The following is a 288358-nucleotide window of genomic DNA, read 5'->3' as shown; positions in this document are numbered from 1 at the left end:
CTCAAGGAACAGTAGCTGAGGCAACGAAGTGCTACAGAAAGATCAAGAGAGACAGCAGATGTTGGGGACCCAGGCTCTGGGTGAGTATTACATGGTATAGACTAGAGGTTTTGTTTCTAGTCACCACAGATAGAGAGACAACTGACCAAAGAAACAGTTACTCCAGTCTAGCTTGCTGGTGCCTATTCTATGGAACAAATCTCCTGTCCCCTGAAAATTTCCCAGTTCCATATCCTCAGTGAAGGGAGGGGCTTCATGACGTTCCTGTCTTGAAATTCTCTTGTGTACAATGATGTTTGCGCCATCTATCTAGACTTGAGCAAGTTTCTACTTTCACAGCTTTGAGCCATGTTCTCGCTCTCTAAGTCTTTATAGGTATAAGAGTACTTCCAGTATTCTTTAAAGCACACTAAATAGCCATTGTCTCATTTGCTTTGCCCCTTTCCGTAAGGCCCAGTTCCTCTAATATCACAACATACAAAGAAATCAAGGAAATTTTTTTTTTTTTTTTTTTTTTTTTTAAAGTGTAGAGACCACCAGGAAATAAAGAACTGAAATTTGTGGTCATGGAAGTCAGTGGAGGTTTGTTAATTGTTCACAGGTTATGCAATGCTTGTAATGCTTGACAAAACTGTCCTATAACAGAAGAAACAGTTCAATAAAGAAAAATATACTCCATCATGATCAAATATCATAAAGGAAAAATGTACCCCCCCCCAAAGCTTCAGATGTGGAAAATATGGCTTACCCCCACCCCCAACTCAGCTCTACTATTGTAATTAACAATCAGAGGCGCCTTAAAGATAACAGGCATGTCCTTAAGGCCTCGGGTATTTGCTGCAAAATGATGATTTGATTTAGCAATTGCCTCAGACAGTCCAGCAAGATGTATGCCTTGAAAAGCAGCCTCATGTCCAGACTATAACCTTTAAAAGATGAGAGGAATTATCTGAACCCGTAACAGCGCCGACCGCTGTGTTCCAAAGTATAAATATTCCTGTCTTTGACTGGCATTTAGCATTATAAAGGAAGAATGATGTCCTCCATTACAGCAAAGAAGGAGTCATCAATTCAGTTTACATGAAGATTTTCTAGGCCCCTGCGTCAATCATTTCATAAAACTATTGATTAAAAGAAGTCGAAAAGAATAGCATAAATAATGGAAACGCATGGAAAACCTGCACACACTCTGTGCTTTTGGGCTTATGATGCAGGTCTCAATTCAAATTTAACCTTCAAACACAAATGTCATTGAATGAATTATCATTTTACCGAGCATCCAAGGACCATCAATTACCTCTGTCTACTTAATACACACTTAGACAGATGCCCATTATAGGAAGTGCGAAAACCTGAGATGCAGATGTTGTTAATTTTTATTTGAACATTAAATTTATCTCAGCATTAAAAAGAGAATTTATTATACACACACAGCTTAAAAAATTAGTACCAAGTAAATATGTACAAGTAATACATAAGAAATAAGATAGATAAGATATTCTCATTCTCATAAGCTTGTAGGATACCCCATATGGGTCAGCAGTTCTCTCTGTACACTCAGAATACTTGTGTCTTATTTCAAACACTATAGATATACTTTGACTGTCTGAAAACTCCCTGTAAATCAAATCATATTGAGTGTAGTGTGGCTTCTATTGCCTAACTGTGTTAACAATAATAACAATTATCTGAATTATCTGAATCCATTTATAATGGCTAAAATATGATATTAAACATCTATGGGTCAGTTTAGCCAAGCAAGTGTCAGATGTCTATAATGAAGACTATATAGCACATCGGGGTGAGAATTCGAAGGGATTTTAAAAATAGAAAGATAGCCTGTGTATTCATGGAGTAGAAAAACCAATAGAATGTTTAAACATTCCAAATAATCTTAATTTTCACTTCAATCCCTATCGTAATGCTAATAATATTGATCGAAGAGTTAGAAAAACAATTTTTGAGACTCTTATACACAGAGGCACACGCACTTACACATGCACACACACAGGCATGCAGGCTGGCAGGCACACTGGCTAAGACATCTTGAACAAAAGATCAAACTGACAAACTATACCGCTTAACTTCAAAATATACTGCAAAGCTGCGATCATCAAACGTCATGATTGATACTGGCTTACCAACAGACATAGACAGATACCAGCGTAACAGAATCAAGAGCATAGAAGCCGACTCAAGCACAAACAGTCGACTTATTTTCAACAATAGTGCTAAGTAGACACTGGGGAAGACATAGTTCTTTCAATAAATAATCTTGGACTGCGTATCTGCAACAGAAGAAAGAAACTGAAGCCTTCCTCATTTGATCTTCAAGCTTCAGCAGCGGCAGCAATCAACTAAAATGGATTAAACACTTAAATGTAAAAACAGGAAACTATGAATTGGCTTGAAGAAAATGTAGGGAAAAAAACTTTGGTCATTGGAAATTGCAAGGAGTTTTTGACAAGACCTCAAAGGTATAAGAAACGAAAAATGGCAGAAAATCAAATGGAAGTTAATCAAGCTTTTAAATGTACTTTAAAACCCAAACCCATAAAGTTAGCATTGGAATTAGTTTTTCCAGTGGACACAAGATTTTACCTTTCTCATCTACGGTGTAAACAGGACTAATCTCCTTTATCTTGTAAAAAAAAAAAAAAAAAAAGAAGTGTCCACTTTTATTTTCTCCACATCAATATCCAAATGATATTGGAAACTATGTCTCTTCATGGCTATGCTAGCAGAGCCTCTTTCATCACAAGCCATGTCTGAATGCGTGGGCCCGTCCCCCTTCTCCTCACCCTGGCTCTGTGGATCTCTGTCTAGTCTTGCACCTACAAGTTCATTTGTCTGTAATGACACAGCTTTGTAAAAGACTAATAACTTATTTTCCAGTTTTTCTCATTTGATCTTCAAGTTATTTTTCTGTTTTTCCTTCTTTCCGGTGAAAAGTTTGAAGAAGACTAGCATTTTGTATAAAACAATTCTCCTTAGCCCGTGATTTGGGTTTCACTGACTACATATATGGGAGGTGAGTACCATGTTGGAAGTACAGAATGTCATTTACTTAAGTCACTTTTAATTTATCTTCAGTGATGTTTTAATTTATCTCCACAGTACTTTGAAGCTATTAGACTTAATGCAATTATATACAAGCTTTATTATGTAGATTTAATTCTAGCTGTTTACCAAATTAATTTGTACTTAAAATCACAGCTCAGAATGCAACCGTCATGGAATTTTTGAAGTTGATTTTCTCTTTGGTTTTGGTAGGTTGACTTATACCTAGCAATGTATTCAATTCCACATAAATTTTAATACCTTGGCTACAGGTTCCTGTAGCCAATTCACAGTCATCTTAAGTAGCATCACTTAGTGAAGACGACAATTGCGAAGTCCGAAACCCCGAAATCTTGTAATGTTCTTTTCCTCCTTTCTTTCCTTATTTTCCAGATTCTGTCCATTGAAAATCACCCCAGATAATTCCCACTTCTCATGGCTGCCTATAGAGTTATCACCATCCACTAGAATGACTGTCTTGCATTGTCACTGTCCTTTCTGCTTCCATGTGGCCTCTCTCAGCCAGTGTGCAACTGTGTTTGGGCAGTGAGACTGTTAACGCTAAATAAAATCATGTCATTCATTTGTTCAAAGTGTCCTATGTTATGCATCTCACTCAACAAAAATTGATGTGGTCAGGTGTGATTGGCAGAGGTTCCACTTGACAGGGTCGTGATTATTGCTCTTAACCTCGTCTTGGACTATCCTGTCCTTTGCTCAAACCTAGCTGTCTTAGTTCTTTCCTGTTAACTATCACAAACGCTAGAAGTTGGCTAGCTTATAAAGAAAAAGAGATTCATTTTGGCTCCTAGCTCTGGTTCATGAGTAAAGTGCTGACAGCAGTCTGGGTCTGGGGAGGGTCTGCTTGGTCACATCACAAGATGAAGAGCTCAACATGAAATGACTACATGCAAAAGACCAAGCACAGGGACTGGCATCATTTGTAACACCCCACTCCCAGGAGAATTAATTCAGTCCTTGAGGGGGTACTAATCCCTTCCCAGGAGTCCTCCACTGACCTGTCTTCCACAGCACTGTGCCTCTTGGAGAGGACACCAGTTCAACACTGCCACCCCGAGGACCAGTGAGCAGCATAGGAACAAAGCCCAGACCTCAGCACAGCCTCACCAAGATGTCCTTGTTTTTTGGACAAGTACAGAAAGAACCCTCTACTTCAGGGCTCTTGTACTTGGTTTTCTTGCTGGAACATTACCCCATCCTTCCTAACATTTTCTTAGAAAGGCTTCCCCTGCCCTCTTTAAGGCTTAAAGTTCTTGGTATCATCAACACTGCCCAACTCCTGGCTTTGCTTGTGCTTAGCATTTGTCACTGGCTAGGCACAGTCCATGTCTGATTTGCTTCTTAGCCACCTCTCTGTGTCAGATTTAAACATCCCTATTGAATGTGTCAGTGATGGCTCTTGCTTCTTTTCACTGCCTTGCTGTAGTGTCCAGAAGTGTCAGAAATACATGTGAAGCATTCTAAATGTGCAAATATTTACTTAGTGAGCTGACAGGGCATGGAGATTTCAAACATTATACTAACAACTATGAGTTCCAGCAGGATTTAACAGGAAAAAAAGCTTCTGAAAGTGGGTAAAGTTTCAGGAAAGTTGGTAAACTAATTGAAAATACTTATTAAACATCAGATGTGTATTAAAGACTGTGACTATATAATCTAGATTGGGAAGGGAAGAAAATACAGTCTGTAATGTGGCACAAACATGAATTTGACTCTTCTCTGCATCTTGTTCCTAAAGCTTTGCCTTTACTCCAAACAGATGAAGAACTTGGGATTTTTGTTTTGTTTTGTTTTTTGTTTTGTTTTTTGTTTTGTTTGGTTTTTTTTTTGTTGTTGTTGTTGTTGTTTTGTTTTTGGTTTTTTGGTTTTTTGAGACAGGGTTTCTCTGTGTAGCCCTGGCTGTCCTGGAACTCACTCTGTAGACCAGACTGGCCTCGAACTTAGAAATCCACCTACCTCTGCCTCCCAAGTGCTAGGATTAAAGGCGTGCACCACCACTGCCCGGCTTGTGAGAGCTTTAAGAATGCACACTAAACTGCTTTTACATTTTTCTGTATCTTTCTTCGTTCTTCAAATTATACAGTTATTAGAGTATACTTGTAACGTGTATATTTATGAAATATAAGTCCTACAAACCCTAGGTTGAAGCTGGGGCTTATGATTTTAAGGTTAACCTAGACTTCATAGCAAAACTCTTCATTATTGGTCAGTATGAATATTTATTTATTTATTTATTATTTATTCATTCACATCCCAAATGCTGTCTTTTCCCATTCCCCCTCCCCTTCTCTTCTTAGAAGGTGGGGTCTACCCTGGGTATCCCCCACACTTTTACTCATCAAGTCTCCGTCAGTTTGGATGTATCCTTTCCCACTGACACCAGACAAGGCAGACCTTGGGGAATGGATAACACAGTCAGACTTCAGCCTTAGGGAGAGCCTCTGCTACAGTTGGTGGGGCACACATATGGAGATTGAGTTGCATGTCTGCTACATATGTGCCCGGGGCCTCATTCCACCCTGTGTATGTTCATTGGTTGGGGCTTCAGGGGTACAGGTTACTTGATTCTGTTGGTCTTCCTGTGGGGTTCCTATCCCTTTCAGAGCCTTCAATCCTTCAGCCAATTCTTCCATAAGAGCCCCCAACCTCCTTCCAATGTTTGGCTGTGGGTATCTGCATCTGTTTCAGTCAGCTGCTAGGTGGAGCCTCTCAGAGGACAGTTATGCTAGGTTCCTGTCTGCAAGCATAGCAGAGTATCATTAATAACATCAGGGAACGGTGCTTGCCCCACCAAAAAAGGGGTTTCATGTTTGGCTGGTTATTGGTTGGACGTTTCTTCAGTCTGTGCTCCATCTTTGTCCCTGCATTTCTTTTAGACAGGACAAATTTGGGGTCAAAAGTTTTGTGGGTGGGTTCCTGTCTTATTTCTTATCCTTCTGCTGGGGATCCTGAGTGGCCACAGGAAGTGACCTATTTAAGTTCCATGTCCCCACCTCCTGCAGCTACAGATTTTCATTCATTCTCCTAGCCCTCTGAGACTGGCTCTTGTCTCTCCACACACTTCATCCTGCCCCCTATACCGGTCCCCTCTGTAGCGGGAAGTATTGGTGAAAACGCTGGCGCAGCTTGGCTCCGGCTAGCTCCCTGGCTGCCGCTATGTTCTCGCTCTGTGTTCTTGCTCTGACCGCTGCATGGGCTAGCCAGGAGAGCCAGCCTGAGACCCACGAAATATTATTGTGGCGGTTGCCTCCACCAATCAGCTTCGCGGAGTCCATGCCTCAAAACCCAGGGAATAACCAACACCCCATGTGGTAGATATAACAATTCCAGTTCCCGGTAGAAATAAGACTCTTAATGCTTAAGATTATCCAATGGATTTATATATTAACAAATAATCAATATACAAGATGCCCACACAATCAAAATTGTTAACCCAATATCTAACCTTTTGATATGAATAACTACCCAAGACTCCTAGAGACACGCATGTCTGCCAACATCTGGCTTCTCCTCCTTTCTCCTTCGCCTCCTCTCCTTCCTCTTTCATTCCTCCTTCAAATTCCCAGCTCCACCTACCTCTTCTATTGCCCAGTCACTGAACTCCACTGAAAATATAATGGGCAGAAAAAAAAATCCTGCCACACCCTCCCTTCTGCCACTCAATTCCCTCCCTCTCTCGGACTCCTATGACTATTTTGTTCCCCCTTCTAAGGGGGAATTCAAGCATCCTCGCTTGGGTCCTTCTTCTTGTTTAACTTCTTTGGGTTTCAGGTGTGTAACATGGGTATCCTGTACTTTATGGCTGATATCCACTTATAAGTGATTACATACCATGGCTGTCCTTTTGGATCTGGGTTATCTCACTCAGGATGATATTTTCTAGTTTCATCCATTTGACTGCAAAATTCATGATGTCCTTGTTTTTCATACCCAAATAGTATTCCATTGTGTTAACCACATTTTACGTATCTATTCTTTAGCTGAGGGGCATCGGGGTCATTTCCAGTTTCTGACTTATGAATAAAGCTGCTATGAACTTAGTGGAGCGTGTGTCCTTGTGATACTGTAGAGCATCTTTTGGGTATATGCCCAGGAGTGGTGTATTCTGGGTCTTTAGATACAACTATTTCCAATTTTCTGAGAAACCGACAGTTTGATTTTAAAAGTGGTTTTACCAGTTTGCAATCCCACCAGCAATGGAAGAGTGTTTCCCTTTTTCTATACCCTTGCCAGGGTGTGCTGTGGCTTGAAATTTTGATCTCGGCCATTCTGATTGGTGAAGGTGGAATCTCTGGGCCATTAGGATTGGTGAAGGTGAATTCTCTGGGTCCTTTTGATTTGCATTTCTCTGATGACTAAGAACGTGGAACATTTCTTTAGGTGCTTCTCAGACGTTTGAGATTCCTCTGTTGAGAATTCTGTTTAGCTTTCAGCTCATTTTAAAATTGGCTTATTTGGTTTGTTGGAGGCTAACTTCTTGATTTTTTTTAAAAAATATATTTTGGATATTAGCACTCTGTCAGATATAAGGTTAGTGAAAATCCTGTCTCAATCCATAGTTTTTGACCTACTGACAGTGTCCTTTACCTTACAGAAGCTTTTCAGTTTCATGAGGTCACATTAATCAGTTGTTGATCTTGGAGCCTCAGCCATTGGTGTTCCGCTCAGGAAATTTTCTCCTGCACCAATATGTTCAAGGCTATTTTCCACTTACTCTTCTATGAGATTTAGTGTATACAGTATTATGTTAATGTCGTTGATTTTGTTGGACTTGAGTTTGTGCAGGGTGATAAATATGGATCTATTTACATTCTTCTACATATAGACATCCAGTTAGATGAACATCATTTATTGAAGATGCATTCTTTTTTCCATTGTATGGTATTGGCTTCTTTGTCAAAAAAAAAAAAAAAATCAAGTATCCTTAGATGTGTAGATACATTTCTGGACCTTTAATTCAATTCCATTGATCAACCTGTCTTTTTCTGTACTAATACCATGCAGTTTTTATCACTATTGCACAGCTTGAGGTCAGAAGTTGTAATTCCTCTAGATGCTTTTTTATTGTTCAGGATTGTTTTGGCTGTGTTGTGTTTTGTTACCATTGTTTTGTTTGTTTATTTTAGCATATGAAGTTGAGAATTGCTCTTTTGAGTTCTGTAAAGAATTGTGTTGGAATTTTGATAGGGATTTCATTGAATCTGTAGATTGCTTTTGGTATGATGGCCATTCTCACTATATTAATCTGACCAATCCATGAGCGTGGAAGATCTTTCCATCTTCTGATATCATCTTTAATTGCTTTCTCCAGTGGCTTGAAGTTCTTGACATACAGATTTTTCACTTGCTTGGTTACAGTTACACCAAGGTATTTTATATTATTCATAGCTATTATGAGGGATGTTTTTTCACTAATTTCTTTTTCTTCCCACTTATCATTTATATAAAGGAAACCTACTGATTTCTTTGAGTTAATTTAATATCCAGCCACTTCGCTGAAGTTGTTTATCAGCTGTAGAAGTTCTCTGGTAGATTTTGGGGGGATCGATTATACTTACTATCAAATCATCCCCAAATAGTGATCCTTTATGATTTGTATCCCCTTTGATCTCCTTTTGTTGTCTTACTGCTGTGGCTAGAATTTCAAGTACTATATTGAATAGATAGGGAGAGAGTGGTCAGCCTTATATTGTCCCTGATTCTAATGGAATAGCTTCTAGTTTCTCTCCATTTAATTGACATTGGCTACCGGCTTGCTATATATTGCTTTTATTATGTTTAGGTATTTGCCTTGAATCCTTGATCCCTCCAAGACTTTAACATGAATGGGTGTTGGATTCTGTCAAAGGTACTGTCAGCACCTAACAAGATAATCATGTGATTTTTTTTCTTTCAATTTTTAGTATAGGAAATTACACTGATGGATTTTCATATATTGAACCACACCATCAACCCTGGGAAAACTCTATTTTATTGTAGTGAATGATATTTTTGATGTGTCCTTGAATTCAGTTTGAGAGAATTTTATTGAGTACTTTGTGTTGATGTTCACAAAATAAATTGCTTGTTGTTGAGTTTTTTGTGTGGTTTAGGTATCAGGGTCATTGTGGCATCATAGAATGAATTAGGTAGTGTTGCTTCTATTTCTATTTTGTGGAATAGTATGAGGAGTATTTGTATATGTTCTTCTTTGAAAGTCTGGTAGAATTCTGGACTAAAACCATCTGGCCCTGGGCTTTTTGTGGTTGGGAGACTCTTAATGGCTGCTTCTATTTCCTAAAGAGTTAAGGGTCTGATTAGATAGTTTACTTGATCTTGGTTTAACTTTAGTAAGTAGCATCTGTCTAGAAAATTACCCATTTCATTTAGATATTCCAGTTTTGTGGAGTATAAGCTTTTGAAGTAAAAACTAATGATCTTTTAAAATTTTTTCTCAGTTTCTGTTGTTATGTCTCCCTTTTCATTTCTGATTTTGTTAATTTGGGTACTGTCTCTGTACCTTTTAGTTAGTTTGGCTAAGGGTTTGGCTATCCTTTTGATTTTCTCAAAGAACCAGCTCTTGGTTCTGTTGATTCTTTTTATTGTTCTCTTTGTATCTATTTGACTGATTTCAACTCTGAGTTTGACTATTTCCTGCCATCTACTCTTCTTGGGTGTGTTTGTTCTTTTTGCTCTAGAGTTTTACGATGTGCTTTTAAGTTGACAGTATGAGATCGCTCTAATTTCCTGATGAAAGCACTTAGTGCTGTGAATTTTCCATTGGTGACAGAGGGGTATTGAAGTTCCTCACGATTATTTGTGTGGGGTTCAATGTGTGATTTGAACTTTAGTAAAGTTTCTTCTACAAATGTGGGTGCCTTTGCACTTGGGGCATAGATGTTCACAATTGAGATGTCATCTTGGTAGATTTCTCCTTGCTGAAAATGAGGTGTCCTTTCCCATCTCTTTTGATAACTTTTGGTTGAAAGTCTATTTTATAAGATATTAGGGCTGGAGAGATTGCTCAGTGGTTAAGAGCACTGACTGCTCTTCCAAAGGTCCTGATTTCAATTCCCAGCAACCACATGATGGCTCACAGCCATCTGTAATGGGATCCGATGCCCTATTAGATATTAGAATGGCTACTCCCATTTGTTTCTTGGGCCCATTTGCTTGAAAACCCCTTTTCAGGCCTTTACTCTGAGGAGTGTCTGTCTTTGTCACTGAAGTGTGTTTCTTGTATGCAGCAAAAAATTATGGATCCTGTTCACATATCCAGTCTGTTAGTTTGTGTCTTTTAATTGATGAATTGAGTCCATTGATGTTGAGAGATATTAATGACCAATGATTGTTAGTTTCTGTTATTTTGATATGGGCCATGTTACTGTGAGTGTATGATTTTCTTCTTTTGGTTTTCTCTGTAAGATAATTAATTTCTTGTGTTGTCATGGGTGTAGTTACCATCCTTATGGTGGAGTTTTCCTTCTAGTGTCTTCAGTAGGGTTGGATTAGAAGAAAGATATTGTTTAAATTTGATTGTCTCATGAAATATCTTGGTTTCTCCATCTATGGTAATTAAGAGATTTTTCTGGGTATAGTAGCTTAGGCTGGTATCTTAAAGGGGCTCAAGACATCAGTCCTGGATCTTCTGGCTTTTATTGTGTCTGTTGAGAAGTCACATGTAATTCTAATAGGTCTGTCTTTATATGTTACTTGGACTTTTTCCCTTGCAGCTTTAAATATTTATTTTTGCTCTGTGCATTTAGTATTTTTATTATTATGTGGTAGGAAGATTGTCTTTTTTTCTTTCAATCTCTTTGGTGTTCTGCAAGCTTCCTGTATGTTTGTAGCCATCTTTAGGTTTGGGAAGGTTTCTTTTTTTATGATTTTGTTGAAGATATTTTCTGACCCTTTGTACTGGGAATCTGTTGGACCCTGGTCCTGGAGGATGTCCCTCGACAGTCTCCTGGCTGGTGGCAGGGCGTGAGTGGAGAGGGGAGATTGCCTGCCCCTGCCGTTGCTTCTGGCGTCCATTGCTGGCCGATCTTCTCCAGGTGTTGCCTCCGCTACTCCGCGTTGAACTGGTCCAGGCTCGGGCCAGGCCGATAAGGAGCCGACTAGCTGACAGAAAGGCAGCTGGGCATTCCAGGCAGGCTCTAGGGAGAGCCGGCAGGTTGTCAAGTGGTACAGCTCTTTGTTTAGCCGGGGAACGTCGGCTAGGTAGCGGAAGAGCCCTGCTGGGCTCTAAAGCATTACAGCTCTTAAGCTGGGAAGTGTTGGCTAAGTAGCAGAGAAAGGCAGAGGCAGAGGGTCAACGAAGGAAGGAAGTTCTCCGACACCTGGATGGTTCTTGTGTGCGCTTTACTTCTCAATTAAGCTCAATATATACAGTTTGGGGTGGGTGAAGGTTTTAGCAGCAGGTAACCTCATTGGCTTAGTCTGAGGTTTTGGGGATGCCTCATATGCATGTGAGGAGAGCCTGGGGCACCATTCCTACGTGACCCGATGGTCGTAGACCTCTCAACCTCTCTGAGGGAGAGGCTGTGAAGAGGTAAAGGGCGGAAGCTGAGAGAGCCTGGGGGCCAGGAACAGAGCCAAATGGCCTACCGTTGCTCAAAGGGTCTCCGGGTTTGAAGCTCGTTCAACCAGACACCTGGTTGTCTCTCAGCTCAGTGCCCTACAGGAATCTTCTCCCTCTTATATTCCTATTAATCTTAGGTTTGGTCTTTTCACAGTATCACAAACTTCATGGATGTTTTGAGTTAGGATCCTATTTCATTTGGCACTTTCTTTGAACATTGTATCAATTTCTTCTATGGTATCTTTTATATCTGAGATTCTCTCCTCCATCTCTTGTATGCTGTTGGTGATGCTCGTGTCTAAAGTACTTGTTCTCTTTCCTGGGTTTTCTATCTTTAGGGTTGCCTCCATTTGTATTTTCTTTATTGCTTATATTTCCTTTGGGGGGGGGGTCTTGGACCCTTTTATTCATTTTCTGTTTGATTGTATTTATCTGTATTTCTTTAAGGGATTTATTTGACTCCTCTTTAAGGATTTCTACTTGTTTAATTGTTTTTTCCCCGTATTTCTTTAATGGAAATTTTTATATCCTCTTTAAAGAGCTCTATCATATTCATGAGATGGCGTTTACACAGTCTTGTTCTTCAGGTGTGTTAGGATATCCAGGGCATGCTGTATTCGGAAAGCTGGGTTCTGGTGGTGCCATATTGCATTAGGTTCTGCTGATTTTATTCTTGTAGTTGCCTTTCACCATCTGGTTGTCTCTGGGGTTGGCTCAACTGGTGTCCTGGGTTTGAGCAAGATTCCTGTGGGACAGGCAGAGCTGTGGGGTGGAGATCAGTGTACCCATTGGCAACTACAGGTAGAAGTGCAGGCAGGAAGGAGGATGGAGCAGGATAGGGCAGGGTAAATCCCATGACTACTGGACTTGCTAGCATCCCAGAAGGCAGGGGATTGGAGTGAAGAGCTGTCTCACCTGTGTGTCTCAGGTTAGAGCAAACCTCCTGAGGCAGATGTAATTGTCGGTGGCCATGGTGCACTGCTCTCCAGCTGTGGGTGTAGGAGTGGATCAGAAAAAGGATGCTAAATATATTATTTAAATATCTTGTGGGTTTTTTTTTTTTTTTTTTTTTTTTTTTTGTTTTGTTTTGTTTTGTTTTGTTTTTCAAGACAGGGTTTCTCTGTATAGCCGTGGCTGTCCTGGAACTCACTCTGTAGACCAGACTGGCCTCGAACTCAGAAATCCACCTACCTCTGCCTCCCAAGTGCTGGGATTAAAGGCATGTGCCACCACTGCCCGGCTAAATATCTTGTTTTTAAGAAGAGTCCTAATATTATCTATTAACTTGAAAGCAAGTAAGTTATAAAGATCAGATCAGATTTCAAGGTTTCAAGGTTTGTGTGGAATGGGTCTTATTATTAAAAATGGAAGTTGTCCTACCTGGTATTTACTACACAGTACATAAATATACTCACTAGGATATGAGGGTAGTCATTGCAGCAATATTTTTTCTTCTCTCTCTCTCTCTCTCTCTCTCTCTCTCTCTCTCTCTGCCTAAGAGAGAGTATTTATAGAAAGATAGAGTTAGTTTGTGGGTGCTAGAGTGATGACTTAGGAGCTTAGAACACTTGTTTTTGCGAGACGAGTTAGGTTTGATTCTGAGCCTCCATGGTTTGTCTCAACCACCTGTAATTTCAGTTCAAGGTGACCAAGTGCCCTCTTCTGGCCTCCACTGGAGTCAGGTATACACCTGGTACAAAGATATGAATAGAGGACAAACACTTATACAAATAAAATAAAATAAAATAAAATAAAATAAAATAAATATATCTAACAATTTCTTTTAAAAGAAAGACTTTGTGATTCAAGCCCACAATGGTGTCTGTAGCTGTTTGACCAGTACAGAGAGCTTCATCCCACAGTCATGAATGATTTCAATGCTAGCAAATCTTGAGTTACACCACACACTCTGTTATCACCATGCTATTCTTAGGAGCATATTTTTGACTTCTTTGACCCCAATGAGCTGTATAAAAATGAGTAAATGTCCCTTCCTCTTTGAAGACTTTAATTGGTTGAATCTTTTGTTTCTCGCACTGTGCAGAGAATCTTTACGTAAATTAACCCTTTGAATGAATAAATCATTGTGAAGTTGGCATGATGATCCTGTTATATACAAGGGAAGGTTGAGTTTCAGGAGAGGTAATTGCGATTTTGTGAGACAAACAGAAACAAATGTAAAAGCCATCACTCAAAATTGTTCCTAACACTGTGAGACCAGAGTTCTTTCCACCTGCTTGATGTTCAGTCAAAGTTGCCAAATTAAGGAATATGAAGTGAGAAATTTTCATTTGTTCATTGATGATAATAATGTTTTGGTCATTAAAAATCCAAAATAAATGAACTTGGGGGAAAAACTACACCATATTATGCCCTGATACAACCATTTTCTCCTTGTGATCTTGTTGCTTGGGGAATGGTATCATCATATATTTTTTAATTAGTGTCACATGTCAAATTTTATAAATGCAGTATCTTATTACCAGATATATTTGGGTTCACAGAAACCAAAAGCAGAAGCTTTAATATATTCACTATATTTTAACTATTTTAATCCTATTTCTATTGACTAACTGCAAATTAACAATAATGACAAATGAATATTATCAATTGATATGTGGAAGACTCCTCCTGTGAAGATTAACCTTTTCGACTATGCATCAGAGACAGAGCTGATTTCATCCCTCACTGCTTTCCTCTGGAATAATGTGCAAGACAGCATCTACGGGGGTGGGAGGTGGAGCATTATTACAAAGTGTAGTATCTGTAACTTCATCTGCTATAAGCAATTTGAAGAAACTGTTGACTAAAATTACCATGCTTTCATAAAAAAAATCTATAGTGAATTAAAGAACTGCAAAGGAGTAACTTGAATCCTGTATTTTGGTATCAGAGAAACTAATGTAACACATTTGCTTCTTGGATAAGGAAATTAAGCCATTGTAAGGCAAATAATCTATACAATTTTTCTATATTGTATAAATGTAGGGCCTTTTTCCAGCCTAATTCACCAGAGACACATCCAAAATTGACATTTTTTTAAAGCTATGGCCATTGGCAATGTTATTATTTCAGGACTCCAGCTAAGCAGTATTTCACAAGACTAGGTGAATGTATGGTTAAAAACTAAAATAATTGAATTTCTGCTTTGTTTCTAGACTGCTTCCAAAACCAACAGTGACTAACTTGAATAGGCAACATATCAGAGTTGCAGTAATTGTTAGGAGAAGTTGAGATCCTTAGAAAATATTCTCTGTCAAAAACTAGGTTGTGAGATATCACATTGCTCACTAAATTTAAGAAATCAAAGTTTTGCATAGACTAAATCCACTTTTTCTAAATAGATGTCTGTATTCACAGGGCTGAAATGGCTGCTGATGAAGAATTTGCTGCTCAAGCATGCAAAACATAGTTTGGCCCCTAGAACTCACAAAGAACATGATAAAAATGGTGACCATCTGTCATCCCAACAGTCTGTAGACCAGACAGAGATAGGAGACCTGCTGGTTAGTGAGGACAACCTATATACACTCTAGGTTTAGCAAAGAACTCCACCTCAATACAGTACAGAGTGACCTAGGAAGACAATGAACATCAATGTTGGACCTGCACATTCATGTGCACACATATGTGCACATATGTCCATAGCTAAATGAAAACAGGCATACACCGTATATACACACCAAACATATGCACACAGAACACCACTTGTTTATATTTTTCTTATGTTCATGTAATGAAAGTTATTTATTATTTATAATCTGCAGACATATGTAAACTGACCAGCCATAGAGAAACATCTTGGTTCAGTGAGATAGCTCAGTGGGTAGAAACACTATGTAGAGCAGGTCTAACCCATAAGTCCAATCTTGGACCCTACAAGGTCTAGAAGAGAATAGACTCTGTAGTCTCTGATCTGCTATATGAATGCTGTGGTGTGCATATGTCTGCATATAGAACAACAACTAAAAGAAAGAGAAAGACAAGAAAGATGAAAGAGGGTGATTACGAAGGAAAGAAAAAACTTGTATGTATGTTAAGAAGACATAAGAATCACTTCTTTCCTGCAGAAGGAATGCAGAGAAGGGCAGCTAAAACTATGGGTCATTTGAGAAGACATATGGAAATCTACTACAGTAGAAACTTCTTAAATATATATATATGTGTGTGAAAGAAATCTCAGTGGAATCACCAAACAAAGGGAACGACAAAATCCCAACTAGATATCTCTCATTGACAAATGAAAACTCCAGTGACAGGAATGGGTTACATGTAATTGAGTCATTAAATAGGCAGGCTTCATGAAAACACCTAAAGAACCCAAGCTATTTCCAAGGTTACTAGTTCCTTTCCACAAACTGGTATCTATTTCCAAAGACAACACCTATATAACTCACTGAACACAGAGAAGTTGAGCTGGTACCTACCTAGAGCCATCACTGCTACTGACTAATGGTACAGGAAGGTACTTTGTATACTAGCAGAAAAGAAAGGTTAAGTATCAACTCAACTACAAACCCTTCAGTCTACAATGGTGACCTGCCGGCATGACACTCAGGCAATGTTGGCACAAAAGTTGTGGGCGTAACCACTATTTGGTTGGATTTCAGATGCATTTCCCAAGATGCAACCCATTCCTGACACTGCTTGGATGGTCAATAACGAGACTAGATAGGCCATTGACCTGGAGAAAAACTGTTCTACTCAGCAAACAAAGCAACAAAATGACGCCTAACAATATTTGGCTGTAGTCATAGATCAATGTCTTACCCAACAATCGTCAGAGAATCTTCCTCCTGCAGTAGATGGGAACACATACAGAGACTCACAACTGTACAGTGTGCAGAAAGTGAGAAAGCTTGGAACACTTAGTCCTGAATGGGAGGTTCTCCCCTAGGGGTTCAGGGAACTTCACATAAGAGAAGGCAGAAAGATTGTAAGGTTCAACAAGGAAGGAAGAAACCAAGGAAACAAGGCATTTTTAGACACTACAAAACTGACACACACATGAACTTACAGAGATTGTGTGCAGCATGCACGGGGCCTACACAGGCCAGATGGGCTACCGGTACTAAACAGAGAAGTAGACATAAGCTTCACATCCCTAACCTAGAAATATCCTTAACTGACAACTGTCCCCAAAGGGGAAATACACAGTTTTCTTCAACAGAATCTTAGTGGGTATACAGACTACACTGAAGGGCAAGCCCCATGTTCAGAAGTAAATGGCTAACACAAAATGAACTCTGTGTTATGATTGGAGTTTCTTTGTCTCATCATGCTTCATGTGGTCTCTTGTTGTTTCTATTTTGTTGTTAACCTTACAGGCCTTTTGTTCTATGTTATGGTTTCGAATCTTGTGTTCTTAGGGAATTTCTGAGTGTGGTGATGTGTGCTGCTGTGTATTTGTGTATGTGTTTCTTGTGCTTTTTTCCTATGGCTTTTTGTTCGTCTTGTTGTATTCTGATTGTTTGGTTCTGTTGTTTGTATTCTAATGAGAGAGAGAGAGAAAAGATTTGGGTGGGTGGGGAGGTATGAAGGATATGTGATCGAAATATATTATAAGACAAAAAAAGGTTAAAAACCACACTTATCTCTGCAATAAACTTGATAATAGATGCCCCTCCCATGACCTTTGCAAAAGGTTCAGTCCCTGCTTGAGCATTTTCTGTGAGGGAAACCATCAGTGCAGAAATTGAGGCAGCTGCTGAAGGAGTCCAGCTAAGGAAGCTGAGAGTAGAGTCCCGATAGACTAAGGAGCATGCTTTAAGGATTCCCTCAGCAGAGAAAGAGGGAGAGCTGTTCACCACAAACACAGTGGAGACTTGGAGCCTAGGGGTGGTTAGGCTCCCCCAGGACTCCAGAGGTGAGCTGGGGCCTGACCATACTCAGAAAAGAATATTAAGTGGAAAAAGAATGTAAAATGATTGGCTTCCTCCTACAAGCAAAGAGGCGGTGGGGGAGACATTTTAGCTATTCCTGGCATCAGTAAAATTGTATTTTCAAAAGGTCTGTGGCGTGGAGGAGAGGTTAGAGAAAAGAGGATCCCGGGATCCCATCAGAAATGATTGAGGAAGCCACAAGAGAGAGACAAGATGATGAGTCACAGTTCAGAGCTAATATAGGATAAGAAGACAACAGGCTCATGAGAAATCAGAGTGGAGGTTGGTGTTCTCACAAACTGTACGGGCGCAGGGCTCACGGCCCTACTGAACAGAGCCATTGAGTGATGGATGTGAGGCTCAGGCAAGTCCGGCATCGTTCTTCATAGTTAACAAACTGCAAGGATCCGCTGGTTCTATTCCACACCACACACAGCTGATTTCACAAGAGGCAGGGGAAGTGGGAACTAGCGGTATGTCACAACACGTGCACTCTGCCTCCTAGAGCTGGCACATGAAAGGCAGTGGGTGGAATGAGGCTGCCAGCAGGCCACAGGTGCAAAGGAAAAGGCTCACCCACTTCCCGTGGGCCCGGGGTTTAAAAGCTTTAAACACCTGCCAAATCTGCTGCCTTAACTAGTCTTGTCTAGCTGAGCAGACATTTCTCCCACCTGCTGGAAGGACTGCTGCAATCAATAAATAAACAGACAGACTCAATCAAGACTTTCCCATAAGCAGTCCTGGGAAATGCACCACGTCCTGAGAAAAAAAAAAGATACTTGCCTTTTTATACGCAGTACCAATGATGGACATGAAGTCAAGTGTGGTTATCCTGTGAATAAATGCTAACTAGGAGCGTGACAACGATGATTTCAAATTGGAGAAATATCAGAGCTACGTTTTGTGCTTCATGTCCTCCAATTTTTGGAATTTACTGGGTTGGCAAATTGCAAGCCCTGATCTCAGGGCAATCTCTTATCTGTTTTTGTTAGTGAGGGTGTGTTGACACGTGACCACATCCGTTTGTTTAGGAATGCTCTGCGAGTGCTGGGCAGTGGTGGCGCATGCCTTTAATCCCAGCACTTGGGAGGCAGAGGCAGGTGGATTTCTGAGTTCGAGGCCAGCGTGGTCTACAGAGTGAGTTCCAGGACAGCCAGGACTATACAGAAAAACCCTGTCTTGAAAAACCAAAACCAACCAACCAAACAAACAAACAAAAAAGGAATGCTCTGTGATTTGATTGCTCTCAGGCTGTGACACAGCAGATAGTTACTGCAAGAGTCTAAGCCACAGAGCCTAAAATATTCCTTACCTCTCCTTTTAGAGGAAAAGGGTGCAGTCCACTTCCATTTTCAGACTTGTTTTAAGAAAGTAGCAGGCTTCTTCAGCAACCATTCCTGATGGCCGTGCGTATAGTTACAGTTCACCTAGAAACCATCAGATCCATATTCCATTGTAAACGAATAAGAGATGGAATGGATTGGTGGTTCCTTTTTAAGTGGAAAGCTGTATTTGATATATAGTCAAACAAGATGTAATAGAGGTAAGAATAGGATATTCACATGCCTGTGTTAACTACAGCATCATTCACAGTAACCAAGATACAAAGTGAGCCTAGGTACCTATACACAGATAAGTGGATAAAGAAAATGTGGTACATATGCCCAATGGGGCATTAGTAAGCTATAGCGGGGGAAATGCTGCCATCTGCAACAAAACAGAGAAAAACCTGAAGGAAACCAGCCAGACACAAAAAGTCATGTGTTTTCCCATGTTCATTCTCACCAATGGGAACCAGAAGCCAGCAGGAAAGAGCATAGTGATCGCTAAGCACTGGGATAATGCAGAGGTGAGGTCACTTGGAGGTGCAAGAAGGATTACAGCATCTGATAAATAGATGTGCACCACATCCATATACAGAAAGATCTAAATGGATCCAATTAGATCCATCGTCAATGTGCATTTTTAAAACAAGATTAAGTATTGCTCTTAAAGTAGCTGTTCTTGTGGTTTTGAATAGTATTTCTTTTTACTTTATTAATGCTATGAAATTCAACATTCTTTGAAAAGGTGATATAAAAAAACTACTTTTGAGAAACTCAGAAAAGACTTCTTTTGACATTTTATTAGTGTATGTTAATTGTACAAAATAATATCTTTCACTATGAGCTTTTCACGACATGCATATAACGTATTTTGGTCATATTCATCAACTACTCTCCCATTCCCTCCCCCCTCCTACTGCTTCTCCCCCCTTTCCCAAGTAGATCCGTTTATTTTCGTATTTTTTATTTTTTCTTTGTGTGTATGCATATATCATTAGCATATTTATGCAAATAGAGCTTTCAACATGGTGCTTCCATGCGCTTGTGTCATCTATCGGTACTTTAATGGTAATCAGCATTCTGTTGCGATCCCTTGGCCCTCCTACCCTCTCCTGCCGGTTCCCATGCTCTTTCCAAGTACTCCTGCTTCTTTGCTTTCATACCGTTAAAAAATACTATTTTTCAAAATGTGAGAAAACCTGGATTATTTGTCTTTCTGAGTCGGGCTTACTTTGTTTAACATGATAATCTCCAATATCATCTATCTTTCTATAAAAGACAGCTTCTTCCCTTTCTTTCTCCTTTCTTTCTTTCTTTCTTTCTTTCTTTCTTTCTTTCTTTCTTCCTTTCTTTCATGAGTGAATGAAACCCCACAGTGAGTGTACCACATTTGCTTTAGACGTTCGTCTGGTTGTGGTATCTGGTTGATGGCATGGCTGTTGCGAACAGTGAATTACAGGTGCCTCTTCTGCACTCCTATATTACTTTAGTATACACTCAGCCGTGGTGTTTCTTGCATGGATGGTAACTCTGTTTTCAGCTTTGTGAAGGAGCTGCTGCATTGATTTCCAGAGGGAACTGGACTAATTTACATTCCTACAAACAGTGTAAAAGCCTTCTTAAAACTAATAGTTAATTAACCAATGCTCTCAAATACTCAAGCTCCATCCAGCTGACCTTAACTCCAGCCCTCTCATAAAAAAATGTTAAATAATAACAAGCCCAACTGTAATATAATATTCCAAGGGATTTTATAATATCTATTTACTTGAACGTGAAAAATTCAGCTGCAATCAGCCTTGCCTTAGGCAAATTGTAATTCTACTCCCACGCAGCTGCCCTTCTGCAAAAACAGCCATATTGGAGAGGCTCCTGTCTTAGAGAATGACCTCTCAGTTGCCTGAAAGGCTCTGGTTCTTTCCCCAGCGAATAACTTGAGCCTGGTTAAATTAAACCTGTAACACCTGTTGGGGCGCAAGAAGTTAGTTTCCATTTGATTTGCCTTCTACTACCTCTCTGAATAGTTTGAAATACGTAGTAAAGATATGACAATCCTTATGATTTAGTGATTTAACAATGATCCCAAAGCATTTTACAGATCTCACGAGAAAATATAATATCCTAAAATCCGCAAACACTGAGAGGTCAGAAGGGATTAAAATGGGACACAAAAGAGCACGCATGCCACATGCAGCTGGTGACAGTGAATTCAGCCTCATTAACTAGATAACAATTTGCTGTTGCCATGCACGTTGAGCAGGTGTATGGCCCATGCCGCAGTAAATGACATAATTCCAAGTATGGCTACAATCTGAAGTTGCTCTTGCACATCAGCTGTAGGAATCATCCAAATTATCCAAAGCACTCAGAGCAATTGTTCACATATTTTTTTTTCTATAAGAACAAATGGAAAGGTACATCATACCAGGATTCAACAAGAATGGGAATCCAGTCTATGGGTATAAGAATATGATTTAGGATGTAGGAAGGAATTAGGCTGCTCTAGCAAAATGGTAGCAATAGATACAGTTCTAATATCCACGAGCTCACTAGCCCCAAGAAGTTGGCCAGTTTTCTAGTACCAAGTCTAATTCAACAGCTATTGGTGATTTCCAGCATGTGATGGCCACTTTATTGCACCTTTACAGCTATCTTGCTATGATGCTCTTTGCCATTGTTCATAGGTATTGCAGATGGATAGAAGTGCTTAATTATTGCCCTCCCTTGGCAGCTTGCATAGTATTTTTCAATCATCCAAAGGAGGTGTCTCAGGGTTGGTACTCGAGTTTGACTAGCCGACGGTTCTTTAGGGAACATTGCCACCCCAAATAAATTAGCTTGCTTTAGGAAGGGTGTGTGTGTGTGTATGCACACACATATATATTTTAAATCAGGTAAATATAAAATTTGATTTTGAGCCATTATCAAACAACTTTGGCATTAATTCTCCCTTGTCTCTGTCTGTATTGACTTTCCCCTTTCCTCCCCAGTTGAAGTCCCCTCCTCATTTTTTCAGCTAATCTCCCATTACTAATAAATAAGAATATAACAAAATGAAACAGAGTCCACAAGAATACACATAGTATGACCGTGAGTTTTGTCAGCCTGGCTTTGTAGTACAGTGCACATATTGCCATAAAAAAAGTTCTTAATATTCAAGTCAGTAGTCAGTAAAACAAATTTCTCTTCATAACATAGGTAATACCCTCCCCATTAGTTAACAGCCTCAGAATTTCTTTCACAGTCTAAACTTTCTTTGGAAGAAGGAATTCTGTTACAGAACGCCTTTTGAGTGGAGCTGCCATGGCATCTCATGGGTCTTAGACTGCTCTGCACAGCAAATTTCAGACATTCCAGGTCTCACATTATTAGTCAATTCCTTTAAAAAATAGTGTCTTTATCTTCTCTCACAATTTCTGGCTATCAGCTATGAATCTATCTATAATCTAATTATCTATCTATCTATTTATATCTATATAGATATATCTATATAGATAGATATATAGATATCTAGATAGATGTATAGATATAGATATATAGATATAGATATATAGATAGATATTCATCCAATTAGTATCTATGTCTCCTATCTATCTATCTATCTATCTATCATCTGCGTGCCTAGCTATTTGCTTGTCTATGCACATATCTACTGAGTACCTACCTAACTACCTATCTGTTTCTGTAGATGATTTTATCAAATGTCAAGTGCAGTGTTGACCACAGCTAAGATTCCCACTTGTTCGAATTTGAAACTGGGGATAACTGAATGAAACAGAATAAGTTCCAGGACATCCAGAGAAACACTATCTCTAAAACCCAATAAATAAATAAATAAATAAGAAAACAAAAAATGCAGAGGTATTCCTTTTTTCTCCTAACAAACTAAGGATATTGAAAAGGACTGAAACAACACTACAGTACATAACACTGGGAAGGGGCAGAGGCATTCCCAAACTTTCGATGGATGTGTAGATTGTTATAGGTCTTAAAAAGATCAGAAGACTATATCTACATCAAAATCAAAAGGAATAGTATATAAAGGTATATTAAAGAATATATATGATAGTAATTTTTGTAATAGCAGAAACATGAAAATAACTTGCATCTGTTAGATGTAGAAAGATGGGAGTACTTACGTACCACGAAATTCTGTGTAAATGTAATAAATGCAAGTTAGTATAATTACTGTACAGCTACATGTACAGATGGAGTTTTTGAATACATGTATGCATATACCAAAATATACGTTTGTATATGATTCAATAAAGACTGTCAAAATAAATATGTAATGCATACAATTAATCGGGTCAGGGTATGAAAAGGAAAGTTGAGAATTGTGGCTTTTCATTTACATGTTTTTCTTTTTGTTTTACAACTGTATTGCTGTGATGACAAGAAACATAGGCAGATACGAAAATGAACTCCAAAACCCATCGAGTGCGTATAGCCTTCGAGTGTGGAGAAGCTTGCTAATCATATACATAGACTTACTTATAATATTTTTCTTAATTATTGCTCTTAAATCTTCTATCTATATCAAGACTATTGCAGTTAGGTGTATTGCTTTTTTCATATATCCAATCTTGATTATAAATGTGTGCTTAAATTTTCCCAAAGCCTCTGTTCTTTCTATACATTGAAGCTAGAATCAGAGAGAGCTAACAAGGATGAAAAATGTTTATCTCTTTGTTCACATGACTCAGAATACCTATTTTACATACACTGATATTCACCAAGAAAATACATATCAACCTTTAAACAGAATAAAATATAATAATAGCTAAGTTTTAAACCTGACATTAGCCGGGCGGTGGTGGCGCACGCCTTTAATCCCAGCACTTGGGAGGCAGAGGCAGGCTGATTTCTGACTTCAAGGCCAGCCTGGTCTACAGAGTGAGTTCCAGGACAGCCAGGGCTACACAGAGAAACCCTGTCTCGAAAAACCAAATGAATAAATAATAAAATAAATAATAATAATAATAATAATAATAATAATAATAATAATAATAAACCTGACATTACTTTAAAGTTTTATCATATACTAAGAGGCTTATGTGTAACAGTTGAGCAAGGTGTCTCTTAATTTTGACAAGGTGAATGTAATTAACCTTAAAGGAGCTATATACCTTCAAATTAACAAGATGAGTTCAAATGCTAGAGGTTTAATAAATGAACTTTGTAGATTACAAAAGCGCAACTCAGGCCATGCATGGCCCAGGAAGTTCCTTGATGTTTTACCTTCAAACCAAGTTCTTTCTTTCTCTCTCTAGGTGGTTGAAGGTCAATTCTAGCTGAAGTCTCCATTTTTCCTCTTCTCAGAGGTTTTGCTGTAGTAGTTTTTTTCCCACACCATTCATTTTCAATTTCAAAATAAATTTATTTCAAAATAAATTTTCTTTATTTTTACTCTGTGTGTGTGTGTGTGTGTGTGTGTGTGTGTGTGTATGCAACTGTGCTTGAGGGTGAGTGGGCATAGCAAGTGTACATGTGGAAGCCAGAGGACACTCTACTGGAGTCAGCTGTCCCCTTCCACTTAGGACTTGAAATCTGGTTGTCAGGTTTGGCAGCAAGAATCTTTGTCTGCAGAACCATCCATGTTTCTGGCCTTCTATTCTTTTCTTTATGAATCAGTCCCATTACACAGTTCTCAAATATTTCCCTGTCTAAATAAATTAATAAATAATAAATCAACCATGTTCCACTTTCTACCCTCACTCAGATGGGTTCATAACTCATGAGAAAAGTCTCTCACATCAAATTCACTATTCTCTTCCAAAGTCATGCTCTAAAGGTTTGCATATGCTATGCCGTTAAAATGTAAATATTGGCAGCCAGTTTAAAGTTATCATTTGAGAGCACGGGTTCAATTTTCAGCACCCACATCATGTCTTAGAACCACCTGTAGCTCAGTGTCAGGGGACCCAGTGTCCTCTTTTGTTGCTCATGCGCACCAGGCCTCATAGATATACACATTAACAAAACACCCATACGCATAAAAATAATAATAAATAGAAGCATTACAAACAGCCCTTCCTCTGTTGGCTAATCTACAGTGTGCTTCGGAACCACAGCTTATAACATAATTAAATTTCAAAATATTTAGAATACTGTGTGTTTCATATCTAAAATTTGTGACATATAAAGATACCTTAACTTAGCCATTATTGTACATCTTCAGACATTCTGTTTTGGCTTGATAATGTTGAGTAGAGTAAAATAAAGTCATTCTTAGTTCATAATTATAAAATATTTTCTAGAAAAATATGTTTTCTTTTTTAAGCAAAAAAAAAAAAAAAATCACTAATGACCTTTACATGATTAAGAATAATTTTCACAATGTAATTTCTGTTAATGAATTTAAATTTTTTTAATTACTGGTTTTAGATGTTCTTTAATTCTTTTTTATATTTTTGAAATTTTTATGATGTATCTTGATCCTATCCATCTCTCCCGCCAACTCACCTAAGGCCCCCGACACAACTCATTTTCAACTTCATTTCCTCTTTGTTTTTAAAACCCTATAGAGTCCAGTTAGTACTGTTATATGTACAGGGGTATGAGGTCATCTACTGGGCTATGGGGAAAGTATTTAGCCACCCCTAAAAAGAAAATGACTCTGACCCAGCAGCCATCAATGGAAAATAGCTCCTCAGCCACTGCTTGGACCTCAAGAACCCTCAAGCCTCCTGCAGGGATTTTAATTGACTTGATTGATCTTCTGTGTCTCTTACGTAGGCGACCACAGCTGCCCTGAGTTCATAACAGCTAGACTGTCATTTGTCAACTTTCGTTCAAATTTTGTATATTATCTGCAAGAGTTGTGATTGAGTATTAGTTGTGCAAAATATTAAAAGGATATTAATTGTATGATAATTGTATGCATTATAATTTTTGTATTTTTAAAAATATTCCATATATATAAATAAATGCATGATCTGAATTTCCTTTCTTATACACAAAACAACTCAAAGAACCTCAATATAAAAAGGGAAACCATGAAAGCCCTAATGGATAGGTGTAAATCTCTGTGTGTTCTTAATTTTGCCATCAAAAGAACAAACAATAGATAATAAATGGCAAATATTCTGCACTGAAGCAAAGTAGTTTTGTTTCAAAAGATATTGTCAAAAAAGGAAAAATAACAGACACACAAAAGGAATAAATATTTACAAACATAGGTCAGCCAAGTGACTACTACCCAGCACATATCAAGAAGTCTTTGGCTTAGTAGTAAATATTACAAATTACTAAAGTTTTCAAATAAGCAAAATGTACACAATGGACAGAAATCAAAAGAAAAGATGTTCAAATAACTAGTAATTAGAAAAATGTAAATAAGACTGTGAGAGGGTATATTATAACTAATGTCTGAAGCAGACACTTTTCATGCCAATATAAGAAGAATTGGAATCCTCTTACATAGAGATGCTTTTCTGGAAATAGTCTATTTTTTTCAAAGTGTTAAGTAGAGAATTGATTCTACTCAGAAGTAAATAGCTAAGGGGCTGAATAGCTGGCTCAGTGGTTAAGAGCACTTGTTGCTCTTCAGAGGAGCGAGTTTGGTTTCCAGCATCCACATAGCAGCTAAAACAACTTCCACTCTGCTTCCAGGAGGATCTGATGCTCTCTTCTGGCCTCCTCAGGCATGTATGGTATGTATCTGGTGCACATGTGTATATGTAGACAAAACACCTACACACATTAAAAACAAAAGTAAATTATATTTAATAAAGCACATTGTATATAGCCAAGAGTAATGAAAGCTTGTATCCCCACAAAAACCTTGTACGTTACTAGCATAGAAGCATTGACTATCTCAGCAAGTAGAAACAATCATGTCTATATATGAAGGGATAAATAAAGGTGGTATAGACAGTACAACATTTTCAGCAGTTACTATGAAGTCCTAATTCATGTTACCAAACAGACAAACCTTGGAAGCATTCTGCTGAGCACAGAATCAGTAGAGATCCTTTGTCTTGGGGATGGAGCCTCTCCTTCCACCCTGAGTTTTCAGGGGTCTTGTGAGTCTTTGCCTGTTGAAGTCTACACTGTTGAAGGCTTTCCTCAGTGTCTTAGCTCCTCAGGCACATTTCCCGTGTAAGTACCATGGATGTCACCAGGGTTATCCTAGTCTACTGGCTCCCAGATTACTGCATACTTGCCCTTCCCATGACATTAGTTTGACGTGCTTCCTCCATTGACCTAGTTTTTCTGTGTGCAGGGGATAATGTTCTCCAGTGGCAATCTTGGAACAGAAGCACATACAACCTTCATCCCACCGTTACTCTACTTATTGAGTTTTCACTGGCCTTGGGATTCCCAACGAATCTTTCAGTTGAATCCGAGTATTATCAAGTTTCTTCTCCAGGGTCCAGCCAGCCCTATTCAAGGAATAGAAGCATTTAAGTAGATTAGACTCCATCTGAGAGTTGGAAGTTCTGATTGGAGCAGGATGACCAGTAGGGCTGACTTACTCAGCAGCGACTTTTGCAAATAAACGGAAAAGAACCACTTTGTACCCTGATATCAGGCCTTCTTTACATTGTTTTTGCTGTAACAGATTAAATCCTGTAGTGACAGTGTTCATTCACACAACAGGGATATTATTCAACTTCTAGTTTTCCATTAAATTAGCTGACTACATTGAAGATAATCAACAATATAATGAATTCTCTTTTTTTCTGAAAACAATAAGGCTTCCAACTTAGACCTATAAATAAACAAAATAGTATCTTGTTAGGATTTAAACACACTGATATATATATATATATATATTTCATTTTTCACTTATAATAAGTCTTACTGATTTTTATGTATGATAGCCACATAAAATTGTCTTAAATGAACAGAATTTAAGTAAAATATTAAATTGAAAACATGAAGCTCTATGGACAGATATGGGCAAAATCAGGCACATACTGTGAGAACGTGGCTTGAGAAACCCAGCTCCAATGCAGACTCTGGGTTGGAGCCAAATCAGTGGCTGGAGCAGCCTCTGCTCCTCAGGCTCCCACGCCAGATCTCCCGTCTTTTCTTATTTCCTTTCCAAAAAAAAGCTCAACTTTTTTTGCTATTAAATTCATTCCCTGCTTCTCGATTTTTTTTTTTTTCTGATTATCTGCTTTGGAGTTCTTAGACTGTCTTTGCTTAAGTTCTAAGGATATGAAAGGCTCCGGGGGTGGGGGGCAAGTTCTGCCCTGAAAGGCTTAAAACAGCAGGGGCTCTGGACCCACCAGAGAGCAAAGCCTGCCATGATTGTCCCTTTTTAATGTATGGATTAGTCAGAGAAAAGTGACTTTAAAACCGTGTTTGTGTGCACAAGACAACAGTGCCATGCTGAATGACATCCACCATCTGGAAACAGCCGGCTTGTAACCTCCTCTTTATGAAACCCTCAGCTCACTTCAATGACGGCCCTGGACTTGGAATCTAAGAGCGCTCTGGAAGAGGCAGCAGACTCCATCTTTTTGGTCACAGAAAACTCTTCTTTTGTTTTCCACTGTTTTGTGTATTTGTTCTCTGACTGTTTCATACACATTTATAGTACAGTTTGGCCATTTCTACTCTCCTACTCCCTTCTCTCGCCCACTGACCTCTCCTTTCCAAGAATTTGAAGGTGGCTGCTCTGTGTATCCACCATATAGAACTTCTACACAGGCTCTCTGCTCCCTCCGCTCCTCCATATTTTTATTGGCTCTTGTTCTCCCACTGTCCTTCTGTTTTCCATTTGTCGTGATGAAATCAATAATTAGACTACGACGTGAATCCAAACAGCATTGCCTTTTTTATTAAGAGAATAAAATCGACACTTGTTTCTCATTTATATTCCTCAGCAGGCTTTAGCCGCCTTTCAGTAGTGAAATTTCATCAGCATTTTCAGTATCGATAACGCTGCCAATCCTATTTCCAAAGCTGGGCGTTTCATGTGGGCTGCGTTGGCACTGCACCTCTCCTGATTTGGATTCTGCTTAATCACTTTGGATTCAACAACACTGGGAGGCAAAGAAACCAACAACCAGCCTGCAAAGAATTTGCCATGGGACCACATGCTGTTGCAGAAACAACCGTGTAAATTTGCTGAGGAAAGACAAATTCACAGCAGGAAAATTGCAGCAGGCTGGCCCCTCTCATGCAGACGGGTTGCAGCAGGCTGGCCCTGTGCAAAATAGCCAGATTGCAGCAGGCAGCCCCTATACATTATATAGGCCCCCAGGAACAGGGAAGCCCGAGGCACCAAATAAGAGGATGCTAAAGATAGGTGTGTGTGTGTGTGTGTGTGTGTGTGTGTGTGTGTGTGTGTGTGTGTGATTTGCGCGCGCACGCAAATCCACATTACGATGGGCCACTGGCACTGGACTAGAAATCATGACGCCTGAGTTGGAGACCATGGTCGGCTACGAAATAGTCATGTGCTTTCAGGAAAGGCATGCAAGGTACATGCTCTTAGGGATGGTCGTTTTTGCTGAGACAAACTCAGAACAACCAGGAAGGTCAAATACAACAACCTTTAAAAGGTCCCTCAAGAACTGCAAAATGCTCTGGTAAATCATAATGCCCATGACATTAGCAAAATAAGCACCTTGCCCCCAACCAGCCAGCGACAGAGTACAAGTAGCATAAGTATAGTCATGCATTTGGGTGGCAGAGAAATCTCTTGAGTTTTTTTGTCAATTTTCAAACATACTTTCTTCATGACCGACTGTTACTATAGACTTTTAAGGGAGAATGACTGAAGTGGAATCATGGATTTTCATAGGCAGACGGCTGTTTCTGCATCTGTAAGATGGTCGATAGCTCCTCTCCTCTGACTGCACTAATTTTTTTTTTTTTTTTTTTTACCACAGAGAGCCCCACTTGCTTTCTAAACTTGTTGTGTGTATGTGTGTGTCCATGTACACTCATACGTATGTGTGTGTTTGTGTACATTTATGGTTTGGCGTGTGTATTTGTATGCTCATGTATATTCACCTGCTGTGTGAGCATTTGTGAAAGGCCAAAATTCAACTTTGGGTATCTTTCACTATTGGCCTCCACCTTAATTTTTGAAACAGAATCTCTCACTAAATTATTTGCTCATCATTTCAGCTGGACAGGCTAGATAGACATTCCCAGGGTACACCTGTCTCCTCCCTGTACTCAGCACAAGGAATCTGGGCCTTCACCTTCACACCTGGCTTTTATGTGGGTTCTGGGGATAAAGATAGTCCAAGCTTTCTTCACACATCGATGATACTAGAAGGGTTAAAATAAAACCAATAGAGATGTTTGTAAAATTGAGGCATAGCTGATAATAAAAAAAATAATAAAAGAAAAGACATTAGCAAGCTTAACGCAGGCTGTGCACTGACCCCAAAGTCCTTGCACACTCAGTCCAAAGGGCAAGTAGGAGAAGAATCAATAATAAAAGCAAAAACATCACACATATTTGGGTCCAGGATAATTTGGCTAAAGTGACTAAAATCATCACGAGGTAAGGCACAAAACACAACACACTGGCAATATGTCAAGTGTCTTCAATGGTAAGTTGATGTTAAAGTATTACTATCTGTTCTCTCTGTCTCTATCTTTCTCAGTCTCTGTCTCCCTGTGTTCAGGTAACTGTTATTGGTTAGGTAATAGTTATTTGCCATCATTAATGGAGTGAGATATTCATTTACCTGTGATCCATTCATTTATTTCAGCTGGAGTGACATTCTGGAACATCAACACTAAACAAACAAACAAACAACAGTTCGAAACCACCTTGCTGCCCATTACCCAGTTTGGTCACCCTCTTTGGTAACAGTATCAATGATTCAGCAGCTTTACCCTTTTTTATTCTGACTTTTATACTCCGGTACTTGGGCAGAATTTAAAACAAAAACTGATTTTGTAATCATTATCTTAGAATTAGATTACTGGTCTGCTTGTAGCTAATAAATTTAATAATGATTTGTGGGGGGAGAGTCATACTTTGTTTTTGGAGATAGAGTTTCAGTGGGAAGTACAAAGTTATGTGGGAAGGGTCTTGTACGTCTGCTCAGCTCATGTCATCAGAGATCTGACATGGGTACAGTGTGAACAAAGTATGTGGCTTTATCAGGTGTAGATTTGTGTAACCACCATGGCATTCAATAAGAGCCACCCAAGTCCCACAAGATCTGTCTCGTGTTTCCCCTTCATAGTCACACAAGCCTCCCCCACCATCCCTAAGCCACACTAACCATAAATCTATTTTCCGTCTTTTTATTATTTGACAGTGCTACATAATAGATTAAGATACCACAGACCTTCTGGAATATATATATATATATATTTATATTTATATATATATATATAACTGGCATTGATTATTTCTAGTTTGAGGATATTGTAAATATGGCTGCTATGACCATCATCTGTAGACCTTTGTGTGGTCATATATTTTCATTTCTCTAGCATAAACATCTCAATGTTGACTTACAGAATTTAATAGTAAGTACACACTTAATTTTTGAAAAACTATTTCTATAGAGGCAGAACTAAATGTATAAATTAAAAAAAAAAATCAGTTTTCAGCCTCATCTTAGTCCTTTACATTTACTTTGTATTCTCTACAACACTAGCAGCACTGAACCTCTTTTTCTCATTGCCTTTGTAATTTGATGAGTTTTATACTTATGCGTTTAGCTACATTTTTTTTTTAATTTATACTACATAGTATCTGATGGGGACCTGGCATCTTCACCAGTTTGGAAATTTCTTAGCCGTTCTCTTTTCAAATACTGCTCTCTGTCTTCTCCTTTTCCCCTTTCTCCATGATGCATTTACATACATTTGCTGTCGCCTCTCATAGTCTACTTGTCTGTATTCCATTTCTTTGCTCTGCAGTTCTTCATCCTGAATGACATCCCACTCACCTGCACCGGTTTCATCAGTTCTTCCTGTAGTTGTATTTAACCTGCTGCTGTGCTTACCCAATACCTTCTTAATTTGGGCTACTGTGGATTTGTCTTTAATTTAGAATTTCAATTCCAAATTGGTAGTTATTTTATAATAACTTTTAGGTTTTTTGTTTCTCAAATTCTGTTTTTTCTCCTTTAATATTAGGAAGAAAGGAAGGAAGGAAGGAAGAAAGAAAGAAAGAAAGAAAGAAAGAAAGAAAGAAAGTTAGTTGTTCTAAAAATTTGTATCCCAATGATTTTTTGATTATTTTATTTTAGCAAATGCAAAATTACTTTTTTGAAACCCTTTGTTTGTCTTGTGTGTTTTTACAAATGGATTCCAAACTGAGAACGGGTGCCCATCACCAAGTCACACTTGCAGTTTAAAGCAATGGTAGTCATCAGCTGTCTATGTAGTTTCCTCCCCGTCTCTGAATCTTATTCAGTCTTAAAGTAGTGTTTAGCATCACTGTAAACAAAGGAACGAACAAACAAATGGAGGATGCGAAGAATTTTCTTATGACAAAGAGACCTACCATGATGGAGTGGAGCAACATCTACTGACTCGGCTATGCATTCTTCCTACAACTAAAATAGCAGAGCTTCCTTTCCCTAGGCAAAGGAACCACATTATCATCTATACATTACTTTCCTTAGAGACAGCACCACTTTGTAGCCCAGGCTAGCCTCAAACTCAGTGATCCTACTCAAAACTCAGTGATATTACAAGCATGCAATAAAAAGCCCAAGTGTAGGTTATATTTCTTTGTATTATTTTGTATGCATGCGTGCGTGCATGCGTGCGTGTGTGTGTGTGTGTGTGTGTGTGTGTGTGTGTGTATTTCCTTTTTAGAGACAAAATCTTTCTATGTAGTTCAGGATACCTTTGAAGTCACTATGTAACCCAGCTTGAGTTTGAACTTGTGTCAGTCTACTGAGTGGTGGGATTACGGGTGTGTACTACACTCTGCTCTAATCTGTCACATAAATGTTATTATACACTTGAGGCTTGAGATGTGGCTTAGTGCTAGAGTAATGCTAGAGTATTCACCTCATATGTACAAGACTCTACATTCAGTTCCCAGCTCAGGAAGTGATGCTCATAAAATAATAGCATAGCACAGAGCTACAGAGCCATCAGCCCATCCCTGGTGTCATCTAAGCCAGGACAGAGGTTTTCCCAAGCCACTTGGAACAAAAAGCCCAGGCAATGGGAACAATCTCCTTTATCTGAAATTGCTTCCATGAACTTCCAGCCTCTCTCTCTCTCTCTCTCTCTCTCTCTCTCTCTCTCTCTCTCTCTCTCTCTCTCTCTTTCTCGCTTGCTCTCTCTCTGTGTCTGTCTCTCTCTGTCTGTCTCCCCTCAGAATATCTGCTGCTCATTTGCAAATATTTCTGGGCCCCAGCAGCTCTCCAGCAGAAGGTTTGGAAACAGTCCATACTGTGGTCATCAGCCCCTTCTGCAGCTGGGATTTCTTAAAAGAAGTAACACTTGTCTTTTATTGAACTTCCCTGAGAACCAGATCTTCACAAACACTCCCCTCTCTTCTCTCCTCTTCCTTGGAGTGACTAAGGAGATCAGAGCCATCCAAGCGCACCTGGGCAGGAACAGCCTTCAAAGAGGACCTGATGCCATATGCCGCACCCCCACCCAGGACTTCAACAAATCCTGGGGCCCTCCCTGACTGAAGTGTTTGGATAAATTACTTACACATCTCAAGTTAGGGGACATGGAGGGCTTGTTACAATTCAAGCAGTATCCCCTAAAATGAACACTAGCTTTTAGGGGTGTGCGTGTGTGTGTGCGTGTGCATGTGCGTGTGCGTGTGTGTGTTAAAAAGTAAGGGTCCATGTAAAGAATCAGTCCAAAGACCACAAGGTTATGGGTTGAGTAAACATAAACACAAGTGGAATCATCCAGCTTTGTCTTAACTACAGCCAAAAAACAAAACAAAATCAAACAACAGATGAAACAGCTCAGTGGTACTGTGCCTGCCCAGTATGCACAAGGCCCCAGCATCACAAAACTCAAACACAACAACAGCATCAGACACAGAAAACCCAAACATACAATTTTTCATAGCTTTGCAAAAATTCATAGCAAAATTCTAGAGGCAAATGAGATCATAAAATAAAAACAAAAGAATCATCTTACAACGTAGAAGCCTTATGGGACTCACCCGACTGAAGCAAAGAGCTGGATCAAGCCACCTTGAATATTGCGGAAATGCTTTGGTATTATAAAAGTGGGCTATGCAAGTATGTTACCAGCTGAAATTTGATCTACCAGCCCAAGATTTGCCAAGATTTGATGTTAATCTGCCCTTCAGCACTTGGCTTGAACATGGCCCCAGTTGACGAATTTCAGTTTAGCCTTCTGGCTGTCATGTTCACCCCTAGCATCTACTTTTAAGGAATGGGATTCCAATTGTGACAAGAGCCCTACATATTTCATCTTTTGCTTATACACTAACAAAATTAAATTCCGTACAAAAGTAGGAAAATATGCCAGCATTCCAAAATGCTGGTTAGTAGACAAACAACAGCCCCTAACTTGGGAATTGATGACTTCACCATGGATGTCCTGAACAGTGGATCTAGCTTATCTTCTCTTTTCATGAGAGATATGTTTCTATTATTCCAATAGTCAATTTCAAATAGTCAATATTATTCCAAACACAGTGACATTCCAGACAATCATGACTTGAAATATAGAATATTGGAATACATGTTCTCTGGATGCTGGGGTACATGAAATCAGCCTCTTTAAACTACATCCTTGGGTGCTTTACTATCATAATTAGTCCCAGAGAGGCAACAGGAAGCATTCCTGCAGATTCCAGAATGAGGGAGAAGACATTCCTAGAATACAAGAGAAATAAAATATGGAGATGGCTGTGAGGCAGGGAGGATTTACTGGGCCTCAGAACTGAAAAGGTAGAAACACAGCTAGATGAGAACTGATGGGAGCAAGTCAGCTCCCATTGGCCAGCTCAAGCAGCCAATGAATTCACAGCCACAGTTCCAGAACCAATTGTCTACATTTATTGGCTGGATGTTCAGGCAAGGGGCATGCCTCTAGCTGTCTAGTTTGCTTAGACATACTGTCTAGGTTGTGTTTGTTGTCTTAATATAATTCTATTTTTAAGTGTTCACTGTGTCTTTGCAATAGTCTTACTTTGTATGATAAGAATAATATAAGTTTCTATTCTCCCTGGAAAATCATTCGGAAGTATATCCTTATAGTAAATGCACTGATTATGGGGAACATGAAAAATCTAAACTCAGACTAGACCACTTGTCCCTAATAAATTCTTTAGAAACATGCTGCTGCTTTCTGCTTTCTAATCCTGCAGCACAACTAATTCATTGAGCTTTCTAATGCTAGCTTTCAGGTATCATTTACTTTGAATTAAATTTCCAGACTCCATTAAGCCCTTATCTTCCTTCAAAGAGTAGCACTCTTCTTGAACTCTGAACAAAAGTCTGATTGCTTAGGGAATTTGGCAAGAAGTGGCTATCTCCCTTCCCCATCTGCAGGGGTGGGAGCATTTAATTAGGAAAAACCAGGCCCAAAGCAGGCCTTCGGGGAAGAGGTCTCTCCCTGCCTCTGCCTCTGCTAATGGTTTTGCAACTCAGTTGATGCTCCTTGCTCCACAGAATTTCCCCCAGAGACCATGGGCTTCAAATACGATGAGCAGATGCTCACAAATCACTGTCTCTGTGTACCCGCAGTGATCAGAGGTGGGCAAAGAGGAGTCAGAATCAGGGAACCAACGGGGAGTTTGGAAGCATTTGTGTCTGTGCTTTTCCCTTAGCATTTCTCATCCCGCGCCTCTTGGCACTGCCCATTACTGTATAGTCTATACGGTTTCCTCTTACTTCTCCCTTCCTATCTACACAATCTTCTCTCTCCATAGACAGGAAAATGAGTTAAAAGATGTGTAGTTTTGGGTGCCAAAAGTCAGTTTGTCTTCCTCCCTCTCTTCACACTTATAGTGCTTATTCTGGTAGCTTGATTGGGAACAGAACGTATACCTAAGTGAACTTGACATTTTAGGCTGCAATTCAGTGAGCAGAGATAGTAAGCAGTGACTTTTTCCCTGGACTCAGGTTAATGCAAACCCCAGGATCCAGACGCTGTTTCCAAGCCTTGGCTCTAATTGAAATGTGTCCTTCTGTTCCTGAATCCCACCATGAATTAATTTTCACACAGAAAATAGTTTGAGCTCTATATGCAAACATGCCTAACTAGAACACATATCTGCAGCTCACTGTTTTGTATTTCTAAATAGTCACCCCAATCAGAACGACTATCATCAAGAAAATAAGTAATAGTTTGTAGTGAGGACATAGAAAAAGAAGAGCTCTTATTGACTGTCAGTGGGGGCATAAACATGTGTAGCCACCATGGAGTGTCTTCTCAAAAGACTAGAGCTATCACATAACCTAGCTATCTCACTATTATATACATACCCAGAAGATGCCGTATCCCACCATAAAGATACTGGCTTGTCCATGCTTACTGCTGTTCTCTTCACAACAGCAAGGTCATAGAATCAACCTAAGGGTCCCTTGACCAATGGATGCATGATGCAAATGTGGTGTACACACAATGGAAGTTTATTCAACAATAAGTAAAAGTGAAATTTGGACATATGAAAGAGAATGGATACAACTGGAAAATACATTAGATGAGGTCACCAGGCCAGAAAAGACGATGTCATGCTCTCTCATATGTCTCTAATTTTCTGCACACGTGCAATAATGGGAGAGTGAGTTAGTCTAGATCATGAAACTGGACAGAAGCCAAGGAGAGGGGAAAGTTTTTATTTTGCTGGGGAGAGAGATAGGGAGGGTAGTAGAACATTCAAGACAAGTTAAAAGAGGAATACCGGGGGCTGAAGGTCATAAGCATTTAAAGGGGACAGGCAGACAGGAGTGGAACGACCAAAACTAAACATGTATGAAAATTCTCCTAAGGAAATTGGTTACTTTGTATTATAATTTGCAATAAATTAAATATGTAAATAAAGGGAGTCCCATCAAAAGAGTTAATCCTTTCATAGGAGATATATTACAACTATCTCAAGGAGCAATGCCTTTGAGGAAAAAAATTAAATATGTATTAGATGTCAGGGGCTCAGTAGGTGGAGCCACAGACAGCTATCAGCAGTGCAATAAACATACTCTCGGCATATTTTGTTTTCTTCCATTCTCCTTCCACAGGACAATATTCAAAATACACTATATTTTAGTAAGCAGCATAATGATTTGTAATCTTTGCTACAGAGATTATAGAGGCATCGTAAGCGCCCACGTGTCCACCCGAGCCCATCATCCTCATCGCTTTATTTCACTCCTTGAGCAATATCCTAACATCCCAGACTGTATTTTTACAGGTTCTGGGCAGATCACCGTTATCTCTGGAGAGCCATCCTTCACCTGCTCATCAGCTTCTAAGAACCTTGATGCTGTACTTGGCTGTGTGACCTCGTGATGTAAGTGCACCCCAGCTTGTCATAACCCGAGATTCTCCATCAGAGTTTTCACCCAGTACATCCTTAGCAGCGCCACACAACAAGGAGTGCTAGAGTTCAATATGCAATATGATATTCTCTAAATTGAGTCGTGTCAACAAAATTTCCAGCACTGTAAAATTGCAGAGCATGACAAATAAACAAGAAAATACTAGCCCACTCCACCTAGTCTGTCTCAATGTGGAAAACCCAATTTGTGGCAAGATCTCTTTTATGATGGTAGGGGGTTGGTAGTAGAAGGAGGGTGTGACATAAAAGCCACATTTGTTGCAGCTATTCAGAAAACATCTTTGTTTACCATTGTCATGTTGCCACGGCAACACCAGCTACTTATAGCATCACATTGAGCAGGCTATGGCAGGCTGGAGCACACTGTTGTTTAAATGCTACACTGATTCTTGTCTCTTCTCTGGCTTTTTTTATTCCTCATGGGAAAAGCAAAAGATCACTGGTAGCTAATGGCTGAAATAAAAGAGAGAAACGAGATTGTAGCTTATATTAGCTACATTTTCATAGTCTGTAGTTTATATTTATTCCAATTTAATTTTACTTTGGGGTAAAAATTCAGAACATCTATACCCTAACCTATTCTCTCTTCGCATTTCTCCAAATTTACCACATGTGTGTATACATATATGAATCCATATATAAAAGGATAAATATATTATATATATCATATATCCATATATAAAATCAATAAATATATTATATTGCACACATAATAGATAAATAGACAGGTAGACAAATAGATAAGCCTATGTGTTTTTGTGTATGCCACATACATTCTTAGTGCTTGTGAAGACCAGAGTCGTCACCAAATATCCTGGAACTGGAGTTATCCAGGGCTCTGGGCCACCATGTGGGTACTGAGAGCCAAACCCCAGGTCTTCTGTAAGATCAGGATATGCCCTTAACTGTTGACCCATCTCTTCAGCCATCACAAATACTTCTGAAAGACAAATTTATTCATAAATTATATTAGGTAGACACATTCGAGAGACAATTTAAAGTGTCTACGAGGCTGTATAGATTATATGTAAATTCTGTGCCATTATTTTTAAGTGAGAGACTTGAGTATATATGAGTTTGGGGTCTGTAGTAAAGGAGCCTAGAACCAATACACTGCAGGTGCCAAAAGATAATAGAATATGTAACTATCTGTGGGCAGTTTCCCCACAAAGCTTCTAAGAAGGATGTTCTACAAACTCATCTGGAAATGAAGAGATGACGTCAGTGCACATTCAGGAGGGGGTGTCATATGTAGAGCTTTTCATTAATAGATGCCTGGGAATGAGGGCTAAGGAGACAGCTGTGTGGAAGTCCTGCTAAGCTGAGTGCAGGCTTCTGCATAGATTCTAACAACTTGCTTCCCATACCCAGCCTTTAGCACTTTCAGAGTGCTTTGACATTTCTGGCACATTTTCATAAAGGAAACTGCTTATATCCCTACTTGGCTGTCTGAAGAAAAGCTAGCTTATCTACTAAAGGAACTCTTTCTAGCAGGTTTGCAAACAAAGCTGGCACACTGAATAATCACATCCTACTCCAGAGGCTCATAAGGAAAGAAGGCAGAATGTGCTGTTTCCTGCCTAAGGACACACACACACACACACACACACACACATACACACACACCTCATAGCTTGTCATGTGCTCAGCTTCTCTCAGAGTTTCTATTGAAGGGCCCAGGCAGAGGACCCACAAAAAAAACTGAGATCTTTGCATGCCAGAATTACTATCATCGCCAACAGTGTATATTTCTCAATAGCTATGAGAATATATTGCAAATGTCTCCCACAGAAAATGATAGGCAATCAAGATGATAGATGTGCTCATTACTCAGTCTTAATTATGCTATATATGTTTATGTGTGTTTCAAAACATTACACGGAACCTCATAAATGTACATAATTATGATTTACCAATCAAAATAATACTGTTGATTAAAAGGCCAGGTTGTCCAATGTTTTAAAATCCTTTTTCAGCTTATGGATAAAGAAGAAAAAGTGCTTAATTTTTTTGATATCATAATTACATTTCTCCCTTCTCCTTCCTTCTTCTAAATTCTCCCTGTTCTACTTCAAATTCATGGCCTCTTTTCTGTACTGCTATTGCACATATATATGTATAAACATACAAGCCTAACTATAACCTTCTCAGTTCATATAATGTCTCTTGCCTGTGTGTTTTCAAAGAGAACCATTTGTCCCAAACAATAATTTTCTTGCTCTTGTCTGAGGAAGACCTTAGTCCTACTCTTCCCCAGTTACTGTGGTTCTTTGTGTAGGTCTGAGTCCTCAGAGACCTTTCAAGCATCCACTATGGCATGTTTGTTGGTGTTGTTCTTGTTCAGATCATATTTGGGCATTTATGTTGGTGAAACTTTATGGGTATATTGTGTCAGCTGTTTCTAGAAGACAGAATCTCACAGCAAATTTCCAGATCCTCTGACTAATCATCTTTTGACTCTGTCTTCTGCAATGTTCCCTGAGCTTTAGATGCAGGTGTATTTTTGTAGTTGTATCCTTCCACACTGTGCTCTACAACTCTGCATTTAGAGTGATTGTGGTGTTCTGTACTGCTTTTCATCAACGAGAAGTTTTCTTGAAGAGGAATAAAGACTACACTAATCTGTGGGTATAAAAACAGATGTTTATAGATTGCTGTTTGAGATTTTGTTGGTTTAGTTAATTAGTAGTTACAGATTACCCTTCAATAACCATGAGTTTACTAGCAATGAGTAATTAGCTAGGTTTCTAGTACCAGGCATCCTGCCCCCCTTGTTGTATTAGTCTTTAGTCTAATTAAAGAGCTGTTGATATGTACACCACTACTGTACCCTTAGGGATATTGTGCCATGCTGGTCATTGATGTGGTTCATAGGTAACATAACTGCAAGACTGTTGGTTGCCTCCCTCCTATAGAAGCTTGCATAGAAACCATGTTACTTTGCTCTCCATGTGTAAGAAAAATAATAGGAGAAATGAGAGAAAGTGATAGAAAGCTTTAAGTAAAGAGCAAAGCTGACATAATAGTCTTTTGGAAGACAAACATCGAGTCGCATTATGTTGCAGTAAGGAATCACACAGCAGTTAGTAATGTCGGCAGGAAGACAGTCAACACGGTGTCAAGGATAGCAGCTGCTGATCTGAGGTTTCACTAATTCTCATACCCTCTACTGGGGCAGAGTCTGCTCTAGATAGATAGATAGATAGATAGATAGATAGATAGATAGATAGATAGATAGATAGATACATAGATAGATACATAGATAGATACATAGATACATAGATGGATAGAAATATAGAGGTATATATATATAGATATAGATATAAATATCTATGTATAGATAGACATAGATGATAAAAATATAGATTAGATATAGATATTAATATAGATGATATAGATACAGCTATAGATTAGATACAGATATATATATATATATATATATATATATATAGAGAGAGAGAGAGAGAGAGAGAGAGAGAGGATAGAGACAGAGATAATTTTCTCTTGCTAGACTGGATTTTCTGAGGATACAAATAGCTCTCTTGTCCACATAACTCTCACCAGAGAACTTAATTTTTCTCCCTTTCTATACTCATACAAAAAAAAAAAAGTCATGGGTGCCCATGCAACAAAAATGTGGCTAACCACATCCAATTATGCTAGCTCTCTGACCTCACCTCCAGTGTTGTAGCTGTCACTTCAGCTAACAGTCTACAGCATTTCACATGGCAGCTGAGAGTAAGACTCTAATCCATAGTCCACACTCAAGTTTTTCATTGCTCTCATAAAGTCGTTTATACCTGTTCCTTCCTTCACTATTCAATACAAAAATACACATTTTATTTATTTGTTGGATTTCCTTTCTAATTCTCTTCATTCCTGTGTGTGTTTTTTGTTTTGTTTTTGTTTGTTGATTTGTTTGTTTGCCATCCTACTAACAATAAAAGCCATATTCCTTTCTATTTCTGTCTGTTTTGAAAATCAGGGCAAGAATAGACTCATGAATTCTTGTTCTTATATAACACATTACAATCATTACTCTTGTTTTGATGCTCAAAGTATCACTAAATCTGTGGAGTGCAAGGTTCTGCAAGCTGACGTCTATGTCCTTTCAACAGATCCTGTCATTCATTAGACATTATACTAATCAGATTTCCATCGCTAAAATAAAATGCCTGCCACAATTAACTTATACAAAGAAAAGGTTTACTCAAACTCACTGCTTTGGGGGTGGTAGCCTATGACTAGGTGGTTCAATATCTTTGGGCTTCAGTGCAGCCTGGGAAGGGTGTGTAGCAGAGTAAACCCACTTACTTCTTAAGACTAAATACAAACAGTAAAGAGGAGAGGATTGGCCTTTGAGAGCACATGCCCAGTGACTCCCAGAAGCCCTCATAAGACTTGTTCTTCTAAATGCTCTGCCACCTCCTAAAAGAACCAGCTGGGGTACTGTAATAGTTTGAAAGAGAAGTAGCCTCTCATTAGTATCAGACTTTTGAATACTCAAAAGTCGGCAGCACTGACTAGGTAGGTTTGGATGATATGGCCTTGTACAGTGAGTCTGTTGCTATGGAGTGGGCAGGCTTTGAGAGCAGACTCACATCACTTCCTACTTCACTTTCTGTTTGGTGTTTGTGGTTCAGGTTGTGAGCAGCTCAGCTTACTACTTCAGCTGCCATGGTGCCACTTCCCCACCATGTTAGGATTCTTTCCTTCTAGAGCCATATGACCCCAATAAATCTTTCCTTTTATAAGTTACATCAGTTGTGGCATTTTATCACAGCACCTGAAAAACAAGCAACATAGGTGCTTTGCCTTTAACACATTGACATCGGTAGCACAGTCACCCAAAACATGGCCAACACATCTTCAATGTCTATGATAGCAGAATGTTCCTGGCTCATCATGTTCTTTCCTGATCAACTTCTAGAGCCAGCTATCCTCTACAAATACACACCTCTGAATCCTTTAGTTGAGACTCTGATGTTAGATCAAGACCATATGGGCTCTGAGTGGGCTCTGTGCTATACATGCAGCTTTATACAAATATACACACATATCATGCACATATATAGCCAGAGATAGATAGATAGATAGATAGATAGATAGATAGATAGATAGATAGATAGATAGATAGATAGAATCATGTACATATTTTTAATTTTCTTCTGTCGTATTCAAAATTGAGCTTATTAATTTTACCCATTTTTTTACTTATTCCCTTTTCCCCTCTTTTCCTCCTACGCCTGTCCTCCTCTCTTTATCTTTGTCTAGACACAAAAAAATATGTTCCCCTCTCTTGCATACAGCAAAGCTCTCATATATTAAGAGAGGTGTTGAAGAGTGGAACTGTCCTGTGAGGAGATACAGACCCACTAGCCTTCGTCAAGTTCTTGGTTCTTTGTTCTGTCCCCTAGCACAATCAATAATGAATATTGTTCCTGGAAACTGTTCTTTACAGCATCCAAATTCTGGTTATAGTTACTTCCAGAAAAAGGGATTGTGAACTCTTGATAGCTAAAGATAAAATGAAGAATAAATAAATGTCTCAATTCAAGGAAACTATGCTAGATACTTAAATGTGTTTTGCACTGCTTAAATATTTACAGATCACAACAGATCTTCAGAAGAAAAATATTTGGAGATTCATAATTTGATATAAAATGTTTACAACCTTAGTTTGCTAATTTAAGAGCTAATTAAGGAGAACATTTATTCTTTTCTTCTCTATATATCATGTGTCGTGACTAGTGGGATGAATAGAAAACACAGATGTCTGTGACAAATGCAGAGAGCACAACTCAGCCTTTTCAATACTAATGCAGGGCTTACATGACTATGTGTCCAGATAGTGTTCATCTAAGTTAATTTTTTTGGCTTTATGGCTTTAGAAAAATCATGAACTCATAGAGTTTTATCCTCTGAAAGGTCTTTTTGGGTTATTTAGGAATATTTTTACATTTTGTGCCCACTACTGAAGGATTTTTTATGGCTATTTTAAAAGGAAGAGATTATTTAGACTTTTATATCATTTTGAATGGAATTTTCTTACTGCCTATGAAAACCTTGTAAGTCAAGTAGCTTCCAAATAGTCCAGCCAAATATTCCAGTCAAACATTCTTTACCACGTGCCAGATAGCAAGCCTGTACTTTGGATGGACCTGACTGGAGAGGAGCAAACAGATGTGAGGTATCTTTAGGCAGAGGAAGGAAGACCACGCAAAAGACTGTTCCACCAAAAGTTGAAGCAGAAGGGAACTGTAGTGCCGATTGGCATTTTAGGTGAGGTATCTTTGTTGGATTTTGACATACTGTATTGACTGCCTAGAACATACTGTGGTCTGTTAATGAGAACAATAGAGCTTGGTGATGACATCAAGATTGAATTTGTTTTCATCCTGAAAAAAATAGAAGAATAAAGTTACCTTAATGGAAAAGACTGGGTGAATAATTTGAAGTGGGGAAAAAAGTAAATGGGTTTTGTGGCCATGATAATTTGAGATGAGAATGCAATTCACAGATGGAGATGTGTAACTATCCCAAGTAGATGACTTACATGGGACTCAGTGAGGGGATCAAGACTGTAGACACCAGCAGCTCATAAATAGAACTTCATAGCATCATCATAGGACCCACAGGCATATCTTTAAATATCACTTATTAAAGGCTTATTGTGTGCCAACAACTGTTCTGAGTGTCTGCATTTATTGCCTCATTTAGCTGCTACCATGGTCCAACCCAACCTGTGAAATAGTGTCATTATCATAGTTAGCAGGTGTGTACGCTGTTAGCAAAGAGACATCATTTAGTCTGCCCCAAGTTGTACTGCTAGTACATTCCAAGGCAGATTTTGAACCCCAGAAGTCTGGCCCACAGCCTTGTTCCTAACTGTTCTGCTACTCTTATTGATATATTGTGCTTCCGCTCAACAGAAATGTATGACTTAGTTTAACAAACAAGTGTAGCAGTCATGAAACACCTGAAAGATTAGTTAAGTAGTAACATGTCATGCCACTGCGTGTGTGACAACAGAGTTTAGAATATGTATGAATTTCCAAGATAATAGGATGGTAATAGGACATAACAATAATTAGCTGCTTCATGGTGATTAAATTACACAGTGGAGAGCTGAAAGAACTTACCAGACTATGTAGATTTCCAATTCATAATCATAGATTAGCTTAGTCATGGGCATTATCAAGTTCATAATGGCTAATCATTCTGATATTGTTCACACCTTGCCCTACTGCCTGACACTTTCCTAAAATCCCACTATCATTCAGGTTTTTCTTAATCAACCTTCATGAAGTGGCAGGAAAGAGGGCTGCGAGGAAGTTCATTTCATTAACCCTTTGTCTCCTAAATAGATGGTTACAATCTACGTTCAGTTAATTCTGCATAATGAGCAAGAACTTAGAAACTTTGTGGAAATTGCTACCCACTTAACATATATTTATTGAATACCAAATTGAGGATGGGATGGACTTTGCCCTGTGAAAAATTTAAAGTCTTTGCCTTGATTTGGTAAGCTTTATGCCAAACATGCCAATCAATTTCTCTCCTTCCAATAAAAAGCTTAGTTCTCTGACTTCCTTGAGAGTAAATACTGCTACTTTTCCTAAGGCAGGATGACCTGCTATAAGAAATTGGCTATGTTGACCTTAGAACTGGAAATTTAAGCTGTAAGAAAAAGTCTTTCTTGAAAGTTCTTATCCAGTTCAAGGGATAATTTGAACCAACAGTATCTATAGCAGTAATGGGCAGCTGCCTTGTGACACAGTAATGAGTGTGGCCATGGATTATGGACTCAATGAATATAATTTTTTTGTTTTCAAGTGGATTAGAAAAATTAAAAGATGAGTAGTATTTGATGTCTCTGAATAAATAGCTTCACTTGAACATATTCATTCACATATCATCCATGACTATTTTTGGCTTATCGAAAATTAGGTGACTATTTATGATATAGATTGTATGACCTGACATTATGAACCATTGAAGAAAAAAATTTTTCTAATCTAAGGCTTATATTCTCTTTTTTTAAAAAAATAAATTTCATAACATATTTTGGAATATAGAATTGCTATTTGTTCTATACTTCTGACTTGAAATTTATATCTCTGTATTACAGAGCTTAATCAAACAAAGAAAAGATATGTTATTGAAGCAAAATATCAAGTATCATTGGAAAATAATAAATTTAATAATAGTGCACATAGAGAGTCAAACTGAAGTTAGTGTTTATCCATCTTTTTAAATGTCCAACCCCATTTCCTTTAAGGGACTGAATTCCTCAACATTTACATATTGAATAGATGACTGTGCACACATGTATCAGTGTTGGATAATTTTCTGTTGAAGGAAGTAGGGAATGGCTTTCGTGTTGACATTATTATTTCTGAGAAGAGTTAGACCTAACAAAGGCAAGATTTTATAATCATATATGGCTTTGACTACTCATGGCATTTAAAACTCACCTCTCTCCTGTCATCCCTACAGTAACCTGGTTAAGCCAGAAAAAGTGAGAAAATTGGTTCTTGGGCTGAAATGAGGAAGCAGAAGCCTGAGCATCATGGCTGTAAAGTGAAAAGAGGTACTGTGCTCAGAGTCAATATCCCAGCCTTCTTCCCCTCAGCGTCCCAGGACCACAGCTAGAAATAGAAGTAGGAACCCTTGGGCAACTAAACTCCTAGACATGTAAAGATTGGAGATGTGTATAAATATGCTAGTAAACTCTAAAAATCATCTTGTTGAGGAACTGGGAGATAGACCAGTGATTTGCTTAAACCCATCAACATCTGAATAGCTGGAAGAGTCCATGTCCACAAGTGGGATAAACTTACACACTCTTGACCATTTCTGTCCCGTTACCTGAGGTGAGCGGCAGTGAAAATGAAAGCCGTTTCCTACAGAAGTTCATGCCTTTGGCTGTCCAATGCTTTAAGGTTACTATGAGTTTCATACCAGAAGGCATGTGCGTGGCTCTAACATCTCTCCTTTAGCAAGCAATAAAGCCATATACCTGGTGTAGCAATATGCCAGCAATTTAAGATTCCAGCATAGCTGTTAGTATCATGAGTGCCAATATGCCACATGTCACTCAATCTATGTGCTTTAAAAAATAAATTGCAAAATTACCCTGCTGAATAATATAATTGATAAAAATCAGCATATCTTTGGGTTTCAATGAATTGTTTATGTGACAGTGTTGTTCTTCATTACATGCCTGAATGCACTCATTAAGCACAGGGAAAGCGATAAAGCCTTAAAAAGCATAGATGTTTAAGCATGTCATTGAAGCAGCAGGAAATAATGTGTCCACAGCATCAGGACCTGGAACTCCTCCTTGAGAAGGGGATGTTCCCAGCTATGTGCCTACATTTCATATTGCAAGAGGTGAGTGCATTTTTGCTCATCAGTAAGGAATGAGACCCTTGGCTTCAAGAATAAGTCTGTCTGGCATGACGATTCTTGAATGGAAGATTTCAGTTTTCCAAATTGTTGACACTGCCTGTGTTGTTTAAAAGTCTAAACACATTTTCAAGCTCCTTTTCCCTCAGGCTATATATATCCTTTCGTTAACTAGCACCACATTCCTGGGGGAACTTGTGAGCCTTTTTTATCCTTTCCTTACGGTTATAGCAAAGACCGTGTTTGCCCAGCCTGACAAAGTCTACCCAAGCTGAATGCAGCTTCTTCTCTGCTGGAGACTGCTTCTGAACCCAACATGGCTGACATAGAAAGTTCAAACAGTTATTCCATTTTGTTTTTCAGAGTTCTTTGGGATTTAAACAAAGAAACATCCACTAATTCATTAGCCAAATATGTACTGAGCCCAGGAATAATCTGAACTCCGGAGATAAAATGTGAACAGAATTGACAGTTTCTATTCCTGCGGTGCTCACACTGATCAGAGAGCAGGGAAGAGAGAGACAAACAGCAAACAGAGCTTCTGGCATAATGAGCTTGTTGTAATGCATTGTGCTCCGATGTGATTCTGTGAAATTTGGAGGAGGGAAACAAGATGTAGTGAGAGAGGGGAGCAATGGGTGGAATTAGAAATACTGTCCTACAAAGCACACTCTGGCTTTCATCACTAACAGTCTCTAGTGGTGATTCTGGTTCTTCTCCTTCCACAACGAAGGGTTGTGTTTCTTTAGATTTTAAAAATAGAGCATGACTACATTATTTATAGTAGCCAATAAACTATGGGGAGAAGTGAGGCATCGCTGGCAAGGTAAGAAACTAGAAATCGGTGTGCAAATCTTAGAGCTTTCTCATTGCTTTGGAAAGCTTTGAGTCTTGAGATTCCTGCTCCAGTAGGCAAGGTTCTTGGAAACCCTCAATCGTGTCCACATAACAAGATCAATATTTTTTTTTTAAATAGAAAGCAACTGATCATTGTGGAAAACAATGTCTTCTTAGATTGCTCAGACAATCACCATGGTGAAATAAACAACTGCCTCCAAATTTGGAGGGGTGGACAGGTGATACAGGATATTGCTACATGATGGAGCAGCAATCAATAAGCAAAAGTAAGTAAGCCTCTTTAATAGGCAAGATTGTTTCCTTACCTATCAACCAGGCTGCCTGCTTCATGACACATCACTCTGACTTCTGGGAAAATCTTGAGCTAAACGTCTCTTGGTTAGCTCCTACTTGGGCCCACGCAACATAATTTCTTTTTGGTTATCTCTGATCAAAGTTTGATCTGGGCACCTTAACCCCCTCTGCTAAATCCATTTTCCCAAAAAACGTAATAATCCCAAGAGGTTTTACAAGTTCTATTCACATCAATAAGTCATTATAGATAACCAGAGAGTTGACATACATGAAGGTGAACCATCTTAGGACTTGTTCTTAATAACCAGAGAGTGTGTATACAAAGTGGAACCATCTTAGAAGCCTGCCTGCCACAGGAAGTCACCCTGTGATTCAGAACATTGGTAGAACACCGTAAGGCTTTGTTTCCAATGTCATCATATGGTTGCTGGGTAAAGAAATCTGCCAGGGTACAGGTATAGGATAGGGGCCAGTGGGAAGCAACAGTATTCACTCAGGAAAAAAATAGTAACTTTAACTAAAAATGAGGGAAAAGAGGTGATAACTTGGTCTAAGGCAAAACATTTGCTTGGGTTACAATCTTTAGTGTATAGACATCAGATAACTGATGTGTCAGTAATATATACTCTAATTTTAAAACTATGTTGAGTAACTGATTTTATTCCTATGTGTATTCTTTACAAAAAAAAAGTTAAAAGTTAACCACTCCTTATACTTCATTGAGTTATACCTTGCATTAATTAACTAAAAGATAAAGGATGAGGGGCCAAAATAGAGATCACATAGTCCACATGTCCTACACATGCTGACGGTCATGAAATCAGGTCTCCTTTTCCCTTGACAGTCAATTTGCTAGTAGTTTAATAGAAAACATAGAGGATAGATGTTGCTAAATATTCAATTCAAAGAAATTTTTTTAAAAGGTATGATATTACCAGCTCCTCAACAGAAACAAGTCCCTCCTTGGAACCCTTTTTTCCCAGAAGAAATGTCATGGAAGAAGAAAGTCCTTGGACTCTGATGCCTTCAGATATGAGCCTATCTGTGTCTGAAGATGCTGTGAAATTCTCCTTGTCTTAAAGTCAGAAACTGTTAATCTAATGAAATGGCTACTTGTGTTTGTTTTATATCCATTTTTTCTCGGTTATATATAGTATGGATTTTTTTCTGTTTTGCTGTGCTCTTTTCAGTGGGATCCTTTATAGCGTGTGCCATTCTTAAATTTTTATTTATGCCATGTAGACAGTTTGACTCAAACTACGAACAGCTGGAAAGGCTTTCTGGACTTAGTGGGTTCTTGAAGTTGGAATAGTATGACAGAACATGTCTTTCTAAGACACAGAAAGTGGATTCCAATAAAAAACAAATTCATTTGTCAGAGCGAAAGGTTTCCACTGAGCACACACTGTCAGTAGAAACTCGATTTTTATTTTCTGACAGCTAACCAACCTGCTTTAAAAATATCCTGGGGAATATTTTTCTAAACCAATATAATTGTATTCAAAATAACTACCTTTCACACACAGGTAAGTGTAGCTCTCAGCCTTCCAAGAAGAAACCTCTCTCTGCAGCACACACAGACAAGTACAAAAATCTACAACTGGTCAAAGCCAGAGAACAATGGAGTATGGTATACCCAACTCTACTTGACACATCTAAGGTACAACCCAAACCCCAGGCCCAGGAAATGTAACAGGGTGGAAAGACTGTAAGAGTTGGAGACCAGACTATCTGCTCTGAGATAGTGTCTTATATATATATAACAGGGAAGCTACACCCATGAAATCTCAAAACAGGTCCTTCAAACAAGATCTGTACAACAGTAGTTGATATGCCAATGTAGATGGAAGAAATCCAAAAGGTCCTATACCAAGATAAGGAGCTACAGGTACTTAATGACCACTGAAAAAGAGAGATAGGTTTTCTCCAGTGATGAGTCCTCCCATGGTTTGAATAAGAATGATCCCCATTGAATCATAGATTTGAATGCTCAGGTATTACAGAGTATTACTACTTGACAGGGATTCGGGGTGTAGCTTTGTTAGAGTTAATGTGGCCTTGTTGAAGAAAGTGTGTCAGTGGGAGTGGACTTTGGGGTTTCAAATTCTCAAGCCAAGTCCAGTCTCTCTCTCTCTCTCTCTCTCTCTCTCTCTCTCTCTCTCTCTCTCTCTCTCTCTTCCTGCTGCCTGCCCAACTGGATATAGAATTGCCAGTTACCTTTCCAGTGCCATGTCTACCTGCATGCTGCCATGCTTCCTGTCATGACAATAATGAACTTAAACCTCTGCCCTTGTAACCTAGACCCAATTAAATGTTTTTCCTTTATAGGAACTGCCATGATCATTGTGTCTCTTCATAGCAGTAGAATTTTGGCTAAGATAAGCCCCATGATAGTTTATCCAGTCCATAGTGGTTAGCCCTAAACACATATAAGCAACACCCAACAGACTCAACAAAGTGTGTGTGTGTGTGTGTGTGTGTGCGCACGCTCGTGTGTGTGTGTGTGTGTGTGTGTGTGTATGTGTGTGTGTGTGTGTGTGTGTATACACAACAATAAAGAAAAAGAGTTTGTCAATTTGAGAAGGAATGAAGGGGACACAAGGGAAGTCACAGTGGGAGACGGAAGGAGAAAAATATGTAAATTCAGTACTCACATAAACTATGAAAAATGTCTCATCAAAATGGCTGCCTAAATATGAATTGAACAAGCAGGCACAAATAGACATGTAAATATGGAGTATGAGGGTTTGGGGGAGCCCAGAAGCTCTCAACTCCAGATAAAGGACTGCAGATAAGAAAGGAATGCAGAGAGAAGGAGAAATAGTCTTTCCCCTGGAAAAGTAATTGGCTATCCCATACCAAATGACCAACCCTAAAAATATACATACAAGTAACATTATACAGACTGAGCAGGTTGTATTCATATACTTATAAAATTATGCATATGTATATATATATGTATATACATATACATACAATTAATGAAAAGAGAAGTTGTAACAGGATATTTCCCGCTCCCCCCATGTTACATTTTACAATAAAGCTCAGTAATTTGTGAGGAACTAATGTAGAAGGAGCGAGGAGATAGAAGGAGAGAAAGATATAGAAGGAGAGGAAGAGATAGAAGGAGAGGAAGAGGAGAAGGAAGAGAAGGAGCTAGGAGGAGAGAGGAGAGATGTAACAGCCATGGAGAACCTCGCATGGGTCCAGAACAGTCTTGGGTAACGATTTATATCTTAAGGCAGATATTGGGAAACAACTTTAACTGTGTGGGAAAATTGTTAATTGAGCATTTCTAAATATATAAAAACCATTGGATAATCTTTAAGCATGAGAGCCTTCATTCTACCAGGAGCCTCGGGCATGGCAGGTATTGTCTGGAGTTCAGTCGAGCATTGTGGACAGTGTGGTGAATTGACAGATCTAGTCACCATGCTGGCATCTCATGGGTGCCAGGGCCAGTGTTTCTGGCTGGCCGGAGCCATGGTCTTGAAGGTCTAGTTGTGGTGCATGTGGCCTGAGCTAAGCAGACCCACCATCGGCCTGCACAACGCTGTTTATTAAATATTAACCACAACAAGAAGTCGCTAACTTGAAAGAAAAAGAATGAGTATATGGGAATGTTTGAAGGGAGGAGAAAAGAGAAAATAACTGTATTATAATCTAATTTTTAAAATAGTCCTAATAAAATAAACTTAAAATATCTGCTGGAAACAAGCAAAATATCTGCACATTTGCAGCAAGATTATTTCTTTTTTTTTTTTTTTTTAAGAAATGCTGAGAGTAAAAATGACACTATCTATTTCAAGATTAGTTCTGAAGAGTGTTGAAATCACCAGTTCCAAACAGTAACTTAAATTAAAATATTATATAAATGAAAAATTAAACCGTTTTAGGATGTCTTAGCTAGAGTTACGATTGCTGTGATAGAACATCATGACTGGTAAGCAATTAGAGCAGAGTATATTTATGTATGTAGGAATTAACACATTTGAAGAAAAACAGGTCAGGAATTTGAAAGAGCTCAAAAGGGGGTATATATGAGAGGGTTTGGAGGGTAGAAAAGAAAGGGAGAAATTATGGAATTATAATCTCCAAAAGTAAATATTTAAAACAACAACAGCAAACCCACCATGACTGAAAGTGTAAGGGTTCATGATTTGCCAAAGATACACCCCGGACTCAAATAGTATGTGAGCACAAAGAGTGTTTCATTCTGCAGAGGTCTAGCATGCTGGCATCTACCATTACTAAAATAGAGAGACACCCAAGTGGGCTTGCAGGCCTGATTTAAAAAGCACATTAGGGAATTCCAGGGTAGATGACCCCTATGTTAATCTGGTGGGTCCATTTCTACTGACATTCCATTACTGGGATTTGGGGGCTGGAAACTTGCTAGGAAGATCTAGAAACTGTTACTATGGAAGTAGCTGAGGAAGTCTAGAAACTGATGCTGACCCATTATCCTTGCTGGTCAGGTGACTGGGACATTCCATTATCTGGGTGTGAGGGCTGCAGCCTGAGGTTTTTTCTATTAGTAATTGACTTGCCTGGGCTTGCCTGGACTTGCCTAGTTTTTAGGCTTAGTCTCCTTAACTGCCAATTTGAAGTCTATCATCCAATTAGCCTAGTTTTCCCAAAAGTAACTTTGGAGGAAAGGGTTTGTTTTACCTAATAGCCTGTTGTCCATCATCCAGCGAAGACAGAGCAGGAACTCAGGAAAAGAACCTGGAGGCAGGAACTGAAGCCAAGGGCTTGGAGGAGCACTGCTTACTGGTTTTGCTCTTTGTGAAACACTCAGCTTGCTTTCCTATAAAACCTGGTGTTGGAATGTTGGATTCTAAGATCCAAACCAGGGGACACACTCTCCCAGAATCACACACAGACAGAGGATTCGCTGCAACAACATGAGGTTTAATGATACTGGTGCACCAGGACTCTCTTGAATGTCGGCAAGAGAGCCCAGAACAAAAACTGGGAGCCATTCTTATATAGAGTACAGGAGGGCAACCACAAAGGCTGACCTTCTCAGGTCTGTCTATAGATGACTCAGATTCACACATTATGTTCTTCCTGACCACCTCCCATCCTGGAATGTGTCTCTGTGCTCTGGGCCTTCCCCACCACAGGTGGGTTCTCTTCCCTGTGGTCTGAGGAATGTTAATCAGCTTCTCTCTTCCTCTTCTGAATGTTAATCCAGCAAGTGTCCTCTGACTAAGGAATGTGCCCCTCCCAGGATATGTCCTGGGACAGTGGGATTCTTTGAATCTTAAATTTAAACCCAAAAGTCCTACACTGGGACCACCTGCAGCAAGAGGTGGGACATCGTTCACAGTGAGTGGGATGGGTGGGAGACTTTCACATTAATCGTCAACCAAGAACATGTGCCACAGGCATGTCCATAGTCCTGCCTGGTGGGTCATTTACTCCATTGCAGTTCCCTCTTCCAAAATGACTCTAGCTTGTGTCCACTTGATATAAAACTATCCAGCACACAAGATAACCAGAACAATTCTGGTTACTACCTCCTACAGCAGAGGAAATGACTGATGGGGTTAAACAGGGCAAGTAAACAACCATCTCAAGCCATGGCTCCTGGAAGGCACCCCCACTTCACTTTCATTCACAATGTTTCCTCTGTTTCCACTGCTTTCTTATGGAAATTACCCAGAACAATTTTATAGTTCTGGGCTGGCCCTTGAGAATCCTGTATTCTCTTCTCCAGGGGGATATGTTAATAAATAGCCAGTCACACATTTGCTTTGGACTAGAAATGTAGACCTTAGTTATTTTCTTCTTGCTTGCTTGTTTCTTCATTCATTGAGACAAACCCCTATTTTGGAACTTCCTGTGTAGCCCAGGCTGGTCTTGGGCTTGAGCTTCTCAGGCTTGTGTACCTGGCTAGGCTAGTTATCCATTTTCTATGCTCTCTTCTTTTTGCCATTTCAAGAATGGATTTGTCTTTCATTCTCCACCCGAAGACAGCACCACCCAACTTGCATCAATATTTTAACTCTTAAATTCTGAAAATTTCAGTGTGTCAATCTGAGCTTGTCCCATGGCTGCCCTCAAAGGAAGTTTAAAATCCATTTACTTAAACATCAAAATCACACCTGCTTATTAAGTATTTATGCACTGTGATTTTTGTGCAGCATAAAGACACAGAATCTGTTGATGACAATTATTTTGAAATAATTCATTTTCTATTATTGCCTTAATAACTATTGTCAGCTGCCCTCCCTCAAAGGCAATTTGGCTGGTCCCAAGAAGGATTGGTCTGTGTTCCTCTCGTCCTCCACAGAACCCTGGTGAATTGTTGAATTCAGAGTGTCCTAAATGGAGCTGAGTTTGCCCAGTACTTGTTAAATCTCAGATTTAACAAGTGCCATGAGCTACAGCATTTCAGCAAAGAATTGATAAGGAAACCAAATTCCTAATCTATTAGTTCTTCATTCTGACTAGTTCCAAAGCATTCTCCATTAGTGAATGGAGAGCCAGGCTTCTGACCAGCACTCTCCTGCAGACCCTGGCTTTCCAGCAGGTTGCTCCTGCTAGGGACGCATTGCCTCGAGATGAAATGGGCACACAATGTTACTTGTACAAGAAGTGGAAGGTTTTTAATGCAATAAAGGGCTATCATTTTTTCACTTACTAGGAAAACAAACTAGGTATGTAGACATTCCCCACTTTTCTGCTGCTTCTTAATCACACATGCAAACTTTTAAAATGTCTGACCTTCTCAAAGAAAGGCTCCATCCCATCTCTCTTCTCTAGCAATTACAAAATCTCAGAAGAAACTTTCCTCCATATTAACATCTCAGCTCATCCTACTTACTTCTGCATTTGTGAATAAAAGGTCCCTGCAAGCTAGTAAACATTGCAGAACTACCATATAAGGTCACACCTCAGCTATGTCTCCAAATCACCTGGTGACTTCTTTATTCTATAAGCAAAAACCCCTTTCCACTAGAAATGAATACATGCGAAAAAAATGCAACACCTTTAATAAAAGGCAAATCTGCTATATCCTATACAACTGATAAGTCAGCTGCCATGCCTGTGAGTCTCTCGATGAAATTAAACCAACTGCAGATTGAAAACCTTCAGGAAAAAATAAGATATACTATCTGTGTGGATAAAAGTACAGACTTTTCTTCTCTCCATTCCCCAAACAAAACAGAGTGACAACTATTTACAGAGCACCTGCATTGTGATTCTGGAGAACTGGCTCCACAGTAGAGCACTTGTACTTCCAGAGAACAAGAGTTCAGATCCCAGTGCACAGCAAGGCAGCTTAGAAGAAGCACCTGTAGCTCCGGGAGATCCAATGCCTTGTTCTTGCTTCCCTGCAACACACAGGACATACAGAAAAAATAAATCTATTAAGAAGGATTTTACATTGTACATACCAATGGCTATACATCTAGAGGTTGAAGAGTTCAGGTACAAGGTATATAAAAGAATATGGCAGTAGATGTAAATACTCCAAGAACAGCTTACGCTCCAGTAGTTTTGGCCCCCAGTCACCTCAGATATCAAAAAATGGTGGTAACTATCTGGCAGCCTCAGAGTTTGCCTTTGGCTCTTTATCTGTCTCTTGGCTATATACTCAAAGACCACTTCTGATTATTTATATACATTTTTCTCTTATAAGAATATTTGGTGGTTGTGTGATTTACCTAAAATCTCATACATAAAGATGATGTAAGACTATAAAGCTGTCTCTCTTAGACTAGTTAACAAATATTTGCATATCAGATCCAACAGCATTAGCAATGAAATATATTCTATATCTGTAAGTTTCAAAAAATGAAAGAATGTAAAGGAATCCTTCTGAGCATGTGAATTTTAGTTGCTATTCTAAAAAACACCATAATAAGATATCTTTTATTTTAATGATGAGTGTTTGTGTGTGTGGGGGGTGTAAGTATGTATATTATATATTTATGGTTGGTCATGACAGGTTATATTATCAACAAAGACATGGCATGGCCTTCCTGGGAGCTGAGGAAACTGTTAACAATTCTTTTTTGCCAGGAGCCAAACTCATAAAGTTACCTGCTGTTCTGGAAAGACTAGTCACTTAATGTACAAGATCAAAAAAGGACGTTTGTGGTCTCAGGTCCCAGGAATTGAAAGAATGTCTGGTATTTCCCAGAAGCCAGTAATGATAGTGGGATGGTCTTGGGCAATGAGGATACGATAGTGGGATGGCCTTAAGCAACAATCCTTGCCTAACCTTCCCGTTTTGCCATGCCTTTATAACCTGCCACCCAATAATAAAATTTGAGAGCTTGATCAGAACCCTAGACTTGCACTCCTTCTTTGTGTCTGTTGTCCATTCTTTCTCTGCCCTCCCTAGGTCATTGTTGAATTCCCCGAGAGCCAGGGTACTTTTTCATCCCCAGGATGTTTCTTTAGCTTTACCAAGTTGGGTTGCTCCTTGACAGTTCACTAAGCCACACTATATTTAATAGAGATGGAGGCCATGGTCACATAATAAGTGATGACAAGATGCCACCGCAAAGCTAATCTGTGGCATCTTTATCATTTTCCAGTCACAGTTCTTGGTCTGGTTTCCTGGATTCAATCACATCATGTTAACACTTCCTCCTCAAACCTCATTCAAGTAGCAGATAGGCATGTTGAACAGCAAATATCTTGTTTTCTCCATTTGATGTTTTTGTTAAATGAAGTGTGACATATTATCTGAGTGACAGAAAGTCTGTGAAATACAAGGTGATTTTTTTTTATTTTTTATTCCACCGTGTGTGAAATGGCATTCCCGTGTGTTTTATGTGTAACACTCCCTGCTCTGAACAGAGGACATTGTTTGCTTATTCAATGTTGTAAGGTTCTTTGCTTTAAAGAAACCTTAGATTAGATAGATAGATAGATAGATAGATAGATAGATAGATAGATAGATAGATAGATCGAACTAGCCTTCAATGCAGTGTTAGAATAGAACCTGTCTTAGTTAGGCTTTTATTGCTGTGAATAGACATCATGACCAAGACAACTCTTAAAAAGGCAATATTTAATTGACAAATATTTACAGTTTCAGAGGTTTAGACTATTATCATCATAGTAGGAAGCGTAACATCATGCAGGGAGACATGCTGCTGGAGGAGCCAAGAGTTCTACATCTTCATTTGAAGGCAGCCAGGAGGAGACCTTCTTCTGCAGGCAGCTAGGAGGAAGTTCAAATCCACACTGGACAAGAGCCTGAGCATGGATCTCAAAGCTCACCCCAACAGTGTGTCCTTCAACAAAGGCACACCTCCTAATAGTGCCACTCCCTATGGGCCAAACACATGAGACTATGGAGGCCAAACCTATTCAAACCACCACAGGATGTAAACAGAAAGGTGAAGAACCCATCATCATTTTTTGGGAAAATGACATCAACTATTTTCACCCACCTGCATTTATAACTTTTGTCATATAATATAGAGTTCCTTCCATCTTCAATGGGCTTCTTCCTTGGTGTGACTGATGCAATATAGCCAGAGACTTGAAATGAACTTCTACATCTCGAATATCATCTTGTCCTCTGCTGTCGCCATGGGAAAGCTTTCACTGTCTCTCTTATTGGCCCCAAAAGGAGACTCAGTGTCAGAAGAAACAGATTTAAGCCCACAGATTCATAAGTGAGCTGCACATCCCATTGCAAGGGATTAGATAGCTCCAGCAAACAACCAGCTGATATTTGAAACATTTAGAGGAACATTTACTGGGATGTCTATCCTGTCTGTGCTGGCCCCAGAGACATGTACAAATGTGAATCTGTAGTCATCCATGACACATTGTAGCTGCCACTACATTGCATAATTCTCTTTGTCCTTCCCAGTCCCTTGTTACATATCCTGGACCACACCCAGAGTTCTTGCAGTACGAAGGGAAATATTATTTGGTAGCAGTCATAATTCCATAAGCACATGGAGAGATATAAGAAAACAAGACATTTACAGCTTTGTTGATAGAGGTCTTTCTATACTCAAAGAAGAGATTCATGTTGATCAGTGTCTCATGGTTAGGGACTTACATCTTTGTTAGAAAGTTTGCTCGAAATGGGTGTATTTTGATTGTATCTAGGAGTCACTTCCTGTAAATTCTAAGAGTTGGACCTAGAAATCTCAGAATTCTAATGCCTTCCTCCTGGCTAAGACCCCATAGTAAGAAGAGTATAAGTTAGATGGTGCATTTGTACAGATGTGCAACAGAGTATAGAGGTGAGGCTGGTACAGACAAGAACTGTCAAGAAAGACTTTGAAAGGCAGAATTTGAATGTTAAGAATTATAGGATGGGCACAGTGGTGGTGCACGCCTTTGATCCCAGCACTTGGGAGGCAGAGGCAGGCAGATTTCTGAGTTCGAGGCCAGCCTGGTTTACAGAGTGAGTTCCAGGACAGCCAGAGCTATACAAAGAAACCCTGTCTTAAAAAACAAAAACAAAGAAAACAAAACAAAAAACAAAACAAAACAAAAAAAGAATTATAGGATGTAGTATAAAAGAAAGAGACATGGGATTCATACAGAAAAAAAAAAGTACTGTAATATCTAACCTAAGGGTTGGAATTTATATGGCAAAATCAGAACAGAATTACTGATGTATGGATTTATTTACTCACTAAGCAATTCTTTAGCATTTACTATGAATCAAACTCTAGCCTGAGTTCTTTGCAAACATAATAATCATAGCGACACTATGAAATACACATTGAAGTCATTACTTCATATAACACAAGCTAATTGAACTTAACAAGCTGACATTCCTTGGAATAACAAGAATAATTTCCTGTTGCAAAACAATAACAAAACTTCTATCTACTGCTTGAAATAAGATAATGTTACTATTTCAATTATTAGATTTATGTTACTAGATTGTTTACATGTATTTGTGTAACTGGAGTTTTGGATACTTTATTGCTTCCTATTTCTATTTTCACTCTTATTCTTTCCACCCCCATCCCCATACTAGATAGGAGAGAAAGAAGGCTAGAGGGGGAAGGGGGCAGCAATATCATTAGACAGCAACCTGCTGATTAGTAGCATCAAGCTCCCTGAGGCAATTTTGATCTTGTCAGGATAGCTCCAACCAGCAACCAGCAACCAGCAACCAGCAACCAGCAACCAGCAACCAGCAACCAGCAACCAGCAACCAGCAACCAGCAACCAGCAACCAGCAACCAGCAACCAGCAACCAGCAACCAGCAACCAGCAACCAGCAACCAGCAACCAGCAACCAGCAACCAGCAACCAGCAACCAGCAACCAGCAACCAGCAACCAGCAACCAGCAACCAGCAACCAGCAACCAGCAACAGCATGAACATCAGCAGCCACAAGGGGCTGCAGCTCTTCTCAAGGGTCTAGCATTTTTTTTTTTATGGAAACCCTCTCAAGACTATCCAGAATTCCAAATGCCATACACTTGCAAAAACCATCTGCAGCTGGCAAAATGAAGCCCCTGCCAGAGCACGAGACAAATGATAGTGTGCTACTGTGAAACAGCCCCATATACCATACCTGGGATTGAAACAAAAATATATTCCTATAACACTTCTATGTTTTTAAAGAAACCAAACTTTTCATTACATACTTGAGTACAGGAAGAGCTATGGTACAGTTTTGCATATGAACTATGATAGGAAGTTTGCTCTACTGTCAGGTTGAACAAGTTTGGGCTTGATTGTTTCTTAGTACAGAATTGGAGATTGAACCCTGGGGAAGTGCTGGACCACTGAGTTATTCCTCCAGCCACAAATTTGATTATAATAAAGATGATCCCTGTTCCTGGTGAAAGATGGTCTTTATTCTCTTTGCAAAAGTATGACTGGAAAGTCTTTCTCATTCAGTGAGAAGACCCTGGAACTCTGTCTGTATACAAAGTATGCACACTGGCAGTAGCTAAGAAAGCATTATGTACAATGTTTCCAAAGCTTCATACAGAATTTGATGAAATCTTCTCCATGCTCAATTTCCATCATTAAAAACCAAAATTCTATATAAAATAAATATTTGGTAGGTGCCAGAACTCCTTGCAAAAGTTGTAGAGAATTTTTTTCCTGCAAATAGGTTCTTCAAATTATTTCTAATCTCCTGCATATATAAAAATTTGTACAAGTTATACTGTGTGAAAAAGCCTACAAATATAGACATTTTTATACACACTTCTTGTTTTACAGAAAATTTCTCCCTGTTTTAAATCTTTCCTGGTGATGTCTTTTAAAAAAAATTATTGGATATTTTATTGACATTTCAGATGTTATCCCCTTTCTATTAGTCCCCACCCAGGAACCTCCTAGCCCATGCCCCCTCCATCTGCTTCTATAAGCATGTACCCCCACCTAACCCCCAAGTCCCACCTCCCCACCCTCAAATTTCCCCACACTCAAAGTCCAGCCTTCACGGGACCAAAGATCTCTTTTCCCACCTCTGTGAGACAAGGCAATCCTCCCCTATATATACAGCTAGAGCCATGGGTCCCTCCCTATGTGCTCCCAGGCTGGTGGTTTAGACCCTGGGAGCTCTGGTTGGTTGGTATTGTTGCTCTCCTCATGGGGCTGCAAACACTTTCAACTCCTTCAGTCTTCTCACTCCTCCACTGGGAACCCCACAATCAGTTCAATGGTTAGCTGTGAGCATCCACCTCTGAATATGTCAGACTCTGACAGACCTCTAAGGAGACAGCTATATCAGGCTCTTATCAGCATGCACTTTCTGACATCCACATCAGCGTCTACCTTTGGTGACTGTACATGGGATGGATACCCAGGTGGAATGGTCTCCAGGTGGCCCCTCATTCAGTTTCTGTCTCACACTTTGTCTCCATATTTGCTCCCTTGAGTATTTTGTTATTCCTTCTAAGAAGGACCAAAGCACCCACACTTGGTCTTCCTTCTTCATGAGCTTCATGTGATCTTCTAGTTGAATCTTGGGTATTTCAAGCTTCTGGGCTAATATCCAATTATCAGTGAGTGAATACCATGTGTGTTCTGGTGATTTCTGTCAATAACTATCTAATAACCGGAGAACCCAGGGCTTATATAAGTGAGTATTAACCTCTAAATTTATCCTGTTAGAATAGTTAACTGAGAAAACCCACCAAATTTTAAGTAGATTTTTTTTACTTAATACAAACTTAGCCAAATACTTCTCTAATAGTTTCAGAAAAAAAAGTAGTATTTCTTCCAGTAATGAATGATCTGTGTTGTTTGTTTTAAGAAAATTCCAATCACATGTCTTTACTTGTTTATTTGTTTGTTTATTATATGTACACCATGTCACGGCTTCCATGTGGAGATTAAAGGACAATTTGCAGGAACCAGTTTCTTCCTTCTATTCTATAGAAATCTGGAATTCACCCTGGGTTACCAGGCTTGGTGGCAAGTGACTTTACTCCTGAGCTATCTTCTTGGCCTCTTATCTCCTGAATCTTTTATTCATCCAGAAAACGCTAAAGGGGAGATGAGTAAAAGTTCCAGTTTTATTTCACAATAACCTAAGATGGGACTGTTGAAAGCCCGGCTGGAGATCCTGCTCAGCAGTTAGGAACACTTGCTACTTTTGCAGACGACCAGTTCCCATTGTTCCTATGGCAGGTCATCTGCCACCTGTAGCTAGTAGTCAGTCATCTGCAACTAGTTCTCAGATGGCTCTGACACCTTTTCTAGCCGTTGGGGGCATGGTATATATGTGGTGCAACTGCAGACATGAAGGAAAGGAACTTGTCTATGTAAAAAAAAAATTAATGAGAAAAGAAATATCATTGAGAACTTCTTGACTAACTATATTTTGGAATCCATGATTGGTAAAACGTGGTGACTTGAATTCATACAAATTTATTATACATTTTATAAGATAAGCTAGGAGACAGTGGGTCCTCAGTGAAGGAAATAATAAACATTTTAGAAGGAAAAGTTACTTATTATGATTAGTGATTATACATTGTAAGCACGTACTGAATCATTACACTGATCTGAAAATATGTAAAGTTAAGTGTCAAGTTAAAGAAAGCAGTTGGGGGAATGAAATCCATTCCAACTTAACAGAAACAAAGCTTATGAGAGAAAAACCAAGCTTGTGTTGCATCTGTAGTCAGTGTGCTTCCTCTAGAGGATGCTAAGAATGTGAATGAAAAATGCTTGTATTGATTCCTCTCTACCTCATACTCACCTTCATTGTCCTGTGTACTTACAAATTCATTCCTTGCTCTTCTTTGTCCATGTCACAGGGAGCCTGACCCCTTCAAGGCTCTTTTCCCAGGCTTGTGTGTGCTGATTACTGGCTGGATTTGGTCTAAAGGGACAACTGGCATAGAGACATGGGAGAAAGCAGGATATTTTTCCTTTCTTTCTACGTTAGTAATTCTCATAGTAGTTGTTGTGAAGTCAATCAAACAGGTATACCAGATGGCCTGAGCATGGAGCTCTGGTAAATTACCTGCTCCATTCCTGTTACCTCTTTATGCCCTTTATACCTCGGTTTGGTAGCTGCTTCCTGCTGTAGCAAGTTCCTGCGTTTGTGCATTTCCCTTGTTCTTTACTTGGATTGCATTGGTTAACTATTCTCACTGCCATGACCAAAACACCTGACAGAAAGCAACATGAGAGGGGAATGATTGGTTTTGGCCCAAGATTCAGGCATCATGGCAGGGAAGGTGGGATATCTGGACTGCCTCCTATTCTTGGTTGTAGCTTAAGGCTGTTTGCTCACATTTCACCGATCAGAAAGTAGAAAGAGAAAAAAAAAACAAAAACAAAAACAAAAAAAAACAAAACAAAACAAACAAAAAACAGAACTCAGCTGGCTTTCCTCTTCCCTATTTATTAACTCCAAGACCTATTGCTTAATACCACCCACATTCAGAGCATGTGTCTCCCCTGAGGCAATCCTCTCTGGACATGCCTGCATACACATGTACACAAGTGCCTCAGTGAGGTTCTGATCTGTTCTAAGTCCAATTAAGTTAACACTCAAAATTGACCATGTAGAGTTGTTATCTCATGTTTAATACACTGCACAGAATTCGTGTCTCTTTAAAATATGACCATAAAAAACCCCTAAAACACACAATATATTATACACTAATGGTCATGAACACATGTGCATTCCATGGTAACAACATCTGGAAATGAAATGAACAATAATTCCATTGATACTTTACAAACTATCAAAACATTGGCTCTTTTTTTTGAGACTTTACACAAATTATATAACTAATAAGTTCCAGATTCACTTAAAAATATCTACAATGAATAGATGTAAAATAGCAGTTTACATCTCCATAAAAAGCAAATAAGTTTAAAAAGAGCAAGATGATACACTGTTGCATAATTATGAATAGACAATAATTTCTAAGTTCCTAAGGACCAGAACAAGAACACAGCTATGGTACTCCACTTGCTTACTGTGGGTATTGGATAAATAACTCACCAGCAGAACCTCTGTTTTTCCTAAGCTAACATTATCACAGGAACTACCAACATCAGAGTCTATTTCTACAGCACTGATGCTGTGTTAAGGAAATCAGAAACTAGACCATACATGAACCAACAAAAGCATACTATAACCGACAGAAAAAGGTCACAACTACAGGAGCCATTGAGAATGAACACAACCTTTTCACTTATAATAGATAGCATAGCATTAACAAAATTTTCTCACAAGTATCTGAGACTCCATTAGGTGAAAGTTTCATGAAAGCAAAACCATTTCTATTTTACTCACTTCATCTCACAAATACCTATGTCTGCCCCTCAAGGGATGCTCGATGAATATGTGTTGGACAGAGAAAGAAAGAAAGAATGCTGCTGTTTTAATTTTAATGTCTCAGGTGTTTAATAGCAATGTAAATCTCTGATTTATTAAAAATGTCATTTAAATTAGTCTACAGGAATAAAATTTCAATTCAGTCTGAGAGGCTATTAAGAAGGTTGAATCATCACCATGAAGTGACTTCCCCTCGGGTCAGTAGAGCTAACAGGGGCACTGAGAACCTCTACTAGATAAGGTGTTCTTCTATTTGATATATCTCAGGAATATGTATATGTATATATGTGTATATGTGTATATGTGTATATGTGTATATGTGTATATATACATATATGTGTGTATATACATACATATATACATACACATATATATATGTGTATATATATATATATATATATATATATATATATATATAATGTTTTCTGCTTTCCTTGTGTGAAGTTAGCAAATGACAGTGTTATAAAAGAGACTTTTACAGTTTCCACAGGCAGACATTTCCTTTGGCTGTTTACAGTAGTCAGGCATCCCTGTAATTTGACTAAGCACACTTGCCTGGAAAAGACCAAAAGACGAAATAGGAAACTGACCCGGTCCCTGCCAGTTTCATTCTTTTCCAGGAACAAACTGAGAACCAACCCTTAAGCAAGAGCTTCCAAACAACATCCCCTACCTATTAATCTAATTCCCTTCTCATAAAAAGGAAAGAAACGTCAGCCCCATAACCTTGAAGAGACTGACACATTACCAGAACCAATAAAAATTAATAGTTCTTGAAACAGGGCCAGATTCTAAACATTGGTCTTTTTTTTTTTTTTTTTTTTTTCCTTTTCTATAATAGCCACCCAATTTCTATTCAAATATTTGGTAGAATGCTACAGTCAGACTGTGCTGGTGTTCCTTATTAGCTGTTTGATTAAACATCAGTGTAGCAGAAGCAAACACATATCTGCAAACAGAACTCACACAACAAAGCCAGTAGACAGAATTGTAGTGAATTGGAAGGTGTTTGGTCCAGGTTTTTGCATACTGTCTGTCTGTCATTCTGCTACCTGCTGAAGCCACCAGCTGGAAGGGAGTGTAATGGAGCATATCATTTGAGGCTCTGCCAGTAGCACAAATATAAAATATTCTTCTTCCTCCTCTTGCTCCTTGCCTGAAAGAGACAGGCAAACAGCAGGGTCTACCCAGCTGTGCTCACCGGGAGGAGACCTCTTTTTAGAATCAAACGCAAAAGAAACAGGCCCTTGCTTCTAGAACATCAAACACGAAGAGGCTGCTTTTCTACAGAAAATAAATAAGCAGATATCAAAGATTTATAGAAATTTTGATTAAGAAACTCTCTCAATCTTCCCACGCGGCACTGCTGACAGGTGCCACAGCTAGAGATAAGCAATGGGATTTTATTTTTGTCTGTGGGTCTTCTGTTATTAATTTAGACACTGCAATCATAAATTGCCCAAATAATGAGCATTTTATGAACCTGGTCTTTTAAATAAAAAAAAAAAAATCTCATTCATATTAGAACATCAAAATATTTGTATTATTCAGCACTTCATTCAAGAGTGGAGTTTAAATTCCTTAGAGAAATTGAAAAAATAAGTGATTCCTAATCAAAAAGTGCTTGTTTTAGTGAAATATTAAGGGAAAATATTTCATTGCTCAAGGTCATTATAGCACATTTTATCACAATAAAATGCTTGCCCAGGAAAGACAACAAATCGTGAGAATAATTGTCCTTATTTCTTCATTTAGTTCTAAGGAGCTAATGAATTAGAGAATGGATAATAAATCTCAAAATTGTAACTATAGCAATATGGGCAAACTTCCAGTCAATGACACCTAGCTACAGACATACTAAAAAAGTCAAATCTGTGAAAATAACTGCAGGGAAGAGAAAAACCTGTTCCGCAAATGAGAGGCTCTGGCGCTGAATTCACGTGACTGGAGCAGCTATCCCTTCCATTTTCCACTTCGATACAATGTGTACATTTTACTGAGAAGGTTGTCTTAGCCCATTGCTGGAGCTTCATCTTTACATCTGGGTCACACAAGACACAACAAGAGATCTTCTGAAAGTTAATTCGATAGTGTTGTGGAAGGTACAAGACCTTATGAACAACATGGTTCAGGTAGAAAATTTGAAGAGGGTAATCTCCAGTTTGAACACCTCACCTTTGGTTATATAACAAGCATGCATGCGCGCACGCGCACATGCGCGCGCACAAGCACACACACACACACACACACACACATGCACGCACGAGTGCACGCATGCACAAACACACACACACACACCCACATGCACACAAGCACACACTCACACACATCAGTTTCCCTGATATAAGGCCCTGTACACTTTATTGATTTACAATCAACTAGAAGACAGGTCCATTGCCCCTGTTCCTAATTACCTACTAAGGTTAAATCAAAATCCAGACATGAAACCCAAAATTCTCAGCACATGGGACATTTTTCAATTTGATATGTAGCACAGAATATAAAATTTTAAGCCAAGCAATTCATAAACAATTCATAAAAAAATAAGAAAATCACCACTAAAGTAAATTAGCTCTATGATATTTTCAAAGACAAGCTTCAATTTATTATTTTTATAAATATTATGTTCCTGAGTGGTTAGAAATCCTAATAGAAATTCTAGTTTAAGCTGGGTGATAGTGGCACATGCCTTTAGTACCAGCACTCAGGAGGCAGAGGCAGGGGATCTCTGTGAGTTCCAGATGAGAGTAGTTTTCAGAGGGAGTTGCAGGCTAGCCAAGGCTACACACAGAAACCTTGTCTGGAGAAACAAATTCTAGTTGTAATGGTGCAAACAAAAATAACCTTGGAATAAGTAACTTAGGAGTTACACATTTAGGAAACTATTTTTTTTTATTTGTAATAGAACACTACAGCAGGATCTACTTATTGTGAATGATTTAGCACAATAAGATTTTAGATGTAAAAGCTTGCCAAGAACATAATCTTGCGAACTATTTTTATTTTTTAAGAGTTATGTTTATGAGCTAGAAATGTTCTCTCTGCTCTCTAGATTTCATAATGTTGACAGTTACTGGGAAGACTGGCCACAGGAGTAGAAAAATCAGAAATTACCCAGTGATGCACAATGCAACAACAAAGACTTGTCTGGCAACATGTGCGCCATGACGTAATAGTGGCATGGAGGTCATGCAGCCACCAACCACTTTAGACTTGAGATCTGTACCACAGCATGAAATGCATGATTGGGTCTGTAAACCCTGACAAACGCTCATAGATTAGCAGATCACAGGCCACAAAGAGGAAGCCACCAGTGTTATTTTGATAAAATGGAAATCTTGCCAAACTGCCTTCTGAAAATGTATACTTCTCCTGATAGCTTGCTGCAGCTCCCAGTCTTGGTGAATGCAGAAACTCAAAGCTGACCAAAGTACTGAGAATAAGTGTTTGTGAGTGTTCTTTTTTTTTTCTAAGTGAATCATCAAGATCACCCTTTCCAAGGCTCAGAAAATATCTTGAAGAAAGGATGAGAGGAATATGAGAGCCGGGTGATAAGAAGGAGTGCCTGAAACATGTCCCCTGGATATGACTCGGTGCTATGCACACAAGCTCACAGCAGCTGGAATGATCTGCACAAGGACCCGCATAAGACCAAACCTGCCAACCTTCCATCATAGACAGCAGAGGGGATTGGGAGACCCCACCCCTGGCTGGGGTGTATTGTAATTTGATCATTATTGGGTGGAGAATATCTTCATCAGTTTAGAGACTTGTAAGTTCTCCAACAAATAACTGCCAGGAGCCCTGACAAAATTCAGTTAGTTGGGGGGGAAAAAAGATAAGGAGGCAAGAGAGGAACTTGTTGGGAATAAAAACAGACTCAAAGCAAGAGAGAGAAGAGGGGACAAGACAGTGCTATGTGAGCATATATTTTCAAAACATTTTATATACACATAACTCTCCCTACACTATGCACTGATATCGTTGTCTCTAATCACTTGTTGACTAAAAGTCACCAAGCATCTGTAACAAGTCACACTAGCTGAACTACAACCTTGCTCAATGTTTAGGTGTCACTTTTTGATTGCACAGTCCCCAGGAGGGACCATGCCAAATGATATTACATAATGTTAAATTTCTTAACTAATTAAAATCTAACTATAAATTCAATAGTAATTCACACATATAGAAATGCTCCCTTATGAAGACCTTCATAAACCCTGGGTGATCCTTTCATATCATCAGATGCTTTTTTAAGTCTTGTGTTTATGAATGGTTTCTATCCATAGATTTCTAAAATACATTGAAGAATGGTGTTCATGCAGTAATAACGTTTGTTCACTGATTGCTTTAGTTGATTGTTGGTGCGATAAATACTCCGAAAAAGAACTTAAGGAAGGAATGGTTTATTTTTGCTCAGTTTTAGGTCACAGTCTATCAAAGCAGGGAATTCATAGCAGCAGGAGCCTAAAGGCAGCTGATTACATTGTATCCTCAGTCAAGAGCAAAGACCAATTCACGCTGGTACTCAGCTAACTTTCCCCTTCTCATACCCAGAAAATGGCGCTGCTCACTTTACTCTCTTCCCACCTCTATTAACTGAAAGAAGACAATTGTCAAAGGCATGATGGAAAGCTAAATTGTCCCTCACAGTCACGCCTTCAGGTATACTCTAGATGATTCCAGAGAAAGCTGACAATAAACAGTAACCGTCAGACTGACTCACTGGTTGTGACCAATACTTCTTTGTTAAATAATCAGTATTTGAAGTCTGAAATTATGATTGACATTTTCAAAACCTCTTGGTTTTATGATTAGTACTGAAATGACTGTAGGCTCACTCTAAAGTTAAGGATAAGGAAGCAAATTCTATTTTCTATGCATACAACTCAGAGTCTGGGGATTTGGAATTAGTAATAGGACATGGTATTATATCTAACCAAATAAATGATTATTCAATGGAAATAAAGGGGCCACCATAAGTGCCCAAATCTGATTGACTAGGCTGTAACAGGAAACTTTCTAGAAGACAGAAAAATCAATCCTCAGGCAATGTCCACAGTACTTCAACAAAGCAGGAAGGCACCAAAATCCTTACAAGATTGAGGAATAAGGAAGAAATTTTATTTTGATATGTGTCTAGTCCAAGACATTTTGCTGAACCTCAACTCCAAATCTTAACTCAGATTTTGGAGCTAACCTTAAACATCACTCTCTTAAAGGAGCCTTTCCTCATTCTCCAAACCTCATCAGAAGGTGAATTATATGCTCTCTAGGTATTCCATTGTTCCCGATACTCACTACAGTGAATCTTACTATCAAAAATAAATTATCTCCCTAACAATTAGCTCCTCTGTTGGGCTTAGCACTTCAGGAGGCAGTGTCTTTTTCTTTTTCTCGCTGGTTAATAGGAAATGACCAATATTTATTAAATAATCAGTATATGGAGATCAAATCTCAAGATTTACAGTTCTTAGGACCTACAGTGTTAGAGGTGAATAAGACATTAAATTTCAATTCACAGTCTCTATTTTGATATGATAATCTTGAAGGCCTTAGTGGACGGCCAGCTGATTGCCTCTTGAAGATTTTCAATGATGGTCAGTAAGTGACCTGTAAGACATAAATCCACCATTCAGTACTTGTTAGAATTCCTTCTGTCTAATTCCTCCTATGACTCACATCCACATGAATGTTCTAATCTCAAGAACAAAAATCAAGAATGAGCTACATTCCTTTATCTACACAGGAGTTCCCAAATATGGTAAAATATCCAGCATATACTCCAAGTGGTCTGCTGTCCCCTAGGCTTAAATCATCAATAGTTCTAGCTGTTCCTTATAGAATACAGTTTTGCTTCTACTTATATTTGCCATTTCTTTATTCAGATTGTCCCAATTCACATCAGGGTCCCAAACACAAGTCTAACTGTGTCATGATCCAGGCAAAGTGAAAGCTTTATCTCTCTTAATTTAGACCCTGACATTTTACCAAGATAGCTTAACTGCATTATGACTGAAATCTTGTTCACCTTATAAAGCTGAGTTCTGTCTGGTTTGGCTCATACTTAGCAAAGCTGTGAGATATTCTTGACATTTCTGAGCAATGAATTTTTGCTTGATACATGTCTACGGCTGGTGTAAGTATGTATGTGAAGTGTCTTTTTAAAAAGCCCATGCCATAACTACCATAATAAGAAATATATGAGTGTTTTCATTTGTATCTTTTTGGTTTTGTTTTTTTCTCTTCCTTTCTTCCTGGTTACTTTCATTTGCTTCAAGAGAAAATTAAACCGGGTCTGTTACAGATACAGGATCAGTATTCCTACACTGTAAACTCTTTCTGAGGAGACGAACATCTATCCATCCAGACAGGGCACCCATGGCAGACCAAAGAAACCATTTCACTTGTGTCTAGCTTGGTAAAGCAATGAGCTTAATTGGTTCACTTACAAGAGCAGGATAGGCTGTTGCCTACAGGAACACGAGCAGCCTTTAGGAAGCTTTACCACTGGAAAAAAATGTCTCCTCCATCCCAGTAGCCAGGAGCTGCTCATATCTCTTCAGGTGGGGGCTCATGAGCTCCCACTCCCACCTTTGCTATGAAGGAACATTATGGGACCCAAAGTTATTAAGGTCTCCCATGGTTAATTACAACACTTAAAAACAGTAACTGTGTTGGGTCCTGGGACAGCACTTCACAATTCCAAATGGCTGAGGCCTAACAGTTGCTTTACTCTGCAAAAGTAGAACTTTTATTTTTACACTGACATAATATCTAGGCTTTTGAAAGCAAGTTTGTAGTATTTTTTTACATTTCTGTGGCTATATAGTTGATAGAGGTAACTCATAAGCAAACAGATTTACTTTGGATCACGGTTTTAGAAGACGTAAGGCTATCACTGCAAGAAAGGGGGAGCGAGTTCACAGAAACAAAGGATTGCACGGAAGGAGATTATCAAATTTTGATAGACAGGAATAAAACAAGTTAGACTGGGGCAGGTATAACTATCAAAGGTCCACAACTAGGGACCCACTACAGCTAGGCCAGCCTCCTAAGAGCCCCATAGCCTTCAAAATAATACACAAGATAGACACTAAGAATTTAAAACATATGCTTGTGAGAGACATTTCAGATTCATACCATTACAAAGTTCAGGAAAGATGCAGTACATGAAGCCTCTGGTACCTGGCATAGGGCCATGTTGGGTCATTGACTTTCAGTCCCACTAGGGGTCCATCACACAACTCCCCTTTTTCTACCAAGTCCTCAGATCTCTGAGCACAAAGAACAGCCCACCATATTCATGGCTTGCCTCTCTGCAAGTTATAAAGTGTGAACTGCCCCCTGGAAAATAGATCATTTTTTTCTAAGCTGGAAAGTGGCCATGCTTCTCTAGTCAGAACGACTCTCTGCTTTCTTTTTCTTAGTTCCTGTGACTTAAGTTCTTTTGCTCCTATTTGTTCATAAATCATGAGCACTAGGATAGATAATTTTGATTGTCATCCTGATTAGATTGATAAATGCAAAGCACATCTCTGGCTGTATCTGTGAGAGAGTTTCCAGAAATAGAACATGAGCTCTCTGAGCCAATGGGCTGACTATTGTCTTGATAATTTTATGCGGTGGCTGTCTTAGTGGTCTGTCACAATGAAGAGGCATCATGATCCAAAAGCAAGTTTGGAAGGAGAGGGTTTACTTGACTTATACTTCCATATCACTCACTATTCATCATTGGAGAAAGTCCGAACAGGAGCAAAAACAGGGCAGAAACCTAGAGACAGGAGCTGATGCAGTTACCATGGAGGGGTGTGGCTTACTGGCTTGCTCCCGATACCTTGCTCAGCCTGCTTTCTTATAGAATCCAAGACCACCAACCCATGGTGGCACAATGGGCTAGGACCTCCCCCACCAATTGAAAAATGTTCTACGCTTGCCTATTACTCAAACTTATGGGGATATTTTCTCAGTTGAAGCTCCTTCTTCTCTGATGACTCTAGCTGTGTCAAGTTGACTTAAAACTAGGAAGTACAACAGCATTATTGGGGTGGCTAAAAGTTAAAAGGATCCTGGCTGGAAGAAGCTGTCAGCAGGTACTGTATCTGCATCTGACTCCATCCTGGATTGTCTGCTTTTCTCTGCTTCCTAACCCCACGACCAGAGTGGGCTGCTAGGTCATACTCCTCCTGCCACGAGGGAATGGCACCTCTGAAATCATCCAGCAAAATAAATCTTTCTTCCTTTGGGTTGCCTTTGGGATAGATTAGTCAGAGAGATATGAAAACAGAGAATCTCTGAATGAGTATAGTTTTATCTATTTATCTTTTGAATTATTAGTTTAGTCATAGTAAAGTAATACAGAAACATGCTTTAAAAAGTCAAATAGCTTATATAAAGCTAGTCTTGGCCAGCAAAGTCACCATCTTTAATTCTTAGTTGTCTTTCTATTCCTACAACCTACTTATAAAGAAGACAGTGCGTGCCTATGTCTCTCCCTCAGTCCTTTCTCATGATCCAAGGCTTTCTAATACAGGGAGAAGACTAGATTCTGTTCCCAGACCACTATTTTTCTCTCAATTTTCATTTCATTTTTCATCCTTTGTCTCTTGATGCCTCTGGAAATGCTTCCTCTCATATGTTTGCATGTTCAGATTTATGTTACCTTGGCTACAGTTTGCCAGAATGTTTTCTTGTTCACGGGATGTTTCCCTGTTGAAGAGTCTTGTTGTTTCCAATACAGTGCCAAATCTTACTAGTATTAAATTACAACTTGCTTTCAAGTTTTACTTTTTGTTTTATCAGAAAAATTTCCTCTGGATTTCCTTTTTCTGTTTTTTTTTTCTTCTGATCTGTCACATTGGAGAGTTCATATGAAGGGCTTTTTTTCCCCCTGGCAGGGATTTTTAAGAATGTGGTTTAAATAGAACTGAAAACTGTGGTTGTAAATGCTGTGGACCAACGGCTCCTGTGATGGATGGGTGATGCTTGGGCCTTCCTCTTTCACCTGAAGCGTCCTCAAGACACCTTTTGTAAGCTTTTGGCTTAGGACCTGGCTTTGAACCCAAGGATAGGAGGCATCCCAATCCCTGACAAAAGCAGTCTCCATCTGCATTCTGAGGGCCAAAAAGGGGGAGAGGGTTGGCCAGAGGACTCCCAAGACTGAACCCAGATTGTCTTTCCAATTCAAGGTCACACTGGCTCTTGTTTGGATTAGGTTCCTCTTGCTTTGTTTTGTATTTTGTTTTATTTGTCTTGTTTTTCAGTACTGGGGATTAAGCTTAGGGATTCACATATACTATGCTACATAAACTTTCTATTACTGAGCTATACAGCCTCAAGCTCCTGATTTTAGATTTGTTAGCTGAGTTTCTCTATATCAACAACACAAGAAAGAAATTTCTCCTCTGCTGGGTAGATCACAGAATTTTATTCTGAGACAGGTTTGAGATAGTGGTCCAGGTACCTACCTACCTGAACCTTGAGTGGAGCTTTGCCTCATTCTTCCTGATTTCTGCCTCCAGCATTACTTTCTCAGCATAAAACACCAACTTCCTCAACTTTGGGGATCATGCCAGAGCTGACTGGCTGCCATTCATTCATACATTCATTCATTTATTCATTCATTCATTCTTTCTTCTTCTTGAAACAGGGTCTCACTATATAATATATGTAGTTGATATATATATTAATTGCATATAGTAAAGATATGTATATAGGAGACATACATATACATACATATACACATAGACATGCACATATACACATACTATACATACACTTACATATATTCTTTTCTCCTGGCTGGTATAAAACTTACTGTGTAAAAAATAGCAGCCTGCCTCTGCCTAGCCCATTTTTTTTATAGCTCATTAATAAAATTTGTACATTTGTAAATAATTAATAAAATGCCATTCATCTGCTCATTTTTATAACTGAAAATTTTTAACTAGTGTTACTTATCACAAAAATTTAGGACACACACTGAAAGATTACTGTCTTTAACAAATGTAATGATGTGTTATATTTTATCCTGCTATCAAATGTGGGGAAACAGGTTTAAGAAAATATTGGTAACACTGATATTGCTGTACCATGGAAGATCAGGAGATGGCTTATGAATTTGACAATAAAAATTAGTGTTTTAATTTAAGACAAATCTCATATTTATCAGGCAAGCATTTTAAGCATGCAAATAGGATGTAGGAATCAATGGATTAATGTATTTACCTAGTATACTGAAAAAAAAAATCACTAGCTTTCTACTAATACCAAATGTTCAGAAAGAGAAAAAGCAATCCAACCTGAAAATAATGGACAGAAACCTTAAAGGTGGAAACAATTGAATGATAGTTGTCTCCAGGCACCAGGAAGCTGTTACTGTGCCATTTGGAGATTGTGGGTTTTTATCATTAACCTGCTGCTCTACTGTTTCCTTTTAAAAATAAGCTGTTAACTCAGATTGACATCTTTAGGTATCTTAGCTGAATAGTTTCAGTTCTACTGCAACATTTATTTGTGTAAAAAAGCAAAAGTACCACATCTATTCTGCCTACAGCATTGACTTACATCTTACTTTGTGAGATTTCAGAGCCAGGATAATTTTTCAAGAAGAGAAACCTATTGGAGAAATGGGCTTCTTTTTTTTTCTAATAAAAAGAAACCTTTCCCAGAAAAAAATGTTAAATATGAAATCAAAACTCCCAGCAGTTGATAATGATCTTACTTTCATGAACGAGCAGTCAAGAAAAACACACTCGTTTATCTATCTCCAAGGCTCGCTGCAGTTACTGTCAGATAGCTGAGCAATGTTCCCATTTTCAATAATGATTAAAGAAGTAATTGTTTCATTAGTCTTAATCTTGGGGTTTACTGTAATCTAGGTTTCATGAATAAGCATACTAATTTGTCTGATTAATTTCCTTCCTGCAGTAATTTCAGTTAATAAGAGTGATAAAGGAAATATACAGAAAATGTAACATTCCTGTAATTACCAACCAAAGTTATGAATATAAAAATAGGCAATTGTCAAAATGGAGAATGAAAAATAATGGAGTAGCGCAGATTTAGTAATTTGCATAACAATATTAAACAAACTTTGTACATAACGAATGGTCAATGAATTTGCTTCAAATAAAACTGGCTGACCTCACACACAAAACCATTGTTGTAGCCTTCATGTTCAATATCATAAGACCTCTGAGCGCATTTTCGTTATTAGGAAAATAAAATTACCCATATCCACTATACACCATTATCTTATAAATAATTGGTGCTTCCTAGGGGCAAACATCCAAATCTGTGTCAGAAGTTCTCTCTATAAAATATTGAAACCAATTTCCACAGCACACACATGAAGCCAGATCTTCTTACGGTTCAAGTCTCATGTTGAATGCTTGCTTGGCTCAGTTGTATTTACCCAAGCACATCTCGAGGAAGGATCGCAATGCTGAAGTCAGGTTTGAATGAATTATTTATGGTTAAAGGTTTATCCTATTTAGGATTCATAATATACCTTATTTTACAACAGAAAGAGAAATTATGGCTCAATTTACTAAAATAATTATAATCATAATCACGTCTGCTCTTGAAGACTGTCAAATATCTCCGGAGTGTAGTGCTTATGTTTCCTTTAGTAGACTCCCCCTTTTATGAGTTAATTAAACAATTTCACAGCATTATTTGTACACGTATCCTGTGCGGCATATTGTCTGTGCAGAACATTCCCTGTAATAGCTCTATTCTTCAAACAGATGTTCATTTAAATTTTTCACAGATTTTATTTGAAGAACAATTAGTGCATTTATTCCAGTCTGTTGTCACTTTTCTTGGGATTGGAAGTGGCTCCTTTTCCACCTTGTGGAAATCCTAAGGTGGATTTTTAGTTTTAAAAAGAGAGGGAAAAAGAAAAACAACTCACTGGTGTGACGGTCGTCTCAGGTCAGTACACACACACACACACACACACACACACACACACACAAGAGCTAGAAAAGATGACACCCATACAGGGTTGCTCTGTCTTACCTTCTACTGTAAGAAATAAGTTGTAAGATCCGTCCTCAAAGTCTAAGAGAAATGAAACGATGAAACCAGCAATGGAACATTTTCTCATTCCACTTTGATTCTAGATTTTTTTTTCTCCTTAAAGTTCAGTATATATTAAACTTGCTATACGCTGGACTAAAATGACAGATAAAAGAGAATGAAAACCACTTTGTTTGTCAAGACAAACGATGCAGGCATTCTTGCCACATGTTTCCCATAAATTGTCATGAATCATCTTATTTCAGCATCCACCTTGTGTATTAGGGAGGAAGGAGACACCATTCACCAAATACATTGAAGAGGAAGATATTCTCCCTGCTTGACTCCAATCATGTTGTGTGCATGCAGCCTTTGAGTCCACGGCCAGGTTTGTTCCTGCAGCTCTTGGATGTCTGATCCTCTTCATTTTCTCTGTCCTAAGAAGCTGTGTAAAGAGAAGAGAGAAAGCTGCTGCACTCGCGGCGGCAGAGACGTTGCATCTCCAATGCAGAGACATCATTGCATTTCTTTTGGGGAGGAATCACTGCAATAAATTTGTCCTTACACCTGTTCTCTGAATCTGCCCTTGGCTTTGAACTATAGACTTTGAACCTCTGAGTGCTGCTTTGAAAATCTGCACTCGCTCATGTGGAAGTACGAGCATGAGAAAAATCAGAGATTCACATTTCTTTCTATTTTGCTTTTCAACCTGGAATTTGGTTCTGCAGCAATAAGAAAACTTGAAAGGGGAGGATATGATAAGTAATGCTTATAAAATGAAAATCTGAACATATTCAGGTTAAAATTATGTAAGATGTTAATTGTTAGAACATTCTGAAACAACTGCGCCACGGCACTCAGGTCTCCTGAGCCAACGTGGAGAGATCAAGAAGTGACTCTTAAAAGCCTTCCCTGGAGCTTCCCAAGTCTCAAAACAGCACGTGTCTCTAAGAACACTGTTTCAGGGCACACCTACGCCTAGGAAAGGCCATTTTGAGAAAGAGTCTCAGGAGCTTAGGGACCAGGCTGCATTAGGCGGACTCTCTTGTGAATAGCATGTGACGACGGAGAAAGATGCATGAGGTTGCTAGAAGCACTTCCCCACTGCTGTGAAAAAATACTATGACCAAGGTAACTTAGACAAGAAAGGATTTTTTTTTTGGGGGGGGGGGGGGCGTACAGTTCCAAAGAGATAGGGGTTCATGCTGATGGGAACATAGCAGCAAAAAGCAGGCTGGTACCGGATGCTGAGGGAACTCACCTCAGAATGTAAGCAGGAAGCATAGTGCAAACTGGAAAATCTTTAAACCTTCAAAGGACACTTGCAAGGGATATCTCCTCCAGCAAGGCCACTCTTTGGAAGCTTTCCTAAACAGCAGTACCAACTGGGGACCAAGTATTCAAATGTCCAAGACAATGGAGGACATTTGTCATTCAAAGAAGCCAAGCCCCCCCCCCCCCCCCCCCCCCCCCCCCCCCCCCCCCCCCCCCCCCCCCCCCCCGCAATGACTTTACAGGAGACAGGGTCCACATAAGTACTACATAAGTGGTCTGAAAACCACCTGAGCTGTTTAGTTAGATAAAGGCAGCATGTTAAACACATTACGATATACCTATATAACAACTGCTTTGAAAAACTAAAGTTGATAATGTGCATTTTTAATCTATTAGTACTAGAAAATGATTATAACATAATCATCTTTTTAATTTCTTTGAAAGACATGATTGTTTAGGTTGACTATGCGTAAGTGTTATTTCTTATGGGATTCTTTTATTTCTTCTACGTTCTTAATAACTTGAGCACTGACATTTTAACCATAGTATTCATATTGATGATTACATTTTAAATATTATTTCTGGCATTGTTAGCATTTGTTTTCTTTTGTATGTGTATGTGGTGTGATTATATATTATACACAGATGTGTGCACAATCACAGAGGCCAGAGAAGGATATCAGGTGTCTTCTGCTGTCACTTGTCATGTTATTTCTTCAAGACCAGGTCTCAACCCAGGAACTACGCCTACTCCACTTTTGTCCCTCTCACTACTAGGCTGGAAACCAGCATGTCACAGTGACCACAGGGTGTCTACTCCCTGCACAACAACCATGGGGTTGCAAGTGCATACAGGACCATTCTAGGCTTGTTATGTGGTAAACTCAAGTGTTCATAGTTTCCAGTCAAGGACCCTTACATACTGAGCCATCTCTGCAACCTTGTTTTCTCTCTTTTTCCGTATTTGGTTTTGTTAAAGATTGGCCTTTAATACGCCGAATTTGGTTTATCTATTTTTTCTATTTCATATTTTTTTCTATGTCATCAATCTCATTTCCATTAAGGTTTATGTTTTTAGGAACTCTGCTTCTTCAATTTGTCATTTTTTTTAGAATTTCCTTCAGTTTACTTTGTTAGCTTGGATTAGATCACTTTTTTCCCTGTGGTTTATTTTTATTTTTTTTATTTTTTTGGTTTTTTGAGACAGGGTTTCTCTGTGTATCTCTGGCTGTCCTGGAACTCACTCTGTAAACCAGGCTGGCCTCAAACTCAGCAATCCGCCTGCCTCTGCCTCCCAAGTGCTGGGATTAAAGGTGTGTACCACTACTGCCCAGCTTTTTTTTTTTTTTTTAATATTTTTTAAGGATTTATTTATTTATTTATTTTATGTATATGAGTACACCACTGCTGTCTTCAGACACACCAGAAGAGGGCATTAGACCGCATTGCAGATGGCTGTAAGACACCATGTGGTTGCTGGGAATTGAACTCAGGACCTCTGGAAGAGCAGTCAGTGCTCTCAACCACTAAGCCATCTCTCCAGCGCCCCCTGTGTTTTTGGTATGGGAGTATACTATTGTCAGCCTTCTTTTATAGTTTGATACCTTTCTGCTAAGAAATGATAAAGATAGATAGATAGATAGATAGATAGATAGATGATAGATAGATAGATATCAATTATATATTTCAATTACATATATTTCAATTTATGTTAGAAAATCCTAACTTAAGTTGGTAAGTTTTAACACCAACAAAAAGCAACAATATAAATATTAAGTATTACAGTGGCAGTAAAGGCCCATAGAGAGAAAGCTCTTTTCATCTGGTCAAAAGAATTGAATCTCTGGCCTGGGTGGAGAGCTAGCATTCCCTGTGTTAGTCACCTGGCTAAAGGACCAAACCCACAGAAAGTCAGTTCTGCCTTAAGCCATGCTAAAGAGACAGGAAGAATAGTTCTCACTTTGATAACTTTTCCCTTCCAGAACTCTGGCCAATCCAGAACCAGCATAAGGTTCTGTTGGGTCAGGACTCAGAAAGGCATGACTTTCCCTTTTACTCCTCAGCTGTCTTACTTTCCACTGTCGGCCAGAGCCTAAGGATGCATTTTCTGGTACTTTGGTCTTCTTCTTTCCCTGTGGCTTCCTTCCCTATCACCACGTGGCTGCTGGTCTGTCATGTGATTGATTCTCTTGCCTAACTTAATGGCATGACTTTCTCTCTTCCTCTTCTCCATCTCCTGCTCTGTGCACCTACACAATATCTGGAAACTGCATGATTTGAAGTTTTTTGTTTTCTTCAAACTCTATCAAAACTGTTCCGTGAGTTCCGTTCTTGAATTTTCTTTTTTTTTATTAATGAGAGTATAATTTTCCAAAGGAGTCCTGCTTCCCTGGTAACATGTGTGACTCCATCAAGACTCCTTAACATTTTCCACTAACATGAGGTACACTAAAACTGTCGTTCATTGATCTGTGGAACAAATGTCTACTGAGTGTCTACCTCAGACAAGGAGCTGAAGACAGTAGTGGACAGGACACATTTTTGATGTTCATGACACTCATAGTAATGGCGGCCAGCTGATAGCAGTCACACACACACACAGGAGGCGATGCTAGGCACCCAGGCACTTACCGAGTGCCAGCATTTATTCAATAACTGTATTACCAGTTCTGAAATTAAGAAAGGCCAGGATGATCATCAAGATGCCTCCCAAATTCAGACTTCACTATGCTAGGACATTGTCGTCACGAACAACATTTTACTAATGAGACAACAATAAATCATCAGGGCCAAGGAAACAAATTCATGAGCAATGAATGGATTGGGAATTCAAATAGCAAGTTCTACCCAACTCGTCAAGTCTTCTTTTAGGCAACCATATATTCTCTATTCATCCTGCTATGCTTTATGATTCTAAGACACTGGTAAGCCACGCGCAAAAGCAGACATTTCCAAGGAACGCTGTAACTTTTCCAATGGCCTGTTGGTTGTAACACTAGCATTCCAGGCTTAATTTGCATTCTCTAGCTGGGAGGGTACAATTACATTACGGAAAGCTGCGCAAACATGGTCTTGTTTACTTCCATGATTCACCAAAAGGATACACAAAGACAATTATATTCATTTTTGAAATTTATAAAACGGTCACAAGCAGGAAGGGAGGAAATGGGCCAATGACCGATGTAAACCTACTAGAGAAAACCATGAGCACAGAATACGGGCCTTAGCGAGCATGACCATGGCATTCCAGAAAACCCACACTCTAGAGATGAGGATCTCTGTCAGCCTCCAAATGCAAAACCTCATTATCCTGCATCCCATTTCCTTCCTTCTAAGTGGTGCCTTGTTACAGACTCCTTTTCATGTGAGCCCAGCCCTTCCCTGTGAAAATGGCCACAAATAAACAAAAGGCACAGTATGGGCTCCCTCCACAAACAAGCTCTTTGCAGGAATCCCTTTCCCTTGCTCTGTCCCCCCCCACCCCCTTTGCTTTGCTGTTCCCAGCAGACAACTGACAGTCTGCCCAGCTCTTCCTCCTTTCAGCAGATGAAACCGAACAAAGAAATCCCAGGACCCAAACTGTTCATGAGAGCATCTGTAAAATCCTTCAGGGCTGGTGTTTTTTAAAACCTGTGACTCTTGTTTTAAAATTAAGATGGACCGAGAAGGACACCAAGAGGGATGTGTGAGGGCTAAGAAAATAAGAAGGAATAAAGGAGCAGGGATTCTGCAGACATCCAGGAGGTTCTTATATAAGGGTGAGATACTGAGCTCTGGGGAACACTGAAGAATGGAAAACACAGAGCTGGCCTATCTTTGGCATGCGCATACCCACTTCTTTCAAAGTCCTCTCCAGAGGTAACTAACCTAGATGGCTGAAACCTGGTTTTTCTCTCTGATAGACTTAGTTTGTAAAGTGAGGGCTTTTAATTTCTCTGTGTGACAGAAGAATGGAGCCTAATTAACACTCCCCTAATAACATGCAAATAACAAAACCTGCTGTAGGGGGGGGGCACATTCACACTTTCTTATCAAATTAGGGCCCACAAATGCTCCTAATTAGCTAAAAATCAATTATCAGGACAGAAAACTGAATGGATATCATATATATATATATATATATATATATATATATATATATATATATATATATATATATATATATATATCTTCTCACCAGGGAAAGTCTTAGTCAAGCAGGTGGGTGAAACGTAAAGCCACTGACTTGCTACTGACTTGCTTAAGTCAGTCTATGAAGGGTTGGTACCTAAAGGAACTTACCACTGGTACTTGAATCTGAAGGTCATTTGTCACAGCAGCAGCCTCTGTCTCACACAAATGGAGAGCAGAGAGAACTTGGGCGGTTCCAACATTGATCGTGCATTAAAACCCAGGGGCATGGAGATCTTGTAGGACATCTGTAATGGTCATGCAGATCTTGGCATTCACTTAAAGCCACGTGTACAAATGCACGAATATGGAGCAAGCTAGAGAGGTGCTTTTGGCTGCTTGTTAGAATCTCTTCATGAGCTACTAGTTCTAGTTTTGTGAGGCCTTTGTAGCCAGTAAGTCTTTAATAATCACTTCCTGTAGGACTATGTGCAGCTCAGAACTTAAGATTTGAGGAAGACAGAAAAGTGCCCTGTTGCTAACGATCCCAGATTGGGGGTTACAAACAGCCCTGTGTATGGTCTGTTCCTGCTGTAGTATTTTCTCCTAAAAGTGTTGAACAGTTAACAGTGAAATGGCTACCTCACCTCGTGGTGATTAGTTAAATGGAATATCAAATTACAACAGTGACATCTACCATGACCGCTTTCCATTCTAAACCAACTCTACGTCTCTAATGGACATCAGAGCAGCTTCTATCATGAGGTTAAACACTTCCTCTTATCCCAGCTAAAATCAAGGGTGTCATTAGTTCCTCCCCAATGTCGGTGGATTCTCTGCGCTGCCTGAGCAGACTGTCAGCCTCTTGGCATGTTTGTTTACTTAACGAAGTATCTGGAGGCCTCTACTGGTGTTTAGGAAAATATCAAGCAGCACAAAGCCAGTTCCTTAAAGAACCGAACCGTGAGCATGGCAAGCCTTGTTTTTGTGTGAGCGTCACTCAAAAATCTCAATCACACATTTCTCTCCATGCTCTCAAAGCTGTAAACACGAGCCAGATGATCATTGTCACTTCTGATGTCACCTTTCTTACGTGCAGGGTGTTACTTCAGGTTACTCCACTCCTCTGCTCTGGCAAGCCATCCAGCCTGGTTCCTCGTTGCTCAGCTCTGTCATCAGCCTGAGATTATAGTTCTTTTCACCCTCTGTCAGTTTATATCACATCTGAACTCACTGTTCTCTGGGGACTAGGGAAGCTTTTCCATCAAACCAGCTGCTTGCTTTTATTTTATTTTATTTTTTTCCCCAGCAATGGCAAAACAGCTTTGTTAGAAATGAACGGTGTCCACATCAGATGGAGGGGGAATCATCTCCTGTTTTATGTCGGTTGTATTTTCAGTCTGGTAAAACCAACAAGCATACAAAACACAGCCAGGCAACTGCCAACAGGAGAAATAGAAAGCAGACAATAAAACCTGAAGCAGACAGACACAAAGGTGGTTACAAAATGACTTTTAAACCATGCAAGAAGAATGGAGGTGATAGTCATTAATTGTGGCCTAGCTATGTGCCATACTGTTAAGAAATAGTCTCAAAAATATCAATAGTATGAGACACCTATGTCATACAAATTCATTAGAACAACATTTACATTGTCTAAACCCAGCATTCTTCCGAAGCCAGAAGACCACAATGGAGAAAACAAAATACAAGTCAAAGAACATGACGAGTAAGTAAATACATAAGTATCTGTGCGTCTCCAAATGGGTCCCAGGCACACTCTAAAACACGGAAATGGGAGATCACTTCTGTTGGTTATATTGTAAAATGCCTTAGTTCACTTCACTAACAGCAGAAAGTGATTCTAGAAGCCATTTAGATTTTAAGGGGAAGCTCCCAAGAGGGGCCAATAAATAAAGCAGGTAAAATGTAAGCAGAAAAGGTAAGTTCATATTGGTTTTTGGCACAACTGCCCATAGGCAAGTCAGGTAGGATTATTGGAGGATGCATCCATCTCATGGAGGTAAGACAGTGACTATTTCACACCTATGGAATACCCTCAGCTCCTCTGTATGAGGTAGCAATCTCCCCTCATGGAAGGATTCAGTGTGAGGAGTCCTTCCTTAACTGCAGATCCAGCAATTAGGGAAGTGCTGTGGGGGGTTCTGAGAGAGCTACTGACAGACTGTGTCAAAATATATGATTTTTGTTTTGTTCTTGACATTTATTGATTATCGGTGTTCAAATGCATTTGAGATAAAATTTTATGACTATGGCCAAACATAAAGACTATTGAGAAGCCATTGCTCTTGTACAGTCAAACATTCCTTTCTTCTTAGCTGAACATTCATCGTCTAATCAATGTCACAAAGGATTTTCCTGGAAGAGTCTTCATAGTGTCTTAAATGAAGAATGACTCTGGCTGATCCAGCCCAGCATTCTTCTAAAGGGTACCAGCATGGGATGTACCCGATCTCAGCTGCGGATCCAAGCGCTCCAAGGACTGAGTAAGATCTGGGTTATGCCACTGTTCATGGTAAGTGGCAACTTTCTTCTCTATATTAAAATGAAGCATGGATAACCTTCTCCACCTTACAGAAATGTTGTGAAGATTAAGGAAAAAAAATATGATAAAGACAGTAATTCTACTTGAATAACCATGAAAGGATAACAAATGTATTTTCCAAAAATTCAAAAATCACTCAAAACCAAGAATTTAGTGGGTAAACCCCACTGTTTTGTTAGTCTTTAAAAATAGATATAATTATTTTGAAAAGTCTAGTCTAGTACTTATTAGTCTCAAGAGGGACTGAGCTTAGCTGCCAGTACCCTGTTAGGTAGCCGACAACTGTCTGTAAGCGTATCTCCAAGGGATCCAATACCCTCCTCCAGGTTCTGTGGGCTGGCTCCTTTATGCAGGAGGACAGACACAACATCTAATTCAAAATAGAAGCCACTTTATATATATATAAATTTTAGTCTAAAAGAACACTGAACACTCTGTTATTCAGAGCTGGTCAGTGGAGAATAACAAGAGTTGGAAGTCAAGTCCCACTGCTGTCTCTTTTCAAAGAACATCTGAGAAGGGCCTGACTGTGGATTTCACAGTGCGCTCTCACAGGGAGGTATTCTGCAATATCATGAATTTAAGCGATTTGTATTTCATTATATGATATATTCTAAAGCATAAAAATGAGGTAGAAGGACATACTGATTTAGAAAAGAAAATTCCTGTAACTGTTACTATAAAAATTAATTAATTTTTAAACCTAGTATTGACTTTTTTTATGAGCAAAAGAAGACAGTTACAAACTTTATTTTAGTTTTGTTTATTTCTTCAGTATTGGTTTTTACTTATGTATCTGTGTCTGCAGTGTATGTTATGCTATGCACAGGTACCTGAGAAGGCCCAGAAGATGTGGGAGTTGCAGGAGCAGAAGTTCAGGGTGTTCTGAGTTGCCTCATGTGGGAACTGAAGCCTCTGAAAGAGCAGCTGACACTCACAACTATTGAGCCATCTCTCCAGCCCCTAATTACAATTTTTAGACACTTACCTCTGGGCAGTCCAACCAGACAGTGATGCTGCAGGCTACCCACCTAATGGGAAACAGGGCCAAAGACAGATTTAGTTATCCATCATCTACATGATTTAAGCAAACAAAACTCCAATCCCTGGGCAGACGGGCACAGTGAGGCTGAGTACGGAGTTCAGCCTTTCTCACATGACTAGTAGATGCAGAAAGAGCCCCAACTGTCCTGCACATTGTACAGAGAGGATCTAGAAGTGAGCTCACATTGCTTCAGCGGGATCTAGAAGTGAGTTAAGCCTCAACTCCCACATGGCAGTAGAAGACTTTAATAATGAAAACAGTATTCAAGAGCACTTGCTGTATACCAGCACCTCAATATAACTGGTGTGGTATAAGGACCCGAGTCTTAACTGCACCAGGCATTAAGAGGTAGAAAAGATGGTGTCAGCTGGTCTTAATCTATACTTTTTTGAAACGTCTTGCCTCTCTGGGCATCAGTACAGTTCTGTGAAAGTGGTAATAATCTCATCCTTGGTGGCACAGATTTGGTCTAAATTATGACCTGACAAAATTGGGGCATGAGAAAGAGCCAAGCTCTCTCAGCCATTTACCACGAAAGATTGAAGGTTAGTGGTCCACATTCTCATGATGGGTAACATATATGGCTTGCAGTTCTGGTGAAACATTTCAATGGAAAAAATTTAACATTTAAAAATATAAAACAAAATCCAGAGTTTTACCACATCCAAAATGTCCAACAAACTCAAATGCTATTCATCAAACCAGGGAGCATGCATATATATGTGTGTGTGAAAAAAAAAAAAAAAAGGTAAAATAATGTGTGCTAGCAAGTCAACCTTAAAAAGTAGCTGTGGGAAGTCACTGCAGTAAATTAGAACACTCCAGGATGACTACAGCTGACTTTGTACATGTAGGAAATGCACAAATAATCACAGCTTAATAAGGAAGTAAACTAGGTCAAATGAAATTAATACTTCTATGATTCATTTGAAAGAATGAAGTGAACATTTATATCAGTTGACTAGCACAAATTAGGCATTGAGTCTGATATATCTAGACCAGCCACTACAAAAGTTACATCAACTAGTACCTATAGACTTAAATGCTCTATAAATGATGATTGAACCCCATAAGATCCATGTATCCTCAAAGAAGGCAATAGAAGAGAAGTCAAGAAACAAGAGACAAAAGGAAGAGAAAACAGCAAAATGGCCCTAGTGTGTTATTTGCACATGCATCCAAGTTTGTCAGTACCACTGGGTACATTTAAATAACTAGAAGGTAATTATACCACCACAGACTTTAAGAATGCATTTGAAGAATCTTCATTTACAACTGTGTGTTTATTTAATAGACTCATGCCACCACATTCAAAATATGGAGGAATTCTTACAATTCAATTATTAAAAGAAAACAACAAAAAATAGTCAAATATTTGACAGTTAATGAAAAGCAAACCCCAAGGAAAAAAAGTTAAAGAACATAAAAGATTGTGTTCAGCGTGGTTACTCATCAGGGAAGAGAAAATTAAAATCCCATGGAGAGAATAGCTGAGATCAAAGAGGCTGGCAGTGCTCTAGGAGCAGTGAGATTAGCACTTGGATCTTAGTTTTTGATACTTTAAAATAAAAGGAACGAGGGCTCCTTAGACACATGGCTATTCTAAGACCAAAGCAGGAAGCACACAAAGTAAATATAGAGTATTGAAAATGTCAGAGACTAAGGAATGTCTCTAAATAACACACACACACACAGAGAGAGAGAGAGAGAGAGAGAGAGAGAGAGAGAGAGAGAGAGAGAGAGAGAGTGTCGTCTGCCAAAGGCACACAAGTCACACAACTTAAAGAGTTGCTACTGGACCAACCTACAATACTTTGAGCAACAAAATGACGTAGAATTGGATCAGAACTGAAAAGAATGAAATATACATCTATGAATCCATACTGATATAAGTAAATAATTATATAAATATATTGGGGGTAAGGGACAGTTTTCCATGTAGAAAAAATATGTGGACACTCCTTTCTCAAAGAAGTCAAATCTAGCTCTCTGCTCGCTAGGCATCGTTAGACAACACCCCCCCCACCCCCCAGAGAGTACCGGACAGAAAGAGGGTCAGGGAGTAGTGAAAAAAGTAGTGAAATCTGCCAAACTATTCCAACCTGGTGATCACAGTTAGCATCAGCAGTTCTGAGTTGCACTGATAATATGTGTCCTTAACATAACATGAAGACAAATGGCTTTATGTTTCTGTAGACTTCATCCTCAAAACCCATGATCTCAGTCTAATCATGAAGACAACAGGAGATGAGTTCTGAAGCCCTGCATTAAGGATGGTTTCTCTCCTTCCTGTGAGCTTGGCAATCAGCAAGAGGAGGATCCCAGGGCAACTGCCCCTCTGTAACCTACCAATTATGTATTATGTCAGAAATTGCACATCAGCAAAATAATCAGTTGTAAGAACAGCCCGAGGAAATAATGGCACTAGTCTTTAAGACTCTCAGAACCTAAGCTGACAAGAATCAAATGCACATCATGTGGTCAGTCATTTGAGAATGCTTCCTGTGCCCTGAGCAGAGACTTACCCATTAGTCACCTATATAACCCACTCCTAAATCAGCTGCCTGCCAAGATGGACCTTGGACAAGAGTCCTCCACTTTCTTGCTGAGTTGGCTTTTCTAATGATGCCATATTCCTTGCCTCTCAACTTTATTGATCTATTTTTATGTTGTGCAGAATGACTTGAGACTGGTGACTCATTAAATATGAGAACATTTGATGAAAGAGATAAATGTAAGAGCTTTATTCAAAACAGACAAGTTCATCCAAAGCTAGGCATGTCTGAGAACTTGCTATAGCTAAGAGGAGACAAAGGAGATGTCACGACTGATGTAAACATCAGATCCCAGAAAAACAAGAATATTAGATTACAGTTAAGAGAACATCAGTAAAGAAGACTGCGCTTTACTGAGCCAAGTATCAGTATTTGTTTCTTTGTTGTAAGAAATGCACTATGATGTTACCAGGTAGAATGTTATGACAGTCTGGGTGTTGAGTTTGTGAAAATTGCTCTTTATGATTTTTTTTAGAAGTTTACATTTTATTTTTAAAGACCAGAATGACACTATGAACCAATAGTAAAAATATGAAGCAATTCAAACTTAAACACAACTGATTCAAGTGGAAAATAGTTTAGTGACTTGAAAAGCCATTCATCTGTATTCAAGAGTGTCAGCTTGTGTTAAGCATCAGAGTGTCATCGTTAGGTACAATCCCCAAAGATGACTGAATATGTCCACCAAAGCTTTTGTTCCACATCAGATTTATTCTAAATAATAGAAATTGAAAAACTGAGAGTTACAATGGTAGACAGCAAGTAGACATGCTCTGCTAGAATCTCAAGGGAATAAACCAAGTAAAGTTGGATAAAAAGCCATCAAAAGAGGCACGTGACGCTGAAACTCTCTAGTGTCAACGGCAAAGAAAGACAGGGAACTTTCCAAAGCAGAGTCAGTCCCAAGGATTGGCACAGTCAAGATCTGTTCTCACAGTGAAAAGGAGAGGAACAGAAAAGGAGATGGACAGAGTAAAGCCACTAAAAAAATAAAAACTCTAAAGGGAGGTAATAAGATGGCTCAGGGATTAATAGCACTTACTGCTTTTATGTAAGATAGGAGTACCCATGAGATGCCATTTTACCAAAGATACTTGCTGAATGGGTACCTTGACCACTCTGAACACTCCCTGAATCATATATTCTGTGTCTGCAAAGCTGGTGTCGTGAAGGATATCTCTAAATCGTGGTGAAGAAAGTTTTGAACAAAGCCATACAGTATTTAGGAAACTGGAAGTCTGGTTGGCATCAAAGTCTACAATGGAACACACGTATAGTAGGCTTAAAGGTGCACTTCAGCATTGGGGAAGATTTTCCAGGGGCAGGACTAATGTTTGTAACCTGATCCAGGAAGGATCAGTCAGAAAAGTAAGCACCATTGTCAGCTGCACCAATGAAACCCTACCCAGAGGTAAGAGTAGAATCAGACTTACTAAAGACCACCCAAAAGTATGAATGGCACCTGCAGGCCTGAGGAGAACTCAGAATGATTCTGAATCCAGCCAGCACTCACTAAAACACTCTATTTAGATTCTACACTCACACTGTTTATCCATTCTAGGTTGTTCTCCCTGTATTCACCACCTGACATGAATTTACCAACACACATTGTCCTGCTCTGTTCTCATTCTCTTTTTTCTTTTTCTCATTTTCAATTTATTAGGAGAGAGAGAGAGAGAGAGAGAGAGAGAGAGAGAGAGAGAGAAGAAGAAGAAGAAGAAGAAGGAGGAGGAGGAGGAGGAGGAGGAGGAGGAGGAGGAGGAAGAAGAGGAGGAAGAGGAGGAGGGAAGAAAGGAATGAAGGAAGGAAAAAAGGAAGGAAGGGAGGGAGGGAGGAAGGAAGGGAGGGAGGAAGGAAGGAAATGTAGATTTTTTTTTTTTTTTAAAGTTGGCCAGTTCTTTGAGGTCTCTGAATCTCTCTTCTGAATAAAAACAAGCTGCGGGAATCCATGGCTATTAAGTCAGCACTACAGAAGACACTTGAAAAAATCCATAATAATAAAAAGAAAAATAAAGCTAACCATATGTCTACAAAAATAATTAAAAAAACAGTTATGTTATGAGAATATGTTTTTTGTCTTAATCCCAGGTGTGGGTTAAGAAGCTTCTTCATAGCAGGTGATTATGATTTGCCTCATGCACTAGCAGGAGTGTGATTTTTGTCATTTTCAGATAGTTTCACTCTGGGGACTCTAGAGAGGCTATAAATGGGAAGGCTATAAATGGGAGAGGACTTGTGGTATCTGGTATCTGCCTTGCTACTCCTGGTTGTTGTTGCAGTTTGTCAAGTAGTCATGACCAAAGAGACTGGACGAAGTTGGAGATTGCTAATAATGAAGATAGGATTTGCCCTAAAAAACACTCAATGTAATCATCAGGAAGTAATCAAAAGAGATCTATGTCCTCTTTCCCCTCTAACTTTTATTCTCTCATACTTAGTGTTGAGGGGTCAGAAGGGATCAGGGTGGAATAAGGAATGGAAGAAATAAAATAGCTAAAATAAGTAAAAAAGTGGCAATTGTTTCCTGATGGTCTTAGGCAACCATTGTGAAACTGTCATTCAACCCCTAAATGGGTCACAATCCAGAAGTTAAGAACCACTGGTTTAAAGATGTACATACCCTTTTCTGTCTCTGCTGAATACTTGTGATAAAGATGAGAACTCAGGGAATTTCATTCTTGCTGCCATGCCTGCTTCCTGCTGCTGTGCTTCCAACTGTGATGGACTCTTATTTTTCTGGAAGTGTAGGCTCTCAGACCCCTCAGTCCTAGTGGGATGTCTTTATCAAATGCCTCTTCTCAAGGCTCAGGAATCTATACAAAACAGGAAGCATAAAGGTGATAAAAATCAAAAGTGATGGATGACTCCAAGGAAACAGTGGCTTCGAGACACAACAAGACAAGACCTGCTGGGCTGGAGAGATGGCTCAGCCGTTAAAGGCTAGGCTCACAACCAAAAATATAAGACAAGACCTGCATAGGATCAAGACAAATAGGGTCCCATGACTGAGAAGAGGAGATAGAGAAAGGGGTCCCATACCTAACCAAGAACTATTTGCAACTGATACCCACTGTCAAAGAAAAAAATCAGTTTTTCCCCAATGTGTATTACTGGGTATATCAACCACAATCCTGAGCAGGACCCAGTATTAAGTAGTTGCCCAACACAAAATTAACTCCATAATTTGAGTATATGTGTGTGTGTGTGTGAGAGAGAGAGAGAGAGAGAGAGAGAGAGAGAGAGAGAGACAAAGACAGAGACAGAGACAGAGACAGAGAGAGAACTTTTTGGCTTTGTTGCTTTTGCTTTGAAATTTTTTTATCTTATTGGTCTTGCATGTTTTTATTTTTGTTTTTGAGCTTTCTGTATGTTTGTGTTTTCTATTTTGTTTTTTTGGAAGAGAAAAATGAAAAGAACATAAAAGTTGTGTGGGTGGGTTGGTGGGTAGGTTGGGAGGTGGGGAGGATCTAGGAGGAGTAGGAAGAGGGTAAGGGAAAACATGATTTAAATATGAAACAATGTTTAAATAAAAAATTAGAAAAAATAAGAACAGAACGGAAATAACTGAAATGTTAAAAAGGTAAACAAGCATAGAATACAAAGAATATAGAATTGAATCTTTCAAAAGATATTCAATATGGTCAAATCTATAGCTACAGTAACCAAAAACAGAGAGAGGAGGCCCAAATTAATACAATTGGAGATGAAATGGTAGACGTTATAGCATATACCAATGAAATTCAGAAAATCATTAAGATACACCTTAAAAATGTATATTCCTCTAAACTGGACAGTAAAAGAATCCAACATATAACAAGGACACATATTCCACTATGTTCATAGCAGCCTTATTTATAATAGCCAGAAACTGGAAAGAACCCAGATGTCCTTCAACAGAGAAATGGATACAGAAAATGTGGTACATCTACACAATGGAATACTACTCAGCTATTGAAACAATGAATTCATGAAATTCTTAGGCAAATGAACTAGAAAATATCCTGACTGAGGTAACCCAGTTACAAAGAACACATGTTACAGTATGTACTCAATAATGGATATTAGCCCCAAAACTAGCAATATCCAAGATACAACTCACAGACCACATGAAGCTAATGAAGAAGTAAGACCAAAGTGTGGGTGCTTCGGTACTTCTTAGAAAAGGTAACAAAATACTCATGGGAGCAAATATTAAGTCAAAGTATGGGACAGAAACTGAAAGAGGGGCCATTCAGAGACTGCTCCACCTGGGTATCCATCTTATATGCAGTCACCAAAGGCAAACGCTGTTGTGGATGCCAGGAAGTGCATGCTGACTGGAGCCTAATATAGCTGTCTCCTTAGAGGTCTGTCAGAGCCTGACATATACAGAGGCAGATACTCACAGCTAACCATTGAACTGATCATGGGGTTCCCAATAGAGGAGTTAGAAGACTGAAGGAGCTGAAAGGGTTTGTGGCCCCATGAGGAGAGCAACAATACCAACCAACCAGAGCTCCCAGGGTCTAAACCACCAGCCTGGGAGCACATAGGGAGGGACCCACAACTCCAGCTGTATATCTAGGGGAGGATGGCATTTTTGGGCATAGGTGAGAGAGGAGGTCCTTTATCCAGTGAAGCCTGGATGCCCCAGTGTGGTGACATCATCAATGCCACTTCATTCATTCCCAAGCAACTTCAGTCAACAAAGCTTCTTTCATGCATTTGAATGATTTTAATTACTAATAACTATACAGAGACTCTTTTGTGTACTAAATGGATGCATCACTTGTTAATAAAAAAAGCTGATGATCTGTTAAATCAGGCAGGAAATAGGAAGTAGGGATTCCAGTAGGGAGAGTGGAACTTTGAGATAGAGTTAGGCATGGGAAGAGAATCGTCCCAAACTCTGAGGAGACAGACACATGAAACTGAGGAGAGGTAACTAAGCCATGTGGCACGCATAGAATAGAATAAATGGAGTAATTAAGTTATGAGCAAGTTGGAGGAAAACACCCAGGCTTGTGACCCATTCATTTATTTAAAAAAAAAAAAAAAAAAAAAAAAAGTCATTATTTCCAGAACTGGGTTGCGAGTGAAAAAGCCTGTGGGTACAAATACCATTTAGTACTATGTAATGTGACGTGTCTCAGGTTGTGGTACAAGTTCTTTTTATACACAATCTCAAGTAGTCCTAGGAACTCTCTTTGTTTCACTTTATAAATAAAGAGAATTCGTTATTGACATTGAGGCAGACTGGAAGAACAAACCAACTTTGGAAATTGGTTGAAGAAAAACATTTCAAGAAATGTAGTCACAGCAAGTGCACTGAAACTGAGAAGTTAAGCTGAGCAAAGAAAGGCTCAAGGGGTGTTAGCTTTAGCAATGTGGCCAATTAGGAAAGAGAGCTCTAAGGGGAGGAAGTCAAAGTGACTCCTGAGGGGAAAAATTACCCCTGAGGTACCCCAGCATGGAGAAGGGCAGAAGTGTTAAACAGGAAGGAGAGTGCTCCTGGAGTAAGTTCCAGTCCCATGAAATATTTCAGTTCTGACACTGAGAGATAATACAATGAATGATCTTAAGTAGTTTGACCTTAGTTTTTTTGGTCTGTCAAATTAACTAACTTTAAAAAAAAGTGAAGATTTTTATTTTTATATTACTCTATGTATTACATTGGGAGGTTCATTTTTATTGCATTTACCAGATGTTTTGACCCATGGTAAGTCAATCCACTAACACTGCTCTGTCTGTAAAGGAGGCATTATTGTGACAGGGATCTTGTTAAGACCAAGATCCTTATTAATAAGTTATGGAGCAGGGTTGTTATTCTACCTTGTAATAAGCCTTCAGTCAGAGTTGATGGCTCCTGTCTATGGAATAAACCCTTGAAAACATCATTCCCAGGCTGAACTAAGAATAGACTCCATGGAGGACCAAGGTGCCAGCTTGAAAGCCCTAAGAGAAACGTAGCCAAAACAATGGCCCTCCATTTAGGAGGGAACAGACAGTGCCACACTGGGATTGACTGACAACAAATGGAGCCATTGTGATTTCAAGATGAGGTGTGATGGGAGAAGTCAAGTCTGATTCTCTATATTTTGTCATAAGCCAGTGAAAGAACTGAGTTACATGTGACCATTTAGCCCTAAACATGTTGGCATCCAGCCGCCTTCTAGAAATGGCAAACACTGAGGGTACATCTCACACCATAGCATGCAAAGACATACAACTTGTGCCTCTGACTATGTGTCTAGTAGACACCAAGCTCACAAATAATACATATGCCAGGCAAATGGAACTTGGGAAGGCTAAAATAGCACAGACATTTCTTCATACAATAAAAACAGCGTATGCTCAGCGAGGAAGCAGATCATATTTGTGAGCAGCATAAATTCCCATTGTCATATTTTTACTACTCTCTCAATGTAAAAAGGCTCAGACTGTATCATCAGCAGGGTCTCCACAGATGGAGGCTTTAAGAGTTTGCACACATCCCCTCTCTCCTCAAACTCACCTCCAACAATTATGCCCCGAGATCTGCTCCGTGGATACAGAGAGGTTCTTTCCTGTGCCCAGATAAAGCATGCCAAACTAAGTAGTTTGAACTCTGTGTGCATCTGATTGCAAACTGTGTATATAATTCCATAGTTTATAAATATAATGATCTTCTAATAGACCTGCTGGGCATAAGTGGGCAGCTTAATGCACTCAGTCTTCAAATCTTCGTGTTAATTACTTTTGCTCCCAAACTGTGTGTGAGAGGGTTGTTGGGGGCGGGGGGGTGGGGGGGAGAATCAGATAGAGGTTAGAATCTGGCCTCAGCAACTTGCTGGGAGAACGGTCCGACAGTCACTTAACCCCTTACGGTGTCAGTTTGCTTATCTATAAACTGAAGATTAAATATTTACCTCACAGAGTTGCCTTTGTGGCTTAATGAGACATAAAGAACTTGTGAAACTACTTACTTGGTGCTAAGCATATAATAAGCCCACAATAAGTGCTAATTAATTTTAAATTTGATACGGAGAGGAAATGCATGTGAGGAATCAGATTACGCTTTAAAGGCTGCGGTAGACGCCCCCTGTCTGTCCTCCGCAGCTGCACTGGCTCTGGCTGATTTTGTCTGGGAAGTGGGATAAGAGTAAGATTTTAGGCTGCCTCTAAGTTCTTAAGAAATGCTCCCTTTAGTTTGATCCAGTCAGGTGTCTGCTGGCAAAAGTAATCTATGGCCAGCTAACATGCAAACGGGTGGGTGGGGTGGTTGGTTTTTCCTCACAATGAATTTATACCCATTTCCTGTAATGAGCTAAGTTAAAAACTGACAGACAAGTAAGCGGGAGAAAACACTAGATGTTGAAGTAGGAAGTACACAGCAGCCCAACCCTGGAGAGAGAGAAGACCGAAGCACGGGCTTGCTTACTTGTCTCACTCAGGGTCCATGCTAGCCTGTGTTGCAGCGTTTGCAAGCACGCACACAACGGTTCCAGGGCCACTGAAGCCTGTTCCAGGCAAGCTGGCAGCCAAGTCTGAGAGAGTGGGCTTGGTAATGCAGGAGAGTGGGTGAAGGTACTGGCGGCTGTACTACGCCTAACGCCATCCCGGAAGTGGCACAGTCTCCGGGAGATGTCATCAGTTGGTAAGTCAGAATTGCAAGGTCTTTAACAATTTTGATTTAAAAATGTTGATGAATGGCTCTGCGTCTGCCCTGGCAAGGGAGGAAAATGTAAAGAGAATCAATTTTCTTAGCGGACAAATTAACCCTTTTCCAGAAGAGCCGGGAACAGTGTAAACAGAATCCATACAGCTGCACAATAGACACGTTGGTGTCTTTGTTCCCTCAGATCCTCCATGACATCACTTTTTATATCATCACTTCTCTGATACAGAAGGTCTGAATAGGTGAGCTTTACTTGGCATTAGTAGACACCAGGATTGCCACTTAGGAAGCATTCCCTATTCACTATGGGATTTGATAGGACTCTTGATGATAATGAAATAGGCACAGTGCTGCCCATCTGATGGGCGTCTTGGGTAATATGAGCGAGCAGTCTATGTGAGCTGGGGCCACCTTAACAGAGTTTCTAAGTTGCACTATGATCTGATTACTTTCTGGCTAAGACATGGACCCATTTGGTACTGGAAATGAGTCGTCTGTCTTAGCTAGGAGTTTGGGGTTTTCCCAAAAAGTAGCTGGAGAATGCTCAGGAGAATCTGATGAAGAGAAGAGGAATGGGAATAACTGTTCTTCATATAGAAAATGTACATCAAGGTCAATTCCATGAAGACTTTTCCACACCATCAAAGCATACTTACCGTTAGTTCACAGGGAGATGATTCCAAGTTGGTTTAGCCAAAGACACATGCTAGAGTCACTCTACTCATAGAAAACAGAAAAATATGCAATAAAGTCAAAACATTTGCTATCTACATCATGCCAAGATGAAAAGCAGAGAGCAGACTTAAGGGCCAGCTGTAAGCAACTAAAAGTACATAAAAGAAACAGGAAAGTACTGGATCTTAACGTATAAACACCCTCCAAGAAGGAGAAGCATGCAAGAAGAGCCCTTGATCTCCCGGACTCACCATGTGGTGTTTCTGGGCTCCAGTGGAGGGATAGAGTCCCAGATAGTCATGGAAAGCTGATATGATAGAGATGAATATGAGGAGAGACAAAAGCACTGTAAACTATAGTCCGAGATCCTGGAGTGGAGAATCCTGCACAGAGCGAGACTTCCAGGTATCTGGAAAGACTTTCCCACTTGGAAAAAAAAAAAAAAAAACTAAGTATTAATCAGTGCAAACAAGGAGTTACCCACAGTCATGGAAATAACCATTCAAAAGCAATGGAGCGTGGTGGTGGGGGGTTGTTTAAGAAAATGCTTTGATGCTCACACAGGAACAAGAATGGTCTCCATACTCATTTTTACTCATGTATACACAATGGGAAAAAAGTGTGTGTGTGTGTGTGTGTGTGTGTGTGAGAGAGAGAGAGAGAGAGAGAGAGAGAGAGAGAGAGAGAGAGAGAGAGAATGCGTGAGTACACATGTGTGCATTCCCATACACATGGAGGCCAGATGAAGACTGTGCTCTGCTCTATCGTTCTCTGTCTTTGTCCCTTGAGATAGGCTTTTTCACTGGTACTTCAGTTCAGTTGATGGCTAGCAAGTCTCAACATTCCTCCTGTCTATGCCGCTCCCCCCCCCCCATAATATTGTGGTTACAGGTCCAAGAAGCCACGCACAGCTTTGTATATGGGTCTGGGATTCGAAACCTGCGTTCCCATGCTTGCAAAACATATCCTTTTACCTACCGAGCTATCTCTCCAGCCTGGAAAATTAGATACAGCAGTTTGGCAAAATTAAAGGCTACTTTGGTATTACCTAACAAAGCTGAAAAGCAGACTTTGAACGGAGCAATTGTTTTCCAGTAACAGGTTCATGTTCCAGAACAGAGGTTAAGATTCAAAGAAACTGATAGCTAGAAAGTCTGTGAGGGCAGGCGGCAGAGCTTCTCAGAGAGGCTCACTCAGAGCTTCTCACTCGAGGCTGAGCAGGGATTTAACCGCCACCATGTCGAGCAAAAGGGAGAAGACAAAGACCACCAAGAAGCGCCCTCAGCACACAACATCCAATGTGTTAGCCATGTTTGACCAGTCCCAGATCCAAGAGTTCAAAGAGGCCTTCAACATGATCGACCAGAACCGGGATGGCTTCGTTGACAAGGAGGACCTTCACGACATGCTGGCTTCAGTGGGAAAAAAAATCCACCGATGAATACCTGGAAGCCATGATGAATGAGGGTCCGGGTCCCATCAACTTCACCATGTTCCTCACCATGTTTGAAGAGAAGCTGAATGGCACTGACCCGGAGGACTTCATCAGAAACGTCTTCGCGTGCTTCGATGAGGAAGCGATCGGCACCATCCAGGAGGATTACCTCAGGGAGCTGCTGACCTCCATGGACGACCGCTTTACAGATGGGGAAGTGGATGAGCCGTACAGGGAGGCACCCATTGACAAAAGGGGGAATTTCAACTACATTGAGTTCATACGCATCCTCAAGCGCGGAGCAAAAGACAAAGGTGCCGACTGAAGAGCTGAGGCTTCCAGTCAAACGTTCCCTGTTGCCACTGGAGTATTGCTGAGATTTTTCTCCTGGAGCCCATCACACGCCCTAGCTTTACTGCTTCATGCCTTTCTTGTTTTGTATCTATTCTCAGCCACTTTAGGCCATGTGTACCTTTATAATCAGACTGGAAATGGGACTTTCTGTCATTATACGAGAAAGTAAGGTAATTTAACTTCCAGGCAGTCTCGTCCCTTGTAATAACTGCAGCCCACACAGTCAATAAATTTTTTTCAGAGAAAGTTATCCACTCAATTTTTTTTCTGAGTGATAATTAAACTTCCTGATAAAATAAAAAAAGATTCATAGAAACTAAGAAATTAAAAATATATATATATAATGTCTGATATACAATAAAAATTCCATGCAAAGCAATCATAAAATAACAACAGAATGATGAACAAAACCCACCCATTAAAAATTGACCAAGAGCCGGGCAGTGGTGGTGCACGCCTTTAATCCCAGCACTTGGGAGGCAGAGGCAGGCAGATTTCTGAGTTCGAGGCCAGCCTGGTCTACAGAGTGCACATCAGGACAGCCAGGACTACACAGAGAAACCCTGTCTCGAAAAAAAAAAAAAAAAATGTTGCTACCCACGTCCGACCAGCAGAATAAGGCAACGGCAACCGAGCGGTTTATTCAGCTATCCCTGTACTGCGAGCTTCTTCTCTCTCTCCCCTTTCTTCTCTCCCCAGCTCCGGCAGCCCCTTATAAGCATTGCCTTAATCCTATCAGCAGCTGTCACGAAGTCACTCGTGATTGTCTTTTTCTCTCAAACAATGTCTATGCCAAGGGCCACCTTGTAATGGCGAGAGCGGAGCCACTTCCCACCAAAAAAAAAAAAAATTGACCAAGAAATGGCACAGATGATAAACCTGGACAAGGATATGGAAGCATTTGTCATAACTGCATTCTGTGTGCTGAAGCGGTCAGTAGACTTGGCTGCCATCATGACTGAAGGATTGGTTCTCCTTGCTTTCACCTTCTACCTCCCTCATTAGATATTATTGGAAGGGGTCCAGCTGTAACAATGAGAGACATCAGGCTTTTTCAACATCAGGCTGAAACCCCACCCCACTCCCAGTTCCCTATGTAAAACAGGGAGCAACTCCTAAGTAAAGTCTCTAAGTAAAATAAAGCCCCGAGAGTAAATTAGAAAACAAAACCAACAAACCAACGCCCAGGCAAAAAGAGAGCAGAGCTATGGACCAGCTGAGCACACTTCGCCCCTGTGACCAACTTGTTTAATGTGTCAGCCCAGCACCTTGGTCCCACTGCATCCTGTGAGAACCTTGAGCTCTCAGTGCCTTGCTGCTCTGGCAGCTTTACACCAGCTTGAACTCTTTAGGAAGACACTCTCCTCCCTCAGATCAAAGTCCCCACAGTTAAGATTACATCGGAATTTACAGCAGAACATTCTTTCTCTCATGTGGTTGAGGAAAAGAAAGAGTGTCACCATCCCTTTTTTAAAAGATGATTTAATCCTTTAAGACTTCGTGCCTTTTAGTGGACATTTTATAGAAAATTTTGAAGAGCTTCAATGAATTCCATTAAAATGAAACATAAACGGAAAGGAATTCCTTCCTCCTAAAGTGGTTCCATAATATTCATTTGATTCTCACATCAATTAGGCTCTTAGTCACTCTTTCAAGACACAGCTTGGTTGGGTATCTTCTGTGGCGTTCACGTGTTTTTCTAACAATAGGCTGATGGGCTCACTCATCATTGCAAGTCATTCACATTCAGAATCTTTCTCACCAAGTGGAGCTGAAGGTCTAGATGCTACTAATCTACTTGCCTTTGGTTCTTGGTGCTTTCGTTATTTAAAGTCTGACCTGGATAGTTTCCAACAACGCACCATTATTTGGGTTTAGCTAACTAAGTATACAGGCGTTTCAGAATTAGCACCATGGTGGGGCTTACGTGAAAGAATTTAATTGATTTTGAAAGTACACCGCACACCACACACACAGGCACACACACACATAAACACACTCTAATAATGAAGAGAAAGCCCCTGTTTCAGAAAGAGTTGAAATTTCACCATAATCTAGAGAGCAAAGAAAAGTCTCATCTCTCATGTGGACAACAGACTGAGATCACAAGTGCGGAGGACAAGGTAAAAGCTGGGAAGGTTTGAACTGTGCGGCTCCGCTCTGCAGCAGCTGCTTCTTGGCTCCTCTCCCAGCAACTTCAGCACTAAGACTGATGGCTAAGAAAACACCAGAAGGTCAGTAAGTAAGAGCCTGTGAAGGGACTACATCTGAATACAGACCAAAAGAAGGCAAGAAATCTTCCCATGGAAGACGTTAAGACAGATCTTCAAAGAAATTCTGTATATACTTTGCATTTCTATCCACTCTTGGTCATTACTAGTCAGCTCACAGGCAGGAAAAGAAAAGTGTAGAAAGTGCTAAAAACAGCCACCTGAACTATTTCAACACCCCAGTGTCCTGGGTAACTGGTAACACAGTGGCCAAACAGATGACGCAGGGTCATATTCCAGAGGCTGAAAGCATAATGAATCTTAGAAACAGAAACAAGGCTTTTATAACCACAGCAGGGGGTGGTGATGACTGCGTGCTCATCTCCTCTCCGATTTTGTCAGTGCAGAGATATGCCCCACACAGGATTTGGATATAAGTGCTTCTAGCGGCGTTGTTCACGATAGCCTCAACCAACGTTCTTGGTCTTCAACAGGTGGATGGTTAAACAAATTGGGATTAAAAATAGAATATTACAGGATAAAAGAGAAAAGAGAGCAAGATAAGAAGCCCAAGTCCCTGTGTATACAATGGCCTGGCAAATGGTAAAATTGGCATACTTTGTAAAATCATCCAGATACCAAAAGTACAAGTGACATGCTATTTACATGAAAGTCTGTGAAGGAAAATAAAACCTGCAAATTTGTAGGGTGAGCAGCCGGGGAGAGGATGCAGCTGATGGTGGAGACATGTTTCGTATTGATTGGTGCTGGTTATAAAAACTGCACATAGTTGTCAAGCTCACTTAACTTTAGATTTCAGATGGTATTCTACTTTTTTCTACGAAGTTCTGCCTCAGTAAAATAGATTTTTAAAAACTGAGATGTATTTACTTAACTAGGAGAGAAAGCTAATATTTAAACATTTCTGTGATACTCCATTCAAAAATCATTTGGAATGGGTTAAAAATATGGAAAACACTTGGCTATATAGTGTCACTTGTATCTTTTTATGTGAAATGTGTCTATTTTCTCCAAACGTTGAGGGAGCCTCCTCCTTCCAAGGCATAAGGTGGATTAGTGTTAGGTTTTTATGAAACATAATGAAAGAGCTGGAACGTTCCTAGTTGCTGACCGGACAGAGTCCGGTCTTCATTCTTTGACTCAAGACATTATTAAGCAGTAATCACAGGTTACACACAGAGTCAGTTTCTCCATCTTCTGCTCTCGAGGACTCTTTCATCAAATGGTATGAAATACTGAGTAGTACTGAAGTCAGCCCGGCATCTCATCACAAAGCGATGGATGAAGACAAATCCATCCATAGTGACACTGTGGACCCTGAATCCTTGTTCTCCCACCACGTGCCATCTACGTCTGCTAAGGACAATAAATAATAAGACATCCAAGTAATGGACAGTGAGAGACAAGTTTCTCCTGAGCTCTACAGAAGAAACAATGGAGCAGAACCTGCAGATGTTCCTTTTTCATGAGGACAGTTGAGCACGTGATCCCTCCACCCTTCTGATGGAAAACACTGGGACTGATGATCTGATAGGCACAGAAAAACAGCAGAAAAGTTGCTGCGATCCTCTGATCGTAATCAATAGTAACTGGATATTCTTCACTCTACTGTATATTTTACATCTATTGACTTCTCTCGTGTGCTTGGCAACCATAAGAGGTAGTAGGGTTTAATACTAGCACCATTGTACATACATTGGAACTGGACGGTAGACAGTGTGGGAAATAACTATCCTGGAGTTGTACGGATTTCACTTTGTGAAAAGATTCAAACTCAGGTCCCCACTTTGGGCCTTTATTTTGATAGTTGGGGTTTATTTTGTTGTTATTTGAAAAGAAAACAAGTTCTCTCTGCTTAACCCAGAATGTACTTGAAATGACTGTAGTACCCAGGATAGTCTCAAACCTAAGATCCTCCTACACCAGCCTGCTAGCTTCTGTGGAGAAACCTCTGACCTATTATTGAAGTTGCTACTGTATGTCTGCTGTGTTTGTTAGGGTTTTTTTTTTTTTTTTTTAAAGACAATATGTTTGTTTGTTGTATTTTTGAGGCAGGGTCTCATGTATTCAAAGCTAGCTTCAAATTTGCTATGAGCTGAGAATGACCTTGCATTTTTGATATACTCTTGTCTGCACTTTCCAAATCTTGTGATTACAAGTGTGTTCCCTGTCATGCCTTCTTTAATATGTCTTTATTTCCATAATCTATAATAAAAAGAACACAAGTAACTCTATATAGCCAAGTAGTTTTTTCATACTGTTAATCCATTCCAAATGATTTTTGAATGGACTATAAATTTCTATAACATAGTCTTTGGAATGACTTATAAGTCTCACAAGAAAACTGGTTTCATGACAATAAAAGTTCACAGAAACCAGTCTATGGGGACTATTTTTATGTGATATTTGGGTAGTACTGAATAAAGATACATTATAAATGAAGCTAATCTTTCTTTTTTTTCTTCCTTTCTTTCTTTCTTTCTTTCTTCCTTCCTTTCTTTCTTTCTTTAACATAATAATGTAATGATAAAGTGTATAAATCACCTAGTTGGCTAAGACAATCATTCATGCTCTAATTTAATTATTACAATACCTATTGTATAAGGTAATCTATTTGCAATTTAAAAAAAAAATGGATTTTGAAAGACCAAATAAATGGCTAAGTGAAACAGAGCTCGGAATCTACACAAGTTCTGTCCAATTCCAAAGCCCACATTCCCAGATCACTAATCTGGGACTACTTAAGAGCATCACATGACTCCGTTTTCTGCCAACTGTGACTCCATATGGGAACAACTCTGAAAGGACCATAAAAAGGGGGAGGGGGATAGGTAGCTGCAGCTGAGTCTGTTGTCTAAAGCTTTTGTTTTTACTTTCAAGAAAAATCTGAGAAGTGATTATGAATTTGCTTAATTGAGTGAATCCCAGATGACTTTGTTATTTAGGAAATACTGAGACTAGGAATCCTGTTATTCCAGAGCCCTGGTTTCTTGAAAATCCAATCGAATACCTTTAAAAAAACAAACAAACAAACAAACAAAACCAAAAAAAAAATGTAATCTATAACTGAGGATCTATTGCCAAGAGGACTCTTCTGAAGACAGAGTGAAAAAGCTCTATCTTCCCTCCATATAGGTGTTCCATTATCAAGATATGCTAATGAGGTTCTCCTGCCAATGTTAAGTGAAGGTAATAACATTTGACTTTACAAGTGAAATAAAGAACAACTTTAATCATAGGCTGCCTTATTTCCCTCACTTAGGATACATCAGGAAAATTTCTATTACATACGACATCTGCCTTTTATGTCCTACAGTCACAGGCATGGGCCAGAACAAACCCTGTAATCTACCCTCTGCTTCCCTGTTAAATCATTTATCTGCTTCAAATTTGAGCTGGGCCTGGTTTTGTCTAGTGTGCTAGCTACCAAGTCCACTTGGACAACCAATGATTCTCTTCCTAGTTTAAGCTCCATGGCCTTGTTGATTTCTACATAGTTCCTTAATAGAAGAACTCAAATGAACACTGACTAAATATTTATGGTTCAGGATCTTGGGTAACTGCTTTAGAATTCTATCATACTTATATAACATGTAATCATTAGGGAAATATGAAGAAAAAAACAGTACAATGCTTTTTTGCAATTTCTTGTTCATGTATACTTAAAGAGGATTTGAATGCATAAAAGAAAAAGACAATATACGTGCATTTTTTATCAAAATATTTTCTAGCAGGATAAGACTGAAAGAGTCTAAGGAAAATCTTCCAGTGAAAGGTAATTGCTGCGCTTGGAGCCATGAAACTTTAGGAAATAAGGAATGCTGAATGAGTAAGTACATGAGACAAATCAGAGTTGACCTTGACTTTATAATACAATACTAATGACATTTTGGGCTGAAAATACACAAAGAATTAAAACACACATCATGAGTATAATAAAATGAAGAAAATGAGTGAATGGAGTTGAGTATATTAATATCCTACTGTTGGGAAGTTTTAAATAATTACATTCCAAGTGACAAGGAAAAACCAAGGATGGGAATTACAATTTTGAGTGTAATTATTACATAGTTAATGAAAGTGTGTGTGATTAACAATCAATAAAGTGAAAGAAATAGAAAACAACCAAAAAACGATAAGAAAGAATAAATCTAGAATGATTTTCAAGGTGAGGCAAGAACAAAGCTGAGCTACATCAGATACATTTAGCAGGAGCACGTCAAGAACGCTCACTAAAAGGCAGAGACTAAGAATGGATCTGACAAACTATATGCTACTTAGAAGGCTGGATGATTTTCTCACCACCCTCCAGCCAAGAGAGAGAGAGAGAGAAAGAGAGAGAGAGGAGAGAGAGAGAGTGAGAGAGAGAGAGAGAGAGAGAGAGAGGATGAACTATATGGGTGTGTTAAAATGACTGGAAGAGTAGAAAATGTAGAACAGTATTCAGGGGCTGGAGACATCACTCAGCAGTTGGGCCCACTGGATGCCTTTGATAGGACCCAAGTTCTGTTCCCAGCACCTGCATCAGGAGGCTCACAACTGCCTGTAACCCCAGTTCCAAGGGATCTGAAGCTCTCTTCTGTCCTCTACAAGCACCCCAACACAGGTAGGATTCACTCACACCAACATATGCACATACACATAAAAATTAATCTTTTTCAAAAAGAGAACCATGATCAAGAGATGCCTATTGTGGTGATTAATTACAATAGCAACGTTTCCTGAAACTGTGGCCACTCTTTCGTGTTTTGCTTTTGCTTGGTATGGTTTGATTTTTTTTGAAATGCAGCCTCATTCCATAACCCAAGCTAAGTTGAATGCTGTCTTGGTCTCCCATCTTTAGGAAATAATAATTTTTAATATTTACTGTCCTGTGATTTTCCAGGGGAGTTTGTTTCTATTTGTTCCATATAGAAAAAGCCACAGCAGATTTTTTAAAAAATCCATCCAAGTCCATCCTGGTGATTCATTTAGTGGACTGGGATTACTTATGGGAGCACAGATAGATCTAACTGAATTAATTATTTATTAGTTAATTGACAAACTTGATCTGACATATGAATGCACACATGTAAAGAATATACACTTTTGGATTAAGCATTTACAAAGATGGTTACATTTAACGAATTGAGCATGCAGAAATGTTTGTAAGCTACAACTGGATGGCTGAAGCAAAAGGATTCCAAGTTCAAGGCCAACCAAGGATACATAAGAAGGGAGTTGGAGGCCAGATTCCACTATATATAAAAACACTGTCTCAGTTAGAAAGTAATACTGGTCTTTGTATATGAACACTGCTGCCAATCTTCAGAAATTCCAAAGGATTGGCACCCAGCAGAGAGGAACTCTCTTATCACAGGAGAACTCAAGGTGAAATCAATTTCAAAAGGTAACCAGGAAACCAGCAAATATTTGAAAACCAAATATTCCATTTTGAGAGAACACAGGGGTCAAAGAAAATATTCTAGTAGAAATTAGAAAGTATTTTTGCGGTGAAAATAAGCAAATCACAGCACATCCGACACCCCAGGGTACAGCACAATCTTGAGGTTGAGGAGAAATCTAAGCTTTATAAGTGCTTATCAGAAAAGAGGCTTAGTTTGTGAGCCAGTTGAATACTGGAGGAAGTTACAAAAAGCAAAAGCAGACTTGTCCTGCCCTTCTCTATTTGAAAGTGTTTCAAATCCTCAGGTTTTTAAAAGAATACCTTTCCAAATCCATGTATCTGTCAAAGAGGTGCTGCTGTTGGGTTTAGAACAATGGAGCTTCCTGTAGTCAATCTGATGATTTTGGGGATTCATGCTGCTGCTCTGTGAACTCGCTGTACATCTTTGTCTTAAAGGCCTTCATAGGCACATAGATTTGTATCTCAGAATGCTATTATAAGTACTAATATATGTTTTGAAAGATTTTATAGCTCTGCTGATGATAAGAGCAATATAAATGCAAAAACAGATCTGTTCTTCAAACCATTTACAATGTTCAAAATAAAGGAGAGACGCGAGAAACTGAAAGGTGAACTGAACCACAAAATTGGAGTGTTTCCCTCCTGATTTCAGTCGTAAAGCACCCTAGACTTCATGGAATAAAGATAAGGGTGGATGTAGCATTGCCGTCCCAATACATTAATAATCATTCCAAAAACAAGGTAAATGCCAGAAGAGACAAAAGACGTTCTTAAATATAACAAGCAATTCCGTCTCCTCAAATTCATAATAATGATACCGTGGATATCAAACTGATACAAATCCCTGTGAGCAAACTGCTTATTCTCCCTTCACCAATTAGTCCATTCAGCTGTAAACCAGTGCCATGTCCCACGGTGGGTGCAACCAGAAGCTTAGTCTCAAGAATCCAAGAAACAGAATGCTTGTGGGCATCTAATTTAGGGGATCACTCTAAGCAGACAGAGGTCCCTGCTTCAGAAAATCTTCCTTGTCTACAGTTTGAAAAGGAATATCAGCCAGTTCCACAAATGGAGAGAAATGGAGGGGAAGGCTTTCTAATACAAGCAAAGGCCATGTATAGATCTGAAGAAAAGGCATGGCTAAAGGCCCAGCTGAAGAAGGATCACTGGGTAGGATCCTTGGGTGAATGGCTCAGTGAAGAGGGCTAGGTGAAGCCGTAGGAGGCTACACAGGCTGAAGAGACCATGATCATCTGCATTTTCTCAAGGACAGGCTGAGGCAGAGATTACCTGCAAAACACCTTTTGCACTAATTAAGTTCTTTTGCCATAGAAAGTGTTCACAGCTTATGGGTGGTTATTTGAGGGAATCCCACGTCTCAAGTTCTACTTAAGAAAGACATTGTTAATTATAATATAGAATGTGTAGTATAGAATATCATTTATGATAAAAATCCAAGTCATTCTAATTTGCCTGCCGGAACCCATGGACTATGAGTTTTCATTAGCAAAGCATGCCTTGTCTGACTTCTGCATATACATGGGCAGGCCAAATACTGCCCAGTGGCCACTAACTCAACTTGTTAGGGTTCTATTAGTGCACTATTCAGGGTATGATCAAAGCATGCCTTGGTTCACAGGTACCAGCGATCCCAGTGTGACTATATTACTAAATTCCTGGGTAGTGGTCTTGTGAATCCAAAAGGTTTCAAAAATAGTTTTTCTGAAGACTGAGAACACACATACATGTTCATTGTGTATATATGATGAGTGCCTCTTGAATATAAACTCATTTTCATATTCTGGAGTATATGTTTATACATAATGAGATACATGATGGTTGGGACCCTAGTCTAAATAGGAAATTCATTTCTCTGTGACATAGTGTTCTATACACATAACCTGAAGGTAATTTCATACAGTAGTTTAGTTCATCCCTTTTTGTGTGGGAATGGGGTGGAAAGATATATATCTCTGTGGTGTACATGCACACCGAGGAAGGTATTAGATGATCTTCTCCATCACTGTTCATTGTTTTGCTTTAAGACATGTCTCTCACTGTACCTAGAACTAGGCTGGTGACGAGCAAGTTCTAGTAACCTCCATCTCCACTCCCCTCAGTAGTGGGGCTACATATTTGGTCAAGTATGTCTCCAGCTCCTCGTCTGCACTTTGGCCATGCTTTATTATGTCAGGACTCAAAGAAATTCATGTTTGCATCATTTTGCATATCAGATCTTGAGACTAGGAGACTCAGTCTGGGATCAATAAAGCATCACATACTTTGTAAACATGAGCTTTTGAGAAGATGGTACAGAGGGTAAACTTTATGAGATTTGAAGTGAGAATTAAACCAGATGTGATAACATCTGTCTCCAACCTCCGGTGTAGAACCTAAAGTAGAAGGATCCGAGTTTGAGATTAATTTTGGCCACGAAGTAGATTCAAGGCCAACCTTGGCTACAAAGTTAGACTTTGTCTTTCTCAAAGTTTGTCTTTGAGAAAATTAAAACCCACTCTATATGCACAGGTGTCCTAGGTAGCAGCTAACATATTTTGAATATGCCAGGGACAGCACAAAGTCTTCTAAAGTTATTTATTATGCTCATTTTTTATAGCTGTCCTACACGTATCTTACATTATTCGGTAATAACCATGAAGCTCAGGAAACAGGTGGCTTACTCAACAGGTAGCTTCTATCTCAGAAGCAGCAGGGATGAAGTTGGGACTCTAATTGAGTTGTGTCTGATTATTTAAGACCTTGATCTCGGATTTAAATCTTCCCACCACACAGTGACCAACCTGAGTTCCTCCGAATCATCCAGACCAAATGTTGAATGCTGCATCAAGATTCTCCTCCTCCCATTTACCAACCCATAAAAGGATCCCTGTGTTGTGCCTTTGCTGTCTCAGGACCTCACCCCAGTGAGGAAGAACTCTCCATCTGGTATATGTAACACCCAAAAAACCCACAGGAGGCACAGCAAAACATTGTATTTCAAAGTGCTTCCTGCATGTCAGAGAAAAAGATTTGACTCCTCATCCAATTGGCATGTGACCATCTATGACTTAGTTTGCCCCCATGCCTTTGGTTTACAGTAGTACATAATTTGTAGACACTTTTCTGATAAGTAGAATTAAAATTGTAGTGCTTTATATAATTTCTGGCATAGAGCAAAAGACAACACCTTGCTTCACTCCTGTTACTTGTCTTATGTATACAATGGTAATCACTTTCTCGTAGCTCTTCTAAAACATCATGACCAAGTGAACTGTGGAAAAGATGGTTTGCTTTGTTGTTCGGTTCCAGAGGGAGGCATCAGAGCAGGACGCTAAGAGATTACATCCTTTCACAGAGAGCCAACAGACAGAGAATGGCAATAAACTCTCAAAGCCTACCTCCTAGGATATATTTCTCTCCAAGCAAGGCTTCACCTCCTGGAAGTTCCATAATCTATACAAACAGCACCACTAACTGGAAACCAAGTGATTAGGTACATGCAATTATGGGGAATATTTCTCATTCAAACCACCACATTCCACTCCCTGGTTCTGATATCATAATCATGGCCACAACACAATAAAAATGTATTTAGCTCAAGTTTAAAGGACTCCATCATCTTAAACAGTCTCAGCACTGTTTCTAAGTCTAAACTATCTTCTGAGACTCAAAGCAATCTCCTCACTGTGGCCCTCTTATACTCAAAAAGAAAATTACATTATTTCCAACATACAATGGCACAGAATACAATTCCTCGTTACAAAAGGGGAAAACTGGAGAACAGCAAGGAAATACTTGAACCAAAACAAAACCCAAAATCCAGCAGGGCAAACAACAAATCCTGTAACTTCATAATCAGTGTGTGAGGCTGTAGATTTAGTGGACTTACAGAGCTCTACTTTTTCAGCTTTGCTGCTTGCAACATACATCTCTCCCACTGGCTGATCCCACACCCTATATAAAGCTTGCCTGAACAACATTGACAATTCCAACAGTGTGTGGTCTCCATTATCACCCAGTCTTCATTTTCACAGATTAATGCAAGGGTCACTCACAGAACAGGTTGCCTGGCTGCACTGGTTCTCTGAAACTGCAGAGGAAGAGTCCATGAGCCTCTCAATCTTTCATTCCTGCAAAGCTAGTGCCATGTAAATGATACCACTAAGTTTAGCTGCCAGCTACAGATATATACCCACATTCCCTTGAACCACAGTTGCAATAGATTTTTTATGTTGAAGCAGTTGCTTTCTAAAACAAGCAACCTTTAAGCTTATCAGGCTTGGATCTTGTCCTGATGGTACCTACTGTTCCCATTGTTGTAGGGAAATGCAGATGGCCACTCCTTAGTGGTGCTAATTCTCATTAACAATTAAAACATCTCTTTTGACACATGACTGTTCTTTAAAGTTAAGCTTCTTAGAGTTCTTTTTCTCTCTAAACCATACATTTTGTTTTTTCTTCTCCACCTATTTGCTCTTTTTTCTGTTGTACATCTGCTTAAGTGCAACCAATTACAACCATTTCACATACTCAACATTATGTTGCCTTAAAATTTTCTGTGCCAAAGAAATTAGTACATTTGTATTTTATATTAATTATATTAAATTATATAAACTAAATTACAAAAAATAGTGTGGAAACTTAAGGGTTCTTTGGAAAGTCAGTTGGATGGTGCTTTGCTGGGACAACCATGTGAAGGAACATTTAGTTAAAATGGACACAGGTATGAAAGGCTAAGGCAGACTTATGAAGGAATGTTTCGCTGAAGCAGACACAGGAGAGAGGATGTGTGAAAGGACATGTGATGAAGGATTCTTCGCTAACAACATGCATGTATTGGTTTGCCTTACATTGCATAGTTGAACTCCATTTGTTGGGACTCAGGATGATTGGATGCACGTGCTGAGGCAAGACATGTGCTGAGACAAAGCACGTGGAGGACATGTGACCTTTGGAGGGTATAAATAGGACTTGACAGTGATGGAGGTTGAGCATAGCTTGCCAGTAGAGCTAGCTGTGCAATGCTTGTGGGTCTCGTGTCTTCCCTGATCTTTGTTTCCCTGAGAGAGGCACACCTGAGAACTTCCAGTGTTCCTCCTGATCCCTCCTGCTCACTTAAGCCAATACTGAGGCCTGGCTGTCTCCACTAGGTCACACCACTGCTGTCGATAACCTGACTCTACCAAACTGACTGCTAGTGTATCCATGAAGGGTTTGTGAGTGGATTGAGCTGCTGCTGCTGACCTGTGAACTGAACTGATGATTTCCAGACAACACAGACAGGAGTTGCTCCAAAGAACCTTTCTAAACAAGTCCATTTCCCCCATATCATTTCTTTTCTACTACCTCTACTGGGTGGTGGAATACAAGGGAGGTTAAAACATTTTAAGAAAACATCATTAAAATAGGATCTGAAAAAAATTAAAGTTAGAAGTATTTTGTAATTTAGTGTCAGGCATGTTCTCAGTACATAGGTAGAAATAAGACAGAGTCTTTGCCAAATAACCCATGAATGGACTTTAACACAGTTACTAATAAAGTTCTTGCTTCCCCTTAAAACCTTTCAGCCTCCTACAGAACATCCTATTAAGCTCTGCTTATAGCATTCAATCAAATTTCAGAGTCTTCCACATTCCTCCAGAAAACAATATGGTCAAGGTTCTTCACAGTACAAACCAACTGTTTGTAACCAACTTCCATATTAGTTACTTTGCATTACTCTGTGATAAAATACCATACCCAAACCCAAGTATTGGAGAAAAAAATTGTCTTTGGTTTATACTTCCAGGGAGAGAATCCCTTAATGATGGGTAGTCATGGCAGCAAGCAGCCAAAACCTGGAATCTGAGAGATCACTTCTTCAATACACAGAGAGGCAAGAGACCATAAGCTAGAAGTAAAGTGAAGTTGCAAAGGATACCCCTAATGACATGCTTCCTCTAGCAAGAATTCATGCCCTAAAAGTTCCATGATCTCCTCTGGCAGTGTCACCAACTGAAGACCAAGTGTTTGGGTACATGCACCTATGGAGAACATTTCTCCTTTTAAGTTATTACATCCTTTCTAATTTTTAAGTACACTGCCTAACTTGTTAAGTAAGCAGCCTTGGGATTGCTCATTGCTTTTGTTGGACATCAACCCAAGTATGTTATTTAAGAAGCGATGCCAGGAAATAGATATTATTAGACAGGAAAGGCTGAACAGGAAGAAAGCTAATGTAGCCTTTGTTAGTGAGCACCAATTAGTCTTGATACCTGAAGCTCAGTCTTACTGGGTATCTCCACATGTTGGAGTCATCCTACCTGAGGACTGAAGTCCCCATTTGTCTTTTTGGGGTTACACTCAAGGGCATCACCTCCCTGGTCCCTACAACCCTAGCCTGCATGTTTACTGAGCATGTCCCATTAGCCAAAAGAGAATTCTTGGCCAGAACAGTAGAACGTGAAGAAACTGTGGCCTTGCACTAAAGTGGTGTGTGTTGCAAGATGTGAGAGGACCTTCAAATCTCCAGCCCTCTTTCTTATGTCATCATAACTGTCACTAGGGTTTCCAAATTTTTGAAAGACCTATTTTGGGGGTCAGTGGACCATGCCACGAAACAGAAGAGCTGGTAAGCAAAGTGCAGAACACCAATAAAATTCATAATTGAGAATGGCAGGACTCTACGCTAGTTCTTGAACAGGTTTCAGTCTTAGAGCATGTGACCACTAAGAAGACCACGACGTCCGGTCTCCTAGCATAGAGCCTAGAGTTCTCCTTGCTAATGAAGTATCTAGGGCTCTGACTGTTAAGCCAGTGAGCATCCTGCAAAAGGTATTTACTCTTTGGTTTATCTTCAACTGCTATGAATAAAGCAGTTTGGATAAGCAAGGACTGTCTCCTTCATGAAGGATCACTGTGAGAGGGAGGGAGTCCTATTTATACCCTTCAAACATCAAACATCCTCCACTTGCCTACATACAGAGCTGTACCTAAGCCTCCCATCCCCTCTGCCCTCCTGGCACTCACTCTTGGCTAAGTCAGATTCCCCTGTCCCAGGCTCTTCATAGGCCTGTGGACCCTGACCCCTACTCCTCAACATCCCCAGCATCGTATGGGTACATAAGAGGATAGGAGCCCTCAATTTCAAGTCTTCAAGGTTCCCAGCAGTGTCTGGATGCCCAGGAGTTTGAGAACTACAGTCTCTGTCCTAGCCCCCGCCATTTCTCAACTGGAGAAATACGGCTGGGACCCCTATCTTAGACTGCATTTCACCTTGCTAAAAGGTGTTCTGACAACCCACCTCCGATACAGAAAGGCAGAAACACACTGCTTGGACATTCTTCCTCTTCTAATATTCTAGTTTTAATATTTTCAAGGGCAGAAGTTGCATAGCTCTTTTTGCATTGTATACAGTAGTCGAGCCTGGATTATATTATTTATTAAGTAAGCCTGAATTTTGAGGAGAAGATTAACTATTCATCATTTTCCTATTACAGAACTTTGACCATAGTTAGTGCTCAATTAATATTGGTTGCATTACATTGTGTTTCAAATTGAGGATGAGTAGGCCCTTATCTTCTCCACAGTGCAACTTGTATATATTTTGGTCTCTTGGAGAATATTTGACAAATCATCTCTTTGCCTTCTTTAATGTGCTTTGGTTTCACCTACCTTTAAATGCTTTGAAGTTCCAAAAAAACTAATATATTTTCATGTAATTTGAATGGCAATCAGCAGGCTCTTTCTTCCTTATGAATATACAGAAAGCCAATGGTCACAGCAGGTAACTGATGAGGCTAATCTTTCAGTGTCCTCATAATTCTCTGCCTGATTGTTTCTAGCGTGGGAGGATACATGATCACAGAAACATAAGATGATTTGATCAGGCTCAGAATAGATTATTGATTGTCCTCGAGTGAACTGCATGCTTGTAGAGGACGATATCTCAAGAGAACCCTAAGAAGAAATCAATATGGAGACTTCAGAATCTTGTAAATGAGAGCTAAAGAAAGGTTCTATGAAATGCAAACCTAGGATTACTTAGTGCAGAGATGCTAATACTCTTCATAGTTTATTACTCTGACTAAAAGCATGTAGAAAGGCCAGCAGGTCTAAATCTGTGATATTACATTTTGAATAATGTGCTTTTCATGCTTCACTGAAGTTTTTCTAAGCAGTAGGAATATTTATTAATTGATGTTAACAAAAGATATTTCATTAGATGTGTTTCCAAAGTGTAGAAAATTAGCAGACGGCAAGACCTTTACAGTGATTAAGGCTACTAATATTCTACTAGTGGTCTGCAGTAAATGAAAATGTACATGCATTGTAATTTTATCTTTGTATTATAGTTTAGATGATGGACATTTGCACAATGACATAATTCTACTCTGTGGGTTCCGCAGACATGCCCTCCTTCGTCTTGGCTTCTTCTCCCATGTGTGGTCTTCTTCCTTATTCTCATGTTAGCACATTCATTAGAAAGTCCTCTACTCTTCCTTCTGCATTTTCTTCAACTGGTTTGTAATACCTAAGAATAGAGTTGGTAGACTAATAAGATGCCCAGTTTTTATTAGGAGCCTGTGATGTCACAACATCAGAGTGCTCCAACATGGTGTGTGTTTACAACATTTCTCTTCTGCAGTTCATTTCTAGTTCATCTGCAGGTCCCAGTTCCTGAGGATATTGTACCTGCTATCCTGGTTTGAAGGTATTCATTTAGGAATGGCTGCTAGAACCTAAGAATCCAAGTTCTCTGTGTCAGGGACTATGCAATCTTCCAGATGGTTCTCAGTAGGGATCACTTTCTCAGCAAGATCAAGAAATACTCATACATCCCATACATAGCCAACTTCATGGATTCAATGTTTTCCTAAATGGAAGCTACTCTTCTCTGTTGCCACAGCTAGTCTCTTTAACTGTTTTCTCTATATAAAGTAAACCCCAGCACACCATCCCTCCAAATGCATTAAACTCTTGTAATGACTTTGTGCTTCAAGAGTTTAAAATCTCCATTGACTTTCACACTGAACTGTCTTTCAATCTTTAAGCTTCTCTTCTCTAGAGGCTCCTAATCTCACTTATTCCCTGTGTGTGCTCTGTGCATGTATCCCTGTTTTCTTCAATGCACTGATTCTGTTATTCATCCATGTTTAGAGAGACTTCTTTACTTATTTCAGAGACAGTACAGTTCCTGGAGTGTAATTGCTCATCCCACTGAATTTGTTTTCAAATGAAGCTTATCCTCTCATACAGTTGCACCTCTACTTCTTCTTCTTCTTCTTCTTCTTCTTCTTCTTCTTCTTCTTCTTCTTCTTCTTCTTCTTCTTCTCCTTCTCCTTCTCCTTCTCCTTCTCCTTCTCCTTCTCCTTCTCCTTCTCCTTCTCCTTCTCCTTCTCCTTCTCCTTCTCCTTCTTCTTTTGCTTTTGTTGCTTTTGTTTTGTTTTTTTCCCTCCTTGTATCTCTCTTGAGTTTAGCTGACAGAGAATGGACATCATGGACCTGATCTCTACCTCTTGCAGAGGAAAAGAAAGGATTAACAAGTTCACCACAAGCTCTCCCTGCCATTATAAAAATCTCTCCAGGTGTGCACTTGGTACAGATGAAAGGTTGGGTTTTGCTGGTTTGTTTGTTTACACTATTTGTCTTACTGTGTCTCTGGTTTAGTCTATCTTGTAGAAAACGACTTTTTGGGTGTCCTTTAAAATCTCATTAAGATAAGAAATGCATTTGTTAAGAAAGAACATTTTTCTCTACTCTTTTAATTTCAAAAAATTTAAGAATATTAATTTAATTAACAATACACAAGTTAACAGAAAATGTACCTATTTTATTAATATTTTTGACAGTTAAGAAGTGAAATTCCAAGAGTCATTCGACTTATCATGGTATGAGCCTTTTAACAAAGGAAATAGAACTGGACCTTCAAATGTAATCAATTAAACACTGTGCTAATGTGGCTAGAAAAATCTGTGGGCAATCCAGTCCTTGAAAGACAGATTCTCTCAGTAAAGTTAACTTATGCACACTACTCCTGATACTGAGTCCTTTCTTTCATCATAGTAATGAGACATCCTTTTCTCTCTCATGGAAGATCAGGAAAGGCTCTTTCTCCAAAGAAAATTTATACCTAATGTTTAGATGGATAAGTGAAGGTCAAAGAACTCTTCCTGCATTTGTTTTCAGTTGTCTTCAGCTCAAAATAATCCTTAGGCCAACGTGCCCTCATTTTGGTAAATATCTTGTTTAGGGGCAATTGTAGAAGCTCCTCAAATGTAGTAAATCGAACTGCCTTCTAAGGAAGTACTTGAGTGTCTGGGACGTAGAATAATGGAACCAAAGTATGATTTTACAACCGCAATCTTCACAGTTGAGTGTACTCAGGGACAAGCACAGAATATAATTCAATAATCATCCACTAAAGTATCAAGTAACATTCCAGTTAGCGTTATCTTTGGAAATTACTAAGTGCATGTATATAAATTTCCCTATCATGTTTGATGATTAAAATATTCTACTGAAGAAAATGCTCTGGCCAAGCAAGGCACACCACTGGGGAATGTCCTTTTCTATGACTGAAATTTTCTACCTAGTCACACAGAGCCCTGACCAGCAGTACAAGGAGCCTGTGTTTTATTTCGCCTGAGATGGAAGGCATTGGATGCTTTCCAGCAGGAGAGACTCATATCTGATCTAGACTTTTAAAAGTTCCTTCTTGGCTGCAAGACGGAGAAGGGACAACAGAAGGCAAAGAATGGCAGTTATTAAGAGTCTAGTCTAGACAGAGAAGATGACTTTTCCAACAGTTGGTGCCACTGAGGAACTGAGAACAAATCCCAGTGGATCCACAGCCCCGTGTGGCAGAAGGCTTTGAAGTGCTCCTATCACTGAGAGCCTGGAATGGATCTGAAAGCACTGTTCTTGTCAATTTTTCTCTCACACTCCACACCTTTGCCTCCACAAGGTACACCCTCACTCATCTCTCCCTGACACGCACACCTTACGGGAGTTATCTTCTTTCTCTTCAGCAACAGTAATCTGCACAACTTAGGAGGGGAAAACGCATCCTCTGGAAACAACACAACCACAAAGGCGTTTCGTGCTAACCTAGGTACCCTTCTCTTTCTTTTCTTTCTTTAATCTTTTTTATTTACAAGGACTAAGGATATCTTCTATTTTAAAATCAGATGTCTAAACCCAGCTGCATAGACACAATTGGTATTGCACAAATTATTTGTGTTCATCCCATTTCTCCTCTGGAGGCAGAAAACAAGTGTTAAAAACAGGCAGGTCTTATTTTCCACCCCAGGAGCATGTGCAGATTTATTTTTCTGTTTAGGACTGGCTTAGCTTTTGGTTCTGGAGCAGTTGAACCAGTGGTCTCCATGCTCCAGAATAGAGCAGCTGATTGGAAGGGTTATTTCCTAGGCAGGTGAGGAAGCACCCTCTTAGCCTATGAGAAGTAGAGCAGCCAGGTAAAAAAAACCTCAGAGTCAAAAACCATCGCCGGCTTACAAATGGCCCTTGACCTTGTAATAAGTAAAGTAGCTTCCCCCAAATGTAGACCTCCTGCTTGTGATCCAGAATGGATGCTTTTGAGATGATTTGCTTGGACACCAAAAGAGAGATGTTTATCTCATATGATGTAATTCATATTTTCAAGCTCATTTTCAAATCCACACACAATTAAGTTATAGAAAAATCTTCTAAATCAGCCAGAAATGTGTAGATTTCAACATATCAGTCATTGCAAGTCACCTGTACTCTTTGGTGATAGAATACTGGGTCCAAGGACTCCGAGGACCCACAAGCTTCCAGGTTCCTGGCCAGAACCAGGACACGATTGCAGTTCCCAGTACCAGTATTGTTCTGCTCCATTTTCTATGTATATTGTTTTTTAAATCTCCTATTGTAAAATTTGTATTTTAAATTCCAGAGCCAGACACTGAGAAGAGCCGAGTTTTGTGAATTATCCTTCCTGTGGACTAGGAGGAGGAGTTACCACAACTCTCAGTAGGTAGACGAGCATTCTATGGCTCATCTTTTTCCACAAGCAGGAAGGGAATAAGGGAAAGTAAAGAATTTTTTTTTTTCAAATTTGTTGGCAGAGGAGCCTGATTCTCAGTTCTTTACAGCAAGAATCTTCAAGAAATTTTTTGCATATCCACAGGTATGATCTAATCAATGGATCCATTGATAACAGTACCCCAACTATGATGCTAAACGTGGCCTAAGCCACCTTTCTTATCTGTTGTTGCCCATGTTCCTGAAGCTGGAGTATCTCTGTTGAGTTGACACTGGTCTTATCCACAGAGTGATCACTTGTCACACTGGGGGTGGCTACGCTCTGATTTTCTTCATAAGCCTGGCGTATACTACGTGGGTGTTTGCCAGGTATTTGATATTTATATTTCTTTGTTCCCTTTTAGAGCCAAGAGAGAAATGGATAGCATGTCTCTAAAGCAGCTGCACAGGGGTTCACATATATGCTAAGCATTACCACCCAGCTCAAATATGACATAAATCTCAGCAATGGCCTCATGTTTATTTCTTGCCCTCCTGAATGATTCTACTCTTTTTTTTCCAGCCCCTGTGAGGTCATTTGAGTGCCAGACTTGTGTCTGAGATGGGTATATTTAACTGTGGGGCTAAGACAGAAAACATTGGAAGACAAGCAGAAGTCACTGGCCCCTTTCCTATTTTTTCAGCTTCTATTTTTTAAAAAAATTAAAATATTTCTTGTCAGAACTAGGTAACATAATCTTTAGGCTCCAACTGAAATAAATTGGTTGAATTGCTCATTAATTTTGATATTGTGACATGAAACGAAAGTAGTTAGGGAAAGTGTACATTTGTCTGATTAATTATTAAATAAAAATGAGGCATTTACATTTTGTACTCCAAAAATTCTTTTAGCTATTTTATTTAGATTCACATTTTGAATAAACATATAATGACACCTTATAATTTCAAGACAATGTGACTATTAATAGGGTTCCAGGAATATTTCTGAAAGAGGGAAACGTCCAGGGATGGTGTCACCTAAATAGCCATGAGGAATAAGCAGAAAAGAATGTGGTTAAGCTAGAGCAGATGACAATGTCTGAATAAGAAGGGATGCTGTGCCAGCAACACCAGTAGCAATCTGTTCCGTTTCAATAGATTACTATGTTTCCCAGCTTTAATTTTATCTTTATACTGTTACAAAGTAACAATATAAATTATGTTTCATTATAATAAATAAGCATATATTCCTTCCTTCTGTACTTTCTCCATGCTTCTTAAAGAATATCCCTTGTTTCTTTGGGGTTTTATTTTTCCCAGGTATATAACATATCTATCTATCTTCTGTCTGCCTATCTATCTACAAATAGGTATAAGTATAGGTATAGATATAGGTAGGTAAAGGTATAAATAGGTATAGCTATGGATATGGATATAGATATATAGGTATATAGGAATTTAGATATTCTAATTTTTAATAGTCTAATACTTTAATAATAGGTGAAATAACCAGGAGTATTTATCATCTGTTGGCTTTTGAAATGTTTATTGGCCATTTCATAGAATTATTTTATCTATTCTTTCCTGAAACATTGTAAAAAATAGGCATCAGTGTCCTCACAGGTAGAAAAAGGAGGTCCAGAAAGTGGAAGGTCGTGCTGGAAGAGTGCATATTAATAAAATTAGATGCTCATTGGACGTTTAGTTTCAAGGAAGATTATCCTATGCACCCATTATCTCATTTAGGGTTTCTATTGTTGCAATAAAAGACCATGACCAAAAGCAACTTGGGGAGAAAAGCATTTATTTCTCTTACATGTCCAGTTAACACTTTATCACTAAGGGAAATCAGGGAAGAACCTGGAGGCAGGACCCAAAGCAGAGGCCATGGAAGAGCACTGTGTATTGGCTTGTTCTTCATGGCTTGGTAAGTATGCTTTCTCATCGAATCCAGGACCAACCCATCATGAAGGGTGCTATTGCCCATCATGAGTGGGGCCTTCTCACATCAATCATTAATCAAGAAAAGTACAGAACAGATTTGCACACAGGCCAATATGTTAGAGGCGTTTTCCTAATCTAGGTTTTTTTTCTTTAAAAATGATTGACATAAAACAAGCCAGCACAATTGACCTCTTATTAATTTGATACATAGACACATCACTTTTAAATTAGAACCTGTCCTTTTTCATTTGTCCCCAATATAACAAGTGAATATTAATATCACAATATAAAACCCATAAATTTAAAAGTTCAGTCTCTTTAAATCATTTTAAAAGTCTGGTTTCTTTAAAAAACTTTTCTGACATTCAAAGCCTCTTTAAAATATCCAGAGTATTGCTACATCCAAAATCTTTCTAAAATTCCATAATCTCTTAACTATGGGTGCCTGTAAAATCAAAACTAAGCCACATATTTTCTTATTCCAAGCAAGAATTATCAAGGCACAGCCACAATCAAATCAAATCAAAACCAGAGCCCAACATTGTGAAAAGCTCAGTGCCTGATGTCTCAAACCCATTCACAATCCTCTGGACTCCAAAGGGCTTTGGCAGTGGCGCCTCGCTGAATCTTCCATTTGACACACACAGAACTTGTCTGGTAGGATCAGGCCAGATCGATTCCATACCTGCTGCTGTTCTTCATCGTGTCTGTGGTATTCGTGTCCATGACACTGGCATCTACAAAAGCTGGGTCTTCACTGCCCCTGGGACATACCTTCATCTGTTGGTGAAACCTCTCTCTGTGGACTCTAATACTACGACATGGTGCCAAGCCTCAACTTTTCTCCATGGCGCCTTCAATCCTGAAGCTTTTACTTAACTGAGGTTGTCCATTCAATAAAAGCCACTCCTGACTTCTCATAGTTCTAAACCTCACCAAACTCTCCCTGACATCTCCATGCCTTCAAAAGCAGTCATACCCGGGAAACTCTTACACATTATCAACTTTGGTGCCAGCACAAGGTACAGCCTTGACTCTTTTTCATCACAGCTTCCATGAATAGACCTTGAGGAGATACTTCCATATTTGCAGTCCTCAATTGTGCTGGTATTTTCTAAATCACATCTGCTTCTTCAGCTCCAGCTGACCAGCATCAGTACAGTTTTCATTCTAGTTGTTCTTAATTCAAACATCAAACAGACCCGACCAATAAAGTCTTTCAAAGTTCCCTCTGAAACTTCATAAGCAAGACCTCCATTATCTATATCAATCTCACTATTAGCATCTAAGTTTCCACAATAACCAAGCTCCAAACACTCAATGGCTCTTCTAACCCAAGGTTCTAAAATCCTTCGTCAACCTTCCCCAAACTACATGGTCATACCTGTCACCTGATACCAATTTCTATATTAATTAGGATTTCTTTTGCTGTGTTAAAAAATGTCATGGCCAAAAACAACTTGGGGGAGAAAGGGTTTATTTCCCCTGTACTTTCAGGTAACAGCAACTTCCATTACTGAGGGAAGTCGGGACATGAACCGAGAGGCAGGACCCAAAGCAGAGGCCATGTAGGAGCACTGCTTACTGCTTACTCCTCATGGTTTGCTTTCTTACTGAACGACCAGCCCAGGGGTGGCACTGCCCACAGTGAGCTGGGCCCTGCCACATCAATCATCAAAGAAAGTGTAACATAGACTTGCCCCATGGACCAATCTGGTTGGTACATGACTTCAATCAAGGTCCCTTCTTTCAAAATGACTCTAGCTTGTGTCACGTTGACATTAAAAACTAGGCAGCACACCTATCTTTCCGTATGACTGAAACCATTCATTCCATCACTCTTGGTGACACACTTGGGCTGCAAGATGCTGGAACAAGTTCTCAAGCTGGCCGAGTGCATCACCCCAGAAAAAATGACATCACAAATGTATCATATACTTATTGTTTAAGGGTTTATAACAGAATCATACTCAGTATGATTTTTGGATTCATATAGCAAAACAAACCTAATTCTGGCCATGCCTTAATTAGAATGGAGTTCTCCCACAGAATGATGGCAATGGATGCTCTGCCAATTTGAGGAACCCTTGAGAAGCCAAACACCTAGAATGTTCTAGATCAGGTGAGTTTCCCCATTCTCCTAAGGCTGACCACACCAAGAGGAAAAACACTTATTCATGTAGTTCTTCCTCTTCTGTCTTTTCTTCTTATGAGACTGTCTCAGGAAGTGGAGAAGCTTGAGCATTCTGAAGAGAGATGGAACTGGATACTCAAGAGTGGAGAGGAGGAGCCTGTTGAAAGTGTCAGCCCCACTGTCTTGGACCAGGGTAAGGTCCTAGGCTGAGCTGCCACTGACTGGGTCTCTGGCTATACAGTGGCAGGGGTCACTATCAATGTCTGTGACTTATATTACCATTAGGGAACATAGGGATGTCTCTGGTGAGGGTAGACTCTGGGGACCACATGGATGTCCAGGGGCTGAGCAGAACTGGCCCTGCCCCTCACTGGCTGCAATTCTCTGGAGAGCTGGCTTTAGCTCTCACCTGCAACAGAACTCAGGAAAACTGGCCCTGTGCCTCACCCAGGCAGCACAGTGGAAGTGGCCTTGGTGGCAATTGAGAAATGTGAAAGGACCAGTCCTGCTGATCCAAAGCTGCAGGATCTCCACGACAAAGGGCAACAACAGGATAACTGGGAGGAGGCCCGGTGAGGAGCCAATATTGATGGTGTCACAGAAGCCAGAGATCTCTAACCAGACCAGTGACTCATTGCAGTGAACATTTGCAAGTGAAGATGTATGGATAGGGGGGATACTGTGGTACACACTGTGACACACTACAGCTTCTACAATGAGATATTTCTCTGCCTTTTTTCCCCTGTTTGTTTGTGTTTATTTTATTTGGAGAGAGAGATGGGCAGGATTGGGGTGCATGATATGAAACTCACAAAGAATCAGTACAAGGTTTTTAAAGACAGACAGATTCTCTCAAGATGGAAACACTGAAAAAGCTGATCCAGCTTTCTGCCCCTAGAAATAGGGACAGACACCTTTGGCCATCATGATGACTGGTGAGAACTGTTGACACTTAGAACCTTAGATACTAAATCTCCTCTAGTGTGGATATCACTCTGCATAAATACAAATAACTGTGCCTAGTGTCTAGGCACGGTGGTAGACTCATGGACTGTATGGGCTTTGCTCCCTTCTTTCTTTGCCTATTTTCTCTTCTCACAACACTCCACATAACACCACCACTTCCACAAGTTTATTCTAGCTGCTTCCTTGTGGAAGAGAGCAAGTGTGTTAACAGATCATCCCAAAAGGCAGCCTGCTGCCCAAGTCCTCCTCCTCCTCGTTGAGGCTGTCCTGGTTTCTTGGCTTGTTGAGAATGCCATTTTCCACTCAACCTGCTGAACACTCTTTATTGGCTGCTACTCAGAAATCCTCTGCTCAGAAATTTCAGCCCTTGGGGTTGACTTTACTGCCAAAAAGCGCAGTTGTTGAAGACTGAAGTCTGGTCACCCACAAAGGTTCTTCCTTTTTACACGATATGGAAAACATTTGCTCTGCCACAACTCATACCTGTCCACAGCATGAGACGTGACAGGATTCCATCTCCTTCTCATGGGTGAACTGTTAGCCTCTACAAATTACATTTTTAAATAATGGCTTTACCCTGAGAAATCTGGCATTACTCTAGACCTTTCTCTGCAGACCCATATGACCTATATAGAAGATATCTGAGCACCAAGTAGGTGAGATAATTCTTGTTCAGGTGTGACGAATAAATGCCCAGAATATAAAATGTTGATATAGGAACCTCAGAGACTCAGCGCTAGCCTGGTTACACTTGAGATATAGACAACCAAATTGAAGTATCAAGATGGTATTCTGTTATATGTAGTTTAGATTCCAGAGCTGGAGGTATATATTTGAAGAGAAAATTAGTTCTAAGTCTAGTAACTGGTAAAGATAAATTATAAAGAGAACATAAATATAAGAAAACTGGCATCTTAGGATGGAGTAACTTTAACACCAAGAGCTTCTGAATATGAAAAATATTCATATTCAGAGTTCTGAGTTGCAAAAATATTAGGAATAGTCAGACTATCAGGTATGTTATTATACAGATAGCTAGAGTATTAATTTTACTAACCCCATGGTTTTGAAAACACAAATAATTATGTGTGTGTTCAAGTGATAAGACTACTATAATTTTTGGTTGCCCCTTCTTCTTTGTTTAAATTATCTCTAATAAACATGTGTCAATTCTATAGTGAGTAAAACCACAATAAATACTTGAAATAGTGATAACTTTTATAGGGTACACAATACATTTAATTCATATCATTACATGATATGAATTTACATGCACATTGCATCACATTAGGATGTAAACATACTGTGAAAAAGTAAATATTTCTTTTTTTATTAGCCAGAAAACTATGCCTACAAATTAATTTTTTAAAAAACATGGAATAATGGTGCCTGTATACAGCAGAAAAGACCAAGTTGTGGCCATGGTACTTTTGTCATTGAACATAATACAGCATACTTTCTGAGTTCACAGTTAAATGTCACCAGACACAAATCTACTAGTTATCTTGAGGATAACTCTATAAGCTTGACTTGTGTTTTTGTATAACTCTCAAGCCTCAAACACAGAAGGATTGCACAAAAAAATGCAATTGGGAAAAATAATTCTTGGCCGCAACTCACATTCCAAAAGAAAGAATAACAACAACAAAATATCCAGGCAAAACCATCAAACCACATCCTGGTTTAAAAAAAAAAAAGAAAGAAAGAAAAAACTCTTTAATGTGCTACTAGGACATCATCTGGTCCCCATCATTACCAGCTGCGACTTGCACACCCGGGAAAGGCCAGGCTTAGCAATAGGAACTAAAATCAAAGGCCCATGACAAGTCTTTGAAGTCGAATGTGTTTAGCAGCATTTTTAATGAAGGTGGTGACTAGAGAATTAAAAGGAAGGACAGGCAGGGCCAGTTGAGGACCATGTTGCTAGGTTAGATCATTTCAAGTTGAACATGTTGCATACTTTTAGGTGAATCACAATAATCTCTCAGTTTCTTATTCAGTTCCTGTCAATCAAAGGTTACCTTTGAGCAAAGTCCATGAAGGTGCATGAGGAAAGGAACACAAAAGCAGAAGTACTTTATATAAAGTAAGGAAGAAGTGACTAAACACTCTGACAATGATATAAGAAAACTTGGTCCTAATAACCAGATCCCCATAGCTGCAATGGATGGCTCCTAGGGCACATTCCTCAGAGCAATTCCTCAGCATCTAAATCATGACCAAACAAGTTCCTCAAGATAAGCTTCTTACAGCAGAACTTCATCATGCTGTGACTGTCCCTGGGGGGGAAGGGGGAGGCGATGTAGCAAGTGCCGCATTCCCCTACATCCTAAAATTCTTCCACCAAGAACATCTTAGAAGCACTGTGTTCTAAAAATCCATGCTTAGGACATCCTTCCAGGAGATGCTGTGGCCCTGCAGGACTAAGCACGGCAGACTTAGGCAACAGAGAAGTGAACGGATTGATGGAGAATAGAGAGAAAGCCAAGTCAGGCTGATAAACCTCACAATGGCTGAGAGGGAATACTTACCAAAGATAAGAGTGAAAGAGTGATCAGTGATTAAGAACAAAGCATCCATTCCACCCTGCACTTGGATGAGTAAGCCATCTCTGAGTACAATGAAAACACTCAGGCAAATAAGTAACTATAGAACTCAGTCATCACATTGAGCTGTAGTTAATATTAAGCCAATGAAGAGAGAAAATGTAAAGCATGAAGAACCCACTAATGTTACAGATGGCAAACCACAGAGGAGAATCCCTAAACTGGTCCTTTTAAGTTATTGTTTTAAATAATTCAAGAGATGCCACAAAATTTCAGTAACCTGACTATTTTGAAGCTAGAATATTTCTAACTTATCTTTATTAACTTGCTTCTATAAGTTGAACTTGTCCCCCTCTAAGGCTGCATGCTCTGTAAAGTAAATTAACAGTACTCTGGTGCCTTGGTTTCTTCTGAAATCTACAATTATCACCATAGGGCAGAAGCCCTACCAATTATAATCCAATTCCTACAAGACATCATCAAAATGCTGATTCATCCTGACTAAACAAGCTGCATATGAATTACTCATCTCGGTGTCAATGTGTTCATTATATCTGACTCTTGCCAAGGGAGAGGGAGAAAAGGAGCTGTCGTGGTTCCAGGGCATTTCAGTAATGCACAGTGTAGTAAAACTGAGTTGCTCTTTTGCTTTCAATGACTCGTGTAGAACAAACTGGTGAACTTTAGAGTAGAACAGAAGGTTTCATCATCTGAAGGTAAAAATGGAGTTTTGAAAAGTCTCCTTTCTTAAATGTTTTTGCTGTCTCAAATCTACATGGCATGATCTCCCTAGGCCACACCTCTGTGGTCTGCACTTCCTCCTAGAAGCCTGTCACCAGTGTGGCTTCTGTTGGCCATGTCAGAAGCACAATCCACAGAAATATAGTAGAAACTAGACCTACAGGGAGGCTCTGTTCACCAAGAAAGGCTCAGAACCAGAACCTAAGCCATGTTCCTTTCTGGTGCTCAGGTTATCTGAGTGTGGTTGACTGGTTTCATGATCTAGCAGTAAGTAGAACAAAGACTGGGCAGTCTATTTCCAGGAACCTTGTCCCAAGGAAGAAGATAAGAACATAAGCTGATCCAGTTACAAAGATGTGGTTATCAGAATGGGCTCATAGGACATCATCAAAATGCTGATTCATTCTGCCTAAACATCCTCTATCTGGCCTTCTAACTATGTCTTAGACTCTGCATTGCTCCAGCCTCCTGTACACAAGAGTAAGACTGAGAGAGGTATCTGGAGCTGTGGTTACGTATTAAAATAATTACTTTTAATAAGTTATGTCACACATCTGCTATGATTCTACTCTATCAGAGTACTCAGAATATACTTGACGGTCTATTGGTTTTTTTTTTGTTTTTGTTTTTATTTCCTCCAGCCCCTTCTGTATTGAACACAACCCTAGGCAGCTTTGCTGGGATGCAAGCTTAGGCCTTCCTTGAAAGTGAGTCAGTCCAGCCAGCAGCTATGTTGAATAAAGAAACATGAGGGTTCTAAACAGACAATGAAGGAACAGAAAGAAAGTAAACATCAAGTCAAGGAAATCAGATTTGTACTTGTGTCAGGTAGACATGTTACCTGGGAGAACAGTGATAGAATGAAACTGAGGGGGGTAGGCACCTCCAGGATGTAACCGTTCATGAGAACATCTGACATACTCCTTACTGAGACCCAGAAATATTGGTGAGTATGTTGGCAGGAGACTGAACGTCCTTTGTGACTAGTGGAGAAAACCAGCATATCATGGGAATTTGAACTAAATGAATGTGACTCCATGTATTGTTGAAGCTGATGGTCTCCTAGACCTCTGTGGCAACATAAGAGGCATGTTGAATCTCAAATATCACTATTACCCATTTGTGAGTATAAGAACAAATACTGACAACCAAACAGTTAGTTACCAAGCCCACGATCACATAACATTTAAGAATCCTAATTAACATTTGGACAAAGGGCTACATGACTTTACCAAGTCCATAGCTGTACTCTGAACCAGAAGCAAGACAAACTGTTAGGATACATATAGAGGACATTAAAATTCTTAGTCATGTTTATTCTTGACCTATTGTATTGGTTAAAAGTAACCTATTGTATTGGTTAGTTTTCTGTCAACTTGACACAAACTAGAGTCACCTAATTAGAGGGAATCTCAGTTGAGAAAATGTCCTCATCAGATGGACCTATAAGGAAGCCTTTGAGGCATATTTTTTTTTGACAAATGAAAGATGTAAATGAACCCAAGTTACTGTAGATGGTGTCATCCCTTGGAAGGTGGTCCTGGGTTGTATAAAAAGGCAAACTGAAGCCAAGAGAAACAGAAATGAACTAGTAAGCAGTGATCTTCCATGGTCTTTGCTTTAGTTACAGCCTCCAACTTCTTGCCTTGATTCCCCTCAGTGATGAAATGTTACCTGAAGGTATACAAAGGAATAAAAGTTTTTTCCCCCCAAGCTAGTTTTTGGTTATGATATTTACCACAGCAACAGAAAGCAAACTAAGATATAAGGGGTTTTTCTCCATAAGATGACTTTAGTCTAGATCAAATAAAGACCTACCAGACCCAGTTGTCAGTATATCCTGAAGGAGGAGAAGTGATAGACGATGGTAATTCCCTTACTCAGTTACTAGCTTTTAATGTGTTATGATGTACTGTATAGTGTGAGCTTCAGTGAAATCACCCATATTACCTGTTTTTAACAAACATACCTCAGGGATAAGGACCAGCCTCATCTTGGAGAACAGTTGAATCTGGAATATCACACTGAAAAAGAGGTATTTGGGAACATCAAAAAGAATGACCCAAAGTCAAATTGTGGGTTTAAGCTGACAGCCTGAAGTCAGCTGGAGATGGCTCCCTAGACAGTTCTCTGTATATAGCTTTTAGTTCTATTGTCTGCTTGAGATAGCTTTATGCTAGAGAACACACTCTCTCTCAAGATAGCCCTCTCTGCTTGAGACAGCTCTCTTGCTAGAAAAAAAATTCTAAAAGCTCTCTGGATAGCTCATGATTTTTCCAACCAAAGTCAGAAAATGTGCTATTAAAAATTTTTTTGGCTGAAATACCCAATAAAGGGGAGGGGAAACCTGTAGAGACCATATCTGAGGTTAGGCACAACCTCTCAGTTGAGAGGTAGGGCAACTTACCCATCTCCAAAATTTTAACCCAGAATTGTTTCTGTCTAAAGGAAATACAGGTACAAAGAGTAGAACAGAGACTGAAGAAAAGGCCATTCAGAGACTGCCCCACCTGGGGATCCATCCCATATGCAGACACCAAACCCAAACACTATTGCTGATGCCAAGAAGTGCTTATTGACAGGAGCCTGATATAGCTGTCTCCTGAGAGGCTCTACCAGAGCCTGACCAATACAGATAAGAATGCTTGCAGCCAACCACTGGACTGAACATGGGGACCCAAATGGAGGAGTTAGGTGAAGGACTGAAGGAGCTGAAGGGGTTTGTAACCCCATAGGAAGAGCAATAATTATCAACCAACCAGACCCCCCCAGAGCTCCCAGGGACTAAACCACCAATCAAAGAATACACATGGCTCCAGCCGAATATGTAGCAGAGGATGACCTTATCTGGCATCAGTGGGAGGAGAGAGGTCCTGGGTCCTGTGAAGGCTTGATGTGTAGGGGAATACTAGGAGGGTGAGGCAGGAGTGGATGGGTAGGTAGGGGAGCACCCTCACAGAAGCAGGGGGATGGGATATAGGATAGGGGGCTTGCAGAGGGGAAACAGGGAAAAGGAGATAACATTTGAAATGTAAATAAATAAAATATCCAATTAAAAAAAGAAGAAGAAAATTCTAAAAGAACTGTGCTCACTTTCCAAGCAGTTCTCTCTCCGTAGCTGCCAGGAAAAAAAAGATCTAAAGGAGTTCTGGTCACTCTCTAATTAATTCTTGGGATTTCTGACAAAGGTCAAATATTCTGTTAGAAAAAAAATTCTAAAAGAGCTATGAAAAATTTTAAAAGGGCTGTGGTTGCTCTCTCCAGAGATCTCTAGATAGCTCAACTCTTGCTAGAAAAAAATTCTAAGAAGAATTTCTATTGCTCTTTCTGCTAGCTCATCTCATGCAGACCAAAAGCTTGGCAGGTTTTTTTTTTTTTTTTTTTTTTTTTTTTTCATATCAATTCAGTCATTTATTCCAGATCCCCTTTTGATTATTCCATGAATTAGCATGTTATTAGCTTAGCACCTTGATTCTTAGAAAAAGACAGCAAATCCACCTTTTTTTTTTTTTAACATGGCACATGAATTCAGAGATCTGCCTATCTTTGTAAGCACAAATAATAAACTTAGCTAGGTGGGATCCTGTCCTTACATTACCATTCTGACTACACCTGGCCCTCAATTAGCTCTGTCCCAGGCTTACATTGAACTAAGGAATCTGCCTGCCTTTGTATTTTTCTGATAAGCTGGCTCATAGTGCAGTTGCCTCTGTTTTTCTAAGTCTGTGAAGCCCCTCATATAATTCATATTGCATCCTTATTTTTCACATAGTTGAGAAATGATATATTTTTGAACTCATGTTTTCAGAGTTCTTTTCCACAGTCTTAAGGGCTGTCCTGAAGGTCTCAGCATTCAACCATTTTGCTAAGACTTTATACATACCCTTGCCTCCTGGATTCACACAGTCTCTGATTATCATGGAGTCATTAACCTTGGCAGGGAAAACATTCTTCCAAAAGAGGAATATATAATGAAATATATACACAAGCCTTACACCTAGCCACCAATGCTCCTTTAAGTCCATACCCTGCTGACTCTATTCCAGGGGCAGGAAACCATCCCTTTGACATGGCCAAGCAATAGAAAATAAACTAACTTAAAACATTAGTTTTAATGATAACATGAATATTATATACTCAGTATCTTCAAGTGAGTGGGAAGGACATGAACACTTTATCATCTACAAAACCATGCAGAAATAAAGATGATGCAGCTGGCTTTGACTCAAAGTCAAGGAAACAAATTGAAACTAAGGAAATCACTTCTTGAAGATGTCCAATGAGAATGATCACTAAGATATCCCTCTCCATAAAGTTATTGAGAGTCAGTTGCAGGATTTAGCAGGAATCCCCCCTCTTTTAATAAAGAAAGACAATGGAAAGAAGAGCCTGGGCCTACCTATTCTGTCAGATTGTCTGAATTGAAGGTCTATGAATGGCCACAATATCCCCATTTCCTGAAAACATTTTCTTAATTACCATGGTCCTGAAGCTTTGCTTGTCTAAATGGTTGAAATTTATGGAGCAACATAACTTAATAATGTTTTGCTTTATTTCAGGACTACAAGGCATATATTACCATGTTGCTATTTGGAATCAAAAGAACATAGATATGAATTCTAGTTCTTTCTCTTAATGTTGCTTATTATATCAGCGTAGGCATTAATTTTTCCGAGCCTAGCTTTTATTATCTATCAAATGGAATCATGACACCTAACTCACTGCAGTGCATGATCTCAATGGTTATGGAAATAACTTCCATGTGAGCACTGACTTATTTTCTTATTGTAGTTGAAGTTTTCTGTTGCCTTAAGTTTGGCACAACTCTAATCTATATTCATTTACAAAAGATAAACTAAAAGATAGACTAAAAGATGGTACAGTGCCCATTATTGATGCCCAGGACAATAATACCATCTGTTTTTTATGAGAACTCAAGACAAATAAATTGGTAAACTTTCTGGACTATAGCCCAGGAGATGAATTATTTTACAGGAGTAAAATAGTTTAAAAAGTAAAAATAAATAAATAAATAAAAGTTACTGAGTAACTTTTTTTCTAATCCCATTTATAAAATATGTAAATAAAAAGAAGTAAGGCAATAATGAATTTAAAGATAAGAGAATCAAAGAAAAGTATAGAACTACTACCAAATGCTTGAGGGGAAGGAAAACAGATTTCTTGAAAGCCTTTAAAAAGGACCTCTAGAGAGAAAGTTCTTCAAACTTCTGCCAGTCCAATCAACTGACAACCCTAATAGAACTAGGCCATGATAAAAGCATGATTCTATTTTATTTTTCTCAACTTTACCCCATCTCCAAACACTTCAGGACCACAAAGAAGGAGAATTAAACTTACTTGGGAGGTAGGTAATGAGGCCTTCCCCTCCTTACTGTCCTCTGTCTACTTCTAACAGTACAGAGCAGTAGAAGAGACCAAGCTGAGAATCTCCACAAGAGGAGACTGGATGCTATCGCTGTCAGAGTTTGTGTTTGTACTTTGGCCAGTAGGAGAAGCCAAAGGACTAAATTTTCACACATGGCTGGAACTGCCCCAGAAAAAAAAAAAAAACAAAGTGAAAATCAGTGGGAAGCAAAACTAAAACTCATCAGTGTGGCAGTCTTGGCTACTTCCCAGATATATCTGCTTTGCTTCCTTCTTGCCCCCTTGTCAGACATCTCCACTAAGTAATATAGTAGTCACAGGCTTTGATTGTCAACACAGAACACAGAAGTGAGAAAAAATAGAAGCCTGCTGGGTACCAGATCTTTATAGTTAAACTAGTTTGCTTACATATAAAAGGCTGGAAGTAAACGTGTCACAAGAAAAATTACGGGAAATGGAATTAGGACAGGGACACCAGAAGGGACAAAGATGAGGGATGTTTCATGGAATTCTACCCAGTATCCTCACAGTCACATGAATTCCAACACCAGTCAGCGCACACTCTCTGCCATGGCCAAGCAGGTATTTCTGATAACCAGCATTTAGATTAGAGATAAAAGACCCTCCTCCCCACTTGGTTCTGGCCTGAGAACGTCTTAGACAAGCAGGAGAAAGCATTACCAAGTTCCCATGGTCTAAGATAAGGGTCAGGCAAATATAGACATGAAGTTAGACTATCTCAGCCAGGAACTGTAAGCAGTGATTTAGGGGCAGAATTCCTAGGGCTGGGGGAGGTACCAGCCTCAACATCATAGACCTAAGGAGACAAGGCTTTTTAATCTACTGAACAAATGCTAAGTCAAATTACAGAAAACACAGTACTGTAGAGATAAAAGCACATTCCCTGGGGCCAGGAAATTGTAGAGCATTAACAGGAGAGAATTCCCTCAACCCACTCCCTATATTTATCTTTCCCTTTCTTGTTTCTTTTATCTTCATTTCTCATTTCCTGTGTCTTACTGACATTTTAAGATAATCATTCCATATGGAATTACTCAGCAGTTTATATAAAAGTGAACTAGTTCAAATATCAAAAGCTGTATTTTTCTCTAAACAATGATACAGATTAAAACTCCTCATCTGGAAAAGTCCTTAATTCCTAAGGACAACTGAAATGCAGAGAATGCTATGAAAAGAAGTGTACTGTGTGGCTAAGATACTTTATTTTGTTTTGAACCTTTGCTTCTAAAATCCTTACCCTTTTGCATGCTTCTCTTTAAAGTGAAAAGCACTTCTGTTCTCCTCATTAGCTTGATTAGGTTTTATGAAATTACCACTCAGGTTACTTTCTGTCTTAAGCTTTAATATTCACCAAATCTATGACAACTTTCTTAAATTATTTTCCAATACTCATTTTGCAAATTTTCAAATTACAGCACAGCTAATAAGTAACACTCAATGATTTAGAGTTTTTAAAAGTTCAGAATATATTTTATTATTGCAATCCCTTAGTTTACCCTAAATAGGAATTTTTAATTTAATTTTATCATTTGTTGACTTAAGAAGTTCGTTCTAAAACCTCAGGCAACTTTGATTTGTTTCATAGATTCTGCTCTTGTGTGAGCATGAATGATCTCTTCAGCATTTTTTTCCTGGTTCCCCCTTCTATTATCTGAGGGGATCCCAGGGATCAAACTCAGGTTATAAAGATTGGCAGCAAGTGCCTTTAACTGCTGAGCCATCTTACCCACCTAGAATTTATATTTAGCAAAACACATGTCAACTGCTTTACAGAAAATAGCTCATGAAACACCCACAGTGACCCTACAAAGTTGATATCCTTGTTTATTTGCAGATGGGACAATCTTCAGAAGAAACCCCAGAGATCCCCTGTATCTGTGGTCTGACACAATCCAGTGAAAAGGACTAAGATGGGAAGTAACAGGGACTCTGAAGATGAGCCCAGAGCAACACAGCTCAACAGAGACTATACACAGATGCTCCTCATGCAGGGCCACCAATATGTCTTAAGACTATGCTCCCCACCCCCATCCTCCCAGATATCAAGGTCCATAGCTATTTATCTTTACTGAGAACTATTCAAGAAGTTTCTTCCCTTCATAGTTAGTATCTCAGCTTTTAAAATAATACTTTTAATAATTAGTGACCCCCTCAAACATTTAAATAAAGAAAAATATTTCAGAACCTCAACACTGGGCTCCATACAGTCAGAATGGCCAGCCAACTTGGAAGCCTAATCTTGTTCACTATTGTAAATTTAATTGTACCCTCAGTCTAAAAAAATAAAAATTCGTTGAAACAGTATTGAAGATCAAAGTGAGATCTGCATTGGTCTAGTCCAGAAATGGCTGTTCTTGTAAAAGGGGAGAAATTTGAACAGAAACAAATTCACACAGAGAAAAAGACAGGATGATGGCACACAAGAAGAACACTGCATGAAAACAGGAGTTTAAACAGCTACAATAATCCAAGGAATACAGAGATCACTGTCCAAGAAGCTCGTAAAAGGTTAGTCCGGGACCCCAACCCTTACCCTTCAGGCTTCAGAGGAGTACAACCCTGGGGATACCAAGACTTCAGGCCTCTGGCTTCTAGAAGTGAGGTAGTCACCTTCTGTTTTTAAGACACCTGATTGCTGCTGGGGTTTGTTTTTGTTTTGGTGGGAGTTTCTTTGGGGGGGGGGGGCATCTGAGACAGGGTTTCTCTGTGTAGTCCTGGATTTCCTAGAATTCACTCTGTAGACCAGCATGGCCTCAAACTCAAAAATTCACCTGCCTCTGCTTCTGAGTGCTGGGATTGACGGTGTATACCACCGGCAGCACTGGCAGTGACATTTTGTTAAGCATCAACTGAACCTCTCTTGGCTTCTCTGTTTCTCCCCCATCATTCCCTGAGTTTGCATAGTTGTACCTGAGTCACTGTTCTGACCACCTGTGTTGGTAACATGTTTTCTCTGGACTTCCATGATGGATTATTCCTAGCTCATCACTGCTGCAAATGAAGGTTCTACTGCCTAGAATGAAGGCCCACTGCATGAACAGACCTAAGAAACTTCAATGATCGCTAAGACCGTTTCCAACTTCAGCATCACAGCTCCATCCAAAAATAAGGCAGTTTCCTTTTTTCCATCCTCCAAATAAATGGAATGAAAGGGCACACATACAACACACACACACACACACACACACACACACACACACAAACCTATTGGTTGGCAGCCAGCCTGCACCAGTTCCAAAACCTTTTATCTGCAGATCTGCTGGTCAACGACTAAGTTCAGAGGAGAGTAAGGATGACTACAGGCTTCAGCAACACTTCCAGCAGCTGAAAGCTCTCTCCTCCATGTAATCCATAGGACTGCAGGCACGTCAGGGCCCCAGCTACATACAAATCTAAGAACCAAAACTGTAAAGTCTCGATCCCCTCATTTTTGGGACTGCTTTTAAAAAATGTAATCTTTCATTAGATTCAAGAGAAAAGCAATCTTAAATTAAACTTTGATTATAGAAAGTTTTTTAAAAGAACTTTTGATTATTTTTCTGTATATTTTCTATGTAAAAAAAGTTATTGTGCCTGGTCTCATAGAACACTGTCAAGCTTCTCATCTGTTTTCAACAAGACATGAATATCTAAATAAATGGGTCTTTCCTATTAATGGATATTAGAAATACCATTTTATAACTTGCTGTGTTCCTCACACTGTGCAAGATCCTTTATGCTGCCTTCTTGGCCCTCAATAATAAACATTTAAAGTACAATAAAGGTGAATAATGGTGGCATTCCACTGCTTTGCCAACACAGTGACCAAATGATGTGCTTACACCCAAGTCTCCCGTTCACTTTTCAATCAGTGCATGAGACCAGCCCTGACTTCTGAGTCCAAATTCTTAACCCTTCAGCACTCCCTTGGGTGACAGCACTGTGCTGAGAATAGAGGAGAACAAGATCTCCTATAGGCTATAGGCTTGTAGCTCATGCACTTTACAGTTTGGGAATGGAATGTGGCAAAAAAAAAGTGTCTTTAATCCTAGTCTCATGCTTTCAGAGATACAGTTGTTCACACTGCCGCAGTCCTTGTCACCAGTTTTTAAAACATGACCCTACGATTCTCCATCCATAGAATTAGCTTAAAGATTTCAGAGAATGTAATCTATCAACAGCAGGAGATAAGCTTGTTAAACTACATTCACATACTGGCTTGACATCCAGACTATAATGATGTGCAACGCCCGCCTATCTGCAATATACAGGGGCTGTCTAGCAGGAATGGCCCTACATTTGTTCTCGTGGCCAAAAGCTTTCCCTTGTTTTGGGGCAGATTCTCAGAACCTATCAGGAGTATCCTTGTTACAGCCACACGTGGCAGCATCTGCTGCAGCTTAGAGTATCATACATCTCCAGCATTCCAATGTGAGCTGTGTTTTGGGTTGAGTTCCCTAAGACTGAGAATCTGATGATTGCTAACTCGCTTGCTTATTGGCCATGTATAATCATATGTCATTCATTGTATCTATCAGCCATGTGTAATCCTACACTGTCCATAGCTGACTCCCACCTACACAATTATTTCCTTGAGCCTTCTCAGTCTGTCATACCCCAGCATTTATACAATAATTTACCTTTGAAAATTTATATTTATGTGCTTGCTACCTCTGTGGTGCATTTAGGGGTCTTTGATCTTTGCAGTCATCCAGCTTGATCTCAAAATGAGGACACATTTGAAGATTTCAGTGAGCTGTGGATGGACTGAACTTTAAACAGACTCTTGTGTTTTCCCTCTATTTACAGGCCCTTGATAAAGTTTATAAGTTAGACACAGTAGGAAATAAGACTAATAACAAATAAAAAAAAACAATATCCTGTAATAAAAATTGCAAAAATGCCATCTCCCTCAAGATATTTTATTGTACCATAAACTTTGACTACTTCAACTTACATTTTTTTTCTGTTATTGAGAACTTTTACTTCTTACTAAAGGACATTTTTTTGTAGTTTTTCTGTGTTATGTATAAATTGTTAATGTTGTTATTATTGTGCTTTGGACACATTAATAAGTAATTTGAGATACTTGAGCACAAGAGCTATGAAAAAATAGTCCATATAAGATGGTTGCTAAGTAACTAGCAGGTAGATAGTGTATACTGCATGGACACCACAGAAAAAAGGAATGCTGAAAGATTTCAACGTGCAACTTTGAGTGGTGCCCAATCTAACTCTTTCAAGCAAGTTATTTTATTTCCAGAATTGCTGATTTATATATTCAAAGCACATTGATTGAGGGTAGCTAGAGCTACAGAAAATGAAGCAATAGCTAACAGAGCCAATGAAACAGAACCAGAGCTGCTGGGTTTTGTTCTTCCTCTCAACAAGCTTCCTCGCACCCTAAGAACAGAGTTTACTAGGGCACATTTACAATGTTCTCGCTTCTCTGGGGCATTGCATTGGTACCGTGAATGTTCATAAAATGGTGGATGCACATTCCTAGTATTACTTTGAAATATTGATTATTCAGAACAGAAGTCTATTAATAATTAAATAAGAAAAAATGGAAATTACTAAAACTCCATAGGGGCTCTCTCCTCTACTCTTTTTTTACAAATTCACGTTTGCAAGTTTTGCTCTCTATTTTTATCTCTCCTTCCTTCACATTAGCATATGAACCAACAGGTTCCATGTCAAAGGCACTGACACAGAAAAAAACACCCTTGATGCCTATTCTAAATTCTTTAAGAAGATTCTGATAGACACAACTTGAATTTTTGATGCCCCCGAGTCTATGGCCCCCAAGGTTATGGCTAGGTAAAATCTTGGTTATTTCAATTTAGATGACAGTTGATGTTACAAATTTCCCAATGGGAGAAAGTCAAAACGAGACAAAAAAAAAAAAAAAAAAATCAAAAGCCTCAAAGGGGTCTAGCACAGCATCCGTGACCACACCCTCAACTACTCAGTTAGGAAAGTTCTGATTCAGAGGATCAAACCTCGGTAACTTATCCCAGACATAAGTGTACTTAGATTGGAGCTATGATTACTGGGCATGAGAAGCAACCACAAGCAATGTGTGCAGGTTACAAAACCCTTGATTACCAGGTGTGCTTCGTCCTGAATTGATATCTCAACACTTTCTGTGGAGGAAGAGGCCTCTAAATCCTGCATTGGATTCAACTTGCTTTTTTGGTCCTGTTGAAACTAGCTGATTGATTCACTAGTGGTTGGGTCATTTAATTCTCTGTGGAGAATTTCAAAAGAAGGTGATGCTTCAGAGCAAGGGCTGTAGATTGCTCAATGGGGGGGGTGGGGGGGCACCCTACAGGGACAGTCACTGCCAAACTTACCAGGCTGTCACAGGAGTGAACACTTTACACAAGCCCCATGGAAATATTTGAACAACTTAATGACAAATTCTTGGTAAATTTAAGGACATTTTTCTCTTATCCCACATATATTATTAATAAATCCCACAAAGCACAAATGGCAATAGGTACATAGGAGTCAAATGGAGCCTTTGATAATGTAAAAACTATCCTCCGTAAGACTACACATGGGAAAAAGCTACCTGAAGGTGAAAAAGCGTTCCTCAGCAACAAACTCACTGAGCAGCCTAGCTTAAGCCTCAGGCTTCCAACCCTTCCTCCTTCAGAGATTTGTATCTGTCCACTCACTGTTTAGAGCAGAGGGTGACTGACAAGACCCTCATATCAAACATAATACAAAGAAATGTACTTCCTTAGGATTTCTAGATTCTCTTGCAAGGCCAGGCAGGCCATTATAACATTAGAATCCACATTGTCACTGAACACAATAACATGTAACAATTTGATCTTGTTCCCCCAAATGAAGGTCTCATTGTACAGGCTGACAGGGCTGATAAATGGCCAAAGAAGGACAGTGAAAATGGATGCTGCCATGGAATCCAGACTGTATCCCTAAGTTCACCAGGTAGAACTGTGTCTCTTTGAACCAATTTGATGGGCAAGTATGGTCTGCCCACCTCTCATAGGGTGCAAATAAAAACTAGATGCTCCTGTGTGCTTCACTTATCATAAAAAAATTAATGCTTTGTGTCTCTAGCTGTTCTTTTTCCAATTCTAGAACAGAATGGGCTTATTGCATCAGAAAGAAGATAGTAATACTATCATGAAGGATATGAAATTTTAACATACAAGATTTTTTAAGAGCCGTTCCAAATCTAGCCATCTTCTTGGTAAGAGTAAATCAGGTTCTTATTACCAAATGAGATCTATAAACAAATTATAGGGTAGCCTTTGGCAAATCATCAAGTTAGTTAAGGCGTCTACTTCTTCATCTATGAGACAGAACTGACCACAAGACAACACTTGTTTATCTCCTACGGGGAAAGAGAAACCATAGTCACTTCTAATTGTAATATGTCATTGATTACAAGATGCATTCTGATTACAGACATGTGAAATATGGCAAAAAAAAAAGACAAGTAAATTTTAGAATTAGTGGTAATTGGTAAAATTGAGCAGTGGGACTTAGCAAAACAGATACTTCTTAAGGTGATCGTCTTTGAGTCTGAACCCCCTTATTTTTCAAGATATGCCTATTTTAGTTGTTAGCTTCCTATATTTTAAAATTATTGTCACATGGTGTGTGCACATGTGTATGTATGTATGTTTGTGCATTCACCAATGTATATGTGTGGCTGTGAGATGACAATTTGTAAGAGTTTGTCCTCTCATTCCTCCCCGTGGATTCTGGTAACTGAACATAGATCACCAAGCTTGGAGACATGGGCCTGTACCTAATGAGCTATCTTACCAGCACTTTTTATATTTATGCTTAAACCACTGAAAACACCTACAGAAAAGAGAGAAGCTGGAGTTTCTGGGAAAATGCACTTCTGTGCAGTTGTTGCACTAAGACCCTGTGCCAACCACTATCTGAAAGCTGATTTTTTTTTGCTTGTTCTTCTCAGAACCCAAAGCTATGTATTGAAAGATTCATTCCATGGTCCACGCCTGCTCTCAAAGTGTTGGTCTTCTCTGGACCAGTATCTCCGCATTCCTCACCCACTGTTTCCTTTCCTTTCTCTTCTTAACCCCTTTTCTCTCACTTCTGTCTCTTCATCTCTATTTATTAGGCATCCACACAGGGCCAGGTTCTGTGCTATGTGTTGAGATAGTGAAAAGTCAGGCGCAGTTTTAGCCTTCGGGAAAGCCAGGGCAATGCATGTGATAGGAGCAAAGTGCAAAGCAGATGTGGAAATCAGAGGCTTTTGCTGTGAAATGACTTCAACATGAAGACCTTGGCCATAACCAGGAGGTTTCCAACTCCCATAAATTCTTTACACCAGAAAACTGAATGCTCCAGGAAACTGAATTTTCTGGCTTACTAAAAAATTTGAGAACATCAGACCCATCCACTTCCGATTTCCTCCCATCCCTTACCTTATTTGGAACTCCTCCCCAGATCACCTTTGCAACAGACAGTCAGCAGCCTCACTTCCATCCACTGATATTGCTCTGCCCTCTGAACTTACACTTGGCTCTCTCCGTTGTCTTCTCTCCCACCCCTTTCCATTTCATTACATTGATTTACATAGCATCTGCCACACGTATTGGCACAGTTGCCTACATAGCTGAGAGGCAGAGAGGTTTAGCAACTAGTTAAAGATAACAGAGCCAACAAGCAGCCAAGCAAACTCAAGTTCTTTCTGATATCCCTACATTGCCACTGATTATATGGTCACTAGGTAATCCTCCCATTCTCATGATGCTTCTTCTGACAGTGTCAGCCCATAAACATCTTTTCTTAGTCTTTAGTCTTCTTGCTGCAGACTGTGCCATTTGCCAAGGGTCTTAAATGTGTGTCTATGTGTGTCTGTCTGTCTACCTATCTGTCTGTCTCTGTGTATGTGCCTGTCTTCTCTGTATGTGTCTCTCTTTCTCTGTCTTTCTCTGTGTCTGCCTGTCTCTGTCTGTCTGTCTGTCTCTGTCTCTCTGTCTCTCTGTCTCTATCTATCTATCTATCTATCTGCATACCTGTGTATGTCTGCCTATCTCTCTGTCTCTTTCTGTCACTCTGCCTGTCTACCTACCTGTCTGTCTCTGTGTGCGTGTCTGTCTTCTCTGTGTGTCTCTCTCTTTGTCTCTCTGTGTCTCTATCTCTGTCTGTCTGTCTCTCTCTCTATATATGTGTGTGTGTGTGTGTGTGTGTGTGTGTGTCTGCCTGTCTCTCTGTTTCTTTCTGTCACTGTATCTATCTGTGTGTGTGTGTGTGTGTGTGTGTGTGTGTGTGTTTCTTTAACTAACTGTACACCATGTACTGGGATTTGAGATTACTAATGCAGAGTACAGACACAGCCTGCTTCTTTGAGGCAACTCCTCAGATGGCTTCCGGGTAGAAGGCATTTTGGGTGATGTTGCACTATAACCACTCCAGAGGCACCAACCAGAACATTTGTACCCTTAACTGGGTTTTCCCTTTGAACAACGCCATGAATGTGGCATCACTGGTAATGAACAAAAACTAAGGACTTAAAAGGCTTTTTGTGCTCTGCTTTCCATCCCTGAGCAGTTATACCAGAAAAGGATTCCTCTCTGAATACAAATCGAACACCGTTGTGGATGTGAAATTAGATCTCTCCATCAGAATTTCTCAGGACATGAATCCTCAAGTGGATCAGGGCTGCCGTGTATTGGGCTTTATTCTGCTGGGTGCCTAAATCATTCCCAGCATGTTCACAAGGCACTCAGAGACATGCACTCACCCCACTAGGCTGCCAGTCGATCACTTAGTCCATTACCACATAACGTATTACCAGAGAGTGGTGAAGGCAGACTTTGTCTCCTTATCATTATTTACATGACATATAGAGCACTTTCCATTAAAGAGCTGCAGCCTCTGTGCGGGGAATGTTTAATGAGCCACAGTAACTTCTGGGCATCTAGAATGAAGTAACCTCAAACAGAAGAAACAGAAGAGAAAAAAGAAAAAAAAAAAGAAGATGTAGAGAAACAGAAGATCTCACACAAACAAACAAAACAGGTAAAAGTGAAACAAGGCCACACAGCAAGAGAAAGAGTGCCCCTGATGAAGGAGCCCAACAAAATTGTACAAGTAAACATCTAATGAGCTCCACCTGCCCTACATGCTGTCTACAGGAACAGTTTGTTTAGCTGGGTAAAGGACTACAGTCAGCTCTCCGTTCTATAATTCAACCGACTGTTGGCTAAAAATATTTAGAGCAGTTCCATTTGTTTTAAGCAAGTACAATTTTCTCCCATTTTTTCATACCCTAAACAATGCACTCTACAGTGCTTCCACTTAGACACTGCAGAGACCTGAAGATGTTCTATTGGAGAGATGTAGTAGTCCAGAAATAACTGGAAATGTAAAGGATGGTGAGCATGGGTAATTTGCAAGTTTCATACAAGATTGTAAAGGAGACGTCAGCATCTATGGGATTTAGCATCTCTAGAGAGTTCTGGAAACATCCATTAAGGGAATCCACAGGAGAAGAGCATTTGGTCTAGGAATTAGAAGTGTTTTCCCATGGTCACGAGTGTGTTAAAAGGTGAAGGGAGAGTGAGTACATGGAAATACCAGTGTGAATCCAAGAGTGTATTGGTCATCTAGTTAAATAGTTTGTAACCATCCAGAGGGGAGGACTCGAGCCCTGAATTCTTGTTCTAAAAATTAATGAGAGTGATGGTCACATCCTTAGCCTCCCAGGAGTTTTACTTTGTAGATATGGCCTTGTCAATTTTCACCAGACTAGCCTCTGCTCTAGACTGTTTCCTTATTTGCAGCAATTAAACTATGTCATTTCACAGACAAGCCACACCCCAGCCCATCCTGCACACCACCCAGGAGTCTACTGAATATGGAACAAAGGATCATGAATTGTTAAAGATTGTAATTCCAAGTAACTAATCTGATCACAGATGCATGACTCTCAGGGTTCTGTATTGATTGTGTAGGCCACTTTAGAAAAAAAAAAAAAAACTTCCCCTTTTGGCTTTTGAGACAGAGTCTTGCTATGTAGCCCATGGTAACCTGTAATTGATTATGTTGACCAAGCTTTGAACTCACATATTCTCCCTCTCCCTCCCCTCCCCCCCTCCCCTCTCCCCTCTCCCTCTCCCCCTCCCCCTCTCCTCTCCCCTCCCCCTCCCCATGTCTCTCTCTCTCTCTCTCTCTCTCTCTCTCTCTCTCTCTCTCTCTCTCTCTCTCATTACACCCAGCTAATAGGTTTGTAGACAGAAGATCACTGTGTAGCTCAGGCTGCCCTAAAACACACAACCCCTCCGCCATAGACACTTGACTAAAATACTAGGATTACAGGCATGTGCCACCACATCCAATTTGCATACTTTGCATTTATCAATTTTAGTACACATTCTGGGTTTGTCTTAAAGACTATAACAGCTCCCACTATCTTCTCAAACCACTAATTGCAGCCACACAAGGCTATATCAGCTCATCAAGGTCTCTTTAATCACATATAGGTCTCATTACCAGGATGCATTCTTTCCAAGAAAATGCCAAGAGGAAGGACACAATTTGAAGGGATCTGGCAAGGTTTGTCTGGTCATTTGCACTAGATAAACGGTTCCTTTACCTAATTAATTCACATCTTTTGGCATTAAGAGCATGTATTATCCTTACAGTTTATCACCAGCCTCAGAAAACCTTGGAAATTTTTGCAGAAGCTTAATGGCTCAGACTAAAAATGGCAAGCAAAATTCCCCCAGCTGGCATCTGCAGCATACTAGAGCCATTCATGGGATAGATATTGCCTTCCAGATGAAAATTAAGCTGGAAGATAAAATGGGAGATGTTTCAGAAAGTGCCGTGTAATCTCTGGATATATTTGGGGGTTGCTTAATTTCCATTTGTCTAGGCTTTCAACTGTTTATCATAGAAACTTCACCAGGGAATAGGAAGCCAAGCTTGCATAAAAATTACAGATATTTGTCTCAAAGGACACTATGTGCAGTGGCCACATTTTTAAACATTCAGATTTACCTTTCTGAGCCACCTCATCCACCTAAGTTATTGTTAATGAATCATAGAGGTCTGGGATTGAGTAGTATCGTGGTTAATATTGTGAACCTGACAGGCTCTATAGTCACCAGGGAAATAAACCTCTGTACACATCTGTGAGGTGATATTAAGCCTGGGTTAATAATGTTGGGAAGATCCTCCTAAAATATGGGCATCACTATTCCTGGGATCGTGGACTGAATCAAAAAGAAAAGGCTAACAGAGCAGGGACGTTCATCTGCTTCTGCTTCCTGGCTGCAAAGCCTGTGTGACCCGCCACCTCACACTCCTGCTGCCATGGCTTCTCTGCCATGGTTCACGGCATGCTGTGAGCTAACACAAAACTGTCCTTCCCTATGCTGACTTTGCCATGTATTTTGCCCCAGCCACAAGAAAGACAACTAATGTAAGAGGAAAAGGATGAGTCTAGTTTGGATCGTGTTAAGTTTGAATGTGAGTCAAGAGTTCATCTCTCTCATATGAACATATGCATAGCAAACAGCTAAAAACACAAGACCAGTAGAAGGTGTTGTCAACATGTTAAGCGTTGGCGTTTTTAGAGTTGAGGTATTTTTAGAGAAGTGACATGTTGATTCCTGTTGAGTAATTGTGACCACTCAGAAAAAGGACTGTAGCTACAGTCAGAAACAAGGAAGAGGACCAAACCCCAAGCTTTTTTTCCCCCTTTATGTTAATGCTTTGTTTGCAAGTTTGTCTGGGAATTGTGTGCACCCTTGGTGCCTGGAGAGCTCAGTGGGCATTGGGTCCCTGAAACTGGAATTAAGGCTAGGTGTGAAGCAGCATGTGGGTGCCATGAACCAAACCCAGGTCCTATGCAAGAGCATAACCTCTGAACTATACCTCTGGCCCATGTTAGATGCCCTGCAGCTGGAGTTAGAGCAGTCACTAACCTCTCAAAAGCAAGAGCATGCTCCTAAATACTGAGCCACTGCTCTGACCCCAAAGGGCATATTTTGAAAGGAGTCATAAGAGTCAAAGGGTGACAAGAATCATATCCCTTCCAAGTTTCCCTGAAGTCTTGAGAAGCAAGAGATGCCAGGTTTGCTTGGGTCTCTTCCCACAGGGAGAAGATGGAGGTAAGGACAAGGAGAAGTCACTGGAGCAACAAGGGCACCAGGAAAGATGTGATTTTATGATCCCAGCACTAAAGTGAGGGAAGCAAGAGCACTGTGAATTCTGGGCCAGCCCCATGCCATCACTAGAACCTGCCTCTCGCACACACAAACATACCCCAAAGGAAACAAAGAACAAGAGAAAAGAAGAAGAAGAAGAAGAAGAAAGAAGAATGTGATCAAAGGTGTGTGGTTGGATGCCAAAAATCCCAAGTGGGTCTGAGAGCTACAGAGATGACTGAGAATGACTGGTGCCAAGCAGGAGAAAGAGCTGTACCAAGAACAGTGGTCCAAAGATGACCATCCCTGTGTTTTCACTTCTGCCTGTGAGGGCACAGAAGGTCACCCTTAAGGTACAGAGAGCCCTCCAGCTAGCACGGATCACCTGCCTGGCTGCAGAAGCTTCCTCACACCTCATTGATTTCCCCTCTTCTTACCACTCAACCCCAAATGCTGTGCTGACAGGTAAAGCTGCAGGGGATAGTCTGGAGCAGCCTTAGAGATGTGCAGGGGAAAAGGATGCTTGATGCAGCAGAATCTCTGCATCCCTTTATAGTGTAACTTGCCATAATTTCTACAATATCCTTTGGATATAGGGTCACAGTGCCCACTCAATTAGATAAATCTTCTGTCAATAGAGAGATGACTTGTTTCATTAGTCCGGGTTATTTTTCAGCTGAACAAACAGTAAGTGCAGGGGGCTCTTTAGATGTGTGCTCCTCGTGAAAGAAGCCTTCTAGAACAGTAAGTCCAAGCTGTTTACTGTAATACTGAAAAGATAATGCAGCTGAACTGTATTAACCCACTTAGAGGTGCATCTGTTCCTGGGGGACACAGCAGAGCCAGACCTGTCATGCAAACCTCCCTGTTCTCATGTAAAATTAGACACTAGAGATGACACAAGTACCCCATAATACTACACTCATCACTGTGAACCCTAAAGGCTTCAGATAAACGCAATCACCATACAGATAAGTGAGTAACTGAAGAAATGCGCTTTTTAGGGCAAATAAAAGTTCTCTTCATAGAAAGTTATTGCATGTGGAAAATGACATGAAAGATGAAATTTCGGCCCTTCTCCCCTCTCCTCTACCATATGGAATAGGCTGCTGCTGGGGTTCTCTTTAGGGGGTACAAGGATGGCTGCCTTTGAAAGCAGAAGTTGAGCGCACAGCACAGGAGTCAGTGGGGTTCATTCCCCTGCCCTGCAGACATGAATGGTGGCTAATCCTGTGGCTAGAGGAGGTAGTTATGGCCCTGGACCTGCTGATGGCAGTTTCTTGATTATAAGAATTTGGGGGAAAGAAAATTGCTTGGAAACACTTCAAAGGACAAGCTGAAAGTCTCTCACTGTGCCTGAAAGGGGCTAAGTACTACACAGAGCTCTGGTGAGAAAGACTTCCACAGTCTAGCTGACCAACAACTGGTTGCCAGTAAGCACTGTTCAGCCCAACTCCCCGTCTTTGGCTCATGCTGTTCTGCCCATCAACTGATGGCCCCTCCTGTCACTCAATCTCCCGACTACCTATTTCCAATGTTCACTGCAGAACTCAACCTTTCTGAAGTAGCTCCCTGGATGACTCCAGCTCCTGGCTTCCTTGTTCTTCTGAACCTCCACCTTATTTACTATCTGCCATTTCCGTGTCCCAGATTTATTTCACAAAGCATGATAATGCCGGTATTATACACGGAGCTGAATTGCGTTATTATACTGTAGCTGTTTTGTAGCATAGACTTCAACACCATTTGTATCGATTCCAAGGACAACCTGTAGTCAGAGTACAGAGTTTCTTTTGAACTAAAGAACACATTTACTTATATAAATGCCCTTAGGGTTAGTATGCTTCCTTCTTGGAAGGAAGCCAACATCATGCCTTCTGTGGCATAATTAGGAATAAGGGAAGGGCAGGAGGATAGCTACCCAGCCATTGCTGTTCTCGATGTGTTTAGATCCAACTACCCCACAGAAATCAATCACAATCAGCCCTGAATGTGGCCACACTTTAAAAGGCAGGCGTCTGCTGAAGGCTTCCACAGCAGTAGAAACAGGGGCAGAGGGCATGCAATCACATTTTTCAAAGGTTATTTGATCTCAATTTCACCATCACCGTGCTGCCATGGCATAAGGAAGACAGAGGACTGAGCTGACCATACCCTAGATTCTTATACTTGGTTCCAAGGGATGTGACTGGCCTGAGACCTCCATAGGAAACCAAATAAAAAAGTCTGGTCAGCAAATTTCCTCATTAGAGAGAGGGTCTCTCATTGGTGTCCCACAAACTGCAGCTGACCTTGGATTCTTCAGCACTGACCCTTGACCCAGAGCATGTCTCTATGACTAAGGAGATTCTCCATCAGTTGAGTCCTTACACACACACCTTTTGTACTGAACCGATTCCATTGTGAATAAAAACACAAATAACCGTAGCCAAGTCCTGATCATCAGTCACAACCTCTGAAACCACAGATACCATTCTTGTCCAGCTCAAATACTTCACCCTGGAGCACATGTCTATGCCCTGGCTCTGCCCTCTCCAGGTTTCAGCCCTGATTCTAAACATTTGATGCTTGTATTCCCAGTCACTCACTGCTGTTCACTGAATAGAATAACTCGAGACAGCACTGGAGACAGCACAGATCTTGTTTTAAGACTCAAAGTCATTCACCTGCAACTCTCCTACATCCCATCTGATCATGCATTTGGATGATCCACAGAGATGCCTACCATGATGTAACCACCAGTTTACTGAAAGTCAAGTGGGCATCATTCTTACCCTTCACTCTGGTACTCCTTCTCAGGTTTTATTTTTAATAAAACCTTTGGAATCAAAACAAACTTCTAAAGTCTCAGACACCAGATGAGCAATAGCTTATACAAAAGGCAAGCCTTTCTCTTCCTTTCATAACTTAAAACTTTAGACCTCACATGGCTTAGCCAGCTCTTTAAAGTTACTAAAATAAATCTTAAGAGTATTTCATGTTTTGGTTTTGATTCTCAGTCAGCTTAGAAACAGAGACGAATTTTTGTGCTTCCCATAGCTTTTGAAGACTGTCTCTCCAGGGCAAAGAGTTTTTCACAAGCAATAACAAAAATGGGCAAAACAGCCAGCCAGCCTCACAAGCTTATGACACAACCTGGTTCCTGCCCAGCAGAAGCATTTCCTCAGGCCTGTCTTTCTCAAGCATAAAGTGAAACACTGCCTGGTTATCAAGTCATACTACCTTTGGTCTGTGTTCTAGAAGGCTCCATTCTGGCCCTCTTCAGATTCAAGGAGGCATGTGAGCTTCCTGATCCCAAACCCATTTGTGGAGAGTGCCCTCTAGGTACTTGGGACTCCACTGGAACTTACCAACAGCCCAGATTCTTTCTGTGGCAAAAATGTTGCAGTCCCGACATGCAAATTACTCGTTGGACAGGCTGTTAAAAGAATAATTCAAGTATTCTAGTAATAGTAGGAGATAGTAATTTATTTAAAAGTTATTTCTGCCCATGTGCTTGAGACTGAAATTTAAGAGCTGAAAAGCTATTTGGAACCATCCACTTTAACCTTGCACTGTTGAGTCTGGCACCATCTGTAAGAATAGACTTCAACTTTGTTTGAAGCTGCAGTTCTAAGTATTGTAAGGACACAAACACTTTTCTGAATCCTCTTTCAGAAAAAAAAAAAATAGCCTTTGGACTTCATACAGTAATTACATCATTTACGCCAGGACATCAGAATGCTTTGACATTTGAAGATAGGACTTTCAAAAGTTAATTAAGCAAAAATGAAGGCATGAAGGTAGGCTCTAATCCAATATGACTGACAACCTTATAAGAAAAGAAAATTGGGACACAGTCAAGCCAAAGACAAAACAATATAAAAACCAGGGACAGACCAGGCAGGGTCTCAGACACACCCTTGCTTCCAGTACTTTAGAAGCAGGGACAGGTGAATCTCTGAGATTCTGAGGTCAGCCTCCTCTATGTAGCAAATTCTAGACCAACCAGAGCTGCATAAGACACTTTTAAAAATCAAACAAAGCAAAACCCAGAGACAGGTGGCCATTTAGAAGTGAAAGAGAAAGACCTGGAAGTCATCCCTGACACATTTGACCTTTGATATTTGATCTACATATCTGTATAGGTGAAAGGTCCCATTATTTTAGTGTCCTGGTCAACTTCACAAAGTAAATACAATCAATAATTTTGTGCTAACTTGGGTCAGCTTCTACCTTCACATGGTTTAGGAACAAAGGTCGTCATGTTTTCAGAAGAAAATCCAGTGTGGACCAACCCTCTCTGTAGGCCTGTGGATGAGTTATATAATCCTGCCATGAGTCTAGCATCACAAACTAGATCTTGGAACAGCAGAGATATCAAGTCCTTTCCATCCTGTAGCAGTTCCTTCACAGCCTGGCTGCCCACTGTGCTATTAAAAGGCTTCAGAAGAATACAAAGCATGCCAAGGGAATGACTCCTGTTATATAAGGCCCCCTCTGCAAGGAGGTCAGGAACTGGTCGCTCATGAGCCTTCTCAGTTCTGGATGCTTCAGAGTCTTTGAATTCTGCAGCCTTCCTGCATCTTCTATTTTAGCACCATTTTAGGGAACTGACATTCTTCTCTCTGGTCTGCTCACATCTTGGTTTGGTTTCTATAGTGCGTAACTATCATTCAACTTGCTTGCTATTCCTAACAATACTAAGAGGATACTGGTGATGGTGATCGAAGGCAAAGCTCACACTTCCACGGGCCACTCCTCAGACTATGAGAATTAAGGGTAAGAAATCTGTGTTTTTGTTGTCCTTAATCTCTTTATAGAGATGAGAATACCAGGGGATCCAGGTAAAGGACTTTTTCCAACATGACATCATTAGTAGAAGAATTAGAACCTGTGCCCTAGCATCCAGGGCACAGAGAAGAATCCAATATGGGATTGTAGCCACACCCTCCTGCACTGCAGTTTCCATAGGCAAACACAGAGGGCTGCATACACAATCCAGTGATGAATAAGCCTCTCTGTGCACACATGCAAACTTTTCAAATGTCCTATTTTGTTCTTAAACTGTCTCAATAATGTAGTTACTGGAAAGAGCATTGGACCAAAAAAATTAAAATACCAAAGATCTGATTTCACAGTCTTCTAACCTAGGAAAATTATATGTATACACTGGCAAAGTTAAGCAAATATACAGGCAAAAAAAACTGGGACATAATTGTCATCAGGACTCAAAGTCTTCTGAATGTCTACCATGCCTCAGAATGCCATCACAGCACATGGATCCTCTAAGCTCCATGCAAAGGGTGAAATATTGCCTTTAAGTCCCTTGTTGCCTGAAACAAGTAAAAGGGACTTTGGGGGTGGCATTGCAGGTAGTTTTTTTTAATGAGAATATCCCTTACCGGGCAGTGGTGGCACACGCTTTTAATCCCAGCACTTGGAAGGCAGGATTTCTGAGTTCAAGGCCAGCCTGGTCTACAGAGTGAGTTCCAAGACAGCCAAGGCTACACAGAGAAACCCTGTCTCAAAAAGAAAAACAAACAAACAAACAAAAAAAGAAAACAAGAAAAAGAAAAAAAATAAGAAAGAAAGAAAAAAGAAAAACAGAAAAAAAGAAAAGAGACTATCCCCTATAATCTCAGATATTTGAACAATTGATTCCAGTTGGTGGCAGTATTAGAAGGTAAGAGGTGCCACCTTTCTGAGAAGTATGTCACTGGTGTGGGCTGGCATGTCCTATTCTTTCTCTGCTTCTTGCTTGCAGTTCAAGATATGAGCTCTCAGCTCCCTGGTCCTGCCACAGTGCTTGCCTACTGCTGTACCTGCTCACTATGTTGGACTCTTATCTCTCTTGACCCATAAACCCACATAAGCTCCATCTCCACTAAGTTGCTTCGGTCATGATATTTTCCTGCAGAAACAGAAAAGTAACTAATACACAGATGTATTGAAGTATCTTAAGATTATAAAAGAATTCTGAACTGTCCAGGTGGGCTGTAATCCAAAGGCAAATATCCTTAAGAGACGCACAGCCAGCTTCCTCATGTGACATAGTGAACAAGAAAAGTTGGAATAAGACTTTATTCCACAAAGAAAGAGGAACTGAAAGAGCATTGGAAATCACAAAGCAGGTGATGAGACAGATAAAATACAGAGAAGCATATGGGGTAACAGAGCAAGAAAAAGCAAAGGGAAATGCTTTATATAAATATTAGCTGGCAGTCTTATTTAAACAGAGTCTGGCAATCCCTACCATAGGACAGTCCCCTGGTCCACTAGGTTTTAAATTCAATTGAGGGTTCTGGCAAAGCGGTAACACCACTAATAACACTGGGTCAACAGGAAATCATCTTTGTCACCCTGGATTTCTTGGAGGGCTGTGACTGGGTACTATATTCAGAGGAAACCTACTATTGAGTGCTGAGCTTCCCTACAGGGTCCCATAAATAGAAACAGTCACAAATCAGACAACCTAGAGACAAATGACATGAATCCAGGGTAGAAGACAGCCATGAGAAGCAGTCTTGAACAGGGGAAAGGTCAGACACTGGAATATCAAAAATTCAGGTGTCCAGAGGCTGTGTTGTGGCGATCTACTTTGTGTACTTTGTAAAGATTGTCTTTGTATTATTCAAATGCTGATTTCTGTACCTGCAGAGATCTGATTACAGGCCAGACTTTTGTACTGTCCTGTTTATGAAGCATCTCCTGCCTCTGTATTTTGTAAACATTGTTCTCCATCACCTTCTAATTAAAGAGCTGAACGGCAAATATCTGAGGCAAGAGAGGAGAGACGGGACTTCTGGCAGAGATAGGGACTCTGGGAAGGAATCTCATATATGGGGAGTCGCCAGCCAGAAGGTAAGGAAGAAGCAGGTACCATAACTAGAGATTGAGAGGTAATGGACTGCATAGTGGAACATAGGCCAGGATGGTATTGTCGGGTTAGCAAAGCTGGGAATCTGCCCAGCTATAATGCCAAAGCTTACAATAGATGTAAAATATAGCTGGGAATCTGCCCAGCTATAGTGCCAAAGCTTACAATAGATGTAAAAGACCCCCTGGGTCATTATTCAGAAGCCTGCAGTCCCAGAGAAATTCCCACTTTAAGGCTGAGATCAGGTAGTTAAGTGTAGAATCGGCAGAGATGATCTTGGTGGCTGAGAGCTGAGTCCTTCGCTTGAGGATAAGTGTAGAGGCAGGCAGTCTGACCTTGAGTTGCTTCCAGCAGGGTATTGGATCTTGAAGAATTTTGAAAGCTTGACGTCTGGTACCCCTGCATGAATCTCAATGTTGTTGGCTTCCCACACTCCCCCAGTACACTTGGGACACCTAACCTAGCCAAAGCAGAAACTATGGACAGGACATGAGTGGGAAGAACATGCATGGCCCACACATTGCACAGCTAAGTGTTAGCAGGTTCCTGGTTCACAAAGTGGAGGAGTGTCTGAAAGGAAGAGAGGTGTGGGCACATCTGACACTCGGCCAGTCCAGTGAGTTCAGCAAAAGCACTGATAGTAGAAAGGGCAAAAGTCTCCAGAGTCAACTGATTCCTTCCCCCTGGCGGGGAGTGCCAAACAATTTCAGCCACCCCAACACTTCATTTTTGTTTAGTTTTCCAAAATTTTCAGGTTTTGTCTCTTGTGCCCACTCCCACTTTTAAAATATTTTAGTGGTATTTCCATTTTGTCTCATTTTATAGAGCTTAAATGTCTTACTTGAATTCTTCTTGGATTTATCGAACTTGATTAGCTTGCTTTTCTTTACTGGGAAATCAGTTTACCCTTTTTTCTTTTTTCTTTCCTTGTCCTTTCCTATTCATCCTCATGGACTGACAACCTTGCCACTCTAGTGACGCGCACACGTGCGAGTGCATGTGCGTGTGCGTGTGCGTGTGCGTGTGTGTGTGTGTGTGTGTGTGTGTGTATGTTTGTGTGTATATGTGTATGTATGTATGTGTGTACATTTGTATGTATGTATATATGTGTATGTGTGTATATATGTACATGTGTGTGCATGCATGTATATATGTGTGTGTATGTGTGTGCACACATGTGTGTATGTATGTGTGTATATGTATATATGTTTGTGTGTACATGTGTATGTATATATGCGTGTGTATGTATGTATGTGTGTGTGCACACATATGTGTGTGTGCACACATATGTGTGTGTGTGGTGTGCTTATACATATGTGTACACATATGTGTGGAGGCCAGAGGATAACTTCAATTGTCATTACTCAGGTGGCATCCACATTTACTTTTGAAGAAAGAATCTTTCATTAGCCTGGGACCTAACAAGTAGCTATCAAATACCAGGGATCTGCCTCCCAGGTCTGGGAGTACAGGCAGGCAACACCGGATCTGGCTTAAGAAAATATAAAAAACAAAAAACAAAAAAACAAGGTTCCCAGAGGTTCAACTCAGATCTTCATGTTTCCAAGGCAAACATTTTCCCCAGTGAGCTATCAGCTGGACTCTCATTCCTGTTCTTTTCTTCTCTTCTTTTTTCTTTATCTTTGAGATTTTAATTCAAATAGAACATTTCTCCCTGACTTTCCTCCCTTTGACCCCTCCTACACACACCTGGCCATGCACTCCCTCAAGTACATGGCCTGTCTTTTTTTTTTTTTTTCATACCTTGCTTCTCATTGGTTTTCTCTTCTACTGGTTGTCCTAAGAGCCAGGCAAGTATGAACATTCATGCCTTTCAAGAAAATATTAAGGAAGAGACACAAGAGACAAAATCTGACACCTCTTGTTTGCCTCAAAAAAAAAAAGTAAAGTGAGGAGCATAGCTTTGAGATGCTCCGGAAGCCGCTATTCATCCGTGAGTCACACCAACTCTCTGGAAATTTCCATTATCTACAGTACATTTCCAGTTGCACTTTGGATGTCTTTGTCTAGATTTAGACCTTTTTAAGCATTTAAACTTGAATCAATATTGATAGCAAAATCTGCCTTGTTTTCTCTGCACAAGGATTCTCTGAAATACACATCTAAGTCTTTCCTTCCATAAAGTGCTGCTGTATGAAATGATGAAAGCCAATGTCTAAGTAAACAGAGCACTGCTCAACTTTTCATCAATGCTCTGAAAAGAAAGAGGGAGGAAATGTATCATTTTGAAATATTGGACCTGTCTCCCTTTCCCCATGGTAACCTCTGGCCAAAGTTGGATCTTCACCATCCCTGTCCACAGGGCATGAATTCATAGGATCAAGTTGCCACTGTACTGGTCCAATCACTCATAGCACCTTATTGAGCCCTTATAATTTGATGCAGTAAGTTTGAGCTTGAAGAAGAAGAAGTGATAGAGACCATTGCTGAAACTTAAAAGGACAGTTAAATCCAAGAACACTACAAAGTCCAAACTGGAACTAAAGGCTTTTGCTGGTTCCTTCCCACTGGTTAAACCAAAAGTCAAGCCAAACAAAACAGTGATGGGGACAGTCCAGTGTTCATGCTTGTCACATGTGTCTGGGATTTCCAGAAGGCATGAATTTCTATAACTATAAACATTCAACGAATATATTTTATTAAGTAAATGGGGGAGGATAAGGTAGATACTATATAGTCCTGAAGAAGGGTCCTAACAATAACCTAGTTGAGAAGGGTGATAGGCAAGGGTTATAGAAACCGGCCTAAATCAAGAAGAACAATTGTGCCTTAATTGTTTTTCAACTGCTGTGATAAAGCATCAGGACCAAGGAAACTTATAAAAGAGTTTAATTGGGCTTATGGTTTCAGAGGGTTAAAATCTATGGTGGCAGAGAGAAGGGTTGATGAGAAAATACCTGAGAGATCACATCTTGAACCACAGGCACAAGGCAAATAACACACTGGGAATAGCACAGGTCTTTTGAAACACCAAGCATGCCTGCAGTGGCACACCTCCTCCAACAAAGCCACACCTCTGAATCCTTCCCAAACAGTTCTACCAACTGGACCAAGCATTCAAACACGAGTCTACAGGGTCCATTCTTATGCAAACCACAACAAATAGTACTACTTGTACAGTATAACAGATACAATGGTAACTAACACGTATTGAGAACTTCTTCTCCAGCATTACCCTGAGCACCTTGTTTTATTTCATTGACTCTTCATATGGGCCTAGGAGATGAGCACAAGTATCGTCTGTATACAAAAGAGGGAATGGAGGCAAAGGCATATGAAATAACACAGAGTCCTCCAAACACAAGGTGCACGAACTCACATTTTGCCTTCACAGCATTCCATAAGTGCTTATAGCCAACGGATGTTGTGCAATATGGCAGACATGTTTCCATTCTAAGCACTCTACATGTATTATCCCACTTCATCCTCATGGCAAACACAGTGGGAGTGGCATGAAAGCAAAGGTAAGATTGTTTGTACTAAAGACCTCAAGTGTCACACTCTAAGCAAATGGAGAAATCTCCAAAGATTTCTATTTCAAAGACTACTATTTCCTGTAGTCTCCTCTAACTTTAGCATATAGATCTCATATAAATTATTCCAACTTTGCCTTCAATATCTACATATGTTTTAATTCAGTAATAAACATCAATTGCTCATCACATTCTCTTAGCTGGCTATAGGCCAAATTATATGGTTTTTATATGCTACTAGCCCATATGATATATTTACAGTTTTACTTTCATAAATGTTGAACTCTAATTTTCAGAATTGTTTTATTCTCCTGTTTCCTCCAAAGACAAGAATAAACAACCCTATAAAACATGATTGTTTAGAAATGATACAGTTAAAAGAGCTTGAGGCTATTTATAGTAATTAGACCATAAAGGGGAGAACAGACCGTATGTATATTTGTTATGTCCATAAAATGTAGCACATGGAAATAAATTCTGACAGTGATGGTGGGAATATTTGTGTGTAAGATGTCAGAATAAAAGCCTAGAGTTTACGGTTGGAGTTTGTCAAGATGCTTCCATTTTGGACCAAGGAACAACAGATCGCCACAACAAATGCTAACCTTGGCTAATCACAAGTGACATCTCATAAACGCATTACAGTTTTTCTTACCTCCCCTGCCCCTCTTATTTAGTTTCTTTCAGGATAATTCCCCAATAATACACAGAGTCATATCTCCCTTAAACTTAGATCCCAAGGTCTCCTAAATCACCTAAAGCTAATTTCTTCCTGAAGATTAATACCCCAGGAACTATGACGTGGCAAACACATTATTTAGTTGCAGTTGCTGCAGTGACCTCCTTCCCTGGCTCAGGGACACCCAGTCCTGTGTCCCTGCTCAGTACAAGAAGTTTTACTCCCCACCCTAGCTTCCTACAGTGGGAGCATCATCTCAAGTACAAGTGAAAAAGACAAAGTTACAAGATGTGATCCATTATCTCTAGGCATTAAAATGCAATCAAGTGGTGGGCTATGCATACATAAAATAATTATAAGATTGCCCCAAATTTTGTTCATTATAATTTCTCACGAAATCTGGAGATGGTTATATTCAGATGACAGCTGAGTATGGTAACATTCTTAATTTTGACAGTGGCCTTTGGTAAGGATGAAGTTGCTGGAGGAAGCATTCCTTGGAACTTGCTGGTTCTGTCTAAGCAGATACTAGGAAGAGCAGAAAGATGGTGCAGAATATGTAGCCAGAGCCACCAAGGCTGCCAGTATCTGAGAGGAGCACTGGGAGAAGACCAATAAGGGTGACAAGCAAACAGGTGGAGAAGGAGATGGAAAAAAGTCACCTGAGTGTGTAATGTAATATTCTCCTCTCCTTCCATGTGACTGTTAATACTTTCTTCACTCCCAGAAATGCTCAATTGAGTGGATGTTCTTTGAAAGGGTTGTAAAGGTTTGCTCTCATCACCCAGCTGTGGTATCCAGTCTACAATGAAAACATCTTGATGAAGTAAGTTGGCAAGTGTTTAAAGCCCTTCTTCTCATCGAGGCTTCTTTTCAGCCTGTCCAGGAAGATATAGCTTAGAAGAAGTTATCCTTCCTGTGATCCCTTGTACTTCTGTGTTGGCTCCTCTTGCTGCACTCACTCTTCCCAGGTGAGGAGGTATATGCAGAAGCCTTACTTTATAAGTTATACATGTCTTGAGAACATTATGTGTCTGGGATATTTGTATGACTTCTCCTTGACCAATATAGGATTTGAAGGCAGTAAATATTTTCTCAATAGATGAAAACTAAAACAGTAGACTCCATGTGTTCTGTAGGGACATTGGGTATGAATGCAAATAGCCTGGAGTGGAGATGGCTAGTTAAAACACTTAGGCAGACATAAGTTCCTCCTGAGCTCATTCATGAGGATAATGAGGGCCTTGGGTCAGGTTGCTGCACATACAGACATCTACAGGAGAAGAGTGAGCCTTCTGGGAAAAGCACTGATTATCACATCCTAAGTATGTAGCTCTTTACCCATAGACAAAGAGAAAACTTGGTCCTATCACTTTTGGGTTGAAGCTGAACAGTTTGGGCTGAAGGCAGAGAACGATAAAAAAGTAATGGTAATTCTATGCTGCAAAGTATATAATGCATACATATTTTAAAAACTGAAACACACTGTGTAACTTAATTTTTTTTTTTCAAAACCTATTTTTAATGATGGTTCTAAAACCCCTTAACCTTTCTTGTAGCCACCACCCACCAGAGGTAGTGGAAAAGAAAGGATAAAGGATGGGGAAGGGAAGTGGACCTGTTTAGAAAGGTTCTTTGGAGCAATTACTGTCTGTGTTGTCTGGAAATCAGCAGTTCAGTTCACAGGTTAGCAGGTAGTGGCAGCTCAGTCTCTCACAAACACTTTACAGATGCACCAGCAGTCCAGTTCAGTAGAATTGGGTCAACAACAGCAGTGACATGACCTAGCAGAGATAGCAAGGCCTCAGCTTTGGCTTGAGTCAGCAGGAGGGACCAGCAGGAACACCAGGAGAAATTCTAAGCTGTGCCTCTCTCAGGGAAGGGAAGATCAGTGAAGACTCAAGACCTGCAAACATTGCACATCTAGCTATACCAACAAGCCAAGCTCTGTCGCCTATTAATGCCCTCCAAAAATCATGTGCCTTCCATGGGTATTGCCTCAGCCAATGCATCCAATCAGCCCAAGTCCACAGAAGCAGCAAGAAACTGCAGCACACCACCAGAAGTTTTTTGGTGTGTATCTTTCTGTGGTGTCCCGACAAATGCAGCTCAACAGACATTAGCTAAGAATCCTTCATCACGTGTCCTTTCATATGCTTGCTTTAGCAGAACATCCTTTCTCCTGTGTCTGCTTCAGCAAAACATCCCTTCATGAGTCTCCCTTAGCCTTTCACCTGTGTCCACTTTAAAGAAAGTTTTCCTTCACGTGTTTGCCCCAGCAAAACACCATCCAACTGACTTTCCAAAGAACTCTTAAGTTTCCACGTCAATACTGAAAAAAATGAAATATAAACAGTATTAAGCATTTCTAATACTACTATAGAATATAATTTCTTAATTTTAATTAAAACATGATTAAATCACCACCCCCTTCCATTTCCTCCCTCTGTAAGACCCTCACCCACCCACCCCCCCATGAAGGGAGGACCTCCCTCAAGCCTCAGAAATTCTCCACCACCCCAATAACTCACAAGACACCATTCTTGATGCAACAGCATGAGGTATATTTCGGGATCAGTCGACTGATGGTCAATTTGTATCCCATGCAGGGGCAGAGGAATTGGCAAAGAATGGCTGGGTGAGGAGGGCTTATATAGGAGAAAACCACAAACCAGAGAGGTGAGGGGGTAACTAAGGAAACATAACATAAAAATAGTGAAAAGTCTTAAAAGGTCACAACCCAAATTTAGTCAGGGTCATGCGGAAAACATCCTATACACTTATCTTTTGTAAGGATGTAACCTCGCCCAACCATTCATCTTGTGGTCAGCCAGTTCCTGGGACCACCCAGATGACTTACATCTTTCTTTGTGGTCAGGAATGTGTCTTCCTGCTTTGGGCCTTCCTTACCCACAGGTGGGTTCTCTTCACTGAGGCTGAGGAATGTTCATCCAGCAAGTGTCCTCTGACTCAGGGATAATATACTCCTCCCGGATTGTATCCCGGGGCAGTGAAGTCCTGAAATCTTACATTCAGCTCCACTTCCTTGGGACTAGTGAACCTGCATTTTTTTTGCTCAGGTCTAGGGGTCATAAAAACTTTCTATATTTTTCATAAGTTTTCTATATCTTTTACCTCCAGCTCTTCCAAAGACCCTTTCCTCCAACTCCTTCCATGGCCTCCACTCTCAAATTGATAAATTGAGAGCTTTGTTTTTATTATCCTTACATATACATATACATATACATACATATACATATATATATATGGACAAATAAATAAATACATTCTGCTGAGTTTGATTTGTTTGTTTGCGTATATATGGTTTTATAGGAACCAAATGTGAGATATTCAGGTCTGAGGTTTGAACTTAGAATTCACTGCCCTGGGGCGCATTCCTGGAGGAGTACATTCCTTAGTCAGAGAACACTTGCTGGATTAACATTCAGAGGAGGAGAGGCTGATTAACATTCCTCAGATCACAGGGAAGGGAACCCACCTTCGGTGGGGAAGGACCAGAGCATGGAGACACATTCCAGGATAGGAGGTAGTCAGGAACCCTTAACATAATAAACCTGGGCAAAGGGAAGACACTCACTGTCATAAAAGTAATGCGAAAATCTGAGTCACCTAACTTAGGAAGGTCAGCCTTTGTGGTCCTTTGTGGTTGCCCTCGTAAGCTCTGTATAAGAACTGCTCCCAGTTTTTGTTCGGGGTTCTCTTGCCTGCATGCAAGAGAGCTGTGGTGCACTGGTATCATTAAACCTCATGTTGTTGCAGCAAATCCTCTGTCCATGTGTGATTCTATGGGAGCGAGTCCCCTGGTTTGGATCTTAGAATCCAAAATTCCAACACTTTCAAGGTTGATCACTCTGCACTGGATATTCAGTTAGGGGACTCTTTCATGGGAGAGGCTAATTCTCTCTCTTAGTAATCATTGGTTTTCTGTAGGTCTCTGTCTATAAGTGGAACCCACTGAGTTTTTTTTCTCTTTCCTGTTAACATTGTAAGGCCCCCATGAGGGGAGGACCTCACCCCAGCCTCAGGAATTTGTGGCCACCCATTAACTCACAAGACACCTAACTTGATGCAATCAGCAAGAGGTATATTTAGATCAGCATGTTGAGGTCAAGACCTGTAGCCCACGTAGGGGCAATGGGGTCTGACCCCAGGGCATTGGAGACAGAGAGAATTTAAAGCCAAAAACTCAGGGGGCAAACCACAACCTAGGGGGAGTGAAGGGGGGTTATTGGAGAGCACCTGTGGAAAGTCTCAGCCCATTATTCAGTTTGTGACAGGGTCTAAGAACAGTCATGGGGAACATTTTGTATAGGCTATTCTCTAAGAGCCTATTCGTAATCAGTCATCTATCTTGTGGTCAGCCAAGTTCCTGAAACACAGAACTCATGACCAAGTTGACCTGCACTCGTGGTTCTGCCCAGCCTGCTAGGAGATTTTGAAAAATTTTAACCCTTTCAACATGTCTATTGATATTCCCATTGTTCTGTCCTGGTTCATGCTTTTTAGTTTTAGTAAATCCTACTTTGGTTTGCTAGTATTTCATTGGAGACTTTTGCATATATGTTCATATGGGATGTGAGTTTGTAGTTTTTTTGATTTGTTGTTTTGGTTTGTTGTTGTTTTGTCTTTACATGGTTTGGGTTTTATAGTAATACTGGCTTCATAAAATGAGTTTGGGAGTGATCCTTCTATTTTTATTTTTCTGAATAAATTCAGAAGTATTGGTTTTAGTTCTTCCCTTAATTCCGATGTGAATAGATCCTGGCCTTCTGCAATTAGAAAACTTTTATTACTGTTTCAAGTTCTTTCATTGTTATTGGTCAGTTGATGTTCTTATTTAAATTTGATAGTTTGAATGAATCAAGAAATTCACCCATTTCTTTTAAGCTTTCCAACTTAATGAACTACAGGTTTAAATGTATCTCCTTACAATGGTCTGTAATTCTTAGCTGTTTGTTGTTTGTTTCCCTGTTCATTTCTGATTCTGTTAATTTGGGTCATCTCTTTTTTGTCGTTCTTTTGTTTTGCGTTTTGGTTAATTAGGCAAAGATCTATCAATCTTGTTTATCTTATCAGATAATCAGCTCACAGATTCATTGATAATTTGCATCATTTTCTTTGTTTCTATTTCATTAATTTCTGCCTTGATCATCATTACTATCTACTGGGTTTGGTTTGTTCTTATTTTTTCATATTCTTGAGGTGCATCATTAAGTGCTCTCTGATCTCTTAATGTAGGTACCATGAGGCTCTCAACTCCTTAGAATTGCTCTTAATATATCCCAGAAGTTTTGTTGTCTTGTGATTTTATTTATATTTAGTTCCAGAAATATTTGGATTTTTTTCTTGATCTTCCTTCCATTCACCATTTAGTAATGATTTGTTTGATTCCATGGCTTTATATACTCACTAGAGTTTTATTTGCTATTGATTTTAGAGTTGCATAATGGTTTGATGGGATACATGAGAGTATTTCAATTGTTCAATAGTTATTAAGGGTTTTTTTCTAGCATGTTTATTTTAGAGTCTCTTTCATGTGCTCATTCCTAAGTGGAATGTATATTCTTTGGCCTTTGGGTGAAATGTTCTGTAGATATCTCTTAGGTCCTTTTGGTGTGATATCCAATTTAATCTAATGACTTTTCTGTGTTTTTTCAACCTATCTATTAGAGAAACTGGGGTGTTGATATTGCCTGCTATTATTGGGTTTATGTTCAGTTGTGATTTTAATTTTATTAGAATGCTTTTTATGAAATTGAAAGCACCAACATTTGGTGCCTATGTACTTAGTATTGTGATATTTTCCTAATTAACTGATTCCCTTAATTAGACTGAATGCCCTTCTTTGTAGCTTCTGATTATTTTTAATTTAAAATATATTTTGTCAGATATTAGAATGGCCACACCTGCTTGCTTGCTGATCACACTTGTTTGAAATACTTTTTTTTTCATCATTTCACTTGAAGATTGTGCCTATAAAGTTGACATTCTTACAGACGAGATGGATTTTTGTTTCTTAATTCATTTAGGCAGCCTGTGTCTTTCGATTAGAGAGTTGAGGCCATTGATATTTCAAATTCTCATTAAAAGGTCTTTGTAGTTCATTAAATTATAACTTATTTGCTTCCTTTCTAGAGGCACTTAGATGTTATTATACTTCTCTCAGTTTAAAGTGTATTTTTCCATGATTCTGTTTAGGGTTTTGTTGTAGTTGTACAGGGGAGTTTTTTAGGACTTTTGTATCATGAAGAGTTTTTCTTTCTCCTTCAACTATAGCAAACAGTTTTGCTGCGTACAATACTTTAAGCTAGCCATTGTGATTTGGAGTACATAGCTCTAGGCTCGTCTAGATTTCAATTTTGCCTTGAGAAATCACCTCTTACTCTAATGGCTTTCTCTTCATATGTGACTTATGTTTTCAGTCTTGCAACAAACATTTCTATGTATATTTGGTATTGCCATGAGTTGGTTTCTTTTTTTTTTTTTTTTTTTCTTATCTTCTATCATTGAAGTTTTGTGTGATTCTTATATCAGGCTATGTCTTTAGTTTGGGAGGTTTTCATCTGCTATTGTGTTAAATACGATAGACCATTGACCTTGTATTTCCCCCCTTGATCTATGGGCATAATTCAAAGCTTTGTTCTTTTAATGGTGTCCCACATTTCCTGAATGTTATTTTCTTGTGATCTTCAATTCTTTCATATTCTTTGCTTATTTACTCTAGATCCTGTATTCTATCTTTGACTCCTGGTAATCTATCTTTTGCTGGATTCATTTTCCTTAGGAGGCTTTTCCTTTAAGTTTGCAAACTGGGACATTGATAGGTTTTAACTCCATCTTCATTTCAGCTTGTCTATCTCCCATTTGTCTCTCTCTTTATTGAATTAAGTTTCAAGTCAATTGTCTGTATCATTCCATTCAGCTTCATATTAGTATTTTTGGGCAGTTACTCCAGTATTTGTTGTTAGCCTCTTGGAGTTCAATGAAGTCTTTGTTTCTTCAATTTGTAGATAAAGTTTATCATTATTATTTTAAATTCTATGTCCTGGGGCTTATCTGGGTAAATCTTTCTACAGAATTTTTCTACTAGTAGCATGGAAGACATGCTGTCTTGGTCATTTATGTTGGTTTTGCAATTTGACCTAGACTGTGGCGTTCTTTCTCCCGGTCTGGTCTGATATGATAATATGACCTTCTTTTGATAGGGTCAGTACATGAGATATATGGCCTGAGCTAGGCCATATAAAGCTGGTAGATATGCTAGTTAATCAGACCAAGAGAAGATGGCTCACAAACCATGGTTGTGGAGCTAGGTTGAAGATGTGGCAGAGAGAAGAGGGAAGGAAGGAATAAGAAATGAGTCTCAAGAGTCAAAGATGTCTGTCTAACAAATAGGTTAGAAGGCCACCTATCCCAAGTTAGGCCTGTGGGTATGGAACAGGCTACAGGTAAGGAGGGGGAACGTGAAGTAGTGAGCAAGGGAAGAAGCAATTTACTGGGAAAAGGTGGCTCAGGAGTAAAGAGGGTTTGTAGGAAGTAGTCTGAAATTAGGCTCTCTGATTTGCCAAGATGGTGGCAGAGAGGTGGAGGAAAGACAAAAGGAAGAGATGGCTTACCCAGGAAAAGTGGCTTTCAAACAAGGAGGGTCTGGAATTGAGGATATCATTTTAAACCCACAAGCAACCCCTTCCTGTATTTCTTTATTCCATTTGCAGCCAGCACAACCTGCTAGAGGCCATAGCAACACAGGCATGAGCAGACAATTATTGAATCTTAATGAAATAAGACACCATGAGGAACAGTTTGGAAACTCCTCAAAGAATAAGACAGGACATCTGTACTCATAGAAGTTAGTTTGCTCAGGCGATCAGGATTGTGTGCTTCTGCAACTGACCATTCTACAGTGCCTGTTAACCTGTGAATCCAAGGAAACCATTTACAAAGGACTTCAGAGGTAGATCCAAGAACCAGACATCTAGAGAGTTTCATGGGAGATACAGCTTTAGTTTAAGATTTTATGGAAAGTATGGATACAGAGTGATTTTCAGACATTAAAGCACTTTCTAAAACACACACTAGTATTTTTTTTTTCCACAAGCAACAGTGAATTCCAAATTCTAGATACAGTGGATGGAAGGTGAGAATGGAGAATTAAATGAAACCAAACAAAGGAAGAAAGAAACAAAAGGCTGTGCACACATTGCACTGGGGATTTGTTGGCTTGTCCTGGAGCCTGTTTAATGCACACCACTTTCCCAACAGCACGGTCAGAATAGAGATTTTTTTTTCCCATGTCTAGAATTTACCTGCATTATTGAAAACAGCTGCTTGGCTTCTCTTGGGTAACTTTCCAATTTATTACCTTCAAGTATGGATTGTTTTCATTTAAAAAAAAAATTCCAAACCACACAACATTATATAATAATAATACAATCCTGCCGACTCTGATAATATCTGTTAGCTATTCAAACGCAAAGGCGTTCCATTTAATGGAGCCAGGTTCATTTATTCTGTAAATGTTTAGCACAGTCTTGGAGCATTTATACCAGCAAAACCAGACCCTCTGAAATCGATAAATGAAGGGTAGGATGTCAGTCATAATTTACATTCCCAGCTGATAGCCACAGAAATGAAGCCCTTCGGAATTATTAAAATGCATTTTGTGCAGAGTATTTATTACTTGGAATTTCTTATTTATGATTCATTGAAAGATGAGGCTACGGGAAACAAAAGACAAACTGAACTTTTCCAGAATAATGAGGTCCCATTTGCTCCAAGCCAAACTCACTTTTATGAGGGCTTAACTGTTGTGTTGGTTTCATTCTCTCAAGCAAAGATTTTTCTCTTTATCTGTATGACAGACCCTTCTTAAGCACACTCATTTAGCACAGAAAAAAAAAAAAATGCCATTCGTAGACCTTAGTTCTAAACTACATTATTTAAATTGCCTGATGGATAAAATTTCACTTGACATGAAACCACAAAGAGCGAATTATTGCAAGCTTTCTGATCGAGTTATTAATGACCGCACTAGGACCGGCTGACTGGTGGATCTGTTCGAAGAACTAAAGACTGCCTTCCCAGTGGTTAGAATTATGTCCCGGAGAAAAGCAGCAGGGCCTGAAACCACATTTTAAACTTAGCCCATCTCCTACTCGCACAGGGAGCAGAATCTCAGTTACCTAGCTCCATCCTTCTGCTCTTCTAAAGATTTTTTTTCAGATTTTTTTATCATTTAAAACAATTTTTAAAAAATTAAACATATTTTGATCAAATTCTTTCCCCTTCCCCTTCCTTCCAGATCCTGTCTCCCTCCCTCCTCACCCAGCTTTAAGTTCTTTCTCAAAAAAGAAATAAAACTCCAACACAACAACAAAACAGTCCAAAACAAAGAAAACGAAATAAAACCACCACTCCCCAAAACAAACTACAACAAACTGTAACTGAATAAAAGCTCACACGTGCAGGCACACCACACACACACACACACACACACACACAAAGAAACAACAAAGGAAAGAAAGAAAGAAAGAAAGAAAGAAAGAAAGAAAGAAAGAAACAAACAAACAAACAAATGTTACACACTAGAGTGCTGCAAGAGTAGGAAAACTAGCCTAGATGATCAAGAGGGGGAGCTATTTTAATTAAGCTGCAAGCTACAGTTCACTTCAGGAGAAGCCAGAGCATCTCCTGAAAGCAATGAACTTGAGAAGCATGGGAAATAAAAAAGTTTAAATGTACCACAGGAGTCAAAGAAGAAACATTCATACCTAATTCTGGTGTTTATAAGACTTAACCGGGCAAGCCTAAAGTGGCACAGACTCCATGTGCTGGTTCAAAGATCTTAACAACAGTTAAGCACACATCACTAAAAGTTGAGTGCATCCAAGGGCCCTGTAAATACCATCCAAAATGTCCTTCTTACATCGAGTTGTTTGTTGACACCACTCTGAAAGAAATGGAATGCAGACTCTAATTTTCTCTGTAAAACAGTTCTCCCTGGGACACACCCTGAGGTACACATTTGTCTCGCCCTGTTTTCAACACAGCTCAACGGCTTTAGTTGTCCTAAGGCAGAGGGCAGCAGGTTTAGGAGACAGCATGAGAGTGAGAAAGTAGTGATGAAGGATTCAGAGGAAAGCATGCTCTCCTTGAGGTGTGCTCTGCCTTGAAAGTTCTGGTCGGAGGGCTGGGAAATGGAATTGCTCCCGCCCTCCTTCACAATAAGAAAGCACTATGGCAGGAGGGAATGGACACGAGGAACAAGTTTGTTTTACTGCAAGGATGTGGTTAATGTATAAATGAGACTTCAGAAACACTACAAAAGTTGAGAAATGGAAAGAAAAGAAATAGTAACTGGAAACCCAGAAAAAAAGAGGGGAGGGGAGGGGAGGGGAGGGGAGGGGAGGGGAGGGGAGGGGAGGGGAGGGGAGGGGAGGGGAGGGGGGAGGGGAAGGAAAAGGAATAGAGGGGAAAGAAAGGGAGGGAAGGGGAAGGGAGGAGATGGGCAGGAAGGGAGAAAAGCAAGACAGATGAGAGAGCTGAGTTTTATGAGAAGATTTTAAACTCTGCTTAGAACTTCCATCTTCCCATTTCCCTGTAAAAGCTGCAGTAATATTTTCACAGCTTGCTACTATCATAATGTTATGAAAGAAGTAGCGACATAGTATGACATCTATCTCCCACTTCCGTTAAGTTCAGAGGCTGCCCAGTACTGCAGGGTTCCTGAGAATCTCCTGGCTATATATTTTCATAAAAGAAAGTAGAAAAGTAACTTCCAGGATATTCCTAGAACTCTGAAGGAGCCTGAACACCTAGCAGAATCTTGTGTTAGCTGCCTTGTTCCAGGTTAGGGGCATTAAGAAACCAAGCTTTGGTTGGGATGTAAAGTGAATTTTAAAAATAACTTAATATAAACAATAAATTAAAAGTAAAATAAATCAAGTTATGATACAAAACCTAGCAATATAGATTTAACTTGATTTATTCTGCTGTTATACCCCAATAAACCCATCGCAATCTGAAAGCATCAAAAGTTTAAGGTGCAAGAAACATGGGTATGCTAGCAAACACTGTTGCTTAGCAACACGGTACACAGCAGTATCCACTGTTTACTCTCATGACACATGTCTGATGAGAGCTGTAGTTCACTGCTCAGCATTGTAAGAGTATCGTTCCAAAATTCAAGATCTAATGTAAAGTTTTTAATGAATGCATATCACTTTAGCACTATAGTAAAGTTAAAAAAAAATCCTACAGACGATATAAATAGTCAAGCATTACTTGTATCCACCTGTATTTTCAAACTAGTATACATTAGTTAGTTTTTCACCACTATGACAAAATAGCCTGCAATAGCATACAAGGAGGAGAAATTTGCTGGGGCTCAAATTCAGTGCATTAGGTAGAACAGAGCCATGACCAGCTGTGCAACGATTGTATCACCCACTGTAGGGTCTAAGCTCTCCTCCATCAATCACAAGTCAAGAAAATGTCCCATGGCCACATCTACAGTCCAATTTAATGAAGGCAATTCCTTGAGAGGGTCATACTCCCCAGAAGAACCCAATCTGTGTCAAGTTTTCAGAAATTGTCCACTGGAAAGCAAGCCTTAATTTCAAACACTAAATTTGACATTTGTTTTAGTGCATTTTCTATTTAGGACAAAAGTTCTGATTTTTCTTCAAGTAATTCCCTAAAGAAAATTTCAGATTGACTGATGATACATATGAAAAGATAGCATACACTTTATCATTTTAATCTTTTCTTTTTTACATTTGTGTGTGTGTGTGTGTGTGTGTATGTGTGGGTGTGTGTGTGTGTGTGTGTGTGTGTGTGTGTGTGTACCACTTGAGGAATGTAGGCTTCAGAGGACAATTTGCAGAAATCAGTTTTCCCTTTCCACAAAATGGGTGCCAGGTATCAAACTCAGGTCATCAGCCACCCTGGCCAAGCTATCTATCACTGCTCTGACTATCAGACTACTGTTCCCTTGCCCAACTCTTCCTTATAATCTAACAGCAAATGGGACAGCCATTCCTCAAGCAGACTTTCCCTGACATACATTCCACACGAGTTTCCATTTCATTTTCTCCTAGAAAGAAGTCTATTCCCACCTCAGCTTCCCCATCAGTCATTATTAGCATCACTAATGTGTTTCCGTAAAGTCAGACTTCTCACTCAAGGATTAGTTCCAGATAGCAAGCAAACCACCACAGCCTGGTACCTGCCCATGCCTAGCATGCAGAAGACACACAGTCTGGCTCTGCTGAGTAAATATGTAAAAACTGAAGGAAAAGCAAATGGGATAAATGATCACAATTATTTTTTTAAAAAAAGCATCATGTGAGAAATTTATTATAAAGTATTTTTTAACATCATAGATTTTTCCAATTCTAATAAAATGCTGTGCAATGAATCATCATTATTCACAATTTACAAAACAAGAGACTGTTGAAAAATTAAATTTTCTAATATGTGTAAACAACAGAAATGTTGGTGTCATTCCCCAAACTATAGTTTCAACTCCAAAGTCAAGTCCATCCATTGTCCCCCTCAAAAGCCTGATATAAATAAGCAATTCTAAAAATTAAAACAACAACAACACATATGCATGCAGGTGCACACGCATGCGTGCGTGCACACACACAGACACACACACACACACAGACACACACACACATACACAGTGGCACATATTTTTAATCCCAGCACTTAAGATGTAGAAGTGAAGACGGGGATCAGAAGTTAAAGGTGTCATCCTCCACTGCACAATGAATTTGATGCCATCCCTGAAAGCCAAACTAAAGTCAGTTATGTAACAGAAAAAGTTGAGAGGACACAAGCATGCTTCCTGTCTGCCTGCTTGGCTTTTCCCTTCTATGGCCAACCACGGATGTTGTTGATGGGTGATGGTAATTCTCAGTCTTTGTAAAAGTCTCCTCCCGAGGAACTCAGACTCAGACAACACAGGTTTTAATGGTCTGTGCTTGAATAAGAGCAGAAACTAGACTAAATCAAATCTAGTCTTTTCAGTATCAAAAGGATTTTACTTTGAATTTTACTTTAAATTTCAGAATAAGCTGTTTTTCACAAGTGGAAAATGGAAAACCCCATGGGGCAACAAAAAAAGTTTCCAGCAGAAAATTTCTATCATTTAATTGCTAACAGAAGTACTTGCAAGTCTCCAGTCATCATGTTAGTCTGGTATGAGACAATTTATCCTAGGATTGACTCCCCCAACACCTAAGACTTTACAGTCTTCATTAGAAATATCTTTCACAAGCTGTACATACTGGATATATCATTACACACACACACACACACACACACACACACACACACACAGAAGGAATGATGGAGTTTGATAAAAAGGGTCTAAAACTCTAGATGCAGCAAAAACAAATTCCCTTAAAGATGAGACATAACTCAAGACACTTCAGCTCATGACAGAATAGTCTTACTGTTCTCAGTGTTCCAGAGACAAACCCTCATTCCTTACAGGTAGATGTGTTTACAGAAATGGTATTTCCCAAATGTCAGTGGGCCAAAGTTCAAAATGAAACCTAATTAGTTAAGCTATACTTCAATCATTTCCAGCTAATTTTCAGAATAAAGAAGTAGGCACTCTTCCGAGGTCGTTGAACAGGGACTGATTTTTTCCTAAGTTTTACTTTTTTTTTTGACATCAGCAAAGTTTGGAGTCACTGAATTTTCAATATTTAAGATTTGTTTTCATTTCACCGTGGTTCCAGTTGTACACAGAGAGGCATCAAAGACTCTTGGATTATCTTTCTTCTCAAAGGATTATTATAAATTCAGATTTTTATTTGGTCCTGGGAGAAGATTCCACAGCAATTTCCATAGATTCCAATTTTACCCCAGCATACTGTGACTTCAAGAGAAGTTTAAACTCAACATTATAGATGCCTTTCCCTGTATTCCAAACTTCTTTGCCCCAAAGAGCATGGGTATTCAGAAAGTTTTAAGAAAAGCAATACTTTTCTTATTACAAGGTTACACACTGATGCTTCTTTTATTTATATGTTTCCAAAAATAAGAGCCATTAGATACTTGAACCATTAGCACATTACCAAACTTGTACATCTGTATAGTCCACTGACCCCTATTCTAATAAAACCATGAGACAGCAGGTTCGAGAACTGTAGAAAGCTGATAACACTTCTCTTCTCAGGCACTGAGCTGACAAGTCTGACTTGTATCCAGGAAGAGTCTATCTATCCTAAGAGATTCTGAGCCTGTCCTGGGGTAAGAGGCTGACCAATCCACTTCCAGACCCCATCTTCTGTTGGCAACTCTAACAGGCTGCCAACCCCCAGGTTGTTCACTTTGTGAGGCAGGGTTGTGGAGAGAGAAACCCACATTACCGAAGGTAACAGAATTAAAGATTTCCATGTGAGACAGCTTATGTAGGGTATACAGTGATGGAATCAATCCAACTCTGAGAAAAAGACAGCCCTCATTTCCAGAGTTAGTGTGTGGAAAGTGACAATCTTATACTATATGTCCAAAAAAAAAACCAACACAAAACAAAACAAACAAACAAAAAAAGATTGAGCCTGAAGCATACAGTCATGCCAGTCCAATAACTAAGAAGTTGTAATCAGACATGACAGAGACTAATTTAAATTAAACTGGGAATGGAGGCTGAGAAGGAATATCAAAAGGGCCAGGCTCTGCCTGGGCTTCGCAGCAGATTGAGAGACAAAGAAAAGAATTGAGTGAACCTTAGGTGGCACAGTGCCACGCAGAACTACCACAAAAGCACATCTGGACAGTTTGCAATTATATATTAGTGTCTGTTTCTATACTAAACTGTTACATGTGGGGAACTTGAAGGGGCAGAGCTGTCTGGCTCATGTCTACTCCCGGGGCCTGGCATAGCAGGACATAGTGGGCATTCGGCAGTATTTGAATACATGTAGCATGTAGCGGTATAAATGAATACATGCTACAAAGTCACTATAAGCACCATATATACTATAAATGTTAAATGTGTTTGTCGTGGTTTAAACGTAAACTATCCCCATTCCATAGGATTTCATGTTTAAACCTTTTGGAAGTAGAACCCAGCTGGGAGAAGTGGGCCCTGATGTTGGTCCTGATGGGTTGCAGGTGCTTCCTGGGTTCCAGCCCAAAATATCTGCTTCCTGGTCCAGAGCGTACACTGCTACCCTTAAGTCTGCTAATGGTAAGTCTCTGGTAACCACGCCTTTCTCACCATGATGGGCTGGAACGCCTTAACTCATGAGCCAGAGTCAATCACCTGTAAACTGCTGGTTGGTATTTCACCAATTAGAAAAAAAAAAAGAATGAATCCAATGTTTTTATATTGCTTTTCGCAGCCTGTCTGTTTTATATCTCTTGTATTTGTTTGAAAATTGTGGCATACTGGAGTGGAGAGTTATCTATCTGTTCCTGTACTCACTACAAAGTTATACATCCCAGATTCGTTTGCAGTTAGACAATCGCTGGACTGAATCCCACAAAACAGAATGTTGGTAGGGGTAATACATCCCTTCCAGCTCAGGCCAGGAAGAGAGGAAATGCCTGCTCCATACCCCTGCTTCCTCATACATGCTGAGAAATGCAGGGGTCCACAGGCTGCACAACATGAAGGACCACACAAGGGAATGAGCCTGCAACCGAGTGGCCCTACATTTACTGGTATACTTACATTAACCCAGTTAAACACCGAGGCTGTTTGTCAGGGCCACTGACCTATGTTAAGTAACATGCTGGAATTAAAAAGGGAAAAGTTTATTAAGATATTACACTTCTCAAATGTTCCAAAAAGGCTAATGTATTCAAATGTTAAATGGAAAAGCCGAGAGTACCAGTGTTCTTGAAAATGATGAAACCCAACTCTTGCAGCCTTTATAGTTGGGTGGAGAAAAGATTCTGAGTAAAGAGAAGTGAGAGTCACACAGCTTCCCAGTCCTGCTCACTGCCAGCATTGTACCATCAGAGCGTCTCCCAAGAGGAAGTAGGCATCCTCTGCCTGAGAGTTTCATGCTATTCAGCACACAGAGACCTTCAAATCTTTATTTGTCTATGTACAGAATTTTCATTTTTATCAGAGTTTGGCCCATATCAACTATTTAATCATTTCAAAGTGGAATTCACGGCCCAGGTGCAAATTCTAAACCTAAGCAAAAATGGTTAAACTGGGTCCTTGAAATTGTGGGTGCATATTCTATGTTTTTAGAGCTGAAAATGGTGTAATGTCTGCATGGGCTGGGTGTGTCAGGAAAGGGAAATGATAGATTTACATAATGCTTGGGACAAAGTGAGTATTTCTCTAATGTTACACAAACCATTAGAGACTTCTTTTCTATCATCTTGAGTTGATGAAACAAGAAAAAAAATCAACAAAAATCCCAGAATTTTTCAAATGATTTGGCAAAGTTTTAATTTGGTTCAGGCACTTACCATTTGCCCTTGCCCATCAGATGGAACTCTCTGAGATAAGTAAGCACTCTTATCCCCTTCCCCCCTGGAAAATAAGAAACATTGTTGAAAAGTTCTAATAGTCTATAGTCTAGGAATGCCTAGAATATTAAATTGTCTCATACATAAATTCCTGAAAAACCAACGAAAAGGAAAGGAATGTTACTTGGATTTGGGCCTATATTGTTAATAACTATAATTTCACATTTTACATATTCTGCTCATGTAATATATTTTATTACAGAAGTTGATATCACTGACTCAAAATAGACAATAACAAACCCAGTTTGTCAATGAAATTAATATGATTATCTAGACTTGGATTTTAGGCAAATATAAAAGGTAAGCATCTGAAAAGCAAGTTTAAAGTCACCCTAAGAACCACTCACCAGCAGGATATCTTAGGGATTCAGTAGGACCAAATTCCTACCAATTTTGGAGAGAAAAAAAATCACCTGACAGTCTAGGAAAACAACATACTATTTTCTCCCTAAATAAACTTTCCTATTTCAATCTCCACACTGTGCTGGGATTCGACTTGTGACCTTAAAAGGAAGCAGCAGCTGCCTAGTTTTGCATCGTTGCTCTGTTTCATGGAGAAATCACTCCAAGAATGGGGCAGATATGTAGACCATTTCTGGCCTGTGAATTCCATATAAACATTTTAAACTTCAGCAGACTGAACCTGGGAGGTATACAGAGGGCTCTGAAAAATGGAGCTCTATTTACAGTTTTCTAATAAAGTTCATTATTTGGACATCTTGGGAATTATGGCTAGTAGAAGCAGTATTGTAAGGGTCATTTCTAATCCCTGCGTGCAGGCACACACACACACACACACACACACACACACACACAATTTTTGAAACACTCATAGACATAACTTCCTTAACTATTTAGACCACATTTTAGTCTCTGCAGATCGAGAACCCCCTCAGCTAAAGAGAATGCTCCATTTCTACCACAGGAGGCTTGCTTTACAAAAGCAGCAGACAGTTACAAGGATTCCGGGAGAGTATCTGCCGGATTTGCTTGACTGACTTCCCTAAGACTTCAGTGAGGACCAACCTCTTCACACATATACACGATGCATGCATAGCACCTTATGTGAGGGAGGGAGAAACATTTCCTTCCTGTACCAACTCCACCCATGCCAGTGCCCTAGGGTTGGCAGGACTGACGCTGCATAGGGCCAGTACCAGTCCCTGCCCACTAACAGCACTGTAGTCGGTCCACAGCCCATAGGCTTATGCCAGGAACTTTATAGCTTCTCACACCCGTTCTAGACCTGTGGACCAGCAGCTGCAGTTACATGTTTCACAATTCTTCCACTGCCCAACATCACCCCTATTGAATGCACCTGGCATGACATCTTTTGTATGGTGAGTCCAACATGTCACAAGATAATTTGTATACAACCCCATGTTTATACAGAGATGTATCCACTTGTTAGAGCTGGTCGGACAATGTGCCCACAGTCCAGGTGGTTTAAACAGTAGGAATTTGTTGTCTGGTACCTCTGGAGGCTAGAAGTCCACAATCGAGGTCTTGGGAGGGTTGCTTCCTTCTAAGAACCATGCCTGTCTAGTCCTTATCACTTGCCTGGCTGCTAGTTGTTTTGGCAATTCTGTGACGTGCTTTTCTTTACAGGAACATCTTTGACATACTCACTCTGTAAGCATGTTTCTATGTCCAAATGTCCTCTTTCCTAAGAACAAGAGGGACACTGGATTGAGGTTCATCCCAATGACGTCTTCCCTCCTTGTACCTGTTACTGACACAGTAACTGCCAACGTGAGATGACATTCTAACCTATAAAGAACTAGGATGGCCACAGATGCACTTTTATTTTTAGGCACAGGCTTATAGACATTTTGTTTGTATTTAACTTTTGGCAAAATAGAAACTTTGGTCATAGTTTTATAAAAAAAAAAATTCAAAAGTTCTTTCTGGTTAAAATACTATAATAGCAAGTAAGTCATAAGAACAAGAAAGTAAACAGCCTCACGTCTAATGTAACAATGAAAGTTCTTTTACAAGAGTTTTAAATACAAGTGTGCAATGCTTTCTTAAGGAAAGTGTAAAGCTAAGACCCTCCTTGCTGTGAAGGATTTGTATTGGGTAATAGTGTTCTCCTGGATGCACAAGATGGGAACCTATCTACCCAAAGGTTTAAAAGTCATTTGGAAGATGATGTCAGGTGACTAGGATTGCTGAATCCCCTTCCTGGGATCCACAGTAAGACATCTGCGACATCTGGTCTACATGTCAGTGCTCTGGAGCCCCAGAACTCCTCTCTCCCAGTCCATCCACAGACCTGTGAAGTCACCATGCAAAACATAGGCAGGGTCGGTCACACCTCCAGTTTGGAGTGTACATAAAAATAAACACACATTTCCTAGATGCTGAATTGTATGTAAATTAGCCAACACAACTATTTGGAAATAATACTAGGTAGCTTGTTAGCATAGCAAGTTCTTAGTCAAAGGTCTTGAAGCCAGAACGACCTGTTTTGGTGTGATTCCTTCTTTACCGAGCAACACCACAGGATGATAGTGACCAGGATCACCAGGACACTGACCCCTATGGCCCATACCTTGCAGTTCTTCAATCAGTGCTTTCTCTTTAATTTGACAGTGATTGTTTCAAACTGAAAAGCACCTGCCTGCACTGCCTCCACATGGTCATCTGACTCCGAGAGCATCTGGTCTCTAACACGGTATGCACACTGATTCTCACATGTCAACTCAACTACTCAACACGTCTACTGAAATCCTCCATCTGCCCATCGCAGCACGTGAATTCGCAGGCATGCCTGTAGACATTTTAGCAGCAGCAGAGGCAGATGAGACATCCAGCACCCGAGCTGTGGAGATCCACAGACACAGTTTGAAGAGATTCATGTCACCCTATTAAAGAGAATGATGAAGTTTCATGTATTCCTGTGCCTTAGTATGAACACACAAAGAGGGATGGAAGGATGGACAGCTAAGACAACTTCACTGCCAGTAGCTGAGGAGTTTATGTGATTGTGTATTAGCTATTTCAATGAGCAGGTGTTGACTTTGTCATTAAAATTCTAATCAAAACTTTAAGGGAAACATTAAAGTATATATATTGCATGTCACCTCCTTCTTGTGATGAATGTTTCTAGACAGCCTAAAAGCAAATGATCACTTGAAAAGGCTGTACTACAGAACCTATACAGTAATGAGAACTGAGAAAATCTGACAGCAACAAAAGTTACTGATACAAAAGGAAGAACAAAAGAGAAATATAACACACCGATGTCTGCAGCAACTGCCTAGGTTGGTCTGAAACACCACTGGTTTGAAGTGGGGTATGAAATAATGAAGTATTTACCAGTGGGAATACAGATTCATCTCTAAAGACTGTTACATAGAAGCAACCTTCCACCCAGATGTTGGAAGGTAGGATAAGCACAGATTAAAAGTACCTTAAATAATGTGCTTTATTTAATTAAAAAGATAAGCATGGAAGAGTAATGCTCCTTCCCCCCAAGTCTCTATTTATATCCAGGATCCTTCTATGGTGGAGGAATTCAAAGAAGTGATTAAAGGTACAGCCCTAATGACAAAGACATCATCATGGACACTCTGGATGAATTCAATCTAATAATGTCAATTCTCAAAAGCAGAGAGTTTTTCAATGCCCAGTTTAAGAAGTGAGTTAAACAAAATGAGGGACTCCACCAACCTTTACTGGTTCTGAGGATGGAGTAAGGGATGCAAGGGGTAAGGAGTGTGAATGATCCCTAGAAGCTGTAAGCTGTGCCCTTTACTGTCACTCTGTCAGGAAAGGTGATTTTCTTGCTACCACAATAAGAACTTGAATTCCAGCAACCACTTGGCTATGGAGTTGAGTGTCTTACCCTAAGAATTCAAGTATTTGAGGTTTGAAACACCAGTGTGGCCATGTCATTGGATGGCAGAATCTTTAAGGGACGGCCTATGAAAATCCATTGGGGTGGGAAGTATTGCCCCAAAAGAGAATAAAATTCTCCTGGGACCCTCAGTTTTGTGCAAGTCAGTTGTTTCAAAGAGCAAACCTCACCTTTCTATGCTCCTGGTCTCAGGCTTCTTATGTTGCTATATGATGTCTCTTCTGTATATATTTCCACCATTATGATACTATTCATTATGAAGTTCTCATGACAACTACACCAAGTGCTACACTATGACCTCAAATATCCAAAACTATGTGCTAAAAGCCTCTTTTATTTATAAGTTATTATAAATAAAAGTATTTATCCTCAAGTATTTAATTATAACAGAAAATAGACTAGCGGCTAGCTTAATGAATGGCAGAAAGAACTCCTTTAGAATTTCCAGTTCTGCCAACTTTGTGGTTTGTCTCTGAAACCCACACTAGACCTTTGATCCACAGAAATACAAGATAACACCTTTTATAGTGAGTGTTAACCAACTATCCATGTAAGGTAATCTGGACTGTTGTCTGTTAACTCCACTCAGCTATTTCTAAATAAAACATAGAAAACACCCTAACAATAAACTCCAAGCCATGAATTTGCTATAGTCCCTTAACTCACAGGCTAACCATCTCAAATCAGTTAAAAAAGTTAAAGAAGGACTGGGTCTAAGCCGTGTATTCCTAAATGTGTTATACTGGTACAATGCCTATGAGAGTAACAATACTCATCTCACTCTTATATCAATAAGAAGCTCGCACCAATGAAAATCTTAAAATTTGTAATCAAAGTAAATTGGTGCCATTTAAGAATTTATATCTTCATTTTGATAATAATTGTACAGATTTCTACTAATAGGTTATGGCTATGCAATAAATCCTAGCTAATCCTCTTTATTCCCACAAAACCACTACTTTCCCATAGAAAGACAGCTCAACATAAAGCAGCAGTAAGAGAGCATACAACAAGAAATATCAAACCTACCGTTGTAAATATACAGACCATTTCCTCTAAACAGCTCCTAAATTCTCACTATAATTGGGACCCTATTAGTCCTTCTTAGAAGGCTGTTTGGACCACCATCTCTCCTTAAACTTCAGTTAATTAAAGTCAAGGAGATAAAAAAAAAAAAATCCATTCAGTTTTACAGAGCTCCAAAATTCTGGGATTTTCATCTGACTTTATTAGTCCAGGAATCAATGAGAAATATCAATAATATTTATCTGCTAGTGGCTTGTGTTTGCCTTACCATTCATAACCCACTTCTGCTGAGTGACCAAGAGCCAACTTTCCGTGACTGCTTCGTGTACCCTGGTGCCAACAGACAACAAGGAGTGCAATCTGGACCTCATCAAGTTGGAATCTGCACCCCCCCCCAGAGGCTAGAGTGGGGCTCCATCAGAAAGTTAATCAAAGCTGACCAGAGAGAACCTGCTTCTGGAAGTCCCTCTCACCTTTGCCAGAGTCATGGTCCATAGGCTGGTCGTTAAATTCCTGTGGAGCATACTGCTTGCACATTCTGTTACAGTTATAGTGTATGTGGTTACGATTTACTGAAAAACCACCCGTGACCTTTAAATTCTTTCTACCTGCACTCTTACTTTATTTATGCAATTGTTGACAGTTCTGTATGCAACACATCACTGTTAAGCCAAGTCTTGGCTTATAAAGAGTAGAAGAGCCACTCTTCAAAACCTAACCTCTTAGATTACAGTAAAAGCCTTTGAGGATGAATTAGAGACACCGGCACCTGCTGCCTGGCGTACCTACACACCTGTGTGGTATAGAAAAGTCAGTAAGATTTGTAGAGTGGAAGAAAGGAAGCTAAGAAAGTTTAAGAGAGTGGTGTAGGAGTGACAAAAGGTGCCAGCTGTTCAAAACTCTGGCTCAAGGCTTTCACCAGATACTAATGAGGACTAACTAGAGGTGAATATTTCTGTACTTAATAGTGTCTCTTGAGAATTAAATTCATATATTTATGACAATTCATTCCAACTGTTAACTACAGATGAATTTAAAAAGGCAAAAAATTAAATGTGATATAAAGCATTATAAAGTGCAAAAACAATCAGAGAACAAGCAATCCTGAGCTGCGGTTGCAGGGAGATTTCAGAACACCTTAAATCAACAACTATGGTGTCTGCCCTTGGCAAAGTGTACATCACATACAGACACCACTGGTCCACAGAGTAGTTCCCTCTAACTACACAAGCTCAGCAATACCCCTTTATCTCAAATATATATTCCATCAGAGTAGGAACATTATTGATTTGGTTCAGAGCTCGTCCCAGTTCCCTGACTACAGTAAAAGTTCAATAATTATTTATTGAATGACCCCACGATTGAGTGAATATCCCTAGACCAGTGTTGAATAGATGGGTAGTTCAGAGAAAACTGAGCCGTGACTGGACATACAAGTTTTTATGTGCTGCTTAGAATAGGGTATATAATTTTCCCCCAATATATTGATTAAATGTGTCTTAAAAAAATAAAGAAAGCCCAAGTTTAAAAACTCAATTCAAAAATCAGGAAATGCTCCACCCATCTAACAGGATACTAGTCAACAGATTGTCTAGGGATGCTTGTTTGCATCTTCAGTGACATCCTTAGGGCGTCAACTTCTTTTTGGTTGTCCACTGTGCCACCTTCACCATGACATCCCAACATCTTATCTAGTTCTCATGGTCACATGATGCATGGTCTATCTAAAAACCTGGCATCATTTCTCCATGTTAAACCACAGAAAGATGAGGTACTGTACTTTCCCCTGAGCCTAGACTGAGGACCAAAATCTTTCTTCCAAACCAACTTAACAGATCTATCCTTACTGGTCAGAATTCGATATCGCAATCCAGAATGAGATGCTGTCAGCCGAAGGCTTTATCATAATAGAATTAGAGTTACAAAGATTTACGTCCTGGAGATTGAAGGAAGCAGTCAGCCTCCCTGCCTGGCCATACACAACTACCTGACTACCAAAGTAAATTAACTTGGTGTGAAAGCAAGGGATAAATGAATTGCTCGAATGATTATGTGCAGAGTTTGTTGAGAAGCTTCTGGCATAGGACAGGTTGGCCTGTAACCCCTACCCCACTGTCCCACTATCCCACCCCTATTCTTGAAGCTCAGCCGCCATATTTAGAGCAGACATGTTCTTTCCCTGCCTTTATATCATCAAGAGAACTAGGAAAGCTTGGTTTCATCTTCTATAGACTGCAGCCCTCATGAGGTCAACATTCCCAGCCATATAAGACCTGTAACACATCGTTTGATTTGTTAGATGAAAATAAGACAGTTCGTTTCAAATATACACCAGTGCTTCGCAAAATATACATTTCTGTGTTAATGTTTGGTCTGTTTCTATATATTGTAATGCCAAATTCTGTTCTGTAAGGTCTATGCCTACTTGTGAATTCTCACCTTTTTAAACTTTTGTTATGTAAACCTTGTTCCTTGATTTAAAATTATTGGTTAAATAAAGCTGGCTATAGCCAATTCCTAGAGGGGTTAGATATAGGTGGATTTTGACTTACCTAATTCAAGGTGGAGAAGAGAGAGAGAAAGAGGAGAGACCAGGAGGAGAAAGAGGAAGAACGAGAGAGAGGAGGAATCCACTATGAGGGGAGATGGACCATGGGCATGTGGCCAGGAGAAACAGCAAGTATATGGCATACACAGCTAGGGAGGTAGCTAGACTAGCACTTAGAAGAGTAGATTAGGTGTTACCCACACAGCAACTGTCAAAGCCAAATAAAATAACCATAGTCTGAGTCTCATTTATTTATAAACTAGTTGGGGATACGTTTAACTTGGTTCTACTACACCTATAAAATGTCTTGTATGACTTTTATAATTGCAATTTAGTCAAAGATTATTCTTGCAGCCTGCCTCCCAGTCCTGAATAAACAGTATATTCATGCTTATCAAACAGTATATTCAGACTTTTCTAGACTGTCCTCCCTCCCTACTTCCATCATTCTTGAGATGTCCCCAGCTAACGTTAAAACTTGAAGAGCCTGGATTAAGTTTGTAACCTGACCATTCCATTCCATAGCAGGCCCAGCAAGAGAAGGCCCTGAACTCACAAACTGTGAAAGACCACAAGATACTTACAGACCTCCCACCTCTTCGCCTCTCACTGAATCTAGATTTTCTGTTTTCTTTCATGAAGAGCTGTAACATAGAAGAAATAAGTCAGAATTTTCGGACCACCTTTCAAGCCTCCAGCCTAGACATAAATGGTTCAAGAAACCCATGGCAAAAGTAAAACACAGCACTCACTGATAAGGAAGATTTAACCATTTCAGCCGAGACAGAGCTGAGTGCACATGCTCACACTCTCACCCGATATATTAAACATGCCTATCTGTTGCAAAGAAGACTGTGGGACAGGCAAACATTCTGTCAATCCTAATTACCTCGCTGGGACCGTGTTTGTTCCTCCAGGCTCTTTGCTGTCTGGCATTCGCGCCCTGCATTAGCCGAGATCCTAGCCAGCTGAGGAAGATTGAGAGGCCATCTTGCACTTGAGCCTGTGAACTGTCATTCTGTGTCTCTTCAGGCTTGTGACGAGGCATGCCTTTCCAATGAGCTGTCAGTCTGATCCCCAACTTGTCAAAGCAGCTGTGTGCATAGAGAAACCTTTAAAATATCATACAGGGCTCGGATAGAAAAGAAAAAACTACAGAAACAATTAACTGACTAATTAATTGGATTTGTAGTCAATAACTATGATCCAAAAAAGAAAAGAAATTGCAGTCACCGCCCAGACTCACAAATTAATACTCTAAATGACCCAGAGAGATACAAGCAGAAATTCGCTCTACTGGGTTAATGTATTGAGAAATCAAGTTGAGTTGATGGATTGCTTTGACTTCCTTCACATTCTACTCTACTAGCAGGAAAAATAAATACACACACACACACAGCTGAAAGAGCATCGTGTGTGTGTGTATATATATATATATATATATATATATATATATATATATATGTGTGTGTGTGTGTGTGTGTGTGTGTGTATGTATATATATGCATATACATATATATGCACACACACAAATATATATATATATACACACATACACAAACATATGCAACATACACTTATGATGACTAGTGTCAATCATCACTGGAGTTGTAAATCCAGGAATTTTCTCTAGTCCATAACATCTTCCCTGAGATTAATATCCTTCAACTAGAAACACATTAAAAAGATCAACTGAAGAATTAGTATTGGAGCATAGTTTTCATTACTGTTCTAATGTCAAGGGTGGAAAACAAAGGCTGCCTTCACTCCATCTGTAATTCATCTCTTTGGTCACCACTGAGATAAGGGTACAGCCATAAACTCAGAGTCCTTGACATCTCCCTTACCTCGTCTCACTTTTCACTTAACAGTGATTGTTCATCACATGTCGTGTGTGTGTGTGTGTGTGTGTGTGTGTGTGTGTGTGTGCTATGTCTGAGATGTTCACTCCACACTTTCAGGAAAGAAAGAGTAATACTGAAGAATGCGTCCCTCTCACAGGGACATTGTTTCCAACCATAGTCCCAGAACAATGCTTTCTAGAAAACATTGTTTTTCAGAAGCTGGTCTGTAAGAACATCTTGCAACAGACGAACCATTATCATTTTTTGAACTCTAGCTGTGTGACTTTGATCTCTTTGTGTCCTGTTTAACCTCTTTATGACTGAGCTCCCATATATATAAACCATGGATACTCAATAATATCATGAAGGGTAGCCTGGAGATTAAATGAGGTAATATTTGCATACTACTTATTAAAGAGCCTTGTACCTAGTAAACACTGCATCATCATTAGCTTTCATTATTAATCTAATGGTATATATTAGTTTGATTTTCTATTTTCATCAGTGTTTACCAGTTGTTACAAATACATTTCCATCATTCTAGTTAACTGCAACCCGCCTCTGCTTTGTCTTTGACATTTGTTATTACATTTTTCTGCTAAATTGCTTTTATTACTATATGTCAGTTATAAAAATTGAGGGGTTTTAATATATTTCCTGTACACATGTAATATACTTTGTTCATGTTTACCCCTTTATTACATCCTTCATATGCTTATATATTTTATAGCATCACATAATAGAATGACATATTGCTGAATGTATTAGCTTTAAACAATATACATTGAACTGACAAAAGAATTTCAGAAATGAACTATAACATTCCTTCGGACTCTGCAGTCTGTTGTTATGTAGTCTTGGGTGAGCACTCCTTATTTATCAACCAGTGTCATATAGTCACACACTACACAGAGGATACAGTGACATCTCAGGTCATTCAGGGGAATCATTTTACATCTAAGCAGGAATACAATCACCTCTTGATGATTTGGACACTCTGTCCTATGAATAATTATCCTTTTAAAGATAAGACATTTCTTCAGGAAAGGTTAGGGGTGGCTGTGGGGAAAGAACTTTATAATTTAGTTGTACTAAGTTACCTTGGCAGCAAAAAAATTCCCCTAAACTTTGGACCCTTAAATCTTCATTATTTCTCATGTTTGTGTGGACTGAATGGGCTCCAGCCAGAGGTTCATTCATGGAGTCTCACCATGTTAGCATCAGATGGAGCTGGTGCTGGGCCATCTGAAAGCTGGACTGGGCTTCCTTTCTATAATGTCTTTCCCATTCACAGCCTGGTGCTTGCCAGCTTTCTGGACTTTCTCCCTTTGCATATCTCAGGTTGTTTTCGTAACAGTAATCTCAGAGTAGCATCATTTTTTATAAGGTAGCTAAATTGCAACAGGCAAGAAAATGACTGAAATACCAGACTAAGCCTACACTGAGTGTTGGCCTAAGAACTCTTCCACCACAAGCTAAAGCAACCCTTGAAACCATACAGATTAAAGTCATCAAAATAATAATCTCCATCTCTTGATGGAAAAGGTTACACTGAAGAAGAAAATGACAGTCGAAGCCATGTTTTTTGCTCTTTCGTAAAAGTACAGCCTGGTTCAGGACATATGGTATTCATTGGACCAAGGCTCTCCTTCGCACTAGGCACAAGCAGTTTATAAACCTTTCAAGGAGCATGAATGGGTCAAAGAGCTATGAGTCTTTCGGGAAGTAGAAGTCAAACCAAAACTCACACGTGAAAATTTTCTGATTATGCATTACACACGTTTCTCAATGTGTTGCCACATCTCAAAATAATAAAATGGCCAATTTGGCAAGTTGAGTTGAAGAAGAAGAAGAGAAGAAAGCCTCTGGCATCAGGGATAAATGCTGGAAGATAGTCACAGACAGAGTCCGCGGTCGTTCTGTAGAAGGAGTATTATAACCAAAATTGGCCAATAAAATTGAAAACTCAGAGACATTGGAAACATGCTTGGAAACAGAACCATCAACTCAACAATACAATTTTAAATGTACTACCTTATAACCACATAGCAGATAAAATCAGTAATTCCCACTCCTATTCTTGTCAAAACAAAACAAAAAACAACAACAACAACAACAAAAAACTTTGCTCCAGTATTTGCATAGGAGAGAGTTCTACTAAAACTTCAAGAAAAAAATATTTTTAAAATATTTAAATTAAAATATAATTATATTATTTCCTCTTCTATTTCCTCCTCTAAAGACTCCCATGTAACCCTCCTCCACACACTCTATGGGCTATTCCAAAATTGTGCCCTCCTTTTCTTTAATTAATTATTGATATATGGGTTCCTAAATTTATAAATACAGCCTTCTCAGTCCATAAAAATATTGCTTGTATGTATATGCTTGATGTTGAGTCACTAATTGTGTGGCTCTTCCTTGGGGAAGATTATGTCTCCCCATTCTCAGCATTCCCTAGTTCTTTAGTTCTTTGTCTAGAGTTGGGGCTCCGTGGGATTTCTCCCTTACATGTTAGCATGTCTATTGGTGTCCTGGTCTTGTTTAGGCAACCACGTTGATCAGATTTCATGAGCATAGCTTCTCTGACATTTCTAGGAGAGATGGACGCCCAGAGAACTGACTGTCCCTCCAGCTCTTACAATCTTTCCAACCACTGTGATCTCTGACCTTAATGTGCAGAATTTGTATTGTAGAGGTATCAGTTGGATCTAGCCATCTATTTCAGATATAGATATGGTCACTTGTTCTCTGAATTTTGATCAGCTGTAGTTTTCTGTAATGATTTCTGTTTCAAACAATATTTATTTAATGAGAAGTTAGACTTATAATTATCTGTGGGTATCAGAATAAAAATTTAGAATGTAGTTAGAAATTGTACTGGTTTAGGAAACTGACAGCTGTAGGTTTTCCTGAAAGATCAATAACTTCACTAGTCCCTATTAATTGGCTACGTTTTCAGTACCTGGTATGATATTTCTTATTTCGAGTGGAATTTATGCTCACCTGTTGGTGCCATAAAAGCTAGTCCACAAAGAGGCTTTCAGTTCAGATCCATCTCAGACCTTTCATGGGGACTTCTGGAAGGCAACAAGAGCAATAGCAATAGTGTATAATGTCTTGGGAGTCTCTCAAACAACTTTGCCTAACAACTCAAACGGAAGCTCCTCATGCCTAGTGCTGGAGTTTCTGCTTGATAGTCTATGTCTCTTGTGTGTATGGGGGGCATTGTCAAACCAGATAAGAAAATTTTATTTAGACTGTATAAGCATACACACACACACACACACACACACACACACACACACAATTTTAGGCAAATAGATACTAATATGATCCCTTATGAGCTTTTCAGACATCCTTACTGCCCTCTCTATATCACTCTAATTAAAAACTCACCTTATTTTTCCACTTCCCTTTAAACCACTTGTACTCTGCTCTTCCCATCTCTCCTGCCTCTCCCCTACCCCAGTGCCCCCTACACTTCCCTTTAAACCACTTGTACTCTGCTCTTCCCATCTCTCCTGCCTCTCCCCTACCCCAGTGCCCCCTACACTTCCCTTTAAACCACTTGTACTCTGCTCTTCCCATCTCTCCTGCCTCTCCCCTACCCCAGTGCCCCCTACACTTCCCTTTAAACCACTTGTACTCTGCTCTTCCCATCTCTCCTGCCTCTCCCCTACCCCAGTGCCCCCTACACTTCCCTTTAAACCACTTGTACTCTGCTCTTCCCATCTCTCCTGCCTCTCCCCTACCCCAGTGCCCCCTACACTTCCCTTTAAACCACTTGTACTCTGCTCTTCCCATCTCTCCTGCCTCTCCCCTACCCCAGTGCCCCTACACTTTACTGGTTTCTATAGTTAGTCTAGGATATGTTCTCGAATCTGAAGATTTGGAGCCAAAGTTCTCCAATGGGAAAGAACAAGCAGTGTTGGAACAGATACTTTGAATATCAATCAAAACATCTCAAAGAATTAGAATAAAAAGAAGTTTCCAACTAATTCCTTAAAGCTAATAGCCAAAATTACCCAAAGGGCACAGGTAATAATATATCAGGAAAAAAAGTTTAGGCAAGTCTATCTGGAATGTAGACATAAAACCTCTGAAGGAAATTTTAGAAAATAATTTCAACAATGTGATCAAAGGTGATGTATGTATCATGATTAAATACATGTTATTGCAGGAATGTATGTTTTTATAAGCCTTAGAAAGTCTACTAATGTGATTTTCCATGTAAACAGATTATAAAGGAAAAAACTGGGTAATTCTCAAATGCACATAAAAGTATCCAATAAAGTTTAATAAATCTCTTCACAAACTTGGAAAAGGGAAAATTTTTCTAATCCAATAAAGAGTGATCTGTGCATAGCTGCCCCAGCCATGTTAATTAGTGTTCATCTTTAAAAAAAAAAAAATCTCTCTAATCAGGAAATGGATCTGTCACCACCTTCTCCCTGTAACTACCCCTTTCCAGACTGATCTTCAATAGAGCAGGAGATGAAAAAGAATTAAATTATATATGTAAATACAGTCACACAAAGAAAAAGAGACTGTTACTAAACTGTTCCTAAGCCGTTACAGAAAATATGATTATCAGCCTAGAAAAAATATCAAATATTTATAATAATAAAGCTTGTATAGACGTAATTCCCTTATGACAATGGCAATAAAGATGGTGATATTCATATACTTTTAAATGTGTAAATAACTGCTATTTATAAATAATAGAAAAATTAATAAACACAACTCCACATAATAGTTCATCATGGAGGGTGGCGGAATGTAGTATCTAATGTATATGTATGCTTATTAGTGAATAAAAATATTAGAAGCACATATTGTTATAAAGTGTTCTAGCTGTGGTGACAAGGACATGGTCACATTATGTCCACAGTCAGAAAGTAAAGGCTAATGGATATTGGTACTAAACCCATTGTCTTTTTTCAGCCCAGGGTCCCATCTCACACTAAGGATAGGTCTTCCCACCTTAGCTACATCAGCCTGGAAATATCCTCAGAGACACAAGAAGAGTTGTATCTTCCAACAAGATTCCAAATCCAGTTAAGTAGACAACAAAGACACACCATCTTAATAAAAGAGGAAATACACGGGTTATATGCAAATGCTATTACACTGTACACAACTGACCTGAGCATTCACTACTTGGGTACCCATAGGAAGTCCTGAAACAAGCATACTCCACAGATACTGAGGGTGACAATGATTTCATGAAAAAAAATCAAAAGCAAAAGGTAGAAAAAAATGTCTCAGCCATACCTAAAGGCTCCTGGATAGTGAGCATATTTTGTTTGCTTGAATAAAGTTTTCCCAATTTTTCCAATTTTCTATAATACAAATATATTTATTTTATAATTTGATCTTTCAGCTAAGCATGGTAACACACTTCTATAACTCTAGCACTCAGAAGGTTGAAGCAAGAGGATTAGGAACTCAAGGCCAGACTTAGCTCGTCAGAATTTAAGACCACCACAAAAAAAAAAAAAAAAAAAAAAAAAAAAAAAAAAAAAAAAAAAAAAAAAAGATTAAAACAACTGTTTAATCAAATATAAAACACTTTTAATATTGGCTCATCAGAGGTCTCTTCTGTCTGAATTAATACTCCTCTAGATGCCCTCTAGTTCAAACCAAGCCCAACCAAATATCCATATATTAAATACCCTCTTTTAATAGCACAGCACTTTATTACAACAGAATTTATATTTACAAACTATGCCCCCTTTTCTGTCTTTGGTCCTTGGAACTATAATTCACTAACAATTTATGAATGTTTGTCACTCTTCCCCATTGTAATAAAATGCCATATCCTATAAATCTCGCCTCACTGATCCAGTGGCCAAGGTGCTCTGGAAGATCTCTGAGTGTGTCCTCAGACAGGCCCCACAGTGACACCACCACAAGGCTCCTCCTTCCACGTGCCTGAAAGCACATCCAATCTGAACACAGAACTAATCTGCAGAGACCTTGCAATTTATCTTTCACCATGATTACAATTTCTAATCTAACCAGCAGCAACTCAAATTGAACTCTGATCCAAATGATCAATAGCCATGGGCTACCTATTAGACATGTGAATATTAAATCATGCTGGGGTAAGAACTATCCAAATGAAAAGCATATAATTACCATCTATTAACATGTATTTAAGCAAATATGATGGAAATGCAAGATGTGTCTTATATAAACTACCAGAATCCCAGTGATGCTGATGCTACGGTTAGATCATGTACTTTACATAGAGATTAATGCAAATTATGACTAATGTCTTCATGCACTTATTGTTAATGATATTGCAATTAGGCTACAAATGTATACACTTAATAAGGAAACACATCTTGTTTCCAATTTCATTCTTTTTCTACTTTTGCTTATTATTTCAATTTTGCTTCCTTTGCATAAAAAGAACCTATGGTCCATAATTGAAAAGCTAAACTGCCCTATAAGAAAATGATTTCAGGTAGCTTACGTAGATAGATAGTTTATACACTTAGAGCAGTATAAAGTATAGAGTCAAATCAAAGAAATACTGAGTCCCCAGTGTCAATAAAAAATAATAAAGTTCTCCAAAATTCCTCTGGTAACTCCCTCAGACATTTAACCATGCCATTGGGAGGTTTTTTTCTCATGAAAACCCTAGTCCCTAGTGTTCTATGGTAAACCTAGACATGACACTTTTTAATGGCATGTTGCCCAGACTTCCTTGAAGTTTGCCAAAGGCCACATGACAGCACTTAACATGATGCAAATCCACTTCCATCTATATCTGTCTTCTCCAGGGACCTCAACAGCAGTAACAGGGGCATGCCTACAAATGCCAAAGGAAGAAATTCTCAAGTGTACAGGTGCTCTGAAGTGCCAAGCATAAGCTTTTTCCATAGTAAGCCCTGAAGCTGTGACTACAGCAAAGCCCGGCCTTTCCAGCCATAGACACATTAGGCCTTTCAGGCATGAACATAAGACGACCATCTCCAAAACTCACTCTCATGTCTAGCGACACCTCAGTTCTAAACCACAACCCTTCTTTCCAGCAGTCAGCACAGCCATTTGCTCAGCCCTCTGCCCTTCCAATGCCTAGACATGTTTCCTTCCCTACGTGTGGATTTAGTCTTTAATTTTTTTCATTTGTGTCTATTTCCTTGTTGTGTCTTTTTCTACATTTCAGTTGTTAAACTTTTATAATTTCTCTTGGGCCAAAAGAAGGAAGGTTGGGCAGGATAAGCATTGGTTCTGTCATCCCATTATGCAATGGTGATACTGCCATCTTGTAAGAGGTTGTGTCTCTTTCTTATCTGATCAGGATTTGAGAACAACCGTATGCCTATTGTTGTAACTCTTCTGGATTCTTCTGGGAACAGGAAAGTACAAGTCTGCTTCTGGTTGCCTGGGGGTTCTTCTTATCCAATGTGACTGCTTGACCCGTGGTCCTTTACTGGCTATTTCACTGGTGAAGATGTTTCCAGAAGAACCTACTACAAATAAAAAGAAATCTAAATTACTTGCATGTCTCTGCTATTTTGATGCTTGAATCTCAGTCAGAGTCTCTCAGACGGTTGGATAGTATTTTCCAATTCTCTTTGCATGAGAGTCTCTTTACTGACCTTCACCTGAGTGATAGTTTAACAAAATCTCCCCTACTTGCTTTGTATGAAGCATTCAATTTTCTTTTTATCTCTTTCTACAGAAACCATTTCAACACATCTGCCATAGAGAACTAGGGTCTTTCAGGCAAGGTAAAGATTAGTTTGACCTTTCCTCCATCAATTAATCAATACGGTTACACCACAGTTACCTTTTAACCTGGGTGTTTCCACAGTGCAGCAGTAAAGAATGATTTGTGAGACCGCTCTGTTTTGTGTATGGTTACCAATAACCCAGACTCTGGGTCTCTGTGATTAGACAACATGTCAGAGCACAAGGGAGGCAAGGAAGCAAAGGGGGATTTTATTGTCTTCATCAGCAGTGGCCTAGTAAATCTGAGACTGGAGCAGCAACATGGGAAAGCTTGATGACTGGAATTAATTGTTGGGCTCTGTCTACAGATTCCCGAGAGCCATTACGAGGAATGCTCTGAAGGGGGGAATTTCTGTTCCAAATTCGATCTTCTGCCTGCGTTAATACCTTCTTCCACACTAAGAGAAAGCTTAAAATTCACTGTGTCTTGAATCTGCTTTGCGTTCTGTTTTGTTTTGCTCAGGCCAACCCTCAACTTGTCATCCTCCTGCCTCAGCCTCCTTCATGCTGAGATTACAGGTGTGAGCTGCCATGCAAGGTTGATGTGCTGTGCTTTGGGTCACAGGTGACAGATCTAGAAAAGGTGATAGGGGTAAGTTTCTCTATAAGCTCAAGCTTGTCTTCTGTGACTCTATTTAAGGCAAAGGACACTACCAGTTGTCCCTTCTGGGAGGTCTTCACAGATAGTAAGATCAGACATCAATACCCATGTGTGCTTCATAAATTAATTGGAGGACTTATTTTCTATTATAACATCCATCTTTTTAGGTTTACAGGAGAGGGCCCTAAGCCCTGGAAAGTGGCTTATTTTTACTCGGATCCTTCAAGTACTTAGATGTTAACATTTGTTTTCTGACACCTGTGCAGCATCTCCCCTAATATCATACTGTCACAGTCATTCCTAGAAACGCCTATGATATTTGTAAAGTCACTGTGTCTTCAGAAGCCAACAATGAATCCTTGAGGAGATGGTGTGCACTTCCCTGGGCTTCTGTGGCAATTCTGTTATCACCTGACACCTAGAGTCAGAAACAGAATGTGAATTACAGCCCTGTCACTAGGCAGCTGTGTGACATTTTTGGCAACTTATTTTAACCTCGTTGTGCTTTAGCATTCTCTTCAGTGAAAGAGAATACTGCATGAAAATGTCCAGAAATCTAAAGAATTAACAGACAGTTGTAGACACCTTTGGTCCATCACATGTTCTCTGTGTCAGTTCCTCCACTCCCTTCATTTCTTTCTTAAGATTTTCAGTGGAGCTGGGGCATCATTGCATATTATGATATTTTGTGTCTTTATAATTCCCGAGCGCTTTGTAGTTCTTGGCTTTCTTACCACATATATTATAAAGTTCCTTCCCCCCCCCCGCCCGCCCGCCCACACACACCCCCGCCCGGCCCTGATTATTTAGAACAGTCACACAGGGAGCAATTATAGGAGGTGATCTTTTAAATATCAAAAACAAAAGTGAGCCAGCAGCACCCACCGGCTCGCTCAGAGTCTGATTGTTCGTGGGTGGTTTACAAGGAGTAAACCTGTCTCAGCCCCTCCATGTGGGCACAAGGTTTTCGAACACATTTCACTTTGCTTTTATTTTTAAGTGATGTGAAATACTGCCGGTGCCAAGCTTCAGTAACTAGTGTTTGGTGCATAAAGTGAGCTTTATTATGGAGTCTGTTTGGTTCCCAATAGCAACTCAATCATTAAAGTCTCCTTTTAATAACAGAGCGGCATCTTTCCCTTGAACTTGACTGACCAGTCATTAAAGCGTGTCTTGTTTAACCAAAGAACACTCTCAGATAATGTGAAATCCAAGGCTGTAATCACAGATGGGAGCTGTTGATCTTTGTTTCCTTACACTTTGTGAAAACAAAAAACAAAAAACAAAAACAAAAAAAAAAAAAAAAAAAAAAAAACCTTCCCATTTTATTTATTTACATACCAGCCATTGCCCACCCCTTTTCCGGTTCCCACAGTTCCTCATTCCATCTCTCCTCCTCTTCCCTCCGAGGGGGTGAAGGGTGACGACCCCATAGGAAACTTCCCATCTTAAGAAGCTTCTTTAAATACTACATTCCTTTAAAAGAAAACTGTGCTTCTGATGACAAGCATACATCCCTTTCAAGAGATTTGGATTTAAACTGGTTCACACAGTAGAGAAGAAGGCTTCAATTTAGTGAAAATACTGTGGTACCAAATGTATTTTGGACTTGCTTAGTCTCTATATTGACAAAAAACTATCAGCAACTTTATGGACATGTTATTAGCACAGTCGGGCCCCATGGTCCTAGCTAGACTCTGCTGCCATCGGTGCCAGGCCTAGCATTCTGACCTCCTGGCTTTCACCTTAACAAGCAGCTTTTTGTCCCTCTTTACAGCTGGACAAGAGTCACGATACCAGATGTATTCTGAAAATAAAAGGCTGAGGTTTAAAAGAAAAACTTAAGGACTGTCTTAATAAAGTTATGGGCTACTATTCGCCCATGGTAATCTTCCAAAAGGTCTTTCAAATTCCTCTTTGGGGATTATTCTATTTCAGAAGGATGATGGATATAAATATTTATGTAATTGGAGACTTTCCCTTTGACCTAAGGAAGTTTACATTTTTCTTAGAAATGTGATTATTTTATAGAACAGAGAGACACAGGAATGCAAAGAAAAGCAATAAAGGCTCTCTCTGCCCTGTCTGTCTAATGGAGTCCTTAAAGATTAAAAGGGATGATAATCACTGTGGGGGAGTGAGGAAATGGGCATCTTCACATGTTGCTAAAGAAAGTGAACCTCCAAGAAAAAGAAAGGACAGAGAGAGGGGAAGAAAAAAAGAAACAGTCGGATTGACTAAATGTTCCCTACTACACAGTAACAAACAGACCTCTCGTACTCAACAACCACCTACCACACAGAGAGGAAGAGGAAGAACAGCTGAACCTAAACTACATCCTGGGAAAAGATGAGATGTTTGGATTCTCCACGAAACTCATTTCGCCTTACAAACTACCCTTGAAACATTTGAATCCACAGAAAAATATTATTCCACATACTGGAAGGAAAACATGTGCGATTGTAGCTTACATAACCTTCCCTCTGTGAAGTTAACTCATATGTGTTCAACGTCCATTCCAAATGTAACCTTCTCCTTAGACATAAATACCATTATATTCCCTGACTGACCCAGCTAAATAGGATACCTCTCTATTCTATTTTTTTGTGTTTTCTCTTTTTACTCAGACTGTGAAATATTACAGAGCACGACTTTTTTTTTTTTCCAAATGTGTGCTGAAATAGTGATATTTGTAGATATTTAATTCCAAAACATTTAATGTAATATTTAATTCCAAAGTTTAGTTACAATATGATATGAATATTATATTGTAATATTATAAATGATAGTTAATTCCAAAATAGTATGATTTAAAAGAAAATGTTTGCTTTATTTCCACAATATCCTCTAGGTAGTATGTTAGTGTTTCTTTTGGTGACAAATGATATATAAACATGTATAGGCAGAATCATAATTCTGTGCCTCAATGGGGCCCTTATGCATCAAACAAATGGCTAAAAGTAATCTTAACTAGTATGTTATGAGACATACACAAATGACCTGACTGTGAGAGTTCATCAGGAATAGAGCCAGTCTATCAGCATTGCTAGGATTGATTTGGTAACATGACACTATCAAACAGTTGTTCATTTCCCCCAATTCTCTCCCCATTGTGAGCTACCATGAAAGAATAAAATAAATCAGTTAAAATCCTCTTAGGATAGTCTATAGTTAGGTTGTTCAATAATTTCTCTATTCATATTCTTTGTGGTATCTATAAACTTCACTTGGTCAGTATAAGATCCTTTCAAAATAACAGTGCATTAGGCTGGATAACTTTTAAGCAGTGGAAACTTGTAACTCACATATCTGGGGACTGAGACACTGAAGCAAAGGGCCAGCAGATTTGGTGACTAGTGAGAGCCTATTCCAAATAAATGTGCCCTCACCTGACAGAAGGAGCAAAGATTCCCTCAAGTATCTTTTATAAGTGTGACAATGTCACCTGACCACTACATGTCAAAATACCTGAAAAAAAAAACAAAAACTGAACATGGTGAAAGGTTCATTTGGGCTCCTGGTTTCAGAGGTTTCATGGCTGCTTGGTGCTACAGTTCAGTCCTGAAGTACAGCTGTTCTTTTCATGGTGCCAGGAACCAAAGGAGTAGGGAAAGAAGCTGAGGAAGTGATACTCCCTTTATGGCAAGCCCCCATAAGAAAGTGCCTCTAAGTAGGCAATGGTTCTTAACAAGCCAAAGTTAAGAACTCTTCATTGGATTAACCCACTGAACCACCAATGAGTTTAACAACCTAATGATTCAGTCACTTCTTGACATGGCCACCACCTGGGGGGCCCAGCCGTTAACATGTGACCTTTGAGAAATAGTCGAGATCCAAATCTACACAGCTTAGTGTTTGCTCCCTGGGGCCACCTTCCCATGCACGAATTCTGAGGAGACATCAGTGTTCACCATTACAAAGCTCAGCCTATAATCCTCACCAAACTTTTCATCTAAAAGTACACTCATCTTCTTCCGGGACAGCATTTCAGTCTTATTTTCTATTTTGTTTTCTATTATTTAAAACACTTTTTAGATTTAAATATATTTTGATCATATTTCCCCTCCTCCAATTCCTTCCACATCCTCTGTCCCTCTTTATTCATCCAACTTGAAGTTCTTTCTCAAAAATCAAACAAAACTCCAACAACTACAACAAAATCCCCGAAAAACAAGAAAAGAGGATAAAACTACACTCAAGACAAAAGAACGAAACAAACCCACCAAACTGTAATTAAATAAAAGCACACTCACAAAACCCGTGGAGTTCATTATAAGTTGGTTAACCACTCCTAAACATGAGGCCTGTCGTGGAGTAGTTGATGCACCTGGTGTCATTCTGTTTGGAGAAAACTGATATTCTCTCGCCCTGCTGGTGTAAGTGATAGTTCTGTTGCTAACCTTTACCTTAGCTAGATTCTCATTCATTCATTCATTCATTCATCCATCCATCAACCCATCAATCCATTCATTTTTTAAAAAAAATATAACAAAAGCATCCACCCATCAATCCATTCATTTTTTAAAAATATAACAAAAGAAAATAGAATAAAATTTTCTTGAAAAAAACTACAACATTGAAGTTGGTCAAGACAAACCAATATTAGGAAAAGATCCCAAGAGATGGCAATGACACAAGAATCAGAGACCCACTCATTTGCATACTCAGGAATCCCATAAAAACACTAAACTGGAAGAAGCCATTACACATATGCAGAGGACCTGCTACGGACCCTCACAGCCCCTGTGCACGCTGCTTCAGGAGGGCAGCATTCCTTACATTGAGTTAATTAAGTTTTGCTGTCTGTGAGAAAGACTTCCTTTTCTTTATTCACATGGTAGCTTTAACCTCTTATGTTACATACTGTCTCCTAGTTGTCCTGTACATCCATGGTGCCTTACCAAAAGTACTGGAACTTAGAAATGCATTAACATGGCATAGAGCAAGTTATTACATTGCAGCTCCAGCTATGCTTACAGGAGGCTCAGCTGCATCACCAGCAAGGCCTTCATCCATACCTCAGTGTTAGTCTCTTATCAGATACATTATTTGCAGACATTTACTTTGGATGTACTCTGTCCTTTCCTTATGTTGGTAGTTTCCTTTCCTTTGCAGAAGCTTTTTTGTTTCATGGTCTGTGCCCTCAGTGTGGTAATCACAGCCCATCTTTTGTGCTTGTCCCTGAGCCTGTGGGAGAGGATGTAATACAGATGGTCCATTTGTGGCTGAGCACTCTGACATTTTGATCATCTGTGAGTTTCTGCATTAACCACCCTCTACTCGAAAAACAGACCTCTCTGATTCAGTATGAGAGCTGCAATCATCCTACAGAAACATAATTTAGATACTATGTCTGTTTAGCCAATACTAGTAGTAGGTTCAACCATAAGGTCTGCGAACTCCCCAACCACAGTCTCTGGCCTTGAGTTTATTTTTATATGACTTTATTTTTAATTTTTAAAATGTAGATGAGTAGTTTTTTGCAATCTTAACTCAATAGAAACATAAATCAATAATATGTTCAACCTAAAAAGAAGCAAAGGACAAAAATAGGCTTTTTAAAAACACATACGATATCCAACAATCATGTGAGTTATCTCTTAACATAAAGAATTATCAGAGAAGTACAAACCACAACTACTATAAATTATCACTTCATGCCTCTTGGAATTGATTTGAACAAAAAGTAGAGATATAACAATAATATATTATTGAGGGTATATATAAAATAAAAACTTGTATGCTGTTGTCAGGACTGTGAGTTGATGCAATCATTTTTGAAAATAGATGTTTCTCAAGTAACTGGAATTATTGCCACCACATGACCCAGTAATTCCATTCCTGATATGTATCCATGAGAAATAAAATCCGTACCTCACACAAATATCTGTACTTCCATATCTGGTTGCTTTGAATGAGAATGGCCCTGTCACTCATATCATATGCTTGTTTCCTAGATAATTGAAATATTTGAGAAAGATTAGGAGGTGTGAACTGGTTGAAAGAGGTGTCAAAAGCCTATACCAAATCTCTCTCTCTCTCTCTCTCTCTCTCTCTCTCTCTCTCTCTCTCTCTCTCTTTCTCTCTCTCTCTCTCTCTCTCTCTCCTGCCTATGGATCAGGATGTAGCTTTCAACTACTTCTCCAGTTTCATGCCTGCCTGCCTGCTGTCGTCGTTAACACTAGACTAACCCTATGAAGCTGTAAGCATGCCCCCTGTTAAGTGTTTTCTTCCTTAAGTTACTTTGGTCATAGTGAGTCTTCACCATGGGAGTAGAATTGAACAGTAACTAAGGCAATACCCATTGTAACATTAGTCTTACTAGCTATGATACACAGATAATCTAAACGTCCATCAACGTATTTATGAAGGAGACTGGGTATATATACACGATGAGATATGATTCGCCTTTATAACAGCATGGATGATACCGGAGGGAGTTATACATGAAAAATTCCTCATGTTCTCTTATATGTTGAATCTAAAAACTTTGATTTCAGAGGAGCAAAGAATAGGAGGATGGTTGCCCAGTGGATGAGAGTAATGAATAGTAGATAGAAGACAGAACCCACATGCTGTGAAGATGTGGCTGCATAGAATGATGAAGGAATGACTTTAGGTAACTGTATCAATTACTTTTTCCTCGCTGTGATAAACACTATGCCCAAAGACAACTCAAGGAGGAGAGGGACCATGTTGGCTTATGGTTACAGAAGGATAAGAGCTTATCCTGGTGGGAAGGCATGGAAGCAAGCAGCAGGCATGGTGGCAGGATCAGAACACTGAGAGATCACATCTCATCCTAAGCACAAGGGAGAGAGAGCAACCTAGAAGTCCCATGAGACTTTAAACTCCTATCTCCTACTCATTACTCTCAATCACTGGGCAAACATTTGTTCCTCTGAGGTCAAAGTTTTTAGATTCAAAGTCTGTCTCCACTATGCTTCCTGCAGTAAGACTGTACCTCCCCACAACCTTTTCAAACAGAGCCACCAATGGTACTCTAACACCTGAGCCTATGGGAGATATTCTGTATCAGGCCTGGCACCAATGAAGAGACACTTGTCTCTCTTAAGTTGACTGTGAGACTATTGAAAGGATGGACACAAAAGAAATGGGCATTTCTTCAGAAATATCGTTCTGGGAGAAGAAAAAGGCCCCAGCAAGAAGGATCTGCTCAAAAGAGTTTTCACACAGTTCTATTTGTTAGACCACTTCACTGGATAAGCGTGAAGCTCATTTAACTAAGATTCTGTTGTAGGCAGGATCACACCTTGACTGGCATCACTTGGATATGCACATCCTTAAACTTTAGTCTTTCTTCTGGACTGCCCTGTGGACATACTTGAAGGAGGGGTGATCACTAGATCTCTGTGTTCCTCTTCCCAGTGTGGACATATTGCATAAAACTCCATTTTCTGTTTTCTGCTTTTAATTTGGCTTTTTAAAACTGCCTTATTTAGAACATGTGGACTGACTCAACTTGAGGCACAGAGGCACACGTTAGACAGCCCCACTCGCATCCTGAGCTCGATAGCAGTTTCTCATCCAACCACGGCGACTAAAAGTACTGTCTTGTGTCCTAGAGATCTGCTAGAAGAGTAAATTTAAGTGCTCTTGCCACCGGAAAAAAAGAAATAAAAGGCACCTGAGGTGATGCGTTGATTTTCTCCACCACAGTAAACAATTTCAATTTCAAGCAGTCCAATTTCAAGTATACAAGGTAAAAATGTGAACTTACGAAACGTCACCTGAAGGGCTACAGTTTCACCAGATAGAAGGAAAGGCATACACAAACTCACAAATAATCAAAAGGGAGAGCTTTTTTTCTTCACAAACCAATTTTCCCATACGAGGAGAAAAGATGGCAGTGAAGCTTTCGTGGAACAAGAGCCTGGCTCCCAGAATCCATTGCTGCCTTCACATTACTCTCCTGAGGACATTTTCTAAGTTAAACATCAGGGGGCCATAAAACCCCTTAGATCAGACAACTTCATACAACAAAATAAATATGAAGACTGCATACAACAAAAATAAACATGAGGCAAACAGCTCTATAAATACCCAGATTAAAACCTGCTACAACCGGCCAAGTCACTACCAGCCCTTCCGTTCCCTTTGCAAGTGGTCAAAATTAATGAAGAATATTGAATTCTGTGCCAAGCTGATTAACAGCAAGTTCGCGCGAGATCATTTAAAACAGCAGAAAATGATGCTTGAAAGGGTCCCTGATGCGTTTTCTCCTTTTCCTAAGAGACTCTCAATAGCGTTCTGTTGCTGCATTTTAAAAACCACTTTCCCAAATTGGGCCCCTTCATTATCCTGCATTACACTCATTCTCTCCACCGAGGGGGCTCCGTATAAGAATGGCACCCTACTTGTGTTTCCCCATTAAATGCACCCTCTCTCACATCTCATCTCTACTGTGAGGACCTTCGTTTCATTTCACAGCCACTCATTTTTTTTTGTCTCTATTTTACCAAATGCAAAGTTCTAGAATGACACAGGAGTGGCCATTCTGGGAGCCCTTCAGGAAACCAAGAGACCAGCAGCACCGTCAGGATTCACTGGCCATCTCAGCTGGCGCTAAACTTAATCAACGGGCAGAGTTTTTGACTTTGAGTGTGAAATCTGTGTGAGGCAGAGCAGAGGTGCAGGAAAATAAAGCCGGATGTTGTCTGTTTACACTCTGCCTGCTCTTTACTTGAGTGAGATTACTTAACAGATAGCAGATTACATTCGACAGAAGTGAAAGAATCAAGGTCTCTGGAAACAGTGTCACCTCTAGGAAGGATATGCTTTTACCCAGGATTCAAACTAGGAAAACTTCTCGCTAACCAGAAATTGATGTGCATCCTCTGCCTTAAAAGGAAACATAGCTGTAACAACAAATGTGATTCTCAGTGACACAGGATATTCTTCCATTTATCCTGGAGATATACATACCAGCTACATCAAAGTGCCTAGTAGATTAACTCACCTAGAGCTAAAGTTTACAGGAGTTAAAAAAATATGCATGACTTAGTATCTAAGAATATTTTACATTTAGGTTAAATATAATATATAGTATTACAAACAGTATATTCATAACTAGTCTAACATGTCACTGTGTTTGTTAGATGACTGCACATCAATCCTCTAGAGTATACTAATGTGCAAATAACATGTTTTGCTGTATAGTAGAATGTGAGCAACAATGGCATTCTTCATCGCTTTATATCATCTGGTAATAAAATTCTAACATCAAGAACAACCAAAACAAAACAAAAAAGCCTGGAGTTATTACTATATGAACCCGGTGATCTTCTTACGGGCATTAGCAGACTCTGAGGGAAACACTATGATCTGTGCTATGCCACGGCACTTGCTCATAATTAATCAAGAAAAGTTTAAATTATCCACCTCCTATAAATATTCCTAAGGAATCAAAAAGATTGTCTCCTGTAACTTATGACCATTTCTATGAAATTATTAATGCAAACCCAGCATGGTGCCAATTTCACCTGGAAAATCCATTAACGTAGAACAGCTCATTCTTCAAAAGATTTGTCATCCCACTTACATTCCTTTACATATTTAAGATAAGTCAGGGGAATTCTGAGAGGGTGAGGGAAATGATTAGGTGAAGAAATATTTGAGAAGAAGGGAGTTGGGGTTTTCAAATTAGGAAAGTGAAATCCATAGAGTTTCCTTGACGGAGGATATAAAAAGGACTCTGGGGTGTCAGAATGGTGGGTATTAACCTCATCTTCCACCTGTGGGACAAGCGCCTGGGACATCGCTGATGCATAAGGCTCCCTTCCCCATCCTTGGTACAGAGCTGGGAGCAGCAGCCCAGTTTTTACAGGACCACAGAGCTCCCGACATTCATCCCTACCGCAGAGCTTCAGGCCACAGGGATCGATAGAAAGAAAACCAGAGACTTGGAGGTGGGGGGGAGTCTCACTTTTGCCATGAATCATTGCAGGAAGGAGTACAGCAACAATGAACTTGCTAATCCACCTAGGAATAAGAAAACAGGTCGCATGTTCTTCTCACGAAAAGTGAAAAAGAAAGGACTTAGCAATTATTTGTAAGGGTCTACTATCATAGCATTTACTTCCATAATTTTGACTATTCCCAGGTGCATTCCATGCTCCCTTAAGTCTATAACCTAATCTGATCTTTTAAATAGCTGTATTGAGCAGGCATTGCGTTATCCTCATTACCCAGTAGGCACTTAAACAAAGAACTGAAGACATTTTGCTCAGGCTCACAGAACAAGCAAACTTAAAATTTGGGATACAAACCACAAAGCTATAAATTGTTAAGTCAGTCATGGGGAAATCATTCCGCACATGTGGCAAGGGAAAGATGCAAATGTCAGGTGTTCAGGCCTTTGTGCCATTCTCTTTGATACTTCAATGCCAAAGGGATGGAAAGGACTCTTCCTTAACCTACCAAGTGATAGTGATGACTATTATGGCCCCTCAGCTTGGAAAAAATATCTGTGACCTCAACTCTGGCTGTTGCTGGTCCTGTGTGTTCTGTGAAGCTAACATAAGCATGAGGGAATTGGGTCCACACCAATGCTCTGGAGGCCACATACAGCTAGGTTTCCATGAGTCTCTGGTCACAACATTTTTATAAAGCCGTCCATACATAAGCCTGTTTTGAGGGTGCTACTGTTTGAAGACTCCTCATAAAAAGTATGTCTCTGACTCACTGACATGGAATACATGATCAACTACACCGTTACTCAGACCTCAAGAAAATGTGGCTAAGACGTGTATTGCTGTCACAAGACAGCACACAGCCTCCCACAATAAGAAACACAAAGCCGCATTTGAGCACTACAGTTAGGAATCACCTCTAACTGTGAAATTTCCAATGAAAAAGCACACAGATATGAAAAATGTGGCATCCGAGTTAGCCAGACAGAACATTGCGGAGTCTGTGCAGGCCAAAGCAGCAGAGAACGGTGGTGACGTTAGCCAGGGACCTGCAGATGAGGCCACTAGAGTTTTCACTACTCTGTTCACTGATTGTTGGATTACTAAGAAATCTTGGTGACTAGGCAAATTTGCATACATACAACCTGTGAATGCTGAGGATCCACTGGGTTTACATAAGGTTTCAAATAATTGCAAAGGCTATACAGAAGCACCAAGTCTGCTCAGCATCTTAATTTACAGAGAAGCCTCCGACTAATGACAAGCACACACAAGCACCTTCAAATAAGCCAGGGACTGAAAGGCTGAAGTCCCCTGTCAACGAAACTCCAGAAACAAATGGCTCTTGAACAAAAGTTGTAAATTTGGCTTAGAAAAAAAATTTAAACAGAGAAACAAATTTTATTTCTATATGAAACTTCAGGGGGTGCAATGTTTTCTTAGTAATGCATTAACTCTCTGAAACCATAAACGTGACCTATTTCTGTTCTATGCTTTCAGTGACACATTTGTGCATTAAAAAAATAGCTCCACAGATAACATTCAAAAGTATCATTCTTGATTAACAGTTGAGTTACATTACAGGGGAAAACAGAAATAGCAATTGTCTTTCTCCAATGCTTTTAATCAAACAATATGTTACTATCATACCTGGCCACCTGCTGCACTCTCAGGCAGAGGAAGCCTACCATTAAGCTCCAGAAACCTAGCCTGAGACCTTACAGACAAAGGACCTCAAAGATTAAATTGTTTGCCCCAGGCGTCTCCAATCTCAGCAGACAGAGAAAAGAAGAATAGAAAGAATAGAACAAATACCTCTCTCTCTTCTGTTCTCTTTCTCTCTCTCTCTCGGGCTCTCTCTCTCTCTCTCTCTCTCTCTCTCTCTCTCTCTCCTGTCTCTGTCTGTCTGTTTGTCTGTCTCTATTTCTGTCTCTCTCCTCCCCATTTCCTCCCCTCTTGTAGTCAATTGCAAATGCACACACACACTCACACACACACACACACACACAATTTGATACAGTACTAGGACACTTTACCTTCTGATGTCCTAGCTACCCTTGCCTCCTAGAAATCTCTGGAAAGCTTTCTACACTTTAGAAGTACAATGCATAATGTTTTCCTGCCCTGACCATTCTGGTCTCTGCATATTTTGTAAATATTTTTTACTTAATTACTTAATGCCAAACACAAACTGTTCTGATCAGGAGGGCAGGGAAGGCTCCCCATGAATCCTGATACATCTCAGGGTCTGATTCACCTCACAGTTGTATGATAACTCTTCATAAAATAGTAATTGTGGAAAAAACAATATCTTTTGATTTAAAAATACATGATTAGATGGCAGTGTGGTGTTTTTACTTTTAATATAAAAACATGGCCATTTATAGAGACCTAATGCTTCATCATGTATAACTTTCATAATCCCACACATGTTTCTCATAAAATTTTGTTTGATAGGGACCCAAATTCATATACTCAATATACATTTCGCCTTATTTGTGCAACACTGTGTGCTAAAATCAGGATAGGAGATAGAATGGCAAACATAACAGATATGGAGACTCCTGGGTAAATTACAGAGAAGAACATGGACACCAGTAGGTGTGGAGACTCCTAGGTAAATTACAGAGAAGAACATGGACACCAGTTTCAAGCAACAAATCCCAATATTTAGAATGACATTCCTTAGTGTGTCCAAGACAGACTTTGATAAAATGCCCAGGAAATAAGTATCATAAGATAAAGTTACTTCACACTAGATTTCCTTGAGCTTTATCTGTAGGACGCTGTGAAATGCAGTCCATGCCAGAAGGAAAGCAGGAACACTCACTCCACCTGAGAAATTCCTGTGCCATTCTTTGAGCCAGAGTGCTGTTTATCTTGACAACGTACTGCTTCTGGCCTTGCTCCAAGGCAAGCAAGCCAAAGATTCATGAGGCTTTGCTCTTTAGGGTTCAGTTTTAAGCAGCCATGGCAAGAAGTCTGTCCTAATAAAAACATGTCTCAAAGAAAAAAAATTCCATATTTTTTCCTTTAATAGACAGAGGACCCATAATTTTTGGAGTTAAGAAATTCCTCTACTTAAGTGGCACTGCCCCAGGTTTCTTATAAACATGTCTGAGATGGAAAACACAGACATGCTCTGTAAAACTGAAAGAACATCCTGAATCAGTATTCCAATTTGTGCTTAAAACAAAATGGGGAAGAGAAGGGAGGAAGGAAGCATTGAAGGAGTGTGGAAATGTAACAAAGTGGTAGAGAGTTTGCCTTGTGACATACAAGTTCCTAGCTTAACTCTGCAGCAATGAAAACAGATTTGAGTGAAATCAGGACACGTGACAAGTCCAGTTTCACCTGTTTTCCTAACTCCCTTCTGCCCTTATGCCCCATTTATGTACATTCTCTTACTTACTTGACCTTCAGGGTATGACTCATACACTCGGACCATCACGACTCGGTCTTTAAACGATTAGCAAACTGGATTGAGGAAATATCTGACTGTGAACACCTGTTCACATGTATGGACATATGTATGTCAAAGGTTCACATCAGTGTCGCCTTAATTGTTCTCCACATTACTTTTTGAGACAGGATCTCTCCGTGAATTTAGAGCTCACTGATTCAGCTAGACTGGTGAGCTGGGATACCCCAGGATCTTCCTGTATCTGCCTCCCAAATAATGGGACCATAAGCATGTGCTACCATGCTAGGCTCCGAATGTAAGTTCTGAGGATCCAAATGCTTCAGATACCCAGGCTTGTGAAAAAGTTCTTTATTGACTAAGCCATCCCCCAGTATCACTAAATTTTTTTAAGAGACAATGATATCAGGAGCCATGACAAAGACATTATACATATAGGCTTTTATGTGTAAGTGATCTACTGTATTACCTTCACCTCTATCTAAACCAACGTACAAATCTAAACTCTTCCTTTCAAAGCCACAATGTCGTCCAAACCCATCTTCTAACAAGAAAGTACATTTGTAAATGATATTGTAAGATAATATAATAGCAACTTTAAAAAAAAAAAGAAAGAAAATTCTCTAATCTGGCATAAAATCATTAAAATCAAATTCCTTGGCAGCATTAACAATCTGAAACTGAGTTATAAATGTATATAGGTCAGGGCTAGAGAGCGTTCAGTGGGTAAGAGCACTTGTTGCCCAAGCATGAGGACCTGAATCCAGATTCCTAAGACCCACATAAAAGCCCTGTATGGTCTTCCTTGCCGGTAGCCATGGCACTGAGCTTGGGAGGGTAGCAGGAGATACAGGAGGATCACAGGCACTTACTGAATAGCCAGCCTAGCCCAAAACAAAAACAAGCAAACAAAGAGAAAAACAAGAACGGTGACCTTCATATTCAGTGAGAGACCCTGTCTCAAAGGGATAGAAAAGAGAACAGTAGAGCTGGACATTCATTGCCCCTTTCCCCTCAATGGGCACACATGGACACATGCACTACTCTGTCTTCGTATATACACACAAACACGTATTTTTAAAGTAAAGAAGAGTAAAAATATAATAACTATTTACTATTAAGTGTAATCCATTCACTAAGTATCAGTATTCTTGCATTGATGAGTTAAATTTTCTAGATATACACAGCAGTTTAGTTCTTTGTGTTAATAACATCCACTATATTTATGGTATGTGCAGACATTATGCAGTAATGGAAATTTTAGAAAGGATAAATTAATACAGGTAGTCATAGGGTAAGGCACAAGGTATGACAACAGCTTAGCATGATTACATGTAAGCATCTCTTCCCAAGTTGAGAGTTAAAGCATCCTGGAAAGCCTCAACTTACCTTAAACACTATCCTAATAATTTCAAATCTCACACAATGCTTATGAGTTAATCCAAAGAAAAGGAAGGGTAATTAATGCTGTCAATAGACTGAGAAAGGAAAAGCAAACAAACTCCTTTAAATGAAAAATCATATAAAATGGTCACAAGACAGCCATTTAAACCAATTGTCATTCATTTCTATAGGAAACAGAAAGAAAATATGGGTTGTTTTGAAATGCAAACCATTTAGGAATGTTTTCCTGGCAGTGATATTTGCTAAACCCTCTCAAAGAAATGGGACAGAGATTTGGCAAGAAAATTCAAAGTTGGTTAGTATCTCATTGGCATAGTCTGGCATAATACTCTGTGTCTAAGGTAGGAAATTGATTGAGAGTTCAAGAAAAGACCTCTGAAAGTCCATGGTGACATGTTCCTGAGGTTCTACAGGATGGATGCTCACTGAGCCTCTCCACAAGTAATAAGATCAGACAAACACACCAAGTCTGGGTTCTGAGACTTATTTAATGTCAACACACAATTGAGATTTCCAGAGAAGATCTTTTCTACAATTTCACTTTATAAAACAGTGATATTATGTTACTCAGATTCATAGATTTTCTTTTGATATAGTATGACCAAAATTTTGGAAACTTTCAAGATAATCGCTGCATTGCATGGCTAATACATACTCAGAGTTTCTGCTTTTGTAAGATTTCAAAGCACCACGCTTAACGCTATGAGATCCTCTGGCATTTCCTTCGTCATCTCAACCAACTCTTTACTCTCATGGTTACGGTTTCTGCTAATTGCAATCCAAAGTTTTCTCTTGAACTGATCGCACTTTGAGATGGGTTATGGAAAAGGTTATAGCTTGTTACATAGTGTTTATTCTAAGTAACATCAAATAATGTCTCAGGCTGCCTCTGTAAACCAGGCTCCATTTTTCATCGAACAATTTATTTTGATAAAATACAAAAAACTGTCCCAATGATTCATGTTACTCATTACTTTTATAAATTATTCAACAAAGAAATAACAAATACTCTAGGAAATATAAACTAAATGGAACTAAACACATCAAAATAAATGAATAGTTCATCCTTGATTTTATTGTGTTTACTCAATTGCTGCTTAATTAGAAAAACGCCATTATTTAGACTACAGATCCTTATCACTGTAAAATCTATGAGCCTCTCCTATAAAACTATTATTAACTTTAGAACTAGTGATTGTTTCCCTCAAGCCAACGATAATGAAGACTAAATTGGTATTTCAATAAAATTAAAAGTTGGGAAAGCTCAGTTATAAACTTCAGAGAGGTGGGGGCTCACCAATAACTATGCAAACAGTTTCTAGATTCTTTAGCATTTGTTTAGCTCCTCTTGAAACCCTTCTAATTTTTACTTTGGTTATTTAACCGCAGATGACAAAAATTCAATTTAGTAAATATAAACTCTGAAAAAAAATTAGCTCTGAGTTCCATTTCTGCCTTAGACTACAGAAACACATAACTCAATACCAAGCTATTTGACCTCCATAAGACAGTGCAGGCTTGAGGTCTGTCACAACTTCCAGGAATAGAGCCAAAGAGAAGCATAGAATCCAATCAGTTCAACCCTATTTTATAGCACTTGATTCATTAGGTCAGACATATGCATGTGGTGATTACGCATTATCTGTCTACTTCATGCTGCAACTTTTAACGCCCGCCTCTTTTGATCTGCCCATGTGACATGAGAACGCAGCAATGAATATGCTTGTTAAGTTCTTAGTAAATTTACTAAGTGCCATCTTATAAAGAGATCCACTAAAAGAAATTCAGAGTCCCCAAATTCCTACACTTAGTAACATGAGTGTAATCTGAGCATAGTAGGGTGGTTGACCTTTTCCTCTTTATTTTTCTGTAAGCATTTTCATGGCAGCTAAGAAATTGTGAAACTTGTAGTCAATAAACCCACTGAGATTTATTTATATATATATATATATATATATATATATATATATATATATATATATATATCACATAGAGAGCTCCAATATAGCCTTGCCCATCTTTGAGAACAATCTTTGTGATGAATGCACCAAGATTGGTCCCTACAACTCTGAAGTATGTTATTCAGCACGTACTACTGCAGTTAGGACAAAACCCCCAAATTTGGAGTCCTGTACAATCTCACTGAAGCCAACATAAAACAACTGTCATTCATTATCATATCTAGGGTCAAAGGAAAAACAAAATATAATCTAAGGCAATGAATCCAGCAGCCATCTAGCTAAATACCTATTAATAGCACACAGATAACATGTGATTCTATATGCAATAAAAACTTGAGATGTTCTTTCCCTCGTGAGGCTTGGGGCCAGGGCGAAAGAAAGGGGGCAGCAGATAATTTCACTATCTTCTTTAGCTTTTGTTTGTTTCTTCTCTGTCATGGAGGCAACAACAACAACAATTACTTGAGTGAGCCAATTTGGCTTTCGTGCCAGACATAACCAGTCAGAGGCATCGTGGTACATGATGAGATAGCCAAATGCTTATTGTTGAAGCATGGCCCAATTTCCTGGAGTCCAAGTTCTAATTAGGGGTTTTCTCTTTGAATTTTAAAAGGCAAAAAGTGAAGACACAAAGTCCTAATACATATAATTAAGACAAGCAGCCTTAACCTTGCAGGTTTTTAGAGGCTCTTACTGTCACTCTTGACACAGGTCTCCTGCTGAGAGCGTAATTACAGTTTTGCTGCACCTCATACAGTCTGCCTCCCAGAGAGCGAACACTGTTTGTTATTAAAAGAAGACTGTCATATCCTGCTCCCTCTGCACATAATGTCTCTCACTGACACAGCTTACCTTTTACTAGTCTTTTAAATGTGAAGAGGAGGGGAAAGGCTTGTGAACTACAGAGACTTGGTAAATTCTAACAAGTTGGAATTAATCGAGTGTTCCCCCGCGCCCCCCCCCAAAAGAACCTCAATTTGACACTCTTGCATTCGACACCCGTAGCTGCCTTTTCTTTACTATGCCTATAAACCAAGCTAAAATAAAAAGCAAAGCCACAGAATCCTAACTACCTAAGCTTCAACAGTGGGAAATTCCATTTCTAATTAAATAGCATAGTTTAAACCATTATGCCTGCAGGCCACATTTGTAACCCCAAGGTGGTAGCCAAGTCTCCTCTACTGATTCATAACAAGTGCTTTGAGTAGCAGTTGGGTAGGCAAATGCATTCTGTCTCCAAAGAGGTTCTATATGTCCTGTAAAATGATGAACTTGACATTTATTGAAGTTCTATAACTACATGTTTTCAGTTGTGTAAATAGAACGACAGAAAATGGATTTCCCAGATTTATAACTAAGTCTCTTTGCAATGTAGTTAGACTTTCTTAACTGGCTTTGCATGTCTCACAGGTTGTGACATCTCATTATGTGCTGTAACCTGCCCCAACAGTCTGCATCAAAAAAAGATGGCTCTGTGGGCTTATTATTTCTTTTTTTACTATCACTTTCTAATCTGTTAAAAGGCAATAACAGATCTTAGAACAAAACACTCAGTGGTACAATACTTAAAGACAGAAAGAAATGGAGCAATAAATGAAACTCTTGCATCAGGCAAAACTTCCTAATACCACCTCCTCCAATTTTGATAAAATAAAATATTTGCAGGCAATAATTAAAATACACATTTAAATCTGTTTTAATTTTATATAATATCTTAAAGAACTCAAGTATACATTTTAGTATATAAAAACATATTAAAATGATAATATAAACTCTAGAAGATCTATAGAATGGAAGAATTATCAAGCAGTTTAAATAAATGAAAAAGATTAGCTATCTCTTTATTTGAACTTAATTTTTAAAAAGAATTGCATACATAAGTATGGTATTTATATCATTTCTATCTCTTCTGTTTTTTCCTCCATCTCCCTCTCAAATCTATGACCTCTTATTTTTAAATTATTATTGCTATATACATAGCATATACATATTTGTGTGCATGCACACACATACACATATACACAAACACACACACAGAGAGAGAGAGAGAGAGAGAGAGAGAGAGAGACAGAGAGAGAGAGAGAGAGAGAGAGAGTTCACTGAATCTTCCAGCAGTAGAAAAACCAGCCAGCAGGGAAAGACCATTTAGCTCAGTCCCAGACAGATTGCCCCACATCCCACAACCAAACATATGGCAGCTCCAGCAGCAGCAGATATGCACAGTCTAGTTTTGTCATGCAAACAATAGCAGTATCAACAGACTGCAGAGGGTGGGAAGACTACAGACTTACAGAGTGAGTGACTTGCAGGGTGGTAGATCACTCCTGACACTGGACACTGAACACGGTTGCCCCTAGGAGTACCTTCTTCAACACATGCAAGTACCTCATTTAAACTCTAATTACTAGTTTCTTTTCTTTTATTGAAAATAGATTTGTTTTCATATAATATATTCTGATTAGTTTCCCCTTCCCCTCATTGCTTCAAGTTCTTCTCTACTCCCCTCCTACCTAGATCCATATTCTTGCTGTCTCTCATTATAAAATAAACAGGCATCTAACGAACCATAGTAAAATATAATAAGATAAACAAAAAAACAATACAATAACAAAATACAATAAGATAAAGGACAAAACAATCAAACAAACAAAGCAAAGAATGAGCCAAAGGAAAAAAATCACAAGAAATGCACACAGACACAAAGACTCAAACCTTCACACACACAGGAATCCCACAAAAACTCCAAACCAGAACCCACAATATATACACAAAAAAACAATTTTCCCCTTTCTAAATGCTCTTTTTTTTTTTTTTTTTTTTGTTCTTAAAGACGTTTTTCCAAATCTGTAGGCCCTCAAGGGTCAGCATATGTTGAAACCATTTTACGGACCCATGGTCATCCATTCCAGTGTCAGCTGGCTTTTAGTTTCAGCACCTGTGAAAGGGACACTAAAAAAAATTAGCAAGCTCCATGGCACATAAACAACAACAAAAAAATGCCATAATCTGTATGAAGTACTCACTTGGAAGAACAGTTCTAGGTACAAAGGCATGGATGGTAACTACTACCTTACTTCCGTAACTTAAAGTCATTCTTCATGGGCCAGCCCACTTCCCCACCCTGGACGTGTCTGAGGAACACATGCTTGCCCTGCTCTGACAGGCCTAAGGCTAAGAACGAGCCAGGCTTGTTTTCTCCTGCCACATCTATCTAGCTTTAGTATGTGACCGGTGGTCTGACTTGGCACTGTGGCTAGCCAGACCACGGGCTCCATGTGATGCTGATGGGACCTTTGGCTGGGTCGGTAATTACAATTTCCACCCCAAAGGGAGAGATGTACATTGTACATTTTGGCTAAATGGTTGCCTACTTCTGAGACAAATTTTGTATTTTTTTAATCTATATTTCTTAGTGATTGAATCCTTCTTTTAACCCTATGACAAACTGTTGCTTGGTCTTTGAAGACTTCCAGAGGCTCACAAGCACCAAACTGGATTCCTGACAATTTTTCCTCCTTAGTTACTCTGGCTCTACACAGATCATGTCATATGTTTGTTTGAGTGACCCACATAGACACTTGTGTCTACTCTGTCCTTCTCTTACCCTGTGCTGAGTGTTTAGCATCTTAGAAACACCATTGGCAAGTGGATCTACATCATTCAGATCCACAGTTTCTCCAATTTTATAAGAATTGCTCAGCAAAGCCACAGAAGGGTCATACCAGCCATGAGGTTTCTGCTACAGTTTCTTAATGATCCTGTGAATACAGATTCATTGGGCCTAATGAACTGTCAAACACAGCATTTCATATATTTAGTTCTCTCTCTCTCTCTCTCTCTCTCTCTCTCTCTCTCTCTCTCTCTCTTTCTCTGTCTGTCTCTCTGTCTCTCTCCCTCTCTCCCTTCCTCTGTCCTTCCCTTCCTCCCTCTCTCCCTTCCTTCGTCCCTCTCTCCCTCCATCTCTCTCCTGTCCTGTCCTGTTCTGTTCTACCCTTCAGTTCCCAACACTCCTGAGGATCTCAGCTGTTGACGTCCAAGTATGTCTGATGACTCCTCTTCCCTCAGGTTGTACAGTTTTCAGGTCAAGTGAGGTGAGCCATTACGCTGCTCAGTGGCTCTAAATCCAGAGGAGTCAGATTGATTCCATCTGGCCCTGTGTCCCACAGCCTCACAGGTCAGTGTGTGGGGTATCCTTTCAGTGCTCAACTAAAAGTCTTCCGAATTCAAATGATTTATACTTACAGTCTCTGTGGTTATCACAGTTTGCTATATGAGGCCATAGTTAAGGCATCTAGCTGTATGTTAATCATGGACTTTTCCCTTCTACTGAGTTTAAGGTCAGGCTTGAAAAGTATTTTCTAAGGATTTCCTTGCTCTCTCTCCACTCATGGTTCTATTCTGTTCATGGGTTCTAAAATGTTTGATCCCAGAAAAGGCTCTTTGGTGCACATATAATTTGTATTCTCCTGCTCTTGCACCTTACCAATTCTGAGAAAAACAAATACTTTGATTTCATTTTTTCTTTTTTCCCACTTTCCCTGCCAAATCAGAAGCAAATATAAAGGATAGTTTCCACATATCCTTCCTTACCTCTAAGTCCTTTTATTTTTATTTATTTCGTTTGATGTGTGTGTGTATATAAGTGTGTGTGTGTGTGTGTGTGTGTGTGTGTGTGTGTGTGTGACTGCATGCAAGCAGCATTGTGCAGTGTCTATGGAAGTCAGAAGAGTATTATATTGAATCTCCTAGAGCTAGAGTAACAAATAGTTGTGAGACACCATATTGATCCTGGGAACTCAACCTGGGTCCTCGGAAAGAGAAGCTAGTGCTCTTAACTGCTGAGACATCTTCCTAGCCCCCTGTAATTCTTCTATGGGTCGGTTTCTTTCTAGGGAAATAGTTGAGCCTTGGTTGCACATTTTATCACTCACAGCAAAAGTCACAAAACAATTGCCATAGCCTACTTTTTATCCCATATGTGCTAACTCCAGATGTTGCAGTATGTTTTCTAGACAATCATTCATTAGGGGGTATACTCCTGCATGCAGGGAGCAGACCTCATCCATCAAAGAGGCACTAATACATACAAGATGAGCACTTGAAATTCTATCTAATCATACTCTATTCGCTGTTGGTTTGGCATTGGCTGCAATTCTTATAATCCATAATAGTAAGCACACAACTGTAACTATAGTAAGAAGACACAATACCTCATACCACATAGAGAAGGTAGCCACACTGGGATTGCCCCACAGATGTTCCACCCTCTGGAAGACCAGCCTGTTTTGTTTATTCACTCAGAGCAGTATCTATGCAACTGCTTCTCCCAAACTTACCTCCGGATTCAGAAAACGATCAGGGGCCAGTATGGGTTGGCAGCCCGGGTAGAAGTAATCACTTTGATAGAGCCACAAACAGTAGATACAAAACAGTCAAGTGGATGAAGGACTACATTATCTTCATAGGTTAAAATTAGTCTGGAACAGCAATACCTTGAAGAGAGCAAAGGCACTAATTTAAATCCCACCATAAACCATACACCATACAGGATTAAAAGCAGTGGTGGTGCACGCCTTTAATCTCAGCACTTGGGAAGCAGAGGGAAGCGGATTTCTGAGTTCGAGGCCAGCCTGGTCTACAGAGTGAGTTCCAAGACAGAAGGCTACACAGAGAAACCCTGTCTCGAAAAACCAAAAATAGATAGATAGATAGATAGATAGATAGATAGATAGATAGATAGATCGCACCATAAGGTTTGAGCACTATTCTCTTGATACACAAGAATCCTGAATGGGTTTGAGAAAAACTAAATGATAGATAACCATACAGAGTTTTAAGCAATTATCTAGGAGTGGTATGTAGGAGGGTCAGAGATGGAAGAGACTGGATAATGAAAGAGTGTTGCAACGTGGAGGAGTGAGATGACATCAGCCAAAGATGCATCCTCACTACTCATTCAGATCTCAGGTCAAAGCTTTCTGCTTAGATTTAACTAAGAACCCTTTAGAGTCCCTGTATCCAATCCCAATTGCTTAAAATTTGCACATGATTTTATACGATTCACTGTGGTTGTAGTGGGTTAATAATTGCTATATTCTAGTGTGAGGACCCAGAAGGAACTCCAACATCAAGTGAAAATTAAAATGAAACACAATGGTCATATGACAATCTTGTCTTTTTCAGTGGAAAATGTGTCAATGTCCCCTAAAGAAAACCCTCTATGGGTTAGAGAAAATGAACCTAGTAATCTGTTATATCTGATTCTTTTATTTTTCTCCTTTGTTTCCAGAGTTGACCCTTAGTCCATTTTATCTAGAATATGATATAGGAAAATTTTTAAAGTGAAAGAGTTTATAGAAAAACAATACTTCTAGGAGCAAGTTGGGAGTGTGCGCTCATGCCTGCTCGCAGCCTGCCTCAGACTTCAGTGACAACTACAGCAGAGTGATTGTCCACAGTTTCACTTGAATGAACTTTTTCCACTTGTCCTTGCTTCTGCTGACATTTTGCCATGTCCAGGGCATGGAAGTGAGAACAGTCTTTATATGTCCACCATGTTCTTATGCTCCGTTCCCTCATCATCACAACAGCTGCACCAGGCTCTCAGCATTATCTCTACCTTTGCAGATGAGGTGAAACAATTTAGAAAGACATAGCATCTTCCTTAAGAGACTGATCTTTAAGAAACTACGCTTCCAGATTGCAAGGCTTGGTCTCTTCCCACTTGATGATGATCTTATCTCTTGGGCAAGACCTTCAAGGGACTAGAATACTGTGGGGAAAGTCATAAGAATTAGCCATAGACTCATATTCTGAATGCTTAGTCACCAGAAAGTAGAACAGTTTAAAAAGATTAAAAGGATAAAGAGGTGTGGCCTTATTGAAGGAAGTATGTCACTGGGGGTGACCTTTGAGGTTTCAAAGTCCATACCAGGCCCAGGCTCATCCCCTCCCTCCCCCCCGTGTGTGTGTGTGTGTGTGTGTGTGTGTGTGTGTGTGTGTGTGTGTGTGTGTTTCAAGATATAACGTTCTCACTGGGCAGTGGTGGCATATGACTTTAATCCCAGCACTTGGGAGGCAGAGGCAGGCAGATTTCTGAGTTCGAGGCCAGCCTGGTCTACAGAGTGAGTTCCAGGACAGCCAGGGCTATACAGAAAAACTCTGTCTCGAAAAAACAAAAAACAAAACAAACAAACAAAAAGATATAACGTTCTCAACTATTTTCCTAGCACCTCTCTGTCTGGATGCTGTCATATATGCCACCATGCTCTCCACCATGATGATAATGGACTCTGAAACTGTAAACAAGCAAGCCCCCAGTTACATGCTTTCTAAGACTTGCCTTGGTCATGGTGTCGCCACAGCAATAGAACACAACGATAAAATACTTTTATTTTGTTAACTAGCACATAAAGTGCTAAATATCGATATGACATTTTCAAACAATGTGCATTTTAGTAATACCCTTTTGCCCATCTTCCTACAACCCTGATCCCCCTGGTTCTTTCTAGTAACCTGCTTAACTTTCTCTCATCTTTAGTTTACTCTGTGTCCTTCTACATCACCGAATATTGCCCTCTCTTGGACAACTTCCTTTACTCATACCCATTTATATGATTATATTTATATATAATATTGCTTAATATTATACTTTGCAGAACCACTCACTTTACTGCAAATTTCAGAATTTCATTCTTTTTTACAACTGAGTAAAATTCCATTTACACATACCCTTCTATGAACATACACACATAGAGAAATTAAATATTTACTTCATTTCTTATAGCCTGGTTTACTCCTGTTAGTGTAAGGAAGAGTTGGAGTTATTGTTGGAAGAACAAAACTTAGAAATGGCAAATCTAATAGGATACAAGAGAAACATCGAGGATGAAGTTTAGTGGAGGCCCAGTGCTCTAGAACCACAGCACTTTTTTAAAAAGTTTTTTATTGATTCTTTGTGAATTTCGCATCATGCACCCCAAGCTGACTCATCTCCTCATCCCTTCATATCTCCCCTCCGCCTTTGCAACATCCCCCGAAAAGAAAATAAAAATTGACACAAGAAAAAGAAATAACAACAAAACTCTTGCCACGGAAGGTGCACTGCGTCATGGTGTATCACACATATAACTCTTTTGTCCACACGTCTTTGGTCTGGTTTGAGGTCTGCAGCTTCTGCTATACTACATTGGATGCTCACAGGGACTCGTCTCAGATATCCTGTGGTTGCTCTGTGTGATGGAGATTCCGCAACTTTGGATCTTCAAGACAGGTCCTTTTATGTACTCCAGCAGTTCACAGATTGGGGGCAGGCCAATTCAAAACCCTGATCTGGGCCTGGGTGGTAGCTGAGATAGTCAGCCTGCCACCTCGCCCACATTCACACCTCCTGGGTTAGCCCAGGAGGGGTAACTGCCACAGCCAGCCAGGGACAGAGCCAGCTCTCCCACTCTCATGCCCTCTGAGCTAGCTCACCAGAACTCCTACCACCAGGGTCAACTCTACTGTGATGCCCAGGCCAGGCGCAAGGCCTGGTCTCCAGAGTGCTGTAGCCAATAAGAGGAGGGGCAGCTCTCCCACCTGCCTCAGGTAGTGAGGGGGTGTGGCGAAGGACACATTTCTCCAGCATCCATGCCACCTCAGGACAGATGAGGGACAGAGCCTGTTCTCCCGTGTTTATACCTTCTGGGCTGGCTCACCCACAGTCATTCCACCAGGACCAACTTTCCTGTGCTATCTAGGCAATGTGGTAGGCTGCTCTCCTGCTCTCCCCCGAGTGCTGCAGCTGACAAGCAGTGGAGTCCTCTCTCCTAAGTGCCTCAGCCAGTGAGAAGTGAGGACAGCTCTTCACAGACTTTGGACACCAACACAGTCCCAGGCAGCAGCCCTGATCAGGGATGTCTACATGGCCTTTAGTGGTAATGTGACCCATGAACATCAACATAGACCCCTACTGCTGCATGGTCATGGACTCAGACATGGCCCTGAGCAACAGCACTGGCCAGGACTTCACCATGATCCACAGTACTTCTTAAAGCTCCAAGCCCACAATATCCATCTCACCATCAATGGAATTCAACTCTTCCCCACAGGCTCCATTTGTTCTGCTGTCAGACGTCTGTGTGATTCAGATCCTCCAACCCACTCCCAGCCCCCACTTCATGTTTCCTTCCTGCCAATACTTTGTTTCTCCAAGGTCTCAGCTTCCTGGATGTGCCTTTCTGTTCATCACACCCACCTATCTCGTGGCCTTTCTCCATTTACCTAGTAAGTAACATTTGTAACTATAATCAAACAACAAACAAAAAAGCTAAGGTTACACTCTACAGTCAGAGCTCTGGAAAGCGTCTGACATATGCTAAATACTGCTCTTGATAGGGCCTAATAACAGATGTGAGTTGATTTCTCCAATTTTTCAAGACTGATTTAAATTTCTAGATGACTTTGTTCCCTTTATTAATACTAGAGATCAACAACTTCCCCCAAAGCCTCTATTTATTGCAATATAATACTGAAATAAATTAAACTTCAATATACATCATCTTTCTGGTTAATTCTCATCACTCCAAGCTACAGTGTTATTAGGTACAAGATCGTCTAAATTAAGTAAAAAATCTGTTTTCAAATGCCTTGAAGCTGTATAATACAGATCTTCACTATCCAGGCTTGATTAAGCTCCTTTCCCAATCACACTGCTAAAACAGTTTAGTTTAGTTGGGCATCTTCTTTCTCCCTTTCTTTCCTTCTTTCTTTCTTTCTTTCTTTCTTTCTTTCTTTCTTTCTTTCTTTCTTTTAATTAATTTATTTATTTACTTTACATCCTGATCTCAGTTCCCCTTTCAGCTCTCCTCCCAGTCTAATCCTTATAAACCCCTCCCCCCATTAACCTCTCAGAGAAGAGGAAGCCCAACTTGGGTGTCACCTTGCCCTGGGGCATCCAGTCCCAGCAGGACTAAGCACATCCTCTTCCACAGAGGCCCAACCAGGCAGTCCAGTTAGGGGAAGGGGTTCCACTGGCAGGCTACAGAGTCAGAGATAGCCTCTGCTCCAATGGTTAGGGGACCCACATGAAGACGATGACACCTGAGGTACACTTATGGCCTTCACACACACACACACACACACACACACACACACACACACACACACAATCATGACCAATGGCTTGATATGCTGGAATATACCTGTAATATAATTGAGGGAAGGATCTAAGGCACAAAGATGATCAGTTCAAGGTTAGTCTAGGCAATATTGTGAGATCCCTTCACAAAAAAGCAAAAAGAATCTTGGTCTGTGGGGAATTTTGGGAGCATAGGGTTGTGTTATAAAGAGTTGGTAAAAAAAAATATTGCAATTTAATATGAAACATACTGTCTCCCTCATATCTGATTTGTGAAACTTGTGTGAGTCCAACATTAAGCCCAACATGTCCTGGGAAGGTGATGCTCCTTTTCTACAGAAGAGTAAAATTTAGGTCATTCTATAAGCATAGCACAGTTTCCTCTCTGTGTTTTTGTTTCTCTGATGAGCCTTTATCATGACTTACAGACATATTTATAGGGTTTACACCAGGCCTCTCTACACTTCACTTTCAGCTTGTTTCTTGTTGCAGATGACGAAGCTTGGAGGATGGGTAGAAACTGAATCTTAGGGAATGGTTTTTAAGGTCCTCCTTCAGGAAAAAGGCAGAAAGCATTCTGACTACAAATAAGATTCTGGTTCCACTTGGTTCCTGTGTCTCTTCCTTCTGACTTAAAACACTGTCTGATGGATAGTGGAGATGAAGTTTACACTTAAAGCTGGAATTCACCTTTGATAGAATACTTACCCCCAACACTATCAAACCAATATGTAGATGAGCCTAGAATAAACCTCGAACTTACAAACTCTGAGTCTGCTGTTACTTTAACCACACCAACTGAAGATGGATGAAGAAAATCGATTCTGGTCTGTGAATGGACTTCTCCACTTCTCCATCAAATCCACTATACTCACTAATGCATCTTACATGACCTGGGTAAGCAATAGAGTTGTAAGCCTTGACTTAAATGAATCCTATACAAAACATCTCAGGAAACAACTGACATCTAATCCACTGGTCAGCTTGATGAGCTCTGGAATGCCAGAGGAAACAAGTCTCTGTCCATGTGTGTGAGGAATTATCTAGACTGGGTTACTTAAGGTGGGGCGAACCACTTTACTATGGGCATTACCATGCCAAGGGCTGGAGTTCTAGACTGAATGAGCAGGAGAGTGTGAGAAAGTGGACTGTGCACAAGCATTCAGACATCTCTGATTCCTGACTATGGCTTCCTCGCCTGGATGAACTAGCCTCAAACTATGAGTCAAAATAACCTCTTCTTTCATTCAGTTGTTTCTATCTGGGATCTCATTACAGTGAGACAAGTAACCCACCAATGGTGATGAAAATTACTCATTCTCTGTATCTAAACATTATAAATAATATTTCTAAAAGCATAACTCACATTATCAAGAGGATTAGGACAATGGAGAAGAGGTCTAAAAGAGTTTGACAACAGAAAAAAAATTGACTTAACTTTGTGCCTTAGCTATCTCACTATGCAGTTAACAATGTGCTAAGTTTGTCCTTAGAGAAAATTATAACAAGGGGTCTCTGGAGCACAAAAGCTTTGCCTATTGAGCCAGGTCAGTAGTGCCCTCTACTACCTCACCTTCCATCTGGAACAGCACCATTGGTTTTGTAGTCCCCAAAGGCACTATTCTGACACATCTCATTAATTTTTTACAGGATCTTGACCTGTAAGAATAAATGATCTATGCTTCAATGTCTAAGTACGTACCAAAGAGTATAGTGCTTAACTTAAGTGCTATATAGGTAATCTAGGGCCCAAGCAAAACTATATATGTTCAAAGAATATACATTCTTGAAGCATTTATTAAAAATTCAAGCAAATACAGTATAGCCTCAGACACTCCAAATCTATACAGAAGGAAGTTCATGAGAGTATTCCCTGCCACATATCCCTGCTGGTTCTGTATGCATGGTGTCCAAATTATACCCCCTTTCATGCTGATATAGTCCTGGTTTGTTGTAACTGGATCTGTCTGTGGATGGGAGGGCAAAGAAAAGATGCCTAAAAAAGTTAAATCATCTCCCCAGTAAAATCATCAAATACTGAAAGACTTCAAAGCTTAGTATATTATAAAGTTGGTCCTATGACTAAAACTAAGTAAATGTTCATAAAGGTGAAATGTAACCAGACCACAATGACTTATGACTGCCCAATACCAAAACTGAGAAAAGAAAATCTAAGGCTACTGGGCAATCACATTGTAGTTCTAAATTATTAACTTTTTCATTTAAATGGATTATAATTAATAGAATGTTGGCAAATAGGCAAACCAAAACTGACTCTTTCAAAATCATATCTTTACTTAGAAAGGTCAAGATGAAAGTCAAATAAGAAATGGTGAGATGGTTCAACAGGGAGAATATCACCAATAGGTGACCAAGCTGAGTGACCTGTATTCAATCCCTTCCATCACATGGTAGAAGGAGAAAACGGACTTCCCCTCTGACCTCCACACATTTTATTATGCACACCCATGCTCATATATGCACATACAACCATATACACAATAAATAAATGTAATAAAAATTGTTAAGGCAAAATCAAATGTTGTTTGCACTTTGACCAGTTGTCTAGAGACCATTCCACCTGGGTATCCATCCCATGTACAGTCACCAAAGGTAGACAGTGATGTGGATGTCAGGAAGTGCATGCTGATCGGAGTCTAATATAGCTGTCTCCTTAGAGGTCTGCCAGAGTCTGACATATTCAGAGGCAGATGCTCACAGCTAACCATTGATCCGATCAAAGGGTTCCCAAAGAAGGAGTTAGAGAGAAGATTGAAGGAGCTGAAAGGGTTTGTGGCCCCATGAGGAGAGCAACAATACCAACCAACCAGAGCTCCCCAGAGTCTAAACCACCAGCCTGGGAGCACATAGGGAGGGACCCATGACTCCATCTGTATATATAGGGGAGGATGGCCTTGTAGGACATAGGTGAGAGAGGAGATCCTTGGTCCCATGAAAGCTGAACACCGAGTGTGTGTGTGGAGGGGATTTGAGGGTGGGGAGGTGGGAGTGGAGGAGGAGCATAGAAGCAGGAGAAGAGGGGATAGAATAGGGGGTTCCTGAGTGGTGGGGGAATGGGGTAAGGGGATAAAATCTGCAATGTAAATATAATATCCAAAAAAACAAAGGAAAAGAAAGAAGAAGAAGAAAAAAAAAAAAAAAAAGAACCTGGCCAGCAAGCACCAGGAATTCCTGGAATGCCTCTCCATGTAAAGGAGACATTATCTGCTAAGCTAAGCTGTAGTCAATGGCACTTACCCACCCTAGGAATCCTTATTCCCTTCCCCAAAACTATATAGTCCTTGATTTTCCCCAAATAAAGTTGAGTTGCCTCTCTGAAACTGATCCAAGTAGTAATTTCCATCATATTCATGGGTGATGGAACCCTGTTCTTTGACTCTGCTCCCTTTGTCCTTCTGGGCTGGTGGGAGAAGGGAAGACTGCACAGATCACATACTTCCAACACCACAGGATATACATTACCAGGCCAAATTATCATAGTGAGGAAATACTGGACCAAATCAAGAACAAACCTAGCTGACAAAACTCTAAACTCTGCATCTCCATGTCTGATGTCCAACTCCTTTCAGCTCTGTTAACTACAACAAAATTCTTTCTCTTAAGTGGTTCTACATCCTGTTAACAAGCTTTCCTAGGCAGGTATTTCACAGCTCTGACATCTCTAACATTTTCTGATATCCAAGACAACTTCAACTTCACAGCTTAATGTTCCATTGTTTGAGATCCACATATAATCTTCATGGACTCCTCTAAGAAGACAGTTATATCAGGCTCTTATCAGCATGCACTTTCTGACATCCACATCAGCATCTACCTTTGGTGACTGCACATGGGATGGATACCCAGATGGAACAGTCTCCAGACGGCCCCTCCTTCAGTTTCTGTTCCACACTTTGTCTCCATATTTGCTCCCTTGAGTATTTGGTTACTCCTTCTAAGTAGGACAAAGGCATCCACAGTTGGTCTTCCTTCTTCATGAGCTTCATGTGGTCTGTGAGTTGAATCTTGGCTATTTCAAGCTTTTTGGCTAATATCCGCTTATCAGTGAGTAGATACCATGTGTGTTCTTTTGTGATTGGGTTACCTCACTCAGGATGATATTTTCTAGTTCTATCCATTTACCTAAAATTTCTCAAATTCATTATTTTTAATAGCTAAGTAATACTTCATTGTGTAAATGTACCACATTTTTTGTATCCATTCCTCTATTGAAGGACATCTGGGTTCTTTCCAGCTTCTGATTATTATAAATAAGGAGGCTATGAACATAGTGAAGCATATGTCATTGTTATATGTTGGAGCATCTTCTGGGTATATGCCCAGGAATGGTACAGCTGGGACCTCAGGTAAGGCTATGTCCAATTTTCTGAGGAACCGCCAGACTGATTTCCAAAGTGGTTGTACCAGCTTGCAATCCCACCAACAATGGAGAACTGTTCTTCTTTCTCCACATCCTCACCAGCATCTGATATCACCTGAGTTTTTGACCTTGGACATTCTGACTGGTGTGAGGTGGAATCTCAGGATTATTTTGATTTGCATTTGTCTGATGACTAAGGATGCTGAACATTTCTTTAGGTGCTTTTTGGTCATTCGAGTTTCCTCAGTTGAGAATTTTTTTTAGCTCTGTACCCCATTTTTAATAGGATTATATGGTTGTCTAGAGTCTAATTTCTTGAGTTCTTTGTATATATTGGATATTAGCCCTCTATCGAATATAGGATTGGTAATGATCTTTTCCCAATCTGTTGGTTGCTGTTTTGTCTTATTGACAGTATCCTTTGCCTTACAGAAGCTTTGCAATTTTATGAGGTCCCATTTGACAATTCTTGATCTTAGAGCATAAGCCATTGGTGTTCTGTTCAGGAACTTTTCCCCTGTGCCTAGGTATTTGAGGGTCTTCCCCCACCTTCTTTTCTATTAGTTCAGTGTATCTGGTTTTATATGAAGGTCCTTTATCCACTTGGACTTGAGCTTTGTACAAGGGGATAAGAATGGATTGATTTGCATTCTTCTACATGCTGACCTCCAGTTGAGCCAGCACCATTTGTTGAAAATGCTGCCGTTTTTCCATTGGATGGTTTTAGCTCCTTTGTCAAAGATCAAGTGACCATAGGTGTGTGGGTTCAATTCTGGATCTTCAATTCAATTCCGTTAATCTTCCTGCCTGTCTCTGTACCAATACCATGCAGTTTTTATCACTACTGCTCTGTAGTACAGTTTGAGGTCAGGGATGGTGATTCCCCCAGAAGTTCTTTTATTGTTGAGAATAGTTCTGGCTGTCCTGTTTTTTTTTGTTGTTGTTGTTGTTGTTTTTTTGTTTGTTTGTTTTTTGGGGGTTTGTTTGTTTGTTTGTTATTCCAAATGAATTAGCAAATTGCTCTTTCTATCTCTATGAAGAATTGATTTGGAATTTTGATGGGGATTGCATTTCATGGGTAGATTGCTTTTGGCAAGATGGCCATTTTTACTAAATTAATTCTGCCAATCCAGGAGCATGGGAGATCTTTCTGTCTTCTGAGATCTTCTTTGTTTTCTTTCTTCAGAGACTTGAAGTTCTTGTCATACAGATATTTCACTTGCTTGGTTAGATTCACTCCAAGGTATTTTATATTATTTGTAACTATTGTGAAGGATGTCATTTCCCTAATTTCTTTCTCAGCCTGTTTATCCTTTGAGTAGAGGAAGTGTTATCTTTTAAAACTTTATGTATTCCATCAAGTTCTACATTTACATGAAAGTAACAGACCAATAAGGATCAGAAAATCACAAGGTTCATTGCAGTTTATTGTGATGTAAGTACCTTTACTCTCTTGTAGGTAAAATTGACATTAGACAGACTCCAAACTCTAACTCGCCCCCCCCCCCCCCCGAGCTTTGCGATCAGGTAGTTACTGTAAACGAGGCTTTTTAATCTTTATCACCCACGTGGAGAAACGCGGAGAGACGCAGAAGGGTCAAGCTGAGGAAGGGGTCCCGCTTAAGTACAGTCCAGAGTGATGTATTCACTTTTGATTGGCTGTTCGCTCACCACCCAATATGCCTCGGGATTGGCAGTGACTAAGGAAGCCTATCTGCCTAGCAACTGCGCAGCTAAATGTTTACATCTGGAGAAAACACGCGGCCAGGGCCAATCTTGGAAATGCAAACGTGTAGCCACTGAAACAGCGGCTCACTACACCAAACAAACAAACAAAAAAAGAAAAGAAAAGAAAAAACCCGTTGTTTTTTCAACGAACTATATTACAACTCCCTTTTCAGAATAAATATATAAACACCAGATCAGGGTCATTTGGTGGAAGCTGACAGAGAGCCAGAAGTCAAGTAAAGAAATAGGCAAATGATAATGGGGACAAGAGAGCTACAGAGCTGCTAGTAAATGAAACAAACAAACAAACAAACAAACACCATAGATGATGACCCTGACAGCCCTGCATCAGCTGCATCAATCTGCTGGCATGCCCAGCTGAAAGATGCTGAGGTCAAGACTGGACTGACCAAAACACAACAATAGTTAGATCAGATCATTTTCTGATAGTTTTCTTCTGCTCTTCTAACACAGAGGCTCCTGCCTTTAAACATGGATACAAAAAGGTGAAGGTAGGGTCTAATGCAAGTCAGGCTCAAGCAATTGTTATCCAGTATGATTTGCTCAACTGTTAGATAATTATGTATCCCCATAATAGAGAACAATGTGATATGTCAGAAAGAACATAGACAGAGGAATTAACCCTGTTTTTGAATCCTGGTTGTTACACTAAGTAAATTATTATTAATACTCAGTTGAGCTCAGTTTGTACAAAATTATAAGAAAACTCTACGGAGTTTTGTGAAGAAATAAATGAGAAAACGCGCATGAAAATGGGGCATATATCTAGGGATCTGGAATTGTATAAATAAAACTGTATTATTCACTGGAATTATGTGTGCAGAAGTACAGTTAAATTTTGAAGGATTCCAGCCCTTATAGGAAACAAAACTTGTTAAATAAATTTAACAAAGTCTCAGAAAAATCCCTCTCTATCCAAAATCTGTTAACTGAGAATCTGGAGCTTAACAAGATCCTGGGGGACCCTTATATACATGTGGAAACTATAAGAAACCTCTAAAGCAATGAGAATGTATTTTACGTTTAGAAAGTACCAAGATATTCTGAGAATCTCTTGAGATAACAATTATTGCTCTGAAATACCCTCTTTCACAGAGTGAAGATGATGCTTGCCATATTGTGAAGACTCATTGAAATAGGCCTATATAAAACCTATGTAACTCTTACTCTCATGGGAAAAACTACATTTTTGATGTCTTCATATCTGTAACCAGTACTAGAGTGTTTTACACATTATATTCAATGAACTTACTCAACAAATGTATTAAAGAGTTTTATGGTGTTAATATAACATATTTTGTAACAACAACAAAGCAAAGTGGTTAACTATCAGAAGCTTACATAGCAGAGGAGAAACTAAAAAGTTATTTGCCAAAGAATGGATAATTAACATTATGTAAAAAGCATATAAACTTTAAAATAACTTTACAGAATAAACGAATATATAAAGACAGAAGGTTGACAAGTGAACATCTGAGCTCAGTGGATGGGGGAGGATAGAGAATAATTACTAATTATAGAGTTTCCTTTACATGTGATGAAAAGAACTACATATAATGGTGATGGTTGAATATTATGAATATATTGAAACTCACTAGATTATATACTTTAAGGTGAATTGTGCAATATATGTATGATATTTCAATAAAAAAGGAATATTGAAAAAAGTACTTTCAGATCAAAATGTGTATGCTCATTTAGCTAAAAAATGTTTATTCGCTGTCTTATGAAATAAAATGGCAATAAAATACAATGGTGAAACTTAGATGACAAGATAAATTTGTCATTGGGAATTAATTATCCCTTGACTTCACCAGCCTTTTGTGGGCTTACATCAGTACTAAAGGTACAGGGCACATTCCATTTCCAGTTGCAATGCCTGTTTTCTCTGGGTAGATTCAAATTACACAATGAACACCATTCAATGCTTCATTGAATATTTCCATGATTCAAGAAACAGAGAAAATTGAGGTTAGATACATATAATTATTGGAATGAGCAAAATTGTCTCACTGGGAAGATACTCTAAATACCATCAGGTGGCATTTACAAAGAGGTAGCACCTGTGGCGTGCTGGGGAAGGTAGGACAGGCTTTGAAGAGAAGGTGCTGACAAGGAACCAAGGACAGACTTCCTAATGAGTTAATAAAAACATGGCATCAAAAGGCAAAACAGTAAATAAATAAGTAAAAACACAGACTGTTCTGGAACCTGAAAACTACCTCACTCTTTCTGAAATGTAAGGATGATAGCAGGGATAAAATGAGAAAGATAGACAGGGACTATTTCATGCCTTACAGGTTTTACTTTTGAGGTTGTGAGCAGCCATGCAAAGATTCTGAGTAGGAGAATAATATGATTGCATCTCCCTTAAGATAGGCCATAGACAGAAGGGAGAAGAATGAATTAGGGGAGGGGCAAGAGTGAAACAAGTGGAGAGACAAGAGGCTCACACAGAAGGATGGGAACTGAGGCCATCCTGTATTGAAATGGTGGCTTGAATGCTATCAGAGCAGTCAAGATGAGGCAAAAAGAATGAGTTAAAGAAAATAGAACAGATAGATTCTGAAGAATAATTAAATATAATGATCTTTCTAACCAGTGAAAGAGCCTCCAAAGAGTTACAACTATACAATTTCAATACAAGTGTGAAACAGGTTTCATTATTAGATAGATGTGGCATTCACTGAGGTAGGGAATAAACTATCAGGCACACCTGAATGAGAAACAAATAGACTTACTTGAGGGTGCTGACATTGAACAGTGCAGTGTTCTTTTAACCTAAAAATAATTTGAAATTGTGGGTTAAGTGTCCCTTTCCTTGAGCTAACATCCAGAAGGATGCTCTTATGAGTCAGAGCTGGGGAGATAGCTCAGCTGGTAAACCGTTTGCCTTGAAAGCATAAGGACCTAAGTTCAATCCCTACATCCCTGTTTGAAAACCTCCAAAACTAGGCATAGTGTTACAGCTCTAAAGAGGCAGAGACAGGCAGATCTTGGTGTTCTCGGAGTAGCAAGGCTACTTGGCAAGCTCCAGGCCAGTGAGAGTCCCTGCCTTTAAAAAATGGTAGATGGTAGCCAGGCAGTGGTGGCACACGCCTTTAATCCCAACACTTGGGAGGTAGAGGCAGGCAGATTTCTGAGTTTGAGGCCAGCCTGGTCTACAGAGTGAGTTCCAGGACAGCCAGAGGTATACAGAGAAACCCTGTCTCAAAAAACAAACAAACAAACAAACAAACAAACAAAAATGGTAGATGACACCTGAAGAGCCATACCTGGGGTTGTCCTCTGACCTCCACACAGCACACAGGTACACTTGTGCACATATGCGAGTGCACACACACATGCATGCATGCCAAGAATATGGAATCACATTAATAGTTTAATCTCTCTCTATAGTCTCATAAATGAACCATTAAACAAAGACTTGTTCAACCTGGATTTTTAAGGTAGACTTAGACACAGAATTGTGTTGATCCAGTCTAAAAATTTACAATAATCTGCAGCACTATTTGTTGAGTATTTAGGTGTTATGGGAATCTGGAGAAGAAATTAAGCACAAGCATCACAGAAGCAGAGAACAAGTGAGAACACAGAGCAGAGACTGTAAAGGAGATCCTGAGACTTAGAGGCACAGCCCTCCATCTCCAGCCATCTACGCTCTTCGCTAACCCTGGTTATGAAAGTTCTCAGAGCTAACTCCTAGAACCACCAGAGAGCTTTTTAAAATAGAGCTTTGTCTCCTCTTGAAAATTCTAGTCAGCCGGGCAGTGGTGGCGCACGCCTTTAATCCCAGCACTTGGGAGGCAGAGGCAGGCGGATTTCTGAGTTTGAGGCCAGCCTGGTCTACAGAGTGAGTTCCAGGACAGCTAAGGCTACACAGAGAAACCCTGTCTCTAAAAACAAAAAAAAAAAAAAAAAAGGAAGGAAGGAAGGAAGGAAGGAAGGAAGAAAGAAAGAAAGAAAGAAAGAAAGAAAGAAAGAAAGAAAGAAAGAAAGAAAGAGAAAATTCTAGTCTAAGGGATATGAACTGGAGAGCCGTCATCCTAGAATCATCAAGTACTAGATTGTCAGTCTTGACTATACTACCATATTTCTGAAGCTTCAAAAAAATACCAGGCTTAGGTCCTACCTTCGAAGAATCAAAAGAGACCTTGACACCAGATGTTTGCAGGAGCCATAGCTGATTGAAATATAAAGCCTGAGTTCAAAACCATACCAACCTTCCAAAATGAAGCCTCTCAATTTTCTCCACTGCCTTCAAAACTGCTTTACTCAAGCTCACAGGACTCCCTCCTATATTTATTTACCTAATTTAGACTCCAGGAGTGTGGTTTACATCCTACCATCTTTCCCCATTGCTCTGTCACTATGACTGGCAGTTGTTGAGGACAAGTAGGATAAAAGCATCTTCTTTTCCACAGCAGACCTTTTCTGATGACTATTTTACAAAGTCCCACTTATGTCTATATTTGTATGTTTGTGAATGAGTGGTTGAAAGACAAAAACACACTGTGAACTTAAATAGAACATGAGAGAGGAGTGAAGGGTGTGAGGAAGGGGCAAAAGCCCCATGTGACCTGAGAGTGGAAAGGAGGAGACCAGGGGAATGACACACAAGGAACAGAGAAGAGAGAGAAATAGGGAAGAGGAACAATAAAAGCCAATTTATTTGAAAAATGCCAAAATGAAACTGAATTATTTGTAAGCTAATAGTTTCCCCCAAAACAATAAAAGAGAGAGAGAGAGTAAATATGATAAAGTTGAACTCTTGGACATTTTTTTATTATTTTAGGATCTACTGCTAAATTAAAGAAGTTATAGGACACATTTCCAAGGTTTCTAGAATCAATAAAAAGTGGCACATTTTGAAGCATCAGTAAAGGTAAAAAAAACACTCATCTATTGGTCCAGGCAAATAGAAGCAAGAAAGCAGACTCTGGCTCAGACTTAGCAGCAAGGAACAGGCAATACCCTAAAGCTGACCTGTGTGTGTTACCTGACACTACATGGAGCCAATGATTATGATCAGATTTTAGATATGTGAAGTCTATCGTACCCAGGTTCTCTACCACAGTTCTCGGGATCTCTGAAAACTCAACACGATGTGTTGCTTACCAAGTGCTCAACAGTCACTTCTGGAAATGATTTTTTTTTTAATGGCAAATGTTTTTATGCTTAGTATGAGTAAAACTTGCTTTTAAAAGTTGTAGAATAGTAAATGAGAATACCCTTTGAAAACACAAAGCAAAATGCAAGTGATTCCTGCCATTAACTGTAATGCGATACTGCAGCAGCCCTACTGGACATCCCATAGCCAGCCGGCCTGTCAGTTCAGCAAGCTTCATTAAAGGGCTAACAGATGGGCAACATATCAAAGCTGACATTTAGAAGATCTTGGGTTTGCCCTTTGGCTCTCTGCCCTCCATCCCAGAGTGTGGCCCTTAAATCCATCCCCCCCAAGAGACTGCAGGAAATGCCTGTGTGGTCAAACTGGTTCCGCCATTGGTCTTATTCCAACCAAAGCTCATTAGTTTTACTTTTCCCTTTGGATTTGTGGGTTACAGTTTTATTTGTTGCTCCAGAGGAGGCACTAGCAGCTTGTATTTTTCTTGAGCTTTGGCACAGAGTCAGCCATACATCCATTGCATTACTTTTATTAAGATTAAGTGGTGGTTTGCTATATGTCCATAAAGTTAGTTGTCATTTTAAACATCTATTAATTATTCTAAGGATAATAACATGTTACATATTCTCTGTCTTTCATCGAGATAAATTAAAAATGAATAGTACTCTAGCTTCAATATTAAAAATCTAGACATGCACTGTTCAATAAGGTAGCCTTGGATGTATATGGCCAGTGAGCAGATGACTGATCTAAATTATAACATACTGTGGGTATAAAATAGACACCAGATTTCAAACACAGTATGAAATATATTAAATATCTTGCTATTTTCACTAGATTGTATGTTTAGCTGATAATATTACTATTGTCCTGAGTAATATAAAATATAAGTTTAAAAATAATGCTTACTAAGTCTTTTTCTTTCTAATGTAGTTGCCTGAAAAACTTAAAATTACTTGTGTAACTTACATTATATTTCTACTGCCCAACTCTGATCTAAATGATCAGAGTCTTTCCGGAGAGTTCGATTCTGAGTGACTCTAATTAGTCTTCTTAATTTCATTAACTGCAATTGTTCTTTCAAATGAAATCAGTTAATCATCAGCAGTCATACTTCAGTGGTGGCAACCTGGGAAGTCCTTTAAATACTTACATTAATGGTTTTGTGTCCTGACTATGAACAGCAGAAACCAAAGTAAAAATGTTCCAGCATTGTGCCAGGCTGGAGTGAACTGCTCAGCCCTGAGCTCCACTGCGGATCATACACAGTAAGTGACACATAACTGTCCTACCTTGATATATGTGTTGAGCAAATGACACAGTACATTTTCTAGACAACATAGTTTAAAAACTTGAATTTGTTCTTAGTATTCATGAAATATCCTCAGACTCAGCTTTCAGTGTGTATATAATGAGAAACAGGTATAATGACCACCTATGTGTAAGTGGAGATGTTTAGAATGAGTGGCTGTGACACTGATGCATACTGAGTGGTTACTTTTCATGGCCAACTTTACTAAATTTGAAATTCCCTAAGAAACACTTGTAGGTATGTCGGGGAGTTATATCCAGAAAGATTTAACTGAGGAGAAAAAAATCTGCCCTAAATGTGATCATGGCCATTCTGTGCACTGGGAACCTAGATTGAATAAAAGGAGAATAGGCAGAAAGCAAGCTGGTTGTTGGATGTCACATCGCTCTGCTTTCTGATGCCAAGATGCCTTCTGAACCCACCATGCTTTCCACACCATGGTGTACTATACCCTGGAACTACTAGTCGGGGCAAAGCCTTGATTCCTTCAGTTGTTTCTTGTCTGAAATTTTGTTACAGCAAAAAGAAAAGGTAAGTATTCCCAACACAGAAAAAATTCCATTAAAAAAACTATACTATATGATGAAAAATAAAACAAAGTGCAAATGCTGGGAGGGTATGAGGAGAGGAGAAACCTTCATTCATTGTAGGTGCAAACTGGTACAGCCACTAAGGAAAGCAGTATGGAGGGGTCTCAAAAAGCCTAAAATAAATCTACCCTATGGCCCAGATATATTACTCCTTAGCATATGTTCAAAGGACTCGATATCCTAATTTACAGACACTTGCTCGGTCATGCTCACTGCTGCTCTATTCACAATAGTTTGGAAATGGAAAGAACCTAAATGTCTTTCAATGGATGAATGGATAATGAAAACGTGGTACATTACACCGCAGAATACTATTCAGCTGTAAAGAAAAATAGAAGCTTAAAATTTGCAACTAAATGGATAGAGCTAGAGAGTATTATACTGAATGAGGTAACTCAGACCCAGAAAGACAAACACTGCCTGTTCTCTTTATTTGTGGACCCTAGCCTTGAATATTCAGATGTGAGTATTACCTAGAATAACATCAGATACTAGAAAATTTAAAAGGAGCCATAGATGGGGTAAGGAGGAATTCTAAAGAAGGGAACTGCTAGTCGGACACCATTGCTATTAGTGGGGAAATGGGAGAGATGAGGAGAGATTACCTGTGGAGCAAAGAGAGAGGGCAGAACAGAGGAAGAAAGATGGAGATAAAATAATAACATTAAGGATGTTTCAAAAAAAAAGCCACAAGGAATCACACTGATTTATGATTACTTAAAAATTATACATCGATAGATAGAAAGAAAGAAAGAAAGAAAGAAAGAAAGAAAGAAAGAAAGAAAGATAGATGAATGGATGGATGATATATTGCTTTGCTTGTTTGGTTTTTGTTTGTCTGTTTGTTTAACTTGGTTATGCCACTTATGGTGACAATGTTTCCCCAAGAGCCACAGACTACCTAACAAAAAAACCTAGTGCCATCCATGGGAAACTACCATTTATATTATTGGTCAGGGGAGTCCAGCAGACTCTCAAAACAAAGTATGCTATTGCTGTTCCCTTAGATTGCCTCTTTGAAATTGAAGGTAAGAGCCTATTGCTGAAGACACCATGCACTTCAAAGGATTTGGGGGAATTGAACTGGAACTGACCTAGAAGCCTCCTCCCCAAGGACTAGCTTTCATGCTACCTGAAGGTGCAATATAAGCTCCCAATAGTCCCACATAGCTGCAATGTCTATGAACAACAAAGTCTAGAATGACAAGATATACCTACAGGTGCAATAGTGGCATTTGTATTCTAGGAGAAACAATAAGCATTTAAATGAACTTAAGACTTGCTCAATAGAAAAGAACTCCTTCCTGATACAGTAAACATAGCCTGCTATCCTTGGCTGGTGAGGTCATGGATCAAGAGAGCCAACGTCTGCCACTTCACTAAGTCAATATAATTTCTAACTGCATTCTAAATACTTATGATTGAATACCCAGATAAGTTAAGCTTTTGCCCTTCACCAAAGGTTCTTTTTGCAGTAGGCAGAGACCATTATAGAAATCTACAAATGAGCAAAATGCACATAGTAACTCACTGAAGGATACCCAACTGATACAACTATAACACAACCCTTAGACCTAAGGCTCTGGGAAGATCATGGAAGATGGAAGATGAGGAGAAAAGATTATAAGAGCCTGAAGGCCAGGAGAAGACATGTGCTGCCAGATAATTTCTCCTATATATGACTATGATTCCACATACATATATATATATATACATATATATGTATATATACATATATATAACTTAAAGTGAAATAAACTTAAATTTTATTAATAAATAAAACAATTAAGTAAATTTTTAAAAAAACACCTCAATTCACCACCACTAATTTTGCTTATTGAACTAAAATGCAAGAATCGTAGCAAAAAAATTTACATAAAATAAGAATGTTGTTCTGATTTAGAATATAAAGCTTATCAAAAATCACCAAATCTAAGGGAGGTTAAGCCTGTGATTGACCCATGTGGAGAGAGAGAGAGAGAGAGAGAGAGAGAGAGAGAGAGAGAGAGAGATCATGAGAACCAAAGAGAGAGTATCATTCTGGATAATCTTCTCTTCACTTTGGAGATGGAGAGAAAGGAAGCGCATTTTGAAACTGTGACAGGACACACAAAAGAAAGAACACTCTTTCTTATCAGATTGTCACATAATACAAAATTTAACATTAAATAATTCAGTGGATTTAATACTGAAAAGATACTGTACTTATAAAAACAGATGGGTATTTTCTTTATTTTGTTTTGTGTTTTGTTTGTTAAGAAACAGGGTCTGAGGTAGCCCAAGATGGCCTTAAACTCCTGATGCCCTACTTCCAACTCTAGAGTTATAAGGCTGCATAGAACTCCAGACATGTGCAGTGATGACTTATATGTTGTTTGTGGGCTGCTGAAGACAAGCCCAGAGCCTTTTGCATGCTAAGCAAACACTCTACCAACTGAGTTACAGCCTCAGCCCAATTCTCAAAGATGGAAATAAAATAGCAGCTAAACATTTGAGTTGCATGGGGGCACAGAAATACTTAGTACTAATTAATTTCAGTTTACCTTTAAGCTTACCACTTTTCAGACAAACAAACTAAAGCCTTGCATTTATCTGTACCAAATTATAAATTATCACAAAAGGACGGGAACTAGAGGTAAGCTAATTTCCAGTTACCTTTCACTAATTTCTCAGACAGTTCTCTTTCCACAATGTCAGCAGTAATTCTTGATGGTGGGATTTTAATAGACTTAACAAAAGTCCAAACTTTTACTGAATAGAATATAGTCCTTAAACCAAGATCAACTTTTTGTAAAGTTAATAAATATATATAACTATTTTTAATAAAAAAAATAATTAGAGGATGCTCCAAGGTGGCTCAGTATGTTAAGGCATTGCTGACAAGTCTGACTTGTTCTATCCATGAAACTCACATGTGGAAGAAGAGAAGCAAGTCCTGCAAGTTGGCCTCTGACTTCCATGTGTATAATGTGACACCCCTATAAATAAATAAATGTGGGGAATGTAATAAAAAATGAACTGGGCTATAATAATGTTCTAAAGTTTCCTTTTAAAAAATTTCAGAGACATTTTTTTCCTCGTCAGGAATCACGTTACTTACAAGTCTACATAGCTTAGCACTCTGGGAACGTTCCTAGTTTCTCAACTACCACCTCACCCATCAGCATTTAGACACAGGAACGTTTTTGCCACAGCAAGCAATACCACACTGCACCTGCAGTGCACATTGGCTTATAATTTTCTGCACATATAGAGATTTCATGAGGAGAAATTCCTAAAGGCAGAATTTTTGAGTCGAATATTATTGCTTTTCTTCCAGCCTTTGACATATACTGTAAAAATTACCCTGCACATTACTGGGGTCAGTTTATATCCCTACCAGGAATAAACAAAAGGGTTTTCCTGTATCCTCACCAAGGATGAATGACATCAACTCTTTAATCATGCCTTACAGGAAATGAGAGACATATTTCAATTTTAATTTTGTTTTTTAATAAATAAACATTGAGGGAACTTTTTACCTTAATTTTATCTTTTATTCCTCATATTTCCCACTAAGTGGTCTTTTCTGATGCCATCTGTGAGAAGAAAAACCATACTAACAAGGTCCTCTGCTTTGACACTTAAGAAGGATAATGAATAGTCACGTGACTTCAGAGATTAGTAGATACAATGCAGTTTTGACTAATCCATGACCTTCATCATCCCCTAGCTTTTCAGACAGAATTCAGGCTTATTCCATTTTAATTTAGCCTCTAAGAAAAACACTAAAGTTCTTAATATTACCTAATTCAACATTTCAATTCATACTCGTTATTTTTTCTCTTCAAATGATGTGTCTCTGATAAACACAACTATATTCCAAGCAAGGTTTTAACAAACTTAGACTTGAAAAGGACCATATCAAAATATGAAGATGCTCATACTGTATGTCTTAAAAACAAGATGTGAGAGGTTTAGCTTTTGAAAGGTTAAATGAATTTAATTAAAAATCTTTAATTCTCTTTTAAAGCTTTCCCCTTTACAAACAGATTCCATGTTCATCCTGCCAGTGACTCTGGAAGGAAGGAAAAAAAAAAAAAACTGATCCTAAGATGACAGTCCAGTTGAAGAGGAAAATTTTTTAACAGAGACTTGTTATCTCACAATGTGGAATTAATGTTAAGACTAAAGTAAAATGAATGTGTGTCAGTGCATAGAACATAAAAGTGAGTCACAAACAGAAAATAATTATCAAGTTACAAGAAATTGGAAAATGTGCCCCATCATGGAACTCAAAGACTTGATGGCAATCTCAAAAGGTATCAAATTCAGCCTCTTACAATATGGGGCTTAAATCTTTTCCACAGGAGACTGATCAAATATGCGCTCACCAGTGTTTAAAAACACATGGTGGTAGGACTACGTTCCCTTCGGGCACAGCCACCATAATGAGCAGTGGGTCCTTTCTGGTGAAATCTGTTTTCTTTTCGTTAGTATTTATCCTCCTTACACACTGACATGGTTAATGTCAGTTAAGAACTCTGACTTGGTTAATTTTATATTCGTTCCTAAATTTTACCAATTTCACTTTCTACCATATGGGCAGAAAAATGAAACAGTTGCTACACAGGTTTCCATTTCAGCTAGTGCTTATTGTTGTAATCTGGTCTAGCTACAGAGACCTAAGAAAACATACCTCACTGCCCCATACCATCCCGTACTATCGTAGAGGAAAGCTCACAGGTCAAGATGCTGTGGGGGTGCCCACAGACTCCTAACAGCCACCTGTTGCAGGTTCCTTGTTATATAGAGGAGCAAATACCACCAGCCTTGAGGACATAAATTCAGTAGTTCTGATGTTTGTACTTCAATAGAACCATTTTTAACATACATATCTTACGGCTGTACTAAAGAGTCTGATATTCAATTTATTTGATAACACCTCATGTTTTGTTGTGAGAAAATATGTCTTTACAAACTAGATGTCTACACTGGAGGATGTCTCATCTTTCATGTCTGCTAATTTGGAACACATGTGAAATATTCCTACAATTTAAACCACAATGTAGCCAGACATGTTAAGTTGGGGCTGGAGCACACTAAGTTCTGAGGAAAAGCCACTGTATATAATTGATTCATTGTCAGTGGCCAATTTCGTCCTGCTATTATCATCTCATTCTTCATCTCACCTTAACTCCAAGTTCACATTAAATTAAGGTTTGTAAAACCTGTAGGGGCTGATAGAACAACCCAATTTGTTTTCTTGTCCTTTTTGTATGCTTTGGTCTATCAAAATGTCAGTTTAAATTACAGGAAGACATAGTTTACTCTCAAAAAATAAAAAGCACCACATTTCATTTTTTTCCGGAATCAACAAATTTGAACCCCACATTGCAATGCAATTTAGAGATAATAATCTACTTAATCCTTGTAGTCCAATAACAATCACACACACACACACACACACACACGCCTCTAAAACTCTGACCCATTTTCCTAGCTCTTCTTAATGTGTATTGCCATTACTGTAAAAGAATGTCTGAAGGCGGTTTCTTGCGAATTTGTCCTTGATTTATACCTAACTTCATCCTTTAAAAGATGAGCTATAATTGTACTATTATAGGATTGTGACATAATCAATCACATTTCTAAGTTAGTAGTGTTGATTACATACTGTTTACTGCTCTACAGGCAGTGGGACCTGGGAGAGCAGAGCAGATAAATGAGGCAGATATAATTGCAGGCAATAGCCAACTTTATTCAGAGCATCAGCCAATTTATACTCTGAGGGTTAAGACAGTCACATGAGTAAAATGTACAATCACAAGGGCAGGCTGCACATGGCAGACAATAACACATTTTTCCATAGAGACATATAAATAAATAACAACAGCCAGTTGTAATGAATGATCTGAGGTAAACTTCTCTCTGCTACACCTGGGAGGGGAACAAAGGCACATCCCATGGACAATTTCATGGTTTTGAAGACATTGAGGTCACAGACTTTGAATTGTTTTCTTGGAGTTTTCTTACAAGCACTCAGAATTCTCACAGAAATCCATTCTTAGACCATGTTCCTACACATACCTACTATCTGTTTTAAAGAAAACTTAAAGGCAGACAGAAACTAATAAAGTCCCCTCAGCAAGAGTTTGAATTGGATTTTGGCTTTTATGAGATAATTTATTTGGGGCAAACTATTTAACTACTTACCCCCATTAATACTCACAAGTAACAAAAATGGAATGATTATACTTACCTGAAAGCTTTAGTGTGAGGATAAGCTTAAGAAATATATAAATATATATGTATACACACACATCTATGAACACACACATATATATCATATATCACATATATACATACATATTCACACATGTTTTTATACATACATATACATACACATCATGTGCATGTACACATGTACATATACATAATTACTACCAGCTAAGCTTTCAAATATGATCAGCTGTTATCATTTCTCAAAAGGCACTGAGATCCTTCGCCACCCTTACCACTATGGCTTGTTTGAAATTTCAACAACCCTTGCTGTCTTTCAAAACCAGTGAATATATGAAGAATCTGAACAATGAGTGTAATTATGAGTATGAGTTATTGATATATTTACATAATTAAAAATTTCTGAGATGCTAGCAAGAGGTTTTAACAAGACAGGATAAAGGAGAATATGTGAAGTCCCCATAATATTAGTAAGTATGTTTTAGTTTTCATTCTCCCAGTAGATCACACTGACACATGTATTGGAAAGTTAATAGCTTCTTTGGAAATGCTAAAAAATAAAGGAAGTTGGAAAGGGATACCAACAGGGAAGGTTTACCTAACTACCTTTACAGGCAACTTGAGTTTAATCTCACTGAGAACTTTGAAAAGCAATGTGGACAGCATAAACTAGCTGACACAAGGCCCTGACACATATACAGCAGAGGACTGCCAGGTCTGGCCTCAGTGAGAGAAGATGCACCTAAGCCTCGAGAGACTTGAGGCCCCAGGGAGTAGAGAGGCATGGTGGGGTGGGGATGAGGGACATTTTCTTGGACATAGGAGAGGAAGAATAGGATGAGGAATTGTCAGAGGACAGACCAGGAGGGGGATAATGACTAGACTGTAAAACAAGATAATGATAAGAAAAGAAAGGAAGAAGAAAGGAAGAAAGGAAGAAAGGAAGAAAGGAAGAAAGAAAGAAAGAAAGAAAGAAAGAAAGAAAGAAAGAAAGAAAGAAAGAAAGCAGTGTGGAACATTTCACTCATGAGGTAGAAGGTGAAATATATTTTTTTCATATTCATATTTTATTTATATTACACCTCCCAGGCTCAAGTTGAGAGCTACTCTCAGAGTTTGTTAATTACCTGTTACTTCTGATTATGGTCAGAGACCCTACTGTTCCTATATTTCTAGGGAAAAAATCCAACTTTTTGAGATGCAAAGAAGAGATGAAAGCATATGTGTGCCCACTGCATGTTTAGAAAGATCCAGAGGAATGTAGACTGCAGGTCTATGCTTCAGAGCACCAAAGACTGACTCAAAACAGAACGGACACTAAAATTACACAATGCCTTGTGACAGGGTAAGTGCCAAAGGTTAAAAATATTACAGGAGAGGAATGTGAGCAAAGTCTAAAAACACTAGAATTTCTAGTGGGTTAGGAATGGGAGCAATCTCACCCCAACATAACAGCCTTCGTTACCTTTACATTTTCTAAAGTGAATTAATTTTAAGATACATGGAATTTGAATGAGTAACTTTAGAAATATAGCTAACTCTATTTTTAATGTCTCATTACTGTTAAAATAAGTTATCAAGCTACTAATAGTACTATAAACTTAAATATAAATCACTGCCAATAACAAGAAAAAATGTTTCCTGAACAACTTTTGAGTGCACAGAACAACAAAAATTTATAGGCATTTTACAGAGATTATGAAATAAAGGAAAGAACAGAGGATCAAATAAAATTGAATGTTAAATTTTGTTTTCATTATGCTGAGCTAATTTGTGATATATACTAGTAATGTATATGTAATATAGACTATATAATATATACTGTAGATATACTATATAATATATACTATTGATATATCACAAAAATAAATGGTAGCCCCTTACCATAGCTTACTTGAATCTGATTTCTAGACACACACACAATAGTTCCCTATGGAAAAGTCACAGTGGTTTAGAATAGAGAAAGCTATTGTGATACCCTTAGGGAGGACTCCTTTCCATTTTTCACAGATTCCATTATGCCCTAGCACGCATAAGGCCACCCAAAAGTTTACTCTTCTTTACTCGTCCTGGCCACTGTAGGCACATGATTCAGTCCCCAATTCCACATTTCCCCACCCAGACACATTCCATTTTGAATCCCAGAACACCACTCTCCAAGGATATTCTCAAATAGCCTGTGCATTTCTTCCTTGCCTGGCAAAGTCTCATTTCTCTATAAAACTTATGCTTCATGAAGGGAGAGTTGAACTTTGGCCATTTATTATTTATTAGCCATGGTATAGTAATAAATGTTTAATAAGAATCTCTGCTGATATCTGTGGTGGGAAATCTCCAACCCTGGCCAATTTTATAACTTGGAGTCAGAAGATGCACTCAATCTGTTCTTCAGGGTCAATGAGAGCTGTATTTAGCATGTAATAATCTTGTAGGAATAAATGTCCCACAGTTCTGTAATATTATTTCAGAACTTTGTTGTATTTGGAGGAAGAGACAGTGTGATAGAAGCCAAAAATAGAAGTAAGTTCTGTCTCTACCTTGTCATTAAACAGCCACAGTAAATGACAAAATTGTGGTAACTGTTGAATATTCCTAGGCTCTTGATTTTATGCAGCCCTCAAATGGCCATGTTGTCTCTCATAACACAATATGACTTCAATACACTTTGAACGTAACAGGTTCTTCATAAATAGTTGCTGATTTACTCACCCAGGTTACATTGTAGTTCTTCTGAATATCAGATGAGTGGGTGAAATAGCACAAATTATGAAATTATGTTTGATATGTGACCTTGCCTGGTGAGATGCAAACAAATGTCTGTCCATCCCAGATAGGACACCAATGACAAACCTAAAAAAAAAAAAAAAAAAAAAAAAAAAAAAAAATGACTTCACCCAAATCTAATTTAGTGGAAGTCACTAGATCACAGAAGTATAAATATGGAGTTACTTAAGAGCAGAGATAACTCAAAGGCAACTGCACCACTAAAAAAATACCCTAGCCTAGTATGAGTGATATCTTAGAAAAGCTGAATCTGTGAAGTTGCCTGCACAGTATGCCATCAGCTTAGTCAAAGATAGAGCCTGCTCTTCCCAGCAATTATTAGTGCCATGGGGAGTAAGTCCTTGTAAGCCTTGTAAGTAAGATCTTGTAAGTCTTGTGCTTTCCAGGAACATCCTGAGATTTGCAAGTGTGCTTACTTCCTAATTCTTAAGGAAGCTCTCTCTAAGACAGTGTTACAATGTACAGGAAATAGCTATGTGACAATATCAGAATAAAGTACAAAGAGAATCTGATGACTAATTTAAAGAGTAATTTCCCCTATGAATAAAGGTATTTCTTCCAGACCAGCAATAAACTAAACGGGAGAGTCTGTGTCAAGTCATATATAATTCTTGCTACTTCCCTCCCCTGCAGGCACCACCTTAAATTATGGTCAAGGCAGCTTCATCTGTGCTCCCTTCATGCCTTTGGGGTTTTTTCCCTACTTCCAAATTATACAACATAGTGCTTTTAGCATTTCTTTGCTCTTTGAACCTCCCCTGTCATACAACACAGTCAAATTTAGGAAGAATCAGGTTTGTGTCTGTTAGTTTGTTTTAGCAATTACTTTTCCTTTTACTCATATTGCCATTTGCGGTCATATGAACCTGAATTGTGGCTGTTTTAGGAAGCTATCATTAGGACCTGGATGCAAAGAACAATACGACTTGATGTACTGAAGACAGGGCATGTGGCAGAAAAACAAATGGGATGCTTTTACTTCAACTTTTCCAAAGCTTTAAGAGTGCAGTAAGAAGAGCCTTGTGCATACCCGCTAGGACTGTGAAGCCACTCTACCAGCCCGTGGAGTCTGCAGGTGGAAAGACTGGAGAAGAAGACTTGATAGGCAGGGTTACTGGGGGACTAGCTCCCAGAGGAGAAAACTACTTTGCCTTAAGCCAAATGAGAGAGATGTCACAGTGACATCTGAAGAGCGGCTCTCACACTCTCAGAGCATTTAGGGCTCTCAGCACAGGTTTATAGTTCAGCCCGTAGGAGAAATGCGGGGATAAAAGAAAGAACCAGGTTTTCTATGGTACACACCACAGTGGAGAACAAACCTCGGATCTCTTGCAAGGATTCCTCAGATGGACAACCTGGCTCCCTGACTCAAGAGAGAAGGAACTGAAGATAATGTTCCAAACAACTCACTGCAGGAAGCACCTTTTCTTAAAGGAATCATAGTCACAGTGGGGACCTGGGAAGGAGAGTCAGCCCCCAAACCCTAGGATAATAAGTAAGCTTTGAACATCTACACTGCCAAACTCAAGCCGTGCCAGTCAGATCTATACAGCATCCTCGACCCTCCCTCTTCAACCCAGCAACTTTCACATCCATGCATAGGCATACACCCTGCAGGCTTCTCATCCTTCTCATCCTTACTGCCAACGGAGACAATGTCAAGAAAACAATGAGTTTAGATTACTATATTGGATTGGACTCTTCAAACCATTAAATGACTAGAAGACTGATTACTCAGTACCAGAGAATGAAAAATAATGTAAAAACCTTGAGATTGGCTCAAAATATAACTCAAGAGTCAGGAAGGGAAGGACTCCGTAGAATGTGTTAAACAGACAGTGAAAACTACCCAAGTTGCTTCAGGAACTTATAAAAAGCCAGAGCTTGTACTATAATGATTGCAAACTTACCAGAAACCACTGGCTTCTAACCCTGAAAGTCCTTGAATATTTCCATAGTCACTTTAAAATGTCTAGAGTACTGATTCATCTCCCCCATTAAACCGTCCCTAACCAGACAGCAAAATTTTCAAGAAGAATCCAAAATGTTCTTTAATGGTATCGTTCCTCTATTTTGCCTAATTGATGGTCTCAAAACTGTTTGCTTTCTATTGCTTTGTATTAAAAAAAATGCACGTTGTATCTCTAACCCCCTTAGATTTATAAGCAGGCTAAAAACTAGGATATGACATGCTGCCTCTGACATTCTTCGTAAAATCTCCTTTATGAGGGAAAATGTGTGCAGTATTCCAAAAATGATTAGAACCCAACCCATTTTTGGAGCCTGTTTCCCTGGAACTGGTGACTATTCTGGTGGTGACTATAGGAGTAAAATTAAGCTGTAAAATGGTGTCTGTAGAGGGCTTGCTACATTCATCTGCAGTCCCTCAGAAGACGAGACGTTTTCCCCAGCAGGTCTGGTCTTGAGAAGAGAGACTCGTTATTCCAGCTGCGTCCATTTGTCATGGTGTGAACAGCCTGCTCTCAGCACAGAAATGGCACAAGCAAAAACTACCAGCTGCCTGTCCCCTGGGAATGCAAGACGCCATAAGTTGACACAGTTGATAAAGATGTATTTCAAGAAATATGAACCCGCCTATTATTTGTTCTGGGACTAGCAGCCAAAACCAATAGCCAAAAAGGGATGTGACACGGGCAGGCTGGCGGGCGTTCCTCAGTGCTCTCCGAGCCAATTATGTCTTCCCACATGACAAGCAGCCATTCATTCTCAACCCCTGACCTACATTTCACATACCTGTGTCTTAGACCAAGAGAAACACTAGCTGTCATAAAAATACTGTGACAGCCTTCCATACAAGAAGGAACCCTTTCAGATGCCCAGTGAACAAGTTTGGCTTGAGTCTGCAAAACTTTTATAAGGTGGGAAGATGAGGTATGAGAAAGAGTATAAATGTCCTTCTTTCCTTAAGATATCTTATTTATTAGAGCAATTACTGTACAGAGAGAGAGAGAGAGAGAGAGAGAGAGAGAGAGAGAGAGAGAGAGTTATAGAAATTATCATGCAGCAACCATGTGTTCCCATACTAGCCTGTGGACCTGAACACCAAATCCTTGTCTTCTGCTCATCTTTTAAGTGTCACTGATAATTCAATTTAAAAAAAAAAAAACAAAAAAACAAAAAAAAAAAACACCATGGAAAGAGCAACTGTATGCCTGAACTAATCTAAAGCCAGGGAACAGGGGGCAAAGAACACTGCAGATGAAATGTTAGGGTGGAGTGTGGGTTTTGGCACATTATAGTTAATGGTGCTTGCACTGGCTGACAGTGGTTTGAATGTCTAGTAAGTGATTCCCCAGGTGCCTTCAGGAAGAAGAGAGAACATGCCCAATATGTCTCCAAGTGCAGCTGTTTCAAGGTAGAGTCCAATTCTGTGAGGACCCACAGTGTGCCAGACTAAAATTATAATGAGGACATTTTCTCAAAAACAGGCCCCCCAATGCATGAAATAGTCTCAAGTCATAGCCAGCTTCTAGCTGTATGTCAAAGATCAAGGAGAGACTAATTTGAATTTTTAAGAAAACAGAATAAAGAAATACGTTTTAAATGACAAACTTTGCCTATCTATACCATAAATGTAACTGTAGGTAATGTCCATAAATGTAAATTTTAAGTAATTTCCATAAATGTCTGTATCTAATGGCATCATTTCTAGGCATAAGAAAATCATAAGGGACAAGGGGCATGTTGTTCAGTGTAGATAAGGCTTAGTGTGATAGTCATGCCTGTAACACCAACACCTGGTGGGTAGAAGTTGACAGATTGGGAGTCAATCCTCCACAATGCCATCCTCCACAGAGTATGCAGTTCAAAGCTAGCCTTGACTGCAGGAATCTCATCTCAAAAAGATGCAAAACAAAACCAACCCAGACTTGATATCTATCAGCACTCAATGAAGTATTTATTCATTTATAGATAGGTATTAGCTATTACCTTCCACGTTCTCAGGGCCTAAGGTGCAAATAAGACTGCTGCTTCCATGCCCAGAGGTTGAAGGAGAAGCAGTTATATTTAATAGACAAGTTTGGCTGGACCAAATTCCAGTGCCATCCTTGATATACTTAATCAAGGTGGCCAAGTTCTGAAGCCTGACTGTGGCCTCTGACACTAACCTAATGCATAACCTTAAGCAAGCAGAAAATACTTTGTACCTCTCAGCTGGGAGATAATGACACCCATCCATGAAGTTGAGAATCAAAGAAGAGGGTGGAGTTGAATTAAAATTGTGTAATTAAAGTATCTTATTATAAATATTAAAAGATGCTTGTGAAAAAAGTTTTGAGTTAACATTTTAGTTGCTACCTAGATTGAATATTACCATTAAAAAAAAAAATCCCACTGTCAGGAGATAAGAGCCAAAAGTGAGAAGTAAGTGAGGAGTGTAACGGTTTATTTACACAGTTTACTCTAAGCCCATACAATACTTAGCCCTGCACAACCACAAACGTGGTGATGTTTAGCTAACTTCCCCTGACGTATTGATGAAAAGCAAATGTATTTTCCACCCAGTAATCTTCATAGTTAATTTCAACTAAGAGAAAGAAACCAAACGGGTCTTTTAAAATTAACAAATATGAGTTTCACTGGTCAACAGATGAGTTTGTTACGTTTAATATCTTATGATCCCAGAAAAGGAAACGAGGGAAATAGTTCATGCAGGTTTGAGACTTGTTTTTATCCTTTATCTTTACTTCTTGATTTAAAAAAAAAAAAAAAGGAAATGAATTTGAGAGGAAGTGGGAGGAGTGAGGGGAGGGGTTAGAGGGACACAGGGGAAAATTCTGGAATTACATTTTAAGTAAAGTTAAAATAACCTTAAAAAAAAATAAAGGAGCTAGGGGCTGGAGAGATGGCTCAGTGGTTAAGAACATTGATTGCTCTTCTGGAGGTCCTGAGCAACCACATGGTGCCTCACAGCTATCTGTAATGGGATCCAATGCCCTATTCAGGTGTGGTTGAGGACAGCTGCAGTGTACTCATACACATAAAATAAATAATTTTTATAAAAATAAGATTTAAAAAAGGGAGCTAAGAATGTCGAGCTGGGACTCTCTTTTTTATTCTTTCAGAATTAGCTCACTCTTTCCAGCTAAAAAGAGGAAAGGACAGGAATTTCTGCTGTGATCTAGAAAGCACAATTTCCCATTCACAGATGACAAAAAGCAGTCACAGTCACAGAGGGGCTTAAGATTTTGGTGGTTTTCCTTTTTTAAAATTTTCTTTTCCTATTTACTGTTCTTTTTCTTTTTATAGCATTTTTTTTTAGTCTGAGGCTTTTATACACAACTATACCGTATTGGTTCCTGTCTACTCCCCCCATCTCCTCTCCTATCCCTACAATCACTCATTCTCAAATTTATGACTTATTCTTCTATATCTTTGTTGTATTTTATGTACACACATGCACACACATGTGCATACATACGCATATGTGTGCACACACATACACACATGGTACACACATACATACACACACACATGCACATGCATGGTACACATACACACAGACACACACATGTATACATGCACATGCACGCTCATGGTACACATACACACAGACACACACGTATGCATGCACACATGCACACACGCATGAAATGTTGTGAAGCAGCAAGTTTTCAGTAAAGATTATTAAAACTCAAAATATCATTGTAAAGATACTACACAAACAAGAAACAGAGAAAAACAGTGAGCAATTAGGTAATAATTGATTCCCAAATACAATGTCAGACAGAAACATCAGCTTGAGCAGGAAGAGAAAATACATCTTAACCAAAACCATCTGATGGCTGAACTCTTCGTGCCTTGTAAACAGGATTCTCCAAGCACCTGACTGCAATTTTGGTGGTTTAAATTAAGGCTGGAATTGTTCTCAACAAACAATTCCATATATATGATGTTTTCATTTTTGAAATTGTTCCTTGGCAATAGAAAGGCCTTGTAGTTGTGGACTTTAATCTCTCGCTCTCTCTCTTTCTCTCTCTCTATCTCTCTCTCTCTCTCTTTCTCTCTCTCTCTCACACACACACACACACACACACACACTTATCTAGACTTTGGACTTTGGAAACATAAATGTACTTTCCAATGATTCAAAATATGATCATTCTTATGGAATTTTATTTTATAGTTTATAAATGTTGAGCATTTTTTTCTTTAACATTTTTGAGTTCTTATCTCAGACAACATAAAAGTCTGGTTTTTTTCTATAGTATATTTTAAATGCTGGATTCACCAATGTCTCCTTCAGCCCAGGAGAGTGTAGGCTGCATAATAATTGAGAAAAAATGATAAATGGGTTTACTAAATAGTGAGATTAATTCCAGGCCCATCATTTATTAGTTTTACCTAATTTTTAAACAAGAGTTATCATTAAAATAATACAAGTAATGAACTAATAAAGACAGACTTAGAAATTCAAGTGTGGTAGCCCACACTTTAGAACCCAAGCCCATGGGAGGCTGAGGAAAGGACATAGTATATTGGAGGATAGCCTGGGCTACATAGCAAATTGGAAGCCAACTAGAACTATAGATCAAAAACTGCTGTCAAAAGTAAACAAAATAAATCTACTTAGACTTCATGAGTATGTTCAAATTTTATGCCTTTCTCTTTCCCAGCATCAAACAGGCCTCTTTCTGTAATTATATAGCATTGTTTTAGACAGGGTCTCATGATATAACCCTGGCCGGCCTGGAACTCTACCTAAGCAAGACTGGACTCAGAGATCCATCTGCCTCTGTCTCCCAAGTACTTGGATAAGTGTATACCACCAAGTCTTTATAACGTAATGAAATACATAAAGTCGAGAGATAGGAAGCACACTTACGAAGTATTATTTGAAGAAAACATAGATGATTGGATAAAAATAGGTTTTGTACAAGGAGTTTCCCCTGGTGTGATACAAAGTTGCCACCACTGATATACAAATTTAATTGAAAAGCACTCACAAGACAAAAGATAAATGTATTGTAGCTGGAACTGGAGTTCTCAGGCCTTAATGCACATGGTATGAAGGGAGGCTTAACTTAAGCAACTGACATGAATGCCCTTGCTTGTACATCAGGTCCACAACCATCCCCATTCTATTCTCTCATCCACAGTAAGCCCCATTGTTGTTGAATCTTCAGAGGACATCTAGAACCTTTGCCTAAGTAATACTGATACTATCAGTTCCTATGATGACTTAACCTTGGCTGCAGAACTTAACCCTATGAAAGGAACTAAGACATATCAATCAACATCTCACTTCCATTTGGTTCTGGGGAATGGTTTCTAAAGGAATGTGCTTGTGTTCTAGAGCTCTCTGAATTACTTATGCACACACACACATACACCACATATCACACATATAAGACACATATCGCACACACATCACACAAGCACATGTCACACACATCATACATCTTACAAGCACATCATACACATATCATACATATGCCACCTGTTACATACATCATGCATCACATATAATAGACACTGATCTGGCTCACCCTTTGAAAGCTAAGGTTCCCTACCCCAAGCCTGCACAACCTTCTCTCATCTCTCAGGACATTCCTTCATGTTCATGCAAGCATGCTTCCTGCAAACACAATATAAAAATAACATCTCATTTGAGACCATATCTGCATACAAGAAAATCAAAAGTTAAGTATTAATATTTCATTGTCCACAAGCATTTTCATGAGTATTAGACTTAGATTTGGATTACATTTAGGGAGTTCATGACAGGGAGCAATTCTCAGATTGATGGGACCAATCATTCGATGATAGAGACAGGAAGGGACATATAAAAACAAAAATATTAATAGCTAGAGATCGTTCCAGCAAATGAAACCTAGGAACCAGCTGCCATTGGGGTTCCCTGGGCAGCCTGCAATTTCAGGGCAACAGGCAGAAACACCTGATTACAGAGAGCTGAAACAGAAGGAAGACCTAGAATAAATTTGTCTAGTCTAAGCTCTTCTGACACTCCATCTCAGACACAAATAATCATCTTTTCCAGTGAAATTCCATACAGAAGTTTCTTTCCATAGATTGGCTATTGGTGTTCCCTGTGGCTGGCTCTGTTTCATCTTTAGCCAGTCATAACATCAGTCTCCATGATATTAAACAACCAGCCAATTCAGCCATAATCAAAGTGCTGGAGACCTAGACAGATGCTTTTTGTACTGAACACAAACAACAACTGGAGGATGCCAGGATTAATGGGAATGACCAGATGTCTTGGCATGGTGTAAATGTTAAATGCCAATTGAAATCAGGAGTGCTGGCTGACACTTTGCATACACTCTTAAAATGAGAATTTACACTTTTCTTATGACTGGGCCATAACCTCAACAAAGACCTCAGACATGCACAGGCAAACACATGTGCAAACATGCACCGAACATGGCAGAGAAGGAGTGCATGAGGAGGATCATGTCAGATAAGAGGAAGTGTAACAAATTCACTTGCATGATGATCTTTAAAGATTTATTTATTCCTCTCCTCTTCCTCTTCTTCTTCTTCCTCCTCCCCCTCCCCCTCTTCCTCTTTCTTTCTCTCTCTCTCTCTCTTTTGTGTCTTTGTGTATGTGTGTGTGCGCGTGTGCATGTGCGTGTGTGTGTGTGTGTGTGTGTGTGTGTGTGTGTGTGTGTGTGTGTGTATTTATGTGGTCCATGGCTGTTGGGAGCCAACTTTAGTAGAAAGCGGCTAGATCAACTTTGCAGCCATTTGGAACCATATACCCTGATGAAAGACTTGGTTGTCAAAAGCCTATAACAGCTGAAGCACACTCTGATAAATATATTGTTTATCCCACATAGCTTGTTTTGCTGTTTAGTGACCTCAGCTGTATGGTGCATGTGGTAAAGTGTTTTCACCTGTGTTCTCCTGCTTCTGTTTATAAATACCCCAGATTTCCTTTCAATAAAGGAGACGGGACTAGAATTAAGACCTGACCACACACTGTCTTGTCTCCATTCTTCGAGTCGCTTGCCCCTCCATCCCCACTCTCTCTCTCTTGACCAGAACACTTAGCCCCAAAGTGTTGAGGCAGAGTGTGGGCCTCAACACATGGGTATGCAAGTGTATGAGGATGCAGAAGAGGGTGTGAATCCTTGGAAACAGATAGCTGTGAGCCTCCCAGTGTGGGTGCTGGGAACTGAACCCACATCCTCTGCAAGAGCAGTAAGAGTTGTCATAAGTCCTGAACCATCTCTATAACTCTTAATCTGCTTGTGTTGAATTCCATTAAAATGTATCCAATTATCCCTGTGTCTAGCAAGTGTAAGCTCTTCCTGCCTTTTCCTTGATCAACCTGAGGGTGACTCTTTTATGCTTTTTTTGTCGGATGGCTTGGGAATATGGGAGAAATTGCTGGGAGATTAATATCCAAAGGGAGAAAATAACTAGAGTTTTCTATCTTTCTCTGTCTCCTACCATAGTTCAAGAAGGTCCAGCCCCTGCCAGGTCACCCTTCATTTCTGAGGTCTGCTTCCCACCTGGAAACCCCTCTCTATCATCATGAGTATAGTTTATTCCCTGAACTACATCTCATCTACGAAGAAGCCTGACATCATTACATCTCTGGCTGTGCACAGACTCATACACAGAAGTGCAAGGGTCTCCAGGGAAAATCTGGGGCTTATTAATGAGCAGGCCAGGTGCTGAGCCATGAAGGCAGTGAGCAGGGCTTCTCTCTTCTGTGGGTCAAGTTTTCCAGCTAGTAGCAAAAAGAAGTACCGTAGTTTAATCCTTGCCTAAACAAGATACAGAAAAGCTGGAAAGCCACAGGAAAAATGATGCAGAGATTCATTCATAAGGGCCCATATTTTTATTACCTATGTGCCCATAACCTTGACAAAGTGTAGAATAAAACCTATTTTTAAGTGATTCATCAAAACCAACATCCATTTTTTTTCCCTAGTTATTCTTATAAGACAGAACACCTGAATAAAGTGACTGAGAGGGAACGCTTCCCAAATCAGCAATAGTCGCCTTTCCTCACCTCCACCCTGCGTATTCACAGATATGCTCAGTACAGTAAGTCTGTCACTGATTGACTGTTTGTTTACAGTCAGGAAGAGAACAATAACTTCTTCAAATGGCTCTGTAATTAATAATTCAGAGTTAATAGAGTTTCAACTTTTAATACTCTCATTTATATATTTAGCCAATTGATTTATCTAAAAATATGACTTTATACTTTTTTTAATATTTGGTTTTCTCAGAATGCTTTAATAAATAGCATTCAAATATTCCCTTAGAATCAATGTTGATGGGGGTGGGGAAGTAGACTATCAAAGGAAAAGAGGCTTTGCTAAATGGGAGAAAACCTTAACATGAAAGAAAGCAAACAGATGATGGATAGCTCCAGTCCTCACTTGTTGAACATCTCTATGTGCTCACTCTGAGTCATGTACAGAGCACATAAGCTCAGAACAGATACCCACTCCCCTTAAGCTTTTCATATGCATAAAGAGCTGTCTGATTGGACTTAAGGCTCACTTATCAGGAGGGAATGATGTGATGACAAGATATAGTGAAACAGGAACATTTAGACAATTGGAAAGATAAGTTAATGAAAAGGTATGAACAAAACAATCAAGATCTAAGGGACATGGTAAAGGACAAAAGCCTGTGAATCATGAGCATAGAAGAATTTCCTGCAAAAGACATAGAAAATATTTTCAAGACAGAAAAATGTCCAAATCTAGAGTGCAATATGCAGATCCAGGTATAGAAGAAATTTAGAACCCCAAATAGACATTACCAGAAAAGAAACTTCCTATGTCATATTATAGCTAAGACACCAAATATATTGAAGAAAGAAAACAGAACAGAACAGCAAGTCACAGCCTAAGGGCAACCCCATCAAAATAAGACCAAATTTTCAACAGGAACTTTAAAACCCTGGAGTGTCTGGAATGGTATATTCCAGTTCTAAAAGATAACTATCAAGCCTTTCTACTCTACCCAATAAAATTATCTGTCACATTCAAAGGAAAACATAAAACATTCCATAATGAAAAGGGTAAATGAATTTATAACCACTAAGTCAGCACTACAAAAGATACTTGAAGAAACCAATTTGACCAAAGAAATGCAAACACATCAATACCTGAACAGAAAAGAATAAAAGATACTAGAGTATTAGTTAGGTAAATGAGAGGTAGAAATATACTAAGCCCCACAACATAAACAAAGTGACAGGAATTAATGCTTATCTTTCATTAATGATCTATTAATGATCTCAGTTTCCCAAAAGACCCAGACTAGTCAATTGGATTTAAAAAAGAAATAAGATCCATCTATTGTTGAAAAAAAAAAAAAAAAAACCTGCAACCTGTCAATGACAGGTGGACCTTTAAGATAAGAGAAGAGAAAAAGGTATTCTAAGCAAATGTGCTTAGGGGAAAAAAAAAGCAAAACAGACCTCAAACCAAAATTAAACAAAAGAGATAAAGGCCACTTTATTCTGATTAAAATTGAATGGTCTATCAAAAGGAAATTTCAGTTTTAAACATATACACACTGAAGACAAATGCATCCAATTTCATAAAACTGCTATTACTAGATGTCAAGACATAAGGCACATGACTAACCCAAACATAGTATTATTAGGTGACTCGGTATAGACACTCACTAATATACAGGTCATACCAAAAAGAAATAAAAAGAGAAACACCTGTGTTATACAACAGCATCAATTATGTGGCTCTAACAAATATTTGCAGTATCCTCCATCTAAATATGACACTGTATACATTTTCTCAATAGTCCATAGAACTTGTCCTAGAATACAATCACAAGATAGAATACAAAACATGTCATAACAAATATAGGAAAGCTGAAATAATTTCTTGTATTCTATTCGATCACAAGGGGGGACAAATCATTAGCAAGGAAAACTAAAGCCCATACACAAGCACATGGATATTGAACAATATATGCTTAAATGATGAATAGGATGTTGAAGAAGTCAAGAAGAAAATTAAAGACATTTAGAATAGAAGGAAAGCAAACACAAAATATTGAAATTATGGGATATAATGAAAGCAGCCCTAAGCGGGAAGTTTATAGCTTCAAGTATACACCTTAAAAAAATAAATAGGGAACTCAAGAAAATAATTAGCCATATACTGTAGAAACATCGGGAAAATGTACAAGCCAGGCCCCAACTCAGAATGTAGAAATAACTAATTAAGAGCAAGGTAGAAATCAATTAAAGAAAAATGAATATAAAACAATAAAGCAAATCAAAGACACAAATAGTTGGTTCTTTGAAAAGATAAACAAGATCAACAAACCCCTAGCCAAAGTAATAGAAAGACCCAAGTTCATAATATAAGCAATGGAAAAGGAGGCTTTATAACAGATTAACAATAACATTTAATAAGTCATTAAGACATACCTTTAAAACTTGTATTCCAGAACTATAGAGATGGTTTAGTGGTTAAGAGCACTGGCTGTTCTTTCAGATGTCCTGAGTTCAATTCCCACCACTCACATGGTGGCTCATAACCAACTATAACTAAGGAATCTATTGTCCTCTTCTGGTGTGCAGACATACATGCAGACAAAACCCCCATATAAATTGAACAAATAAATCTTTTTGAAAAGTTACTCTCCTAGAATAGTGGTGGCACACATCTTTAATCCCAGTACACAGGAGGCAGAAGCAGGTAGAATACTCAAACATATAAAATAAAAATAAAAATCTTGAAGAAAAAATATCTCCTAAATGGTCTGGACAGGTGGATCAGTAATTAAGAGTGCTTACTACTCTTCCAGAAGACATGTGTTTGGTACCCAGCATCCAGCTCCAAGGGAATCTGACATTTCTGGTCTCTGCAAGCACATACCCACAAGCATATATTCATAATTTAAAATGCCCACTCTCTCCCTATCTACTCAGTATAGTACTTGACGTTCTAGTTAGAACAATAAGACAGCAAAAGGAGATTAAGGGGATACAAATTGGAGAGGAAGAAAACTCATGGGTGATATGATGGTATATACATGAGCAACTCCCAAAATTCTACCTAGAGATGATAAACAACTTCAGCAAAGTGGCTGGATATAAAAATAACTCAAAGTAAAAAGTATCCTTCCTTTATACAAATGATAAATGGGCTGAGAAAGAAATTAGGGAAATAACACACTTTGCAATAGTCACAAAGAATATAAAATGCCATGGTGTAACCCTAACCAAGCAAGTGAAAGACCTATATGACAAGAACTTCAAGTCTCTGAAAAGAGAAATAAAAAAAGACCTCAGAAGATGGAAAGATCTCTCACGCTCATGGGTCAGCAGGATTAACATAGTGAAAATAGCCATCTTATCAAAAGCGATCTACAGATTCAATGCAATTCCCATCAAAGTTCCAACACAATTCTTCAAAGACATGAAAACAGCAATCCTCAACTTCATATGACTCAAAATTAAGTAAGAAGAAATAAAACAACCCAACTGGCAAATGAGTCATGAAACAGACAATTCTAAAAAAAAAAAAAAAAAAAAAAAAAAAAAAAAAAAAAAGAAAGAAAGAAAGAAAGAAAAAGAAATAAAAAATGGTGGCCAATAACCATACGAACAAAATTTAACCACACTATCCATGAAATAAATATAAATCAAAACCTCACTGAGATTTCATCTTACCCTAGTCAGAATGCCAGCCATAAAGAAAAAACAAAACAAAATATATGCTAGCAAGGATGTAGACAAAAATGAGTCTTTATACACTATTGTTGGGAATGTACACTAGTTCGACCACTATGTAAAACAGTATGGAGGTACATCAAACATCTGAAAATAGATCTACTGTATGACCCAGCCAAACCACGCCTGTGTACCCAAAAGACTCTGGGTCCATATGTCACAGCAATTCTTACACATCAGTGCTTATCACAGCTGTATTCAGAATGGTTAAGTTATAGACCCAACTTAGATGAAAATGAAAATTTTAAATAACAATAAAACAAAAAATAGGGCTCCTAGAAGAGGCAGTCTTCACACATGAGAGAATAAACTAAGGAAGAGGAAGGGCGAGAACTCAGGACATAAGGAATGGGACATGGGGAACAGGGGCTCACTAAGGCAAAGGCCAGGATTGCAGACCAGAAATAGCGAACAACTGGTCCAGTGTGGATCAAGTCTAAGATGTCAGGATCCTACCTCAAAATAGAAAAATAAAGAAGGGCTGAGGATAACGTTGAAGAGATAACTTTAGCATGATTTTTGTAGAGTATGAGTACTCTACAGGTAACTACTAATACTTGTAGAAAATGGCTTATGCCTTCATCTCTATCTCTGGTACAAGATGGAGGGGAGAGGAAGAGGGAGGATAGAAACAGGAAGAAGGGAGAGAGAGGGTAGGGGAAAAACCCTAATATACCCAAAAGTATTTTAACTTTCTTTGTTATGGGTTTTATTCATGAGTGTTTGCCTGTGTGCATGTATATGCACCGTGTGCACGCCTGTTGCCAATGGAGGTCAAAAAAGGATTTCAGAGCTCCTGAAACCAGAGTGACAGATGGTAAGCTGTCACATGAGTTCTAGGAACTGAACTCAAGTTCTCTGCAAGAACAGCAAATTCTCTTAACCACAGAGCCATCTCTCCAGCCTCCAAAAACATTTTAGAAATCATTTCATGATTGAGAGAGAATTTGGCCTAAAGTATTATGACAGCATAGAAAATCAGGAGCAAAAATGGTAATAAAATAAAAATTCAAGAACGAAATGACTTTAAAAGGATTATGGTACAGTAGCCAGCTCACCCGTGAGTGGTTAAATAGCCACAAAAATTTCAATCTGCCCTGGACTAATCTAGCTGCCATATAGCCACTCTGACACATGGCTGAGCAGAGAAATAAACTGAGTATGATTGAAGCAAAGAACGGAAACCAGATAAAGTCTGTTCCTGCATGATGGTAAGTCAAAGCATCTCACCTCCTTGTCTCTCTTCAATCAATGACTTTACAAATGTTCCCACTCTTTCTCCATTCCTGGAGTCTAAAGAGAATGTTGAGAATGTGTATCAAATAAAGTATTCTACTGCTAAGTCAATTGATTACCTAACTAAAGATAAATTACATATGTAATTTAGATAGATAGATAGATAGATAGATAGATAGATAGATAGATAGATAGATTATATATAATTTAGGAAATATGACAGTATTTTCCCCTAAGTTCATGTAAAAGTATTCCTAGGAGTAATTTTATACTCAAACCTATTTTCAAACTATATACTAAATTTTTGAATTAAGCTTATAATCCCAGAACTAGGGAGGCAGAGGTAGGCAGACCTACAGTGTGGTCTACAGAGCAAGTTCCAGGACCGTTATTGCTACAGAGAGAAATTCTGTCTCAAAAACATTTTTTTGAATTAAAATTGACACTTCAGTTTCAATTCAAAAAGATTGAAACAGCAGAAAAGGTTATAATGTAGTATATTAGAAAATGCAAGATATAAATATGATTAAAGCTAGCAAATAATGTTTGTAAAACATGTATAGTTATCCTATAAATTCTCAAGAATTACATCTGATGGCATTTTCTGGTAGGTGATCAATTAAAGTAGAGAAATTAGTACAACAACCAAGGAAAATCATGCTGCGTTTTCTCCTTAGAATCATTTCCTTTTCTTTCTTCCTTTATTTATTTTTTCTTTTTCTCATTTTATTCAGTACTATTATTATCATTATTATTATTTTGCTTATTCACTTTACATCCCATTTACTGCCCACTCCCAGCTAGCCACTTTCACAATAATTCCATCCCCCCTCTCTGCTCGATTAGCACGTGGGGTCTCCCTGGGTATCTCCCCACCCTAGCACTTCAAGTCTCTGTGAGGCTAAACACTTCCTCTTCCACTGAGGCCAGACAAGGCAGCATAACTAGAAGAACATATCCCACATACAGGAGACAGCTTTAGGGATAGCCCAACTCCAATTGTTTGGGACCCATATGAAGACCAATCTACACATCTGCTACAGGCACTGGGAATAGGTGGTGAATGGGATATAAAGTAAATAAGTAAAATAATAATATGTGTGGGGAGGCCTAGGTACAGCTCCTGTATGTCCTTTGTTGGTGGTTCAGTCTCTGAGAGCCCCAAGGGTTCAGGTTAATTGACTCTGTTGGTCTTCCTGTGGAGTTCCTATCTCCTTAGAAGCTGCAATCCTTCCTCCTATTCTTCCATAAGAGTCCCCAAGCTCCATCCACTGTTTGGCTGTGGGTGTCTGCATTTGTCTGAGTTGGCTGGTGGGTGGAGCCACTCAGAGGACAGCCATGCTTAGACTCCTGTCTGCAAGTCTAGCAGAGTATCAGTAGTAGTGTCAGGGATTGGTGGTTATCCATGAGATGGTCTCCACTTGGGCCTTCACCTTTACCTGTGTTTAAGCCTGCAGTGCATCATCAGGAGCAGCCCAAGATGAGCATGGAGAAGTACAGCCTACAGATGGAATTTAGAGTCCAAAAGCCTGCTCAGTCATTTCTGTTTCTCCATCTACAAATTTGTTTAAACCCCTTCCTGGTTATTTCTCACTTCCCTGGAGTTTCCTAATTTTTCCTAGCAAGTGAAAAGTCTTCAGAAATTTAATAGAAAGAGAAGACAAACTAGAAGTCTCATCAAAGTAAGACTGAGTATCTTCCTGACATCCTGTTGAAAGAACAATGGCATCTTGAGAAGCTAAAAGGCTTCCCTTACTCATTCATTTTTATAATAAGCCTGTAATTGGGCCATTTGGCTTTAACTGCTTCTTTGATCTAGAGATGCAGATTTGTTATAATTGGTATTTAAAAATGTATGTCAAAGAGAATTCTATCAAGAATCATGGCTAATATTTGTGATTGCTAATATAAGAAATATGTTCTGCTAATCTTGATTTTTTTTCCTATGGAACTTTATTATTTAAGATGTAACAACTAGGTGGGTTAAAACATTTTTAGAAGATAGTTTAAACTGCCATGAAAAATGAAAAAAGATTCCCATTATTCCCATATACCCTATTAGAAAAGCATAGCAACCAACTGAAACAGCAATGGATTTGCATATCATCACTCAGAAAGTACCTCTAAGTGCACCAAATAGGGAGTAATCTTATTTGAAAATTCGAGATATTGTAAAAGACTAATAAAAAAGAGTGTTAAAGTTATTATCCTTTATAGAGCTGTATACATATATTCATGTGTGTGTGTTTATTTCATACCTGAATAGCATTACTGTGATCATAAAAATGCAGTATGTGTTTTTTTTTTTTTTTAAAGAAAGATTTAGATACTCAATTTTGTGGTGGATATCTTCAGATTTGTGTCAAAGCTAAAGGAATGTATCTGAGCAATTTCATGGGAAAAGCTGTTTTTAAACAAAAATGAGTTGAAAGGAAATAATGTCTTTATTGGAAATTTAAATACATGATCTTCTAATATGAAATGAGAAAATTAGAGTTTGTTTTTCATTTACACCCACCATTGAGGCAGTTAGCTGGGCTCTCCTTTGGCCTTTCCTGCTAACTGCCTGCAAGAAAGAAAAAGGATGACCTGACTGAACAGCCATAATTGTATCTGAAATGACATTTTATAAAATTCTAAAATGTTCTAGAGGCTCTAGAAGAAAAAAAACTTCATTTCTTGATATTGTTCAATCTTTCTAATTCTGCTGGTCTCTAGGATACTTCTGTTTATCAATACCTGGAACTCACTGGCATGCTTACATGTGCATTGGTATTAACCTCCTAGACATTGTTTTATCATATATTCTGAGGTATTTCCTAAGTCTTTAGAAGCAAGATATCAAGAATCAAGAGTCTTCTATAAAATGGGGTTAAGAAGGATGGATTTAGCACACTCACAGAACCCTGTATTAGAAGCCTGGGAAACCATGGTTTGCAGACATCAGAGAAGAAGCATTGAAAAACTACAAGTCTGGGAGGGTGAATCTCACCATGCACCAGGTCACTTTGTATAGGCAGCTTTCAGGCAAGAAGACAGAGTCAAGCATCTAATTTCTAATTCAGGAAAGCAAGGCACAGAAGATATGGAGAGGGAGAAAGGTAGAGTATAGAACATAGCATCCCAGAGGAGGGAAACACACAAGAATACCCTAGAGCCTCACCATGGAATCCACATGACATGACGTTCCTGACCAAGTCCTGAGCTGGATGTACATGACCGGAAATGACCGAAGCTAGAGAAGGAACCACATGAAAGAAGTTGGAAAAATCTCTGGAGCTCATACAGGGCCAGAAATAGTTTGGGTTTCCCACCAGCAAGTGGTAAATAACAAAATGATGAAGGGCATTAAGCTAAAATCCTCAAAAGGATATTGCATTCCTAAGCACTACATAATCAACATGCCACAAACTAGTGGCAAAACAAAAAGCTTACAGATGTGCAAGAAAACAAGGTGTCGTGATACCCTGTCTAGAGCAAGAAAGAGAATAACAGACACTCTTCACCAAATCCATGAAAGTTGAAGGTATTTCAAGGAAAAAAATATCTACCTAATAATTCTTTACCAAAAAAAAAAAAAAGATACTTCGAACAAAAGAAAAACCAGATAATGAATAAAATTCATTGTCAACTTAACTTCCCTCAACAAGGTTAAAGGAAGTTCCTTGGTCAGAACCTAGATGATTAACAGGTAGATAGTTAAGCTTCAGAACAAACTCAACACTAGGAGAAATGGTAAATATATGGGAGGGTGTTTTTTTTTTTAATCTCTTTCAAAAATACCTTTAGAATATAAATGGCTATGAAAGCAAAAATGAGTGTAATGTAGTATGATGTTTATGGTGTATATGCACGTAAAATCCATAGCAATAGAGCTAAGGAATATACATCGAGTGTTATAAAGTTCATATATTGTATAGGAAGGATTATAATATTTGAAGGTTGACTATGCTAAGTCAAATATGTATATTCCCAATCCAGAAAAATCAGTTAAGAAAATAAGGAGGTATAAACTATCACTATAAATAAAATGGGATTAAAATTAATCCATGAGTCCTCTCCATTGCTGCAAGAAAAGGAGAGGACCAGAAAAATGTAGTAAAGAACAGTAAGGAGTTTTGTTTTTGAAAGAAGAGCAAATTGGTGGATTTAAACCCAACCCAGACAATGGCACTGATGCATATCTAAAAACTCTATGTAACAGGCAAAGATCTTTGACTCCCAAAAAATAAAATAAAAAAATAAAACAATGGATGAATCGGCAATAAAGTCATACATTAAAGGGGACTATCACCATATCTGATGACTTTAGTTGGTTCCCTAGTGTGGGGAACTGACAGAAGGCGGCTATCATCCTTGCAGCCATCTTGAGCCATATACCCTGACAAGAGACTTGATTACAATAGCCTACAACAGCTGCGCACACTCTGATAACATCTTGTTTTAGATACCCAGGATTTTCCCATGGGTGGGTGAGACTCAAAGGTGTGTGACTTAAGGGTGTGACTTAGAGATCAGATTTAGAGACAAGACCTAAGGGCATGACTTAAAGGCATGGCTTAGAAGTGAGACATATAAAAGGCGAGAGGCAGATGGAAGAAATTATTAGTAGTAGTATTAGGCACTTGGAGTAGGCATTTGAGACTCGAGACAGGCAACTAGGGATTAGGCACTTGGAGAAAGAACTTGGAACTGGGAAAGAGACTAGCAACAGGCACTAGGGACTAGGAACTAGGGACTAGGAACTCAAGACTTGGGACTTGAACTAGGAAGAGAGACTGAAGAATAAACAGGATTGAATCACACTCTGTCTGATCTCCATTCTTCGCTTCTGTCCTCACTCTCTCTCTTGCTGAACCCCAACCCACAGCTTGGGGCAGTGCAGGCTCGAACAATTTAGCCCCCAAGGTTTTTGGCAGTGCAGGTTCCAACATTGACAGAGCAGCCCATGACATTTTGGCCCCCAAACCTGGGCTAGTGCAGTTCTCAACATTTTTGGCACCCAACGTGGGACAGCTCGGGCTTCAACACCCTAGAACATCCATGGTAGAAGGGGAAAACTGACTCTCACTAGCTGTCCTCTGACCACCACACTTACACACACATACATACACAAACACAAGCACAAATAAAAATAGAAGCCACATTCGGGTTCCTGCACTACATTAGGCAGCTCAAAACTTCCTGTAAGGTCAGCTACAGGGGATATGATGCCCTCTTCTGGCTTCTGTGGGCACTGATTTATTTTCACATGCACACACCCACACACAGACACAGACATATAACTAAAAATAACTTTTTGACTACATAAAAGGTTAGAAATATATCATGGCAGTATTTATCACAAGAAACTATGTGGCATTATTAATATCTGACAAAGTACATGAGAACAAGGAAAATTATTAGGCAAAGAGGCCTTCACTGTAATCAAGAGAATAATTCAACAAGAAGGCTTAATAATTCTGTGTCTATGTTCCTGCTAGGAACTGACTTGCACCCCCAAATTTTTATGGTGAAGTTATGTAATACATTTGTGTGATTTCAGTGACCAAACAATTATGATGATTAGAATTAAGTAAGATCCTAGGGATGGAGCACTTAAGTGTTGGCCAGTGTGCAGAATACCTACTAAAAGAATCACAAGGTTACAATTTGTAAAACTGGTTGAATTAAGAGACTTGGATATCTCCCTTTATAGAATAGCTATTAGTCTCACTATCTCCAGTTTCAATTAACCACAGTTATGAGCTGAAAATGTTAAGTGGAATTTTTCAGAAGTAAACTATATTATCATGCAATCTCATACTGCCCAGACAGGAATCCCTCTGCCCAGGAGGCCCATACTGCACGTGCACCCACCACGTAGTCACTCAGTCACCAGATCGAGTATCTTGGTTATCAGATTACCAGGCACAAACATGGTACATATACACATATGCACAGAAAAGCACTCAGACACATACGAACTAAAAGCAAAATAAACCTTTAAAAGTTATTTTTAAATAACATGCATGATGGAGGGAAAGCATAGTGTGTGTGTGTGTGTGTGTGTGTGTGTGTGTGTGTGTATGTGTGTGTGTGTGTGTGTTTTCTAAAGTGTTAGTCATTCAATAGACAGGTCTACTACACATTGGGGACACTTTGAAGGGTTACCATTAGTCTTGAAGACTGACACTTCTCAATAGTTAACAGAATAAAGAGTCAGATGTCCTAAAGGCAGAAAAAAACTTTATCAATACCATCAACTAATGTGACAAAATGGCATGGAACACACAAACCTCCCAAAAACATGTCAAAGGTTCATGAACTCAATATATATGCTAAGTCTAAGTAAATATAGAAGTGAGATTATACAAAGTATGTTCTCATTTTACAAAATACTTAAAACTGGAAGTCAACAGAGAGGTAGTTGAAAATATTCTTCAAATAACTGAAAATGAATCATACTCCTAAGTAGAGTAACTCACAGGAAACAAGAAATAATAAGAGAAAACAGAAAATATCTGTACTGAATGAAAATGAAAACAATATCAAAATGTATTGTTGGGTGTGGTGGCACATGCCTCTAATCCCAGCCCTCTGGAGACAGAGGCCAGCAGTGAATTCAAGGCAAGTTCCATCCAGGCTAGCAGAGCTACACAATGAGACTCCACAAAAAAAGAGGGGTGAGGGTGAGAAAAGTGAAGGAGAATTTAGTGGAGAAATTATAATAAATGCTTGCATTTGAGAAAAGAAAGTCTCAAATGATCCAGGTTTCCTTTTCCTTAATTTTTCTTCATTTATTGGCAATAGATTATTTTCTTATACAATACATCTTGATTATAGTTTCTCCTCTCTCCATCCCTCTCAGTCCTCCCCCACCTCCCATCTCCTCCAGATCCATTTCTGCTCTGTCTCTCATTGGACAAGAACAGGATTCTAAGAGACAACAACCATATGACAAAATAAAATATAATAAAACCGAAATTACCTCATCAAAGCTGGACAAGTTAAACAGCCCAAGTAAACACAAGAATGAGAAATCTACTTGTTTCTATGCTCAGAAATCTCAAAATATACCAAACTATATGCAGAGGATCTGGTGAAGACCTATGTAGGCTCAGTCCTTGCTGCTCCAGTCTCTTTCTGTTTATATGAACCTTGTTCAGTTGATTCAGAGGGCTTTGTTCTCCTGGTGTCCTTTGGTGGGGTCTGGAAATCACTGCGCAAACTGCTCAGACACTGATCTCAGTCAAACAGGACTGGTTTATTGAATGCACATCCAAAACTGATTGATTACAAATGCAGTCCAGACTAGGGAGCTGAACCCTGACACCCAACTACAATACTATAGAGCTTTTTAAGCCTGAAATTCACAAACATTTGTGCCAAGTTATTCCACCAATCAGGATTTAGGAATAGGATATTTCCTTAGGAACACATCTTTGTTGTATGTTTAGCCTGTTCTCATTGGTTGAGATACTCAACTATGGCAGGGGACTTGTGTTGCCTAACATTCATGTCTTAACTTGCCAATCCAAATGTACATGTCTCTGTCCAGTAGGATGCCAATTTCCAGGAAGGGTCTCAGCCCCTACTGAAAATGGAAATTTTACTCCAAATGTCTCCTTATATTCACACATGTGTTTTTCTTATGTCGGGGTCCATCCCAGGGGCAGCTTATAAAGGCAAATAAACATAGAAGTTTACACATAGGTGCACAAAGTGCTGCTGGGCAGTTGCTTCAGGTCCAACAGTATTGTGGTAACTATACAAAGCAGTTCTAACTGATTTCTATCGTGATCGGTTTCCAAGAACGCCAACGCACAAAGATTACAGAATATGCAATCAACTGGGGCATGAGAAAGTTTCATAGAGACAGCACATGAGAAAGTTTCCTTATAACATTAGTAACAGCACAAGATGGCAAGCTAGACAGGCAACAGTTACCTAGGCCTAAACATCGTTCCTGACTTCTGACTCTTATACTCTTTCCACTTCCTCTTCCATGGTTCCCTAAGAAAAGGGATTTGATGGAGATCTCCTATTCAGAGCCTTGTGTTCCAAGACATTATATGTGTGTGTGTGTGTGTGTGTGTGTGTGTGTGTGTGTGTGTGTATATATACACATACCCCCGTGGGCCTCTGTATTTGTTCCCATCTGCTGCAAGAGGAAACTTCTCTGATGATGACTGAATAAGGTACTGGTCTATGAGTGTAGCAGAATATCATTAGGCCTCATTTTATTGTTACAGTTTTTTAGACCAATATTATTTGTTTTTACCCTAGATGTTTGGACTATCCAGTCTCTGGTTCCTGGTCACACACACTGTGTCCAGTATTGGTTCCATCTCATGGAGTGAGGCTTAAGTCAAATTAGACATTGGTTGGCTATTCTTGCAAGTTCTGTGCCACCATTGCCCTAGCATATACTGTAGGCATGACCTACTGTAGATCAAAGGTATTGAGGCTGGGTTGGCATTTCCCTTTTGGGAGCCTGCAGGGTACCTTTCCACACCAAAGACACTAGAACAGAGGGGCAAAGGCTCCATATAGGCTCCAGCTCAGCTTCTCCATATTCAGTGAGTTCAATGAAGTGTATAGATGCTGTCCTCAGCAATGGGACCCTGCAGTCAGTTTGCAGAGAGCAACCCATTGCCTGGAACTCTGCAGTCAGTTTGCAGGGAACAACCCATTGCCTTAGCAACAGCCTGGGTTATTTCAAGATTGCCATCGGACCCCCTTGGCCAACAACTTAATTGAATGAAGCCTAGTCCCAGTTCTGTAAGACTTGTTAGGTGAAAGATGTGGCCAACTGGGACTCCATCAACTCCATTAATAGAAGACCACATTAGGATCACCTTCATGTACTGTGTGCATTTTCTATTTCACTAGAAATTTCCATATCATCTCTCAAATGACCCTCAATTCTGTCAATCCCTGCATTCCCTCCTTCAACCCTATATCCTGTCTCCCTCCCTACCTAATCCTCTAGTCTACCCATAAAATCCATTCTATTTCCCCCTCCTGAAGAGATCCATTCATAAGCCCCCATAGTCCCTTCCTCTATATCTAATCTCTCTGAGTCTATCGACTGTTAATTGGTTATCATTTATTTAATGGCTAATATCCACATATAAGTATTAGACTACATATAAGACCTAATATATTAGTCTTCTGGGTCTGTATTCCCTTACTCAGGAGGATGGTCTTTTCCTAGTTTCTTTCCCCTGCAAATTTCATGATGTCATTTTTATTTTAAAAAAAAACAAAGTTTTCTTAATAAATCATAAATGGAAATAAAAAGTAGGCAGAAGAAAGGGATGAATAACACCTACCAGCACTAAAATAATAAAAATAAAAACTCAACATTTAGAAAATATATTCTAGGAGGGAAATCATGAGAACAACAAGTCTGCAGGTAGACTAAACAGGAAACAAAGGGAAATTACAAATCATCTGTACTGAAATTTAAAACGGACAACACTCAAGTTTTACTGACATTTCAAAGAAATTCCTAAAGAGTTTCGAATGTAGATGTTAGGCAGATTTCACTCACAGGAAGCAAAGAACAATATTCTTTTGTATGTTCATTTTTTGTTTGTTTGTTTGTTTTTTGAGATAGGGCTTTTATGTGTACCCCTGGCTGTCCTAGAACATTCTGTGCAGACCAGGCTAGCCTCAAAATCACAGAGATCTACCTGCCTCTCCCTCTAGAATACTGGGATGAAAAGGTATGTGCCACCATGCCCAGAACTAATGTGTAGCAAACAATATTATAATCATATCAATACTCATAACAAGAAGTATGAGGCCTGCAGGTAAAGGTGCTTGCCACCAAGCCTGACTGCCTGAGTTCAATCCTCCAGACCCGCCTAGGGAACCCATTCCCACAAGCATGTCAATGAGCCTGACCGGTCATGCATGTGGCCACCTCCATCCTACTCACAAAATAAAGTAAAATGCAATTTTAGAACCTGTAAAGAAGCAATCAATTCCCTATTATATACCCAGAAGTCTCCAGTACCATGTACGCATGTATATTCACTTAATTATCACAATCCTAATTATATATAGGAGACGAAATGAGAATTGGATTGACTTGAGGAAATTGCCAAGGCTGAGATAGGCTAAGGGTTGAAAGGTTCTCAGCGATAAAGTTATTCACACCAAATGTCACTGACCAATATTGTTAATGATTCGGTATTCGACCAGTTTAAATGGATTCTTCAACTATCCCAACAAACCCATGTTCTACTCTATTCTAGGTTCTAGGATCAGAGAGATGAGTAAATTTGTCTTGTAAATGTATACACAATTTACACTGATGTCATCGGAGTTATACTCCTTGCCCTTAGAACTTTGTCATCTAGTTATTTCTGTACAGATGTGCATGCATATAAATCAATCCAAGAGCAACCGAGAGTGGGCTAAAATCGTGACTTAGGCTGAGAACTTGGCTCTTCTGGTCTAGCATACACATCTATGGATTGAATCACAGATGGAAAACATTTTTAAACACTCTTCTATACAAACTTTTTCTCATTATCTTCTCTAAAAGAATGCAGTTATAGCAACTATTTGCGTAATACTTGCATAATTGTGTCAAGTACCAGTACCGTAATCACTTAGAAATGACTTAGGGTATTTGAGGCTATGTATGGAGATTATATTACAATATAATATTTTCTACAAAGGACTTGAACATGAACTGTAATATCCACACCTCCTGGAGCCAATCTAATGATACCACAGGACAGTCACATACAAATCCTAGGTGGCAGATTTGTAACACTGTTTCGTGGAGGAAATGACCTGGAGCTCACTTTCAAAAGAGCCATGCTTACAAAGTAAAGAAAGAAGAGAGAGTATACTGGGTAGTGATAGCAAGAGAAAAACTCAAGTGTGAATAAATGCACAAAGGATGACTATGGACAGGGAACACTAAGGACAGCTGAAGACAATGCCAAACATGTAACCTCGGGAAGATGTACACAAAGCTGCAGCACGAAAATGGTCTAACTCATTATGTTTTACTTACATAGATGGAGTGACAGCAGAAATATCAGAGGGATTACATGAGATGCCCCCCAAAAAGTACAGGAGAAGCGTTCAAAGATCATTCGATATGCATGTAATCTCCTTAGAACACAAAATGTCAGAGGGAGAAAAAGAATTAGACTTTACCTGATTCATCCCTGTTCATTTTTTAAAAAACTAAAAGCTTACTTCAGCAGTTAATAAACATTTATTGCTGCTTCCACCAAAGATCAGCAAATTGCACTAGAAACGGGCATTTTGTGCAAGGAATAGCATAATTGTTGATACTCTTGTGGGCCAATGAAGTACCTGCTCTGTTCAATGACAAGTCGACAGGTCTTTGGTGTGTTCATAGGATATTCCCATTGCAAATTACCAGCAAATTAGTAAATGTTCTCCTTGACAGGAGCACACAGCCCAGGAGTACAACCTTACCCTTGTGCTTGGCTCAGATCACCTCAGTGCAAAGGCCCTCTACTCTCCTGGACCCCTCTAATAACCCTGACTGCCAATTAAACAACTTCTCTCTCTGGAGCTAAATTTGGACATAGGTATCAAGTTTATGCCTGATGAGACTAATTAACTCTTTTGCACAGACATGAAGTTATCAGTCCTACAATGGAAGAAAAAGAAAAGAGAATAAAATCCCCAGGGGTGAATCTGAAATGGCTCCTGTCTCTATTGAACATTCATAAGATCCCTGCTGAAAGAATGTTCTACCATAAATTGAAGGTCTATGCTAACAACAGGAAACAGTCTGCAGGCACCAGTTCAGCACAGTCACCCCACCTTCTAAAGTCATTTGTCGCCACCTAGTGGCCAGAATGAAGTGAGCCTGAGGAAGACATTTTCCTTAATTACATGCGAGGGTTTCCTGTTAGAACTGGAAACACAGGTGTGTATAGCAGCAAGCCAGGCTTTTTATGTGGGTGCTGGAGAACTGAACTGGGGTCTCGATGCTTGTACAACAAGTGTTTTATCCACTGTGACATCTTCTAAGGTTTTTATTAATAGCACTGGTTGATGCAAAAACTATATATAATTTGAAGGCATTTGTTACAGTATGTATACCAAAATTTAAACAGCTTCAATTTTTTTTTCTTTTTGAAGATTCACCTTCCTATTCCCCACCCCAACCACACAGTGAGACAGAAAAGACATGTTGATGGATAAATCGACATCAAAACAATATAGCATGTCTGAGGCATTTCTCAGGGACTGCAAAGATGTTTAAAGATGTATGCTGTCAGATAGCAATTCATTCTCACAACATTTTAATAAAAGGTTTTATCCCCTCCAATTTTCAGGTCAAACCTTCCCCTACCAGGCAATATAGAAGCTTTAAGCAATCCAGTGAGGCGAGCATAGAAACAGGAACACAGGCAGCTTTCTTAGTTCACCCTGGGGTGAGATTTACCAGTATCCTATAACTTATTGAGAAACTTACACTTTACAAGTTTTCATTATTTATTGAATTTCAGTGGATGTCCAATATTTCACTGGGCAATCCCATCTGGAGTGGAACAAAAGACCTGCCGGCCAGTTTAAAAAAAAAAAAAAAAAAAAATTGGTTGGCTCCTAGCAGAAGAATCAATCACTTTTATGAGTCAAAATGATATGTTGGTAGGGCAGCAAAATTAAACAGAAAAGCAAAGTCACGACATCCTGAGCATCCAAATACTTGACATATATCTTATGCTTTGTCTTTGAGAAACCACCCAGTGTTTATTATACTCATACTGACTTCGGAGTTCCAAGGCTCAGGGACGTTATGGAATTATCACTATGTGCTACGTGGAGCCAAACAGAGAAGCCAGGACTAAATCCTGCCGTCTCTGCAACTCCAGTGCCTATGGATGAGTATGTGGTCTCAGGCCAGGAAATCAGATGATGCACCCGATACCCACTGCATCCTTTCAGACTATAGTATCCAGTTTGAGTTTTAAAAGGAAAGTGCTTGTTTTATTTCCCAAGTACTTTTTCTTCTTTAACCAACACATCTCTGCCACTAATCTTTGCAGGCCATTTACATCTCAGAAAGATCTTTAACAAAGGCTCAGGATCATACAAATTTGTTTGAAACGGAATTCATGTTGTCCTAGACCTTTACACATCACATCCGAAAAATGTTCTTAATAACAATTCTCCTCCCTGGTAACCATTCAGGGTGGCTTTTTAAACTGTAGAGTAGTGACAGCTGGTGTTCACAGTGCATATTGCACCTTTGGTCCACACTTCTCTCTTAAAGAGAGAGACTCTTCTCTCTTTAAGTTGCTTTTGTCAGGTGCTTTGCCACAGCGATGACCACAGAAACTAGCAGAATGGACATTTGTTGAGGCCCACATTCTGCCTCAACACTTTGCTTCAACACTTTTGGGGCTAAGTGCTCTGATCAAGAGAGAGAGTGGGGCTCTTGGGGCAAGCGACACGAAGAATGGAGACAAGACAGGGTATGATTCAGTCTCTTCTATTTTCTCAAGTCTCCCTCAAGTCTCTCTTATTGAAGGGAATTCTGAGGTATTTATATACACAAGTAGGAGAACACAGGTGAAAACATTTTACCACGTGCACCATACAGCTAAGGTCACTAAACAGCAAAACAAGCTATGTGGGATAAACAGTATATTTATCAGAGTGTGCTTCAGCTGTTATAGGCTTTTGAAAACCAAGTCTTTCATCAGGGTATATGGTTCCAGATGGCTGCAAAGTTGATCTAGCCGCTTTCTGCTTAAGTCAGCTCCCAACAGACATTACCTCTAGAGACATGAAGACGGAGGCCATCTCCTAGGCGATTCTATATCCTGGCAAGTTGATAATATTAACTATTATAAGCAGAGATGTAACAGTTAATGGGACAATCTAATGTAACAATTGAATCAGTGGTGAAATTCTTGCTTTTGAGCTGGCAAAATGTTTCCATCAAACTCCAGAAGGCAAGGATCCTTTTCTTCTCTCGTGTCTAGATTTTCCCTGCCTTTCTGTCCTGCTCCAAAGCAATACTATTATTAGGAGGCTGAGGCTGAAGGATCTTCAGTTCAAAACCAGCCTGAGCAACACAGTGAGACAAGAAAGACAGAAGGAAGGAAAGATGGATGGAAGGAAGGAAGGAAGGAAGGAAGGAAGGAAGGAAGGAAGGAAGAAAGGAAGGAAGGGAGGGAGGAAGGGAGGGAGGGGGCAACAGGAAGACAGAAAGGGGAGATGAAGGGGAAGAGAAAGGAAATGGGGAAAAAAGAAAAAGAGAAAGAAAAAATGCAACAATAATAAAGACAATTTGATATTAAAAAGAATTGCCGGGGCAGGGGGATACCCAGGAGGGTCCCCACCCGATGAGAAGAGGAGGGGGAAGGATTCTGGGAGGGGTGAACAGTATGGGGACAGTGAATGGGATGTAAAATGAATATGGAAAAAATAAAATTCAACTTAAAAAAAAAAAGAAAAGGAAATTTTGCTTTTCACCCTAGGATTGACCAGCTGTATCTTACTATAGAGGTAGACATGAAACCCAGAGAAGCTGTGGAGGGAACAATGTCCTTATAGGGTGAAGTTTTTCAACACACCAGATGCTGTTCCTTAGGAAGTTCATAGACTCCCCTTCCCCAGGAAACCTTAGCTAACATATTCTGGTTTTTCTTGGATTGAATATTCATTTATCTGGTTGGCTGCAGGAGTACCAGATATTAGAAGTTTATCACACTTTGTGGAGAGCTTTTGGGGCTGCTTTAGGCAGAAATCTGACATTGGGCCATGACAGGGAAGTAAGTTCAGGCAGGAATCTAATTTTAGGCTAAAACAGAGAAGTAATTTTAGTCAGGAATCTAAATCTTAGGCTAGAACAAAGAAGTAGGCCTCAGGCATGAAAATGACTGTGGGCTAGGACAGGGAAGTAGGCTCAGATATACCTGTCATCCCGATGAGCCTTTAGAAACAGTGATCAGGAGAGAGATCCAGGAGAGATCACCAGACTTTATTGCCTTGTTTGTTCCTTGACTATTTGCATGTATTGTATTGCTAGTTCCTCAACCTAGAACTGACCTAAATACTTGCATGTAATTAAAATCCTCTAAAAGCAAATTGGGAAAAAATAAACCCGCCTAAGCCTTCAGTCTCAGAACTGGCTGGAGTCATACTACAATGTTGTCTAACTGTCTTTTTTCTTTTTAATCCTCACTCCTGTGCTGGAGAACCTTGACTGACTAAGCTGGCCTAGTCAACACTTATTTATTGGAACATTATTTATCATAGTAACTGGACATGGATGAAAGATTTATGTTGTCAACACCTATGATGAGTTATTAAATAAATTTGAATATGATTGCCTGAAAAAAAGGCTCAATCTAGCCAGGCAGTGGTGGCACACGCCTTTAATCCCAGCACTTTGGAGGCAGAGGCAGGCAGATTTGTAAGTTCAAGGCCAGCCTGGTCTACAGAATGAGTTCCAGGACAGCCAGGGCTACTCAAAGAAACCCTGTCTCGAAAAACCAAAAAAAAAAAAAAAAAGAAAGAAAGAAAAGAAAGGCTCAATCTAACAACAATTTACAATTTTCAAATGAATTCTAAACTTACTTTTGAGAAATTATAACTCTAGGTGCTAACCAACTGATTTAAAACTGTGTCTATGGAAAATCTGCACACAAGTCTTTTAAAATGCTTTATTCATGGGCATCAAAAATTGGATGGAAAAACTCAAAGATTCTTTAATACAGGAAAGAAAAAAAGCATAGTCAAGCACTCATACATTGTAATGCTGTTCCTATTCAGTCTGAACAAAAAGGACAGGAATGAGTTATCAAGGCACATACAAATATGGATGCTGACTGAAAATAATTTTAACATATGTGACATATGCTAGAGCGGTGAGGCAGGAGTGGGTGAGTGGGTTGGAGGAGCACCCTGATAGAGGCAAAGGGTAGAGGGGAGAGGGGAGATGGGATGGGGGAGGTGTGGAGGGGTAACCAGGAAAGGGGATATCATTTGAAATGTAAAAGAATAAAAGTATTAATTTAAAAAGTCAAAAACATTCAATGGGCAAAGAGATGATGGGTTTTAATAACTAAAGATGATGAAGGGATTTAATAGATAAAGCAAAGGGTATTTTTAATAGCAAAACTAGCCTATATGATATATGCATGTCACTGTGTATATATTTGTCAAAACAACAAAGATATTTAAAGAAGTCTTAGGAGCTCAAAGAATATGCAGATAAATAAAAATGATTTAAAAATAAGAACAACAAGGAAGAAGAGGAAAAAAGAAAGACAATTCAAAGTATTTTAAAATCATTATACAACCTCATTTTAAGAGAGTGGGGTTGCTGAACTGAGTATCTTTAGATATCAATGCAGTGTATAAGACTAAAGACAAAAGAACTACCTAAAAGCATTGCACATCATTGGCGAATCTGACTTCCACAGGCTTAGCTGATGATAGAAACTCACTCTATGAGTACATTGAATATAGTTTAAGAGTTCTGAACTCGCCTTACATGTACACTAGAATTGAAGTTAAACAAATGCATAACAAATGGGGAAGTCAAGTCTCTCACACTGGTTAAAGAAGATAACTGTGTCTCTTTGGAATGTGGTTGATACTAGGACTAGGGTAGACAGGAATATAAGATGATTCTGGAGTATCTAAATGCCAGAAATTTTAAAACAATCTCAAGTAATAATGAATGACAAACAAAAATATTGATGAGTACCAAAAACAAACAAACAAACAAACAAAAACTTATTGGGTTATGTCAAAAAGCACAGATGCCAACTAAAAGAAATCAAAAGCGGATCAATATGAAAAACAAAATTGAAGCTGGGCAGTGGTGGTACACGCCTTTAATCCCAACACTTGGGAGGCAGAGGCAGGCGGATTTCTGAGGCCAGCCTGGTCTACAGAGTGAGTTCTAGGACAGTCAGGGCTACATAGAGAAACCCTGTCTTGAAAAACCAAAAAAACAAAACAAAAAAAAATTGAAAAGAATTTTAAATTAATATGAATCCACATTAATATACATAACTGAATGCATAGACAAATGGAAGCAGACATGCCTCCACAAGGCCTCCTGCTGATTTATGAAGCACTCTGAACTCAAACAGGAGAATGACTAGCCACGCCTACAAGCTGGGCCTTACTTCCTCCTTGAACGTCTGTAAAAGAGTAACTTCACAGCGGAGAAGCAGGGTTTTACCTCACCAAGCCGATAATCGGTGATAAATCATATTGACCGTCAGGACCCTTGATGTGATTGAGTAACAAGTACATTTTATATCATTAACCCAAACACTCTTACTTCAGTCAACACATGAGAAAAACAGCAAGTTCCAATCCAGCAAAATGTCTGATGAATACTTCCTCAAACTTCTAAGGTTACTGTATTGGCCTTGATAGACTCAGGTTTTGGAACACTTGGCTGCAAGCTGATATTGGTTTTTTTTTTTTTTTTTTTTTTTTTTGGGGGGGGGGTAGAAGTATTGCTAGAGGAAGTATATTACTGGGCCGGGGAGGTGCTTTGGAGTTTTAAAAGCCACCCACCATCTCCAATGTGCTCTTTGCTTTCTCCTATGGTTCAAGGTAAGAACCCTCAGCTTCTGCTTCAGTCTCTACATTTACTACTTGTGTCCAATCACCCCCATCCCCCAATTTTGGAGTCTTAGAATGGTAAGGCCAAATAAACAACTGCTTCTATAAGTTACTTAGGCCATTGTGTTTAATCACCACAACAGAAAAGCCATTAATATAGTTATCAAAATCATAGAAACTTCAGAATTAACTATGAGGTTCTTTATAAATACATTAGATAAGCTATATGCTATTAATGATACAGTATGTAATGTATGTATGTTTGCCAAGCCTATTAAGAGTCTGATGCTATCGCAGAACTGGGAGAAAAAGAAAAAAAAAAAAAAACCTGTCCTCACAAACAATAGTTCTTGACAAACAGTTGTCATGCAAACAACAGAAGACAGAATCTTCTGAAAGCTGTAGGAAAGTCTTCGACGAGGATAGAGAATCTATCGAAGGGAGTTGGAGTCGGCTTAGCAGTTAAGAACACGAGCTCAGAGGATCCAGCTTCAACTCCCAGCGCCCACATGGCAGCTCCAATTCCAGCAGAACCAACACTCTCTTCTGCACACATATACATGCATGCAAAAAACTCATATGCAAAAAATAACTTTTAAAATTTAAAAACAACAACAACAACAGCAAAAAAATCTGTCCACAGTACCAAAGAGTCAATGAAGCAAAGACTCAGCAGAGACTGGTACTGAGTCCTGTAAATATTCCCAACTTGGTCCCGCCCCGCCTTGATTTCACCAGTTTACCCAGTGAAAGACTAGCTCACCTTACGGAACCCAAGATCATCCTCTACTCTAAGATCGACCGACAGCATCGATGCCTTCGGAGGCAACTACTCAGGCCTGAACGTCAACAGCGCCGCTGCCGGGACCGCGATAGCCGCCATTTTGACAGTGGACAGGGTGAGATCCTAGGCGCCGAGTCCGCGCGGTGACTGGTACGGATGGTTCCCACCCGCGGTCTCTTCTGCACATTCACGGGTGACCGTGCCCCTGCTGTCGGTATTGCCCCCCCGTCGACCCGCCTCTGCCCCGGGTTCTTCCGCTCGCTCCCCACTCAGCTCCGCCCGAGCCTGCTCTCGGAGCGCAGACGTGCTGGGTTCGGCCCGGCCCGAGTGCCGGCGACCGAGTGTTCCCCCGGGTTCCCGGGGACGCCGGGCCCGAAGCCGGGCTTTGGGGAGGGACACGCTGATCCTGCCTGGCCCGAGCCTCTGTCGGTACAGCTTGGTCTGTCACTAGCCTGTTTTGTTTTTGCTCTCTCCCAGGGATACTTTGCAGAGGGGGAAGAATTTGCGTCCGCCTTCTTCACTAGAAATGGCCCATGTAAGTCGCTCTTAGAATAAACTTGTTAGGAAACGGAGGGACGAGTTAGTGATGACGTTGGCATAATGGTCGCCCTAATGTATCAGCAGTGTCGGGGAGCAGAGGGTGTGAAATTAGATTTTTATGCTTTGAGATTAGTTTAGCACATTCTATTAAATTCTGGTGCGTTCGTTTCTCCAATTTAATATTTCCATATTTTATATGCATATAATCCATTTCAATGCAAGCGTCCTTTCAACAGTTCTAAAAAATGACTTCAGAAAGTATTTAAAATGTTTTAAGCCCTTTACAAAAGAAAAAAGGCTTCGGTTAAGCTGAAGTTTTGAAGTTAACTATAGTAACTATAGTCACTTACAGTATAGTAAGTGACCTGACAATTTCTACAAAAACACAATAAAAGTTCTTATTCACACTCCTACACTTGACTGTAAGTGCCCAGATATTATGCACAGCCTACCTTAGATAGTTCATAGGTAAAGGACATCAGAAATATGAAGGCTTTTATTGGAAATAACACAGGATAGGGGGTTGGAAAGAGGGCTAAGCTCTTAGAAGCACAGGCTGCTGTTGCCAAGGACCCAAGCTCGATTCTTAACACCCACAAAGACTGGTCACAACCTTCTGTAACTTCAGTTCTGGAGGACCAGTGCCCACTTCTGGGCTACATCAAACCCCAGGTACACATGTGGAACACATCCTTTTTAAGTAGCACATAATAGTTTTTTGAAAGCTTGAGAAGGTATCGCAAGAGATCCATGGCAAGAGATCCATGAAGACGAGAAAATCGGAGTTTGAGCTCACGTCACCTATGGGGAAAATTGTTTACCTTGGGTTTTGAGAGATGAGTGGAAATTAGATCATTAAAGGTTTAAATTAGAAGATCAGGAATTACATACAAAACAACAACAATAAAAAAAACCCCTACTTTTCCCCTCTGAGTTGTTTAAATATTAGGGTGTCATTTCTGTCCACCTGAATATAATTTGTACAAGGGACATAATATAGGAGGTGACGTTGAATTGGGATATAAAGAAATATTCAGGGATCTTGAATGCTGTACTCAGTAATTTAAGTTCATTCAAGTTGTAATTTAATGACAGCTGTAGTAGAAAAATTAACATGGCAACAATTAGTTGAGGTGGTGTTCCTGCTGCAAAGTATTTGAAGATGTGACTGTAGAGACAAGACCAAAGAGGAGAGACTACCAGTATGAGGCAAGTTTTAAGGTGATTTCTTATCAGCTTGCCCTGAAGGGGTGTGATATGAAGAGTCCTATGATACTGCTACTCTAAAAAGAGGGAGGTTAGGTGGAATACAATAGAATGCTGACATTTGTACTTTGTTTTAAATGAATACAGTAGGATGAATTTATCAAAAGATAACAGTTCTTTATTAGAATGCTGTTTATATTAAATTTAAATGTTACCATTTAGATGTTAAACATAAGGGTGTTGTGTTATATGTGTTATAAATTCTGGGCAGATATTAGTAGTGAAATATGCATATACATATGGCTTTAACGATTTATTTACCATCCTGTGTTTTAAAAATAAATGCCCATATTTAGCATCTAGATGAATTGAACTTGCCACTCTTCTGATACACCGATTTCAAACTTTAGCCCCTTTTTCCTGAAACTCAAAAACTTTTAATACAGTTTCCCAAGTTACATGATTCTCATTGAAGGCATAGGTCTGCTTCCCCGTAAAGTCAGAAAATAACTGCCTCTGAGTTAGTGTGCTCAGATGGCATCAGTTATCCACAAATGGCTGTGACAGAAGACCCCTTCTCTCATGTGAAAGACATATTTCAGTGTGTCTAAGCTCTGAAACGTGGGCGTTCACAACTGTATGGTAACTCACTCCTGATATCCAGGCCAGGCAACATCAGTGGTTTTTTTGTTTTTGGTTTGTTTTTTTTTTTTTTTTTTTTTTTTTTAATGTAAATGGCCAGCCGGCAAATATACCAAGCAGATAGGGCTAACGCTGATGTTATGGTGTAAGAGCGGTCATAGGCAATACGAAAGTGAATGACTACCTGTGTAACAGTGAAACATTGCTTCCCACCAGCTGGATTGGGAAATCATCTGACAACTTCTCCATTAAATATTCTAACCTAAGTATTCTGCTAGAATCTGTCCATGCTTTCATATTTACATATTCAATGATTTAACTCAGTCAGGGGGATAAATGTAAGATCGGAAAACATAGTACAAAGATATGCCAAACTTAAGGAAAGTGAGTGTTGCCACCAGACTAAGAGGAAATAGTAGCCTGGGGGTTGATTAGCCCAGTCTGCAGCAGGAAAGGATTGAGAAGGAAACATTTAGGTCCAAGGATAAACTCTCCACTCTCTGGTTTAAGGATCTTACTAGTTGTTCTACATTTTAATATTTATTAAATAAGGTAGTGTTTAGAGAATCACTTTGTGACCTTTATTGGAAAAAACACACGTTTATCCCAAAATAATGTTTGCTCTAATGTTTGTGTTGGGACCTAAGGGGAATGTGAAGGAAAGAGTTGATCTGGGAGTGGGAGCGTGATTACAGGACTGCAGCAAGCCAAGTGCGCCATAGGCAACCCAGGGAAAGTCAAGGCTCAAGGGTTTTTTAATACAAAAAAAAAACTTTCTGTTTTAAAATACAGAAGGTTGCATAATTTGTTGGATTAGTTTTTTGCCCTGTGGATCAACAGCAGGTAGCATCAGTCCAAAGTTGAACAGGAAGTTATTAGCTACGCATCCCCATAAAAGTGTTTGCAGAAGCAAAGCTTTGCAAGAAGCAAAACTACGGTAGCCTTTGTGCAAGGTTACAGTTTGGGTAGTCTGTGTGAGAGTTCATTTAATGTCCTCAGAGACCTCCCTACATCTCAGCATGACTTCCTTGATGGGGTTTGGCATAGGTGGCCCCTTTTTGTTCTGACAACTATCAAGAGTGTTTTGATTTTAATTTTAAGTACACATATTGTTTGTTACATAGTAAGTAGTCCACAGAGGTAGTAATATAGTAAGTGTTGTTTTTAAAAGATATAACACAGTGGGATGAATTAACTGACTGCATAAACTGAGAATCTAAATTTGACTTTGCACCCATGTAAAAGTCCAGGTACATGCTTATAACACCAGCACTTGGGGAGATGACAGTAAGGTCACTGGGACTTGATGACCACCATAGTATCTCCTCAGCAGTAAGGTAGAGAGTGCTAGAACAGGACTCCTGCTGTTCTCCTCTAGGCTTCTGAGTGTACCCAAGCACACACCTGTGCAGTCATCATACACATGCATGCACTCACATACAAAGATAAAACACAATGTGAAGGTCTGTCAGAATTTATTATTTATAGCCAAAAAATGTCAATTTCTCTGTTATTATTAGGTGCTCTGTAACAGAGCCAGACTGGTTTCCTATCTCCCAGGATTTTGTTCTTTAATGAAAAGAGTTATCAATCCAAGAGCCTTTTCAACTGCAGGATCTTCAGGCTCTGATGAGTCTCATGTGGCCAGTGCACCTCCAGATATATGTAAGTGAAAGATTTATTGCCTTTATTATATATATATATATATATATATATATATATATATATATATATATATATGTGTGTGTGTGTATGTATGTGTATATATATATATATATACATATGTATATGTGTATATATATATATACATGCTTGTTTCAAACCTTTATGTTGGGCTTTCTCTAGTAGTTTTTCTTGGAGTTTTATATTTTTTTTAAACTTTTGCTCTATTGAAAATAACGTTCTGCCTAGATATATCAGAAAGATAAAAATATTACAAAAATATATTAAAACAATGTTCTTTATAGAATTATATGCCAGTAAACATATAACTGAAATATTATGAGTTAAGAGTTCATTTGATATACTTAATCTCCAGAATATCATAGTTTGGTACACAGTGTACTGTGTATTTCCTGCATGTATTACATGACTAAGAACTACAGCTCACTAACAACAGGAAAGAGATCATTGTATAGTCTGTTGCTACCTGAAGGCAATTGTCAAAATTCAACGTTAAGTGCATATTGTATTCATACTGTCATAAAGCTAAAAAAAAAAATACTAAATTGAGCCATTGGAAGTCCAGTACTATCTACACTTGGGTCCAAAACTTCTAGTTTGTTTTTTTTTTTTTTTTTAAGACTTTATTTTTATTTTTACTTCTATGATTGGGAGTGGCTCTGTGTGTGGATGTGTGCATGTGAGGGCAGGTACTCACAGAGGAGTAATGTAGTAAGTGTTGTTTTTAAAGGATACATACTCAGAAGAGTGCTCAGGCCCCTGGAACTGGAGTTACAGGCGGGCCCCACTTGGTTCAGGAACTGAACTTAGCATGTCTTAAGCTCAGTATGCACTCTTAATCGCTGAGTCATCTTACCAGTCCTAAAACCAGTTTCATGAACTTAGTTTCTTTCTGTCACCTGACATACACAGTCTTCCTGAACCAGGTCTTTTGATTTTGTAAGCTATGAGGTAATTACAGTTCTTTGCTAAAGCTTGTCAGTGAAGCAGGCATTTTGTATGTTTAATTTGTATTTGTTGAATTATTTACTTGACATCTTCAGTGCCTCTTTTAATCTGTTATTTGCATCACTATCATACTAAAATATTTTAATTATGGTACTTTCTTGATAAATATTCTTTATTATTTCTCTCAGCAGCAGTTTCTAAATTATGAGTCATTGTCCAAGGCTGTTTAAAGAGGATAGGTAGTGATTAGAAAGTTGTTAAAAATTATACATTTCATACTTCAAAATTTATAATTCTTGCTAAAAAAACCAAAGGCTTTTAGAAGCTTAACCTAATGTGTCCCAAAAGTATTAAACATGGAATTCATGTTCCTTCCAAACCTTTACTATGATTTAAGATGAGCAGTCATTTAAAGCCCTACAGTTTCCCTGGTTTTGATTTTTGTTGTTTTTATAACTCCCCAGTTTATATTACCTGAAGACTAACCTGTGTATGACCCGTGTTCCCTTCAGGCTCCCGAACAGTGTGGCCTGATGAAACTATGGGACCCTTTGGACCTCAGGACCAGAGATTCCAGCTTCCTGGGAATATAGGCTTCGATTGTCACCTCAATGGGACTGCCTCACAGAAGAAAAGCCAGGCCCATAAAACTTTGCCTGATGTTCTAGCAGAGCCTCTTTCAACTGAAAGACATGAGTTTGTGATGGCACAGTATGTGAATGAGTTCCAGGTTGGTTGCTAGTACTGCCACATTGCTTTTCTATCACTGTGTACGTTTTACTGAGGTGGAAAAAAGGCAGAGTTGATAAAAGCAGCGTGACCAGCTTCACTCTGTTGATAGTTCCTCCAGAGTACGTTTCTGGGAACTACTTATTCCAAATGTGACTGCTGAATTGTTTTCTGTATTGTTAAAGACTAAGGTTTCTTGTCTTTCTAAAATTCTAGTAATTCTAAAATTACTTATGGAGCAGTGATGATGGCACATGCCTGTAATTCCATACCTGACCAGTAGGAGGAAGATCTCTGTAGGTTCAAAACTAGCCTGACCTACATTGTGTGTTCGGACCACCTGGGGCAATTATATCTTGTCAACTAAAAAGAAAGCAGTATAAATGTTTGACTTTAGGGGGGAAGAAAAGAAAAACAAATTCTAAAGGATAAGGAGACAGTTTTTGGTTTTTTTGCTTTTGGGGTGTGTGTGTGTGTACATGCACATGTCCAAATGTCTGTGCAGGTATACTTGCTCAGCCGGCATGAATGGAGTCCACAGTTGATGCAGGAGTATTTTCCTTAGTTGCTTCTCCATGTTACTCTTCGAGGTAGAGTCTGTCACTGTGTCAGAGCTTTCTGTTTTGGCAAGGCTGGCCAGCAAGGCCCCCAGCATCAGACACGGATGTGTGCCTCCATGCCTAGCACTGTAGGTGGATGCTGAGAATCCAAACTCAGATCCTCATGTTTACATTAGAATACTTCCTCAGCCCTGTGTTATAATTGTGTAACTGGAGTTCTTGTATTTGTTTGTTTGCTGTTTGTTTTAGCTGTTTCAAGACAGGGTTTCTGTGTGTAACAGTCCTGGCTATCCTGGAACTCACTTTATAGGTCAGGCTGGCCTCTGACTCAGAGATTCATCTGCTTTTGCCTCCCAAGGGTTGGTGTTAAAGGCATGTCCTGCTACACTCGGCTCACCATTATTCTTGGAAATAGAAGGCTACATACATTTCAGAGTTTTGGTCCAGCTCCTAAGATATAACATTGCTACATAGTTTAACTAGAGGGGTTTTTGTTTGGTTAGTTGGTTCGATTTTTGTGATAGTAATGAGTTTCTGTTTGTTTTTAAAGACTTTTTTTTTTTAATTATGTGGTATATATGTCTGTGTTTGGGTCTCTGCACATGAGTACAGGTACCCATGTAGACAGGAGGCATCAGATCCTGTGGAGCTGGAGTTACAGGTGCTTGTGAGCTGCCTGAAGTCCCTGTTAGGAACTGAACTTGGGACACCTGCAAGAGCAATCATAGTCTTAACTACTGAACCAGCTTGGCTGCCCCTGCTGGTACAGATTTTTAAATACAACTATATTATTTGGTACACTAGTCTCTCAAACTATGTTTTGTATTGGATGCCAGGACATTGGGATGTTGTTGACTTCCTGGATCTTTTTGTATCAGATTCTTGTTCAGTCTTCTCGTTTTTGTTCTTCCTCTTTGTACCAAATACTTGATCTTTCTCACAAATTCTTTTCTTAATCTTCTCATTTAAGTTATTCTTTAGTCACTAGGTCATTGGCATTTTTGGTTGCTGCTATTTCGGCTTTTCCTGAATCCTGCTAGCAAAGCCTTTTCCTCCCATACTCCATCCCTCGGAGCTTTAATACTGTAGCAACGTCATGTTGAACCGCAGTTCTTATAAATGCTGCTTTTCTTCTGCTACATCTGTTATATTTGAGGGTAAAAGCATAAGATATGGCTAAATTTCAACTAGGTAGCTACCTTAACACTTTCTATAGCCAAAGCTATATGAGTCAACTTACATTATTTTATAAATTAGCATCATCCCAATTTTACAATAATTCAGTGCCACCTAAATATCACAAAAGGTAACATTGTAACATTTTTGTTACAGCATTTCAGCCTGTTTCTTAGCCAAATTCTGTTCCTATCAAATGCCAGAATATTAGAGAAATATTAATATTTAAATAAAGTTAAATTCTTAAGAAATATGGTATGTTATTCACACTCAAATTTTTCCTTTCATCCTTGTTCTTGTCCCCAAGGATAACGATGCGCCTGTTGAGCAAGAAGTTAACAGTGCAGAAACTTACTTTGAAAGTGCCAGAGTTGAGTGTGCAATCCAGACATGTCCAGAACTGCTGCGGAGAGGTATTGTACTTTCTGAATTGAAACGCAAAATGAGTATTAGATAATGGTAGTAATGTCTTCATGTGCTTAATGAGGGACTTAAGGTACTTGTAAGGTCATTTGTTGATATTTATTGTCTGTCTAGCAATGACTGTTGATCTCTGACATCTGAATTCATGTTCACTAATACAGGAATAATAGGATTTATAGTAACTTTTCCCTTAAACTTTATGTTTCTACCCTTGTAACTATGATTTTTAAGTTTATATATAATATGCAAAGAAAATTCTTTGAGAATTTCATACAATCAATTTGGATTATATTTATCTCCATTCCTCTCTGTTGTTGAGGGTCCAACCACCTACCTGAACTATTCCCAGCCCACCGTACTCTGTATCTTTCACTTTTTAAAAAATAAACTATGGAGTCTGTTTGGTGCTGCCAAGAGCATGGCGAGCCTACCAGAAGCCACATCATTAAAGAAAACTGAGTCGTCTTCCCCTAGATGCCATCTGCTGTCCATAGTGCCTCAGTTAGGGGTGAGGACTAGTGACCCTCTCTTTGCTTCATGCTGGAATGTTAATAGTTTTGATTTTGTGCAAGTCTTCTGCATAGCTTCTCTGAATTCATAGGTATAGGTCCTATCATGTGCTATCCTTCCTGAATTCTGGGAGCTGTTGTGGTGTAGATGTCCCATTGGTGGCTGTATATTCAGTCACTTATTCTCTGCATGTTGGCAGTAGTCAGAAAACTTTTAATAATAAATTCATCTGAAAATGATGTCAAATCAAAACAGCATGATGTAGCTTAACCCTCAGGGTTGTTCGTATCACTATCTCAGCTCACCCTGTAAAGCTGCATTCATTTCACTCTTCAAAAGCAGCACATGTGTAGGCTTGTAAATCTGCCGTGGCAGAATAGAACAGTTTCATCATAGGAAGTTATTTCTAGGGACTAGAGCTCTTCATGTAAAGCTAATTGTTTGTTTTCTTCTTGGGATTTATATTACTGGTTTTAGATTTTGAGTCACTTTTTCCGGAAGTGGCTAATAGCAAACTGATGATCCTGACTGTAACCCAGAAAACTGAAAATGACATGACTGTCTGGAGTGAAGAGGTAGAGGTTGAGAGAGAGGTGCTCTTGGAGAAGGTAATTCTTCAGTGTCCTTGTAATGTAACATTGTCATACTCAAATGCCACTACACCAGTCATGCTGACACATAATTATGAAAATCCCTCTCACATGCAAAGAAACTAGCACTTGTGCTGGATCTCTGAGCCGAATTAATAATACACATTGAAGTTACTTTAGATTTAGACTGCTGTCCTACTATTGAGTGATCGGTTTCTGTTTGGTTGGTTTTTTTTGGGTTTTTGTGTGTGGGGTTTTTTTTTATTGTTGTTTTGTTTTGTTTTTGGGGTGTTTGTTTGTTTGTTTGTTTTGTTTTCAAGACAGGGTTTCTCTGTATAGCCCTGGCTGTCCTGGAACTCACTCTGTAGACCAGGCTGGCCTCAAACTCAGAAATCCGCCTGCCTCAGCCTCCCAAGTGCTGGGATTAAAGGCGTGTGCCACCACTGCCTGGCGGTTGTTTTTTGGGTTTTTTTTGTTTGTTTTTTTTTTTTTTTTTAAGAATTATTTATTTTATACACACACACACAAATGGATATGTTGCTGTCTTTAGACACACCAGAAGAGGGCATCTGATCTTATTACAGATGGCTGTGAGCCACCATGTGGTTGCTGAGAATTGAACTCAGGACCTCTGGAAGAGCAGGCGGTGCTCTTCCAGCCCCTTCAGCCTGTGTGTGTGTGTGTGTGTGTGTGTGTGTGTGTGTGTGTGTGTTTAACCTGCCTTTAAGAGAACAATATAGCAGCAACCTTACTTGACTTGGATTTTCCATATGATCAGCTTTTATAACCAAAACTACTGCATACCTGTAATCTTATGTACTCTTTTGTGCTCTGACCCAGAATAATAAATGTGTATGTTTGTGTTGTAATAATCATTTGTGAAAGCAGCTAACAGTTTGGAAGAAACCTTACACAATAAATAACCACCATAAATGCTGGGAACAGCACACAAATATCATTTTATAAGTGAATGTTGGCCTTCCTGATTGTTTCTGACATAATCCCTTGTAAAACTCTGTTAAAGATTTCTGTAAAGTATCCTTCATTTCTTCCCCCATGTGAGGCTTTTCTGTGCCAAAAAGTAAATACAGAGCAAAAGCCCATTGGGGACACGGACCTAGGGACAGATAAGACACGACAACATTCAGGCAGGAACAGATCCAGTCTCATGGAGCTGACAGGTTTATAGATAAGCCAGAAACCGTAAGCTACAGGGAGACAAGTAAAGACTTCAAATCAGGGCTCTCTGTTAAACTACCCAACAACAGTACATCCTGGTAATCCTTGAGTTACCACTAATGCATTTAGCCAATGCAACTACTGTCTTTTGCGTGAGATAAATTGTCTTTCTGGTTTGTATTTGTTCTGTGAATTATTTCAAACACTGAAGAAACAGCACCGTTTTTTCAAGGAAAAAAAAAAATGCTGCTTTCAGGGGCTGCAGAGATGGCTTAGCAGCCAAGAGCACTTGCTGCTCTTCCAGAAGACACAGATTTGATACCCAGTGTCCACGTGGTGACTTGTAACTTTAGTTTCAAGGGACCCATTGGCCTCTATGGCTTTCATAAGCACCATACATGCATATTGTCACAGACATACATGCAGGCAAAGTAGCCATACACATGGCTTAAGTAAATAATGTTGTCCAATGCCTTCTTTCTTAATATTCTTGAAACATTGAGTTCTACTTATTCCTTTTCCAAATTTTTCTAAAATATATTACTCCATAACCTATCAAGTAAATACTGAGAAGCAACCCAGTTACCTCTAAGGAGTAAGTAATAACACTGAACAGTGTGACAGAATACCATAATGTACACATCTTCTTTCTTGCCCTTTGCTTTTAACCTAAAGATATGTTTTGATACTTTTCTATACCAGTATATGTAGATATATTTTATTTCTTCCATAAAATATTCATTGTATTATGAGTAAACTAAAATTTTGAAATTATTTTAAGATTTCTTTTGTAATTTTTAAATTGAAAATTCAACTTTGTTGTTACTGACACAGCTGTGAAAATCATTGTTATATCCATTTTTCTGAGCACTAATCTCCATAGACTCCTAGATAGAAGATGGCTGAATTACTGTCATTTTAAATTTTGATAGATGCTTATGATATGCCTACCCCAGAAATTAACTTAATATATATGCTATGACCCTACCTTACCTTCTACCTTAGCATTCTTTTTATCAATCAGATAAAATGTTCAGATAGTTACTTATATACATATATCTTTAATAATTCAAAACTATGTGGTAATTACCTTAAATTTGATGATGGGTAAGATGAATTTTTCTGTAGGACAAGAGAGAGTATTTCTCTGTGTGATAGATTAAGAATGACTCATTTACGAGTGCCTTAGCCTCCTCCAGTTGAAAAATCCCCTTGCTGGTTTTCATGCAAGATAGTGTCAGGCATTGTATTATTTATTAGGGTTAACTAGATGGTTTTCTTCATTTGTGATAATATATTAAAGTTTACATATTCAGCAGTATTTTATGGTAATAACGTGTTACTCAAATGTACCACATAGAGTTTACTAATACATGTCATAGTACTTTAACAGATGTGAGCATATTTGTTATATCCTAATTAAGTTGGAATTATATAGAAGCATACAACATTCAGGCTTGTGGATGGCCTGCACCTTTGATCCCAGCACTCAGGAGGCAGAGGCAGGTGGATCTATGGGAGTTTGGGGCTATATAGCCAGTTCTACGATAGCCAGGGAAACATAGTGAGAGAGACCTTATCTAAAAACATACTTTCAGACTTAAGAGAATTAAAGTAGGCAGTATTAACAGACATCTTATTTATATATTAAAAGCTTAATAAATGTATAGTTCTTGGCACATAGTGACCTGCCACAGAGGTCATTCTTCTAATTTGGTATTGACTCCAATATAGTTCTTTCAGATTCCTGTGGCAAGTGTGAAGTTTGACTTGTACAAGCTAAATTTCTTGAAAAAACATTTTAATTGAAGTATGTTAATGAATTTATTGGAACCACTTGTAACATATTCTGCATGTCCAATTCTGATTTTTTTCCAGCAGATGTCAGTGTTTGCCTTTGATGAATAGGGAGGACTTTGTTGTCATGCTGGCTCAGGAATACAAGGCTCCTTCTTACTGGTTTTTGTCAGTCATCTGGCTGTTTTTGAAAACTGTACTATTTTAGATTCAGTTTGATTACTAATTATATGACAGTAGTGTGAATAAGTCCATTCCAGCTTGATCTGGTCTGCCTCATTAGTGCCAACATGGTAGCCTCCTATAAACTTTAACAAGTTCCAATAAGAGCAAGGCAATAACTTTGATTAGAGTGTATTTATAAGCCTACGATAGAGCTGAGTTTATGTTAGCAGTACATTATTTAATGATTAACAGTTATCACTGATACTTCAGATTAACAGTTGTTATAAACAAAGGTATGTGAATATGGTCTCTTTCAAAATATTTTTTTATACTTTTGCCTTTTGCTTAAAGGAAGTTTTTTTTAAAACTTCTGATGTTGCACAGGGGGGCCATTATTAAGGAAAATAATAGTTACTCTGCAGAGTTACTGGGCTACCTCCACAGTCAAGTTGATAATCAAGACAGTTAGTAAGTGTCTAACAGGTAAATAGCATCTGTAGGGAAGCAGTGGACCAGGAGATGGTTCATATCCCAGGCAGGTTGGCCAGGTGCTGTGAGATTTTATCACACTACTCAGAATGGCTTGACAATTAAAACCTACAAATTATTTAATCATTTCTAAAATTTCTAGATCAGTGTGTTTTGAGGGCAGTTGACCACACATAACAAAAACCATAAAAAATAAATCCTTAGATGGGGGACTTGTGTGTTACAGGCATCTTGGACAATCCATCTTAGCTCTAAGCTCTGCCTTGAACTGTTAAAACAACCATAGATATTAAATACATGAATAGATGTAGCTGTGTCAGTAAAATGACTTATCTAAACAGGTAGTGAGTTTGACTTGCTCTGGGACTGTAATTTGCTAGTGTTTGGTATAGAATATTCTGCATTCCTGAGTCTTGGCCATTAGAGTCAGTGTCAGCTAAATGCCAGAAGTGCTGTGTCTCTTCACTCTTGACAGACCAGAAATCCATGTTCCCCAGCCTATGTGATCCCTGCAAATTACCTTTCAGTTCTCAAGTTTCAAATGGGTATTTGCTAGGCCTGCTAGAATAATCTTGCCTCTTGCTTACTCAGCTCAGCTTTTTTCTAAGTAGCCAGGGTACTCAGGAGTGCGATGTGTGTCTACCTCTGCATTAGTTGCCAGACAAATTGTAGGTGTTTCAGCCGCCCAGAATTCTTATATTTTTGTCTCCTTAACTTGGTGACATCACCACTTTGCTTGGATTCCACTTTGTCCTAGTTTACTTTCTGTTGCTGCAATTAACACCCAACCTAGCTTGGGGAGAGAAGAGTTGATGTGGCTTACGTGTACTGATCACAGGTGAGACTGAGGGAAGTCAGGGCAGGGATTTAAAGCAGGAACCTGGAGGCAGGAACTGAAGTAGACAACATGGAGAAACACTGTTTACTGGCTTGCTTTCCAAGTCTTGTGCAGCCTGCTTATATAACCCAAGACCACCTGTGTAGGGGTGGCACCATCCATAATAGGCAGGATCCTCCCATGTGTATCATCAATCAAAAAAATGCCTCACAAAAAAAAAAAAAAAAAAAAAAACTTGCCTATGGACTAATCTGATGGAGACATTTTTTCATCCTCCTCCCAAAAAAACTCTAGCTTGTGTCAGGTTGACAAAAATGGGCATGCACTCATGCTTTTAAATATGTTTCTAGAGATGAAGGTTGGCATTCGCTCCCATTTTCTCAAACACCAGGACTTTTGAGGCATAAGAATAGTTGCCTTGCATATTTTGATCAGTGTATAGCTTTCAACAGGATATAGAGTTTTGGTCTCTGTTGCAACTAGAGTAAAGGCATGCCCTTGGGATTTAGACATCCATGTGCCTTTTGTCAGCAGGATAGTCTAGACTTCAGCTTTTCACTACTAACAGTTCTGGTTGGCAAGTACACCATAGAAATCAAGATAGTAAGACCAAAGTCCTGATGTGTACATGAGATATTCACATGTATACACAACATCTGTAAGTTTATTCCTCTGCTCCACCTTCCTGTGCATTCAGGTTTTGTTTTGTTCTATGTAATATGCTAGTGATTTATCCTAGGGCCTTGGGCAAACTTCATGATTGTACTATGTCATACTCCCATTTTAATTGCCTTTTCAGGGATATTTTGTGGTTATATGGGTGGATAGATACATTTGAAAAACACACAATCATTGAATCTTTCACAGCTTCATTTATTTATAGGTGTTTTGTCTACATTTATGTCTATGCCTGGTGCCCACAGAGGCTAGAAGAGGACGTCAGATCCTCTAGAACTGTTATGCAGTTGTAAGCTGGCATGTGGGAGCTAAGAATCAAACCCAGGTCTTTTGGAGGAGCAGCCCTTAACCACAGGACTGTCTCTCCAGCCCTGCTTCACAACTTCTATTAACCAGTAGATAGGTTAGCTCTTTTTTTTTTCCCCCACTTTTTGCTTATCTATTTGTGATCTTCATTATACCAAAAAAAAAAAAAAAAAAGCTATGGTTTCAAGTTTAGGGCATATGAGTTAATAATACAGAAGTGATTTGGATATACTTTGTAAAGAAAGAGATTTGAAGAAAAGTATAACATTTAGGTTTTATTACAGAGGTTAAACTTTTTTGAAGTCGCAAAAATCTGACTTTACAGTCTTAATTTGTCTTTTTTATTAATCCAGTAGTTTTCTTTGAAGCAAAAGATACTCATTTAACTTTTATTTTAAGAAATATAAACTAATCTAAGTGCTGTTGGGTTGAACCCTGACTTCACCTCTTTCCCCTGTAGTTCATTAATGGTGCTAAGGAAATTTGCTATGCTCTTCGGGCTGAAGGGTACTGGGCTGACTTCATTGACCCATCGTCTGGTTTGGCAGTAAGTAAATATATTTTGAAAGCCATATTTTATGGAGTAGATACAGTTCTTATTATAAAATTGTAATTGTCCTATTAGCCAAAACAAAACAAGAAAATCTGTTTAGACTTTTTTACAACTCAAAATATTATCCAAAGAAGTAGGATTACTATAAGTTCATTGGTTTTGCTATTCTAGGAGACACATACAGCACTGTTTTTGTTAATGATTAATTGATAGATAGATAGATAGATAGATAGATAGATAGATAGATAGATAGATAGATAGATAGAAAGAAAGAAAGAATTTATTTACTCTTTGTAAGCTAAAGCTTAGAAAGTACTGTGGTCTAGTCTAGTTTCTTAAAGGACCAAAGTATTTGAAGTTAAGAAAATATAAAGTGCAAAAAAATAGGGAAGTAACTTTTTGGAAGTTTTTATATACTTGTGGTCACATACTTCAGCCACAAGAAGTAATAAATTCATTTTTTAATTTTAAGCTAGAAATATATACTTTTTGCTTCTCAGTCAAGTACAGTGTCATATAGACTAGAAATCCCCTTTCATAGAAGAGATGGAGATGAATTATACATAATTCTCTTGGGTTTCATTAATCTTTAAAGTTTGTATAATGCTATACATTTAATTCTAGGTAGCTTGAATTTTCCTAAATGATTCATTTTCCATTTTCAGCATGCATAAGAACTGGGAAGGGTATATTAGAATTGTTTAGGGTTTGCATGTCACTTTTTATGGCTAAAAAATACAATGAAACAGATAAACATTTGCATTTACATGAATTTTCTTACAGTGTCTTCCTAATGAAAAAAATTTACTTCATTTTTTATTTCCTCTAGTTTTTTGGACCATATACAAACAACACACTTTTTGAAACAGATGAACGGTACCGGCATTTAGGATTCTCTGTTGATGACCTTGGCTGCTGTAAAGTGATCCGTCATAGTCTCTGGGGCACTCATGTGGTTGTGGGAAGCATCTTCACTAATGCAACAGCAGACAGCCATATCATGAGGAAGCTCAGTGGAAACTAGCAAGTGGCACTGTGATAATTGCAGCACTCTTTGTCTGTAATGGATTGCTCTATATAAACACTGTCACGGACCTCAGCTTCTAGAGGATTCTTGTTTTTAGGTATTTATTTCATTTATGGGTTTACATCGACAGATGACGTGGGGTTTCAAAATTGCAAATGCTAGTTCATTTTCTGGAGTACATGTTGAACACATCCATATTCTGGAAAATGAGATCATCAACTTGTAACCAAGGTATGTATGGTCTCGTAGTGTTAATTCTCCCCTTTATTGGGAAAACTTTAATTATTTTTTCCAAAAATAAATCATACATTTGTCTATGATGGCTTGTGTGTTTTTTTTTCATTTCAGTAGCTTAAATTGTACAGCTATTTAGCATGTTAAACTACAGCATTAAATTTTAAGTTGTTTTTAGTACCATTGATAATTCTAGATTCACTGAAGACTTTACTCTTCTGCTATTTTTTAACTGCTAATCAAACTGGCTCTAGTTTATCATTTTGGAACAATGTTATCAGGAAGTGTACTGGCTGATTTTGTGTCAACTTGACACAAGGTCTTAGAGTTATCACAGAGAAAGGAGCCTCCCTTGAGGAAATGTCTCCACATGATCCAGCTGTAAGGTATTTTCTCAATTACTGATCAAGGGTGGGACTGTGGTGCCATCCCTGGGCTGGTAGTCTTGGGTTCTATAAGAAAGCAAGCTGAGGAAGCCAGTAAGTAACATCCCTCCATGGCCTCTGCATCAGCTCCTGTTTCCTGATCTGCTTGAGTTTCAGTCCTGACTTCCTTTGGTGACCAACAGCAATGTGGAAGTATAAGCTGAATAAACCCTTTCCTCCCCAACTTGCTTCTTGGTCATGACGTTTGTACAGGAATAGAAACCCTGACTAAGACAGGAACTAATAATAGTAAAAGTAGTACATCTTTTATGTATAAAGTGTATGTCTCATTCTTAGACTAAA

The 288358-nt window shown here is 39.2% G+C and overlaps 1 protein-coding gene, 3 long non-coding RNA genes and 1 pseudogene across 14 annotated transcripts; 2 read left to right on the top strand and 3 right to left on the bottom strand.

Annotated features, from left to right (window-relative positions):
- Window positions 1-67732: 67732 nt before the first annotated feature.
- Window positions 67733-139284, bottom strand: LOC143441308 (uncharacterized). 7 transcript variants are annotated; one of them, XR_013108597.1, is made up of 11 exons: window positions 130628-130758; window positions 127239-127293; window positions 95778-95952; window positions 95508-95568; window positions 94615-94899; window positions 89836-90028; window positions 84604-84646; window positions 81221-82524; window positions 75665-76109; window positions 70093-70239; window positions 67733-69253 (listed from the first exon to the last, which is right to left on the bottom strand). It is a non-coding gene; the product is annotated as an uncharacterized LOC143441308 (long non-coding RNA). The 7 variants fall into 7 exon arrangements; XR_013108595.1 differs by having other exon boundaries at window positions 81221-82488; XR_013108598.1 differs by lacking the exon at window positions 81221-82524 and having other exon boundaries at window positions 75665-75820; window positions 75938-76109.
- Window positions 96607-97605, top strand: LOC117702931 (myosin regulatory light chain RLC-A pseudogene; annotated as a pseudogene).
- A 14267-nt stretch (window positions 139285-153551) lies between the features above and the next one.
- LOC143441307 (uncharacterized) lies at window positions 153552-186177 on the bottom strand. Its single transcript, XR_013108593.1, has 5 exons — window positions 185655-186177; window positions 183675-183748; window positions 179714-179918; window positions 179409-179468; window positions 153552-157187 (listed from the first exon to the last, which is right to left on the bottom strand). It is a non-coding gene; the product is annotated as an uncharacterized LOC143441307 (long non-coding RNA).
- A 58-nt stretch (window positions 186178-186235) lies between these two features.
- On the bottom strand, window positions 186236-271473 carry LOC143441306 (uncharacterized). 3 transcript variants are annotated; one of them, XR_013108592.1, is made up of 4 exons: window positions 271337-271462; window positions 237948-238088; window positions 211073-211228; window positions 205779-208671 (listed from the first exon to the last, which is right to left on the bottom strand). It is a non-coding gene; the product is annotated as an uncharacterized LOC143441306 (long non-coding RNA). The 3 variants fall into 3 exon arrangements; XR_013108591.1 differs by lacking the exons at window positions 205779-208671; window positions 237948-238088 and adding an exon at window positions 186236-188155 and having other exon boundaries at window positions 271337-271473; XR_013108590.1 differs by lacking the exon at window positions 237948-238088 and having other exon boundaries at window positions 271337-271473.
- Mmadhc (metabolism of cobalamin associated D) lies at window positions 270983-287713 on the top strand. Of its 3 annotated transcripts, none has more exons than XM_034496279.2 (8): window positions 270983-271472; window positions 271835-271892; window positions 275266-275410; window positions 276889-277106; window positions 279149-279254; window positions 280252-280382; window positions 286277-286363; window positions 287199-287713. In XM_034496279.2, exons 2-8 carry the CDS (start codon window positions 271884-271886, stop codon window positions 287391-287393), a joined length of 891 nt encoding a protein of 296 aa, XP_034352170.1. In that variant the 5' UTR covers window positions 270983-271472; window positions 271835-271883; the 3' UTR covers window positions 287394-287713. The 3 variants fall into 3 exon arrangements, with proteins under 3 accessions (XP_034352170.1, XP_034352166.1, XP_034352165.1); XM_034496275.2 differs by having other exon boundaries at window positions 271416-271507; XM_034496274.2 differs by having other exon boundaries at window positions 271434-271571.
- Window positions 287714-288358: the final 645 nt, after the last annotated feature.

Source organism: Arvicanthis niloticus, chromosome 2, assembly GCF_011762505.2.
Source record: "Arvicanthis niloticus isolate mArvNil1 chromosome 2, mArvNil1.pat.X, whole genome shotgun sequence".
Classification (NCBI taxonomy): Eukaryota; Metazoa; Chordata; class Mammalia; order Rodentia; family Muridae; genus Arvicanthis; species Arvicanthis niloticus.
The sequence above is the reverse complement of the archived record's forward strand: the minus strand, read 5'-3'. Positions and strand labels throughout refer to the sequence as shown.

Coding starts and splice junctions, on each gene's coding strand:
- Mmadhc (XM_034496279.2), top strand. Junction 277,107..279,148: donor AGTATGTGAATGAGTTCCAG/GTTGGTTGCTAG, acceptor CTTGTCCCCAAG/GATAACGATGCGCCTGTTGA. Junction 280,383..286,276: donor GAGAGGTGCTCTTGGAGAAG/GTAATTCTTCAG, acceptor TTTCCCCTGTAG/TTCATTAATGGTGCTAAGGA.